Here is a 288,358-nt window from a genome sequence, read left to right on the forward strand (position 1 = left end):
AATGTGAGTGAAAAAAATGACTCTGTGTGCATTCCGTTTCCATATGTCTGTTCCGCAACACAATAGAACATGTCCTATTATTGTCGGCATTACGGACAAGGATAGGACTGTTCTATTATGGGCCAGCTGTTCCGTTCCGCAAAATACGGAATGCACGCGGATTGTATCCGTGTTTTGCGGATCTTCAATTTACAGACTACAAAACATCCAACGGTCGTGTGTGCATGAGCCCTTATAAGTAGACTCTGGGGTCTGGGTCACTGGGTTCACATCCTATGAGATGACCACTGGTCAGTCTGATTAGAATACATGCTGCTACAGGATGAGTTGGGTCTCACAATGACATGTGGTAATAAAATAAAGGTTTTTTTTTTGCCATATGTCTTATGGCCATAAATATTGTACACGATTATCGCAGTATATTCCGCTACAAGCATGCACACCTAGAGGTGGCTACAAATCAGCTCAGCCAGAGAAATCTCAAATGGCAAAACATAAATTAATTTGGGGTGTTTTTTAGCTGGTGTCTGTCGCTGGAGACTAAGCCTTGACGTGTACCTGTACCTCTGGAAGACTTGTGATGTGTCATATCAGCTGATGAGTGAGGGTCCGAGTGCTGAGACCCCTGCCGAGCGCTAATGCGAGGAGATAGAACCACTCAAACAGAGAGCTGCCTCTCCTCACTGCTGAAGACTCAGTAGAAAGTCTATGGGTCCATCTCCAGTCAGTCTTCAGCAGCAAGGAAGAAGAGTGCTCTGTGTGAGTGCTGTCTCCTCCTTCTGGCAATCGATGAGGGTCTCAGCACTCTGCCCCCACCCACTTCTGCAACTGCTTTTAGCCAGTCCCCTCTGCTTTGCCTTATAATTTAAAAACCCCATACCTTGCGAGATGACAGAATGACGAGGCGCAGCAGAGGGTATGATGGGATTTGTTCGCAACTGACTGCGCAAGCAGAGACGTAGCCGAACAGAACAGAGGTAAGTATTTTTTTATTTTAATGTATGCACGCCCCATTCTGGGGGGCGCCCGGCACTATGAACTTTTTAGAATTTAGAAAGGGTGGCCCACCGGCCATATACAGTGGGGGAAATAATTATTTGACCCCTCACTGATTTTGTAAGTTTGTCCAATGACAAAGAAATGAAAAGTCTCAGAACAGTATCATTTCAATGGTAGGTTTATTGTAACAGTGGCAGATAGCACATCAAAAGGAAAATCGAAAAAATAACTTTAAATAAAAGATAGCAACTGATTTGCATTTCATTGAGTGAAATAAGTATTTGAACCCCTACCAACCATTAAGAGTTCTGGCTCCCACAGAGTGGTTAGACACTTCTACTCAATTAGTCACCCTCATTAAGGACACCTGTCTTAACTAGTCACCTGTATAAAAGACACCTGTCCACAGAATCAATCAATCAAGCAGACTCCAAACTCTCCAACATGGGAAAGACCAAAGAGCTGTCCAAGGATGTCAGAGACAAAATTGTAGACCTGCACAAGGCTGGAATGGGCTACAAAACCATTAGCAAGAAGCTGGGAGAGAAGGTGACAACTGTTGGTGCGATTGTTCGAAAATGGAAGGAGCACAAAATGAACATCAATCGACCTCGCTCTGGGGCTCCACGCAAGATCTCACCTCGTGGGGTGTCAATGGTTCTGAGAAAGGTGAAAAAGCATCCTAGAACTACACGGGAGGAGTTAGTTAATGACCTCAAATTAGCAGGGACCACAGTCACCAAGAAAACCATTGGAAACACATTACACCGCAATGGATTAAAATCCTGCAGGGCTCGCAAGGTCCCCCTGCTCAGGAAGGCACATGTGCAGGCCCGTCTGAAGTTTGCCAATGAACACCTGAATGATTCAGAGAGTGACTGGGAGAAGGTGCTGTGGTCTGATGAGACCAAAATAGAGCTCTTTGGCATTAACTCAACTCGCTGTGTTTGGAGGAAGAAAAATGCTGCCTATGACCCCCAAAACACCGTCCCCACCGTCAAGCATGGGGGTGGAAACATTTTGCTTTGGGGGTGTTTTTCTGCTAAGGGCACAGGACAACTTATTCGCATAAACGGGAAAATGGACGGAGCCATGTATCGTGAAATCCTGAGCGACAACCTCCTTCCCTCTGCCAGGAAACTGAAAATGGGTCGTGGATGGGTGTTCCAGCACGACAATGACCCAAAACATACAGCAAAGGCAACAAAGGAGTGGCTCAAGAAGAAGCACATTAAGGTCATGGAGTGGCCTAGTCAGTCTCCGGACCTTAATCCAATCGAAAACCTATGGAGGGAGCTCAAGCTCAGAGTTGCACAGAGACAGCCTCGAATCCTTAGGGATTTAGAGATGATCTGCAAAGAGGAGTGGACCAACATTCCTCCTAAAATGTGCGCAAACTTGGTCATCAATTACAAGAAACGTTTGACCTCTGTGCTTGCAAACCAGGGTTTTTCCACCAAGAATTAAGTCTTTTTTTGTTAGAGGGTTCAAATACTTATTTCACTCAATGAAATGCAAATCAGTTGCTATCTTTTATTTAAAGTTATTTTTTCGATTTTCCTTTTGATGTGCTATCTGCCACTGTTACAATAAACCTACCATTGAAATGATACTGTTCTGAGACTTTTCATTTCTTTGTCATTGGACAAACTTACAAAATCAGTGAGGGGTCAAATAATTATTTCCCCCACTGTATATTCATATGAGACAGAGGGGGGCAAAACAATCAAATCTATACAGAGTGATAGGGGGCAGGGGCAATCTTTCAACTATATACATACAGTTGCAAGAAAAAGTATGTGAACCCTTTGGAATGATATGGATTTCTGCACAAATTGGTCAAAAATGTGATCTGATCTTCATCTAAGGCTACTTTCACACTAGCGTTAGGAGCGGATCCGTCTGATGTTTTATCAGACGGATCCGCTCCTATAATGCAGACGTTCGCATCTGTTCAGAACGGATCCGTCTGCATTAAAACTTAGAAAATTTTCTAAGTATGAAAGTAGCCTGAGCGGATCCGTTCAGACTTTACATTGTAAGTCAATGGGGAACGGATCCGCTTGAAGATTGAGCCATATGGTGTCATCTTCAAGCGGATCCGTCCCCATTGACTTACATTGTAAGTCTGGACGGATCCGCTCGCCTCCGCACGGCCAGGCGGACACCCGAACGCTGCAAGCAGCGTTCAGGTGTCCGCTCACTGAGCGGAGCGGAGGCTGAGCGCTGGCAGGCGGATGCATTCTCAGTGGATCCGCCTCCATAGAGAATGCATCAGGGCCGGGCGGCTGCGTTCAGGACCGCTCGTGAGCCCCTTCAAACGGAGCTCACGAGCGGACAATCGAACGCTAGTGTGAAAGTAGCCTAAGTCACAACAATAGACAATCACAGTCTGTTTAAACTAATAACACACAAAGAATTAAATGTTACCATGTTTTTATTGAACACACCATGTAAACATTCACAGTGCAGGTGGAAAAAGTATGTGAACCCTTGGATTTAATAACTGGTTGAACCTCCTTTGGCAGCAATAACTTCAACCAAACGTTTCCTGTATTTGCAGATCAGACGTGCACAATGGTCAGGAGTAATTCTTGACCATTCCTCTTTACAGAACTGTTTCAGTTCAGCAATATTTTTGGGATGTCTGGTGTGAATCGCTTTCTTGAGGTCATGCCACAGCATCTCAATCAGGTTGAGGTGAGGACTCTGACTGGGCCACTCCAGAAGGCGTATTTTCTTCTGTTTAAGCCATTCTGTTGTTGATTTACTTCTATGCTTTGGGTCGTTGTCCTGTTGCAACACCCATCTTCTGTTGAGCTTCAGCTGGTGGACAGATGGCCTTCAGTTCTCCTGCAAATTGTCTTGATAAACTTAGGAATTCATTTTTCCTTGGATGATAGCAATCCATCCAGGCCTTGACGCAGCAAAGCAGCCCCAAACCATGATGCCCCACCACCATACTTCACAGTTGGGATGAGGTTTTGATGTTGGTGTGCTGTGCCTCTTTTTCTCAACTCAACTTTGGTTTCATCGGTCCACAGAATATTTTGCCAGTACTGCTGTTGAACATCCAGGTGCTCTTGTGCAAATTGTAAACGTGCAGCAATTTTCTTTGGACAGCAGTGGCTTTTTCTGTGGTATCCTCCCATGAAATCCATTCTTGTTTAGTGTTTTACGCATTGTAGATTCGCCAACAGGGATGTTAGCATATGCCAGAGACTTTTGTAAGTCTTTAGCTGACACTCTAGGATTCTTCTTCACCTCATTGAGCAGTCTGCGCTGTGCTCTTGTAGTCATCTTTACAGGACGGCCACTCCTAGGGAGAGTAGCAGCAGTGCTGAACTTTCTCTATTTATAGACAATTTGTGTTACCGTGGACTGATGAACAGCAAGGCTTTTGGAGATACTTTTATAACCCTTTCCAGCTTTATGCAAGTCAACAATTCTTAATCGTAGGTCTTCTGAGAGCTCTTTTGTGCGAGGCATCATTCACATCAGGCAATGCTTCTTGTGAAAAGCAAACCCAGAACTGGTGTGTGTTTTTTATAGGGCAGGGCAGCCTCACTCCAATTAGCTCTTGGAGATGTCATTAGTCTAGGGATTCACATACTTTTTCCACCTGCACTGTGAATGTTTACATGGTGTGTTCAATAAAAACATGGTAACATTTAATTATTTGTGTGTTATTAGTTTAAGCCGACTGTGATTGTCTATTGTTGTAACTTAGATGAAGATCCGATCACATTTTATGACCAATTTGGGCAGAAATACATATAATTCCAAAGGGTTCACATACTTTTTCTTGCAATTGTATGTGGAGTGAGAGGGGGAAAAATAAAATATATACAGAGTGAGATGGGGCAAAATAAAATATATACAGAAGGAGAGGGGGCAAAATAAAATATATACAGAACGAGAGGGGGCAAAATAAAATATATACAGAGTGAGAGGGGGGCAAAATAAAATATATACAGAATGAGAGGGGGCAAAAAAAATATATACAGAGTGAGATGGGGCAAAATAAAATATATACAGAAGGAGAGGGGGCAAAATAAAATATATACAGAACGAGAGTGTCACGAGGGTGTCAAGAGCCACGCCTGACTCCGTTATACCCGGGGTCAGGAAGTCGCAGCGGGTGGCTGCGCGCTCTATGTCTAAAGACAGTGCTGTTTGTTAATGGTAGCTTTCTGGGTTTGCCTTGCAATCCTTTTTGGCTCACTCAGGGATCCGTAGCTTCTCCTCCTCACCTGTTTCTTGTCCAGCAATCCCAACCTCCTTATATTCCCATCTCCCACTTCTCTGGTTGCCAGATATAGAGCTTCCTGCCTGGACTTCTATACTGACCCACTGGAGCTGTGTGGCTGTGTTCCCTGGTTGTTGTTCCAGAACGTTACCCTCCGGATCCCTGTTGGGCCTTGGTGGTCTGCTGTTGTCGCCCACCTGGGATTATATGTTTGTCTGTATTGTCTGTCCTCTCCTTGGTGTTTTCCTCTTAGTGTCAGTGGTGCGGACTAGTGATCCCACCGCCCCGTTCACTACATAGTGCTCATCTTAGGGAAAGCCAGGGTTTAGGCACGTGATCGGCGTACGGGTGAGGAACCCGTCTAGGGACGTCAGGGCAGTCAGGTGCCAGCCGCAAGGTGAGTCAGGGTCACCATCTTTCCCTCTCCCTTGGACAGGGCCTTCCCGTTTCCCTCCCTTTGCGTGACGCCGGTCATTACAGAGAGGGGGCAAAATAAAATATATACAGAGTGAGAGGGGGCAAAATAAAATATATACAGAATGAGAAGGGCAAAAAAAAATATATACAGAGTAAGAGGGGGGAAAATAAAATATATAAAGAGTGAGAGGGGGCAAAATAAAATATATACAGAGTGAGATTGGGCAAAATAAAATATATAAAGAGTGAGATGGGGCAAAATAAAATATATACAGAGTGAGAGGGGGCAAAATAAAATATATAAAGAGTGAGAGGGGGCAAAATAAAATATATACAGAGTGGGAGGGGGCATAATAAAATATATAAAGAGTGAGAGGGGGGAAATAAAATATATACAGAGTGAAAGGGGGCAATCATTCAACTAAATACAGAGGGGGCAAAATGATATACACTCACCTAAAGAATTATTAGGAACACCTGTTCTATTTCTCATTAATGCAATTATCTAGTCAACCAATCACATGGCAGTTGCTTCAATGCATTTAGGGGTGTGGTCCTGGTCAAGATAATCTCCTGAACTCCAAACTGAATGTCAGAATGGGAAAGAAAGGTGATTTAAGCAATTTTGAGCATGGCATGGTTGTTGGTGCCAGGTGGGCCGGTCTGAGTATTTCACAATCTGCTCAGTTACTGGGATTTTCACGCACAACCATTTCTAGGGTTTACAAAGAATGGTGTGAAAAGGGAAAAACATCCAGTATGCGGCAGTCCTGTGGGCAAAAATGCCTTGTGGATGCTAGAGGTCAGAGGAGAATGGGCCGACTGATTCAAGCTGATAGAAGAGCAACGTTGACTGAAATAACCACTCGTTACAACCGAGGTATGCAGCAAAGCATTTGTGAAGCCACAACACGCACAACCTTGAGGCGGATGGGCTACAACAGCAGAAGACCCCACCGGGTACCACTCATCTCCACTACAAATAGGAAAAAGAGGCTACAATTTGCACGAGCTCACCAAAATTGGACTGTTGAAGACTGGAAAAATGTTGCCTGGTCTGATGAGTCTCGATTTCTGTTGAGACATTCAAATGGTAGAGTCCGAATTTGGCGTAAACAGAATGAGAACATGTACCCATCCTCTGATGGCTACTTCCAGCAGGATAATGCACCATGTCACAAATCGAATAATTTCAAATTGGTTTCTTGAACATGACAATGAGTTCACTGTACTAAAATGGCCCCCACAGTCACCAGATCTCAACCCAATAGAGCATCTTTGGGATGTGGTGGAACGGGAGCTTCGTGCCCTGGATGTGCATCCCTCAAATCTCCATCAGCTGCAAGATGCTATCCTATCAATATGGGCCAACATTTCTAAAGAATGCTATCAGCACCTTGTTGAATCAATGCCACGTAGAATTAAGGCAGTTCTGAAGGCAAAAGGTGTCCAACACCGTATTAGTATGGTGTTCCTAATAATTCTTTAGGTGAGTGTATATCCAAAGTGAGGCGGCAAAATGAAATATATACAGCGTGGGAGGAGGCAAAATTCAAACCTATAATGAGGGGGGGCCCAATCCAAAGTTCACCCTGGGGCCCATAGAACTCTTGTTACGTCACTGGCTGCGCAGTGAATAGAACTGGCGGGTGTCAGGTAGCGTCTGGCAGTGCCTGATCGAGGCATCTCTGCCTGCCGGAGATGTCTAACGCTAGTGTGAAACTAGTCTTAGCTAGATCAAAGGGTCTGCTAGTAATAGGGTTTCTCCAGAAATGAAAGGTTTTTCTGCACGGTGTGTGAAGCCTGTATTACATTGGCAGATTTTCTGCCAGGTGATCGCTAATGAGTGTTCACAGTAACGCTCGTTAGCGATCATCTGGCAGTGTAAAGCCTCATTCACACGTCAGTGTTTTGGTCAGTGATTTCCATCAGTGATTGTGAGCCAAAACCAGGCATTAAGTGTAAGGGAAAAATCCAGCACCTGTTCTGTGTTTAGAGCAGAACCTGGCAGATAATAAAACCGCATGGGGACAAGCGATGGCATAACGATCATTGTTCCTCATACTGTGGAGGAGATCACTGCATGTAATAGCAGCAGTCTCCTTCGCTAACAAGCAGGTTATTGCTGGGAAAGAACGCTTCCCTCGCGACAATTGCCCGCAGAATCGGCTGGTGTTCACACGGGCGTGACGGATTTGTTCAGGATGGGTCCCGGGTGTATTGCGGCAAACCCGCGCGAGTAGGTACCCAATTGCAGTCAGTTTTGACTGTGATTGCATTCCGTTGTTCAGTTTTTATCGCGCGGGTGCAATGTGTTTTGCACGCGCATGATAAAAAAATGAATGTGGTACCCAGACCCGATCATTATTATTTTCCCTTATAACATGGTTATAAGGGAAAATAATAGCATTCTGAATACAGAATGCATAGTACAATAGGGCTGGAGGGGTTAAAAAAAATAAAAAAAATAATGTAACTCACCTTAATCCACTTGTTCGCGCAGCCGGCATCTCTTCTGTCTTCTTCTGTGAGGTAAAGGACCTGTGATGACGTCACTGTGCTCATCACATGGTCCATCACATGATCCATCACCATGGTAAAGGATCATGTGATGGACCATGTGATGAGCGCAGTGACGTCATCACAGGTCCTTTACCTCACAGATGAAGACAGAAGATAAGATAAGATGCCTTTATTGTCACTGTACAATACAATGTAATACAATGTACAATACAATGAAATGTTGTTTGGAGCAATCCTAGATGCCATGGACAGAGGAACAAGAACTGACATTTAAACTAAAGTATTACACTAGAAAAAAAAACCAATATATATAGCAAGAGCAAAGTAGGAAGTGCTTATGAGTATATATACACACTGATCAGACACCACTGCATACAAGAGATCATCATGGGTTCATGAATGCAGCAGTCACTTTCAGTCTGTGGTAGTTTCTATCCTTAGAAGGGGCAATAGTCTCTGAGCATTTAGGAGACTGATTGCTTTGGGGTAAAAGCTGTTCTTCAGCCTAGTGGTGCGGGCATGTAGGGCTCTAAGACGCCCAAGCTCTAAGACGCCTCAGAAGAGATGCCGGCTGCGTGAACAAGTGAATTAAGGCGAGTTACATTATTTGTATTTATTTTTTAACCCCTCCAGCGCTATTGTACTATGCATTCTGTATTCAGAATGCTATTATTTTCCCTTATAACCATGTTATAAGGGAAAATAATAATGATCAGGTCCCCATCCCGATCGTCTCCTAACAACCGTGCGTGAAAATCGCACCGCATCCGCACTTGCTAGCAGATGCTTGAGATTTTCACGCAGCCTCATTCACTTCTATGGGGCCTGCGTTGTGTGTAAAACGCACAATATAGAGCATGCTGCGATTTTCACACAACGCACAAGTGATGCGTGAAAATTACCGCTCATGTGAACAGCCCCATAGAAATGAAAGGGTCCGGATTCAGTGCGGGTGCAATGCGTTCACCTCACGCATTGCACCTGCGCAGAAATCTCGCCCGTGTGAATTCAGCCCAATACAGCCCTTAAACACAATCTGCATCCATTGCAGAAACTACTTGAATAGATTCCTATTTCTTCTACCATTCAAGAGTAGGTTGCTGCATTATCCTCTTCCTTTAATCAGATCAGAGGTTTCCATCCTCTCTCAATATGGATCAATCTTTTTAGGACCATTTAGCCTGGATAAAGTAATACATTTTTTTCATCCAAAGTAGGAGAAGACCTTCTACATTACTTGCAGGTTTAATATACTATTTCTATAGATCACGAAGGCTCTTTAGGTTTTCAAGTATTGCTCTCTCTCTCTTTGTCAGTGACAGGGGTGCACCTAGCAAACAGTGAAATGGCGCCCCCCACCTGCACCACAGGATGAGGTTGGGGTTTAGATGACAGATAGCAAAAAAATATATATATCTTTTTCATGTTAACATATTATGGAAATCTGATGCCATGCCACATAAACCGTGCACTATATTACCCACATGCAAATAAGGCCACATTCACATTTCCCTTAGGCCCCTTTCAAACGAGCAGTGTGAGTATGTAGTAGCTCCCGTCCTGACCTCCCAGCACTGACGGGGTCGCATAGCAATGATATTGATTTATGATGCTATGTAACCCTTACAATTCTGCAATGTATTGGATAACAGAGACAGCATTATGTCAGTATTATCCAATACATTCCAGAACTGTAAGGCCCCTTTCACACGGGCGAGTATTCTGCGTGGATGCGATGCGGGAGGTGAACGCATTGCACCCGCACTGAATACCGACCATTCATTTCTATGGGGCTGTTCACATGAGCAGTGATTTTCACACCAGAAATGAATGGGGTTGCGTGAAAATCGCAAGCATCCGCAAGCAAGTGCGGATGCGGTGCAATTTTCACGCACGGTTACTAGGAGACAATCGGGATGGAGACCCGATCATTATTATTTTCCCTTATAACATGGTTATAAGGAAAAATAATAGCATTCTGAATACAGAATGCATAGTAAAACATTGCTGGAGGGGTTAAAAAAAAAAAAAAAAAAATTTAACTCACCTTAGTCCACTTGATCGCGTAGCCCGGCATCTCCTTCTGTCTTCATCTGATCTCTGTGCAGCAATAGGACCTGTGGTGACGTCACTCCGGTCATCACATGATCCATCACATGATCTTTTACCATGGTGATGGATCATGTGATGACTGGAATGACGTCACCACAGGTCCTGTTGCTGCACAGAGATCAGATGAAGACAGAAGGAGATGCCGGGCTACGCGATCAAGTGGACTAAGGTGAGTTAAATAATTTTTATTTCTTTTTAACCGCTCCAGCGCTATTTTACTATGCATTCTGTATTCAGAATGCTATTATTTTCCCTTATAACCATGTTATAAGGGAAAATAATACAATCTACAGAACGCCGATCCCAAGCCTGAACTTCTGTGAAGAAGTTCGGGTACCAAACACGCGCGATTTTTCTCACGCGAGTGCAAAACGCATTACAATGTTTTGCACTCGCGCGAAAAAATCGTGGGTGTTCCCGTAACGTACCAGCACATTTTCCCGCAACGCCCGTCTGAAAGAGGCCTAAGGGTTACATAGCATTATAAATCAATATAATGCTATGCGACCCTGTCAGTGCTGGGAGGTCAGGACGGGAGCTACTACATACTCACACTGCGAGTCTGGAGCGTGGAACTCGCTCGTCTTAAAGGGGCCTTAATATTTCCATTTCTATGCTCCATTATAGTCACAGAAGGGCTCATGCACACAAACATATTTTTTTCTGTATCCATTCACTTTTTTGCGGCCCGTATGCGGAACCATTTATGTCAATGGGGCTGCAAAAAAGCGGAAATGACTCCATGTGTATTCCATTTCCGTATGTCTGCACCCCAAAAAAATAGATTATGTCCTATTATTGTCAGCATTACGGGCAAGGATAGGACTGTTCTTTTAGGGGCCAGATGTTCAGATGATCAGATGCAGACTAAAACCATAGTTGTGTGCATGAGGCCTAAAACACAAGAAGATTCATGGAGTCTGAATGCTGGTCACGTGAAGCAGCATTAAACTCATAAAAAAAAGTAATGAAATGGAGTAGTCTTCTATTGACCGCTTATAATACTAATGTGCCAGATGTGGGAGTGCTTCTTTAAATGTATCCTTTATAGACCTATACGTGTATATTCAGCATCGTAGAGGTGCACAGTCCATTAGAGTGGACTTATCCACTTTTTTTAAGTAATGGTCTAACCTCAGCATAAGATAGGAGTAGGCAACCTCCGTTACTCCAGCTGTTGTAAAACTACAGCTCCCAGCATGCATACTTGCTCTGCTGTTCTAAGAATTCACATAGAAATGAATGGAGCATGCTGGGAATTGTAGTTTCTCAACAGCTAGAGTGCCGAAGCTGGTTGATCCCTGGAATAGGAGATCACCAGCTAAATGTCTGGGGCACCCCCGCGTCTGCCGATCAGCTGCTCTGTATAGCTCCATCGCAGGAAGTCAGCACCGGCACTACACAGCACTGTCAACTTTGTAGTGGACGGTGCTCATCACTGTAGCGCTAATGCCATTCCCTTAAGTGGAAGCAATGCGTAGTTGCGAGCACTGCCCACTACAATGTATCATCATACGTGCTGTATAGTTCTGACGCACATTTTTGTGATGGAGCTACACGTAGCAACTGATCATCAGTCAATTAGTGATCGCCTATCCAGTTAGTCTATCACTTAAAAAAAAGGCTGGACAAACTCTTCAAGGAAGGCTAGTGAACAAATACAGTAACAGAACAAAACTCAGGATATAAATACAGCAACAGAACCAAGCTCAGTAGTATATAAATACAGCAACAGAACCAAGCTCATGATATAAATACAGCAACAGAACCAAGCTCAGTATATAAATACAGCACCAGAACCAAGCTCATGATATAAATACAGCAACAGAACCAAGCTCATGATATAAATACAGCAACAGAACCAAGCTCAGTATATAAATACAGCAACAGAACCAAGCTCAGTATATAAATACAGCACCAGAACCAAGCTCATTATATAAATACAGCACCAGAACCAAGCTCATTATATAAATACAGCACCAGAACCAAGCTCATTATATAAATACAGCAACAGAACCAAGCTCATGATATAAATACAGCAACAGAACCAAGCTCAGTATATGAATACAGCAACAGAACCAAGCTCAGTATATAAATACAGCAACAGAACCAAGCTCATTATATAAATACAGCACCAGAACCAAGCTCATTATATAAATACAGCACCAGAACCAAGCTCATGATATAAATACAGCAACAGAACCAAGCTCATGATATAAATACAGCACCAGAACCAAGCTCAGTATATAAATACAGCACCAGAACCAAGCTCAGTATATAAATACAGCAACAGAACCAAGCTCAGTATATAAATACAGCAACAGAACCAAGCTTGATATAAATACAGCAACAGAACCAAGCTCAGTATATAAATACAGCAACAGAACCAAGCTCAGTATATAAATACAGCAACAGAACCAAGCTCAGTATATAAATACAGCAACAGAACCAAGCTCATGATATAAATACAGCACCAGAACCAAGCTCATGATATAAATACAGCACCAGAACCAAGCTCAGTATATAAATACAGCAACAGAACCAAGCTCAGTATATAAATACAGCAACAGAACCAAGCTCATTATATAAATACAGCACCAGAACCAAGCTCATGATATAAATACAGCACCAGCACCAAGCTCAGTATATAAATACAGCAACAGAACCAAGCTCATTATATAAATACAGCACCAGAACCAAGCTCATTATATAAATACAGCACCAGAACCAAGCTCATGATATAAATACAGCAACAGAACCAAGCTCAGTATATAAATACAGCACCAGAACCAAGCTCATGATATAAATACAGCACCAGAACCAAGCTCAGTATATAAATACAGCAACAGAACCAAGCTCATGATATAAATACAGCACCAGCACCAAGCTCATGATATAAATACAGCACCAGAACCAAGCTCTTTATATATATACAGCAACAGAACCAAGCTTATGATATAAATACAGCAACAGAACCAAGCTCAGTATATAAATACAGCAACAGAACCAAGCTCATGATATAAATACAGCACCAGAACCAAGCTCATGATATAAATACAGCAACAGAACCAAGCTCATGATATAAATACAGCAACAGAACCAAGCTTATGATATAAATACAGCAACAGAACCAAGCTCAGTATATAAATACAGCAACAGAACCAAGCTCAGTATATAAATACAGCAACAGAACCAAGCTCATGATATAAATACAGCACCAGAACCAAGCTCATGATATAAATACAGCACCAGAACCAAGCTCAGTATATAAATACAGCAACAGAACCAAGCTCATGATATAAATACAGCAACAGAACCAAGCTTATGATATAAATACAGCAACAGAACCAAGCTCAGTATATAAATACAGCAACAGAACCAAGCTCAGTATATAAATACAGCAACAGAACCAAGCTCGTGATATAAATACAGCACCAGAACCAAGCTCATGATATAAATACAGCACCAGAACCAAGCTTATGATATAAATACAGCACCAGAACCAAGCTCATTATATAAATACAGCAACAGAACCAAGCTCATTATATAAATACAGCAACAGAACCAAGCTTATGATATAAATACAGCAACAGAACCAAGCTCATTATAAATACAGCACCAGAACCAAGCTTATGATATAAATACAGCACCAGAACCAAGCTCATTATATAAATACAGCAACAGAACCAAGCTCATTATATAAATACAGCAACAGAACCAAGCTTATGATATAAATACAGCAACAGAACCAAGCTCATTATATAAATACAGCACCAGAACCAAGCTTATGATATAAATACAGCACCAGAACCAAGCTCATTATATAAATACAGCACCAGAACCAAGCTCATTATATAAATACAGCAACAGAACCAAGCTCATTATATAAATACAGCAACAGAACCAAGCTCAGTATATAAATACAGCACTAGAACCAACCCCAAAACATAAATGCAGCACCAGAACCAAGCTCAGTATATAATTTAAATGATTTATGGCAAAGAACTGAACGCTATATAGCAGCTCTTTCATGCTATAACAATGATGCACCAAAGTTAACCACAGCGTGGAATCGTTTAACTAATGCCTATGTCCGCTATCAGCAACTGTCTGCAAAGAACATCACTTTCCTGAGCAACTCCGATTTTGATGATGCTTCAGAAGAGATGAGAGAGAGAAAGAATCTCCTCCAAGAGAAGGATACCTTAGTACAAGACAGGTAGAACTCCGCATCGCACCCTTGCAGGAGGTGAGATCCCATCGATCTACTTCAACCAAATATACGCTTTCATCTTCCAAAACCTCTCGTTCCGGAAGGTCGATGTTACATGACAAGATTATAGAGATCTGGGCAGAATCAGAGGAAACTAGTGTTAGAAGTTCCTTTGCTAAGAAGGAGGCCGAAATCGCAAAGAAGAGAGCAGAAAAGGAGGCTGAGATCAAAAAGAAAGGAGCAGAAACGGAGGCTAAGTTCGCAAAGAAGAGAGCAGAAATGGAGGCTGAGAACGCAAAGAAGAGAGCAGAAATGGAGGCTGAGAACGCAAAGAAGCGAGCAGAAATGGAGGCTGAGAACACAATGAAGGAGGTCCTTATTCCACATCATTTTGTCCTGATCAATCTCAGCCTTATGTTCCAGAGCCCCTACATGCCCCAGAGACACCACAATGCAATCCAGCAACAAGGAATGGGAGATCAGACATGTCGGACTTTGCCAGACGTATAATGCGCAGGCAGCTGAAGTATGATGACCGTGCTGAAAACTACAGAGCCTGGAAATCGACCTTTGAAGCTGTAATCAGTGATCTTAACCTCAATGCCAAGGAAGAACTTGACTTGCTTGTCAACTGGTTAGGCCCAGAATCTGCAGAACGCATAAGGACATTAAGAGCAGTTCATGCTACTCAGAGGAAGGTCTCGCTGCAGCATGGGAAAGACTTGAACAGACTTATGGCAGTTATGAAGCTATAGAAAGCGCCTTATTCAAGAGACTTCAAACCTTCTCAAAGATAACTGGCAAGGACAATCTCAAGCTCCAGGATCTGAGCGACCTACTAAAGGAATTAGAATTGGCTAAAATGGACCCACATCTGCCAGGACTGAGTTACCTTGATACTGCCCATGGTGTCAATCCAATTGTGTTGAAACTACCAAACGGCATGCAAGAAAAATGAGCAGACCAGGGCTCCAGATACAAGAGAGGACACAATGGGCCAGATTTATCATTACTCTGACAGCTCACTCCACTTTCCCATATGGCTAAAGTCAGTTTTAGCCAAGTCAGATTTATGATCGGCCCTTTAAGACTGTAATAAATGTGGTTTGACGGTAGCAGTTTATCCGTTAGTAAGCAGCTTTACAAAAGTCGCACGTCTTTACAAAAAAGTTGCACGTTCTATTAAAAAGTCGCATAAGATAAGCATGGTCCTCACTGGAGTGAAATTGCGCATTTTTTTGCGACTTTTTAAATAGTCGCAATAGTAAATCTGTCTAGAGATTCATTTACATAAGAAAATACACCCACTTTCAGAAAACTGGCGAGCATAGTGCAGAGCCAATAAAAGTCGCAAATTTTTGCGCAGTTTAAGCGATTGCGCAAAAATTTGCGACTTTTTCACTCCATTATTCTGACTTGAACTAATGATAAATCTGGCCCAATGTGTCTTTTCCCTCTTTCTCTTACTTTTCCAGATTCATCAGTGACCAAGCTCGGAAGAAGAATTATCCCAGCTTTGACTTCACAGAATCCATTCTAACTGCTTCATCCTCATGCTCAAGGTATGACAACACAACAAGTAAATGTAGAGACTTAACCCCTTCAACACCGGGCCTGTTTTCACCTTCTGCCCAGGCCATTTTTTGCAAATCTGACATGTGTCACTTTATGTGGTGATAACTTTAAAACGCTTTGACTTATCCAGGCTATTCAGAGATAGTTTTTTCATCACATATTGTACTTCATGATACTGGTAAAATGGAGTCAAGAAAATTAATTTTTATTTATAAAAAAAAATACCAAATTTGCCCAAAATTTGGAAAAATTAGCAAATTTCCAAGTTTCAATTTCTCTACTTCTATAATACCCTGCTCAAAAAAATAAAGGGAACACTTAAACAACACAATGTAACTCCAAGTCAATCACACTTCTGTGAAATCAAACTGTCCACTTAGGAAGCAACACTGAGTGACAATCAATTTCACATGCTGTTGTGCAAATGGGATAGACAACAGGTGGAAAGTATAGGCAATTAGCAAGACCCCCCCAATAAAGGAGTGGTTCTGCAGGTGGTAACCACAGACCACTTCTCAGTTCCTATGCTTCCTGGCTGATGTTTTGGTCACTTTTGAATGCTGGCGGTGCTTTCACTCTAGTGGTAGCATGAGACGGAGTCTACAACCCACACAAGTGGCTCAGGTAGTGCAGCTTATCCAGCATGGCACATCAATGCGAGCTGTGGCAAGAAGGTTTGCTGTGTCTGTCAGCGTAGTGTCCAGAGCATGGAGGCGCTACCAGGAGACAGGCCAGTACATCAGGAGACGTGGAGGAGGCCGTAGGAGGGCAACAACCCAGCAGCAGGACCGCTACCTCCGCCTTTGTGCAAGGAGGAACAGGAGGAGCACTGCCAGAGCCCTGCAAAATGACCTCCAGCAGGCCACAAATGTGCATGTGTCTGCTCAAACGGTCATAAACAGACTCTATGAGGGCCCGACGTCCACAGGTGGGGGTTGTGCTTACAGCCCAACACCGTGCAGGACGTTTGGCATTTGCCAGAGAACAGCAAGATTGGCAAATTCGCCACTGGCGCCCTGTGCTCTTCACAGATGAAAGCAGGTTCACACTGAGCACATGTGACAGACGTGACAGAGTCTGGAGACGCCGTGGAGAACGTTCTGCTGCCTGCAACATCCTCCAGCATGACCGGTTTGGCATTGGGTCAGTAATGGTGTGGGGTGGCATTTCTTTGGAGGGCCGCACAGCCCTCCATGTGCTCGCCAGAGGTAGCCTGACTGCCATTAGGTACCGAGATGAGATTGTCAGACCCCTTGTGAGACCATATGCTGGTGCGGTTGGCCCTGGGTTCCTCCTAATGCAAGAAAATGCTAGACCTCATGTGGCTGGAGTGTGTGAGCAGTTCCTGCAAGACGAAGGCATTGATGCTATGGACTGGCCCGCCCGTTCCCCAGACCTGAATCCAATTGAGCACATCTGGGACATCATGTCTCGCTCTATCCACCAACGTCACGTTGCACCACAGACTGTCCAGGAGTTGGCAGATGCTTTAGTCCAGGTCTGGGAGGAGATCCCTCAGGAGACCGTCCGCCACCTCATCAGGAGCATGCACAGGCATTGTAGGGAGGTCATACAGGCACGTGGAGGCCACACACACTACTGAGCCTCATTTTGACTTGTGTTAAGGACATTACATCAAAGTTGGATCAGCCTGTAGTGTGTTTTTCCACTTTAATTTTGAGTGTGACTCCAAATCCAGACCTCCATGGGTTCAAAATTTTGATTTCCATTTTTTTATTTTTGTGTGATTTTGTTGTCAGCACATTCAACTATGTAAAGAACAAAGTATTTCAGGAGAATATTTAATTAATTCAGATCTAGGATGTGTTATTTTTGTGTTCCCTTTATTTTTTTGAGCAGTGTACATAAAAATACCTACAAAAATAGTTATTACTTTACATTTCCCATATGTCTACTTCATGTTTGGATCATTTTGGGAATGACATTTTATTTTTTGGGGATGTTACAAGGCTTAGAAGTTTAGAAGCAAATCTTGAAATTTTTACGAAATTTTCAAAAACCCACTTTTCAAGGACCAGTTCAGGTCTGAAGTCACTTTGTGAGGCTTACATAATAGAAACCACCCAAAAATGACCCCATTCTAGAAACTACACCCCTCAAGGTATTCAAAACAGATTTTACAAACTTTGTTAACCCTTTAGGTGTTCCACCAGAATTAATGGAAAATAGAGATACAATTTAAAAATTTCACTTTTTTGGCAGATTTTCCATTTTAATATTTTTTTTCCAGTTACAAAGCAAGGGTTAACAGCCAAACAAAACTCAATATTTATGGCTCTGATTCAGTAGTTTACAGAAACACCCCATATGTGGTTGTAAACCGCTGTACGGGTACACAGCAGGGCGCAGAAGGAAAGGAATGCCATACGGTTTTTGGAAGGCAGATTTTGCTGGACTGTTTTTTTGACACCATGTCCCACTTGAAGCCCCCCTGATGCACCCCTAGAGTAGAAACTCCAAAAAAGTGACCCCATTCTAGAAACTACACCCCTCAAGGTATTCAAAACTGATTTTACAAACTTTGTTAACCCTTTGGCCTCTTTCACACGAGCGTGGCGTGTGAGGGCCCGATAAGATGCGGGTGCGTTGCGGTAAAATGCGTGATTTTTCCGCGCGAGTGCAAAGTGTTTTAATGCGTTTTGCACGCGCGTGAGAAAAATCGCCATGTTTGGTACCCGGACTTCATCACTGAAGTTCAGGTTTGGGTTAGGTGTTGTGTAGATTTTATTATTTTCCCTTATAACATGGTTATAAGGGAAAATAATAGCATTCTTAATACAGAATGCAAAGTAAATTAGTGATGGAGGGGTTAAAAATAAAAATAAAAGTTAACTTACCTGCTCCATAGCTGCCAGTCTCTGTTCTATCTTCAGGACCTGGCAAAAGACCTGTGGTGACGTCACTGTGCTCATCACATGGTTCATCACCATGGTGAGGGACCATGTGATTGGACCATGTGATGTGACGTCACCACAGGTCCTTAGCCGGCAGCTCAACATTACAGAAGAAGACAGAGATCCGCAACTACGCAATCAAGTGGACTCGGTGAGTTAATTTTTAACCCCTCCATCACTATTTTACTTTGCATTCTGTATTCAGAAAGCTATTATTTTCCCTTATAACCATGTTATAAGGGAAAATAATACAGATCGGGTCCCCAGCCCGATCGTCACCTAGCAACCATGCGTGAAAATCGCACCGCATCCACACTTGCTTGCGGATGCTTCCGATTTTCACGCGGCCCAATTCACTTCTGTGGTGCCTGCGTTGCGTGAGAAAACGCAGAATATAGAGCATGCTGCGATTTTCACGCAACGCACAAGTGATGCGTGAAAATCACAGCTCATGTGCACAGCCCCATAGAAATGAATGGGTCCGGATTCAGTGCGGGTGCAATGCGTTCACATCACGCATTGCACCCGCGCGGAATACTCGCCCGTGTGAAAGGGGCCTTTAGGTGTTCCACAAGAATTAATGGAAAATAGAGATACAATTTCAAAATTTCACTTTTTGGGCAGATTTTCCATTGTAATCCATTTTTTTCCAGTAACCAAGCAAGAGTTTACAGCCAAACAAAACTCAATATTTATTACCCTGATTCTGTAGTTTACAGAAACGCCCATATGTGGTTGTAAACTGCTGTAAGGGCACACAGCAGGGCACAGAAGGAAAGGAATGCCTTATGGTTTTTGGAAGGCAGATTTCACTAGGATAATTTTAAATGGAGTCTTTCACCAAATATGACCATTACAATGAATTTTTTTCCAGTTACAAAGCAAGGGTTAACAGCCAAACAAAACTCAATATTTATGGCTCTGATTCTGTAGTTTACAGAAACACCCCATATGTGGTCGTAAACTACTGTACGGGCACACGGCAGGGCGCAGAAGGAAAGGAATGCCATACGGTTTTTGGAAGGCAGATTTTGCTGGACTGTTTTTTTTTTTACACCATGTCCCATTTGAAGCCCCCCTGATGCACCCCTAGAGTAGAAACTCCAAAAAAGTGACCCCATTTTAGAAACTACGGGATAGGATGGCAGTACTGTTGGTACTAGTTTAGGGTACATATGATTTTTGGTTGCTCTATATTACACTTTTTGTGAGGCAAGGTAACAAGAAATAGCTGTTTTGGCATCGTTTTTTATTTTTTGTTATTTACAACATTCACCTGACAGGTTAGATCATGGGATATTTTTATAGACCAGGTTGTCACGGATGCGGCGATACCTAATATGTATACTTTTTTTTTATTTATGTAAGTTTCACACAATGATTTCTTTTTTGAAACAAAAAAAATAATCATGTTTTAGTGTTTCCATAGTCTGAGAGACATAATTTTTTCAGTTTTTGGCCGATTACCTTGGGTAGGGTATGATTTTTGCAGGATGAGATGACGGTTTTATTGGCACTATTTGGGGTGCGTGTGACTTTTTGATCGCTTGCTATTACACTTTTTGTGATGTAAGGAGGTGACAAAATGGTTTATTTAGCACAGTTTTTATTTTAAATTTTTTACGTTGTTCCTCTGAGGGGTTAGGTCATGTGATATTTTTATAGAGCCAGTCGATACGGACGCGGTGATACCTAATATGTATACTTTTTTTTTTATTTATGTAAGTTTTACACAATAAAAGCTTTTTTAAAACAAAAAAAATGATGTTTTAGTGTCTCCATATTCTGAGCCATAGTTTTTCCTCTGAGGGGTTAGGTCATGTGATATGTTTATAGAGTTGGTCGATACGGACGCGGCGATACCTAATATGTCAATTTTTTTTAACTTTATTTGGGGAAAATTACGTTTTTGTTTATTTTTACTTGAAACGTTTAATTTTTTGGGGGGAAAACTTTATTTTTTTCAACTTTTTTTTTACTTTATTTTTTGTCCCACTTTGGGACTTCAACTTTTGGGGGTCTAATCCCTTTTACAATGCATTCCAATACTTCTGTATTAGAATGCATTGGCTGTATGAGTAATACTGTGTGTATTACTCATACAGCTTCCGGCCTGTGAGATCCAGGTGGCTGGATCTCACAGGCTCGTCACCGGAAGGCAGCGCAGGTGCCTAAGGAAGGGAACGCGTTGCCTTCCATGCCATCGGGTCCTCGCTACAGCTGCATGGGGACCCGATGGCACCGCCGCCCGCTGGATAAGGTAAAGCCGCAAACCGCAGGTCTGAATTGAGCTGCAGTTTGCAGCGACCCCCCCCCCCCCCCCGGCGTTGACAGGATGCCCGCTGAATGATTTCAGCAGACATCCTGTTCCGATTAACCCCCGCCGCGCCGCTATGTAATTTTAAAGTTAGGACGTACCGGTACGCCCTGGGTCCTTAAGGACTTGGCAAACATGGCGTACCAGTACGTCCTAAGTCCTTAAGGGGTTAATCAAATTGTCAGGGCTGGCTTACATGGCAGGATTTGCAGGTAGAATTTTGGCACGGACCATGCCAAGAATAGACATTGTCGCAGCTAAGCTCCAAAACATCTAATGTGAACAACCACGGCAGGAACCGCAGCAGCTGCAAAAATCCACCTTGTGAACGGGCCCTTATGTCGACAAACTAGATTTTAGAATGCAGCTCTGGATTATAATGCAGCATGTAACCTTGGATCAGAACAGAATAAACACCACAATGTATTTCTAAAATGACAACTTTTTATGTGGATTATTTCTGTATATTAACTGAATGTTTTTCTGATCCAATAAACAGCATTTCTGCAACCTGATAAAAAAATAAAATTAAATATTCACACAGCAACACAGTCATCTAACATTATGGCATTTATTTCTAAGTATTACATTCGTCTTCTTTACAAAAGTCAAAAGATAAAAAGGGTTTATTTGTGACAATAAAACTGCATCTCCAGGAAAGTTCTTCTTTCGTCCTTTCTTGAAGTTCTAAAAAAACATAAAAAACAATGTAGCAATGTAATTTCATTCCTCACAATATCCCCGTGCAAACTGCCCTTAATATACCTAGTCCCATGAAAGCAACCTTTTCCCATATGCCCAATTAGAGATGTTCCTATCCGCAGGTTGGTGGTGGTCCTGCACCCGGCACGCCCGCCGATCCGCTGTTTCAGAGCCAGAAACTATTCAGTGTGCAGAGCGGACGCTGCTAGTGCAGGCATTTCAGCAGCTCAGCTCCCATTCTCTTGAACAGGAGCTGAGCTGCAGTACTCCGGCACGGCCACTACACAGTGTATGGCGCTCTCTGCTTCCAGCTCAGTACACTGTACAGTTTCCCGGAACCACAGCGGTGAGAAACGGCTGATCCTTGAGGCTGCCAGGTGTTGGACCCCCACCAATCTGATATTGATGACCTATCTTGAGAAGAGGTCAATATATGAAGCCTGGACAGCTCTTTTAAAGGGACACTGACAGGCCAAAACAGCATATATAGTTAGATATATCACATTACAGGTCTTATACAGTCTTTTAAAAGCATATAAGTATCCCCCCTGTCCACCTTATAAAGAGCGAAATATAAAGTTTTATAACCTGCTTCTCCGGTCAGCAATCTGCCCAAGGGGCGGCGTTTCATGTGAAAATGCGCCCAGCCAGCGTTCCCAACTGCCGTTTGAAGCCCCGCCCAGCTCATCAATATTCACTTCGCTGGGCGGCGGCTAGAACGATGTGAGTGAGCAGCGCTCTGAACAGTGCATGGCTGAGGCTGCAGCTGCCTCGAAGACGCAGGCTGGTGTGTGTACGCAGGCTGGTGTCTGTACGCAGGCGCGATCTAAGGGCACGGCGGGGCGCAGAAGATTGGGCATGAACGATGCCCGGAGGATTGAATTGCGCAGGCGCAGGATCGGGATTGGGGAGAGTTCTAGCCGCCGCCCAGCGAAGTGAATAATGATGAGCTGGGCGGGGCTTAAGAACGGCAGTTGGGAAGGCTGGCTGGGCGCATTTTCACATGAAACGCCGCCCCTTGGGCAGATTGCTGACCGCAGAAGCAGGTTTTAAAACTTTATATTTCGCTCTTTATAAGGTGGACAGGGGGGATACTTATATGCTTTTAAAAGACTCTATAAGACCTGTAATGTGATATATCTAACTATATATGCTGTTTTGGCCTGTCAGTGTCCCTTTAAGCTGGACACATAAAATAAAAAATGTGCAAAATGTTTTAGACCATTTCGTCTTTTATTGTTTCCAACGGCGAACTGCTATTTGCTGAAAATGTTGGATTTTTCCAGGCAGTTGTCGGGAGAAACTATGCATGTTTGGCCTGACTAGTCAATTACCGGTGATAATTTGGCAATTTGCACAAAATATGACGGGGACATGCACTACTTTGATCTGCGATGCGGACCAAGCACTCCCATTGAAGCCTATGGGTCCGTGAAAATCACTGACACACATCCGCGTTGCGTCCGTTTTTCACTGAAGACTAATAGGAGATTTTTTGGAAGTAAATTTTCAGCTGAGGAACGTCAGTGGATTACGGATGACACACAAATGGTAAAAACGGACACACGGACCAACCACGGATGAAACACGTACGCTTTTTTTCACGGACATGTCACTGACACGGAAATGTGAACGAGGCCTTAGGCTGCCTTCACACATGGCAGATTTTGTTTCAGAAATTTTCTGTAAATAAAAATCTGTCCCATTCATTCAAATGGGGTTGTTTTGGCGGGAAGTACATGGACTTCTGTAAGCTCCATTTAAATGACAGTGACAATGACAATGAAAGTGATTTTCAGTCGCAGAAATTTTCTGCAACAAAATCTGCCCCGTGTGAAGGCGCCCTTAGGGCTCATGCATGCGGCCGTTGCCCCGCCGTGGCCGTATTGCGGCCCGCAATACACGAGGCACCGGCCGTCTGCACCCCGCATCACTTGAATGGGTCCGCAAACCCGGAGATGTGGTGCGGAAGCATGGATCGGAACCCTACGGAAGCAATACGGACTGCTTCCGTGGTGTTTCTGGTCGTGCCTCCACACCGTAAAAAAGTAGTGCATGCACTACTTTTTTGCGGTGCGGACCGTCAGATGCGGTTTTTAATTTTTTTACATTATTCACCGGATAACCCTTTAAAAGCTGCTTTATTTTTAGGTAAAGCTGTCGTTTTACCATCAAAATCATGCCTCAAATTGAACTTGACACCTGGATTGTATTTTTCCATATGCGCCCACCGTTATGTGGGGACCTGCCCTTACTATGACCTAGAGCTGTGATGGCTAACCTCCGGCACTCCAGCTGTGGTAAAACTACGACTCCCAAGATGTACACTTGCTCGGCTGTTCTCAGACTTTCATAGAAATGAATGGAGCATGCTGGGAGTCGTAGTTTCACCACAGCTGGAGTGCTGGAGGTTAGCCATCAATGACCTAGCGGACTTCATTTCTGCAAGAAAAAATTGCAGCCAATTTTTGTAAACCAGTCGCATATAGTGCAACTTTAAAGAGGACCTTTCGCTAGAATAGAAAATCTAAACTAAGCATACAGACATGGAGAGCGGCGCCCAGGGATCCCCCTGCACTTACTGTTATACGTGGGCGACGCTCCGTTCTCCCGATATAGCCTCCGGTATCTTCATGTTTGGCTCCACCCAGTTGAGCCTGCCGGCGTCTCCTTCTCCCAGGCTGTAGTGCTGGCCAATCGCAGCGCTCAGCTCATAGCCTGAGAGTTTTTTTTTTCTCTCAGGCTATGAGCTGAGCGCTGTGATTGGCCAGCGCTACATCCTGGGAGAAGGAGACGCCGGCAGGCTCCACCCAGTTGAACCGAACATATAAAGATACCGGAGCCTATACCGGGAGAACGGAGCGGCACCCAGGGATAACAGTAAGTGCAGGGAGATCCCCGGGCGCCGCTCTCCATGTCTGTATTTTTAGTTTAGATTTTCTATTCTATTGAAAGGTCCTCTTGAAAGCCACGTGTAGTAGTCTGTGTCGTCCGCTCATTTCTATGGGTCTGCGGACACAGGGGTGTGGATGATGCTGTCCGCGTCTGTATGTCCGTTCCACACATTAAAGCACATGTCCTGTTCTTGTCCATATTGTGGACCAGGAATAGTCATTTCTAGTGATGAGAGTGAGACAAGTGCGGACTACACACGGACAGTATCCGTATTTTGCAGATCCGTGGTTTGTGGACCACAATGCGGTCGTGTGCGAGTCCTGAGCAGTAATAAAATGGCATGCAAGTCAATTCTGTCAATGAAATGATGCTAATACACTAAGTGCATTGCTAACTATGAAGCACATGATTTCATGACTTGAGCTCCAGGTCACTGTAATGGTCTCCTGAGCTGTGGTCATGTCACCTGCTGTGAGGACCTGTGCCCCATATCTGTGGAGTACCTGTAGGTCAGCGCTGCAGTCACTTGGCATACACCAGGGGCACCAGTGAGACAGGCCAGGGCACCAGCATTAGGACAGGTCTAGCTTCTTCTGGGTCTCCACCAGTTTGTCCTGCAGCCTCTTTTTCTTCCAGTCCAGGTATCTCCTGCGCTGTCTGCTCGCCTGCCAGCCGACCAGCACTCCGGCGGCGAAGCTGAGCAGCACTGCAGCGTACAGCCCGCGCTCAGACACGTCTGCCATGCTGTGCCCACACTGTCAGTCCTGGGCTGGAGGCGGCAGGCGCTCCCGTGCTCAGCCAAGGTCGACGTCGCAGCTCTCCGATGTCAGCGCCGTCCGCTAGAGGTCGCGCTGTTACAAGGCGGCCATATTGTTGTAGCCCAGGATGTGAGGACTGCTTTGAAACCAAAATAAAATAATTGTGGGGTGTTTTGGGCAACACTTTTTCATACACTAGACCAAAGTATCCTGACTTAAAGGGGTTTTTACTACAGACGTGGATGGCAAGGATACATGCTATCAGTGCCCCCATCCCCAGATCAAAAGTGGCCCTAAGAAAACCATGGAGTCAGGATTAAGCAGCAATTTTCTGCAGTGTTATTATTTATGGGGGCACTCTGATGGTACAGTTTATAGGAGGGCAGTTTGTACTGCCACTATTTTTGAATGGCAAAATAGTTCACACATACCAACTAGATATGAGCGAATTTCAGATTTTGAAATTCGTTCAGGCTTCGTTTGGTGCTAAAAGTAGAATTGCGTTATGGATTCCGTTATTCATTCCGTCATAATAGAAGTCTATGGGCTGCAAAACAGATCCGTCCCGTTTCCGTTATGCAGGGGAGTCCTCTCCTTCATAACGGAAATGGGACGGATCCGTTTTGCAGCCCATAGACTTTTATTATGACGGAATGAATAACGGAATCCATAACGCAATTCTGCTTTTACCACCAAACGAAGCGTGAACGAATTTCATGTTATGAAAGTGCCCCTGATAATGTATTAGACCCCATAGTGCCCCCATGCACTAATATGCCCCATACCTAATAGAATGCTACCTAAGTGCACACTCACAGTAGCATGGTCCCATAAGTGCCCGCACAGAGTGTGATGACCCGTTAAGTGACTTACCACAAAGTAATGCCCCTACACTACACAATGGCTCCAAATACCCAGGGGCAGACTGGCCTTAAAGAGAAATTTCCCAGTGGGCCAACGCCCAGAGGGTCGCCCATCCCCGTCATGGCCGCTGGCCAGGTACATAATGATCTGATTCTCTCACCCCTGACCAACGGCTGCAGGTCCCCTTCTGAATTCAGCTGTATTGCTACTGTGGTATTTGGTTCTGCTGGGGCGGTATTTTGTGCTGCTCTACAGTATAGCTGTCCCTGTCTACTTCTGTTGCAAGTTGAGAAAAAAGAAAAAAATGAGTGTTTCCCTATGATGCTCATATGGTGGTTGAGGGGGAATTAGCACAGGGGCGCCAGGGGAGTGGTGTATATGAGTAGGTATGAAATAGTAGGTATGAAATATAAAAATCTTTGGTGAGGTTTTTTATTTTTTATTTTAGTAAAAAGTAGGTCTATAAAATAGGTCTATATAATCATGGATATTTAAAATCAAGAGTTGATAGTACTGAAGCGGTATAGTATTACAATACTAAAAGATGTATAATAAAAATATATATCTATATAAGGCGGAAAAGGGGGGACTTTCTCAAAAGCAAATAAAATACAATATAGAAGTGTACATGGTACCATATATATATATATAGGGATGGTAATCAGCCAGTTATATGTCAAATGGCGGCAAAATTTGGCGCGGACCGGAAGTGGGAGGGGCTTCACTTCCGGTCCAATCAGCTGCATCATGTGTCCCATAATGCCTAAGTTATATTAGTAATGATAATAATATGCATGTAATGGTGGTGGGGTAGAAGGGGGCCTCTTTAGAAAATGAGGGCCCTTGATGCGAGTTTCTCTTGGCAGTGCCGTGCCTGTCGGCACCAAATGCCCATCGTGCATTCCAGAGTGGAACGCATAGGCCGACTTCCGGTTACTCCTTCATGCATTCCATAGGTGGAACGCACGCGCAAACTTCCGGGACACGGCCGGAAGCCCAAGTGTGTAAATGCATCCTCGCTGCGCCCCAGAGTGGAGCGCATGTGTAGGGCACTACTGGGATACAAATGGGGACACAGTTGTGTTGCGTTCCACTGTGGAGCGCAACGTCAAGTGAAGGGGGTTGCTGGTGAATCGCTCAGCAGAACGGAACGCAGGTTGACCTAGACAGGGTACTGAATAGAGGGAGCCATGGTTATGTGGATATATTTAAAAAGGTGTGCTGGTGTGGCATATCTATTAATCTAAAACATATATATTTATATAAAAATATGAATAAAAAAAAGGGGATGAATGGACTACTGGTCACATGCATAACTATTTTAAATATGAAAATACATTTTATATCCAAAAAAGGGGTACTGCGATGGGTACAAAATTTGCTCCATCTTACGCAAATCTCTTCATGGGAGCTTTTGAGAAGACAATAGGTGTCCTACACCATCCTAACATTTTATTTTATAAACGTTATATCGATGATATAATTTTCATTTGGAAAGGTGAACGTACTGCCCTGGAACAATATGTTCTGAACTTAAACTCCAATAGTTGGAATCTTAATTTCACTGCCCACATAGACCCCAACCATGCCACCTTTCTAGATCTGGAACTATCCATCCATGGGGATCTAATTGATACAAGTACACATTTTAAGGCCGTAGATGCAAAGAGTTATCTGGATTAAAAAAGTTGTCATTACCACAAGTGGAAGCAGAATATTCCGTACGGCCAAATGAGAAGGAATAGGAGGAATTGTTCAAACGACCAGGTCATGCGACAACAACTAGGAATTCTAAAAACAAGATTTTTAGAGAAAGGCTATCCTCAAGGGCTGATTGAAGATTCATATAAAAAAAAATAGAAAAGGAAAACCTATCCGATTGTCTGACAAAAAAACAGCCCAAACATAAAGACCAGCCGGCCATACCACAAACAGGGGATAAATACAGTCCTGATCAAAAGTGTAAGACCACTTGAAAAATGGCAAAAAATCATATTTTGCATTGTTGGATCTTAACAAGGTTCCAAGTAGAGCTTCAACAAGCAACAAGAAGAAATGAGAGTGAGACAAAACATTTTTTGAGCATTCAATTAATTGAAAATAACGGTTAAACTGAAACAGGCTGTTTTTCAGCTGATCAAAAGTTTAGGACCACATGCCTTTAAAAAGGCCAAATCTGTGCAAAGATGTGGATTCATTGTCATTTTCTGTCAGGTAGTCACACGTTGTGATGGCAAAAAAACTCTCCCTTTTTGAATGTGGTCGGGTTGTTGAACTGCATAAGCAGGGTCTCACAGTGCACCATCGCTGCTGAGGTAGGACGCAGTAAGACAGTCATTTGGAATTTCTTAAATGATCCTGAGGGTTATAGAACAAAAAAGGCAAGTGGAAGACCCAAAAAAAATTCACCAGCACTGAGCCGGAGGATCCAATTGGCTGTCCGTCAAGACAATGGACGATCCTCGACCAAAATTAAGGCCCTTACTGGTGCTGACTGCAGCCCCATAACCATCAGACGGCATCTGAGACTGAAGGGCTTCAATAACAAAAAACGTCTTCAAAGACCTCGTCTCCTTGAACGCCACAGAACTGCTCGTTTGGACTTTGCAAGAGAGCACCAAACATGGGACATTCAAAGGTGGAAGAAAGTTTTATTCTCTGATGAGAATTTTTTTTTTAACCTTGATAGTCCTGATGGTTTCCAACGTTACTGGCATGACAAGCAGATCCCACCTGAGATATTTTCTACGCGCCACAGTGGAGGGGGCGCCATAATGGTCTGGGGTGCTTTTTCCTTCAGTGGAACAATGGAGCTTCAGGAAGTGCAGGGGCGTCAAACGGACGCTGGCTATGTCCAGATGTTGCAGAGAGCATTCCTCATGACTGAGGGCCCTTGTCTGTGTGGTAACAACTGGGTTTTTCAAGAGAACAACGCTACAGTACACAATGCCCGCAGGACAAGGGACTTCTTCCAGGAGAATAAAATCACTCTTTTGGCCCATCCTGCGTGTTCCCCTGATCTAAATCCAATTGAGAACCTTTGGGGATGGATGGCAAAGGAAGTTTACAAAAATGGACAACAGTTCCAGACAGTAGATGGCCTCTGTGCGGCCGTCTTCACCACTTGGAGAAATGTTCCCACTCACCTCATGGAAACGCTTGCATCAAGCATGCTGAAATGAATTTTTGAAGTGATCAACAATAACGGCGGAGCTACTCATTACTGAGTTCATGTTTGGAAGTTGGATTTCTGTTTTGGGGGGGTTTAGGAGGTGTGGTCCTAAACTTTTGATCAGCTGAAAAACAGCCTGTTTCAGTTTATTCGTTGTTTTCATTAAATTGAATGTTCAAAAAATGTTTTGTCTCACTCCCATTTCTTCTTGTTGCATGTTGAAGCTCTACTTGGAACCTTGTTAAGATCCAGCCATGCTAAATATTATTTTTTGTCATTTTTCAAGTGGTCTTAAACTTTTGATCAGGACTGTACAAATACAACTTCGTGACCTGCTACAACTCGGCCCATCACAGAATCAAAGAAATACTAAATCGCCACTGGCCTATCTTACAGAAAGATCCTATTTTAGGTAGTACCGTTGCCACACAACCACACCTCACCTTCCGCAGAGCAAAATCCCTAAAAGAGATGCTAGCACCATCTTGCCCCAAATTTAACTCACTGACCAATGTCACGACCACCGCAACCACTAGACCCAAGGGCTCATTCAAATGCGGGCATAGATGCTGTAAATGTTGCCTCATGATAAAAGATGGGTTAAAAGAAGTAGAGATCACAACCTCAGGTTAAAAAAATCCCATTACGTAGCCACATGGACTGCAGCACATCTTATATAATATACATGCTGCAGTGTCACAATTATGTCGAAAATAAATGTACTGGATTTTCCGTTTCAACTCTCTTATCCCCTTTGGCCTAAATGAATCCTTAGAACACAATAAATACTAATGATCAACTACATTCTACTATCACCCTACAAGTGAAAAGATCCGAATCATTGGATATATTCATGGTTTGATATAATATGGTCCCCCACTACATTCATTTAGTATATCCATACCCTTTTTATACATGTGTTTCTATACATGTATGTGGTTGTATACACTCACCTAAAGAATTATTAGGAACACCATACTAATACGATGTTGGACCCCCTTTTGCCTTCAGAACTGCCTTAATTCTACGTGGCATTGATTCAACAAGGTGCTGATAGCATTCTTTAGTAATGTTGGCCCATATTGATAGGATAGCATCTTGCAGTTGATGGAGATTTGAGGGATTCACATCCAGGGCACGAAGCTCCCGTTCCACCACATCCCAAAGATGCTCTATTGGGTTGAGATCTGGTGACTGTGGGGGCCATTTTAGTACAGTGAACTCATTGTCATGTTCAAGAAACCAATTTGAAATGATTCAAGCTTTGTGACATGGTGCATTATCCTGCTGGAAGTAGCCATCAGAGGATGGATACATGTTCTCATTCTGTTTACGCCAAATTCGGACTCTACCATTTGAATGTCTCAACAGAAATCGAGACTCATCAGACCAGGCAACATTTTTCCAGTCTTCAACAGTCCAATTTTGGGGAGCTCGTGCAAATTGTAGCCTCTTTTTCCTATTTGTAGTGGAGATGAGTGGTACCCGGTGGGGTCTTCTGCTGTTGTAGCCCATCCGCCTCAAGGTTGTGCGTGTTGTGGCTTCACAAATGCTTTGCTGCATACCTCGGTTGTAACGAGTGGTTATTTCAGTCAACGTTGCTCTTCTATCAGCTTGAATCAGTCGGCCCATCCATACTGGATGTTTTTCCCTTTTCACACCATTCTTTGTAAACCCTAGAAATGGTTGTGCGTGAAAATCCCAGTAACTGAGCAGATTGTGAAATACTCAGACCGGCCCGTCTGGCACCAACAACCATGCCACGCTCAAAATTGCTTAAATCACCTTTCTTTCCCATTCTGACATTCAGTTTGGAGTTCAGGAGATTGTCTTGACCAGGACCACTCCCCTAAATGCATTGAAGCAACTGCCATGTGATTGGTTGACTAGATAATTGCATTAATGAGAAATAGAACAGGTGTTCCTAATAATTCTTTAGGTGAGTGTATATGCATATAGGTTTCCGTACTATTCATTTATTTATTTGTCTAATTCCACATCGAACATGTTTTATTCAATTGATGTGTGATATCCCTAATTGCCTAATTTAACATCGAATATGTTTTATTCTATTGATGTGCTCCTATATGTTCACCTTTACCCTTTCCTAACACTCAATATACTAAATTATAAAAGCCCCATACTAGCATGTAGACTTTTCATATACGAGTCTGCATGCTATAAATGTTAGATTATATATATCGGTGCTCCATCTAATTGCTCAGGGGCACCCATATTTAAGCCTTTATCCTTCTTATATAAATTTTATATTTTTATATATTTATATATTTTTTTTATTATATATACTATTTTTATACTATACCCCAGCCTCCTTCCCCTTTCTATCATTCTATCCATATAAACAATACAGCTATACCAATGTATGTGACCAGTAGTCCATTCATCCCCTTTTTTTAAATCTTATTTTTTATTCATATTTTTATATAAATATATATGTTTTAGATTAATAGATATGCCACACCAGCACACCTTTTTAAATATATCCACATAACCATGGCTCCCTCTATTCATTACCCTGTCTAGGTCAACCTGCGTTCCGTTCTGCGGAGCGCTTCACCAGCAACACCATTCCCTTGACGTTGCGCTCCACAGTGGAACGCAACACAACTGTGTCCCCATTTGTATCCCAGTAGTGCCCTACACATGCGCTCCACTCCGGGGCGCAGAGGGGATGCATCTACACACTTGGGCTTCCGGCCGTGTCCCAGAAGTTCGCTCGTGCGTTCCACCTATGGAACACATGAAGGAGTAACCGGAAGTCGGCCTATGCGTTCCACTCTGGAATGCACGATGGGCATTTGGTGCCGACAGGCACGGCACTGCCAAGAGAAACTCGCATCAAGGGCCCTCATTTTCTAAAAGGGGCCCCCTTCTACCCCACCACCATTACATGCATATTATTATCATTACTAATATACCTTAGGAATTATGGGACACATGATGCAGCTGATTGGACCGGAAGTAAAGCCCCTCCCACTTCCGGTCCGCGCCGAATTTTGCCGCCATTTGACATATACAGTAACTGGCTGATTACCATCCCTATATATGTATGGTACCATGTACACTTCTATATTGTATTTTATTTGCTCTTGAAAAAGGCGTATATACCTCGAAACGCGTTGAGCTTTCCTAACCAATGAAGAACTCTCCACTTGGAACCCTGGTGTCATTCTTCTGGGACGTGGAGGCGAGTTCATACCATTCTACCAAGCGATCTTGGCGGGGGAGGGGAAGGTATAGGTGTTTTATGCTTATCCTATACCTCCCTCCCTGGTAAAGTAAGTCCCCCCTTTTCCGCCTTATACTGTATATATGTATATTTTTTATTATACATCTTTTAGTATTGTAATACTATACCGCTTCAGTACTATTAACTCTTGATTTTAAATATCCATGATTATAGACCTATTTTATAGACCTACTTTTTACTAAAATAAAAAACCTCACCAAAGATTTTTATATTTCATACCTAATTTACAGCACATACCTACTCATATACACCACTCCCCTGGCACCCCTGTGCTAATTCCCCCTCAACCACCATCTGAGCATCATAGGGGAACACTCTGCACATTTTTTTTCTTTTTTCAAGGGTGCTGCCTCGTGAACGGTTATTCGCCATTTTTCTCCTTTTTCCACTACCCAGTAGTCTCCTTGGCGCTTCGGATACTCTCTTCTCCATCCTCCTCGTCTCCCCCACCCCTCACTCTTTCTGTTTTTTTCCTCCTCTCATATATATATATATATATATATACTTCTGTTGCCACATCTTCTGTCAATTTGGATCCACTTACAACATGAGGTCACTTTTTTTTTTTTTTCCAAGGCCACTTTAAGTTCCCCGTCCGTCCTTGCTAGTGCCCCAAAACTGGTGTGAAGTACAACTGGCTTAGTGTCCCGTAGCAACCAATCAGATTCCACCTTTCATTTTCCACAGCTCCTTTGGAATATAAAAAGGTGGAATATGATTGTTTACTTTAGGCAACTAAGCCAGTTTTCCTTCACACCAGTTTGATAAATCTCCCCTATGTGTTTTTGTACGATACTTTCTATTTTGGAGTTGTAAAATAAAATGCAGGCTGTTTCCCCCTAGGATTAAACCAAGTCTGTATTTAAACACATTAGGCCGGGTTCACATCACCGTTATTTTTTCCATTCTTCTGATCCATCAGAAGAACAGAAAAATAAAGAAAGAATCGGATCCTGTGCATTAATTATGCACATTTGGCCTCTGAGCTATTTCCGTCAGAGATCCATTATTTCAGGCGCAAACAAAAGTCCTGCGTGCAGGGGGACGGATCAGAAGAACGCAAAAATAAACGGTGATGTGAACTCCCCCTAGTTTAGCTCTGTTCACACTGCTGTTAGGACTCGTTCACACGAGCGTGACGGATTAGGTCACACTATATGTACCCAGCCTATACTCAGCATGCACATAGCACTTTAAACCAAGTCTATAGAACACCCTCCCCAGTACACTAAACTGGTCGTGTTTTTATATTGAGAATATAAATAAATACGTTTTTAAATCCAAATAACTGTTCCATTGTATACCGGATGAGAGTGCGCCATCACAACTATACGAGAAATTGCATCTGTTTAGCGTCACCTACTGTTTGTTCTTTTCCTTTCTTTGTCCACCTTAGTAACCACTGAGGTGGTCGCACATGCTTACTTCTTTCAACTGCCACTAGCTGTATCTTCTGTTAGAAGCTGTGACAGTAACAAAAAGAGAACTACAGCAGAAAGGACACCCCCTGAGAAAACACAGACCCACTGAGCTGTTAAAGGGAGCGAACTGTAGCAGAAAGGACATTCACTATCATTTATGGCAGTCAGGGGTTGGAGAAGATCTCAATCTAGGCGCACGGAGGATGTGGCTAAATTTATGATGAGGCCTGATGTCCTGAGCCTTGTTCACATTGTCACAGGACATGAGGTTCATAGGGTATAGCGGTTCATGTTAAAGTGAAACATTACTTTATTGCAGTCAGGTAATATAGTCAAAAGTTCAGAATAGCATAGGTAACGTACACTGAACGTGGATGACAGCAGAAGATACCAGGAGCAGCAGACAGCTGTAGACCTCAGGCGGTGGACACCAGGAGCAGTGACCAGAAATAGGACTTGAATAGAACCAGGAGACACTGGGAAAAGTAGCCAAGAGCATGCAGGGGTCAGAACCAGGGAATACTAGGCGCAGCGTCCCGAGTAGTCAAGGGTCCAAACCAGGAAACACTAGTAGCAGTGTTGGGATGCGGATGGCCGTACGAGCCACAACAGCATCATATTCACTAATTAGTACCGCATTGTTTTAATGGGTGCACAGTTTTGTGGGTTACTGTGCGGACATAAACAATGAACACCAAATTAACAATCCAGTTCAAATTAGTTAAAGGGAAACTGTCACCACAATTCTGGACTATTATCTGCACTAGTACATGAGTGGCGCTGCACATAAGGAGTTAAGATTGACCCTGCACCCCTGCTTACAGCACTTAAAGCTGCACTAAAATACACAGTCCAGACTGCTGTGCCATACCAACATAATGAAGAGGACTCCTGTGTGCATGCACGGTAGTCTTGTCAAAGTATTACAGCACAGATTTAGGCCTCTTGCACACGAACGTTGTGTATCCGTTCCGTGCATTGGGGACCTATGGCGGCCGGGACGTATCGAGACCCATTCAACTTGAATGGGTCCGTGATCCGTCCGCACTAAAAAAAATAGAACAAGTTCTATTTTTTTGCGTTGCGGAGGCACGGACAGAAACACCACAGAAGCACTCCGTAGTGCTTCCGTGGGGTTCCGATCCGTGCTTCTGTTCCACATCTCCGTGATTGCGGACCAGTTCAAGTGAATGGGTCCGCATCCGTGATGTGAAGTGCACACGGGCCGGTGTCCATGTACTGCGGACCCGCCGTATGCGGGCCGCAATACGGCCATGGTCACACAACGTTCATGTGCAAGAGGCCTTAGGCGGTGACAGCAGGGGAACAGAGGGCAGTAAGATATTGAGGACATATCCAGAAGATAGGCCATCAATACTGAACTCCCCAAAAACCCTTTATCCCCATGACGACATATACAGCAGATGTTGTCTCTTTAACCCTTAGGATACGGGAGGTTTTTTTCGTTTTCATTTTTCTTCCCTATCTTTCTTGAGCCATAACTTTTTTTCCATTGACATAGCTGTATGAGAGCTTATTTTTTGCGGCACAAGTTGTACTTTCTAATGCCACCATTAATTATGGCATACAGTGTAGTGGGAATTGGTAAAAAAATTCCAAATGGGGTGGAATTAGAAAGAAAAACACAATTCCTCCACCGTTTTACGGGTTTTGTTCCCGCGGTGTTCCGTTTGCGGCAAAACTGACCCTTCATTCTCTGGGTCAGTACAATTACAACAATACCCCATATGTATAGGTTTTTATCTAAATAGTGTAAATTTAAACTTTTAAAAAATATATATATATTTTTTTTTTTACATCACCATATTCTGACCCCCATAACGTTTTTTATTTTTTGCGGGACAATCTGTAGTTTTTATTGATACCATTTGTGTGTGACTTTTTGATAACATTTTATTACTTTTTTTGGGTAAAAGAAGCAATAAAAAAAATGGCAAATTGCTCCATTTTAACGCTTTCTTCAGCTACGCCATTCGCCGCATTGGAAAAATATTTTTATATTTTAATAGTACGGGTGTTTTCGGTCACAGTCATACCCATGATGTTTATATTTTTGGTTATTTAGGTATTTATTTTTTTATTATACGGAAAGGGGGGCGATTTAAACTTTCATATTTTTTATTTTTTTAAATATATTTTTAACAGTTTTTCTTATAACTTTTTTGTAATGATTTTGAATCTCGTATTTGAGCGTATAACAATCTTGGATTTTTAAAATGCATTTATTACTAACTATTGCTCATTTCTTATGTTTCTCAATATAAGAATTGCAGTTTAAAGGCCCTCTGCCTCTTCAGTGAGGCTGAGCGCTTTGAAATCAATTACATGTACGGCGCTGGTAGCGAAAGGGTTAAAGATGGCGAGTGCCATAGCTGCTAAGTGCCTGCTGTTTCACACAGCAGACACCCGGGGCTAATGTCTGTGATCGGTGACAACACCGATCACAGACATTTAACCCCTAAGATGCTGCAGTCAAATGTGACCACAGCACCTGAGCGCTGAAAACCCAGAAGCGCTGCTCTACCTGGGGCTGGAATAGCTCCCCTCTGGCAGCGATTGGGAAAGCTAGCTATTCATTCCCTACAGCTGCCTCGACCCCCCTGAAAGATCAGAGGCTGCCGCAGGAAAAGTCTTTATTCATGAATCCATCAATAAATAAAAGGCAAGATATGCAATCCTAGTATCCGTAGTGTACGGAAAACTAGCTGATGTGACGGAAAGAGGTTTTGTTTCTTCCAAGTCTTGTTCATACTGTCACAGGAGGTCGCACTCTGGAAGAGTGACAAAACCCTTCTTACCATTTTTGAGGAGTATTTTCAGCCGAGGAAAGTTGCAGTAATTTAAATACATAATACGTAGGCTTACATAATGTTAAGGGCTTGTTTACATCTGCGTTGGAGGCTCCGTTCGGGGCCTTTGTCGCAGATTCTGTTAAAAAGACTGGACAAAAAAGCCTTGTATGCAGGACTTTTTTGTCTGGTAAAAAGACAGGATCCCAAACAGAAACCGAACGGATCCTATAATAGTCAATGGAGTCTGTTCAGCTACGTTCCTGTCAGTTATGTGCCTTATTCGGCACTTCCATTATTTTTGTTGTTCTGCTCACCTAACGGTGCAGAACAACAGAAATAAATAGCGGTGGTGTGAACGTGCCCTAAGTGGTGGGTATTTATGCAGGTAAACCATCACTAGTCTAAATAACATCTCTCCCCCTCCGTACAGCCCCCTTCAACATACAGTCCCATGTAAATAACATGTCTTCCCTCCTGTCAGTGTGAGGGATTGCACCTTCATTTTGTATACTGGATTCCATTTAATAAGCTGGTTTATTTGAGCTCAGAATTATGGGATCCCGAAATTCTTATATGGAGGGATCCTCATGGGATTTTGATCATCCCATATTGTCTTTATACCGTTTTGGTGGGAATTTTCCCGCCAAGAATGGTGGTCAAGGTGGCTAAAAATAGCCATTGTCTCTGGGTAGAGGTGGGTAGCAGGGGATTGGCTGAGAAAGTTACCTATGGAAGGTCGTTGATGGGCAGAGTAAATATTGATGCCCAGCAACAGTTAGGGCATTGGGTGGTTACTTTGGCGGGTTAGCTGTTTTGTGTATATATATTGCGATGTTTGACACTGCTATTGCTGTCAGCCAAGCTGTCTCTGCGCTCTGAAGTCGTGCCGAGGATGGGAGAACGTCTGCCTGGTTGGAGTCGTGCCTGTCAGACCTCGTATCTTCAATGCCGGTGCTGCCTGGAGCGGACGTGGCTGTGGATTCCGTGACCTCTTCTTGTGCTGTGGCGGTGTCAGAGGACCTCCCTGCTGTTTTGTCTGCACTGCGCTCCTCTCAGCATGAGAGGAGGCAGCGCACCCGTTTCTCCCCTTCTCCTTCCAGGTCCATCTCGGAGCGGCGGCGAGCGGAAAAGCGCCCTGCATCTGACGCCGTTTCCGGAAGCTGAAGAGTGGGAGTGACGTCAAGTCCGGGTGTACGGCATTTTTCTGTGTTCCCCAGGAACTTTGATGCGCCTTTTGGTTCCAGCTTCCCCCCCCCCACCATGGATGTTCACTGTTTGCCCCTCCGGATGGGATACAAGCGGGGGAGACATCTTCTTCCCGCCATAGTAAAGGACGGAGGCACGGAAATCGTGGTCAGCAGTTGCAGCGCCCAACTCAGCAGCTCCACTCCTGTGTTGAGCAGCGAGAGGGCGTGTGCCAGGAAGATTCCACTATGCCGCTTAAAGCTACAGCATCCTCCCTTGTGTTCCGGACCGCGGCAGCTTCTGATGGCGAGTGCCTTAGTGGTTTGGCCCCTGTCCTTGCGTCTTAGTCCTCTTCTTTTGTACCTCCGCTGAATAGTCTCCAAAAATCAGTATTTTCTGGCCTCTGATTTCTAGCGAGGACTTTTGTCGTTTGTACAAACGTAGGATCGCAGTTTTATCTGTGAAATCAAGGTATTTTACTATGACTGGTCTCGGCCTTCTTGATAATGCAGCCGGCGCCTTTAAGTTGCGCTCTGTACCTCCACGCAGATCGGGGCCTATGCGATGCGCCCTTTCAACTTTGTATGTAGTATCTAGGCCTAGGGCCTCAGGAATTTCATGCTCACAGATAATCGCGAGGTCCTGGGCCGGGATTGATTCCTGCAGACCCAGTATACGTAAATTATTTATGCGAGAGCGATTTTCTAAATCATCCACTTTCGCTCACCGTTTTCGCTAGCGTGGTCTGAAGGTCTGAGCAAGATTCTTCTAGCTCTCAGATTCTGCTTTCAGCACTCACTAATCTGTGGCCATGTTTGGCAGTAGTTTCCTGCAGGGACTGGAGCGTTAGCCCAACAGTGTTAGCTAAGGATTCCTGCAAGTCGGGCAGGATCCGGTTTGCCACCTCAAATAGTCCACTGATGTTTCGTCTCCCTGCAGCTCCTGCTCTCTGGTCGCTGTTTGTTCCTCCATTGCACTGTGCTGCGTAGGTGGGTAAGTCTCTTCCTCCACTGTCTCGTTTTCCCGCGCTGCCGTCTTTCCCAGCTTCTGGGCTTTCGTCTGGTTTCTCGTCCCCATGTTCATAATGTATCGATCCATAAGAACCCACTTGTCCAGCAGGCTCAGTTTCCCCGGAGTGTACCCGGTATGTATGGGGGAATTAGCGCTTGTTAGACCGACTTCACGAAGCCGAAGTTAGCCGCATCTTCCCATGTCGGCGCCGGAACCGGAAGTCTAGATATTTTTAATTTGGATTTTCAGGCTATGATCAAGATAGCTATGGGTGGGGCCCATGCCCCCTGTTTAGTTGGCATGGTCCGGTGAGTAAAGTCGCTCACTGAAATGGTGAGTAGACGAGTTAATTCTGGTATTAAGGCCGAGCCTATGGCTGGTCTAATCTGTGGCTATTAAGTTATATGGTTTATGTTGTAATGGTTTAAGCTGTTCTTTAATAAAGCTGGCCTGGCGCTTACAAGGACTTTTTCTATGACGAGGTGAATGCAGTGAGGATGGAGGATACATAGGATATTGGATAGTAGCAGGTGTGTGGTGCATATACAGAAGCTTGTTGGTGAGTGGTTTACCTGGAATTGGAATATGGCTGTATGGGAAGATAGATGCTGGATTGTGACGTTTTATGGAATGTCGGTGGTTGGAATTTGATGATGGTGGATGGTTTATTGAGGAGTATTGTGGTGCCGACACCCCGGGAGTGTTGATAAAGGAGGGTTGTTATAAATGTGTCCTGCCTTGTAGGGATTGGGGGGGGGGGGGGGGGGGTTATGGGTTTTTTTTGTTTATGGAGAATCTGATTTTAAAAAAAAGCTGGCCGTGGCCAAAGCTTTCCATCACATGAGGTGTCCACGTGTCTTTTTTATGTTTATTTATGGTTTATGTAGATTAAGCATTTATACAGGTTAATATGATCTATAATCCCATGGAGAATTGCTGAACTGTGTGTACAAACAAAATTTATGTTACTTGATTCTCAGAACTATGTGTATCTGATGTTCTGGGAGTACAACTGATTCTAGATACTTCTCAAGGATGAATAACTCAAGGATAAGATAAAGCTTTTTGTAATTAAATATCCTTGATTTACAAATACCAAAAATGTTATGTTATTATTGTTAATCACGCGATGCTTACGTAAGTGACGAGTAGAGTTGTTGCGATACCAAATTTTTTATTCGGTTTCGATACCATGAAAAAGTATTGCGATACTCGATACCATGCGAAAAAAATAAACCAAAAAAGCCACGTGCATTCCACATTTTAAAAAATGGCGAATCGCGCAGTTTTTATTTATTTTTTCTGTTCTGGTGTTCACCACATAGATTTTTTTAATATTTTAATAGTTTGGACTTTTATGACGTGGCGATATGTAATATGTTTATTATTTATACATTTTATATGTGAAATTGGGAAAGGGGGTGATTTTTATATACTTTTTATACTGCGCCACCAATGATAATTACCCCTTAATACAGGAGGCGGGTACTGGCAGATCGCAGCTCCCTGTCAGGGGCAGGGTGCCGGCAATGCGATTCTGCTGCCGGCACCCGCCTCCTGTATTATGTGTTAAAGTCTACAGTACTTTTCCTGGGTCCAGACTAAGTATTAGGCTACACAGAGCGGTGCCCAGAGATGTCCCACCACTTACTATTAGTCCTGGGCGCAGCTCCGTTCGCCCGCAGTGCCCCATTACTGTCTCCTCTCCTGCTCCATATGCTAATTACTATCGGAGCAATGGGGAGGAGACATCAGCTTCTCTAGTGGCCGTTCCATCTCCGTGGCTGTAGCGCTGTCCAATCGCAGCGCAGGGAGAAGGAACGCCCACTAGAGAAGCTGATGTCTCCTCCCCATTTCTCCGATAATAATTAGCATATGGAGCAGGAGAGGAGACAGTAGTGGGGCACTGCGGGTGAATGGAGCCGCTCTGTGTAGGAAAAGTCTTATCATTGGTGGCGCAGTGCGCCCGCCCCTCTCTTCTCATTGGTGGCAGCACAGGGGGAGGGAGGACTGCTTCCTTCTCCCCTGTGCTACTGAGGGAACATGAGCGTGCTGATAGCCGCGCACTCATGTTCAGAGATACTAGACTGCGCAGCAGCACAGCCCAGTATCGAAAAAATGGAAATCCCGGTAGACAAAAGTATTGATTGGGTATCCAAATTTCGATACCCGCAACAACCCTAGTGACGAGAGCTGTGTTGGCTAGAAACTGGGTATAAGTATTTCTGGATCCTCTCAATAAAGTAAAGAGATTATTCTGATACAACCTTGAGTCTGTGTCGTTTATCTCTTCCGAGTACTCGCACCTTTACCTGATTTGGACCCCAGCAGGTCATAGAAGTAGGGGTTTTGCCCCAACATCAGCTTCTCCAACGTACAGTCCCATGTAAATAACATCGGTACCTGCCCTCCAACATAGTGTTAATGAGCCCCTGGAAGGGGTCTGGAGTGAATGCACCAAGCGATAAATAATATGGCAGACCATAATTATCCAATATGGCGGACCTTCCCTGTACTTTATCACTTGGCTATAATAACCTGCCTGCATTCACTACACACTGCACTGCAGACATCCACTAATGCATACATCACACCCTGCACGATCACACTCCCCCTACTATGGTTACAATAACGGCCCTGGAGCTGGCCCCTCCTTCCTTCAAGTACAGCTATTACTCCCGCCAGCTGCAGAACTCAATATCAATCCCTATGTTTCTTGATCAAAAAGTCACATACGCCCCAAAATGTTATCAAAGAAAAGTACAGATGGCCCTGGAAAAAATAGACATAAAAAAAGTTACGGGGTCAGAATATGGGGATGAAAAGAAAAAATTTTAAATTTATTTTTTTCCAGTAATAAAACACAAGAACACCTATTTAACTGCGGTATCGCTGTAATCATAGCGACCTGGAGAATGAAGGTAACAGGTCATTTTTACCGCATAGGGAACGCTGAATTTTTGTGTTTTTTTCCCCCAATTCTACCAAATTTGAATATTTTTTCTGCTTCCCACTACATTGTACGCAATACTAAATGGTGCCAATAGAAAGTACAACTTTTTCCACAAAAACAAGCCCTCATACAGCTATACGAACGGAAAAATAAAATAAAAAGTTATCCAAAAACGGAAAATCACCATGTCCTCAAAGGGTTGACATAATGCTGCTGTGGCTCCTACATCCTCATCCCACCCGCAGCACAGTTGCGCCATGTGGCTGTACGCTTAGGCCTCATGCACACGACCGTACTGTGTTTTGCAGTCCACAGATTGCGGATCCGGAAAACACGGATGCCGCCCATACGGGCCACCCATAAATAGAAATTCCTATTCTTGTCCACAAAACAGACAAGAATAGGACATGTTCTATTTTTTGGTGGGGCCACAGAACGGAGCAACGGATGCGGACAACATACAGAGTGCTGTCTGCATCTTTTGAGGCCCCATTGAAGTGTGAAGTCTGCATCTGAGCCGCAAAAAATGCAACTCAGATGCCGTGTGGGACGGCACCGGCAGTAGCGGAAATAACATCATCAAAAAACAGTGAGTAACCACAAGTTCATTATACCGCACACTGTTTTTCTGGCTAACCAACTCTGCTGCTGCAAACTACTCACACAAATATCGTAATATGAAGTGTCCACAAGACTCATTTACATATCTCTAAAATCATTTTTTAAACAAAATAGAAGCACACAGCCCTATAGGACCGGTATAATGTGGACATGCTAGCGGCGATCTAGCCGTGCATGTCCGCATCTCTATAACCGAAAACGAGGTGACAGAATCCCTTTAAATCGCAAGATGTGCATGTACTCATGAATGAACAATCAGGACTTATCAGCAAGGAGTTTTTCCTTTTTCCTTCATTTATTCTCTACATCAGGACATTTTATCTCCACGACCCTTTGATGGTATCTCTACTATTAACATATATGTAATTTGATTACAAATGCCTTTAGAAGAACCTGGACACAACAAGCATAACGCTAGTTGGACTTTCGATAGACACATAATCAAAACCTAATTCCTTTTTTTAGACGTGATATCCATATATTTTAAACCACATTCGAATAAATTACCTATTTTAAATTTATATTAACCTTTATGAATAAATATAATTTGTGCGGTAACCAGATATAGAGTGCTGGCCGATCAATTTTTCACCTATTTTACATCTCTCAGTGGCAGAGCACCAACCCAGAGCGATAAATTGGGAGAGCCGCTATTAGCACGTTTTTCTGACCCTTTAACCTCAGTATAACCTAGACCACCTTTCGTGCCTAGTCCATAATAAGGGCACATTCACACCACCTAAAAGTCCTATCTTTTACCGTATCTTGCGGATCTTGGACCCATTCAAGTCAAAGGATCCGCACCGCAATACGGAGTGCAAACGGACAGTGATCGTCGGGATCGTCGCGTGAATGGGCCCTAAAGCTTTGTTTTTTTTCCATAGCACAATTGGGGAAAATTTATCAAAACGAGAGTAAAGTAGAGCTGGTTTAGTTGCCCGTAGCAACCAATCAGATTCCACCTGACATTTTCCAAATGAGCTCTGCAAAATGAAAAGCGGAATCTGATTGGTTGCTACGGGCAGCTCTACTTTACTCTAGTTTTGATAAATCTCCACTGACTGAACACAGAATCCGAAACTCAACCGCAACCAAAGGGATAAATGCAATGCAAAGCTATATTCACACTGCACACTTTCCATTCGTCAGACATCTGGCTACCCAATACCACTGACAGCAAGCAGTGAACACAGGCAGCCCAAGACCACTGCCAGCAGGCAGTGAATGAAGCCCAAGCTGTTTGTTATCTCAGCCGCTGCTCATCTCCCGCGGAAGGTGAAATCCGAGCCATCGCCTCCATCCTGCTGAGTGGTTTCCGCTCGGTCACGTGACCTGCTCAGCCTGCGGGACGGGGAGCCTCCAGTTATCCAGTAACTTGTATGGAGGAGTCGGACGGCTCTGCTCAGGGCTGGACCCGCACAGACTACAGGGCAGACGCTGCTGGAAGCTGCCATTGATTTCCACATTAGGTGCATTCCTTTAAATCATGTCCGAAAGCCCAGTGAAAAGTAACCCTGATGTCGGCAGCAGTGGAAATAACGGGACAAAGGGAGGATGCGGCGTCCGAATGGAAGATCCCGACGAGGTAGGAACGATCACCGGGGGCTGTGTAATGGGGAATGCTGCTGCTGTGTCAGCGATCTGTTCCCTGGATCCCCCAGTTGGCTTTGATTATCTGCTGCAGAAGTGGATGATGGGATTGTGCTCCAGGATCCTGAAAAATGCACATATGTGTGTCATGTGTTATTGGGTTCACCCTCTGAAGACTCCTTATAGGATCCTGGCGGCTGAAGTCCATAAAGCCCATGATGTGTGTGCTGTGGCCCCTGAGCCTGGAAGTCCTGGCTGTAGATGGGAAGGATCCAGAGGTGATGACCCGGGGAAATAAAGGGGGACCTGGCTTACGTCTTCGGTTTCTTCCTCTAGTGCTGTCTATGCCGGTGCCCTTTCATCCCTATAAGGCTACCTGATGATCTTGGCCCTGGCACCCATCACATGACCATAGATCGCTGTGCATTCAACCATAATGGGGTCACCGCACGATTCGTCAGTTAACGAGATCCCAGAATTGCAAAAAAGTGAAACACTTTTGGTGATCCTGGGGTGACGGCAATTTTGAGAGTCAAGCTGTGACCCCATTTTATTCAAGGGCTACACAACGATCATTGCTCGTGCGATAGATGTCAGGACCAAGATCGCCGTGTAGCCCCAGCCTTTCACACAGTCAGTGATTGTGAGCCTAAAACGGGTGCGGAACAAGAACACAGAACAGGTGCGCCTCTTTCCAATGCACCTTTTATTTCTGTATAGGCTCCGCGTCTGGTTTTGGCTCACAATCACCAATGGAAATCACTGACCAAACACTGATGCCTCCTTCACGCGTCCGTGCTCAAATCCGTGAGCAGGTGGTCAGTGATGCATCCGCGAAGGATCCGTGTTGGGTCAGTTTTTTGCTGTCCGTGTTGCATCCGTGGTTTTCACGGACCCATAGACTATAATGGACGTGACGGATCCGTGAACACGGACAATATAGAGCATGCATCCGTGCTAAAAAACACTGACCCACGGACCGTGCTAAAACACTGATGTCGGAATACACACATTAAAATAAATGGGGACGCGTGCTGTCCGTGGAGAACACGTACCGCACGTCCATAAAACACTGACGTGTGAATGAGGCTTGACTGTGTGAAAGCGGCCTTTCAAGTATTCAGTATAAAGGCTGAGTTCACTTCACCGTTTCGCTTGCCTTTCTTCTGATCCATCAGAAGAACAGAAAAATAAAGAAAAAAAACGGATCACGCGCGGTGCGCTGCCATTCACTTCTATGGGAAGAGCCCATTGTGGTGGCCGGAGCGGAATCCTCCAGCGACCACTGGCACTTGGTCATTACCAGAGAACCCCTTTAAGGCTGGTTTCACACGGGCGTTGCGGGAAAAGGTGCGGGTGCGTTGCGGGAACATGCGCGATTTTACCGCACGAGTGCAAAACATTGTAATGCGTTTTGCACGCGCGTGAGAAAAATCTCACCTTAATCCACTTGATCGCGCAGCCGGCATCTCTTCTGTCTTCTTCTTTGCTGTGCACAGGAATAGGACCTTTGATGACGTCACTGTGCTCATCACATGGTCCAATCACATGGTTCATCACCATGGTGATGGATCATGTGATGTGACGTCACCACAGGTCCTTAGCTGGCAGCTCAACATTACAGAAGAAGACAGAGATCCGCAACTACGCGATCAAGTGGACTCGGTGAGTTAATTATTTTTTTTTTTTTTTAACCCCTCCATCACTATTTTACTTTGCATTCTGTATTAAAGGGTTTCTATCACTTCATTTCACATAATTAGCTGTCAGACACTAGCGATCCGCTAGTGTCTGCTCTGCCAAACCATCCTAATATAATTGCTTTTGGGGCAGCCGTTTTGCTAAAAAAAGAACTTTTATTAATATACTAATGAGCCTCTAGGTGCTATGGGGGCGTCATTAGCACCTAGAGGCTCCGTCTACCTTCACAAACTGCCGCCGCCCAGCGCGTCCCTCCAGCCCGCCCATCTCCTCCGGAATGCGATCCTCCCTGTGAGCGTATGTATTCTGCGCATGCGCGGTGAATGTCTGAGCAGGGAAGCGGTCAGACATTCACTGCGCATGCGCCGAATACAGGCGCTCACAGGGAGGATCGCATTCAGGAGGAGATGGGTGGGCTGGAGGGACGCGCTGGGCGGCGGCAGTTTGTGAAGGTAGACTGAGCCTCTAGGTGCTAATGACGCCCCCATAGCACCTAGAGGCTCATTAGTATATTAATAAAAGTTCTTTTTTTAGCAAAATGGCTGCCCCAAAAGCAATTATATTAGGATGGTTTGGCAGAGCAGACACTAGCAGATCGCTAGTGTCTGACAGCTAATTATGTGAAACGAAGTGATAGAAACCCTTTAAGAATGCTATTATTTCCCCTTATAACCATGTTATAAGGCAAAATAATACAGATCGGGTCCCCAGCCCGATCGTCACCTAGCAACCATGTGTGAAAATCGCACCGCATCCGCACTTGCTTGCGGATGCTTGCGATTTTCACGCGGCCCCATTCACTTCTATGGGGCCTGCGTTGTGTGAAAAACGCAGAATATAGAGCTTGCTGCGATTTTTCACGCAACGCACAAGTGATGCGTGAAAATCACAGCTCATGTGCACAGCCCCATAGAAATGAATGGGTCAGGATTCAGTGCGGGTGCAATGCGTTCAACTCACGCATTGCACCCGCGCGGAATACTCGCCCGTGTGAAAGGGGCCTAAGGGTGCATTCACATTGCTGTATGTCGTCCGTGCGACAGTTGCTTCTCCTGGGCCAACCACGGCTCACGTGAGGTGAACTCACTGCATAGTGATCTAGGACGCTGTGAGTTCCACGCCAACTGCGGGTCTATAGTCCTGACTGGGCTGCACTCACAGCATCAGAGACCACTGTGCAGTGAGTCCACCTTACATAAGATGAAGTTGGAAACCACGTATGTGCGCTAAGAACTTCCATTACTCATTTACTCATCACGTTGGTAGCTGGTTCCTACACTGCAGTCCAAAGTGAGGCAGTATATTTAGTGTTAGGGCCCATCTGCGGAAGCCACCTTGACGTCTGGTAGATGGGCCGGACACGTATGTGCGCTAAGAGCTTCCATTACTCATTTATAGTCGGTATTGTACCACTTTTATTTAGAATGACCCCCATTATTCAGCTCTATTGTTTGTATGTATAATGGTGTGCAGCCATTTTGTTTTTATAATCCTGTTTGCTTCATGGATATGCACCTGTGATTCTGAAGGTTCTAGTCTAAATTTTCTTGCAATAAGATGAAGTTGGCCCAGGAATTCAGGCCGTCACACGGACAGCCAGATTTTTGGTCATAGGAAGCAAATCGGACAAGACTTTGCCATCATAGACCGCAACTGTGACTTACCTGTGATTTTTCTGCAATGTTGCTGTGTTTTTACAGCCAAATCACAGCTCTTAGATAATTGCACATATTATTTGGCAGATAACGTCTCCGGGGCTGGACAACCTATTTAAAGGGAACCTGTCACCTCCCAAAACCATCCCAAGCCGCCAGCAGCACCTGCGTGTAGCCCGCAGTGTGTTTCTTCTGATGATGCCTTTCATCCTGAAGGCAGATGCAGCAAAAGTACTGAAAACGTTGTTTTATCCCCTGCCCGACGTGCTTCTCCACACATGCTTCAAGTCAAGGGGCTTCAAGTCCCTGCCCCTTCGCTGTGACTGACCGCCGGCAGTTTGGCTGGCTTTGCCGAACTCTCTGCATAAGCGCTGTCAGTCACAGTGAAGGGGCAGGGAAGGGGACGCGGTTACCGTGACTTGAAGCAAGGAGGCCCCTGCCCCCGTGACTGGAGAAGCGCGCCGGGCAGGGGATAAAACAACGTTTTCAGTACTTTTGCTGCATCTGCCTTCAGGAAGAAAAGAAGAAACCCACTGCGGGCTACACGCAGGTGCTGCTGGCGGCTTGGGATGGTTTTGGGAGGTGACAGGTTCCCTTTTAATATCTGCTAAGGCATCCTTCCCCTTTTTTCCCAGTACATCATGGGTCTGTCTCCCTCTGTATTGTCAGTTCGTTCTCCAGATCCTTCTTACCTACCTTTATTCAGTTGGCCCTGGAGGCCTTATGCATGCAGGAAGGTTATACATTACATTATTATACAGGAATAAGGCAATAACGACGCCTTGTATAGACCTCGATTATCCATATAACATTGCCTATTATACATTCAAAAATTGTTTGTAAAAAAATAAACTGGTCGGATTGTCCTCCCAATGTGTTTTTTTTTTTTTTTTTTACTAGTGTTTTTGCTGGATCCGGCACGGTCCAGCAAAAACACTTCCATTACTGATAATACAACCGTCTGCATCCGTTATGAACAGATCCAGTTGTATTATCTTTAACATTGCCAAGACGAATCCGTTAAAAGTCAATGGGGGACGAATCAGTTTTCTATTGTGGCAGAGAAAACGGATCTGTCCCCATTGACTTGCATTGGGGGTCATGCAGTCTTGCTCTGCATCCCAGGACGGAAAGCAAAATACAACATGTTGCCGTTTGCTCTCCGGTCTGGGAACGCAGCTAAATGGAACGGAACGCATTTTGGAGCATTTCCTTCTGTTCAGTTTTGTCCCCATTGACAATGAATAGGGACAACACTGAAGCGTTTTTTTTTTTCCAATATTGAGCCCCTATGACGGATCTCGATACCGGAAAACGTAAATGCTAGTGTGAAAGTAGCCTAAGAAAGACATGTGAAAAACTGATCTTTACTATGTGATCCCCACCGTGTGTCGCCCTAACCTAGAGGAGTAGAAGACATCCGTGGGGTAGACTTATCAGTACTGGTGTAAAATAGAACTGGCTTAGTTGCCCATAGCAACCAATCAGATTCCACCTTTCATTTTCCAAAGAAGCTCTGAAGAATGAAAGGTGGAATCTGATTGGTTGTTATGTGCAACTAAGCCAGTTCTACTTTACACCAGTTTTGATAAATCTACCACGGCATGTTTTCTCTGTTTTTCTTTTAAAACCTGTGAAAACTTTGAACGTTCTTAACCCAAGTTCATCTGAAAGTGAAATAATCATTAATACGAGATCAGTAACTGCATGTAACTTGGCTCTTTGCACTGGAATTTTGTAAGAACATCCTAGAATGGAAGCTTTGTGAGCTCTTCGTTGTAACCTTACAATTCCTTAGGCTGACCGGAATATGGCTCCTCCAAGAACATGGTCGTGGACTGTCAGGAAAAAAAGCCAGTTCTGAAACAGAACCTTTTAAGAAAAGTCTTTCTGTGGCGCTCTTGATACCTCCTGCGCATGACTAAATTGGGCGCATCCTTCTGCAGTATCATTTCCTTTACGCCAGAAAGTGGGTTTAATAAAAGTTGCAAGTACCTCTTTTTACATTACCTCGAAACTTTTCCAATAGGGGCAAAGGCGGGAAAAGGGTGTAGCCACCAGCGGAGGCAAATTTAACGCCAGGTTTCTGGTGCAAATGAAGCCAGAAATATATGGCAGCTCTGAGCTGTTGTGGATTTCTTTTTAGGTGCACAGACTGCCGGAGGACGCGCCTAGCTCATGACGAGGCCTGCTCCTGCTCCGACAGTGCAAGGGATATCAAGACTAGCGCCGAAAGAGCCTGTCATGATAATTCCCCCCCATGCTTAGACAGCTTAGAGCTGCTGTAGATTTCTGGCTATTCAGAGGATAGGTGATCAGTAAAAAAAAGAAACTCTCGGAAAACTCTTTTAACCTGGGGTAATTGCCTTTATATTGGAAGATTTGGGATTGTGCTTGAGTTTATGGCTGAGCTCATGTTCTAATTTTTATGAACATTTTCAGTATGATGATTATGATTAGGATACATGCACACGAGTGAAAAACGGACATCACATGTCCGTTTTAAGACCAATGGTAGTCTATGAGGTTATTCACACGGAAGTTTTTTTGACGGCCAGTGAATAACAGACGTCAAAAAATAGAGCATGTTCTACCTTGTCCGTTTTTCACTGACCAACTGCCCCCATACAATTGAATGGGTCCGTTTTTAACGTCCGTTTCTCAGAAAGGCATCAGATATTTGAAACTAGCAGAAGGACCCGGCTTCGCATGGGTATATTTCATCTATTTCATTTAATGTTTGTGTGTGTCGTTAAAAGATATCGACAGTATCCCCCATAACAGTAACCTCCACAGTACCCCGCTGCCTTAACAGTGACCTCCACAGAAGTTGCCCCTTTAATAGTGGCCCCTGCCTCCTTAAAGGGAACCTGTCACCTGGATTTTGGGTATAGAGCTGAGGACATGGGCTGCTAGATCGCCGCTAGCACATCCGCAATATCCATTCCCCATAGCTGTGTGTGCTTTTATTGTGTCAGTTTGCATATGTGCCTCCCACTTGTTAAGGGACCAAAAGTAATGGGACAATTGGCTTCTCTGCTGTTCCATGGCCAGGTGTGTGTTATTCCTTCATTATCCCAATTACAATGAGCAGATGAAAGGTCCAGAGTTCATTTCAAGTGTGCTATTTGCATTTGGAATCTGTTGCTGTCAACTCTCAAGATGAGATCCAAAGAGCTGTCACTATCAGTGAAGCAAGCCATCATTAGGCTGAAAAAACACAACAATCCCATCAGAGAGATAGCAAAGACATTAGGTGTGGCCAAAACAACTGTTTGGAACATTCTTAAAAAGAAGGAACGCACCGGTGAGCTCAGCAACACCAAAAGACCCGAAAGACCACGGAAAACAACTGTGATGGAAAACACCCTTAACAACAGTTGGCCAGATCGAGAACACTCTCTAGGACAGGTGTCGGCAACCCGCGGCCCCGGGCCGCGGCTCCGGGGCGGATGCTAGCGAGGGGAGGAGGCGCACTGTGACACTTAGGCTACTTTCACACTAGCGTTCGGGGCTCCACTTGTGAGTTCCGTTTGAAGGCTCTCACAAGCGGCCCCGAACGGATCCGTCCAGCCCTAATGCATTCTGAGTGGATGCGGATCCGCTCAGAATGCATCAGTTTGGCACCGTTTGTCCTCCGCTCAGTAGGCGGACCCCTGAACGCAGCTTGCAGCGTTCGGGTGTCCGCCTGGCCGTGCGGAGGCAAACGGATCCGTCCAGACTTACAATGGAAGTCAATGGGGACGGATCCGTTTGAAGTTGACACAATATGGCTCAGTTTTCAAACGGATCCGTCCCCCATTGACTTTCAATGTAAAGTCAAAACGGATCCGTTTGCATTATCATGAAAAAAAAAAAAAAATATTATTTTTTTGTTCATGGTAATGCAAACGGATCCGATCTGTGGCACAGTTAAGGGGTGGGAGTCTGTGGATGGCACTGTTATGGGGTGGGGGGTCTGTGGATGGCACATATATAACAGAGCCATCCACAGATCCCCCCCCCCCCGTAACAGTGCCATCCACAGACCCCCCCCCCCCCCGTAACAGTGCCATCCACAGATCCCCCCCCCCCCCTGTAACAGTGCCATCCACAGATCCCCCCCCTGTAACAGTGCCATCCACAGATCCCCCCCCTGTAACAGTGCCATCCACAGATCCCCCCCTGTAACAGTGCCATCCACAGATCCCCCCCCCCCTGTAACAGTGCCATCCACAGATCCCCCCTGTAACAGTGCCATCCACAGATCCCCCCCCCCCTGTAACAGTGCCATCCACAGATCCCCCCCTGTAACAGTGCCATCCACAGATCCCCCCTGTAACAGTGCCATCCACAGACCCCCCCCCCTGTAACAGTGCCATCCACAGATCCCCCCCCCCTGTAACAGTGCCATCCACAGATCCCCCCCCCTGTAACAGTGCCATCCACAGATCCCCCCCCCCTGTAACAGTGCCATCCACAGATCCCCCCCCCCTGTAACAGTGCCATCCACAGATCCCCCCCCCCTGTAACAGTGCCATCCACAGATCCCCCCCCCTGTAACAGTGCCATCCACAGATCCCCCCCCCCTGTAACAGTGCCATCCACAGATCCCCCCCCCTGTAACAGTGCCACCCCCAGACCCCCCCCCCCTGTAACAGTGCCATCCACAGATCCCCCCCCCTGTAACAGTGCCATCCACAGATCCCCCCCCCCCTGTAACAGTGCCATCCACAGATCCCCCCCCCCCCCTGTAACAGTGCCATCCACAGATCCCCCCCTGTAACAGTGCCATCCACAGATCCCCCCCTGTAACAGTGCCATCCACAGATCCCCCCCTGTAACAGTGCCATCCACAGATCCCCCCCTGTAACAGTGCCATCCACAGATCCCCCCCCTGTAACAGTGCCATCCACAGATCCCCCCCTGTAACAGTGCCATCCACAGATCCCCCCCTGTAACAGTGCCATCCACAGATCCCCCCCCTGTAACAGTGCCATCCACAGATCCCCCCCCTGTAACAGTGCCATCCACAGATCCCCCCCCTGTAACAGTGCCATCCACAGATCCCCCCCTGTAACAGTGCTCGACACAGATCCCCCCCTGTAACAGTGCCCGACACAGATCCCCCCTGTAACAGTGCCCGACACAGATCCCCCCTGTAACAGTGCCCGACACAGATCCCCCCTGTAACAGTGCCCGACACAGATCCCCCCTGTAACAGTGCCCGACACAGATCCCACCCGTAACAGTGTCAGTCATCCACAGATTTTTGTGGGCAAACGCCTTTTTGATCGTTTGCTGTTGTACTTTTTTGTGATGTAAGGTGACAAGAAAATGGTTTATTTAGCACAGTTTTTATTTTTTATTTTTTACGGTGTTCATCTGAGGGGTTAGGTCATGTGATATGGATGGCACTGTTATGGGGTGGGGCACATATATAACAGAGCCATCCACAGATCCCCCCCCCCCCCCCCTGTAACAGTGCCATCCACAGATCCCCCAGGTAACAGTGCCATTCCCCCCCCCCCCCCCCTAATTTTTACCATTTTTTTTTTTAACTTTATTTGGGGAAAATTTACATTTTTGTTTATTTTTACTTGAAACTTTTTTTTGGGGGGGGGGGGGGACTTTATTTTTTCAACTTTTTTTTCACTTTATTTTTTCTCCCACTTTGGGACTTGAACTTTTGGGGGTCTAAGCCTTTACAATGCATTCCAATACTTCTGTATTGGAATGCATTGGCTGTATGAGTAATACTGTGTGTATAACTCATACAGCTTCCGGCCTGGGGGGGGCTGGATCTCACAGGCTCGTCACCGGAAGGCAGCGCTCTGACTTCCTTAGGCATCGCTCTGCCTTCCATGCCATCGGGTCCCCCCTACAGTCGCATGGGGACCTGATGGCACCGCCACCAGCAGCCGAAAACCGCAGGTAAAGCCGCAAACCGCAGGTCTGAATTGACCTGCGGTTTGCGGCGATCGCTGACGCGGGGGGGGGGGGGGGGGTCACGGGACCCCCCGCTCATTTAGCCAAGGTGATTTGAGCAGGCACCGGGTTTCAATCACCGCCCGCCGGGCGGGGGTGATCGGAAATACACAGGACGTACCCGTACGCCCTGTGTCCTTAAGTACCAGCACATCAGGGCGTACCGGTACGCCCTATGTCCTGAAGAGGTTAAGAAGTGCCTACCTCCCTCATCCGCGGGCAAACAAGGTCATTCTAATATAATTTCTGATAGTGAATCTTCCAAGGAAAGTGAGCAAGGAGAAATCCTAGATAGTTCAAGCTCTTCCTCGGATGAAATTTCCTCGGGTAGACCTTTATTCCCCACTGAGGATACAGATTCCTTACTCAAGGCTATTAGAACCCAGATGAAGGTGGATGAATCCAAAGAACAAAAGTCCATTCAAGATATAATGTTTGGAGATCTGGGTCACAAAAGATCTAGACTCTTTCCTTTAAACGAGAATTTAAAACCTTTAATTCCGAAAGAATGGAAAAAAAACTGATAAAAAGTTTTTTATTCCCAGAAGTGTAAAAAGAAAATATCCCTTTGATGAAGGCGAGTCATCCTGTTGGGACCGGTCTCCTAAACTAGATGCCCCTATTGTGAAAATCTCAAAAAGATCTGCTTTGCCTTTTGAGGATCTTGGCTCCTTAAAAGACCCGATGAATAGAAGGGCTGAGCTATATCTTAAAAAAGTTTGGGAGGCCTCTACTCAGGCCTTTAAGCCTAATATAGCCACTACCTCCACTGCCAAATCTTTGAAATTGTGGCTTCAGGATTTAGAATCCCACATTCAGAATAAGACCTCTAGGGATCAGCTCCTAATTTTTTTTCCCACTATACTTAAAGCGGTCGACTTTATTTCAGATGTATCAGCTGATGCATTAAGATTAAATGCCAGATCCGCCGCTCTTTCAAATTCAGCGAGAAGAGTGATTTGGCTGAAAGGATGGTCTGGGGACACAAGTTCAAAAAAACATACTGTGTTCTATCCCATATCAGGGTGAATTTCTGTTTGGTTCAGATCTGGATGAACTCTTGTAAAAAAAACTCTGATAGTAAGAAGGGGTTTCCCGTGTCTAATCCACCTAGGAAGCGGCAGTTTTTTCGGAAAAATAATTGAAGTTTCGATAAATCAAATAAAATGCAAAACAGGTGGAGAGATAACAAGGGTAGAAGGGATAGACTAGGTTTCCTCTTTAATTCCCAGTCCTCTTCAGGCCCCAAGTATAGTCAACAATGACGGTTACTGTCCTGTGGGGGGAAGACTATCTCTTTTTTTCTCGGGCTTGGGGAAAAATTTCTGCAAGCCCCTGGATAAATGGTACAGTGAAAGACTGTTTTCGTCTAGAGTTTATCTCTCCCCCTCCGGAAAGTTTAACTCAAAATTCAGGAAAAAACCTAGCTCTAAAAGAGGAAGTGTTTTCTCTTCTCTTGTAAAGAAAAATGTCCTAGTTCCTGTCTCAGACTCAGAAAAAGGAACAGGTTTTTATTCTTCCCTTTGTCTTGTACCCAAGCCGGACGGTTCCTTCAGAATGATCATAATTCTGAAAGACTTAAAGGGTTTCTGTCATCAGAAATGAGCCCTATAAGCTAAACATATGGCGATGTCCCTTGTAAAACACTGAATCCTAAAGTGAGTTTATCAAATGCCCCTGTGGCTCTATATTCAGAAAAAAGAGGTTTATATCACCTGTCAATCACTTAAAAATGTGTCCAAGGGGACGTCTCATGGTGAAAGGTGCCCGGCTGCAGCCATCTTGTTTAGGTGGCCAGCGCCGCCTTCTCAGCTGAAATCGCCGCCCTCCCTTTCATTCGATCCGCCTACCTCAGGTGACTAACCTTCCTTGTGCCCAGCCGTGCCCAGCCACGTCCACCTGTGAAGGAGCCCAGCACCACCTATGTCTCCTCCTTTCATCAACGATAGCCGTAATCTCGCAATGCGCGAGCTTTCCCTGAGGCTGATGCCAGCACAGGCGAAGGAACACTATACCGGCACTGCGCATGCGCGAGCTCGCGCATCGCGAGATTACGGCTATCTATCGTTGATGAAAGGAGGAGACATAGGCGGTGCTGGGCTCCTTCACAGGCGGGCGTGGCTGGGCACAAGGAAGGTTAGTCATCTGAGGTAGGCGGATCGAATGAAAGGGAGGGCGGCGATTTCAGCTCAGAAGGCGGATGGCAGATAAACTGAGAAAAATCCAACCTAAACCCTTCCCAACAATGTGTCTTTCTAGGTTTTATCATAGATTCAGTAAATCTACTGTGCATCCTCCCTCAGCACAAAATAGACAGATTAAAGGGGTTCTGCAGTTTGTTTTAACTGATGATCTATGCTCTGGATAGATCATCAGCATCTGATTGGCGGGGGTCCGACACCCGGAACCCCCGCCGATCAGCTGTTTGAGAAGGCAGTGGCGCTCCAGCAGCGCTGCGGCCTTCCTACTGTTTACCGCTGGCCCAGTGACATCACGACTAGTATCAACTGGCCTGGGCGTGGCTAAGCTCTGTACACTTTAATAAAAACAGTAAACAGTGAGAAGGCCGCGGCGCTGCTGGAGCGCTGCTGCCTTCTCGAACAGCTGATCGGTGGGGGTCCCGTGTGTCAGACCCCCGCCGATCAGATGCTGATGATCTATCCAGAGGATAGATCATCAGTTTAAACAAACTGCAGAACCCCTTTAAGAGAAGACGTGCGAGTCTTGATGGCTTCAAAAAATCGAACTATCAGGCAAGGGATGGCAGTTCTTGGCAGAATGACCTCCACAATTCCGGCAGCAGGTTGGTCCCTGTTTCGCTCCAGGACGCTTCAGTGGCAGATCCTAAAAGAATGGCAAGGATCATTGTCCCCGCTGGACACCCCTCTCCCTCTCACCCCACAGGTGATATAGTCCTTCAACTGGTGGCTACAGCCTTCAAATCTGTCTCGGGGCTTCCCCTGGATTCTGCAAGAACAAGTAACCATAACCACGGATGCCAGTCCAGCCAGTTGGGGGGCATTCTGCCAGTGGGGGGTGTTGCAGGGGGTTTTGTGTCTATCAGAAAGCCAAGATTCCCAAAATGTCAGAGAACTAAGAGAGTTGCTGCTAGCCTTAAAAGATTTTCTGCCCAAGTTAAAGGGAATAGGAGTAAAGATATTGTCGGACAATGCTACGGTGGTCTCCTACCTAAACAGACAAGGAAGGACAGGATCAGAGCGTCTCATGTCCTTAACCACAGAAATTTTCTATTTAATCATTCCTTTCATTCTTTTTATCAAAGCAGTACACCTGAAAGGAACAAAAAAACAAAGTCGCAGATTACCTAAGCAGAAACCATTTAGATCAAGCAGAATGGTGCCTGAATCAAGAGGTCTTCAACCAGATAGTTCACCTTTGGGGTCATCCTCAGATAGACCTTTTCACAACCAAGCAAAACAGAAAATGCAGTCTCTTCTTTTCCCTGAATCCAAGAGACTCTCCATCAGGGATAGACTCCTTCTCCCTTCCTTGGCCGGATCAACTTCTGTATGCCTTTCCTCCTCTGGGACTTCTTCCAAGGGTATTGCAGAAGCTGAGACAGGAACAGGCGAGGCTCATTTTAATTGCACCCTTCTGGCCAGAGAAGGACCTGGTTCTCTTGGCTAAGAATCCTATCCCTGACGAATCCTTGGATTCTTCCGGACAGGCACGATCTGTTATTCCAGGGACCTGTCTATCATCCAGAAGTAAAGAACCTTCACTTGGCAGCTTGGCATTTGAGGGGGAAATATTAGAACGTAGAGGTTTATCCAAAGAGGTCATTTCCACCCTATTATCCTGTCGTAAGGAGGTAACCCCAACTGATTATCTTAGAGTATGGAAGACTTTCTTAAGATTTTTGGGGACTCCCGTTGATCCTTTGAGTCCTCCCGCTATGCCTAAGGTTCTGGATTTCCTTCAAGAAGGCCTCAATAAAAACCTTATGCTTAGAACCCTTAAGGTATAAGTCTCTGCTTTGAGTGCCTTTTTTGATTGCCCAATTGCCAATCATCCTTGGATTAGGAGGTTTTTTAGGGCAATTAGTAGGATTAAGCCTGTAGTCAGATCGTCTGTTCCCCCGTGGGATCTGAATCTAGTCCTGTCTAGGTTAATGGAGCCTCCTTTTGAACCACTACAGGATTTACCCATTATAATATTATCTTTTAAAACTGCCTTCTTGGTGGCCATCACCTCAGCCAGAAGGGTGGAGGAGATTTCTGCCTTTTCAGCTTCCCCTCCCTATACTAACATCTTGGAGGATAGGGTGCTTATTAAACCGGACCAAGCGTTTCTGCCTAAAGTGGTCTCTCTCTTTCATAGGTCCCAAGATATTGTTCTCCCATCTTTGTGTCAATCCCCTAAAAATGAGAAAGAAAAGAAACTGCATTGTCTAGAGCCAAAAGATGCCTGTCACATTACCTGAATGTCGCCAGTCAGTGGAGGAAATCCCCTAGGCTGTTTGTACAATTTGGGGGAAAAAATAGTGGTAGTATGGTTATATCTAGGACTATAGCCAGGTGGATAGTAGGGGCTATTGTTTTGGCCTATTCTTCAGCAGGGCAGGATTTCCCCTTTAGGCTTCGGTGCTCATTCAACCAGATACGTTTCAGTTTCATGGGCAGAAAGGGCTAATGCATCTTTAGAGCAGATCTGTAGGGCTGCCACATGGAAGTCTCCAAGTACCTTTTTTCGTCACTACAAGTTAGATTTAGACTCTAATGATCGTCTTTCCTTCGGTAGGAAAGTATTGCAGGCGGTAGTCCTGTCCCCCCTAAGCTAGTTCTATTCTAGTCGTCTCTCAAGGGTGCTGTCGTGGGCGTAGGGGAAATTCAGGATTACTTACCGGTAGTCGTTTTTCCATGAGCCCATGACAGCACCCGGGATTTATTCCCGCCCTATATTTTTTTTTTTGTTTCATATCCTTGAAATACTCATGTAAATATATATATAGAGATAAAAGTATAAATATACATTTTTTTTAGGACAAGTTCTCGCATATTAACTGAGGCTCCTTATGAGCTCTCCTCAAGCGTTCCTGTTTCCTGTCCTGATGAAGGAGGCGTTCTCTCAAGGGTGCTGTCATGGGCTCATGGAAAAACGATTACCGGTAAGTAATCCTGAATTTCATGATTCTGGATTCCATGCGGGCGCAATATGTTCGCATCACGCATTGCACCAGCGCGGAATTCTCGATCGTGTGAAAGGGGTCTTAGGGTTCTTTCACGCATAAAGGCTGAGCGGCGGCGATGTGGCACAAAGCAGCTGGGTAGCGCAGATTAGTCATGACCGAAGTGATAACTCCCTGCAGTGCAGCAGCCATTAAGCAGCTTCTATGTGTGGCGGCACATTAAAGGGGTTCTCCGGGCTTTTAATATTAATGACCTAGGATAGGTCATCAATATTAAAAGCCCGGAGAACCCCTTAAGTATACAGAAGCAGGGGCTCCACTCCTGCTTGTGGACTTTGACCAGGGAACTTGGGTAACCAGTGACAGAAATGAGAGGAAGGGCGAGCCCAAACCAGACACCACAGGACCCACGAGAAACCGAGCCGTAAATAGAGAGATGGGAAGTACGAGAACGATCCTGAAGAGAATATTCAAACCAGGGTGTCCAAATCTCCAGGAACTGGTCATGCCGCTCCATGGTGGTCGCAGTTAGTTTCTCATTTATCATGTAGAAGTTCAGCCCACTCTTGACTGCGGAAAAGTCCAGGGACGATTTCTTCCAAGCCGCTGCTATTGTCTGTTTCACCGCCAAAAAGGAAAGTGTACTAAATCGTCTCAAGAGTAGAGCCGACCAGTTTTTTAAGAGGTGCAATCCTCATAATAAGTTTGTCACACCTTCTCTTGCCTGTGCTTTAGAAAAATCTCCTCCCGCCCGGAGCTGAAGTAGATTTCTGCTGTAATGTGCTCCAGTTTTCTGAATGAGTCGGGACGCAGAGGTTCCATCCTCTACTCTCTTCCTCCAACCCACTTTTTGGAAAAGTGGTGAGTGTGTTGAAAAAAAGCTAAAAAGTTGCACATTTTGTCAATGTGGCAAAATTTGTGACTTTTCTGTGCTTGTAATGCTACAATAAATGACCCCCAGTCTTTTTGTTTGTGATACTGTAGCTCTAATTTATAGAAATACAGTTGCATGCGAGTGTTGCTTTTATGATACTTATGGATGGGGCAGATGTAGTAATCCTATAAACCTAGACTAGACAGTGTTAAGGCCTATTCACACAGCAGAAACTGTCACGGTTTCTGCCGTTGTTTTTTTATTTATTTGAATGCCGTTGACCTGCTTGCGGTTTAGCCCCATTGTAGGGCACTAAACCACAAAAGGACACCCGCCCAAACTTTCAGCGGCATTCTGCCAGACACTGTACATAGAAAGGAAACATACTTGCGCTGTTGCAGCTTTAAATCGCCGGTCGTGCTCCATCTGTTCTAAGCTCTACCGTGCGCCCATACAGCAGTCGACAACCACATATGGGGTGTTGCCACAATCAGGAGAAAATGGGTAACAGATTTTGGGGTGACTTCCTCCTGTTACCCCTTGTGACAATGAAAAACTTGGGCCTAAAGTGACATTATCCAGTAAAATATGTAATTTCTCTTTTTCACAGCCAAGGGTTTCTAAATTCTATGAAAAGCATATTGGGCCAAAGTGCTCACTATATCCCTTGAAAAATTTGTTGGGGAGTGTAGTTTCCAAAATGGGGACACTTTTTGGGGGTTTCCACTGTGGGGTACCTCACGAGCGACACAGAGCCTGAAAATTATTCCAGTGAAATCTGCCCTCCAAAAGCCATATTGTGCTCCATCTGTTCTAAGCTCTGCCATGCGCCCGTACAGCAGTTGACAACCACATATGGGGTGTTTCTGTAAACTGCAGAATCAGGGTAATATATATTGAGTTTAGTTTGGCTGTTAACCCTTGCTGTGTTACAGGAAACATTGATTAAAATCTCCATTTTACTTTAATTCTTGTGGAGCACCTAAAGGGTTAACAAAGTTTGTAACATCAGTTTTGAAAAACTTGAGGGGTATAGTTTCTAAAATGGGGTCATTTTTGGGTGGTTTCTACTATGTAAGCCCCACAAAGTGACTTCATAACTGAAGTGGTTCTTTAAAAAAGTGGGTTTTGGATTTTTTATTTTTTTATTTAAGAATTGCTTCTAAAATTCTAAGCCTTCTAATGTCCTAAAAAAAAAAAAAAGACATATTCAAAATAATACCAACATAAAGTAGACGTATATGGGAAATGTAAAGTAATAAGTATTTTGTGAGGTATCACTATCTACCTTAAAAGCAGAGAAATTAAAATTTTGAAAATTACACATTTTTACAACTTTTCGGTCAATTTTAATTTTATTTTATAAATAAAGGTGAAACATATTGACTCAAATTTACCACTAACATGAAGTACAATGTGTCACAAGAAAACATTCTCGGAATGGCTTGGATAAGTAAAAGCGATCCAAAGTTATTACCGCATAAAGTGACACATGTCAAAATGGCCCGGTCATTAAGGGGTTAAAGAACAAACCATTTGCAGATACCTCCTGCTTCTTTGCACTGCACATGCAATATTGAGTCGGTCCAACAGTTAGAAAGAACCTGGTCACCCATTCAATGCTGATCCCCTGGGGTTCCAGCCACTAGTCATTCCTCAGGGGAGTGGAGAAGAATTTAGCCCTAAATTTAAAGGGCTTTCACACGACTGTATGGCTTTTTCAGTGTTTTGCGGTCCGTTTTTCACGAATCCATTGTTCCGTTTTTTTGTTTCGGTTGTGTTTCTGTTTTTCCGTTCAGTTTTTCCGTATGGCATATACAGTGTACAGTAATTACATAGAAAAAATTGGGCTGGGCATAAAGCTTTCAATAGATGGTTTCGCAAAAATGGAACTGATACAGAAGACATACGGATGCAGTTCCGTATGTGTTCAGCTTTTTTTTTTTTTTGCGGACCCATTGACTTGAATGGAGCCACGGAACGTGATTTGCGGGCAATATTAGGACATGTTCTATCTTTCAACGGAACGGAAAACCGGAGATACGGAAACGGAATGCCTACGGAGTACATTTTTATTTTTTTGCGGAACCATTGAAATGAATGGTTCCGTATACGGAACGGAAAAAACGGTTGTGTGAAAGATGCCTAAGTGTAGGCCTGTGTTCCCCCCCCCCCCCTCCCCCTCCCTAGGTTTTGGAACCAAGTCACAATTGTGATTGCTGTCATGCCTTTTTACCACGCCGCACAGCATGCTGCTGTTTTTCGTTTACCCTATTATAATCTACACCATATGCCCTCTTTCCGCAGTTTTTACAGACTATCTTACACTGTCATTTATTTTTTTTTTTTCAGAAATTACTTCTGGCGGCTGCATATGTTTACGATGCTCAGTATAACAGAAACATTCCCTTTGAGACCTCACCCGAAGCCGTCAGGTGAGTATCGATATGATATCATTTCTAGGAGATTCAACCTTTGTAAAGATGAACATCACATACAGTGCCTTGAAATAGTATTCACACCCCTTCAACTTTTTACATTTTTCATTTTACACCAGCAAACATAAATGTATTTTATTGGGATTTTATATGATAGAGCAACACACAGTAGCAAGTATGTATGGAGTGAGAAGAAAATGATACATGGTTTTCGAAAGTTTTAATAAATAAAAATCTGGAAAGTGTGGTGTGTATTTGTATTCAGGCCCCCCGAGTCAATACTTTGTAAGACCACCTTTCGCTGCAATTACAGCTGCAAGTCTTTTGGGGCATGTCTCTACCAGCTTTGCACATCTAGAGGCATGGTGGACCTCCGCCCCAATCTCAAGTCTTTTGCAGCCTCCAGAAAAGCCTCCAGGTTTTCCTCCAGAATTGCCCTGTATTTAGCGCCATCCATCTACCCATGAACTCTGACCAGCTTTCCTGTCCCTGCGGAAGAAAAGCATCTCCACAACATGATGCTGCTACCACCGCGGTTCACGATGGGGATGGTGTGTCCAGCGTGATGTGCAATGTGAGTTTTCCGCCACACATAGCGTTTTGCATGTAGGCCAAAAAGTTCAATTTTGGTCTCATCTGACCAGAGCACCTTCTTCCACACGTTCGCTGTGTCCCCTACATGGCTTGTGGCAAACTGCAAATGGGACTTCTAATGGCTTGATTAAAAAAATGGCTTTCTTCTTGCCACTGTTCCATAAAGGCCAGATTTGTGAAGTACACGACTAAGGCTATTTTCACACTTGCGGCAGTGTGATCCGGCAGGCAGTTCCGTCGTCGGAACTGCCCGCCGGATCCGCCGATCTGGATGTGACTGAAAGCATTTGTGAGACGCATCCGGATGCGGATCCGTCTCACAAATGCATTGCAAGAACGGATCCGTCTCTCCGCTTGTCATGCGGACAGACGGATCCGTCTTGTATAGTTTTTCACATTTTTACCGATCTGCGCATGTGCAGACCGGAAGGACGGATCCGGCTTTCCGGTATTTTGAATGCCGGATCCGGCACTAATACATTCCTATGGGGAAAAATGTCAGATCCGGCATTCAGGCAAGTCTTCCGTTTTTTTTCGCCGGAGATAAAACCGTAGCATGCTGCGGTATTACCTCCGTCCTGAACAGTCAAAATAACTGAACTGAAGACATCCTAATGCATCCTGAACGGATTACTCTCCATTCAGAATGCATGGGGATATAACTGATCAGTTATTTTCCGGTATTGAGCCCCTGTGCTGGAACTCTATGCCGGAAAAGAATAACGCTAGTGTGAAAGTACTCTAATAGTTGTCCTGTGGACAGATTCTCCCACCTGAGCTGTGGATTTCTGTATCTCCTCCAGAGTGACCATGGGCCTCTTTGGCTGCTTCTCTATTTAGTGCTTACCTTGCCTGGGCTGTCAGTTTAGGTGGATGGCCATGTCTTGGTAGGTTTCCAGTTTTGCCATACTCCTTCCATTTTCAGATGATGGATGGAGTGCTCTATGAATTGTTCATTATAACCTAATCCTGCTTTACACTTCTCCACAACTTTATCCCTGACCTGTCTGGTGTGTTCCTTGGTTCTCATGATCCTGTTTGATCACTAATGTTCTCTAACAAACCTCTGAGGCATCACAGAACAGATTTAGTTCACACGGGTAGACTCTATTTACTACTTAAGTGACTTCTGAAGGCAGTTGGTCACACTGGATTTTACTTAGAGGTATCAGAGTAAAGAGGGCTGAATACAAATGTATGCCACACATATCATGTTTTTTTTAATTAAAAAAACACATATTTTCTTTTCACTTCACACATACTTGCTACTTTGTGTTGGTCTATCACATAAAATCCCAATAAAATACACTAAAGTTTGTGGCTGTAACCTGAAAATTTTTTGGAAAAGTTCAAGGGATATGAATACTTTTTCAAGGCACTGTGCATTGATAGCTTGCTTATGGGGAATATCTTTATCTATCTAATCGAATAATAAGTGGATCACCCCATCAGAAAATGGGACATAAATGCTGGTTGCACTGCAAGATTCTGGTACCCTCGGATCAAATCAAAATGCTTACATAGATCTATAATATAAAATAAAGGTAGCTATCACAAATAATATAGAAGCATACAATGGCTAACATCAAGGTATTCCTATTGAGTCCAATCCAGAGGTAATATACAGTACTTGCTGTTGGCCCTGCGGCAATGTCCCATTAGATAAAACGGCTGGCTCACTCATGGTAATGTTCAACCATTTAGATGAGCTTATGCGCCAATTTACCAAAATTAGTCAAATGAATTATAAACGACCAGAGTGTATACAATGAATATGTTCCATGATATGCACAGGTATAAATAGTAGATAATGAGTGCAATAGATATGTCCAACAAATAGCAAAGTAGCCGTGGTATGGTGAAAATAGTGGTCCCCAGAAAATACATTAGCACCCACCCATTTTTTGAATAGCAAGAAAACTCACCACTCCTAGTGCAGGCAGTTAGTAGGCACAATGTGTATGCCGCCAAGGCTCTCAGTATACTAAGAGCTGTACTGTGCAGAGAGTCCAACGCATGCGCAGTGAGGTTGCTGGGCTGGCTGTCCCACTTGTGTGTAGAGCTCTCTGTATACACTTCTGGTCCGGGTTCTGGGTGCTTGGTAGTTACTGCTGCCGAGATAATAAAGAACGCTTGGTAAATCTTGAAATGTCAGCCCTGTACACTTTAGGCTACTTTCACACTCGCGTTTTGTGCGGATCCGTCTTGTATCTGCACAGACGGATCCGCATGAATAATGCAAACGCTTGTATTCGTTAATAACGGATCCGTTTGCATTATTCATTAAAAAAAAAGTCTCAAGTCAAAATGGATCTGTCTTGACTTACATTGAAAGTCAACAGGGGACGGATCCGTTTTCAATTGCACCATATTGTGTCAGTGAAAAACGGATCCGTCACCATTGACTTACATTGTAAGTCTGGACGGATCCGTTAGGCTCCGCATAGTCAGACGGTCACCAAAATGCTGCAGGCTGCGTTTTAGTGACCGTCAAAAAACGTAACGGAGACCAAACGCAGCCAAAGTGATGCATTCTGAGCGGATCCTTATCCATTCAGAATGCATTGGGGCTGAACTGATACGTTTTGGGCCGCTTGTGAGAACCCTGAAACGGATCTCGCAAGTGGAACCAGAAACGCCAGTGTGAAAGTAGCCTAATATAGAGAAATGCCGACAATATGATGGACTAGTGGATTAAATAGTGACTACGCGTTTTGGGTTCCTGTCCCCTTCATCAGTAGCCAAGAAAGCATATACACAATCTAGTTGCGGTCACCCCTGTTCCTCCTGTTTTGACTAGGACTTGGACTACCTATATCAGGGTTTCTCAACCCCACGGTCAGGATTTGAGAATATCCCACAGAATGAATACCTGTGGTAAGTCCTGATGCATGGACACTAATTATTATATCACCTGCTCAATACTAAGGAAATCCTGAAAACATGACCGGTAGGTGGGTCCCGAGGACCGGGTTGAGAAACCCTGACCTATATAAACTGGATTGGACTACATAGGGAAGAGAAACCATACTGGCAATATAACAATACATGATGAACAATAAAAAAGTATAATTATGATGCTTATTTCTAGATCGATGGAAATATTCTAATGTCTATGTTTTGGGCTGTAGTACTGCTGCCCTCCTCCTCTGACTTCTACAGAACTCCAGGGGCTCCACAAAATCCTTTCTGGCACACACTGGATCTGAAAGGGCAAGCTGTTTTTGGAAATCATGTAGTCAGCATTTTATAATGAATTGGCCTCACAATTATTATCCTGAAACAGAACCTGAATTTCTAATGCAATCTTTGTGTCCACAGTCATCTCTGGACATTATATAACTAAGTTCACAAAAGTTACATTTATTTTGAGGACGTTATGGATGTATCTGTTTTATCACGTCCACCATCCGTGTCTCCCAGCAGACAGTTCCAAAGTGCTGTAGATGATGTCCATGTTCTGTGCCTCAGAGTGAAAATTAGTGAAGGCCCAGGAGGCATTTTTAATTGCTTGCTCAGGCTACGTTCACACTAGTGTTTTTACTGGATGCAGCAGGGTTCAGCAAAAACACTTCCGTTACTGATAATACAACCGCCTGCATCCGTTATGAACGGATCCGGTTGTGTTACGTCTTCTATAGCCAAGACAGATCCGTCATTGAACTCCATTGAAAGTCTCCTTTGACTTGCATTGTGGGTTATGACGGATCCGTCTTGCTCCGCATCCCAGGACGGAAAGGAAACCGCAGCATGCTCTCCGGTATGAGAACGGAACGGAATGTATTTTGGAGCATTCCGTTCTGTTCAGTTACGTTTTGTCCCCATTGACAATAAATAGAGACAAAACGGAAGCGTTTTTTTCCGGTATTGAGACCCTATGACAGATTTCAATACCAGAAAATATTGTGTGTATTTAATGAGGCCCCTAACATGTGGTACCTACTGAAGGAATTATTCATACTTGGCTTCTCTGAACTGGTCCAGTACTCCATCCACCAGTCTGCCGGTCCCCACTTATTTACTTATGGCCAGGGTATGGACTGTGTTAGAGTGGGAACACGTCTCCAAGTGGAATGTCACTTCTGGGTCAAATGCCCCTTGGGCACACATCAGTGCGGAGGCCAGTCATTGGCTGCAGTGTCTCTTGTGACCTCTCACTAATAATAATGCCCCCATAGTGTCCCTGAAGCCCCCCAACAGTGCTCCTCGGTAGTAATAAAGAGCCTCTATGGTGAACACAGTAGTAATAATACCCCCTATAGCAGGCATGCTCAACCTGCGGCCCTCCAGCTGTTGCAAAACTACAACTCCCAGCATGCCCAAACAGCCTACAGCTATCAGACTACAGCAGGGCATTGTGGGAGTTGTAGTTTTACAACAGCTGGAGGGCCGCAGGTTGAGCATGCCTGCCCTATAGTATACTCACCGGGTATAATACCCCCTATAGCACCCAAGTAGTTATACTGCCCCCTTATAGAGCCCCCCGTAGTTATATGATTCCCAGTATGCTCCAGTAGTGCCCCCAGCAGTACTTTCTATGGTTCCAGTAGTGCCCCCTAGTATGCCTTCAGTAGTTCTTATTGTCCCAGTATGCCCCCAATAGTTTTTATGGCCCCAGTAGTTCTTTTAGTCAAAGTATACCAGAGTAGTTATTGCCCCAGTGGTTTATGAAAGTGAACGGTGGGGACTGGTGCCGTGGGCTCCCGTACCCCGCCACAGTCTTCAGCCGTGGGGCACTGGGCAAAACATCCAGACCCCAGGAATATTGTTGGTCATTTTTTGGCAAGTGTTTCCAAGCATCATCGACATCCTGAAATACACTGGTTACAACTTCTAATCCTTTCTAGTTTTCAGAAGTAGTAGTCAGAAATTTGAACAGAGTTATACCCAAGGCGATGCCCCATCACAATCTTGAGCATAATTGCTCTACTGACAGCCTATTATACTGCAATGTGACCATTTCTGGCAGTCCGCACACAAAACAGTAGCCGGTATATTTCTTTGACGGGGACAGAAGCGGTTACATACGATAGGAGAATATTGAGGTATATGTTGCAAAGAGAAAGTATAGTGCAGTAAATGTAAAATAATAGACAATGTCTAAAATGGCAATGGAAAGACATGCACACAAATGTTAAAACGATCGTCACATGTAAGGTTGCAGATTTAATGAACATAGCAGATTGTGTATAGGGTGGTAAATTGGGGGGGACCTAGAGAGTGTGTGTATATAATGAATATGAACACACGTCAATTGGATGTGTAGGTATTACTCATGTCATTTACTTCTGACCATAGGGAACAATAGATAGTGTCATGCATGTCTGAAAAATTAAGCATAACCAGTGTAGCACATGTAATGAGAGCTGTCAGATAGCCATAGTATAGCAAGTGACAAGTATATCATAATTCGCAATAACCTTATATTAGATGCTCGTATTACTCGTATCATATACTAAAAGACAGGAACACTTTCTCTTGCTCTGCACTGGAGGCAGTAGGACCTAAGTGATCATGTGACCTCACGATACTGGGAGCGTCGGGTCCTGCTTCCTCCAGTGTAGAGCAAGAGTGTTCCCGCACATGCCTGTGGAGAGGTGAGTGTTTTTAAAAAAATAGTGTACCCCCCCTTTTTTAACAGCCGTTACTTGGGTGTGCTTCTGTCTAAACGGCCGTTAAAAACGGGGCCATTGATTTCAGTAGGGTCCGGCTTGCCAATCAAAACAGCCAAAAATAGAACATATCCTTTTTTTTTTTTTGACAGTTAAAAAAAAAAAAAAAAAAAAAAAATGGACACAAAAAACGTCCATGTGAATTGCCTCATAGACTGCAATGTTATTTTAAACGGTCGTGTAAATGTACCCTAGAGATTTTGGTTAATGGTTCTAACCAAATGTTTTTTTGTTTGTTTTTTTGTTAGACTTTACTATTTTTACAACCACTGGGCTATGCAAGTAGCCACCTATATCTGCATCACAGTTGACTTGGCACTGGCCATTTTTGAAGAACCTGCGGTCTACCCTCTTCCGTTTCTGGTAAGTATCAAATTCTTACTTCATTAATTGTTTCTTTTTTTCCACTGACTTATTTATATCTGTAAAATATTTTAGATTTGGTGTAAAAAGTCAGGCAGAGACCAGCTGTGTACGGAGACTTTTTAGCAGTTGGAGATTTATTGGCAAATTATTTTATTTTATGGGGAAAAAAAATATGCAGAGGTATCTCCCAGGGAAAGAGAATGATCTCGCAAGCGCCACCTTAGCAAAATAGTTCTCTCTTCCTGGGAGATACCCCTTTGCATGTGTAAAAAGTCCATGCCGAGTTTTACCTAAACATGTTTAACTCAGTGTTAACTTAAAGAGGTTGTGTTCTGAAACATATTCTAAATTTTTCTAACCAGCACCTGGATCTGAACACTTTTGTAAATGCATGTAATTCAAAATTTAGTATAGCCACTGAGTTATTCAATAAAATGTATCTGTATAGCGCCACCTGCTGTTTGTTCTTTTCCTTATTTTTTTATCTCTCTCACTGAGCTGGTCAAGCATGCTCAGTTTAAGGGCTCATGTACACGACCGTGGTTTGGGTCCACATCCGATCTGCATGTTTTGTCGGATTGGATGTGAACCCATTCACTTCAATGGGTCAGGAAAAGATGCGGACAGCACTCCGTGTGCTGTCGTTATCCGCATGTCCGTTCCATGCTGTCCGCAAAATTTCAGAACATGTCCTATTGTCTGCATTATTGACAAGGTTAGGACTGTTCTATTAGGAGCCAGCCGTTCCGTTCCGCAAAATGCGTAATGTACACTGCCAATATCCGTGTTTTGTAAATCCACAATTTACGGACCACAAAACAGCTAGTGGTCGTTGCATGAGCCCTTAAGGGAATCAGTCATCAGTTTTAGGGCAATGAGTCCCCATATTGCTGAGCTCACGGCTCTCCCCGACCACTGTCCTCTGACAGAATTTTTCCATGTGAATCAGCAGTGGGTGGGGGGAAAGCAGCTCATGAATATTCAGGACTCGTTCGGCATGCGCTGGAGATGTTCTTTACTAGATTTTAGCAAAATGGCTGGGTCAATTAAACAAAGTGATCCAGCATTATGCTAAGGGGACCTGTCACTAGTTTATGTTGCCCTTAGTTAGGACACCATAAACCTTGTGACAGATTCCCTTTAAATCTTAACTGCCCCCAGCCATATGTTCTGTTAGAAGCTGTGGCAGTTACAGGAAGAGATCTGCAGCAGAAAGGACATGCCCCTGAGCTGCAAGGTTGAAGAGAATCTAGCAGAGGAATGAATGGGGAGATCTCAGGATCCATGTGTGGTACAGGGCTGGTTCTAGGAGATTGTCCTGTACTGTGTGATGGCTGATTTTCATGTTTGACATCAATCATGGCATAACCCCTTCAAGGCACGTCTTCTTTATCAATAACAATGGAGAGCCCCTCTGACCGACCACCTGTCCATGTATTGCGTGGACAGCCAATCATCTTAACTGCTGCCATTTAATGCCACATTTCCAATGCAGAGGAAGCGTTTTGATGGCCATTGCTTTCCTCAGGAAAGTTAAAGGGGTCGGACATTTTCTGGCTTCTGTTGATCAATGTGTTTGTAGGATGACTATATGACACTTACTAATATAGTTTTTGTTGATATTCTGCACCATTTGCTATATTTTATAAGGTATTCTCCCTTGTACCGTCCTCCCAGAGGTCCTGTCCATAAAATGGCTGCTGATGGAGGGCCATGTGACCAGGAAATTCACTCAGCCTCCTCCATTCAAATACATTGCATCTGCACAAAACTCTCAACGCTGCAAGTGAGATGGCAGATGTGGTGTATTTGAGTGGGAACGGCTGAGTGATGTGTCTGGAGTTATTTTTGCCTGGTCACATGGCCGTCCATCAGCAGCCATCTTATGGACAGGACCTCTGTGTGGACAGTGCAGCAGATATCCCAAACAAGGTGGCAAAACTTATGAAACATAGCAAATTACACAGAAAATCAACAAAGGCTATATTAATAAGTGTCATATAGTCATCTTATACACATTGGTCAACAGAGCCAGGGGTGACAGGAGATGGACTTGAGGTAAACAGCTAATTGCCCCATCTCCTGTATGAAAGGTATTGCCAGTGATAAGTTAAAGGGGTTTTCCACCTTATCCTCAGGATGGGTCATCAATATCGGATCGGTGGGTGTGAAAGCAGCGCTCACTGTTTACCTGCTTGCAGTCACAACTGTAATTACAACATGGCCGTCCCCATTCACTTCCGTTGGATGGCTCCTTCCTGTTCACGTGAATACTTCAGAGTCCTCCCATAGAAGTGAATGGGACGGCTGAGATGTAATCACACCTGCTCACCGCTGCGGTTGCAATGGCGAGCAGGTAAACAGTGAAGAGAAGGCAGCACTCATACTGGTTGACGGGGATGCTGGGATCCGATATCGATGACCTATCCTAAGGATAGGTGATCAATGTAAAAAAGCAGTCAACACCTTTAAGGTGTTTTCCCAGCAGTATTTGTCGGAAACGGGCCAGATTTGTAATGCCAGAAACAGCCCAGATCCCCGCTGAGTCCCATTATAGTCAATAGGGGTCTGGCGGTCAGTGGCATACATAGAGAAGTAAGGGGCCCCATAGAAAGGATCAAATCAGCCCCCCACCCACAGGGCAGACGGGTTTTTGCCTAAACCCTTTTCAATGACCCTTGGGCCATTTTTCCACTGCTTTATTTGCTAAAAGTTGTTCATTTAGGCGGGGGTAGAGTCCTGACCAAGTCCCAACTACGACTGGTCTCCCTCTTGCCCTGGGCCACATCGCAGTCACATGGTTTGCCACTATGGTAGTTACGCCCCTGCTGGCGGTGCTGCAGTCTTCCAGTCTTCCAACAGGCTGTTCCTCTACTGCCCGGACGAATTTACCCCAAGTGTGAAATGAACCTAAGCCTTACTACATACATGATGCTTCTTCAGCCTTAGGCTACTTTCACACTAGCGTTTTAGTTTTCTGCTATTGAGATCCGTCATAGGGGCTCAATACCGGAAAAAAAACGCTTCAGTTTTGTCTCTATTCATTGTCAATGGGGACAAAACTGAACTGAACAGAATGCTCCAAAATGCATTCCGTTCCGTTTAGGCTACTTTCACACTAGCGTTCGGAGCGGATCCGTCTGATGTTTCATCAGACGGATCTGCTCCGATAATGCAGACGTTCGCATCCGTTCAGAATGGATCCGTCTGCATTAAAACGTAGAAAATTTTCTAAGTATGAAAGTAGCCTGAGCGGATCCGTTCAGACTTTACATTGTAAGTCAATGGGGAACGGATCCGCTTGAAGATTGAGCCATATGGTGTCATCTTCAAGCGGATCCGTCCCCATTGACTTACATTGTAAGTCTGGACGGATCCGCTCGCCTCCGCACGGCCAGGCGGACACCCGAACGCTGCATGCAGCGTTCAGGTGTCCGCTCACTGAGCGGAGCGGAGGCTGAGCGCTGGCAGGCGGATGCATTCTCAGTGGATCCGCCTCCACTGAGAATGCATTGGGGCCAGACGGATGCGTTCGGGGCCGCTCGTGAGCCCCTTCAAACGGAGCACACGAGCGGACACCCGAACGCTAGTGTGAAAGTAGCCTTAGTTGCGTTCCCATACCGGATAGGAGAGCAAACCGCAACATGTTGCAGTTTGCTTTCCGTCCTGGGATGTAGACCAAGACGGATCCGGATTCGACCCCCAGTGCAAGTCAATGGGGACGAATCCGTTTTCTCTGCCACAATAGAAAACTGATCCGTCCCCCATTGACTTTCAATGGAGTTCATGACGGATCTGTGTTGGCTATGTTTAAGATAATACAACCGGATCTGTTCATAACGGATGCAGATGGTTGTATTATCAGTAACGGAAGCGTTTTTTTCTGTGCCCTGCCGCATCCAGTAAAAACGCTAGTGTGAAAGTAGCCTTATGTGTCCACTGATAAACGGAAAACAATGCTTCTCCTCTAGGACCTCTGACTGCCACTGTAAAATATCAGAGATATCAAGTTACTCAACCTACAGTATATAAAAGTGTTGTATCTATAGCATTGCTATTTTGTACTATTTTTTATTAATTTTTTTTTTATTCCAGGCTACCTCTATAGTTGAGGTCTTCTGCTTACTTGCTTTCTTTGGCCGGCTCGTACATTTTAGTAAAGTCACTCCTCAAAGTGTTTTCTGGAAGGACACAAAGAACATTTGTGTAATGGTCACAATATTTGTAAGTATTCTAGTAATTCTGTGCTTTTTTTGGTGGCGGGAATAGGCCATCAACATTGTTATCTTGGAAAGCCCCTTGAACTTCCCAAAATACAAATAGGGAAATATTCACTTAAATGTCTCAAATATGTGTTTATCAAGTTTAAGGCCTCATGCACATGACTGTATGTATCTAGTGGTCTGCACACTGTGGACCCCGGCCATGTGCATGCTGCATTTTCCTAACAGAACTGCCTTTTCTGGTCCTCAAAACGGACAAGAATAGGACACATTCTACAATTTTCGGAACAACATTTGTGTGCTGTCCACATTTTTAGTGGACCCATAGAACTGAATGAGTCTACGTGTGATCCAGAAAATATGCGGATAGGACGTGGGTATACGGTTATTTGCATGAGACCTAATGTGTGGAGCAGTAAATTAATTTATTTGATTATTTTTATTTTCTACAGCTCAACTTAATAGATTTGATTATCCATGGATCTTTGCTGATTGCGCATATACCTATTGTTCGATGGTCTAGAGTGCTACGTCCAATTTACCTGGTTAATTTTGCTGAAAGTCGACAGGTAAGATATTGTTTTAGAATATATATAGCACAGCATTATTTATATATATATATATATATATATATATATATATATATATAACCCTACAAGGAAATTTACAGGTGGGCAGACAACCCTAGGATAGTCCCACTTATTAAAAGTTGGATAACAACTTTACTATTGTTAATGATCACCCTTGAACATTATTTAGTTGTTTTTGTTTTTTTTTGTCCAAATACGTCCACAGTTCTGTGTTGATTCACTGTTCAGTGTAATTTTATAGAGCTTGCAGCCCTGCTAGTAAATTATCAAATTCTGCCTGCTTGTATCCACCACTAGGGGGAGTGGCATTGAACTCAATGATACAATGATAAAAAAAAAAGTATTGCTGTCTGCTCCTAAGCTCCCCCTAGTGGTGGCTGCAGACAGAATTGTATCAGTTAACTATGTAGTGGATTTGAAGCTCTATAGCTGAATTCAATGAAGTCATAAGAATACTGTATACTGAGAACTTAATCAGCACAGAATGTCGAATACAACATGGTGTTAAAAGGTGGACATTCATTTTAAAGAGGACTTCTAATTTGGAAGGAAATTGACCATTGTAGTAGTAAATTGCATTATGTGTAATTCTCCTATATCCCTGAAGCCAGTGACGTGAAGGCTATTCTGGAATTGTTTTTAGAGTCCTTTAGAAAACTGTAGACCACCATTTATATGAGTCTATAGTTGCCAGCCTACCGTAGGCATAAAGATTTTCTGTATAATGTTTTTTCACGTATCATCTGCAGATCCGACGAGCGTTCCGTAGCATCAGAAACACATTACCCGAGATCCTCTATGTCTTCCTTCTTTTCATTTTCAGCGTCCTCATGTTTTCACTCATGGCTCAAAAACTTTTGGAAAGCAGGTAAAGTTGAATTAAGTATTTATTCTTTGGTTACATTTCAATACGCCTCATTCTGTATACAATATAACCTCATGTTGTGGTGAAGACATAGGATCTTAATGTTGAGAAAAGGTTCGGACTGGCCCCCCCCCCCCCCCCCCCCGGTGGGCCCCTAGTCTCCCAGCCCTTGCACAAGTGGCACATAACACAGTAGACTTACTGCACTACATATAGATCAGAAGTGTACATCACCTCAGCTAGCCCATGTTCATATAAAACTGGGTAAATTATTTAATAAACTACTCAGTTTATTGTTACTGTATTTTTCATACTAAGTAAGATGCACCAGACTATAAGACACACCTAGGATTTGGAGGAGGAACATAGGAAAAAAATAATTTTTCAGAAGACCTTAGATCAGACCCCCATTCTTCATCACACCTCTGATCAGACCCCCAATGTCCCTCAGAATCAGACCCCATCAGCCTCAGATCCTAGATACCATCATCTGCTGTCCATACATTGTGGCATCATAGTGGAATCCTAGTTACCATCATCTGATGCCCATACAGTGTGATACCATAATGGAATCCTGGATACCATCATCTGCTGCCTGTATGTTGTGACATCATAGTAAAATCCTAGGTGGCATTACCTGCTTTCCATACATTGTGACATCATAATGAAAACCTGGATACCATCATCCGCTGCCCATATATTGTGACATCATAATAGAATCCTGAACACCATCTTCTGCTGAACATACATTGTGACGTCCTAATGAAATCCTGGATACTATCATCCACTGCACGTACATTGAGACATCATAATAGAATCCTGGATATCATCACATGCTACCCACATACTGTGACATCATAATGGAGTTCTGGATACCTTTATACACTGTGATATTATAATGGAATCCTGGGTTCCATCACATGCTGATCATACATTGTGAGATCAAAATGGAATTCTAGGTACCATAATCTGCTGCCCATACATTGTGACATAATGGAATCCTGGGTTCCACCACATGCTGCTGACCATAAATTGTGACATCATAATGGAGTCCTGGATACCATCACTTACTGCCCATACATTGTGACATCATAATAGAATCCTGGATATTGTCACATGCTACCCACATATTGTGACATCATAATGGAGTTCTGAATATCATTATACGGTATGCTCATACATAGTAACGTAGTAACATAGTTTATAAGGCCGAAAGAAAAAGAAAAATCTGTCCATCCAGTTCGGCCCATTTTTCTGCAAGTTGATCCAGAGGAAGACAAAAAAAAAAAAAAAAAGTGAGGTAGAAGCCAATTTTCCCCAAATTCCAATCAGGCAATCAGAATAACTCCCTGGATCAACGACCCCTCTCTAGTAGCTATAGCCTGTAATATTATTACGCTCCAGAAATACATCCAGGCCCCTCTTGAACTCTTTTATTGTACTCAACCACCATCACCACCTCCTCAGGCAGAGAGTTCCATAGTCTCACTGCTCTTACCGTAAAGAATCCTCTTCTATGTTTGTGTACAAACCTTCTTTCCTCCAGACGCAGAGGATGTCCCCTCGTTACAGTCCTGGGGATAAATAGATGATGGGATAGATCTCTGTACTGACCCCTGATATATTTATAAATAGTAATTAGATCTTCCCTCAGTCATCGTTTTTTCTAACGTGAATAACCCTAATTTTGATAATCTTTCAGGGTACTGTAGTCCCCCTATTCCAGTTATTACTTTAGTTGCCCTCCTCTGGACCCTCTCCAGCTCTGCTATGTCTGCCTTGTTCACTGGAGCCCAGAACTGTACACAGTACTCCATGTGTGGTCTGACTAGTGATTCGTAAAGTAGTAGGAATATGTTCTCATCACGAGCATCTATGCCCCATTTGATGCAACCCATTATCTTATTGGCCTTGGCAGCAGCTGCCTGACACTATTTTCTACAGCTTAGTTTGCTGATCACTAAAATTCTTAGGTCCTTTTCCATGTCAGTCTTACCCAGTGTTACCATTTAGTATGTACGGGTGACTTGCATTATTCCTTTACATGTGCATAACCTTACATTTGTCAGTGTTAAACCTCATCTGCCACTTATCTGCCCAAGCCTCCAATCTATCCAGATCCCTCTGTAGTAGTATACTGTCCTCTTCTGTGTTAATTACTTTACACGGTTTAGTGTCATCTGCAAAAATTGATATTTTACTATGCAAGCCTTCTACAAGATCATTAATAAATATATTGAAGAGATTAGGGCCCAATACTGACCCCTGAGGTACCCCACTAGTGACAGTGACCCAATCTGAGTGTGTACCGTTAATAACCACCCTTTGTTTTCTATCACTCAGCCAGTTACTTACCCACTTACAGACGTTTTTCCCCAGTCCAAGCATTATCATTTTATATACTAACCTTTGATGTGGTACAGTGTCAAATGCTTTGGAGAAGTCCAGATATATGACCTCCATTGATTCGCCGCTGTCAAGTCTAGAACTTACTCCCTCATAGAAACTGATTAGTTTGACATGACCGATCCCTCATAAAGCCAAGCTGATATGGCGTTATTTTCTTATTTTTCTTGAGGTACTCCAAGATAGCATCTCTTAGAAAACCTTCAAACAGTTTACCCACAACAGATGTTAAACTTACTAGGCTCTGTTTTTGGACCCTTTTTGAATATTGGCACCACATTTGCTATTCGCCAATCCTGTGGAACACTCCCTGTCAATATAGAGTCCTTATATATCAGAAATAAGGGTCTGGCTATGACCTTACTTAATTCTCTTAGGATACAGGGGTGTATGCCATCTGGTCCTGGCGTTTTGTCTATTTTAATCTTTTTAAGACGCCGCTGTACTTCTTCCTGGGTCAGACAGGACACTTTTAATGGGGAATTTACTTTTACATTCTGCATTTCATCTGAAAAAAATATTTAATAGCTTTGCTTTTTCCTCATCGCTGTCTGCAACTCCCCCCTCATTACTCTGTAGAGGGCTGACACCTTCAGATTTATACTATTTACCATTTATATAATTGAAGAACATTTTAGGGTTAGTTTTACTCTCTTTTGCAATTAATCTCTCGGTCTCTAGTTTGGCTGCTTTTATTTGTTTTTTACATATTCTATTTTTTTCTTATAGTTTTTCAGTGCTTCCTCTCTACGCTCCTGTTTTAGTGATTTAAATGCTTTCTTTTTGTCATTTATTGTTTTCTTTACAGTTCTATTTATTCACATTGGGTTTTTTTTTCTTGTTCCTTAACCTTTTATTCCCATAAGGTATGTACCTCTCACAATTAGATTTTAGGATGCTTTTAAAAATATCCCATTTTGTAGCTGTATTTTTATTTTTGAGGACTTTGGCCCAGTTAGTTAGGCCTATGGCCTCTCTTAGTTGGCTAATTGTAGCTTTTTTGGAAGTTTGGTATTTTTGTTCCTCCCTGAAGAAACACTCTTTTGAATGACAATTATAAGGTTATTACTTTATGGTCACTATTTCCCAGGTGTCCCCCAACCTGCACGTCTGTTGTTCTGTCAGGTCTATTGGTTAATACTAAGTCCAGTATGGCCGTCCCTCTAGTCGAGTCCTGAACCAGTTGAGAGAGGTAATTGTCTTTGTTTATTGCCAAGAATCTGTTTCCTTTATGAGATATACAAGTTTCAGTTTCCCAGTCTATAATTGGGTAGTTGAAATCCCCCATAATAACGACCTCATTATGATTTGCCGCCTTGCCTATCTCTTTTAATAATATATTTTCAGTGGACTCTGGTATATTAGGTGGTTTATAGTAAACTCCTATTAGTAATTTATTGTTCTTTTTAGCTCCATATATCTCTACACACAGTGACTCCACATGTGCATGTCCCTCACTTATATCTTCTCGGACTGTGGGCTTTAGACAAGACTTTACATAAAGTCAGACCCCTCCCCCTCTCCGGATTTGACGATCCTTTCTAAACAGACTGTAACCTTGTACATTAACTGCCCAGTCATAGCTATCATCCAGCCATGTCTCAGTTATTCCCACTATGTCATAGTTCTCCTCACACATCACTAATTCCAGTTCCCCAGTTTTATTAGTCAGGCTTCTGGCATTAGTATACATACATTTGAGAGGTTTATGTATATTTTTTACCCTACACCTTTCCTTCTGAACTGTTCTAGTCCCTCCTTCCATTCCTTTCCCAGTCCCATTACCTTGCCCCCGGTCTCTATCTGCACTATCTTCCTATCCTATAACGTAATTACCCTCCCCCTCAGTCCCTAGTTTAAACACTCCTCCAACCCTCTAGCCATCTTCTCCCCCAACACAGCTGCCCCTTCCCCATTAAGGTGCAGCCCATCCCTACGATAGAGCCTGTAGCCGACAGAGAAGTCGGCCCAGTTCTCCAGGAAACCAAACCCCTCCATCCTACACCAGTTCTTGAGCCACTTGTTAACCTTCCTAATCTCCTCCTGCCTTTCTTGTGTGGCTCGTGGTACAGGTAGTATTTAGGAAAACGCTACTTTTGAGGTCCTTGCCCTAAGCTTGTGACCTAAATCCCTCAAATCATTTTTAAGGACTCTCCGCCTACCTCTAACTTTGCCATTGGTTCCGATATTGACCATGGCTGCTGGATCTTCTCCTGCCCCTCCCAGTAATCTGTCAACCCGATCCACAATGTGTCGATTTCGAGCGCCAGGAAGACAACACACTGTTCGGCAATCCCGGTCTTTGTGACAGATCGCCCTATATGTACCCCTAATAATTGAGTCTCCCACTACCAGCACCTGTCTGGCCTGCCCTGCTCTCCTGGTCCCCTGCTTACTGGAGCTGACATTCCCCTGACTGGCAGAGGAAGGGCCCTGCTGCAGCAGTGCTCTCCCTGAATTGACATTCCCCTCATCTGCCAACCTTGCAAACTTGTTGGGGTGTGTCAGATCAGGGCTAGCCTCCCTGGCACTCTTCCCTCTAATTTGCTCACATTTTGAACAAAGATATGCACCCTCAAACGGCTGTTCCAGGACTGTATACATTAGACAAGATGTGCATTTGACTGCGCTGTCAATAATGGAACACATACTAAATAGGGATTACGCAAGAAAAGAGAAAAAATACAATATAGTGCAGTGATAAGAATCTAACTTACTAAAGTCCCTGAATCTGAAGTCACATACTTAATACAAACACACACTTGAAATCAAACACTCGAACGCTCACAAACTCGCGTTGCTTGTCCGCTTGTATAAGGGCAGCTCTCAAACCAGACTGCTTTTTTTCCTCTGGATTCAAAGGACTGAGCTGCCCTCAAGACTGGCTATTTAACTTCTAATTAGATAGCCAGACCCTAGTTACTCACCTGTGAAACACCCTGAAATCAAACACACGAACACTCACAAACCTGCGTTGTTTGTCTGCTTGTACAAGTGCAGCTCTCAAACCAGTCTGCTTTTTTTCCCTCTGGATTTAATATCCTAAAGGAATCCTAGGTGCCATCACCTGCCAACCATACATTGTGATACTAAAATGGAATCCTGTGTGCCATCATCTGCTGCCCATATGTTGTGACCTCATAATGGAATCCTAGGTGGCATTACCTGCTAACCATACATTGTGACATCATAATGAAATCCTAGGTAGTAGGTACCATCACCTGCTGGAATTACACTGTGACATCATAATGGAATCCTGGATACCATCTGCTGCCCATGCATTGTGACATCATAATAGAATCGTGGATATCGTCACATGCTACCCACATATTGTGACATCATAATGGAATCCTGGGTTCCATCACCTGCTGACAATAAATTGTGATATCATAATGGAATCCTAGGTGGCATCACTTGCTGACCAAGAATTGTGACATCGTAATGGAATGCTAGAAATCACCATCTGCTGCCTATACATTGTGAGATCATAATGGTATTCTAGGAACCATCACCTGCTATCCATACATTGTGACATCATAATGCCTCAGAAACTGACCCCATCGGCCTCGAAATTGGACCCAATCGGCCTCAGAATCACACCCTATCAAAGTCAGATCCTAGATACCATCATCTCCTGTCCATACATTGTGACAACGTAGTGAAATCCTAGGTACCATCACCTGATGCTCATACATTATAATATCATAATGGAATTCTAGGTACCATCATCTGCTGACCATACATTGTGACAACATAAAGGAATCTTGGATATTGTCACATGCTACCCACATAGTGTGACATCATAATGGAGTTCTGCATACCATTATACGCTGCTTATACATTGTGATATCATAATGGAATTCTGGGAACCATCACCTGCTGACCATACATTGTGACATCATAATGAAATCTTAGGTACCATCACGTGCTGGCTGCTGGCCTTACACTGTGACATCATAATGGAATCCTGGATACCATCATCTGCTGCCCATATATTATAACATCATAATAGAATCCTGGATATCGTCACATGCTGCCCACATATTGTGACATCATAATGGAATCATGGATACCATCATCTGCTTCCCATACATTGTGACATTATAATGGAATCCTGGATATTGTCACATGCTACCCACATATTGTGACATCATAATGGAGTTCTGGATACCATATACGATGCTTATACATTGTGACATCATAATTCAATCCTGGGTTCCGTCACATGCTGACAATAAATTGTGACATCATAATGGAATCCTGGATACCACCATCTGCTACCCATACATTGTGAGATCATAATATAATTCTAGGAACCATCACCTGATGGCCATACTTTGTGACATCATAATGGAATCCTGGATGCCATCATCCGCTATCCATACTTTGTGACATCATCATGAAATCCTGGTTACCATCATACACTGCCCATACATTGTGACATCATAATGGAATGCTATGTGGCATCACTTGCTGACCAAAAATTTTGTTATCATAATGGAATCCTTTATACTATCATCCTCTGCCCATCGCTTGTAAAAAAAAAAAAGAAAGATATGCGGGGGTGCTCCATGGTATAATACCCTCAAGGTAGGTATAATTAGCGAAGGTGTATGCACCCTACCTAATATTGTTGTGCATGCGAGGCGCAACACTAGAAGACAGCGGAGTAGTGCCGCGGGGGAGGGGGGGGAGGCGTTGTTCCTGCTCCTAGAGACTCCGTTCTCCCACCTTTTGTCACTTCCCTCCAAGTCCTGATTGACAGGGCCAGGCAGCGCTCTCATCTGTCTGCCAGCCCTGTGCTCTGGTGAAATCTCACGCCATTCAGCGCAGGTGCGGTGAGGAAGCTGGCAGCCTGCGATCGTCTTTCCCTCACCTCGCCTGCGCCGAATACCAAATGGCGCGAGATTTCACCAGAGCACAGGGCTAGCAGACAGATGCGAGCGCTGCCTGGCCCTGTCAATCAGGACTTGGAGGGAGGCGACAAAAGGTGGGAGAACAGAGTCTCTAGGAGCAGGAACAACGCTCCCCCTGCTCCTAAAAGCCAATTAGCATATTATAAAAGTGGCGTAACGGGGACATAGATAAAAGTAGGAATAAGCTAGTTAGGTTTAGCTGACATTAGCACATCGCTAATGTCAGCTAGCTTAATAGGGTTAAATCTGGTGACAGAATCTCTTTAACTGGTAGGGTTTCTGTCTCCCATTCAGCAGGTCCTGGGTTCAAGACCCAGCAAAAACAATGGAAAAAGTAATGTGGAAAAAAGATTAATAAAAGTTAAATATGCAAGGGTATCCTCAAGCACTATAGTAGAAAATGGCACAAGCTATAAGCCCCCTTTCTGAGACTGTAAAAGCAGGGACTCTTCCAGCCTTGGAAAGGACTGCTCAGCCCCATAGTTACCACATAGTAACCACATAGTCTGCCTCCATTGACAGTAGACTACTGCCTCTCACTCCGGTAAGCCAGTTCTCTCTGCTCTGCACCAAGGAGCCCCAATCACTGCAGATGAGGTAAGGGCTTAGCTACAATCCTAAATTATGTCTCAAGTTTAAAAGGTCCAACATTGACTTATAGGATACCTACATTACATCTGGTGACAAAAGACCGAATTTGCATACCTTACACTGATTGTTTTGTAAAAGCTTTTCTGATTTTGTGTAAAATATTGCTGACCTATGCTCAGGGGTGTGTATTACCTACACTGAGGATAGGTCATCAATATTGTACTCCCCGAAATACTGGCTTACCATGCAAGCAGCACTCCAGTATCTTTCCTGATGCACCATATTCATCAGCAGGGCAAACGCCTGTATGGGTTGGAGGGGCTTCATAAATGTAGCCTTCTGGCCAACTGTCATATGTGCATATGATAAATTTACTCCTTTGTGTTTCATATACTCACTATTTTCAAAGTCTCTGATTGCTTTCACTAATTGGTAGCATTCATGTTAACATCCAAAAGCTCAAAGTTTGTATAGAAGTGAGAGTTTGCTACAACTACGACTGGATTCCATTCTGATAGTTTGCTACAATGTATCAGTGTAATTAACCTATCAGGACAAGACAATAGTGAGTTTAGTGTTGTGGATGTGTATAGATGATCTCAAAAGGTCAACCTCATCCGTGGCCTTGTGTTTTTTTGTCCTCTTGTATAGCAGTGACTTGTCATGATGTATCATCATTGTCTTATTTGCAGAAAACTTATTACATCTGAAGGAGGACCTTACTTTGAAAACTACCTTGAAGGTGTGTTTAATCTTTACGTGTTGGTGACTACCGCTAACAGCCCTGATGTCATGTAAGTACCTAGAACATTGTAAAAAGCGAAACAAATTTCAATGATGTGCAAGTTAAGCATCTTGAAGGATTTTATATTGATGGCCTGTCCTCAGGATAGGCGTCAATATCTGGTTGACGGGGGTCCAGTACCCGACATCTCCTCTGATTAGCTATTTAGGAGTAGATCCCACCCCAAAGCCAAACACTGTCCATTGTGTAGTAGACTGAGCTGGTTACTACAGCACTGCTCCCATTCACTTCAATGACAGGAGTGACGGAGAAACCAGCTTTCCAATACAGAATCAGCATAGCTGTTTAGATCCACAGCTGATCGGCAGAAGTGTCTGATCCCTGGCAATCGGATATCAATGGCCTGTCCTGAGGATAGGCCATTAATATAAATGGACTGGACAACCCCTTTAAATATACCTGACGCTACTTATTTATGTATACCATAGTAAGTTGTTCAATCTAACCTTAAAGGGGCTTTCCGGAAGTCTGACATTGATTGCCTGTCCTCTGGATAGGTCATCAGTATCTGATTGGTAGGGTTCCCACACCCGGCACTGCTACTGATCGCTGTTTGAAGGGGCCACAGTACTCCAGTGAGTGCTGCAGCCTCCCCACAGCTTACCAAGCACTGTGCCGTACATTGCTTAGTATTGCAGTTCAGACCCATTCACTTTAAGGCTGCATTCACACGTCCGTGGTGTGTTGCGGACCCGCAAATTGCGGTTCCGCAACACACCAGCCCGGCACCCCCATAGAAATGCCTATTCTTGTCTGCAAGCTGCAGACAAGAATAGGACATGCTCTATCTTTTTGCGGAGCTGCGGACCCAAAGATCGGGACCGCGATTGCGGATAGCACAATGTGTGCTGTCCGCATTCATTCCGTCCCCATAGAGAATGAATGGGTCTACACCCGTTCCGCAAAATTGCGGAACGGATGCGGACCCATTTTGCGGATGTGTGAATGGAGCCTAAGGGGACTGAGCTGCAAATTAAGCCACGTGACCAATGACCTTAATGTCACAGTCGTATCTAGGAGGAACATCGCAGCCTCTCCAGTCCGCTCAGCGGCAGGGGTGTCCGATCCCCACTGATCAGATCCTGAGGTTCAGTTATCAATATCTTTTCATTTCCACATTCATGTTATATTTTCATTTTGTATAAACATTATATTTGTACCTTTTCCTTCCTAGGATGCCAGCGTATGACTACAGCTGGTGGTATTCCATCTTCTTCATAGCCTACATTATTCTGAATACTTATATTTTCATGTCCGTCTTCTTAGCTGTTGTGTACAACAATTACAGAAAACATTTAAAAGTAAGTTAATAAAAAATGTTATCTTCTTAATGCTGTTTTAAGGTTACTGGATTACTAAAGCTCAGGATGTAAATATCTGTAGACCACATGTTTGACTCCTGTATGTTAGAGCGCTGAGATGCAGAAGAACATTATTAAAGGAACACTATGGGCTCAACTTATACTTTGCAAGGCCCGAGGAGACACAAAGTGTGGTCTCTTTGATGCTGTCTGAATTCTATGCTCTGCCCCCTTACACCCTGCACTAAGCATATCAATGTTGGCGGAGTGTTCCTTTAAGTTTGACTACCAAACAAAAGCATGGCATGTACCCCCTGTGTTATGTATATATATGGTTGATAATTTAGGTCATAAACTAACCTTTGTATATCTGTTTGATCAGTTCACAAGAACATGCAACAGACTGAATTCACCATTGTAAAGGACCGTTCACACAGAGGATTTCGATGCTGTCAAATCGGCCGCAGTTTTTGCCACGATCATTCACTTTACAGGCCTTGGACCCAGTTGCGGCTGAGCCCCATTGAAAGAGGCTAAGCCACAAGCGGACGGTCTCCATGGCTTTAGGGGCGGCTGTCCGCACATGGTGTCAAGAAGTGAAATGTCCCTTCTTGGCATGACCATGCTAAACTGCTGACCGCGCTAGATAGGTGCTAGTGAGAGACATACCTTTTGGGGAGATTTAAATCTACAGGAGTCGATAACTAATGAACAATGAGAAGACATCTTAGAGGCAGTACCGAAATTGTCCTTAAATGAACACTGGAAACTATCACAGTTGTATATCATACACGGGGTTTACAAAACTCCAGTGTTTTTACATCGCATAGGCGTCAGAGCAGATGCAAAATGCCCACGATGCCAGACAGAACCAGCAGATTTACTACACATGCTGTGGCAATGCCCAAGACTGGATGTGTTTAGGACGAGGGTCTTGGATCTAATTCAGAGAGTCTTCTCAATACGAGTTCCTCGTGAGCCTAAAGTATGCATTTTGAGATACATGGCTGAGGTTGGAATAGACGAGGGGGGTAGGATTGCAATAGGGAGGCTTTTATACGTAGCCAGGAAACTTATAGCACTACATTGGATTCAGGTGTGTCCCCCAGGGGTGGAGGAATTTCGAAGCAAGGTTAATACTACTCTGATGTATGAGAGAGATATTCTTGAAAAGGGGCTGTCCTCATAAGTTCGATAAGCTATGGAGTCTTTGGATGGGAAATGCTGGTCTTATCAGTTAATTATCAACCGGTCTACCAATGATGGAGTGCGGGAGGGGAGGTGTGGCATGGGGAAGGGGGGTATAACTACAGAAAGGGCGGGTGTCATAGAAGGGGTTTGGATTCATTATCATAATTACATCTGTAATTGCTCGTAGGCCTTGTAGTGGAAGTTCTATTGTGATTGTATTGTTAACTTAGAAGACACTACTTGTACTGGTTTTTACCAACTGTATTTTATTGAGCTATAAATTACAATAAAAATGATCTGATAAAAAAATATAATCTACAGGAGTGGTGTGAATATGAACTTTTACTCTGCTAGGTTCTGCTCCAGCAAGTGTACTGAAGGTGGAGTGTTCTCTGCATTGACCTGCTTTGCAGCAATTCTCTCTGCTCTGAGTGACCGCTGTAGCATCTATCCAGGAGAATACTACAATGCACTTCACAGTGAAGCACTGCCTCCTGGGCATTTGCAGAAGAAGAACCTGGCTGACTGAAAGTGCATATTCACACTGCTCCTCATAATAAAAGTGATGTTTGTACTGTTCTACTCAGCCCCTACCTAGAGCTGTCAGCAGTTTAGCATCATCAAAACTGCTGATAGACTCCCTTCAAAAGGGTTGTCTGACCTCCAACGCAATTGGAGTTATTGGCCGGAATCTGCTCTGCCTAAAGAAACCTAATCATCGGCAGTCGGTTCCAGTGCTGTGGGTCTCGCCCTGCAGCTTCCTGTCACCTGTGGGCTGGAAGTGTGACATCCTGTTCATCTTCACATCCCCAAGTGGCACATGGCTGTTGAAGTCAGTGAACTGCTGCAATGCTCCACGTGATGACCGAGGACGAGAGGGGATGAGACCCACAGCACTGGAACAGATGTCGGTGACTAGTTATGTGCCTTTATTTCTTAAGACAGAGCAGTAAAAAAGTACTTAAGTCTAGCTTACCACTGACAGTTACTGACAAATGATTTGAATAGATTTTTTGAGATGCTAACCATGATGTGTTTTTCAGAATGAAATCCGTAAATTGGCTTATATGAAGCGACGCAAGATGGCAGATGCATTCAATGCTTTGAAAGTACAAGAAGGGTCAGAATTTGTGATTTCAGAAACGACATGGCTAAAATTAGTAAAGCTGGTGGCACCAGACATCAGTAACTCCCACAGGGAGTTACTCTTAAGAGTGTCTAAAGAAGACGACCAAAGATACGTGGGTGAGGAATGCAGCGTCACAGCTTCATCCTTGCATTTTGAAGTAGGGTTGTCTCAATACCAAAATTTTGATTCGATTTTGATACCATAAAAAAGTATTGCGATACTCGATACCACGCAAAAATAAAATAAAACACAAAAAAGCCTTTTGATTATTTAAACGTAAAATGTTTATTGAATTAAACAGAAAAACCTGCACCAGATATCAGATTGTCAGAGTTCAATATTGAATTTGACAATGTAACCATGCTAATGAGGAGCCTTCACCTCTCCTGCCCCGACGACTCTTTAGGCAAATAATTCTGGAGCATTTATTCTCTCTCTTACAAACTCAACTTCGTGCTATTCCTCTATTATTCCAGCTAGAAGTTTGTATTGGAGCTTGGTGTTACGAGTTGAGCACGTGTCCCTCCAAAGACTCCCCCTCTGACTGGCACAGTCTATAACCCTATGCTGCTGCCAGTGTCGGACTGTACAAGTAGGATGGGACTGGTAGCACTCAGTTGTAATGTATTTGTATTGTACCTTTATTCATAAACTTCTAGCAGGAATAATAAAGCACGCCACCATTATAGTAAATGGGTCTGGAGCGGACTTCCTGCGGCACGGTGGGCTAGCGTTAGCACGGATCCGGCAGGCTGTTTCCCTGCCGGAAAAGGCTACCTACCGCAAGTGTGAAAGTAGCTAAGTGGCCTGTATTCTGTAACTTGCATTAACCCCATGTTGCCTATTATGTGAGATGGTACTTTGGGGGGCACTTACTATTAATGTGATGCACATGGTGTCCGGTCTAAAAGCCTGTGCCCAGCCTGACATAAGTGACAAATAAGTGACCCCCATCATGTTTAAAACATGGTAGTGGCAAGATTGGGGTTATTGAGTCACATTAACCCCAAATCTTGCTGGCTGCCTGATACATGTTTTTTTGCCTGCCTTTATTGTGGGCCGGCATAGTATAGTATCGAAAAAAAAAAAATCCCGGTACCAAATCGATACTGGTATAAAAGTATCGATTGGGTATCGAAATTTCGATACCCGAGACTACTCTATTTTAAAGGCTAGGTCCATCAGAGTCACTACTACCACTTTATTTGCCTAAGGCCTAATTCACACAGTAACAACTGCTTTACTCTCTAATTTCGCTTGAATGATCTGAGCTGCAGTAACCCAATACGGCCACTACACAGTGTACGGTGCTGTGCTGCTGGCTTCGTTCTTGTGTTATTTCCAGTGCCAGCTTATCAGTGGGGGTGGCAGGTGTTGGACCCCCACCGATTTAATACTACTGACCTATCCTTCGGATCGATCATTAGCATCTATAATCCAGAAAACCCCTTTAATAGTTACACAGTTTTATGGGCAAAACCAGGCCTCCCTTAAAGGGTCACTGAGTTTTCAAAAAACTTTTGATATGTCTTAGAGACATATCTATAGGCCCGTCTTGATTGCACCCTCTGCAGCGAGGAGAGAGTAGTCTGTGTGAGCCCTTCTGTCCCCTAGTTGTCGATGGGAGTCTCACGTATGTCTCTCAGTGACCCTTTAACAATAAAATTAAAAATCCCACAGATTTGTGGAAAAAATGTTTGTAAGCACGATTTTCAGTCACGATGTGGCTGTACCTTGGCCGCTATGTGAGATCCCAAACTAAAGAGGTTGTCTAGGTTAGAAACCCCGTTTTCAAATATTGTTAGGGAATTCGGAGTTAAGTGGGGGCCTCCCATCAGTTGGTCAAAGATAGTGTCTACAAATACCATCTCTCTTTCTGGAGGGCCCACCACATCCATGCTTCACACCAACAGATCATTGGCCTAAGTAAGGTCTTGGTATTGCTTAACCACTTTCAGAGCGGGCCATTTACCCCCTTCCTGACCAGGCCTAATTTTGCAAATCTGACATGTCACTTTATGTGGTAATAACTTTGGAATGCTTTTACTTACCCAAGCCATTCAGAGATTGTTTTCTCGTGACACATTGTACTTCATGTTAATGGTAAATTTGAGTCAATATATTTCACCTTCCTTTATAAAAAAAAAGTCCAAAAGTTAACAAAAAAATTGAAAAAATTCACGTTTTTCTAAATTTGAATCTCTCTGCTTTGAAGACAGATGGTGATTCCTCATAAAATGCTCATTAACATTCCCCATATGTCTACTTTATGTTGGCATCATTTTGGTAATGTAATTTAATTTTTTTAGGGCGTTAGAAGGTTTTGAATTTTAGAAGCAATTTTTGAAATTTTTTATAAAGTTTCCAAAATCTATTTTTTTAAAGTTCAGTTCTGAAGTCACTTTGAGGAGCTCACATAATAGAGACCACCCATAAATACCCCATTTTAGAAACTACACTCCTCAAACTATTCAAAACTGGGTTTAGAAATGTTGTTAACCCTTTAAGTATTCCATAGGAATTAAAGCAAAATAGAGGGGAAATATTTTTTTCAGATTTTCCATTTTAATCCATTTTTTTTCCTGTAACACATCAAGTGTTAACAACAAAACAAACCTCAATATTTATTACCCTGATTCTGCAGTTTACAGAAACACTCCATTTGTGGTCGTATACCGCTGTTTGGGCATACGGCAAGGCGCAGAAGGCAAGGAGTGCCATATGATTTTTGGAGGGCAGATTTAGCTGAAATGGTCTTAGGGCGCCATGTTGCATTTGAAGAGACCCTGAGGTAACCCCACAGTGAAAACCCAAAAAAAGTGACCACATTTTGTAAACTACAGCACTAGCGAGCACTTTGAGCCAACAGGCGTTTCATAGAATTTATAACCCTTGAAAAATTAAAGAATTTTGTTAACCGAGCTGTGTGAGGGCTTATTTTTTGCGAGACAAGCTGTAGTTTTATTGGCACCATTTTGGGGTACATTCGGCTTTCTGGTAGCTTTTTATCAAATTTTTTGGGAGGTAAACTCAGCCACAGAGCTCTCTTGTTCAGCAGCTAATCAGCAGGGGTGCCAGGGGTCGGACAGGCCATCAATATCGAACTCCTAGAAATCCCCTTTAATTTACCCTGTTGTAGCCCTGTCTGGGAATCCTAACAGGTCATCATTCTGAGACTATTATAAAAAAGGGATGGCCCTTTTAATCATTGTATGACATAACAATACTGAAAAAGGGTGGTATATCAACTAATGAAAAGGAAACAAGGATGAGAAGAAAATTACCAATGCCCAATAAATCCACAGCACCAGACTACTCTCCATATCTTCTGTTCCTCAACCCAGTCAAATTAGCCAATTTTTTAAAAAAATTTAACCCCTAATACCTTGAGAACCTTTCTATCCAATCCTTCTCAGGAAAGGAAGCTTTCATTCGCTTGGCGGATTTGTTGAACATTCAGGTGATCACTATGAAGACTCGTATGCATCCCATAGAATGCTGGATGCCTCACCTGTACAGATGTGCAGCAAGTCGCTTTATCCGCAGGGTCGTCCTTCATAAGTGAGTCGAATTAATGGCTTCTGCAATTTGCACTCTACAGCTTTCTCTGGACATGGATACGCTGATTTTATTTATTTTTTTCCTTTCAGAGGCTTTATATATGCTTTTGACGTCGTCATTGTTGTAAATGCCATTTTCATTGCCCTGGATGACAAAAACCCATTGATAGCCAATGCCGAGTGGGTGTTCCTCTCCCTCTATGTCATAGAGATACTTCTCAAACTCTACACATATGACCCCAGAACCTTCTTTGCTAAGAGCCAGTTTTGGAATTGGTAGGTTTGCTTTACTTTTAACTTTCTATACTTTGATCTTGTTTGGTTCAGCAATAGACATTATAAAATCTTGATATGACATCTGAATTAGTATTACCTGGTTTGTAAGGGTGAAAAAGGCATCTGCCCACCCAGGTCAACCTATTATGGTTCAACATTGAGTTCATCATCCTCACCTCGGTAGTCTCACTGCTCTAACAATAAAGAATCCTCTTCCATGTTGGTGTAGATTACTGCGGCAAATAACCAAACCAGCGCTCTGCTATTTTCAGAACTCCGACAGCAGTGAATTGAGAGGTTGCGGCGCATGTGTGGCTGCCCTCTCCACACCTATTTATGATGTTTATGGTATATCCTAGCAATATGCCAAAAATGTTGAGATGGGAGAATGTTTTTGACTGCTGAAAGAGAGACTGTTACCTCCCCCCATGCACTATTAAGTGCAGTAATACATGCATATAGTAGTACTGCCCCTGACTCTGGATTTCTAATTTAATATGTTGATACTCAGCCCCATTCCCCCTCTGTGCCATCTCAAACTGCCATTAGAGTACATGGAGTTTGTGATGTCAGAAGGTCTTCTCCACTATGGGTGTGAGCTGAAAGCTCTTCTAAGTCTTTTCTAGCGGTGGTTTGTGGTGACGCAGCAGGGAAATGGGGGGCTTGAGTGTCAAATTAATGAGGTGTCCGTAGTCAGGGGCAGCAGTTACAATGCATGTAGTACTGCACTCAAAAGAGCATGGGAGAAAGTGACAGACTCCCTTTAATACATTCCCATTGTATGGGACTGACACGCGATTCCAGAGCCACCAATTCAGTTTCTTCTGTACTAGACCTCATAGATGAGGTTTCAGTATTGTCATTGTCCTCACTGTGTACTTCTTGTCATTTGTAAGGTTTGACACCTTTATCATCATTGCTGCTCTTGTCGCTACATCTGTGAACACGGTGCTGAAATCAGGTCTGTGAACATTTATCCCTTTTTCTTTTTCTTTTTTTTCACTTTTGTCACATCTTAAATGCATATTCTTTTTCTTTCTTTCTTTGGATGGTTGTCTTGAAGAAGCACTCCCACGAAAATGTTTATTTTCTGACCTGATAGAAATGTCTATGATGTAAACTGTAGTGAAAGTAATTTTCTTACCAGGGACTGTATTTGTGAGTTATAATCTCCCTTATGATCCTCAGCTGTGTCATGTGATCAGAACTTTAACTTATGTGTGGACAGGAAGCCAGTTTCTCTATGTATCCCTATAGGAGCCTCAATGTCAGTCTCATAGGAATGAACTGAGAAATAACTGACTTTCTGTACTGTGTCAGTTGGAGATCAGATTGTTTGTCACCTGACACAGCTGAGGCTCAGAAGGGAGGTTATAATTCACAAATACAGTCACTGGTAAGAAAATGACCTTCACTACAGTTTACAACATTAACCTTTCTAACAGGCCAGAAAATAAAAAAGTTTGTGGGAGTGCTTCTTTAATTATTTTAAAATGTATTAATGGTATGCAGCAATACCTTCTAAACAGTGCTCAGTTTATCAGGGCAAATTTTTTAGTCAACCAACAGTTCCAGGTATAGGATATACATAAAATGAAAGCCACAGTGCCTCTCATATGATATATAGGACTTCCTAATACAGTAGTATACACAAGGCACCCCTTCACAGTGTCAGCCATGTGCCCCCCCCCCTCCCTAATGTACAGTGTCAGTCCCTTCCCCCAGTGTATAATATTCACCTCTTCTCGGCTGACAGTCTTAGTAAAATCCCCGCTCAAAGACAATTCGACCAACTTATTAAGAATTGCAAGCCTCTTAATACATTTTTTGCATCTTCTGTTGCCCATCTGCCAAAACTAAAAGCTGGAGTAGATCGCTGGCACAAGGTGCACCAGTGTCCTGGTGCACATGTCAAATGAGTCAGGCTGCAGAGGTCCTGCCCATGCCCCGCTAATATTTGGCATCGTGGAGTCAGATAAAGCTAAAAAGTTGCAAACTGGCACTTGTGGTGAAATTTTCAACTTTTCTAACCCAGTTCTGGCATAGAGCTAAAATAAATGACCCCCAACGACTGCAGCTTTATATGTCTACAGTACTAAAGGGGGAGCTCAAGTTGCCCATCACTGTTCTTTTCTGTCACGCTTTGGTGTGGGAGGGAAACATCACACCGAGCATAGGAGGGAAGGGGGAAATAGGGAATCAGGCCTGAGAACTAGGGAATGAAGATGGACACCTCCTAGTGAAAATCCTAACCAAAATCCTGACTACCAGTATAAACAGACATCAAAAGGTAGGTGAGTTCATACGCAGGAACACCTAGAGTCCTATCTAGCCCTATAGGACCCTGGTACTAATGGCAGGGATGAGACTACCTGTTCCTCCAAAAGGAAGGATAAACAGGAGTCTACTTCAGGCCTAATACAGGCCCATAAGAAAATGCAACACACAGAACCCAAACAAAATACAAAAGGGAAAGGAAAGACTTAACTTCAAAGAGGCTATGGAAGCACCAGGAACTCAGCCAAGATCCAACCACAAACAATCCACAGGCACAGAAGCTATAAACCACACAGCATAGTGGGAGAAGCAACTATAAATAAGGAAGGTTAAATGAACCACATAAGCAACACCTGGAGGCAAGGCGTGTGGCCATTACCAGAAACAACACAGACCCCTATTGGTCCACAAGGAAAACCTGTCAGATCAAACCACGTGTTGCCAGTCTCACAGATCTTCTGCCACTCACTGTCGCCGGGACGTCCGTATGTCTCGGTACGTCCGTGACATCTTCTTTGCTAAAAGTCTTAGTATTTGAGTTTTACCAGTAATGACCAGTCAGAAGCAGTACTGTACTGCCAAAATCATTACTCAAGTACTTCGTTGGAGTGTCCATTTGTGCTCCAGGGCTGTTAGTTCAACTGCTGCTGGCTGTTGTGAAGTTGCAACCATGGACAGACATGGTCAGAATGTGTGAAACGTTCTTTGGTCTCCAGGTCTTTTCCTCCTCTTCACATACCTGACAGTCTGTGCATGTTATTTCCCAAATTCTGATCCTTTTCTGAGGAGGACAACCCTTGAGTCTGTGATGTGTAACTAACACTAGAAGTGTTCGGTTTGCGCTAATTGCAATTGAAGAAGTCAGGACAAAAACAGCATTATAATATGTTTAAACATGAAATATAAAATACATTGAAATAGCAGAGAATACCTCTGGAACCATGGCTATGCTGACTGGACATCTGCAGATTTTATTTTTTTCGAAAGTGAAAACCAAGCACTGATTGGTACGCTCCACCGCATGCTATACTTATACAGTGTGTGTATATGTATATATATATATATATATATATATATATATATATATATATACTGTATATATATATATATAATATAATATTTAGTACATTTAGATGTGAGCTCTATCCTTAAAATAGGACCTCACTCAGAATTAAGTAGCTGCAATATTTTGCACAATTTGGTTCTGTTTTTTCTGCACCATATGACAAGTATAAGGCACAAGCTTGTTTGTTTGAGACCTAAGACTGATTTGGTAAATCAGACCCATTGGGGCACATTTATCAAGCTTGCCTGTTTTTTAGGCATAGAATTAGACAGCCGTGTTCCATTCGGTTGTCAGTCTTTTGCCTAGTATTAATTAAAAGTCGCACAGCAGTTGATGATTTAGACTTGGCATATTGTTATTAGTCTGACCTCTGATGGTTATTTTTCAGTTACAGGTTCATATTCACTCAGACTGTCTAATACAACCTTCAATGTAGCCCGTTGTGTTCAGGGCATAACTCTGCTTGTGTTCATGGATGAGTTGTGCATACATCTTGTTACCTCAGGCAGCCATGGTCTCCAAGATCTTCTCACAGGGAAACAGATTCTGCTGAACTTTATATACTACAGTTACATTACTAAAATGGTTTTCCGAGTAGGGCAAAAAATTATCCGAAGAGGGGGTGGTAAAATAATAAAAGAAGCATTACTTACCGCTGATTATTCCTCTGCCGTTCCAGCCCTGCTACTCTGGTCATCCCTGCTGATCTCTGTTTCCTTGGCGGTAACAATGGCATGGTTGTATAGCTACGTGACCTCAGCAGCCAATCACTTGCCTCAACGGTCTCATTCCATGTATTGCTTATGGCCCCGTTACACTGCTCAGTTGAGCACTTTCTTCCCAACAATCGTCTGCTCATCAGTAAAGGATACCACCACATTTACATGCAGCGACCCCCACCACAGCATGGTGAAGAGCGATCGCTAATGCCATTGCTCATCCCCATACAGAATTATTGCCGGGAGCAGAGCGTGTTTGGACAGCACAATCTGCTGCCGGCAAATGATTTAGGTGACCACATGAACAATCCTATTACCTGATAAACTGTCGTTTTATCGTTTTGCTTTGTTCATCAGGTATTTACGACACCTTTACACCAGCAGATTATTGCTAACGGGTGTTCCTATAAATTCTAATTAGCAATAATCTGCCAGTGATTGGCTCCAGTGGCTATGTGAACTTACAGGCGCTTCACCACTGCGTTGGTGGACTAGGGTGGTGCTGGAATGGCGTAAGCAATTCTACTTTTATTATTTTAGCACATTTCCCAAGGGTATATATATATATATATATATATATATATATATATATATATATATATATATATATATATATATAATGGAAAATAATGGCGGCACTGGAAAAACACAGGGAGGGTGCTAGGTCCAGGGATGTAGCAGCTTACCCCGTCTGATAGAGATGAAAAACGGACAGCACTCCAGGTAAAAGATAGTGGTGTTTATTCACCCATGTGGATGGCAACGTTTCATCTTATACAAGAGCCTTTTTCAAGCAATGAACACAGTGCGCATGCTCCGGCTACGTCATTTGAGGAAGCCATATCATGATCTGTATGCGACTTGGCGCCTGCGCATTGTCTCCATCTGAACGCCGGACGTGCGGTATATGACATGTGCGGCACGGATAACGGCACCGGGTAGGTCATCGCTCCCCCCTCCCTTTGGCAGCATCATTTCTTCTCGCCCCTCCCACTATCTGTGCACCTGGTTTTTATTAATTGATTAATACACTTTTATGTCATAATGGATTCACTTTACAATGTATTTTGTACACATTAGTGATGTATCTTGTCGCTGATTCATATGACACTGTTATACATATATTTTGATATGCACTATTTGCACTTTATTGTACATGTTTGCTAATTGATTATACTGTGATGTAATAGGGGTTGGACTATATATACCCCACTTTGCACTGTGTTCATTGCTTGAAAAAAGCTCTTGTATGAGCTGAAACGTTGCCATCCACATGGGTGAATAAACACCACTATCTTTTACCTGGAGTGCTGTCCGTTTTTCATCTCTCTATCTCTCTATCTCTCTCTCTCATTTATTATTTTATTTTTATTAAAGGGGTTGTACTTTGTTCTTTGCACTTACTGCATCTGTAGTTTCTCAGATTTCACTGAGGGTCATATGACCTGTGATGTCATTTCTCTCCCTGCTCTGATAATGTTTGGTGCATAAGCCTGACAGAGCAGATATGAGTCTGTACACCAGAGTGCTGGCCACACACCCCTGCACTGCACTCTGCTGCTTATTGCTCTCTCCATGGATCATTTTTTTTTAATTTGAAATATCTTTATTATTTTTCTTGCATAAAAAACAGTGTGAAACAAATATCTAATCACAGAGAATAAGCACGTATGACAGGTACATTTGAGCGGTATATCGCTTCAGTACTAACCAACATACATACATACAAAAGCATCTATATCCAGGATTACCCTAGGTTGATATCAATTCTCTGTCATACATATCATAAACTCAAAAAAAAAAAACATCCCCCCCCCCCAAAACTCCGGAAACCCCCCCCCCCCCCCCCCTCAGGGGGGAAAAGTCCTAGCACGACTACTTCAATAGTTAAGGGGGGGGGGTATTCCTGCTTCGTACCGCCATCGCCTGAAATATGCTACCCCAAAAGGTCTTAATAACTGGGCAATCCCACACCATATGCACAAAACCGGCAGCAACAAGAGAGCATTTCAAACAACTAAATTCCTGACCCTTATTACTATACATTTTAGATAAAAGACTCGGGGTAACGTATAGACGGTGTATTATTTTAAATTGTGTCAACCGGTGTTGTCGTGAGAGGGAAGCCTTCTTAATATTTTGATATATTTCCCGCCATTGTGAAGGGTTACATTCCCCTATATCCACCTTCCATTTATCTACACTTTTAAATTTAGTAACCGTGCTTAATTCCTCAATAAATCTCCTATATATTAGTAAGATCTTAACTTTATTCCCGACTATATTATAGCAAAGTGATAAAAACCTCTGAATAACTGATGTCAAAGGTATTTTTTTAAGCGTGTATGCTAATGCATGTTGTAATTGATAATATCTATAGTGTTCTAATGCCGTTATTGGTGTCTGTTGAAACAGTTCCCCTATTAATTTAATTTTCCCCTTCGTGCATATATGTGAGACTAACGTAATACCTCTTCGAGTCCAATATTCATTTTCGTTAAGTGTTGAGAATTCGGTTAACGCCGGGTTATCCCATAACGTGGAAAAGTCCAATACTTGAGGGGCCAGGATAAGCACCTTCATTTTATTCCAGGTCTTCTGTAGCGCCGCCCCGATGGGGCAGGAAAATTCCACACGCTCAAGAAGCCCGGATTCCAATATACTGAATATATTATGTGTATGCTGTTGAGATTGCCCTGAAATATGGGATAACAATACTCCATCCCCAGAATTGATACACCACTGTAGTTGTGAAGACAGGTAATAAATTTGGAAATGGGGCAGGCCTAGGCCACCATTACCTGCTGCCATTCGCAAATATTGTAACTTAATATGGACCCCTTTTCTGCCCCATATCAGGTCATTTATCAATCGATCAATCAGATTGAAAACACTATCCTCAATCCAGACAGGGCAGGAACTAACCGTGTACAATATCCAAGGCAACAGAACCATTTTGATCAGCGCGATCCTATTAATCTGCGAGAGCGGAAGTTTCTGCCAAACCCTTATTTTTTCCCTTATCTTAGCAACTAAAGGGGTGATATTTAGTGTATTATAGTCCCTGATAGTATTGCTAATTTTTATCCCTAAGTAGTCTAAGTGGTCTGTTGGAGCAATGATTCTGACCCTAAGATTGTTCGGTGGAGGCATCCGATTCAGGGCGAAGAGCACAGACTTTACCCAGTTTATCTCGTATCCAGCAATTCTTCCAAATTCCTCTATTATCCGCATAACATCTGGGACGCTTCTCCATCCATCATTCAAGTAGAGCAATACATCGTCTGCATATAGACAGATCTTATCGTCCGTCCCTCTCCCCCCAAAGCCCAATATACAAGGATCAGCCCGTATCCTACAGGCGAAGGGTTCCATAAAGATTGAAAAGAGGAGCGGAGAGAGGGGGCAACCCTGTCGTGTCCCTCGCATTAGGGAAACGGCAGGGGTAAGTACCCCATTTACCTTAATTCTGTCTGTTGCTTCGCTATATAGCAGTTTGACCCATCCAATAAATTCCTGGCCCAAATTCATCCTATGCATGACACGCCAGAGGAAGGGCCACTCCACCCAATCAAACGCCTTGGCGGCGTCCAATGACAGGATGGAGCGGTCCTCCCCCCCCGCCAATCTGAATATTAAGAATGGTCCGGCGTATATTAGTCTGGATCTGTCGCCCAGGGATAAATCCTGTCTGGTCTGTGTGGACTAGGCCAGTTATTACTTTTTTTAACCTGTTAGAGTGGACTTTAGCAATTACTTTGTAGTCTGCATTAAGCAGCGATATAGGGCGATAGTCCTCCACTTTATTGCCATTTTTCCCCTTCTTAAGGATCAGGGTAACCGTTGCCTCCGTCAAAGACGGGGGCAGCTTTCCACATTTACTAGATGCATTCAAAACCTGCAGCAACCCGGGCAGAAGCACCCCCGCATGGCACTTATATATGCCAAACGGGAGCCCATCCGATCCGGGCGCCGAGGAACCCCGGGTCTCGTGTAGAGCCGCCTGTAGCTCATCCAGGGAAATGGGGGCACTCAAGGGGGCCGAGACCGAGTCCGACAGCACCGGGATCTCAACCTGTTCTAGGAAGTCGTCTATCTTGGTCCCTGTAACGTCCGGAGCAATATAAATTGCCAAAATATTTTAAAAACTCTCCCTCCATCTCCGCTCCTCCTTCCAATCGACGCCCATCATCTGTCAGTATTTGTCTGATTTTCTGGGGGGGTTTTTGATTCACCATGATGGAAGCCAATAGCTTACCCGAGGTGCCACCCTCACAGAAATCTTTATAGCCCATAAAGAATAGTTGATTCTGGGCTTTTTTCCTCATAAAAGTTATATAGTGGTCTTTAGCGGCTTTTAACTTGGTGCGTGTACTCACGTCATTCTGTGTTCGAATACAACCCTCCAAGTATGCAATGTTTACTTCCAACTTTTTTTGCTCCTCAAAGAATTCATTTTTTTTCTTTTTGATTCTAGAAAAATATAGCCCACGGATAAACGCCTTCATGGCATCCCAAACATAGTGAACATGTGTTGTACCAACGTTCTCTTGCCAAAATTGTGTAAGTTCTTTATCAATCCCTACAGAGTCGTTTAATATGGTGAGCCAGTGCTCGTTCAATCTGAACGATCTACTAATGCCCACTTGTTGCCCAGTCTTCATCACCAGTAGAATCGGTGAATGATCAGAGATGCCGTGGATCTCATATGTCATTTTTTGGATGGAGTCGAGCATCTCGCCATTGGCCAAGGCAATATCAATCCTGGACATAGCACTGTATGTTTTACTAAAGCACGAGAACACCTGTTTGTTACCGTAGAGCCATCGCCAGACATCTATTAGTCCTGTCTCCTCGCAAACCTTCGAAGTAAGGCGTGCTTTCCCTGCGCACTTTTCCCCGCACCTGAGATTCTATCCAGCGCCGGGTCCAGCACGCAGTTAAAGTCGCCGCATAGCAGTACCGGAGACCGCTCTTTGTTATACATAAAAACTGTCAGCTGATTTAGGACTGTCATTGCAAATGGTGGCGGGATGTACAAGAAGGCTAAAATACACTTTCTACCGTTCAATTGGGCGTAGAGGAAGATGAATCTCCCATCTCTATCAATCAGCTGATCTAATAGGATAAAGTCAATGCTTTGGTGTACATACACACTTATCCCTCGGGAATATGACGAGAAGCCGGAGTGGAACTGATGCCCTGCCCATCTCTTTATTAGGTATTCTGGGATATCAGGTGTAGCATGCGTTTCCAGTAGGGCCACTATTGCGGGAAGGTGCCGAATAATCAAATCAAAAACCACTACCCGTTTCGTTCTATCAGCCAGTCCACGCACATTTCATATCATCACTCTATTATTAATCATGTTATGTATTATAGAGGAAACGTCCGTCGCCCCCCAAAAGCAACCGCAACCAGGCCAGGGTCCGCCTCCCCCCCCCCCCCCCCCCCCATCGCATCCCCCTTACTGGTTCACTGATGCAAAGCATCGTTGTAAACCTCTCACATTTCGCCCATCCGTCCATGGGCCGCCCCCCCTATTCCCCCACCCCCTACATTGGGTCAACCTCCTGCCGCCACGGCCAGAGTCCAATATCTAATCCCTAACAGTGTCTAACCATTCCAAGGTTTCTCTAGGTGAATGGAAGAACATTACATTGTCCCTGTAAACCACTCTTAACTTTGCGGGGTATAACATAGAGTATTTGATGTTTCCACCCCGTAGTCTTTTCTTAATATCGAAGTACTCCCTACGCTTATTTTGAGTGTCCTTAGAGAAGTCAGGGTATATCTGTATCGAATGGCCATTAAAAGCAATCTCTGCTAGTTCCCTCTTACGTCGAAGCACCCAGTCTCTATCACTAGAGGATACTATCCTAATTAAGAGGGGTCGAGGGGGGCCACCCGGCGGAGGTTTTTTTGCAGGCATTTTATGCGCTCTCTCCACACAGAGTGCAGGGGTATCCCCACAGGGTCCCAACACGTCGATCAGCCATTTTTGCATAAACGCCACGGGGTTCCCCCCCTCTACCCCCTCTGGAAAACCCACTATTCTAAGGTTGTTACGGCGTGCTCTATCCTCCATATCTGTTAATCTCGCATTAATCCGTTTGTTTTCTTTGTCTAGTTCGTCTATTTTTGTAGTCATCTGTCGCTGTTCTGTTTGGACCTTTGATAGCCCAGTTTCTACAAATGAGATAGCAGCCCTAATTTTATTCATATCATCTCTAATGAGGGTAAACTCAGTCTGCAGTGTCTGCACGGTGGTGGAGATGTCTAAGACTGATTGGTTGGTGGTCTGCACAACCGACAATATGTCCGCCAACTTATTCTCGATCATATCAAATCTCATACACTGTTCTAACTGTACCAGTGGTTCTACCTGTGCTTCCACCGGCTCAGGTATTTCCCCCCCCCCCCTCTGTTTGGGTGGGGGCGATTTCAAATATTTGTCCATTCTAGCCTGTGGGCTGTTACCATCACCCGCCCTAGGGGATCCCATACCCCCAGATCGCCTATTATATTTAGGAGGCATATTTCAAACTGTCCAGCGGGGGTACACCGTATAGAGAGAAGTGGGGGAAAAGAATAAGAGAAATATCCCAAAGACAAATACTCTTAGTGTCACCCCCTGTCAAAAATATACTAACACCGGGTCGATGACTGATTTTCTACTGTATATATTAAGTAACTGGATGGGATTATATGCATATCCAGCATTGGTTTGTCCAATCCCAACTAGGAGGAGTATAGTAGTATATATCCGCCTATTTGAGACACGTACGTATACATAAACGAAAAACAATTGTGCATATAACATAGAGTTAATAAATGACAAAGTTCTGCCCAAGAGCAGCCTGCAGAAAGAAGTGCCAGCAGAAACTAAGCACCTATTCGCATCAATGGTACAGGAGGAGTCGGTAAGAAATAGGTCACAGACCCTACACCGCTCTCCACGTGCACCACTGTTTATGGCAATTTACATCCCCAATTTGAGCAATTAACGGTATAAACCCCGGATAAGGATAAGTGGCAGATGTCCTTCCCTAAGGTTCCAAGGTAATGAAATATACTCCCCAGTATGGATATTTGCGGGGGACACTCCAGCCAATTCAGTCAATCTCGACACTACTGCTCAAAAGAAGCCCCAGTTAGGTTTTTGTGGAGGGAGGTAATCAGCAGTAGTCCCCTGTAATCCCCTATACCGCCATTCTCCTATAGCCGCATAGCCAATGTACATCACCATAGGGGGGCGTATATGTAGACTGCAGCCGCTAAGGGAGTAGATCATCAAGGGATAGGAGAGTCACATGGAGTCGCATAGAGACCGAGTCGCATAGAGACCGAGTACCGATCACCCAGCTGGCTCACACCCCTATATCAGAGGTATGTCGGGGTTCCAGCCCTCATTCACCGACCCTCTGCATTCACAAAGGGTTATTACAATACCGTCCCAAGTTGCCATCCACAGTCATGCCCCCAACTGATTAACAACCAACGGCCAGAAGGACCAGGTCAGGCGGGTGGCAGCCTCCTTGCACACAGGATTAGTCTGCACTCAGGGTTAGTATGTAAAAACGTTGGTTAATGACAAGGAGTTAATGACAAGGAGTGTGAGTAGGTAGTTTAGCACAGGAACAGTCTCACCGGTTTTCAGCCAGCCGGCCAGGTATCTCACCGCCGATATACATTTGAGGTATTTGAGGTATATGACTATCCGCCGCCGGTCGTCTTGTCATCGACAATGCCAACTTTCGGCGATCTTTTGAATGGAGGTCACAAGCGGACTTTCGGCGGTCTATGGATATTTTCACCGGTCGCAAGCGGGCCTCAGACAGGTATCAAGCGTTCTTCCCAAAGGCCACCTCTGTCCAAAACGAGTCTTTCAGGGGCGTAGCAGGGTAACAGCCTGGTAAGTGCGCACCTGGGTCTTTGCTCGATACTTAACACTCAGTCTCGGTCTCTCGCACCGTTCCCAGTTGTTGCCGTGGCGGTGGCAGTAGTGCACCACTTCAAAGGTTCCCAGCTTCAGTCCGATACCAATAGACCGTGCCGGGAGAGACAAGGCAGGGGGGAAGACCGAGACGCCGGGCCGAGGCAGGTGGGTGAGGGGGCGGTACCCATGCGGACGTGCGGCACGCCCACGCAGCTACTCCGCTACCCATGCGGACGTGCGGCACGCCCACGCAGCTACTCCGCTACGTCATACCGCAATGCCTCCATGGATCATTAACCCCTTCAGTAGCACAGACTCAGGGCTGCAGGCAGTGAGGAGACAAATTCTGGGCACAGGATCAGAGGAGTTCTGCAGAGCATTGCACAACAGGTAGGGGGAAGATCCTGTGTGTATCAGCGGTGTCATTGTACAGCTGGGACCTGTAGTCCTACACATACAACATGCTGCTGAGTCTCCCAGCAGGCAGGCATGTCGCTCAGGGCAGTACTTGTATTCACTCCCTTTGCAGAGCAGGGGGAGCGGCAGAGAATGTTGTTATTGCAAGTAAACAAAGGGCCAGAAGAGAACCAGGGAAATTAGGAAATATATATTTTTTTTTTTACCTAAAACTTGCTTAGCTCAGTTATACAGTCATGGCCGTAAATGTTGGCACCCCTGAAATTTTTCAGGAAAATGAAGCATTTCTCACAGAAAAGTATTGCAGTAACACATGTTTTTCTATACACCTGTTTATTCCCTTTGTGTGTATTGGAACAAAACCAAAAAGGGGAGGAAAAAAGCAAATTGGACATAATGTCACACCAAACTCCAAAAATGGGCTGGACAAAATTATTGGCACCATTAAATGGGTTCTGCACTTTGCTTTAACTGATGATCTATCCTCTGGATAGATCATCAGCTTCTGATCGGCGGTGGTCCGACACCCAGGACCCCCGCCAATCAGCTGTTTGATAAGGCAGCGGTACTCCAGCAGCGCTGCGGCCTTCTCACTGTTTACCGCCGGCCCACTGACGTCACAACTAGTATCAACTAGCGTGGGCACGGCTAAGCTCCATTCAAGTGAACAGAGCTTAGCCCCGCCCACGCTAGTTGATACTAGTCGTGACGTCACTGGGCCGGCGGTAAACAGTGAGAAGGCCGCGGCGCTACTGGAGCGTCGCTGCCTTCTCAAACAGCTGATCGGCGGGGGTCCCGGGTGTCAGACCCCCTCTGATTAGAAGCTGATAATCTATACAGAGGATAGATCATCAGTTAAAGCAAAGTGCAGAACTTCTTTAACTTAATATTTGATTGCACACCCATTGGAAAAAATAACTGAGATCAGTCGCTTCCTATAACCATCAATAAGCTTCTGACACCTCTCACAGGGAATTTTGGACCACTCTTCCTTAGCAAACTGCTCCAGGTCTCTCTTATTGGAAGGGCGCCTTTTCCCAAGAGCAATTTTAAAGGGAACCTGTCACCGGGATTTTGTGTAAAGAGCTGAGGACATGGGTTGCTAGATGGCCGCTAGCACATCCACAAGACCCAGTCCCCATAGCTCTGTGTGCTTTTATTGTGGGGAAAAAAAACATTTGATACATATGCAAATTAACCTGAGAAGAGTCCTGTACGTGAGATGAGTCAGGGACAGGACTCATCTCAGGTTAATTTGCATATGTATCAAATAGTTTTTTTTCCCACAATAAAAGCACACAGAGCTATGGGGACTGGGTATTGCGGATGTGCTAGCGGCCATCTAGTAACCCATGTCCTCAGCTCTATACACAAAATCCAGGTGACAGGTTCCCTTTAAGATCTCTCCACAGGTGTTCAATGGGATTTAGATTTGGACTCATTGCTGGCCACTTCAGAACTCTCCAGCCCTTTGTTTCGATCCATTTCTGGGTGCTTTTTGTCGTATGTTTGGGGTCATTGTTCTGCTGGAAGACCCAAGATCTCGGACGCAAACCCAGCTTTCTGACACTGGGCTCTACAGTGCGACCCAAAATCAGTTTCCTCAGATTTCATGATGCCTTGCACACATTCAAGGCACCCAGTGCCAGAGGCAGCAAAACAACCCCAAAACATCAATGAACCTCCACCATATTTCACTGTAGGTGCTGTGTTCCTTTCTTTGTAGGCCTCATTCCATTTTCGATAAACAGTAGAATGATGTGTGTCAGTATGGGGTCTGTGTCCCCACCGCAGGGTGGCAGATCGCTGTCTGCACATCGCAGCACTATGGGTCCCAGTACTGGCTTACCTTGTAGGAGACGCAGGTGCCCGCCAGCATACCGCCGCATCTGTCCTCACTGCCAGGTGTCATCTGATGCGCTATAGCACACGCGCGCGCACCTCTCCCTTTCTTATAGGAGTAGGCAGCTGGTTCCTGATTACCATCCCCACCCGGAGGCGGGACTATTTGTATTTAAGGCAGCTTCACTCATCATGAAGTGCCCAAGCGTGGTTGTTGTACCTCTTGACTCCCGCTGAAGCGTCCCACTGTGTCTGTTTATTGGATTTCCTGGATTCTGACCTCCGCTTCATTTGACTACGCATCTGCCTGCCGTCTGTTTATTGGATCACCTGGATTATAGACCTCTGCACTGCCTGACTACGCGTCTGCCCATCTCCTCCTGTAAGTCTGCCTGGATCCAGACCCTGCACTGCCTGACAATGAGACCACTTATATCTGCACTGCCTGACTTCGCGTCTACCCATCTCCTCCTGTAAGTCTGCCTGGATCCAGACCCTGCACTGCCTGACTACGCGTCTGCCCATCTCCTGCTGTAAGTCTGCCTGGATCCAGACCCTGCACTGCCTATGAGACTGCTTATATCTGCACGCTATATTGCTCTGAACTTTGTGTTGCCTGTATCTGTCAAGTGACTTTTGAATTCTGTCTGCCAGTAAAGACCATCTGTTCCTTTATTCTGCCTCTGTTGGACTCTGTTCACACTACTGCAGGTAGCTGCATTCAAGGTAACAGGTGCAGACACCAGGGTCCTGACTCTGAGAGTCAGCAGTCAGCCATATTGGACTAATTTCCAGTCCTTTATCAGCTGACACAGGGGATCCACATCCTCTGGTCGTAACAATGTGCTTTACCAAAAAGCTCTATCTTGGTCTCAGGATTTTGGCTTGCTCAAGTTCATTTTTGCAAAATGTAGTCTTGCTTTTTTATGTCTGTGTCAGCAGTGGGGTCCTCCTCGGTGTCCTGCCATAGCGTTTCATTTCATTTAAATGTCGACGGATAGTTTGCGCTGGCACTGATGCTCCCTGAACCTGCAGGACAGCTTGATTATCTTTTGGAACTTGATTGGCGCTGCTTATCCACCATCCGGACTATCCTGCGTTGACACCTTTCATAAATTTTTCTCCTCCGTCCACGCCCAGGGAGATTAGCTACAGGGTATTTATTAACCTACAAAAAGGCAGCTCTGTCAACTTAGACAGCTATAATGACCACTTGTACCACATCCAGAGTAAACTAAAAGCCAAACAAGTGGAATGTTTATATCAAAAGGTATCATTTATTATAAAATATAAATAATGGAGAGCAACAGGATGTAATACAGTACACGGAGAAGCACAGGGTAAGTAAATTCAAAGGAACCACCATAGACCTGCGCAAGATAAAGCACAGTTCGTGCGCAATGTAAAGCACAAATAGGTACGACCAATAAAGCAAAAGCTAAGACTCTGGGAAACCAGATGAATATCACATATATGGTCTCCCCAATAGGGGTATGGTACACAAGTACCACAGGCCAGATATAGTAACCCCAGAGTCGTAGCTAGCATACACGGTATGATGTAGATATCACAATCAGCCAAAAACAATAATATGATAAAAAAGTCACTTAGGCTGAAATCAAAACCATAACTAACGTGCACCTAAGTACAAGGGACCCAGCGTGGATACATACAGGGGTACCCCGCACGTAGCATGGAACCGCGCTAAATACAGGACGTACCTGAAGACATGGTGGCAAGATGAATGACCGGCCCTGGGCGCGAGACCTCGACGCGTGTTTCACCTCAACGGCTTCGTCAGGAGATTAGCTACAGGGCCATGAGTTGTAAACTTCCTGATAATGTTGTGCACTGTGGACAAAGGAACATCAAGATCTCTGGAGATGGACTTGTAACCTTGAGATTGTTGATATTTTTCTACAATTTTGGTCCTCAAGTCCTCAGACAGTTCTCTTCTCCTCTCCATGCTTAGTGTGGCGCACACAGACACACAATGAAAAGATTAAGTCAACTTCTCCCCTTTTTATCTGCTTTCATGTGTGATTTGTATGTTGCCCACACCCGTTACTTGCCCCGGGTGAGTTTAAAGGAGCATCACATGCTTGAAACAATCTTATTTATCCACAATTTTGAAAGGGGCCCAATAATTTTGTCCAGCCCTTTTTGGAGTTTGGTGTGACATTATGTCCAATTTGCTTTTTTTTTCCTCCCTTTTTTGGTTTTGTTCCAGTACACACAAAGGGAATAAACATGTGTATAGAAAAACGTGTTACTGCAATACTTTTCTGTGAGAAATGCTTAATTTTTTGAAAAATTTCAGGGGTGCCAACATTTACGGCCATGACTGTATATTGCTGCCCATCAGATTTACAGTTACTGTATTTTTATTTTTACATAACTCTGACAACCCCTTTAAAGGGAACCTGTCACCGGGATTTTGTGTATAGAGCTGAGGACATGGGTTGCTAGATGGCCGCTAGCACATCCGCAATACCCAGTCCCCATAGCTCTGTGTGCCTTTATTCTGTAAAAAAAAACGATTTGATACATATGCAAATTAACCTGAGATGAGTCCTGTTCCTGACTCATCTCACCTACAGGACTCCTCTCAGGGTAATTTGCATATGTATCAAATCGTTTTTTTTACACAATAAAAGCACACAGAGCTATGGGGACTGGGTATTGCGGATGTGCTAGCGGCCATCTAGCAGCCCATGTCCTCAGCTCTATACACAAAATCCCGATGACAGGTTCCCTTTAAGGAATAATGTTTCCATACAAAATAAAACCTCAATAGAATAATTTCAATTTTCTTATTTTAATCTTAATCCCCTAAATCCCTTCCAAACCCCCCCCCCCCCCCCCCCCCTTTTTGCGATGCGTCTCCCGTCCATCTGACAAGAAGGCAGAACGGGGATGTTGAGAAGGTTGAGGCAGGAATCCTATTTCCATTCGCCCCCTATCTTTAAACTATTTATCCCCAGCGTTTCTTTGTTTTATATAAGATTTTTTCATAACTTTTAATCTTGCTAACGAGATTTAGCCATGTATCTGTCCTTGGAGCATTAGATGAAAACCAAGCATGTGCAATCAACAGTCTTACCAAAAACATTATCTTTAGCAAAAGAATCCTTTTATATTTATGGCATCCAACCTTAGATAGATCACTCAAAATCCAGGACTCTACCCTAAATGGGATCGCCACTTTCAATTTTTGAATGCTATAGTTGTGTATCCATATCTATACAGGTCCAAAACATATGTAGATGATCAGCCTCAGGTGTATCACACCATGGACAATTGTAAGTGTTTCTCAAACCCCATTTATTAAGCCAAAAAGGTGTAATATAAATTCTGTGTATAATATTAAATTGAACTAGTGTCTGATTAAAACTATGAGAAACTAATGCCACATTCCCCAATATATTATCCCAATCTGCTGATTGAATCATTGGGCAATCCCTTCTCCAGGCCTTTTGCCCAAGGGACTGTAATTCAATAAATCGTTCTTTAAGTAAATATTTATAACATTGAGAAATCTTAACCCTCTGTGCCGGCTTTACTATCAAATCATGCAAAAATATGGAAGTATCAATATCAAAAACCAATTTGTCTTTTATGCTAGAAAGTACCGAACGTAGCTGAAAATACCGAAACCAAGATAAATTAGAAATATCTTCTCTCTGTGCTAACTCCAAAAAGGAAAAAATATAACCATTTCCAACCACCTGTGTGAGATAGCGAATGTTGTTCTAGCAATACTGATCCCCCAACCAGTTCGTCTAGGGCCTGTAAATGATAATTATGCCAGAGGGGCGTACAACAACGAGATCCCTTTATCCCAAACCAATCTCTGATAGTGCTCCAGGACTTAATAAGTAGCTGTCCTGTTGGTGATTAATTAATTGACCAGATTCCAGTAGCGTAAAAATGTTATCATGTGGCGACCTCTTCACCAAAGTTCTACATAGTGGACTTTTCTTCCATTCATGGTACAACCATAGCTGTGATGCCATAAAATAGCCTTTGAAAACAGAAGATTTATTCGACCCTGTTTTATCGGTTTATAAAAATGCTCTAATTTAAGCCTAACTCGTTTCCTCCCCCAGAGTAGATCAATGATAATTCATACAATCCATACTGGGGAATTCCTGACTTGCCAGGGAATTTATTTCTAATACCTAAAGACTAACTACAACTTATTGAGGTGGGAAATATCGCTAGAGGATATTCTACCTTTTCTTGGTGATCGTTTTCTTGGCAGGCTGTCACATACTGTAGTTCACCTGACAACTAATTATGGAATATTTTTCCTTCACAGAGAGTCTGTATAACAGTCAAGAGATTCTAGACATTGTCTTCATTCTTCGTGTCCTCCGGCTCATAAGGATCATTGACAGTATTCAGAGGTATTCTAATTCTTAGCTATGTGCCATCGCACACCATGTGCCGAATTCACAGGTAAACAAGTAGACACTGGTGGCATGATGAGTTATTAAACGGAAGGTCCCCCTTTAAAAAATCTTCTCAAATGATACATTCAGAAGATGTCATTGGCAAGGGTTTGTGGCTCTGCCCTGTGGCCTTCACCAGGCATGCTCATCCTGCTGCCCTCCAGCTGTTGCAAAACTACAACTTCCAGCATGCCTGAACAGCCTACAGCTATCAGCCTACAGCAGGGCATTGTGGGAGTTGTCGTCTTACAACAGCTGGAGGGCCGCAGGTTGAGCATGCCTTTGTTAGGCCATGGCATTCAGAGAAGCCCTGTGCCCTTCATCTTCTGACTTGGAGAGATAAAAATATCTGAGCCTGTAGTCAGGAAATCCCATTCATTGCAGTCGGCTACTGTAATATGCATAGAATCCCATATCACTGAGATCTTAAGACTTTCAAGTAAGATGAAATTATATGATGCTCCTTTACTCTAGTGATTGAGGGGGTCACAAGGCACAGACCTATGATATCAACTAAGTGACCTGTGAGAAGATGTTTAAATTGGTTGTCCCAGAATGACTACTTATCACCTATCCACAGGCTAAGGGAGCATTCACACGAACGTGTTTTTCTTCCGTGTCCGTTCCGCGTCCGTTCTGCAATTTTGACAGACAATGCACAGACCCATTCATTTCTATGGGTCTGTGAAAATCGCGGTATGCCTTTTATTCTCATCCGTGTGCTGTCCGTTCCGTGTGTCCGTTCCTTTTTTTTTTTTTAGAACATGTCCTATACTTGGCCGCAAATCGCGGTCCGTGGCCCCATAGAAAGTCATTGGGTCCGTGAAAAACGGATAGCACACAGAAATGCATCTGTGTGTCATTCGTTTTTAACGGACCCCTGGACTGAAAACATTCTAGGAAACCCCATTTCAGTCCCATTTCAGTTTTTTGCGGACCGTGAAAAACGGATGACACACGGAAGCACCACGTCCGTATTATACGGACTTGCGGAACGGAAAAGGAAAGATAACTGAAGACATACGGAACACACGGATCCGTGATTTATGGACCGCAAAACCAACACGGTCGTGTGAATGCTCGCTAAAAGATATGTGTTTCATTGGTGAGGGACCCCCACTGATCATAAGAATGAAGGTCCTTTGTCTGACATTTGAATGTATCTTTAGTCAAGCATGCTCACTGCTTCCCCATTTGAACTCTAGGGAACTGCCAGAGGTAGCCAAGTGTAGTGAGAGGTTATCTTCAGTAGTGCTCATGCCTGCCATCGCCATATTCAACCATGGAACACAGACACAGCCTTTTTTTTAAAGAATACTCCTTCTTTTCTTGCAGGTTTCGAGTCATAATGAACACATTGATAAACATCCTTCCAACAATGTTGACATTTTGTGGCATTATCTTAGTATGTACATTTTCAATTTTTTTTTTGTCTTTGTTTTAATAGTAAGCATACTGTATATTTCACATTTCTATTTTTGATGCATGTATTAAAACTAGGCTAGGAGGAAATGTTGCAATTCAAGAAGCAACACCTGCAATATTGTGCTAGTTTGTTATTGCAGAGGATTTACGCTGCCTTATGGCTGTAATGATCTTTTGCTCTTCTTAGACTATATACTATGTTTTTGCCATTATCGGGATGGAAGTTTTCAAGAACAAAATCCGTTTCTTCCCTGAGAATTCGAGTGAGCCTTACGCCCAGCAGTGCGGAGCCGAAGCCTTGAAGGACTCTTCCTTTGCCAAAAGCAAATACTGCAAGAATAACTTCAACAACTTGGGTTCTGCCTTTGTAGTTCTAGTGGAGCTGACTGTGGTTAACCAGTGGCATGATATCCTTTTGTCTTACTGATTATTTTTTAACAGACTATAACATAATTAATGTAACGCATTTTTCGCCCCATAAGACGCACTTTTTTCCCCTAAAGTGGGGGGGAAATGTCACTGCGTCTTATGGGGCGAATACTAATGAGCGCTTCCATTATGGAAGCGCTCATTAATGCCAGAAGACCGGGAAGCGGTAAATGCATTGCTCCCCAGGCTCTGTACTCACCACTTCCTGATCCTCTGCCGTCAGCTGTGCTGTGGCTGCGCAGAGCGTGAGGGCATTGGGGGTCTTATTGGGGCTGTAAGCTATGGTCTGATTGCTGGTCTGATCTGAGGTCTAATGAAAAATATTTTTTTCTTATTGTCCTCCTCTAAAACCTAGTTGCGTCTTATAGGCAGGTATAGCATTAAATCCAAATGACAGCTCACGATACCTTTTAGGCTGGGTTCAGACCTGAGCGTTCGGGATGTCGCGCTCTGTATGCGCGATTCTACGGGCGTCTGACATACGCGGCTCCGCAACAAGCGAACGCCTATTGTCGCGCGTTTCCGCTAAGTCTATACGGGAACGCGCGACAAGACGCCCCAAAGAAGCTCAAGAACTTTTTTGAGCGTCGGGCGTTTTACAGCGCGATCGTACGCGCTGTAAAACGCTCAGGTGAGAACCCTTCCCATAGGGAAACATTGGTTCTTGCCTGTTGAGCGTTTTACAGCGCGTAGGAACGCGCTGTAAAACGCTCAGGTCTGAACCCAGCCTTATAGGCAGGTATGTCTTATAGGGCAAAGAATACGGTAATTACAGTACATAATAATCTTTCCAAAAAAGCTAGAACCAGTCCTGTACCTCACATAGATCCAGAGATCTCCTCATTCATTGTTCCAGTTGCTATGCTAGATTTATATCAAGCTGACCGCTCCGGGGGGTGCCCTTTCTTCTGCAGCTGTCTTCCTATCGCAGCTCAGGAGGCAGTTAAAGAATGGCACTGAGCATATATGTCCACCTCAGCGAGGTGGACAGAGAAATAAGAAAAATAACAAACAGCAGGTGGCGCAATACAGATACATTTTATTGAATAACTCAGTTACTATGGTAAAATTTTAACTACATGCAATAACAAAAGTATTCAGATCCAGGTGCTGGTTTGAAAAATGCTGAATATTTTTCATGGGACAACCCCTTTAACATAGTAACCTTTGAAAGCAGTGTATGACCATGTGCCTCATACAGCACAATAATGTTCTTTAACCCCTTAATGCACAATGACACACATGTATGGTATTTGTGCGCATAGAATGTATGGAGCGGGCTCATGAGCTAAGCCTGCTCCATACACAGTAAGTTCCAGCTGTATAATACAGCAAACACCTGGCAGCTTATGATCGGGAGCAGAGAGAACTCGATCTTGGTAATTTAACTCCTCAGATGCCATGGTCAATAACCGCTAGACAGAGGGAAGGCAGATCCATCTATCCTCCCACTGAAGCCCCCTGGAAAAATCATAGGACTTCAGTCCATTGCTATGAAGGTAGTGAGGGTTCCCAGGTCTGCCAAAGCTAGCTGCCTGCAAAGCTGTGCCTGTGGCATAGGTGCACGCTACTTTGGCTGCAACATAATGCATAGAACTATAAGTAGCAGCACCCTGCTCAATGCTCAAAGACACAGGTGAAAAAGTAAACTGCATAACTGTTATACTTTATATGAAAGGTAGAAGCTATTTGCGCATATTATTGATCAAATATATGTCGGGCCCATCTACCAGAGACAAGGTGGCTTCTCACAATTGGAACTACTCTAACACATGCCTCTCCTGGGCTTTTGGCTATAGGTTTCTGGGCAAAGTAGAATCCAACTATGTGATACTTTTGATTAGAAGCACCAGGTAGAATGGCGGGAGTGCAAGGTTCACAGGGGAATATATATGGCATTTTTGCTTATTTTAATGCAGAATATGTCAGTTTCTAAATATGCTATTTTACTGCAGCTCTAAAGGGAGAGATTGTGAAGCATTATGCTTAATTTTCACTTTTCTTAACATCCTACTTATTGCTACTGGGTTTGCTCTTGTGACCCATCCTGCAGCAAAATTGTATTTCATTGCGTTCCACGTGGTGGTTGTCATCATGATTATTAAGTAAGTATTTGAAAGATGCAGTTTTCTGTCCACAGTTTGATATCTTCTGTAAGGTTTTTGCATAGGTACTGTTTACTTTGCCAGTGGCCACTAAAAAAACATTCTGTTGCATCCGGTTCTAAAAGTATCTAAACAATAATAAAAAATAAACTATCTTCTAACACGTGGTGCGTCCCTAGCATAAGGTACAATGAACTGGAAAGTAACTACTCTGTTACGATCTCATCCCTTGTGGTTAGAACTTGAATAGTGTGAATTTTCTCATGCGGTAGGACAGCGATCTGAAGAATGCTCCTAAAAAGTTCAAACGTTTATTATTCTATAACATCCACCCTCGTGCAAATTTTTAAGAACTCCGAAAATTCCTTTTGGCAAGTTTCACACATGCGTATTCAGTCCAGGAAACACACTGTGTGTGGGAGCTGAATTTCCCACACTGAACACTGCTCCTCTGAAGTGAACTTACAGCGTCATAATGATTTATGATACTGTGAATTCCCATCTCATTGTGGTGTGCTGTGTCTACAGTTCTGTAGACCTGTGGTGAGACTGGAATTCACAGCATCATAAATCATGATGATGCTGTGAGTTCAGCCCAGGAAATACAGCTCTCTCACACGGAGCATGTTTCCAAGACTGAATACACTCAGTCTGGCTTGGTTAAAAGGAACCTGTAATACTGAACATGGTGTCTGAGCTGCAGGCAGCGTGTAATCGAGCAGGAGGAGATCTATAACTTGTATTTCATTCTTTTATATTCCTGCTCATTTTAGGCTTTGAAGTCCAGGAGTCGGTCCTATGAGTGACTGACAGCCTTCCCTCTATGACTGTGTATACAGAGATAGCTGTCAATCACTGATAGGACCGCCTCCTTCATTTCAAAGCCCAGAATGAGCAGGAATTGAAAAATATAAATTACATGTTTTACTAAATTTCCAATAAAATTGTATAATATGTATATCTTATCAGCTCCTCCTGCTCTATAACATGCTGTCTGTAGCTTACATTGCATTTTCATGGTGACCTACCATAAAAACGTATTGCGTTACTCGATACCACACAAAAAAAATAAAACACAAAAAAAGCCGCGTGCATTCCACATTTTATGGAACGTCCGGCCCATAATAGAACAGTCCTATCCTTTTTTGGGGGGGACAAGGTGACAAAAAATGGCAAATTGCATGTTTATTTATTTTTTCTGTTAGAGCGTTCACTGCATAGGAGATATTTTTTTATATTTTAATAGTTCGGACTTTTTTGGACATGGCGATACCTAATATATATTTTTTTTTTATTGTGTTTTGTATGTGTATATTTTTATATGTAAAATTGGGAAAAGGGGGATTTAAACTTTAGATATTTTGGTGCGGGTTTTTTTAACTTTTCGAAAATTCGATACCCGGTGCAACCCTAGTCCCTGAGGGCAGGGTTTATCATTACACAAATGTCCAAAATCCCGTACATGCGCTGTTGTCTTCTGCATGCGCAGTCAAGCTGCCCTGGTATGTTACCTGAATCAGTAACAATTCTAGTCGAACATTAGGGAATCTCTGATATTACCATTCTATAATATTATAGTTACAGTGATTCTGAGCCTTAACCAATGACAACAAACCCTTTGGACAGTAAATGTTATATTTTTGAACTACTTTGTATGTTCTGGTTTTCAGCATATTCGTAGCTTTTATTTTGGAAGCATTTTTTGTGGAATACTCCCTGGAGAAAAGTGAAGTTGAAACTGCCATTGAAAAGAAGATCCAGGAGCTAGGAATGGCAGTACAGGAGTGAGTGATATGTGCATCGTCTTAATTACGTTTTACTGTGTGTACTGCCCCCGTTACAGTTGGCATAGTTAGTAATTTGTACTATATTTTTTTGCACATCGCCATGAGCATGCTGAGGTGTGCTGACTCTCCATGAGCTATCAATAAACTGGGTTTTGCCTCCCCAAGCAGAGTGGGTGGACAGAACCTCACTTCGTACCATGGGTACTCTAAGCATCTACATTTGTGTTTCCTGTCCCTGCTTTCCGTGACCGATGGAGCTTTAACCCATTAAAGGCTAAGAAGACCTTTGGGACCATTTTTTTTTTTTTTTTTTTATAATTGCATTTTATTCATTTCGAGCTAAAAAAAGATTTTTTCAATTGGTTTTTATTAAAAACTTTCAACAGTTTCTGATCTACAGGGTTAAGTTTCGGTCTATCTGGGAAGTATCCTGCTTTCAGTTTCACACTGAAGCTGTCAGGTTGCTGCCCTGACAGCTCAATGTATAGCCCTGAACTCCTGACAGCTCATAAACATTCATTTAAGCCATAGTCTTATTAGTTTGATAAGAATTTAGCTATAATGAATAACTAAATATTACTTATTTTAAATATGGTCTGTCCTCAGGATAGGTGACCAGTATCTAATCACTGGGCACTGCTGCCGATCAGCTGTTTGAAGATGCCTCCTCACTGAACACCACACACAGTGCCATACATATTAAAGCTCAAATCCATTCATTTTATTAGGTCTGACGTTACTGTTACTTTTAAGACAGCTAATCGGCGCAGTACATGAGTCATACCCCCACCAATCAGATTTTGATGACCTATTCTTATTAAAGGGAATCGGTATATTACAACCTTTAAACACTCTCTTGATATGTTTTTTGTTTTTTTTCTAGTTTTAGTATTAGGACTTTTTCAGATGGTAAGAATTAAACTCAACTGTATTCCAAATGGTAAACAGACAGGTTTTTAACCTCTGCCGTAATACTACGATGAGATGGTGCTTGCAAGCGAAGTGGACACCATAGCCACCGGGTTTCTGCTGTTTCATACAGCAGAAACCCGGGGCTAATGTCTACGATCAGTGATAATGTGACCACGGCATCCAACAGCGCAAAACCCAGAAGCACTGTGCTTCCAGGCTTAGGGTTATTGGGGGAGCTGTACATTGCCTGTCAAAGGCCAGGGCCTCCTGAGGCTTCTGTGCCTTTTACAGGGATATTCCAATGTAGGCCTGCAGGTGGCAGCACTACATTGCAATATACTGAATCTTCTATTTGTCAATGGATTTATTCTCATTAATATATAGAAGTGGCAATCTAACACTTGCATGATGTTAGGTCCTTGGGGGGGTCTAAAAGAAAGTAAAAAGAAAAATAAGTTATAAAAAAACTTTAAATATCTAAAATATCCCATAGGCGAACAGCATAACGAAAAAAAACAAAAACAAAACTTCACTTCCCAAAAAGATTCGATAAAAAGTGACTAAAAGTTCACACACCAAAATGGTAAAAACTATAGATCGTCCTTTAGACGTAATTATAAAAAAAAGTTATGGGGGGGTGTCAAAATATCACAATGAAAAGAAAAAAATATTTTTTTCAAAGATTTTGGGGGACATTTATAAAGACCGGCGTTTTAAACATTGGTCTTAATGACCCCTATATCTGGAGGTGGTTCCGCCGAAGTTGTGAAGAGGCGCCATCTGCGCCTGAAATATAGTATAGCATATAAGTATTAAAACACAAGAAAAACAATATAAATGTGGTATTGCCTTAACTTTACTGACCTGGAGAATGAAGAGCATAGGTCATTTTTACCACATAGGGAACGCTGTAGAAACAAAACCCATAAAACTGTGGCAAAATTGTGTGTTATTTTTTTTCCAATTTCACCTCATTCTGAATATTTTTCCAGCTTCCCACTACCTTGAATGAATGAAATAATAAATGGTCCCATTAGCAAGTACAACTTGTCCTGCAAAAAAACAAGCTCTCAATCACCTATGTGAATGGAAAAATAAAAATATTATGGCTCTTGAAAGGCTTGGCAAAAACGGAAAGTCACCGGGGTTAGAAGGGGTTAAACAGGAGGCATGCGAATGGGGTCTGTGTGCTGTTTTCTCACAAACAAATTCACTTGATTGGGTAAATCAGAGCTGGAGTGTGCATGCTGCAACCTTTTTTGCATGGACACTAAGGCCACTTTCAGATGAGCGAGTGTCACGCTCCGGACTCGCAGCGCAGTATCGGTCCTAAACTTCCAGCACTGCCGGGGTCGCATAGCATTATATTGATTTATGATACTATGTAACCCTTACAGTTCTGGAATGTATTGGATAACACTGACAGCATTATTTCAGTGTTATCCAATACATTCCAGAACTCTAAGGGTTACATAGCATCATAAATCAATATAATGCTATGTGACCCCGGCAGTCCTGGAAGTTCAGGACAGGTGCTGCGCTGCAAGTCCGGAGCGTGACACTCGCTTGTCTTAAAGGGGCCTAATAGTCCATGTGAATCGACTATATTACATCGGTGTTTACTCTGGGTGCTGTTTGTTCTTTACTCGGAGAGCTCCTAGATGTGAACATTGTCCACCTGAAAGAGGACTTACATGGTATAAGTTGTATAGACAGTTTTAAAAAATCCACTCCAGGAAAATAGCCTGTAATTCTTTGAACATTGATTTAATTCTTGAATTCGTTCATTCTGAATCTAGCATTTAAGCTCAGCTTTATCCTACAGCAAGCAGTCATATCTGATACAATCTCTGTTACTCATTCAACACAGGGGAGATATTCCTACTGGGAACTTGGTGGACAATATGGACAATTGTGAAAATATCGGAGGGTTTGGTGAGGGGAACCAGAAAGGATTGATGTTTCAAATTGCCTCAAAACGTATGTTTTTACTTATTTTTTTATTTTATTTTTATTTTTATTTTTTTCTTGAAAGTTCCTATAGTTGCAGTTATATTTGGCACATATATGTGATTGTAAAGATCTGTCTACAAATCACCTTGTGAATGAGTATTACCTGTGTAAATTATTGGCCTGATTTATCATACACTAGCGTGTACGCCTGTTCATAAATTAGCAGTCCGTGTGCCTGAACTGAAACTAGGCTGCAGTAGATTTCCATCTTCTACGCCAGAAAACTGCCCCGCCTCACCACACCCGCTTTACGGGAAAGAGGAAGAGGCAGTGGAAAAATGTGGTGTTTAAAAAGTCGCAAACACAATGCAACTTTTTCACATCAGAAAACTGACGAAAAATAATGGTAAGGCTCCATTCGCACGTCTGCAATTCTGTTCCACATTTTGCGGAACGGAATTGCGGACCCATTCATTTCTATGGAGACACATGATGTGCTGTCCGGATCCGCACTTCTGGGTCCACAATTCCGATACCGAAAAAAATAGAACATGTCCTATTCTTGTCCGCAATTGCGGACAAGATAGGCATTTTCTATTATAGTGTCGGCGATGTGCGGTCCACAAAATGCAGAACGCCCATTGCCGGTGTGTCTGTGTTTTGCGGATGTGTGAATGGAGCCTAAGTCAGGCTCACTGTTATATACTATACAGAGTTTTATATGTGCGCTATGCAAAGGAAAAAAACCTTCTCCCGAACAGATGGAATATGAATGTTTCTGAAGTGTTTATCTTACAATTGCTTTTTTACTTTAATTTCTAGAACTTGAACATATAATATCACTTAAAGGGGTTCTGAAGTTTGTTTAAACTGATGATCTATCCTCTGGATAGATCATCAGCATCTGATCGGCGGGGGTCCGACACCCGGGACACTCGCCGATCAGCTGTTTGAGAAGGCCGCGGCGCTTCAGCAGTGCCGCGGCCTTCTCGCTGTTTACCACTGGCCCAGTGACGTCACGACTAGTATCAACTTGCCTGGGCGCGGCTAAGCTCTGTTCACTTGAATGGAGCTTAGCCCCGCCCAGGCCAGTTGATACTAGTCGTGAAGTCACGGGGCCAGCGGTAAACAGTGAGAAGGCCGCGGGCTGCCTTCTCAAACAGCTGATCGGCGGGGGTTCCAGGTGTCGAACCCCCGCCGTTCATCAGTTTAAACAAACTGCAGAACCCCTTTTAACGTGAAGGCTTTCCCATTGTAGCAGAAAGAGAAATCTCTGATTACTGTTAATTACCTCTCAGCACGTCAACAGAAAAATATAAATATTATGGCTTTAAAAAGGCAGAGATGAAAAAGCAATAAAATTACTGCATCCCTTAAAGGGGTTTTCCAGGATTTTTACTACTTATGACCTATCCTCAGGATAAGTTATCAGTATCTGATCGGTGGGGGCCTGACACCCAGGACCCCTGCCAATCAGCTGTTTGCGAAGGCACCGATGTCTGAGGATAGGTCATCAGTGGTAAAATCCCGAAAAAACCCCTTTAAATTCCGTACTAGACAGCATATGTACATTTAAAAATATTTTGATATATGGTAGTCCCAGAGCCGAGACCCCCACCAATCACTAAAACAAGAAAAAAGAAGCACTAACAGTGCTCCTCAAGATGGTCCCATACAGTGCATTTGGAATGTCAGACTCTTTCACTTCATTAACATTTTGTTCTGTTGTAGCCTAGTGGTCAAATCAAAGCATTTGCATCTTTCCCCATCAGTCTGCACTGAATACTCCATAATGAAACAGTAAAAATTGAGTTCTAGAAATTATTGTAAGTTTATTAAAAAGGAAAAACTAATATTTGGCATAGACCTATGTATTAAGATCCTTTGATAGGACACAAGAAATTTAGCTCTGGGGACCTCCCATTTGTCTTGGTCATCTTTGAGATGTTTCTACACTTTGATTGGTGTACAACTGTGGTAAATTCAGTTGATTGGACCTGATTAGGAAAGACACAGCCCTGTCTATATAAGGTCTCTCAAAATTTCTGCTGAACTGAAAGTTCCCAAAAGCACAGGGGCTTCCACAATTAAATGGAAGAGGTCTGAAACAACCAGAAGGGCCTTAGTAAGGGAGGTGAATAAGAACTCAATGGTCACTCTGGATGAGCTCTAAACATACTGTGTGCACATGGGAGAAACTCTCAGAAGGTCAACCATCACTGCAGCACTCTACCATTCTGGGTTTTATGGCAGTGGTGAGAAAGAAGCATCCCCCCAGTAAAAAAAAGCACCTAAAGGATCAAGATTAAGCTTATTGGCCTCAATTCTAAGTGTCTTATCTGGAGGAAGAGGGCACTGCTCATCATCTGCCCAATACCATCTCTACAGTGATGCATGTTGGTGGCAGCTTTATGCTGAACGGGTGTTTTTCAATTGATAAGACAAGGAGATTGATCAAGGTTGAGGGGATGCTAAATGGAGCAAAGTACATAGATTTTCTTAAAGCCTGATGTAGAGTGCTCTGGACCTCAGACTGGGCCAAAGGTTTACTTTTCAACAAGGCAGTAGCCCTAAGCACACAGCCAAGGCAACACAGGAATGGCTTGGGGACAACTCTGTGAATGTCCTTGAATGGCACAGCCAGAGCACTGACTTGAATCAAATTGAACATCTCTGGAGAGACCTGAAAATAGCTGTCTACCAACAGTTCCCATCCAACTGACAGAGCTTGACATGATCTGCAGAGAAGAATGGCAGATAATCTCCAAATCCAGGTGTACATCATCCCCAAGAAGACTGGAGGCTGTAATCGTTGCCAGAGGTGCTTCAACTAAGTTCTGAGTACAAGGTCTGAATACTTGTGTCAATGCAATATTTTAGTTTTTCTTTTTCAATAAATTAGCAAAGATTTCTAACATTCTGTTTTCTCTTTCTTTCTCATTATGGGGTACTGAGTGGAGAATGATGGAGAAAAATAAATATATATTTTTTTTACATTGTCGCAAGACCGCAGCATAACAAAATGTGAACAAAGTGAAAGGCTCTTAAGACTTACCAAATGCATTTTAGACTTTCTGTAGTGCTTGTCTTCAGTAGCAAGGTGAGACGCCCTCTATGTGAGTGCTTCTCTCTCCTCGTTCTAGCAATTGGTGAGGGTCTCAGCACTCGGATGCTCACCAATCAAAACCTGACATGCCAAAAGTTTAGTCAAAGTACTAGGGCACTTTAAAGGGGTCGTTGGAGTTATCCTAAAATCCTCCCAATGCTACTAAATGACTGAAAATTCTTAAATTATATACTCTTCTCTTTCTACTGTGCTGTTCCCTGAGCCGTAGCTCTAGTTCTCCTCCCGCTGTTTGTATAAAAGGCAGCAGTGATGTCCAGATATATGGTAAGTTACCAATGCAGCCAATCGCTGTCCTCAGCGATCGTGTGCTGTATACTGCTGAGGACAGTGATTGCCTGCAGCATTCGCAAACCATATACCAGTACATCACCACTGCTGTCTTTTACAAAAACAGCAGAAGGACCAGAAATACGCAGGAAACAGCATTTAGATGATTTTTGGATAACTTGGACAACCATGTTAAGGTGATAAAATATATAACATGGCATATTCTTTTTTTAATGGTACTTAATTTAATCCTGTTGTCTTTCAGGCTATAGAACAGTGGATGCCTTATTACAACGCATGTTTGAAGCAGAAATACCTCCTGAAGATGAAGGTCCACCAATGGAGGACATTTTGAATTTGTCACCTAATGACCTTTATATTGAAAATCCAACATTCAATTCAGCAGCCTAGGATACAGAGTATAACAAATCCAACTGGAAAAAGTAGAATAAAAAAGTGCAGAGAGAATCCCAGAAATGCTGCTCACAGCTGATTTTTTTTTCTAATAAAAAATATTTATTTTTATACAGAATAACTTTTAGTATGTAAAGAAAAAAGACCAAATAATGGAATAATGAATGTACTGTGTGTCAGGATGAGGGCATGTCACCGCCTTGGGAACTTTGCACAAAACACTTCCTTAGCGGTCAATTAAACTGCAGTATTTCTCGACAATTTTTTTTTCGGTTGAAGTTTTTGTACTTATGTACAGCCATCTCAGAACCTCCTTACATTCACATATATATTGGTTTGGCACAGTGTTTCCTCCAGTGTTTGTAGACAGCAAGTATTTAAAGGGAACCTGTTTCTCTGAACATGTACTCCGATTTGCCAGCATCATGTTGTAGATCAGGAGGAGCTGAGCACATTGCTATATAGTTTTGAAGGAAAAGATTAATTAATAACTTGTAAGTTAATGTTTAAAATCCTTGCTCTTTCTAAGCTTAGGAGTCCAGTGGGTGGTTGTATTTAGTGATAGGTAAGCACGCAGAAGTAGCTGCCATCTATTGTGCCTGCGCCTATGACATCAGCATACACCCACTAGTGGAGGTGGTGACTTTGGATGGAGTAGTCGAGCAGATCCTCCCAGAATTTCTGCTCAACTCCTCTGTCTGAACCCACCGTCTCCACTACCGGGTGTACACTAAGGTCATCGGCCATGTACATTAGATATCTGCACTGCTTAGAGAACAGCAGCAGATCCTCTGTGCATACAAAGGAGTAGACGCAAGATTACAACCATCCAAGATGTCTGGCCCTGTCAATGAAGGGGGAAGGAGGGAGTGGCCAGAGCTGCGGGATGGTGATGATATGTTTCTCCAAGGGCTCAGGCCAGCTCCTCTGTGCTCCAGTTACCTAATGTGCATATTAATAAAAATGTACATTTCTCAGGAACGCTGGAACAGAGACACGCAGCATTAGAAATAATTAAAATGCAGCGTCCACTATGGAAATGAACACTCCCACATGGAGCAAGTTTCACACCGTGAACACACACATATAATATTTCATATAATTTGTATTGTATGCACTTTTTTCAACTACTGACCTTGGTATTGATGGTTAGTGCAACTACACTATTGAGGATTGCTTATTGATACCAATAGTATTAATTTTTTTTTTATTAATGAAAAATATCCATTATTTTTTTCTGCTACTAGTAACAAGTACCAATAAGTATTCTTACCTGTGACCTTTTACACATAAGCGCATTTTGAAAAATTATTAATTTTGCAATTCAAAATGTAATGAATTTGAAATATATATTGTAATTATGTATATGCATAAATATCTTATTGTACTAAATTATTGCCTGTTGATTGTATATTTCAGTAAAGGCTAATGCCCATGCTGTGGGCCTCAAATAGCGGTCCGCAATGCATGAGCACTGGCCATGTGCACTCTGTGCTTGTGCGTGCATTCTATTCATACAGCTGATCGGCACCGCCGAGCTGATATTGTTGACCTATCCTGAGGATAGGTCATCAATATTAAGGAAAACCTTAATCATATTGTTTATGGTAATCTCTTTCTAAAAAAAAACTAGAACCAGCCCTGTACCTCACATGGATCTAGAGATGCTCTGCTAGATTTATTCCAAAATTCAAAATAAAAGGATGGAGGGCACTCAGATCTCTAGAGTTCATAGGGAGATATAGTGCATTATATTCCTATTAAAATACATTTATTATTAAAATTGAAATTAAGGGTGAACAACATCCAGAAAAATGCATAAAACGTGGTACACACAAATACAATACAATATACTCTAATTGTATGTATCCCCTCTCAATAGTCCATAGGAAATCGGTGCAACGGTACACACTATGTGATGTATCGGCATGCAGTGTGTTCAGACTATAATCGCCTATTCCACTTAGACTATTCAATTGGGGTGTATATTCCACAAAGGTTATAACAAATACAAAAAGGTGCACACTCTTCTATACACCTGTTATCGATTTGTAGAGAAAATGTAAATAATGTAAATTGGAGGGCACTCAACTATCTGTAGGCATACAGGACACTCCAAATTATATCAATAAAGCAGAATTTATTAAACTAAAAACACAGTGATATACGGTTACAAATTCCTCACTAACGTAAATCCGCATTTTCTATCTAATATATACACATTGTATCATTGTAGTATCCTGAATTAAAGAGCAAACACCCAGCTTCCTATGGTAATGATGGTCCGCTATTATTGGCTAATTATGCCAAAAAAGGTTACTGAATGTTGGCTCACAAATCCACATCAATAAAAATAACAATACAATTAATAAAAAGCGATAAAATGAAAACCTATACGTTAATTATCATAAGATCAACCCTTTGAACTTATCGGCAGCAACACTGTAGTCCTTTTTGCAAATAGTTAATCATATGATTAAACAACAAAGCTGTAATAGACTAATAGTCTTTTTCAACAGGCCCAGTATAGCTGAATACAAAGATGAATATGGTGGGCACGATGTAGCTGAATATAAGATTGATGTGGTAGATTCCATATAGCTGACTACAAATTTGGTATAATAAACTCAGTTGTGGCAAGCTTAATACAGCGGAGTATAGAATTACTACAGTGGACTCAGTATAGCCGAGTACAAAATAGGGTTCGCAATTGTAACAGTTCGGAACACCTATAGCAGCGCTTGAATATAATGGTCTGTACGTTACCACTCCTTGGAAGCTCGCTATGTTTCAGGAGTCTCTTCTTCCCAGCGGCTGGGCACAGTCCACGCGCCGATACAGCGTCCCACGTGACCGGGAGCTGATTCTTAATTCCTAGTACGGAATGTACAGCTTGGATAGGAGCGGTATCTTTAGATTGTTATTCGTGGTTCAGATAGGTCATCATCCAAAAAGTGATATAGATCTGTACTGATTTTTGAGGTCCCCAAATCTTATGCTGCCATTTATAAAACCAAATGCGTTTCGGGACTAGCGGTCCCTTCCTCAGTGGTAGGCAGTATACCGATTTGCTCTCCTTTTATAAAGTAAAACTTTAATTGAGGGGGGTGTGGCTTCTGAAAAACACATATATACACTCACCTAAAGAATTATTAGGAACACCATACTAATACGGTGTTGGACCCCCTTTTGCCTACAGAACTGCCTTAATTCTACGTGGCATTGATTGAACAAGGTGCTGATAGCATTCTTTAGAAATGTTGGCCCATATTGATAGGATAGCATCTTGCAGTTGATGGAGATTTGAGGGATGCACATCCAGGGCACGAAGCTCCCGTTCCACCACATCCCAAAGATGCTCTATTGGGTTGAGATCTGGTGACTGTGGGGGCCATTTTAGTACAGTGAACTCATTGTCATGTTCAAGAAACCAATTTGAAATGATTTGAGCTTTGTGACATGGTGCATTATCCTGCTGGAAGTAGCCATCAGAGGATGGATACATGTTCTCATTCTGTTTACGCCAAATTCGGACTCTACCATTTGAATGTCTCAACAGAAATCGAGACTCATCAGACCAGGCAACATTTTTCCAGTCTTCAACAGTCCAATTTTGGTGAGCTCGTGCAAATTGTAGCCTCTTTTTCCTATTTGTAGTGGAGATGAGTGGTACCCGGTGGGGGTCTTCTGCAGTTGTAGCCCATCCGCCTCAAGGTTGTGCGTGTTGTGGCTTCACAAATGCTTTGCTGCATACCTCGGTTGTAACGAGTGGTTATTTCAGTCAACGTTGCTCTTCTATCAGCTTGACTCAGTCGGCCCATTCTCCTCTGACCTCTAGCATCCACAAGGCATTTTTGCCCACAGGACTGCCACATACTGGATGTTTTTCCCTTTTCACACCATTCTTTGTAAACCCTAGAAATGGTTGTGCGTGAAAATGCCAGTAACTGAGCAGATTGTGAAATACTCAGACCGGCCCGTCTGGCACCAACAACCATGCCACGCTCAAAATTGCTTAAATCACCTTTCTTTCCCATTCTGACATTCAGTTTGGAGTTCAGGAGATTGTCTTGACCAGGACCACACCCCTAAATGCATTGAAGCAACTGCCATGTGATTGGTTGACTAGATAATTGCATTAATGAGAAATAGAACAGGTGTTCCTCATAATTCTTTAGGTGAGAGTGTGTGTGTGTGTGTGTATGTATATGTATAATATATATATATATATATATATATATATATATATACACACAGTACAGACCAAAAGTTTGGACACACCTTCTCATTCAAAGAGTTTTCTTTATTTTCATGACTATGAAGGCATCAAAACTATGAATTAACACTTGTGGAATTATATACATAACAAACAAGTGTGAAACAACTGAAAATATGTCATATTCTACGTTCTTCAAAGTAGCCACCTTTTGCTTTGATTACTGCTTTGCACACTCTTGGCATTCTCTTGATGAGCTTCAAGAGGTAGTCCCCTGAAATGGTTTTCCAACAGTCTTGAAGGAGTTCCCAGAGATGCTTAGCACTTGTTGGCCCTTTTGCCTTCACTCTGCAGTCCAGCTCACCCCAAACCATCTCGATTGGGTTCAGGTCCGGTGACTGTGGAGGCCAGGTCATCTGGCGCAGCACCCAATCACTCTCCTTCATGGTCAAATAGCCCTTACTTTCAAAGTTTTCCCAATTTTTCGGCTGACTGACTGACCTTCATTTCTTAAAGTAATGATGGCCACTCGTTTTTCTTTACTTAGCTGCTTTTTTCTTGCCATAATACAAATTCTAACAGTCTATTCAGTAGGACTATCGGCTGTGTATCCACCTGACTTCTCCTCAACGCAACTGATGGTCCCAACCCCATTTATAAGGCAAGAAATCCCACTTATTAAACCTGACAGGGCACACCTATGAAGTGAAAACCATTTCAGGGGACTACCTCTTGAAGCTCATTAAGAGAATGCCAAGAGTGTGCAAAGCAGTAATCAAAGCAAAAGGTGGCTACTTTGAAGAACCTAGAATATGACATATTTTCAGTTGTTTCACACTTGTTTGTTATGTATATAATTCCACATGTGTTAATTCATAGTTTTGATGCCTTCAGTGTCAATCTACAATTTTCATAGTCCTGAAAATAAAGAAAACTCTTTGAATGAGAAGGTGTGTCCAAACTTTTGGTCTGTACTGTATGTATGTATGTGTGTGTGTGTGTGTGTATATGTATGTATGTGTGTGTATATATATATATATATATATATATATATATATATGAGAGAGGAGGAAGTTCAAGGCAGCACTCCTGGTAGTAATGTGTGGGTGCCAGCGGCGAAAACGCCTTACCGAGGTGTACAATATAGAATAAAGAATGACACCGCAGCACGTCCGTTTGGTAAAAAGTGTGACCCTTTATTCACCTGTGCGACGTTTCGGTCCGCTTACTGGGACCATTTTCAAGCATTGCTTGAAAATGGTCCCAGTAAGCGGACCGAAACGTCGCACAGGTGAATAAAGGGTCCCGCTCTATGTATTTATTTCTCAGCCAGGTATATTTATATGCATCTTATGAATTTCTTTTTTCATAATTAATTTATTCATCCCTCTTCACCATTTACACTCTATTATTATTCTTTACACTGTTTTTATTATTATTTTTATTTTTATTTTCATTCCCTTCACTTTATTCCCCCGCACATCATGCTTTTCCCCCATTTCTCGTTATGAATTATTACTTATCATTATATATGATGCACTTTCTCTATTCACTTTTCATGAACTTTATTAGTTCCCTATTCGCACTATTATTTTCACATATTTATTTCACATGTATAATCTTCCCCCTTTCACTCTTTTAGCATATCCTTTTTCATTAATTATTTATTCATTTATTCATTGATCTAGATCATGACCTCTATTCTCTGCTTTTTAACCACACTCTATTATAATCATGTTTGTTATCCTTAATTATGTTGCCGTATGCATATACATTTTACTTTTTATTATTTTTCTGCCAACATTATTCTTTCTGTACAATATGTATACAATTTTACGAATGCATTCTATTGTATCCGCATATTATTCTTTGAATTGTTCACCTATATATATATATATATTGTTATAGAGCTACACATGCCGCATCGATGTCTTGATGCGCCATGGTTATATTATCATTATGCATTAATATGGCCTGGTTACTGTTTCCAAAATTGAGAGGCAGCATTTCGGACTATTTTTCTGGTCTCCTGATTCTCCTCCCCCTCTGTCATGTGTGCGCGCGTCATCCTGGGTACCGCCTCCGGCGCCTCACGCCCGTGCGTCCTTACGCCAGAGCCGCCCGATCATGTGATCTTTATCACATGGTGTGGGCGTGTCGGCGGGACGCCGGCCGTGGGGCGGCTGGATGCGGATTACCAGGATTCCTGCGCGCCTTTCTAACATGTACACCTGGGGACGAGTAAGTACTCACTTTCATTGGCTAAGAGAGTCTATTTAAACCTGGTTCACAGTGATGGCGCTACCCCCTGACGAAGGCACGCCGAAACGCGCGTTGGGGTAGCGCCACCCTGGGTCTCGTTGCACACGGTCTTTCCAGGTAAGCTTTGGTCCTCTATTGCCCCCCGCTGGCTGTGTGGTCATTTTTTGTCCACTTGCACTTTGCTTTCTATGCAACATACTTTCACCTTTATGCGTTTGCATCTGTTGCCAGTGGGGGTGCATGAGTTGACCTTGCTCTACCTGATATCATATGGTTTTATCATCTATTTACCCATTTCATGGGTTGGGCACTGTACCCAATATTCTCCATTCCCATGTTATATATCACTATATACTACATTTTTCCATCTCTATATCAGTGTGTTTTTCTTCCCAGGGTGGCGCTCTTTCTGTTCTCCGCTCTCATCACCTTGCCTCACGGCATCTTATGTACCTACCTTACTCCTTTTTTTGGTATTTTTAACATGCTTTAATAAAATTTATATACTTTTGGTATTATGAGCTCCCTCTTCATTTGTTTCTGCTGTTTCACTCGGGAGCTTTTACCGAGTTATACTTTAGGTGTATCCCCTGTTGCCATTTTGGGTGGGCACTGTTCCTCACTCGCCCTGGGGATACCCTGGGTCATTTTTGTTTATCTGATTAATTTCTACTGTGGTTTTTCACAGATCCCTGACTTTACGCTCAACATGGATTACAAGGCCAGAGAACTTTCTTGGCTTTCCCAACTAGATGCCGTTTTCAAGGATGAGGGAGCGGTTGGTGGTCCCAGCGGTGGTATGAGTAAGGAGGTCCAGAACTCATTATTGTTATTGCTGCACAAAAGGGCCCGTATTTGGTGGAACAAGGCTTTCTTGGAGAAGTATCTCCAGAGAGGGCTAATACCTAGGGGCCTTAGAATACAGGTGTTCCCCTCCTTTCCCATAGAGGATGACGCCTTTGTATCTAAATGGGAGGAGACCTGTAATCAAAGCTCTTTTACGTTTATGGAGCTTTTGATTGGCCACAATATAAAAAAAGCCTGGAACAATTAGATGCGGAGATTGATCTCTTACAGACACGTTTATCCAATATCTGTAGCCCAGAACTTTTGAAAACTTTTCAGGAACAACTGGATACGAAATACCCTGTCTGGGAAAAAGAAATTCAGGAGGCCAAGATCCAAAAGTTCTCAAGAGATAACAACGATGCACAACAGAATCGTATATACAAATGGAAAAGTCGAGATTCCTATAGAACTAGATCCCGCAGCAGATCGTCCTCAGTCTCTTCCATGTCATCTATGGGGGAGTCCCAGTCACAGGGTACCTATCCTGCTCGCCAGACCCGTAATAAAAGAAAAATGGAGCAGGGCAATGGACAGGGACGGAAGAGACAACCGGAACCAATTACGACCACAAAACACCCGGACAGGGAACCTAAGGTAATTAATTTATCTGACTATACCCTCTCCGGCACAGATACCTCTCTGCTGGAGAAGGGATTATCCTATGTACCTAGCTGTAGGTTCGATTGTTTCACTGCTATCAAGGATTTGCACCTCTTTGGACGCTCCCTAATGATGAAGAGGTGGCATTGCAGGAGTGATTCAATTGGTTCCCTGAGTTCCGAGGAGGAACAGCGAGCCCTCCATATTTTGGAGGACCTCCTATTAGAACAGGAGAGACCCGCTACGACTACTGTTAATGAAATACCATCGGCCATTAAAAAGAGATCTAAGAAATTCCCCCCTTTGTCACTATGTCCGGCAATTGACCTCTTTGTTAAGACGGTCAGCAAGGACTTTGAACGGATTTTTACATCCGTCCCATATGATAACTTAAATAAGGACCAACGACAGAGCCTTGCCAAACTTAAAAATCTTCCGGATGTTATTTACAAACCAGCTGACAAGGGGGGGAATTTGGTGATATGGCCCCGCAATATGTACTTAGCGGAAGCCTATCGACAGCTAAAAGACCCTATCTGCTATCGGAAGTTAACCTTTAACCCTACTATCTCTTTCAGAGGTGAACTTCTGAAAATCTTGGATGCTGGATTGGAGGAAAATACCATATCGAAACAGATGTATGAAGCTCTCATCATTCAGGAACCATCTATTCCTACATTATATTTGCTACCAAAAGTCCATAAGAATTCTTCTGTACCTCCAGGTAGGCCTATTATATCTGGATGTAACAGTATGGTAGAGAATATCTGTAAGTTATTAGATTTCCATCTTAAACCCATTGTGGAGACTCTACCATCACATGTTAGAGATACATCCGATTTCCTGCAAAGGATACAGGGCATTACCCTTGAGGAGGACAATATTTTGGTGACATGTGACGTAGAGTCCCTCTACACGAGTATCCAACATGTAGACGGACTACGGGCAGTGGAGTTTTTTCTTTCAGTCGGTAATCTACCTAAGGACTTTTCTCTTTTCCTGCTGCAACTTCTTAAGTTTGTGCTGACGAGGAACTTTTTCTCGTTCAATGGGTCCTTCTTCCTGCAGCTCCAGGGGACAGCTATGGGCGCGGCATGTGCGCCGGCGTATGCCAATCTGTTCCTGGGGCTGTGGGAGAGGGACCTTTTCCTGTCAGACAGACACGTCATCATGGACCGCGCCATTCTTTGGGCGCGGTACATAGATGACGTCTTCTTGATCTGGCAGGGTACTGAAGAACAACTTCATGCTTTCTTTGAATTACTGAATACTAATTCTAGGAACATCAAATTGACCTACACTCATAGTAGAGAGAGAGTTGATTTCTTGGATGTCTCTGTGTTTAGGGATGCTGGCGGCCTTCTCAGGACGGATGTTTTTCGTAAAGAGACGGCCGTCAATGCCTATTTACATGCTACATCTTTGCATCCTACCAGTACCATTTCTGCCATCCCTGTGGGCCAGTTTTTACGCATCCGTCGAATTTGTTCGGACGATGCTACCTTTGAAAGACAGGCCAGTGAACTGAAGGATCGGTTCCTTGCTAGGGGTTACAGCCATCGGGCAATTAAAAAAGCCTATTGGCGTGCTAAAACCCAGGATCAAACTCTTCTGCTGCAAACCAAAGGAGATAAGATGCCGGATAACAAAATTAGATTTGTAAGCACATACCACTCACAGTGGACAAAAATGAGGGAGATTTTGACCTTACATTGGTCCATTCTATTGACGGATCCCGTCTTAGAAAAGCTTCTACCCATACGACCTCTTGTTACGGCACGTAGGGCTAATACCCTACGGGATAGTCTGGTTCGAGGCTATCTTCAACCGACACCATCTCAACTCTGTATTGGACAAGGTAGCCCCAAGGTTGGCTTCAGACCATGCGGCAGATGCGCCGCGTGTCCAAATATGGAGCGCTCCTTTGATTTTGTGGATTTTTCTGGAGCGAGATCCTTTAAAATCCTTCAGTCCCTCACGTGCTCCAGCACACGAGTTGTTTATTACGCTGTGTGCCCATGCCCCAAGGTATACGTTGGTTTGACGACCCGTGAGCTGAGGGTTCGTGTGCGGGAACAAGTGAGGGATATCATTAATGCACAGGAGGTGAAGGAGATTGAGACATTAAAACCCATCCCTAGACATTTCAAGGAATTTCACTCTTGTAATCCAAGATGTCTTAGAGTTAGAGGTATAGATTGTATCCAGGTAGATTTACGTGCAGGCAATACATCCAAGCGGCTGGCTCAAAAGGAGAGCCGCTGGATATGGACCCTTGGGACATTGCGCCCTAGGGGCCTGAATGAGAATTTGGGCTTCTCTTCTTTTTTGTAGCCGCTGGGCCCACTACTGTGGACCTTATTCTTTTAACAGTTGTTTGTATATTATTTTACTGACTTTCTTTCTTATCTTTTGATTCTTCATTATTTATTCATTTATTTTTCTCTCTCTTTAGCCTACCATTTGATGGATATCCAGTCGCCTTGCGTCTCTCTGATTTCTTTGGGAATGGATTATCTCCTACATGATGTTACTATTGTTTCTTTTTAATGTGGTTCGTTTGTGGGACCAATTTACGGACATAGCTATTATACACGTTTTGGTGTTTTATTCTACTTTATTCTTCTCCATTTTTTCACGCAGCACCTTGCTCTGTATTTGGCTTTTGGCATTGGCCATATTTATATACACTTGTTCTCTCATGTTGACACATAATTCGAGTCTCCTATGTTGTTATTACTGGTGTTTTTACACCAGTACGCAACCATATATGCTCTTTATAGGGCCCTACTCCTGTCCAACACCTTTTCCTTCTTCCCTGGCTCTATGTATTTATTTCTCAGCCAGGTATATTTATATGCATCTTATGAATTTCTTTTTTCATAATTAATTTATTCATCCCTCTTCACCATTTACACTCTATTATTATTCTTTACACTGTTTTTATTATTATTTTTATTTTTATTTTCATTCCCTTCACTTTATTCCCCCGCACATCATGCTTTTCCCCCATTTCTCGTTATGAATTATTACTTATCATTATATATGATGCACTTTCTCTATTCACTTTTCATGAACTTTATTAGTTCCCTATTCGCACTATTATTTTCACATATTTATTTCACATGTATAATCTTCCCCCTTTCACTCTTTTAGCATATCCTTTTTCATTAATTATTTATTCATTTATTCATTGATCTAGATCATGACCTCTATTCTCTGCTTTTTAACCACACTCTATTATAATCATGTTTGTTATCCTTAATTATGTTGCCGTATGCATATACATTTTACTTTTTATTATTTTTCTGCCAACATTATTCTTTCTGTACAATATGTATACAATTTTACGAATGCATTCTATTGTATCCGCATATTATTCTTTGAATTGTTCACCTATATATATATATATTGTTATAGAGCTACACATGCCGCATCGATGTCTTGATGCGCCATGGTTATATTATCATTATGCATTAATATGGCCTGGTTACTGTTTCCAAAATTGAGAGGCAGCATTTCGGACTATTTTTCTGGTCTCCTGATTCTCCTCCCCCTCTGTCATGTGTGCGCGCGTCATCCTGGGTACCGCCTCCGGCGCCTCACGCCCGTGCGTCCTTACGCCAGAGCCGCCCGATCATGTGATCTTTATCACATGGTGTGGGCGTGTCGGCGGGACGCCGGCCGTGGGGCGGCTGGATGCGGATTACCAGGATTCCTGCGCGCCTTTCTAACATGTACACCTGGGGACGAGTAAGTACTCACTTTCATTGGCTAAGAGAGTCTATTTAAACCTGGTTCACAGTGATGGCGCTACCCCCTGACGAAGGCACGCCGAAACGCGCGTTGGGGTAGCGCCACCCTGGGTCTCGTTGCACACGGTCTTTCCAGGTAAGCTTTGGTCCTCTATTGCCCCCCGCTGGCTGTGTGGTCATTTTTTGTCCACTTGCACTTTGCTTTCTATGCAACATACTTTCACCTTTATGCGTTTGCATCTGTTGCCAGTGGGGGTGCATGAGTTGACCTTGCTCTACCTGATATCATATGGTTTTATCATCTATTTACCCATTTCATGGGTTGGGCACTGTACCCAATATTCTCCATTCCCATGTTATATATCACTATATACTACATTTTTCCATCTCTATATCCGTGTGTTTTTCTTCCCAGGGTGGCGCTCTTTCTGTTCTCCGCTCTCATCACCTTGCCTCACGGCATCTTATGTACCTACCTTACTCCTTTTTTTGGTATTTTTAACATGCTTTAATAAAATTTATATACTTTTGGTATTATGAGCTCCCTCTTCATTTGTTTCTGCTGTTTCACTCGGGAGCTTTTACCGAGTTATACTTTAGGTGTATCCCCTGTTGCCATTTTGGGTGGGCACTGTTCCTCACTCGCCCTGGGGATACCCTGGGTCATTTTTGTTTATCTTTATTATATATATATATATATATATAGTAGAAAAACGGGCAGCACACTCCATAAGGTAAAATGCAAAAAAGTTTATTCACCCATAAAGGCCATGCGACGTTTCGGCTCAATGCTGGAGCCTTCCTCAAGCAATGTGTTCAGACAAAGTGCTCAGTGTATGTAACGAACCAAATCACTGTGCCAATTTACAATACATTACAATCAATCATTAAAAGTAGTCATAAAAAACTGACTGACATGTGATGAATATATCATAGTGTTACATCTCAAATGTCAGTGATTACTGCATAATATCCATACAAATACATAATTATTATGAATAACATGATTAAGTGCCATGTGTAATCAATAATACTAAGTGCTTACTGCATGATGTATCAAACGATGAGCGGGGGGAGGAGAGACGAGGGGTATGGCAGATACCAGCTACCGGGCGTCTATTTCGGCGTGCCTAATACGCAATTGCGCATATCAGGATGACGTATGTTGCTTGCATCGTGACCAGGTTACTGACGTATCTGTGCGGCGGTGCCCTATGACCTCTGTGTACCAGCAGCCATATTGAGTGAGGGAATATCACATAGGAAACCTGGCGCATGCGTGTCGCACATAATAGTAACTTATTCACACATGTCGGGAATCCTAATGCACGGCTCTATGAGCTGTGTGCCACAAGTACAAACGTTTCTCCAATAGACGGTACTTTTTTATATATTTTTTTACATATATATATATATATATAAATATATATAACGTGGAGTGGATTTGGGATTGTTTCATTAGGAATTGCATGATATGTATAATTTCAGAGGCTCCTTTGCGTTTTCCATGCGTCTTTCATGCGGTAATTGTCCAATGAATAGATAATGGAATAAAAAGTGTTAGGCCCCTTTCACATGGGCGAGAATTCTGCACGGGTGCAATGCGTGAGGTGAACGCATTGCATCCGCACTGAATCCGGACCCATTTACTTCAATGGGGCTGTTCAGATGAGCGGTGATTTTCGCAGCATGTTCTATATTCTGGACTGTTAGCAAATATATTTTGATCAAAACACATCTGAGTCCGCCTACCAAGTGCCAAGGTGGTCTCAGGTGAGTCGGGTCCTACGCTAAACCTACCTAAGCCGTTGGGCTTCTATGTTCAGGAGCGCAGACGCCGCACATATGGTGTGCTGCTCCTAGTCACCTCCATGTGCATCAAGCAACCGATGGAAGGAGGAGCCAGCACACCTATATGTACCACCTAATCAAGGCGCTCTATTGGATAGGAAGGGCAAAAGTGCAGAGGACTGCTACTCCCAAGATCAAATAGGTGCGTATTCACACTTGAAGGTGCCGCTCCCTCAAGCAAATACTACATAGACAAAAAAATCGCTAGGAGCAGCACACCATATGTGCGGCGTCTGCACTCCTGAACATAGAAGCCCAATGGCTTAGGTAGGTTTAGCGTAGGACCCGCCTGACCGGAGACCACCTTGGCGCTTGGTAGGTGGGCTCAGATGTGTTTTGATCAAAATATATTGGCTAAGTGTCTCAGATTATTTTTTTTTTTATTATTTTTTTTTTTATTTCAATCATTTTTATTCAAATTTTTCAACAAGATCATATCATGAACATCATCTGTTTCATTGTAGGTAGTCTATACTTTACATAGTTACAGATGGTAGTACAATAAATGTAGCATTAATTATACGAATACACAAAAACAAAATAACAAGTAACAGAAAAAAAACAAATGTTGCCTTGGTAAAAACATTAGTTATAAGGTGTTCAGATAGTACTACAATGACAGGTCATATGGTTGACTTGAGGGCTTGGGCATGAACAACTACCACATCTCCCACTGGTAGGTAAACTTATCAACTCTATGATCTTTGTATGCCATTACTTTTTCATAAGCACAGTTATTATGAACTCTGGCCAATATTTCGGCCTTAGAGGGGATGTTGGCAGTTTTCCAGTATTTGGTAATCGCTAATTTAGTAACAAGTAGCAAATGAGCAACTGGGGTTCTGTACCTAGGTGGGATGGCTTGAATACCCCTGAAAAAGAGAGCCATATGTACTGTCTCCTTAATAATGATTCCACAGAATCTAGAAGCTACCTCAAACCAGATTTGCAATATCAAAGGGCACTCCCAAAGGATATGCAACAATGTGCCAGAGTATCCACATCCACGCCAACAAAGATGTGACGTACCAGGATAAATTTTGCTCAATTTATCAGGGTATAAATATCACCAATAGAAAATGACTCACAGGAAATGTGAGTACACGTGCTAAGCCTGCACGTACGATGTAACACCAAAAAAGAGAGACAAGGCTAGCACAAATAATAATGGATGTAAACTTTATTATAGTCTCACACACTCTTCCCCCCTGAAGAAGATTACGTGAAACGTGCGTTGGGGCTCTGTTGGTTCACCACTCAGGTATTTACTGTATAGCTTTTCTATGGCTCTTTTCATGTGATATACTTATGCACTTTGTCATTTTCTGCACTATGCACTTTATATCTTGGCATGTATTGTATTTCATTCTGATCTAGGCCTGTCAGCCTTGGCTAGGTTTTATATATTTGATATTTGGCTTTGCGCCATACGTACACATTGTAGGATATTTGTATCATTCCTCCAGCCTTGATATGTTCTGTTATCCAGTGGTGCTCCATTATCTTGAGTGCTCCCCACTTACCATTGTATTGTCTTTTATGTGCATTTTAATACATTCTTGTCTCTTGTTGAGACTATAATAAAGTTTACAGCCATTATTATTTGTGCTAGCCTTGTCTCTCTTTTTTGCTGTTACATCAATTTATCAGGGGTATAGTATCATCTCAAACATGACTTAATGGCGGCTTCATATAAAGATGTGCTGCGAAATGTCATGGAAATGAACTTGAATGTTTCCAGCCAATCCGTCGCCGGTATGTTTTCCCGTAGTTCCCTATCCCATGCTAGAAGTGGTGTAGTTTTGGAGATAGTGGATTTCGAGCCTAAGGCTTGATACAGTGGTCTGATACCCACTTTACGATCAGGTCGCACTGGCAGGGACCATAATTCAAAGATTTCCTTATATGCGATCACCTGGTGAGGTGATTTCGATTGCAGAAGGTGCCGAATCTGCAAATATTTAAAGAAATCTCCTCTGGGTATTGTGAATTCTGTTTGGAGCTCACTAAAGGATTTTAAGGAGTCATTGTTATAGAACTGACTCAAAGTTTTGATGCCTAGCCAGCTCCAGGAGGATAGATCTATACCAGGAATGTGTAATTCAACCAACTGTAATGGAGATACTTCTAACAGCGAGAAGGGATTATGAGTGCATTTCTTGTGAAACAGACACCAGTAATAGACTGAGGTCTTTAGCACAGTTGGTAAAGGTAGAATTTTAAACTGGGAGACACTCAAGCTATTAATCAGGAGAGTTTTGAGATGACCATTAGGAGCCAATGTAGATTCAATTTTTACCCAGGGAGTTTGGACATCTAGTGTCCACCATTTCTTTAGCTCCTGAATTTGAGTGGCCAGAAAGTAATCCCGAAGATCTGGAAGGCCAAGTCTTCCCTTGGATTTGTTTTTTGTGAGAGTGTTCGTGGCGATCCGGGGTTTACTCCCTGACCACACAAAGTTGCTGATTAGGCCCTGTGCTTTCTTGAAAAAGAAATTGGGGACTTTAATGGGGACCATTCTGAAAATAAATAAAAGCTTTGGCAGAATAAACATTTGGAAAGTCGCAATGCGGCCTACCCAGGAAATTTCATATTTGCTATATGAGGCAATGTCTTGTTTAATCATCTCTAGTAAGGGGAGATAGTTGAGGCTGAACATACTGGAGAAAGTCGGTGGTATATTTACTCCTAGGTATTTTATACTGTCCTGTCTCCAATCAAAAGGGAAGGCACGTTTTAGAGAGTCTAGCAGGCTGCCTGATATAGTTAGAGGGAGAATTTGAGATTTGGACTCATTGACCTTGTAGTATGACAGGCGACCGTATTCTTTAATAAGGGAGAGTGCTACTGGAAGGGCAATTTGAGGCGACGAAAGTGTCAGAAGCACATCATCTGCATACATAGATATGCAATGCTGAGTCTTCCCAATTTGGATTCCAGAGATATCCGGGCTGAGTCTAATGGCCTGGGCCAGGGCTTCTATCGCTAGAATAAAGATCAAGGGTGAAAGAGGACTCCCTTGACGGGGGCCATTGGTTAAGGGAAATGATGGTGATAATGCTCCGTTAATGAACACTCTAGCTGAAGGATTAGAGTATAGGGCACGTATTGCCTCTATGAATGCTTCCCCTAATCCCATTGTCTTCAACACAGAGAAGGCGAACGACCAGTTCAGTCGGTCGAACGCCTTCTCTGCATCTAGGGTCACCAACAATGCTCCAATCCCCTTGCGATTGATAACATCTACGATGTTCTGGTCCGACGGGAATTATCTATAATTTGCCTCCCCTTGACAAATCCCGTTTGGTCAGCAGATGTTAGAAGTGGTATAATATTCGACAATCTGGTTGCCAGAATTTTGGCGTAAATTTTCAGATCTGTGTTTAACAGGGAGATGGGTCTAAAATTTTGGGGCCTATCTGGCAGTTTACCGGGTTTTGGTAGGGCTACTATCGTCGCCGATAACATCTCGTCTGGAAAAGAGCCATCTTTAAATGCTTTGTTATATACTAGTAGTAGGTGAGGTATAAGCTGGTCTTGAAATGTTTTATACTATATATTGGACAGGCCATCCGGGCCAGGGGATTTGTGAAGATGTAGTGAGGATATGGCTCCAGCTATTTCTAGGGAACTGATAGGGTGGGATAGTGTATTCCTCTGTTGATCATTTAGGGCCAGAAGATTTAGTTTTTCTAAATAAGAACTAATTTCAAGGGGGCGAAATTGGTAATATCTCGGGGGAGTCCCTAAGGTTGTATAAAGCAGAGTAATATTCAACAAACTTGTCCGCCATAGCTTTTGGGTCATAGATCTTATGCCCGTTGACAGGGTGTATCAAGTGAGGAACCCTGGCTTTGGCTGCTCTCATTTTCAGGCGACGGGCCAGTAGTTTACTTGCCTTGTTGTCTTGTGAATAGTAGCAGGCTTTGGTGGCTCTTAAATTCTTTTCGTATGTGAAAAGAAGACATTCTCTAAGTTGTGTTCTCACGGCATGTATTTGGGTTGCTCTCTCTGTAGAAAAGGAAGACTTATTTAGAGATTCTAGGGAGGTGAGCTGGGAGAATATGGTATGCAATTTTTGCTCCTTTTGTTTTTTTGATTGTTGGCCCAGCTTGATGAACATGCCACAGATGTAAGACTTATGGGCATTCCATAGGCAATAGGGATTGGAGACCGAACCCACATTTAGCTCAAAATAGTCAATTAATGCTCTGTTGATTTCTGCTTTATACCCTGGGTTGGAGACGATGAAGGGGCTACAACGCCAGAGGGTGTCTCTTATATTATATGTTTCTTGTATTGACAGGGATATGGCAGCATGGTCAGACCATTTTATTGTCTCCACAGTAGAATGCGTGACTAGCTGGAGAAGCTATCTACTAACTAAAAAAAGATCTATGCGGGAGTAGGAATTGTGCACATGTGAAAAGACAGAGTAGTCTTGCTCAGAGGCATGATGTATTCTCCAGATGTCGTACAGCTCTTCCCGTCTCAAAAGAGGGCTCAAAGTGGGGTAGGAACTCCTGTTCCTAGCTGTGGAATCCATCTCAGCGTCTGGCACTAAGTTTAAGTCTCCACATATTATTAGGTGGCCTTGTTGCAGTTTCGCTGTTTTTGCTAGAACTTTATGAAGGAAATGTAGTTGGTGCCTGTTAGGAGCATAGATAGCCACTATGGTATACCCTAAATTATTTATAGTGCACGTTAAGATAATAAATCTACCATTTTTGTCTAGGAATGTATTACTGGGTGAAAAAGCAATAGAATTCTTAAAGGCCCATAGAACTCCTCTCTGATTTTTGTGGTACTGAGACTGTACGACATGTGGGAACAAATGATGTCTGATCCGATACGCATCTTTGCTAACTATATGGGTCTCCTGCACACACATAATATCAGCTTTGAGATCAAGCGCTTCTGACCACATAAAAGATCTCTTCTGGGGACTATTTAGCATTTAAAAAGACTATTTTAAGAACCATGGGAAATGGTCAAAAAGCTAATGTTACATGCTAGAATCATTATGACATTAGAAGTGGGTCTGATCCCAGCTCCCTCTCCGCCCCACCATTTATAACTATCTGATACACTACTGTAAAGGCAAATGTAGAGCATTTTGGGTTGAATGAATTTCTAGAGTTTTTTTAGGGAAATTCATTGTTCTACAGTTATTACAATTACCACACCTATGGAAGGCCTTCTAGAAAAGCCAGTTTGAATTGGTCCCTAGTACTCCTTTCTTTCTAATAGAAGGGTCAACTAATAGATCCAAATTTGGTGCCTTAGTGTATAAGTGGTTTGGGGTCAGTAATGGTCCAATGGTTTTGTCTTTCAATAGATGGTGCCAGTGTTTACTTATGATTCTTTCTATTTGCCTGCATTCTGAATGAAATTAAAGTGTAATTTTTAGGTCATTATCTTGTTTAGTGACCTTTTTTACAGTCATAAAAAAAACTGTCTCTATCCAGACTTCTCACTTTATTTAACGATGTTTCCACTAACATCTCTGGATATTCCTTAGTGGTAAACTGATGTTGTACAATTTCTCTTTAGTCTCCTAAACTGACTGGTTGGAATATTGGTCAGCCATCTGGGTAGGTGACAGCTGGAATACAAGATGTAGCTGTTCTTCATCACTGATTTGTGGTAAGTGTTGCAGACTAACTTCTAATTTGTGATCGTAAAGTTTAAATCCAAAAAATCTATATGTGATCTACTAATGTTTGTTGAAAAACTAAGATTCCTGTCATTATTACCCATGTGTTGTAAGAAAATGTTTGTTTAAGTTTTCCAGATGAAAATAATATAATCTATATATCTCCGCCATAGCACCAGGTCGTCCCCAGAAGTGGGTTGGAAAACCTCCGCCTCCCACTGAGCCATAAAAAGATTGGCATAACTGGGGACGAACCTGGTGCCCATGGCAGTGCCCCTTTCTTGGACATCAACTCTGATTCATAGGAAAAATAGTTGTGTGTTAAGATGTATTTAACCCCCTCTTCTATAAAATTGATCTGTTGTTGCTGTAATTGTCCATTGGTTTGTAGTTGTGTCACCAGAGATGATATGCCCTGGTTGGGACAAGTTCGAAGTTATAGACCCTATCCCTGATGTTATAGGGTGTCCTGGGGGTTTATTGTAATTCTTGTGGATTTTGGTAACGCAATAAAATATGGGTAGTTGTTTTGGGGTACCTATTATGTATTTATGTTCTCGTTCCAGTAGGATCCCTTCATTATGTCCTTTGTCACAATACTTGACGAGTTCCCCATAGAATTTTTGGGTGGGATCGCTACTCAATTGTTTGTATGTTGTTATATCTGTGTCATGCATTCCTTGTTATATTGTTCTACATCTTGAATGACACTTGCTCCCCCCTTATCTGTTGGTCTGATAATTATGTTCTGTTCAGTTTGCAGTTGTTTAATTGCCTTAATTTCATTTTTGGTTAGATTATTGGAGACCGATCTTCTTTTTAGTTTCCTAATTTCACATTCCATGTCTTTCCTAAAGGTGGCTATTTCATCACTGATTTCCTGTTTAAGGGACTTCTTGGAACTCATCTTTAATTCTGTATGCTTATATTTGTTAGTTGGATTATCATAAGTAGTTATTATGGGGTTTTTCATAAAATATTTCTTAAGGTAGATTTTTCTAACAAATTTCTCTATGCCAATATATGTGTTAAATTTGTCCAGTGTGGTTGTGGATCCACTTTTTATATTCCTCCATTTTTATTATCACCTTTTATGCAAAAAAAATAATTTATAAATAGAGTTGAGCGGACACCTGGATGTTCAGGTTCGGCCGAACTTGAAAAAAAAATTTTGTTTTCGGGACCCGAACTTGACCCTGAACCCGAACCCCATTGAAGTCAATGGGGACCCGAACTTTTGAGCACTAAAATGGCTGTAAAAATGTCATGGAAAGAGCTAGAGGGCTGCAAAAGGCAGCAAAATGTGCTTAAGAGTAGGGTTGTCCCGATACCGATACTAGTATCGGTATCGGGACCGATTCCGAGTTTTCTCGGCGGTACTCAGCCGCCGATACCCCGCCCCGATACATAAATAGAATCCTTTTTTTTTTCCCGCAATGAATATTTTTGCGGCCCGGCAAAGATGCAGCATCGGGAGAGAGGAGGGGCTGGAGTCCGTAACTATGGGCGGGGCCCGGTGCAGTCACTGTACTCTTACACCGGGCCCCGCCGCTCACCAAAGTATTTATAAACGTGAATCCTTATCCTGTTATTAAGTTGAACTAACGCTGCCCTCTCCCATGTTCCCCTGTATCCCCCTGTATCCCCACAGCACTTACTTAAGCTTCCATAGCAGGCAGAGCAGACGGCAGCAGTAACGTCACTCACTGACGTAGAGCGCCTGCTCCGCCCACTTTATGAATGAAGCAGGCGGAGCAGACGCGCGACGTCAGTGAGTGACGTTACTGGTGCCGTCCGCTCTGCCTGCTATGGAAGCTTAAGTAAGTGCTGTGGGGATACAGGGGGATACAGGGGAACATGGGAGAGCGCAGCGTTAGTTCAACTTAATAACAGGATAAGGATTCACGTTTATAAATACTTCGGTGAGCGGCGGGGCCCGGTGTATTGGGGGACACTGTTATGAGGGGGATCTGTGGATGACATATAGCAGTGTCATCCACAGATCCTCCCCATAACAGTTCCATCCACAGATCCCCTATAACAGCACCATCCACAGATCCCCCACCAAATAACAATGCCATCCTCAGATCCCCCCACCCCATAACAATGCCATCCACAGATATCCCACCCCATAGCAGTACCATCCACAGATCCCCATAACAGTGCCATCCACAAATCCCCATAACAGTGCCATCCACAGATCCCCCATAACAGTGCCATCCACAGATCCCCCATAACAGTGCCATCCACAGATCCCCATAACAGTGCCATCCACAGATCCCCCATAACAGTGCCATCCACAGATCCCCCATAACAGCGCCATCCACAGATCCCCCATAACAGTGCCATCCACAGATCCCCCATAACAGTGCCATCCACAGATCCCCCATAACAGTGCCATCCACAGGTCCCCCATAACAGTGCCATCCACAGGTCCCCCATAACAGTGCCATCCACAGGTCCCCCATAACAGTGCCATCCACAGATCCCCCACATGACAGTGCGTCATCCACAGATCCCCCAAAACGGTCACATGACATTTAAAAAAAGTATCGGTATTCGGTATCGGTGACTACTTGAAAAAAAGTATCGGTACTTGTACTCGGTCCTAAAAAAGTGGTATCGGGACAACCCTACTTAAGAGCATGGCAAATGCTATGCAAACCAATGTGGATAGGGAAATTAATAAAGAAAACATAAAAGACCTTAAAAAAATAAAAATTAGGAATGATTAAGGAGGCGGTGAATGGGTGGATGTGGCCGTGTAGGCTCACGTGGCGGTCTAGGTGGAAGCAGCGGCGAAGGAGGAATAGGTAGCCAACACAGATGTGTGTTATTTTGCATTTTTACATAGGGGTATCCCCCAAAATATTGGGACATATAAAAAAAAAAAAAAGGAATAAGTGCACTTGAGTACAAGGATGGATGGTTGAGGCTGTTAGAACTGTCTATTCTGCACAAGGTACAGACAAGTCCTGAGGGATCCAAGCTTGTCCACGTTGGCTGTGGACAGGCAGCTGCGTCTGTCTGTAATGACACCTCCTGCCGTGCTAAATACACGTTCAGAGAGTACACTGGCTGCAGGGCAGGCCAGCACCTCCAAGGCATACAGGGCAAGCTCTGGCCATGTGGACAATTTGGAGACCCAAACGTTGAATGGGGCAGAACCATCAGTCAGTACGTGTAGGCGTGTGCACAGGTACTGTTCCACCATGTTCAAATGCTGCCTCCTGCTAACACGCTCCATATCAGCAATTGGGGCCGGTTGTTGCGGCGAGGTGACAAAGCTTTTCCACATGTCGGCCATGCTAACCCTGCCTTCTGAGGTGCTGGCGCTGACACAGCTGCGTTGGGGACCTCTTCCTCCTCCCCTGCCTTCACCTTGTGCTTCCACTTGTCCCCCGGCGTCAGTCGGGAATGCTCTCAGGAGCGCGTCTACCAGCGTGCGCCTGTAGTCGCGCATCTTCCGATCACTCTCCAGTGAGGGAATTAAGGACGGCACAATGTCTTTGTAACGGGGATCCAGCAGGGTTAGTCAGCACACGTTAAAATGTGGGCAACTCTGCTGTCGTTGCGCATGCACTGCAGCATGTAGTCGCTCATGTGTGCCAGGCTGCCCAGAGGGAAGGACAAGCTGTCCTCTGTGGGAGGCGTATCGCCTGCGTCCTCCGTATCCCCCCAGCCACGCACCAGTGATGGGCCCGAGCTGCGTTGGATGCCACCCCGCTGTGAACATGCTTCATCCCCATCCTCCTCCTCGTCCTCCAGTTGTGGGCCCTGGCTGGCCAAATTTGTACCTGGCCTCTGCTGTTGCAAAAATCCTCTTTTGTGAGTCACTTCTAAAAGACTGGCCTGAAAGTGTTAGAGATGACCCCTCTTCCTCCTCCTGGGCCACATCCTCTTCCATCATCGCCCTAAGTGTTTTCTCAAGGAGACATAGAAGTGGTATTGTAACGCTGATAACGGCGTCATTGCCACTGGCCATGTTGGTGGAGTACTCGAAACAGCGCAACAGGGCACACAGATCTCGCATGGAGGCCCAGTCATTGGTGGTGAAGTGGTGCTGTTCCGCAGTGCGACTCACCCGTGCGTGCTGCAGCTGAAACTCCACTATGGCCTGCTGCTGCTCGCACAGTCTCTTCAGCATGTCCAAGGCTCAGACAGGTTCCCCGATATGCACGGGGGTGATGTGACAGACTGATGGGCATGGGTTTCAGGCGCCACCTGTGCGCTTTCTGCAGAAGACTGGGTGGGAGATAATGTGAACGTGCTGGATCCACTGTCGGCCACCCAATTGACTAGCGCCTGTACTTGCTTACCATCCTTAGAACGGCATTAGGCCCGACCAAATATCGCTGTAGAATCTGGCGGCTACTGGGACCTGAGGTAGTAGGTTCAGTAGGACGTGTAGCTGTGTCCACGTCCTCTCCCTGCACCAGAGGCTCCACCAACACCACGACCATGACCGCGTCCCTTATTAGATGTTTGCCTCATAGTTAGCGTTCACAAAGCAATGTAGAAAAGTGGTTAAGTCTGTTAAAAATAATTAACTGCCAATAAAAACCCTGATGTAGGGTATTGCACAAATTTATTTTTTAACTCCATATGACAGTATTTTTGGCCTAAATTTCACAGTAACTTATGCACGTCCCAGATGTGCAGTATATCAGAGTGTTTTTTCACCCCAGTAAGCAAAAAAGCCATTTTTCTGGCCTAAATGTGACAGTCACTTATGCACAGAGGCACAGTGACAGAGGCTAGAAGACAATTGAGTAACCGTCATTTCTATACTCCATTACCTACAGACCCCACTGCAACGTTTATGAAGAAACTGGATAGACTCCTTACCTCTGCATACCAATTTAACATCATTACCAAAAAAGAGAAGGGATTTTTGGAAGTCAACTGCCCTATAATCCCAACTTTCTACATGCTCCCCAAGGTACATAAGGACTTGGCTGTACCTCCGGGCCGTCCTATTGTGGCGGGGATAGGGAGTTTATGTGAACAAGCCTGCATTTACCTCGACTTCTTTTTACAGCCCTATGTTTTAGGTCTTCAATCGCACCTCAGGGACTCTATGCAGTTGGTACAACATCTACAGAAGACGCAGTTCCCACCGGGGACACTGATACTCACGTGTGATGTTGAGTCCCTTTATTCAAACATATCGCACAGTGATGGTCTACAAGCCACCCAGTACTTTTTGCAAAAATCATCCTGTGGAGATCCGGCACACCACACATTCTTGGTGAGCCTCTTGGAGTTTGTCCTCCACCATAATTATTTTGTGTTTGACCGTGTGTTTTACAGACAAGTATCGGGGACTGCGATGGGGGCACGATGTGCACCCTCCTACGCCAACTTATTTTTAGGTTGGTGGGAGGAGACACACGTGTACCCCACGGCAATGTATGGTGAACATGTCCTTGCATGGTATCGCTATATTGATGACCTTTTGATTTTTTGGCAGGGCACAGTCGAACAGTGTACTGAGTTTGTTAGCTTGTTGAATACTAACTCACTCAACATCTCACTTACCTACAAGATTTCGGACACCACCGCTGAGTTTCTGGATTTGCGACTGAAAGTCGATGAACAAGGTATTCGTACATCACTCTTCCATAAGGAAACGGCAACAAATAGTCTGTTACATTTTGACAGCTTTCATCCGGCCCACTTGCGTAGAGGGATCCCCAAGGGCCAGTTCCTAAGATTGCGCCGCAATTGCACCACCATCCCTGACTTCAGTGAGGCCTCTATCGATTTGACGAACAGATTTAGAGCACGTGGCTACCCGAAGAAAGTAATATCAGGGGCTTTTGAAAAGGCGAAGACAACTGACCGCCTGGAATTGTTGAAATCTAAACCTAAACCTCGGAGTACACAGGTCCATCTTATTACTAAGTATAATAACCAATGGCGTGATCTATATACAATACTAAATGCACACTGGCATCTCTTATTGGCGGATCCTAAGCTGAGTGACCATGTAAATCCAACTCCGAAGATTATTGCACGTAGAGCACCAAATCTACGTGACAAACTGGTACGTAGCCATTTCCAGAGGCCCTCACAGGGGTTGGGGAGGGGTGTTAGATTGCACGGGACATACCCATGCGGAAATTGTAACATCTGCCAATACATGATCTGTGCTGACTCCTTCTCTACCTGCAGGCTTCCGGCGGTGATATCTTCGGATCATTACATCAACTGTCGTACAAGAAATGTAATCTACGCACTAATTTGTGAATGTGGGAAGCTATATGTGGGCCAGAACGGCCAGGAAGTACGGAAACTTATTCAGCAACATCTATCAAACAAGCAAAGAAACCATTAACCTCAGTTGCTGCACATTTTCTGGATTGTCACCAGTGTATAACCGCATGAATCTGAGAGGAGGATCGGCCACCTCTCAACTATTGCGTCTCGAGTCCAAATGGATTTTCAATCTGGATACAGTTGCCCCGCATGGATTAAATGAGGAACTCACGATCACTGGTTTCTACCACACTTGACATGGGGGTAGCCTCCAAACCCCTTTGGTGGGGCCATTGTCTATTGTCTATTCCTTCATCTGGATATCCGGGGTCTATTAAATTAAGCATGCTGGGAACACAGGAACAGCGGGTTCTATGCCTTGTGCCATCCGAGCACCAATAGCGAGGGGATACTAGGGGGTCTCTGTTTCAGGTGGATATATCTATTTTAATAGTGCGCTATCCAGCCATTGCATTGAGGTGGGCAATAGCCATATATTATGGCACAGATTGGGCACTGAGCAACCATTGCCTCTATAGGGGCTTTATTTGGGGGCTGCAGTTAGGCTGCGTTAATTATTAAACTTCTTCTTATTTGTATTAATCTCTTTGTCATTCTTTACAGGTTCTTTTCACTGTTTCACTTTTACTCACCATCTCACACGCACGGTTCGGGCACTTCTGTATCCACCATTCTTTTTACTTCCACATTAGTGGTCTTTCACGTTATTTTATCACCATTCCTTTCCCTTTTTTTGTAGGTCCGTCATGGGTCTCGGATCTGACATAAGGGTCATCTATTATTATGCATGTACATTGTATAATAATTATGTGTACTATTGTTCACATTTATGCATATTGGGATCACTGACAACGTCATGAGTATAGGTGTTTGGTTATATATGTGGGTTATATATGTTGGATATATATAGATATATGCCTTAATATGCACTAACCATATCATATATAATTTGTGTCTATGTTCTTTTTACGCAGTGTATATATGACTTTTGTATGTGTATATGTATATGTCCAATTGCCTATCTGTGCCCTTATTGTAATGTATTTGCCATATTATTATTTATTATTCTTTACTATTTATGCATATATGAGTGGCTGTTTATGCACTCACTTCATTATTGGGGCATATTGCCTGATTGTGCCCAATATTATTTGCCCTAAGTGCATGCAGAGACATCCACATGGATTGAGTTATGTCCTGCCTATTTTCATCACATCGCCCCCTCCCCCTTGTTTCTGCTTCCGCTGTTCCCTCCAGTATGCTGCCGTGACTCTGTGCGTGTGCTGGACGCATCGTGCGCTCCACTATTCACAGTGGAGCGCACTATGCGTTCCACCATGTGTTCCACAGCGGCGCCTCACTTCCGGTCATGTGATCATTTACATCCGCTCCGGAAGTGCCGGCTTTATTATACACAAACTTGTCTGGCATCGCTATTGTGGCTCGAATTAGCTGCATTTAGCAATGTGCATTTAATACACTAGTGCCCTCATCTCCCTTTCATGTTATGTGGCTGTGTTTTGGCTGGTGGAGTGCATATGCGTTCCACCATTCGTTCCACCAGCCGATCATGTGATTCTCATACTTCCGGTTTTCTGCTTTGACTGGAGTTTGATATGCGCACACACTAACCACAGTTCCTGCTGCACAGGTGAATGTAATTACACCCTGTTTTATACCCTATATAATGTGACGCTCCAACACATAGTTCTTTACCCCTGAGGAAGCCGGATTGCTCCGGCGACACGCGTTGGGCGCTTGTCATGTTTCCAGGTCCACTGCACCAGCTGGCTATGTAGGTTTGGCTCTTGATATTTGACCCCATGTTGGTCTGTCTTTATCCTCATTTCTAGTGGTCTCACCTTACCTTGCATTTGCTATATGTGATTCATTGTATTGCCTTGTATATGCTGGTTGATAACGCATACATACATATGTGGTGACCCAGTGGACCTGTGTGTGTCGGTTACATATATTTTATTGCATACCGCACTTTGTTCTATATTGTATACAATTTTTTAATGCGTGTGTGTTGTCGTGTCTAATAAACTTTATATTTACTTTTAATACTTTTTCATGGTTGGATGTGCATTTATGGGGTGGCTCTTTTGACTCACTCTTGGGTCGGATTATTTGATATATGCAGTTCTACCACCCTTTGCACTCCTTGAAGTATTTGGTGTGCCCCCTGTCTCTTTTAAGTAATCCCAGATGTGCACTACAGTATATTAGAGGGTTTTTTCACCCAAGTAACCAAAAAGCCGTATTTCTGGCCTAAATGTGACAGTCACTTATGCACGTCTAATCCTAGATGTGCACTATATGAAACAGATATATTTTTTTCACCCCAGTAAGCAAAAAGCAGTATTTCTGGACTTGCAGACATGCAGATATCCTGCTCTGGTGCACTATCGTTGCATAAAATGGCTGCCGATTATGTATTGATATTGACTAACTGAAGGAAATAAAGTTCGTTTTCAGTAGTAGTTGGCTCAGGGCAGGCTTTAAACAATTGTGCACTGCACCCACAAAACACATTTGCTGTAGATCGCTGAGTAAAGAAGCAGTTCTTCATAAGATTTCTCCATGATCTCTCCCTCACAGCAGCTGCAGCCTCTCCCTACACTAATCCAAGCGGCGGTACGTGACGGGCAGCGCTACGTGACTCCAGCTTAAATACAGGCTGGGTCACATGCTGCATTTGGCCAATCACAGCCATGCCAATAGTAGGCATGGCTGTGATGGCCTTTTGGGGCAAGTAGAATGACGCTTGTTGATTGGCTGCTTTGCAGCCTTTCAAAAAGCGCTATAAAAATCGCCGAACACCGAACCCGAACTTTTACGTAAATGTTCGGGTCCGGGTGCCAAAAACCCTAAAGTTCGGTACAAACCCGAACTTTACAGTTCGGGTTCGCTCAACTCTATTTATAAATAAAAAAAAATTATATATTTTTTATATATATTTAATGGATGCTGTATACATATGAAAAATATGGTAATCCATTTAAAGATAAGTGTAACACTTTTTATTCCATTATCTATTCATTGGACAATTACCGCATGAAAGACGCATGGAAAACGCAAAGGAGCCTCTGAAATTATACATATCATGCTATTTCTAATTAAACAATCCCAAATCCACTATATATATGTGGTATTATATATATATATATATATATATATATATATATATATATATATAGCACGCCAGACCTGCAGGATATTGCGATAGTGAGGTCACGGTTATGGGCAATCGAGGGTTACTCACTGTTCATAGGAGAACCCTGGGCAGGCATGCGACAGTGAAGGAGAGGCTGACACAAAGTTCCTCTGGGGCACACTCTGTATGTAGGGACCAGGCCTGATGGTGGATGAGGTGCCCTGGATGTTGCAGGTGTTTTGAGTGCCTGGGGCAAGGTCTCTTTAAGGATCGTGACGCCAGTGCCTGTAACGGTGGCACACCGATTTATAGGAGTAGTAATGGAGGTACACAGATGGTATACTGAACCAAACGTTGCTTTACTTAAAACAGTCCAAACTTTGTACATACAGTTGGTAATGATGCAGTCCCTTTTAGCATATGTTCCACAAGCAGGCTTACTTTCAATAATGGCAGGTGTAATCTTGCAAGATACTTGGAGGGTATACAATTAATGCTTCACAGTCCAGGCTGCACTATCTCCACAGCTATTCTGGCTGGCTGTATCCCAAGGCCCGGATGCCTAAATGCTGGCTTTAATCCTTGGTAAAATAATCTTCCTCCCGTATTGACCCTTGCTTCTATTTTATAGTACCTCTACCCATCAGCTTACTTATCTGAGCTGGTTGTACTGTCCTTGCTTGGTACGTAGGTGGCTGCAGGTTTCTCCCAGGAGGTACATCTCTTCCCTTGGGGTAATCTTCTGAGCTAACTGTGGCTCACTTTATCTACAGGCAGGCTAGAGTTCTTCACTAGCCTCCTGGTAGCAACTAGCAGCCTGGACTATCTAGCTGCATGTCAGGAGGAGGCCCTCAGCATATCTTTGGCTAAGATGCCTTCTCACTTCTGTGTCCACAGACTGCTGACTACAGACTAACTCCTCCCTGTCTGGGCCTGAACATTTATACTAGGGGCTCTCTATCTCCCTCTAGTGTCTAGGATGCCTAACTACACCCTCATAGGCCTGCTATGCATGACACAGGGGAAACATTGCATGTAAAAGCACACAGAAAATACAGTAAAATGCATGGTTAAATATAACATCACTGTCCCTTAGGAGTAGGAGTAACATGTGACCCTTGTGTAGTGCCCACCCCTACCTAGTGGGACCATACATACATACATACATACATACATACACACACATATATACGTCCTTCTTTATATACACTCGCCTAAAGAATTATTAGGAACACCTGTTCTATTTCTCATTAATGCAATTATCTAGTCAACCAATCACATGGCAGTTGCTTTAATGCATTTAGGGGTGTGGTCCTGGTCAAGACAATCTCCTGAACTCCAAACTGAATGTCAGAATGGGAAAGAAAGGGGATTTAAGCAATTTTGAGCGTGGCATGGTTGTTGGTGCCAGACGGGCCGGTCTGAGTATTTCACAATCTGCTCAGTTACTGGGATTTTCATGCACAACCATTTCTAGGGTTTACAAAGAATGGTGTAAAAAGGGAAAAATATCCAGTATGCGGCAGTCCTGTGGGCAAAAATGCCTTGTGGATGCTAGAGGTCAGAGGAGAATAGGCCGACTGATTCAAGCTGATAGAAGAGCAACGTTGACTGAAATAACCACTCGTTACAACCGAGGTATGCAGCAAAGCATTTGTGAAGCCACAACACGCACAACCTTGAGGCGGATGGGCTGCAACAGCAGAAGACCCCACCGGGTACCACTCATCTCCACTACAAATAGGAAAAAGAGGCTACAATTTGCACGAGCTCACCAAAATTGGACTGTTGAAGACTGGAAAAATGTTGCCTGGTCTGATGAGTCTCAATTTCTGTTGAGATATTCAAATGGTAGAGTCCGAATTTGGCGTAAACAGAATGAGAACATGTATCCATCCTCTGATGGCTACTTCCAGCAGGATAATGCACCATGTCACAAAGCTCGAATCATTTCAAATTGGTTTCTTGAACATGACGATGAGTTCACTGTACTAAAATGACCCCCACAGTCACCAGATCTCAACCCAATAGAGCATCTTTGGGATGTGGTGGAACGGGAGCTTCGTGCCCTGGATGTGAATCCCTCAAATCTCCATCAACTGCAAGATGCTATCCTATCAATATGGGCCAACATTTCTAAAGAATGCTATCAGCACCTTGTTGAATCAATGCCACGTAGAATTAAGGCAGTTCTGAAGGCAAAAGGGGGTCCAACACCGTATTAGTATGGTGTTCCTAATAATTCTTTAGGTGAGTGTATATACATAGGACAAAAAATTGGACTGCACTCCGGAGGACTTTCCATAAAGTCAATGAACTTTATTCACCCATAAAGTGGCACAGAGCAGGCTCTGTGCCACTTTATGGGTGAATAAAGTTCATTGACTTTATGGAAAGTCCTCCGGAGTGCAGTCCAATTTTTTCAATGTTTTTCAGAAGCCACACACCCCGCAATTAAAGTTTTACTTTATAAAGGAGAGCAAATCGGTATACTGCCTACCACTGAGGAAGGGACCGCTAGTCCCGAAATACGTTTGGTTTTATAAATGGCAGCATAAGATTCGGGGACCTCAAAAATCAAAGTACAAATCTATATCACTTTTTGGATGATGACCTATCTGAAACACGAATAACAATCTAAAGATACGGCTCCTATTCAAGCTGTACATTCCGTACTAGGAATTAAGAATCCGCTCTCGGTCACGTGGGACTCTGTATCGGCGCGCGGACTGTGCCCAGCCGCTAAGAAGCAGAGACTCCTGCAACATAGCGAGCTTCCAAGGAGTGGTAACGTACAGACCATTATATTCAAGCGCTGCTATATGTTTTCCGAACTGTTACAATTGCGAACCCTATTTTGTACTCGGCTATACTGAGTCCACTGTAGTAATTCTATACTCCGCTGTATTAAGCTTTCCACATCAACTTTGTACTCAGCCATACTGAGTTTATTATACCAAATTTGTACTCGGGCATAATGGAATCTACCACATCAATCTTTATATTCAGCTACATCGTGCCCACCATATTCATCTTTGTATTCAGCTATACTGGGCCTGTTGAAAAAGACTATTAGTCTATTACAGCTTTGTTGTTTAATCATACGATTAACTATTTGCAAAAAGGACTACAGTGTTGCTGACGATAAGATCAAAGGGTTGATCTTATGATCATTAACGTATATGTTTTCATTTTATCGCTTTTTATTAATTTTATTGTTATTTTTATTGATGTGGATTTGTGAGCCAACATTCAGTAATCAAAAAAGAAGGTTTATCCAGCTCACCATAAGCATTCGGTGCACGGAGAGGACCGGACCCGTCCCTTGTACAATCAGAAAAATAAAGGAATATTCTCCAGCATCCGTCAGTATTGGTCGTCTTTATTGTAGATCGGCATAACAGTACATGCTTCAATCTTCACCACCCTCCACCACAGGTTAACATGTTTCAAACTTGGAAGTTCTTAATCATAACCAACATTCAGTAACCTTTTTTGGCATAATTAGCCAATAATAGCGGACCATCATTACCATAGGAAGCTGGGTGTTTGCTCTTTAATTCAGGATACTACAATGATACAATGTGTATATATTAGATAGAAAATCCGGATTTACGTTAGTGAGGAATTTGTAACCGTATATCAGTGTGTTTTTAGTTTAATAAATTCTGCTTTATTGATATAATTTGGAGTGTCCTGTATGCCTACAGGTAGTTGAGTGCCCTCCAATTTACATTATTTACATTTTCTCTACAAATCGATAACGGGTGTATAGAAGAGTGTGCACCTTTTTGTATTTGTTATAACTTTTGTGGAATATACACCCAAATTGAATAGTCTAAGTGGAATAGGCGATTATAGTCTGAACACACTGCATGCCGATACATCACATAGTGTGTACCGTTGCACCGATTTCCTATGGACTATTGAAAGGGGATACATACAATTAGAGTATATTGTATTTGTGCGTACCACATTTTATGCATTTTTATGGATGTTGTTGACCCTTAATTTCAATTTTAATAATGTATTTTAATAGGAATATAATGCACTATATCTCCCTATGAACTCTAGAGATCTGAGTGCCCTCCAACCTTTTATTTTGAATTTTGTAGCACTAATTTCATAGGGCTTGGGGTGTTGCCCTTGGAGAGTACCTTCCAAGATAACACATGCTGGCGAGCCACTGTTATTTTATTCACTCTTTATAGATTTATTCCAAGCTGAAGATCAGGGGTCTATCCTTTCTCAGGAGGCATGTCCTTTCTGCTGCAGCTCTCTCCCTGTAACTGTCACAGCTTCTAACAGTAGATGTGATTGGCAGCCGTTGAAGGATGGAACTGGGCATGTGTGTCCACCTCAAGGAGGTGGACAGAGAAATAAGGAAAAGAACAAACAGCAGGTGGTGCTATACAGATAGTTTATTGAATAATGCAGTGGCTATATAAATTTTTTCATTACGTGCAATTACAAAGGTATTCAGATCCAGAAGCTGGTTTGAAAAATATAAGACACTTTGTGGGACAACCCCTTTAACTTGGTCTAAGAGCTCATGATGAATTCCTTTCAACTCTGACAGAAAAATAATGTCCCTTATCCCATGGGTTGTCCTGGAGGTATACTCCCTATTAGCATTCTGGCTATGGGTGGAGTCACACACAGCGTTTTGTGGCAATTTTTTCTGCCAAAGCTAGAGATGAGTTGAAAGGGAATGAAAAATATAAAGGAAGGTATTTCTCCTTCCTGCTGGATCCACTTCTGGCTTTGGGTCAAAAACCTGCATCAAAAACTGACACGGTCTTGACCATGGGTATAGCTGTTGCCGCTAGGAGGCGGATACTAAGCACACAGTGTAAGCTACTCCCCTTCAGCTATATATCTTTCCTACAGGGTCTAAGCTAAATCAGTTTTAGCTTAGTGTCTGTAGGTGTGCTGTTTTTTTGTCCTTTTTTTTCCTAGCGGGGGTTTCAGGCAGTCCTTAAAACTGCCTGCATTCCCACCCAGGAGACTGGAGACCAGGGGGGCCCCCAAGCCTCCTGCTCCTTTGCATTCTCCAGAAGCAAAGGAGGACTAGAGGTTCCTACAAAGCCTCTGTTTCCCGCCAGCATTCGGATCAGCACAGCCGTCTACTGCAAGTGTCCTCTGTCCATCTGTACAGTGTCTGAACTCGCCACTCTTTCATGTCGGTCGAATTTCCTGATCCTCCATCAGGATAAGGTAGTCCTTCACCCTGTTCAGTTCTTCCTGCCAAAGGTGGTGTCGGCATTTGATCTAAATGAGGAGATTATTCTCCCTTCATTTTGTCCGGACCCGTCTCATTCTTGAGAGCAGTCGCTCCATACCCTGGATTTGGTACAAGCCGTTCGAGTCTATCTGTCCCAGACGGCATTTTTCCGGCAGACGGATTCCCTGTTCGTGATTCCAGAGGGGCCGAGACGAGGGCTGGCAGGGCCGAAGACTTCCATTTCTTCATGGATTCAATTGACCATTGTGGAAGCGTACCTCGTTAACATCCGGGCCCCAACCTTCCGGGTGACTGCTCATTCGGCTCGGGCAGTGGGGGCCTCTTGGGCAATGCATCACGTGGCTTCGGCCCTTCAGGTGTGCGAGGCAGCTACTTGGTCGTCTTTGCACTTTTTCCAAGTTTTATAGGTGTGCACACCTTTGAGTCTGCGGACGCCTCTCTGGGGCGTAGAGTTTTGCAGACGGCGTTTCTTTGATAGACGGGAGTGTTGCTTGTCATGCCCACCCTTGGGGACTGCTCTGTAACGTCCCATAGTCAAGCCTGTGTCCCCCCCAATGATACGGATGAGAAAACAAAATTTTTATACTTACCGTAAAATCTGTTTCTCTTTCGTTCACTGGGGGACACAGCTCCCACCTAATCTTTTTGTTTAGATGCCTTTTCGTGCCTGTGTGGTTCTGGGTTTGTACATAGTGTGATTTATTTTTTATTTTTTTGGTGTTGCTTCTCCTACTGCTTTTGCACTAACTGATTTAGCTTAGTCCCTGTAGGAAGGGTATAGCTGAACGGGAGGAGCTTACACTTTGTGTGCTTAGTGTCCGCCTCCTAGCGGCAACAGCTATACCCATGGTCAAGCCTGTGTCCCCCAATGAACGGAAGAGAAATAGATTTTACAGTAAGTACAAAAATCTAGTTGTCACACCACCCTAAGGGAGAACATCTCCACAGATCTATCCAATGGAGCCTGTATGGCAATGCACTGAGGCTGTATCACTACTAAGCAGCAGTATGTCATCCACGACATGCACTAGGCTTTGCCATGTGTTTGAGCCCTAACAATAATAAAAGAGGAAAGAAAGATAAATCAATAATGGAAACCGGTGTATAGACACCAAGCCATTATTAAACCAAAAATAGTCAAATCACATTATTTTGACCACTTCCTACTTTTGACATTGGCAGCACGTAGCTCATGAAGGAAGTCACTTGTTGTGAGCTGGCTTGCTGGGTATATAAGGTGTGCGACAGGCTGTCTGCACACATATCCTTCGTTGCTGTCATGGGTAAAAGCAGAGATTTTTCAGAGTTGCAAAAAGGGATACTTATTGGCTTTCTGGCCAAGGGTGGCGGTATTTCTGACACTGCGCAGTTTGTGAACTGTTCTCGTGCTTCTGTGGTGAAAGTGTATTGAGTGGACAAATGGCACCACTGAGAATAAGCGGCGTGGAAACTGCAGAGCTCCATGTGTCATTGATGTGAGAAGTGAAGATCGGCTACAAAGGTGGGTGAGGGTGGACCTACAGTGGAGCAGCTCACTGCCAAAATGAACCAGGAGCTACAAGACATGTGTCTGAAGAACAGTTCAGTGAACCCTACTGTGTATGGGAGTCTGAACCAGATGGATGGTCACTGCAGAAAAAATACTTATAGTAGATATGATGAATGTACAACACGTATACATTAATTCGGAAAATTTATTGAGGAAAATAAACGTGCCTCTAAAATTACCTTTAATTAGACTTAAAGGGGACCTTTCACCTTGAAAAACATTGTGAACTAAGTATGCTGCCATGGAGAGCGGCGCCCGGGGATCTCTCTGCACTTACTATTATCCCTGGGCGTCGCTCCGTTCTCCCGTTATGCCCTCCGGTATCTTCGCTCTGTAAGTTATAGTAAGCGGTGTCTGCCCTTGTCCTGTGGGCGTCTCCTTTTCCCAGGCTGCAGTGCTGGCCAATTGCAGCACACCGCTCACAGCCTGGGAGGTTTTTTTCTCCCAGGCTGTGAGCTGTGCGCTGCGATTGGCCAGCGCTACAGCCTAGAAGGAGACGCCCAAAGGACAAGGGCAGACACCGCCTACTATAACTTAGTGAGTAAAGATACTGGAGGGGATAACGGGAGAACGGAGCGGCGCCCAGGGATAATAGTAAGTGCAGAGAGATCCCCGGGCGCCGCTCTCCATGGCAGCATACTTAGTTCACAATGTTTATCCAGGTGAAAGGTCCTCTTTAAGGGTAACAGAGCAATTACCCTAGTCATTAAACAAAAGAAATACAGGCTCTCGCCTAACAAAACAAAATAGTCACTGGTTTCATAGCAGGGTTGATGCAGGAACAGGAAACGGTAGGTATGTCTGGGGTAGCAAAGTTGAGCCTCAGGGTAGAAAATTCTATCCCTGTTATTATCCCTAGATTGTAGTCTCTGCCCAGGGAAGACCCCTGATGGTGGAGACCCCTGTCCCCGTGCCTAAAGCCTGACTGAGCCCTATTAAAACCCTACATTCATGTACGTATCCGATATGTACATGTTCGCATGGGTACAGGAATCAACCTTATACACATATATAAACAATGGAAATCCCAACGCGTTTCCTCCGCATCTGGTGGTTCATCAGGGGGTGATAATAATGAATGTTCGTAGGGATTAATATAATCATATAAAGGCGATCATACATAAATGATAAGGTACTTATCTCCGAGTTCACATGTGGGATCAAGGTGTGTATGAGACCATGTCAGCAGATACTTAGAAAATTTAGATACTGTAGATGGAGATTGTCACTAAAAGCTCACATGATATCGGTAAATTATCCTGATATACAATGCCCACAGTGCAGGGCACGCTGATGTATGGGGAGTGTTAAGCGGCTAGTGTACTGAATTTAGCGCTCAGAATTTATTCCGGATGCCGGGGAGATACTTCCGGCTGGTGGAACGCATGAATGGAGTGCAAACATGTGACTTCCAGTATTTGGAGCGCACATGTGAATCGCAAAGCTCCGAAACCGGAAGTAATGGGGTCAAACAGCTCTGATGGAAAAAACTAAGAGAGAAATGCCATAAGGTTATAATTAACATGATAATATTACAGAGAACCCCTTGTTTTTATTACCACAAGGACATATTGGTGAAAATATACAACTAGCCGAGGTATATTGTTAAGAAGGGAGAGAGTTAAAAAATCTGATAGTATGGATATATAAAGAATCTGAGAGGGACTCCCCATGGTAGAGGGGTACCCATGCTCACTACATACAACGATTACAGGGACCTTGATATATAGGTCACTGTTAATATTCCAGGTGCTTCTCGCACCATCATGGTCCAGTGGGGGACAACTGTATTTTACTAGAGGTAGAAGCTATCATCCAAAGGAGAAACAGTTCAAATAAAACAAGTGTACGTACGTCTTTCATTTAAACCACCTGGTGACTGGGATCGGAAGCGATATATCCATTCAGTTTCTTTCTGGAGAATCTTTCGATCCCAGTCACCCTTTCTCAGAGGCATTGGAACTACCTCCAAAGCAGAGAACATAAAGGAATTAAGGTTACCTCCATGACGTTGGTTAATATGGTTGGCAATGGGGGTATCATTACATTTAATGATGTCATTAGTATGTTCACACACCTTTCGTCTAAACTCTCTGTATGTTTTCCCAATGTAATCTTTGGGAAAAGTACATTGGCATATATATATAGATAACTCCCTTGGTCTTACAATTTATGAAGTCTCTGATTTTATGAGTATAGTTAGTCACCGAACAGTGCCACATTTAAAGACCCCTATTGGTCTTCTATCAAGCCATGTACCCTTTTTTGTTGGAACAGTGTAGTGGCTGTGTACCAAACGGTCCTTTAGACTTCTACCCTTTCTGTATGTAATCTGTGGGAAGGGATGGATCACTTTAGAGAGATCCTTATCCATGGCAAGAATAGGCCAATAGGTTCTCAGAATGGCTAATACTTCTTTGTTGGCTACATCGAAAGTCGAGATAAGACTAATCAGATTATCATCATTATTTTTAGCTTTTGGCACCAGGAGGTCACTCCTTTTTTTTTAACTTTCTGACATCTGGAATGCTTCTTTCAAGATAGATCCAGGGTAACCTCTTTGGGACAATCTGTTTTGTAATTTTCTCGACTCACGATAGAAGTTATCGTTATTGGAGCAATTTCTGCGGATATGCAAATATTGCCCCTTGGGGATACCTCTTTTGACTGTTACCGGGTGATGACTGTCCCAATGTAAAATACTATTGGTGGCGGTAGGTTTTCGATACACTGATGTAGTAAAATTCCCTAAGGTGAGTTTTACTTCAACGTCCAGAAAAGTTATACTCTCAGGTTGAATTTTGGATGTAAAGCTCAGACTGATATCATTGTCATTAAGTCAGGGATCTCAAGTCTCCCTGAAGTTCAGTATTAGATAGCGGCTCCCTGACACACATGTGAGACAATATATCCCAAAGGTTTACTGATAGCAGAGCAGAGAGATAAGAGAAGTGACAGGACAGAGAGTTAAGATTACAGGTTGAATTAACCCTTTAGGTTCAAATTGGCTTCTCAAGGAGATATATATGTTAAAGGCATCTTCTTCTGTCTCATTCAGTAGCTATATAACTATTGAGAGAGATGTATTTATTACTCCCAATAAACCTTTCCGCCAACCTGTAGCAGTGTCCCCTTCTCGGCGCGTGCGCACATTGCAAGAAGAAGCCGATGCCAGCAGTCCGCAACGGGATCTCAAAGCGGGAGGAGGGGGAAGGAGGGAGAGGCGGCGCTGGGCACGAACGGCGATGCGTGCGGCCGGGCACCATGCATCCACAGACCTCCCCTGCTTGGGCACCGTAATTCAATGATTGACAGGTTAGTAAAACCTGTTTTTCCGCAGAATAAAGCCACAAATAGCTTTTATAAGGCCACCTTAGAAATCAGAATGCTACCCTGGACATGAGCATATGTTTAGCTCACAGGGCTTATAGGTGGTGACAGAATCCCTTTAATCATATACATAAATATGATAATTTGGGGCAGGGTAATGATCCCAGTCCTCCACACCATAGAGCAAAGTGTGCAGATACTGCATATGTTTGGAAAATGTAATAAAAAGTTTGTGAAAGAAAAAAAAAAAAGAAAACCTCCCTGAAATGAGAAGTGCACCTCCCTGAAATGAGTTTTTGCAGGTTGGGTTGTCTGTTAAGTATGGTGATGAAATCACCAAACTCCTCTTCTTTACCATTCCAAATCAGAAAGACATCGTCGATGTAACGAGTCCTACCGTTTCCTGTTCCTGCATCAGCCCTGCTATGAAACCAGTGACTATTTTGTTTTGTTTTAGGCGAGAGCCTGTATTTAAAGTCTAATTAAAGGATGGTCACTGCACCTCTGCTAACAAAGCTGCATCAGTAGAAAAGGATTTAATTTTTCAGTTGAATTGGACCTCCACTGATTGGCAAAGGGTTGCCTTCTCTGATCAGTCACATTTTCTACTTCATTGAACATGTTGGCGAGAAACATCAGAAAACAAACACCCTGCAACCATTGCTAGAAGAACAAAAGCTGATGGTGGCAGCATTATGGTCTGGGGAATGTTTTCCTCTGATCCATGTGGAAGGCGCCCTCAACCGATTTGGCTATGAATCCATCCTTGTAGATCACGTACACCCATACGTACTGATTGTCTTACCTGGGGCAGATGGGATCTTGCAGCAAGACAGAGATGTCACACAGCTAGAAATGTCTGACACTGGTTGGAAGAGCATGACCCCCTACTTCCCCAGACTTTAACCCAATTGAGCATCTGTGGGACCACCTTAATGGCCATGTTCTCTCTATGAATCCTCCCCCACACACCCTTCAGCAGCTGTGGGATGCAGTCAGCATGGCTCCAGCTACCTGTGACCACCTACCAGGACCTTACTGAGTCACTCCTAGCCCTGCTATTACACTGTAACAATGAATGTATGCAAGAATGAAACCATTTACTAACTGCAAACATCTTGAAACGGTGAGGTATGTACAACATAAAAGGACACAATTCTCATTATTGGTTATTATAATGAAAGGATATACAAGACTGGAGAAACCCTAGATAGAAACAATTCCTCATCATAGCATTATATTAGTTACATATATTTAGAAGACCTGTCACCTCTACTGACGTGTCTGTCGTAGTTACTACCTGCTTTTCTCATGCAAGAAAAATAAAAATCAGGGACACCGTTTGATATAAAACTATATTGTACCATGCTACTATTCCTGCTAGAAGTTATGAGTAAGGGTACTTTCACATTAGCGGAAGGGGAGTCCGGCAGGCTGTTCCGATGCGTGAACAGCCTGTCAGATCCGTCCTGCTGCTAGTTCACGTGTGTCCCCGGACTGCCGCTCCATCCCTATTGACTATAATGAGGGCGGAGGCGGAGTTCCGGTGGCAGCGCACAGCGAGAGGCAGCCGGACTAAAACTACGACGTGCAGTACTTTTAGTCCGGCTGCCTCTCGCCGTGCGCTGCCATGCTGCCGCCGAAACTCTGCCCCAATTATAGTCAATGGGGACAGAGCGGCAGTCCGGGGGCACACGTGAACTAGCAGCAGGATGGATCCGATAGGCTGTTCACCTGCCGGACTCCCTTTCCGCTAATGTGAAAGTACCCTTACTCATAACTTAATAAAGTTAGCAGTAGAGTTGAGCGAACACCTGGCTGTTCGGGTTCGAGAAGTTCGGCCGAAATTCCCGGAAATGTTCGGGTTCGGGATCCGAACCCGACCCGAACTTCGTCCCGAACCCCATTGAAGTCAATGGGGACCCGAACTTTTCGGCACTAAAAAGGCTGTAAAACAGCCCAGGAAAGAGCTAGAGGGCTGCAAAAGGCAGCAACATGTAGGTAAATCCCCTGCAAACAAATGTGGATAGGGAAATTAATTAAAATAAAAATAAAATAAATAAAAATTAACCAATATCAATTGGAGAGAGGTCCCATAGCAGAGAATCTGGCTTCACGTCAGCAGAGAATCTGGCTTCATGCCATAGCAGAGAATCTGGCTTCACGTCCCCCACCACTGTAACAGTCCATTGTCATATATTTAGACCCAGGCAGAGGAGAGAGGTCCCATAACAGAGAATCTGGCTTCATGTCAGCAGAGAATCAGTCTGCATGTCATAGCAGAGAATCATGCTTTACGTCACCCAACACTGGAACAGTCCATTGTCCGATATTTAGGCCCCGGCACCCAGGCAGAGGAGAGAGGTCCCGTAACAGAGAATCTGGCTTCATGTCAGCAGAGAATCAGTCTTCATGTCATAGCAGAGAATCAGGCTTCACGTCACCCACCACTGGAACAGGCCACTGTCAGATATTTTTAGGCCCCGGCACCCAGACAGAGGAGAGAGGTCCCATAACAGAGAATCAGGCTTCACGTCACCCACCACTGGAACAGGCCACTGTCAGATATTTTTAGGCCCAGGCACCCAGACAGAGGAGAGGTTCATTCAACTTTGGGTTGCCCCGCAATATAATGGTAAAATGAAAATAAAAATAGGATTGAATGAGGAAGTGCCCTGGAGTACAATAATATATTGTTAAGGGGAGGTAGTTAATGTCTAATCTGCACAAGGGATGGACAGGTCCTGTGGGATCCATGCCTGGTTCATTTTTATGAACGTCAGCTTGTCCACATTGGCTGTAGACAGGCGGCTGCGTTTGTCTGTAATGACGCCCCCTGCCGTGCTGAATACACGTTCAGACAAAACGCTGGCCGCCGGGCAGGCCAGCACCTCCAAGGCATAAAAGGCTAGCTCTGGCCACGTGGACAATTTGGTGACCCAGAAGTTGAATGGGGCCGAACCATCAGTCAGTACGTGGAGGGGTGTGCACAGGTACTGTTCCACCATGTTATTGAAATGTTGCCTCCTGCTAACACGTTCCGTATCAGGTGGTGGTGCAGTTAGCTGTGGCGTGGTGACAAAACTTTTCCACATCTCTGCCATGCTAACCCTGCCCTCAGAGGAGCTGGCCGTGACACAGCTGCGTTGGCGACCTCTTGCTCCTCCTCTGCCTTCGCCTTGGGCTTCCACTTGTTCTCCTGTGACATTTGGGAATGCTCTCAGTAGCGCGTCTACCAACGTGCGCTTGTACTCGCGCATCTTCCTATCACGCTCCAGTGCATGAAGTAAGGTGGGCACATTGTCTTTGTACCATGAATCCAGCAGGGTGGCAACCCAGTAGTCAGCACACGTTAAAATGTGGGCAACTCTGCTGTCGTTGCGCAGGCACTGCAGCATGTAGTCGCTCATGTGTGCCAGGCTGCCCAGAGGTAAGGACAAGCTGTCCTCTGTGGGAGGCGTATCGTCATCGTCCTGCGTTTCCCCCCAGCCACGCACCAGTGATGGGCCCGAGCTGCGTTGGGTGCCAGCCCGCTGTGAACCTGCTTCATCCTCATCCTCCTCCGCCTAATCCTCGTCCTCCAGTAGTGGGCCCTGTCTGGCCACATTTGTACCTGGCCTCTGCTGTTGCAAAAGACCTCCCTCTGAGTCACTTCGAAGAGACTGGCCTGAAAGTGCTAAAAATGACCCTTCTTCCTCCTCCTCCCCCTCTTCCATCATCGCCCTAAGTGTTTTCTCAAGGAGACATAGAAGTGGTATTGTAACGCTGATAACGGCGTCATCGCCACTGGCCATGTTGGTGGAGTACTCGAAACAGCACAACAGGGCACACAGGTCTCGCATGGAGGCCCAGTCATTAGTGGTGAAGTGGGGCTGATCCGCAGTGCGACTGACCCGTGCGTGCTGCAGCTGAAACTCCACTATGGCCTGCTGCTGCTTGCACAGTCTGTCCAGCATGTGCAAGGTGGAGTTCCACCTGGTGGGCACGTCGCATATGAGGCGGTGAGCGGGAAGGCCGAAGTTACGCTGTAGCGCAGACAGGCGAGCAGCGGCAGGATGTGAACGCCGGAAGCGCGAACAGACGGCCCGCACTTTATGCAGCAGCTCTGACATGTCGGGGTAGTTGTGAATGAACTTCTGCACCACCAAATTCAGCACATGCGCCAGGCAAGGGATGTGCGTCAAACCGGCTAGTCCCAGAGCTGCAATGAGATTTCGCCCATTATCGCACACCACCAGGCCAGGCTTGAGGCTCACCGGCAGCAACCACTCGTCGGTCTGTTGTTCTATACCCCCCCACAACTCCTGTGCGGTGTGGGGCCTGTCCCCCAAACATATGAGTTTCAGAATGGCCTGCTGACGTTTACCCCGGGCTGTGCTGAAGTTGGTGGTGAAGGTGTGTGGCTGACTGGATGAGCAGGTGGAAGAAGAGGAGGAGGAAGCTGAGTAGGAGGAGACAGGAGGCAAAGAATGTTGCCCTGCGATCCTTGGCGGCGGAAGGATGTGCGCCAAACAGCTCTCCGCCTGGGGCCCAGCCGCCACTACATTTACCCAGTGTGCAGTTAGGGAGATATAGCGTCCCTGGCCGTGCTTACTGGTCCACGTATCTGTGGTTAGGTGGACCTTGCCACAGATGGCGTTGCGCAGTGCACACTTGATTTTATCGGATACTTGGTTGTGCAGGGAAGGCACGGCTCTCTTGGAGAAGTAGTGCCGGCTGGGAACAACATACTGTGGGACAGCAAGCGACATGAGCTGTTTGAAGCTGTCTGTGTCCACCAGCCTAAATGACAGCATTTCATAGGCCAGTAGTTTAGAAATGCTGGCATTCAGGGCCAGGGATCGAGGGTGGCTAGGTGGGAATTTACGCTTTCTCTCAAATGTTTGTGAGATGGAGAGCTGAACGCTGCCGTGTGACATGGTTGAGATGCTTGGTGACGCAGGTGGTGGTGTTGGTGGTACATCCCATGTTTGCTGGGCGGCAGGTGCCAACGTTCCTCCAGAGGAAGAGGCCGAGGCGGCGGCAGCAGCAGAAGAGGCCGAGGCGGCAGCAGCAGAAGAGGTAGCAGGGGGAGCCTGAGTGACTTCCTTGTTTTTAAGGTGTTTACTCCACTGCAGTTCATGCTTTGCATGCAGGTGCCTGGTCATGCAGGTTGTGCTAAGGTTCAGAACGTTAATGCCTCGCTTTAGGCTCTGATGGCACAGCGTGCAAACCACTCGGGTCTTGTCGTCAGCACATTGTTTGAAGAAGTGCCATGCCAGGGAACTCCTTGAAGCTGCCTTTGGGGTGCTCGGTCCCAGATGGCGGCGGTCAGTAGCAGGCGGAGTCTCTTGGCGGCGGGTGTTCTGATTTTGCCCACTGCTCCCTCTTTGTCTTTTGCTACGCTGTTGGCTCGGTCTCACCACTGCCTCTTCCTCCGAACTGTGAAAGTCAGTGGCACGACCTTCATTCCATGTGGGGTCTAGGACCTCATCGTCCCCTGAATCGTCTTCCACCCAGTCTTGATCCCTGACCTCCTGTTCAGTCTGCACACTACAGAAAGACGCAGCAGTTGGCACCTGTGTTTCGTCATCATCAGAGACGTGCTGTGGTGGTATTCCCATGTCCTCATCATCAGGAAACATAAGTGGTTGTGCGTTAGTGCATTCTATCTCTTCCACCCCTGGGGAAGGGCTAGGTGGATGCCCTTGGGAAACCCTGCCAGCAGAGTCTTCAAACAGCATAAGAGACTGCTGCATAACTTGAGGCTCAGACAGTTTCGCTGATATGCATGGGGGTGATGTGACAGACTGATGGGCTTGGTTTTCATGCGCCATCTGTGCGCTTTCTGCAGAAGACTGGGTGGGAGATAATGTGAACGTGCTGGATGCACTGTCGGCCACCCAATTGACTAATGCCTGTACCTGCTCAGGCCTTACCATCCTTAGAACGGCATTGGGCCCCACCAAATATGGCTGTAAATTCTGGCGGCTACTGGGACCTGAGGTAGTTGGTACACTAGGACGTGTGGCTGTGGCAGAACGGCCACGTCCTCTCCCAGCACCAGAGGGTCCACTAACACCACCACGACCATGTCCGCATCCCTTACTAGATGTTTTCCTCATTGTTACCGTTCACCACAATAGGAAAAATATTATTCGGGCCAATGTATTGAATTCAAATTCAGGCCTTTTTTTTACAGACACCTAACACTATCTGGCTATCTATTTAGGTACCATATTACACTAATACAGGCACACCAGTAATGACAGATTTAGCTGAATATAAATTTGAGGCCTATTATTTAGGCGCTGGGTGACAGGTATACGTTTACGGACAGAATTAGACTTGGATCTGCACTGGAGCGTGTGTGTGAAGTTCTTGAGAATTACCCTATCATCACCTTGAATCTAATATACCCTTTTAGGGATAGATTTAAAGTAGGCCTGATACAGCAGAAACCACTAATTTTGAGAATTGCAAAATTGGGAATTGTTTTTCAACCCAGAACAAAAACTGTGCTTTGACGGACACTAAAAATAACTTGACCAGCTAAAACAGTAATGACAGATTTGGATGAATATAAATGTGAGGCCTATTTTTTAGGCGCTGGGTGACAGGTATACGTTTAATCACAGAATTAGACTTGGATCTGCACTGTAGCGTGTGTGTGAAGTTCTTCAGAATTACCCTATCATCACCTTGAATCTAATATACCCTTTTAGGGATAGATTTAAAGTAGGCCTGATACAGCAGAAACCACTAATTTTGAGAATTGCAAAATTGGGAATTGTATTTCAACCCAGAACAAAAACTGTGCTTTGACGGACACTAAATAACTTGACCAGCTAAAGCAGTAATGACAGATTTGGATGAATATAAATGTGAGGCCTATTTTTTAGGCGCTGGGTGACAGGCTCAACTTGCCCCTGATGTAGTATATGGCCAAAAAATAACCACACTATTGATGGTTAAATGCACTTGATGAAAGCTTGACCCTGATGTAGGATATAGCAAAAAATAACCACACTATTGATGGTTAAAGGGCCTCTGTCACCCCACTAAAGTAATTTTTTTTTTTGGGGCTAGTTAAATTACTTATCCTGCGAAATATGAAAATATAATGGTGTTACTTACTTTGATTCAGCAGTTTCTTCTAAAAACGAACTTTTATAATATGTAAATTAGGTCTCTACCAGCAAGTAGGGCGGCTACTTGCTGGTAGCAGCTGCAGAAAACCGCCCCCTCGTCGTGTTGATTGACAGGGCCAGCCGGGATCTCCTCCTCCGGCCAGCCTTGTCGGCATTTTAAAAATCGCGCGCCTGTGTTCATTCTGCGCAGGCGCTCTGAGATGAGGAGGCTCTCCTCCTCAGAACTCCCTCAGTGCGCCTGCGCCGATGACGTCTTCTATTTCGGTGATGTCATCGGCGCAGGCGCACTGAGGGAGTTCTGAGGAGGCGAGCCTCCTCATCTCAGAGCGCCTGCGCAGAATGAACACAGGCGCGCGATTTTTAAATCAACACGACGAGGGGGTGGTTTTCTGCAGCTGCTACCAGCAAGTAGCCGCCCTACTTGCTGGTAGAGACCTAATTTACATATTATAAAAGTTCATTTTTAGATGAAACTGCTGAATCAAAGTAAGTAACACCATTATATTTTCATATATCGCAGGATAAGTAATTTAACTAGCCCCAAAAAAAAAAATGACTTTAGTGGGGTGACAGAAGCCCTTTAACCACCTCAGCCCCTAGGGCTTAAACACCCTGAAAGACCAGGCCACTTTTTACACTTCTGACCTACACTACTTTCACCATTTATTGCTCGGTCATGCAACTTACCACCCAAATGAATTTTACCTCCTTTTCTTCTCACTAATAGAGCTTTCATTTGGTGGTATTTCATTGCTGCTGACATTTTTACTTTTTTTGTTATTAATCGAAATTTAACGATTTTTTTGCAAAAAAATGACATTTTTCACTTTCAGTTGTAAAATTTTGCAAAAAAAACGGAATTACTTACCGGTAATTCAGTTTCCATGAAATCACCATGACGGCCACAAGGAGATTGACCCATGACCTCTGTGGGGGCAGGAAACAGAGAAGAGGTTAAATTGCCCCCTCCCACCACCACACCTCAGTGTTCCAAAGATATCAAGTGCCAGAAGTGTCTTAGTATTTCCCAGTATTACATCATACCAGAAAATACCGGTGAAAAGAACTTAAAAGAAAGGGAGGGAATATATGGGCCGTCATGGTGATTTCATGGAAACTGAATTACCGGTAAGTCTAATTCCGGTTTTCCCATATCATCACCATGACGGCCACAAGGAGAGTTATAAAATTATTTTTTAAGGGTGGGGGCAACCGCTTGGAGAACCTTCCGACCAAAGGAGAGGCCAGAGGTTCCAGATAAATCCAAACGGTAATGTTTCACAAATGTGTGAATACTAGACCAGGAGGCGGCCCTGCATATATCATCCAGGGAGGCCCCTGCTCTTTCAGCAAAAGTAGTGGAGACAGCTCTGGTAGAGTGAGCTCTAATATTGGAAGGAGGATCCAGATTCTGATTCTTATAGCAAAGGGTAATAGTGTCTTTAATCCATCTTGCAATGGAGGATTTTGAGACCTTGGATCCTTTATTCTTTCCAGCAAATTGGACAAGCAGGCTGTCAGACTTCCTGAAGTCCCTGGTGGCTTCTAAGTATCTAAGGACTGTACGCCTAACATCAAGGAAATGAAATTTCTCTTCCTCCTGATCCTTGGGATTGTTGAAAAAGGATGGAAGGAGGATCTCTTGGCCTCTGTTGCGGTCTGAGGCTACCTTTGGCAGGAAACCTGGGTCTAGTTTAAGCACAATCTTATCCTCAGTGATGGTAAGGTATGGTTCCCTAATGGAGAGAGCTTGAATTTCTCCCAGTCTCTTGGCAGAGGTAATTGCTATAAGGAAAGCAGTTTTGAAGGAAAGCAATTTAATTGAACAAGTCTCCAATGGCTCAAATGGGGAACACATAAGGTTGTTGAGAACTAAATTTAAGTCCCAGGTTGGGCTGCGGGATCTTAGCGTGGGTCTAAGTCTGCGGGCAGCTCGTATGAATCGTTTGACCCATCTATGGTCTGCCAGGTCGGCGTCAAAGAAAGCGCTTAATGCCGAAATCTGAACTTTTAAGGTGGATGGAGAGAGGCCCATGTCCAGACCTTTCTGTAGAAATTCCAGAATTTTCTGGATATTAGGCCCTACAAAATTTGGATTCTCTTCGCCCGACCATGAACAGAACCTTTTCCAGATCTTCAAGTATATTGCGGAAGTTACTTTTTTTCTGGAACATCTTAGGGTGGCTATAACTTTGTCTGACAGGCCCTGAGACCTTAAGAGGGAGACCTCAGGATCCAAGCCGTGAGCTTCAGGAACTCCGGATGAGGATGCAGCAAAGGACCCTGGTATAGGATGTCCCCTCTGAGTGGGAGTCTCACTGGTTCGTCTATTGCTAGTTTCAATAGAGGAGCGAACCAACTTCTCTTCGGCCAGAACGGGGCGATCAATATTACTGTGGTTCTCCCCTCCTGAATCTTCTGAATGACCCTTGGGATGAGAGGCAACGGAGGGAATGCGTACCCTAGATCCCAGCACCATTTTAGGGAGAAGGCATCTATCCTCCAGGGATGATCTCCTGCATTTAGGGAGCAGAATGTTTGAACTTTCGTATTTCTCCTTGATGCGAACAGGTCTATTGTAGGAAGCCCCCATCTCTGGGTTAGCATATTGAAGACCTCTGGATTCAGTGCCCACTCTGTATGATCTACCACTTGTCTGCTCAAAAAGTCCGCTTCTAGATTCTGGGACCCCTTCAGGTGCATTGCTGAGATGGATTTTAGTTCTTTCTCTGCAAAGAAGAAAATTTCCTCTGAGATACTCTGGAGTTTCCTTGATCGAGTACCTCCCTGGTGTTTCAAGTAGGAGACCACGGTCACATTGTCCGATAGGACTTTCACATGCTGATTTCTTATCAACTGTCTGGCGGAGAGTAGAGCTTCTCTTACCGCATACAGCTCCCTGAAATTTGAGGATTGGGCAGATATCAGATGCTTCCACGTCCCCTGGAAATAGGCTTTGTCGATTTTCGCTCCCCAACCGGATTGGCTGGCATCCGTGAAGATGGTAATTGAGGGCGATTTGATCCATGGGACTCCCTGGGAAAGATTCTTCTCCTTCATCCACCATGAGAGAGAGCTCTTTACTGATCCTGGAATTGGAAGTTTGGAGTCCAGAGAGCCCTTCTTGTTCCAGTGGGACAATAGCCAGTTCTGTATCACTCGGCAGTGAGCCTGTGCCCACTCGACAGAAGGTATACAGGAGGTTAGGAGGCCGAGTAGGCTCATTGCTTCCCTCACTGAACATCCTTTCCGGCGTTGGAAGTGCCTCACCTTGTTTATCAGGGACTGGACCTTGCTCTGTGGAAGGAAGGTTGACTGAGTTACGGAGTCCAGAGTAACTCCCAGGAACCTCACCTTCTCGGATGGAACCAACATTGACTTGGATTCGTTCACTATCCATCCTAGTTGAGACAGGCGGGACAGAAATATTTCCAAGTCCGATAGCAGGAGTTCTTTTGAGTCTGCTATAATTAGAAAGTCGTCCAGATATGGCACTATATTTAACCCTTCCTGTCTGAGTGGGGCTATCATCTCTATCACTAATTTGGTGAAAAGCCTTGGAGCGGCTGAAATCCCGAAGGGTAGTGCTATAAATTGGAAATGACGAATCTGATTGGAAGGATCTAGGATAGCAAATCTTAGAAACCTCTGGTGATCTGGGTGAATGGGGACGTGCAGATAGGCGTCCTTCAGGTCGACCGAGCACATAAATGCCCCTAGCTTTATCAATGGTACTATGGATCTGAGAGACTCCATCTTGAACTTCCTGTAAAGAATAAACTTGTTCAGTTGTTTCAAGTTTATGATGGTCCGGAAGTCTCCTTCCTTTTTCCTTACTAAGAATAGGGTTGAATAGTACCCTTGACCTCTTTGAGACGCAGGAACTGGGATTACTGCACCCTTCTTCACCAAGTCCTGGACTCCTTGAAAAATATTTAGGTTGGAGAATCTGGTAGGCATCTTTGTGACGACAAATCTTGGAGGGGGGAGAGAGGTGAACTCGATCCTGTAACCTTGCCGAATGATATCCAAGGCCCAGGGATTTCTTGATGTTAGAGACCATGGACCCAGGAAATCCTTCAGTCTCCCCCCTACAATGGCGTCATTGTTTGTCCTCGAATTTGGATTGGGGCTTGAGAAGGAAGCCTCTCCCTCTACCCCCTTTGGGATAAGACCAGCGGCCTGACTTGCCTTTCCCTCTAACAGACTTGTTTTGTCCACCGTAAGACCGAAAGGACTGGTTCTTTCTAAAGGACCTTTCCTCAGGGAATCCCTTCTTTTTGTCGGCCGCTTTCTCAAGAATTTCGTCTAGGACCGGCCCGAACTTCTTTTTAGAAACTCTATCGCCCGACCAAGACTTCATCCACAAAGCCCGACGAGCTGCATTGGAAAGCCCTGCCTCCTTAGCGCAGAATCTAATAGACTCAGCCGATGCATCTGCCAGGAACCCCGTAGCTGATTTAAGTAGCGGGATGGACTGCAAGATTTCTTCCCTGGAGGTCTTACTGCTTAGGTGGTTCTCAAGCTCTCCTAACCATAAGTACATAGACCTGGCGACAGACGTTGCTGCGATGTTGGTCTTGATGTTAAACATGGAGGCCTCCCAAGCTTTCCTTAAAAGGGCATCTGTCTTCCGCTCCATAGCGTCTTTCAATTGGGCGGCATCCTCAAACGGCAGGGCAGTTTTTTTATTAACCTTCGCCACCTGCACATCTATTTTAGGGGTCTCGTCGAACAACTTAGACTGAGAGGGGTCGAACAACAGTCGATTTTTAAATTCTTTGGAAATCCCCAAACGTTTTTCTGGTTCTGACCATTCCTCCAGAATCATTTGTCTAATGTGTTCGTTTATGGGGAAGACCCTGGATTTTTTCACCTTGAGTCCCCCGAACATTTCGTCCTGAATGGATAAGGACCTAGGGGTTTCCTCAATCCCCATTGTTGTTCTGACTGCCTTTAATAAGTCACTCATCTCTTCAGAGGAAAAATAAAATTTATTATTTTCGTATATTTCTCCTTCAGAGAGAGATCATCCTCCCACTGCATGGAAGTGGAGGCTTTATCGTCGGCATCCTCGGATCCAGAGGTAATGATCCTAGAACGCGGACGCTTGCGAGAGGGCTCGTCCTGGGGATCAGACTGAGCAACTCTAGCGGCCCTAATTTCTTCCTGAACCACAGATCTGATATTCTCCATAAGGGACGACTGTTCCTGCTGGACCACATCAGAAATACATGCTTTACACAGCTTCTTTCCATATCCCTCAGGCAGTCTTTTAGCACAAGAGATGCAGCGAGGAGGTTTATTAAACTTTTTTTGCGCCTCTTTAGCCTGAAATAGATATGGAATAGAGGCATCAGAAATAGGCCTAGTAAAAATACAGTGCTATAAGAAAAGCGGACCCCCAGAGGGATACTTACAGGAGGCAGAGAGGGGGCATCAAGCTCCATAACAGTTTGTATCTCAGGACCTGACATATTCCAAGCAAAGCAATTGCAGTACTCACAGACCTCAGATCGGCGTTCCCATGGCCGTCCCGCCTTTTATTCAAACTGCTCAGCCTCCTGCGCTTTACTTCCGGGTTGCGTCACATGACCGAACCCGGAAGTGACGTCACTGACGTCGGCGTGCGCACACGCCGGCCGCACCAGCCCGACCCACAGGGGAGGAGATTGCGGCCCGGGAGCAGGCTCCAGACCAGCCGGAGCGAGGCCTCCCGATATCCCCCAGCCCAGCATAAGCACACGGCCGCCGGCGGACTGGGGGAGCTCCGATGAGCTTCAGGTAACCAGGAGACCAGCCTCGGACCCTCCTGGAGACAAAGAAAAATAAAAAAGGAGACTATTTCCTATCTTCATCTCCCTGCCGTCCGCAGGGAGACTCTTCTCTGACCCTGGCCACAGTGGGGACAGGAACACTGAGGTGTGGTGGCGGGAGGGGGCAATTTAACCTCTTCTCTGTTTCCTGCCCCCACAGAGGTCATGGGTCAATCTCCTTGTGGCCGTCATGGTGATGATATGGGAAAAATGAGATCCATATATAAATTTTGCTCTAAATTTATTGTTCTACATGTCTTTGATAAAAAAAAAATGTTTGGGTAAAAAAAAAATGGTTTGGGTAAAAGTTATAGCGTTTACAAACTATGGTACAAAAATGTGAATTTCCGCTTTTTGAAGCAGCTCTGACTTTCTGAGCACCTGTCATGTTTCCTGAGGTTCTACAATGCCCAGACAGTACAAACACCCCACAAATGACCCCATTTCGGAAAGTAGACACCCTAAGGTATTCGCTGATGGGCATAGTGAGTTCATAGAACTTTTTATTTTTTGTCACAAGTTAGCGGAAAATGATGATTTTTTTTTCTTTTTTCTTACAAAGTCTCATATTCCACTAACTTGTGACAAAAAATAAAAACTTCCATGAACTCACTATGCCCATCAGCGAATACCTTGGGATGTCTTCTTTCCAAAATGGGGTCATTTGTGGGGTAGTTATACTGCCCTGGCATTCTAGGGGCCCAAATGTGTGGTAAGGAGTTTGAAATCAAATTCTAAAAAAAATGGCTGGTGAAATCCGAAAGGTGCTCTTTGGAATGTGGGCCCCTTTGCCCACCTAGGCTGCAAAAAAAAGTGTCACACATGTGGTATCTCCGGAGAAGTTGGGGAATGTGTTTTGGGGTGTCATTTTACATATACCCATGCTGGGTGAGAGAAATATCTTGGCAAAAGACAACTTTGTATAAAAAAAATTGTAAAAGTTGTCTTTTGCCAAGATATTTCTCTCACCCAGCATGGGTATATGTAAAATGACACCCCAAAACACATTCCCCAACTTCTCCTGAATACGGAGATACCACATGTGTGACACTTTTTTGCAGCCTAGGTGGGCAAAGGGGCCCATATTCCAAAGAGCACCTTTCGGATTTCACTGGTCATTTTTTTACAGAATTTGATTTCAAACTCCTTACTACACATTTGGGCCCCTAGAATGCCAGGGCAGTATAACTACCCCACAAGTGACCCCATTTTGGAAAGAAGACACCCCAAGGTATTCGCTGATGGGCATAGTGAGTTCATGGAAGTTTTTATTTTTTGTCACAAGTTAGTGGAATATGAGACTTTGTAAGAAAGAAAAAAAATAAATAATTTTCCACTAACTTGTGACAAAAAAATAAAAACTTCCATGAACTCACTATGCCCCTCACGGAATACCTTGGGGTGTCTTCTTTCCAAAATGGGGTCACTTGTGGGTTAGTTATACTGCCCTGGCATTTTCCAGGGGCCCTAATGTGTGGTAAGTAGGTAAATGATCTGTGAAATCCTAAAGGTGCTCTTTGGAATATGGGCCCCTTTGCCCACCTAGGCTGCAAAAAAGTGTCACACATGTGGTATCGCCGTATTCAGGAGAAGTTGGGGAATGTGTTTTGGGGTGTCATTTTACATATACCCATGCTGGGTGAGAGAAATATCTTGGCAAAAGACAACTTTTCCCATTTTTTTTATACAAAGTTGGCATTTGACCAAGATATTTCTCTCACCCAGCATGGGTATATGTAAAATGACACCCCAAAACACATTCCCCAACTTCTCCTGAGTACGGCGATACCAGATGTGTGACACTTTTTTGCAGCCTAGATGCGCAAAGGTGCCCAAATTCCTTTTAGGAGGGCATTTTTAGACATTTGGATACCAGACTTCTTCTCACGCTTTGGGGCCCCTAGAATGCCAGGGCAGTATAAATACCCCACATGTGACCCCATTTTGGAAAGAAGACACCCCAAGGTATTCAATGAGGGGCATGGCGAGTTCATAGAAATTTTTTTTTTTTGGCACAAGTTAGCGGAAATTAATATATATATTTTTTTTTCTCACAAAGTCTCCCTTTCCGCTAACTTGGGACAAAATTTCAATCTTTCATGGACTCAATATGCCCCTCACGGAATACCTGGGGGTGTCTTCTTTCCGAAATGGGGTCACATGTGGGGTATTTATACTGCCCTGGCATTCTAGGGGCCCTAAAGCGTGAGAAGAAGTCTGGAATATAAATGTCTAAAAAATTTTACGCATTTGGATTCCGTGAGGGGTATGGTGAGTTCATGTGAGATTTAATTTTTTGACACAAGTTAGTGGAATATGAGACTTTGTAAGAAAAAAAAATATATAATTCCGCTAACTTGGGCCAAAAAAATGTCTGAATGGAGCCTTACAGAGGGGTGATCAATGACAGGGGGGGGGGTGATCAGAGAGTCTATATGGGGTGATCACCCCCCTGTAAGGCTCCATTCAGATGTCCTTATGTGTTTTGCGGATCCGATCCATGTATCCGTGGATCCGTAAAAATCATACGGACATCTGAATGCAGCCTGACAGGGGGGTGATCAATGACAGGGGGGGGGGGGGGGGTGATCAATGACAGGGGGGTGATCAGGGAGTCTATATGGGGTGATCTGGAAGGCTCCAGGGAGACGCCTGTATGTGTTTTGCGGATCCGATCCATCTATTAGTGGAGCCGTAAAAATCATGCGGACGTCTGAATGGAGCTTTACAGGGGGGTGTCCAATGACAGGGGGGTAATCAGGGAGTCTATATGGGGTGATCACCACAGTCATTGATCACGCCCCTGTAAGGCTCCATTCAGACGTCCGTATGCGTTTTGCGGATCCGATCCATCTATCAGTGGATCCGTAAAAATCATGTGGACATCTGAATGGAGCTTTACAGGGGGTTGATCAATGACAGGGGTGTAATCAATGACAGGGGGGTGATCAGGGAGTCTATATGGGGTGATCAGGGGTGAATAAGGGGTTAATAAGTGACAGGGGGGGGGGGGGGGGGTGTAGTGTAGTGGTGCTTGGTGCAACATATTACTGAGCTACCTGTGTCCTCTGGTGGTCGATCCAAACAAAGGGGACCACCAGAGGACCAGGTAGCAGGTATATTAGACGCTGTTATCAAAACAGCGTCTAATATACCTGTTAGGGGTTAAAAAAAAACACATCTCCAGCCTGCCAGCGAACGATTGCCGCTGGCAGGCTGGAGATCCACTCGCTTACCTTCCGATCCTGTGAGCGTGCGCGCGTTCACAGGAAATCTCGCGTCTCGCGAGATGACGCGTATATGCGTGATTGTGCGCAGCGCTGCTACCTCCGGAACGCGAATCTGCGTTAGGCGGTCCGGAGGTGGTTAAATGTACTTGGTGGTAGCTTGTGCTGGCGCACCACAAGCCACAAAATAGCCGCTGATCACCCCAGAAAAAAAGTGACTGAAAAACGCTCTGGGCAGCCTAAAAACACTGAGCAATTGAATAGCAGCAGTTCAATGATCCACAGCTGGAGATCGATCACTGAATTAAGTCTTTTGGAGGAGTTAATCTGCCTAATCTCGCCCTAACGTCGCAGCTGCAACCTCTCCCTATGCTTGAATCAGCAGAGTGACGTGCAGCGCTACGTGACCCAAGCTTATATAGAGGCTGGGTCACATGCTGCACTGGCCTATAACAGCCATTCCAATAGTAGGCATGGCTGTGATGGCCTCTTGGGGCAAGTAGTATGACGCTTGTTGATTGGCTGCTTTGCAGCCTTTAAAAAAGCGCCAAGAAAGCGCCGAACACCGAACCCGGACTTTTACGAAAATGTTCGGGTTCGGGTCCGTGTCACGGACACCCCAAAATTCGGTACAAACCCGAACTATACAGTTCGGGTTCGCTCATCCCTAGTTAGCAGGAATAGTAGCATGGTACAATATAGTTTTATATGAAACGGTGTCCCTGATTTTTTTTTTATTTCTTGCATAAGAAAAGCAGGTAGTAACTACGACAGACACGTCAGTAGAGGTGACAGGTCTTCTAAATATATGTAACTAATATAATGCTATGATAAAGAATTGTTTCTATCTAGAGTTTCTCCAGTCTTGTATATCCTTTCATTATAATAACCATTAGGGATCGACCAATATTGATTTTTTAGAGCCAATAATCGGTGAACTTTTAGGCCGTTATACCTCTGTGACATAGCAAGGGGTTTTGTTTGGGAGGGCAGGTATTTTCCTCCCAACATGGGCGGAGTCTCTGTTTTGGGATCTGAAGCATGGTGCGGAGCTGGAAGGCTGAGAGCCGCATGCTGGGAAACAGGCCCCCTAAAGCCTACTGTGAACGGCCGGGGATAAAACGGCTAGAAAGGCGACGTGTCTGTTCTATGGACTTTTCATTGTGTGAATTAACACCAAGACTAATAAGTCGTTTTTCTTTTGCCTTTTGTGTGAATAAACACTGACATTTTGATTTTACGAACTTGTTTTGCCTCTGTACTGTGTCCGCTTACCCTTCCTACCAGAGCAAATCCTCACACCTCATAATATATATTATATTAGTTGGTAGTCACTGAGGGGGTGGAAATTTGCATTTGGCTCTAGTATATTATAAATGTAAATTATAAATGAATGAAGCCCTTAGTTAGTAGTCAATTTATAATTTACATTTATAATATACTAGTGTCAAATGCCAATTTCCCCCCCCCCCCCCCCCACTGACTTTATTAACCCCTATCAGACCTTTATTGACGCCTATCAGACCTCAGATGAATACCTCTTCATCTCCGGGTCTGGCGTCTCGCTCCCCTGTGTTCTCCGGCCCGCGCTGCACTGTCACCTGACAGTGTACAGCGCCAGGTCATAGTGCGTACGTCCCGACGCTGTATAGGTTCAGGACAGTACAGCGCGGGCCCCATCAAAAAAGACCAGGGAGGCTGAGTATCGGAAGCGCTCACTAGTATTCACTTTATATGCATTATCGGTATATCGGCAAGGTTAGATGCCGATACCGATAATGTACAAAATCCTGAATATCGGCCGATAATATCGGTACTTCCGATAATCGGTCGATCCCTAATAACCATTATAATTATAATAGTCTGTGGAGTACAAGTATTTTTGTGGTGAACCTAGAGCTGTGATGGCTAACCTCTGGCACTCCAGCTGTGGTAAAACTATGACTCCCAAGATGTACACTTGCTCGGCTGTTCTCAGAACTCCATAGAAATGAATAGAGCATGCTGGGAGTCATAGTTTCACTACAGCTGCAGTGCCGGAGGTTAGCCATCACGGCCCTGAGGGTATAAGGAATGGTGGGCAGCAGGCAGCAGATTTATTACGGGGGCTCAGGCTGGATGATAAGTCTGGTGCAAGGATAACACTTTTCTCTGACTCTATAACAACTATTGGTTGGCTTAGGGCTCATGCCCAGCCGTGCCTGTATTGCGGCCTGCAAACAGTGGGTCCGCAATATATGGTCCCTAGCTGTTTGTGCACAACATCACGGATGTGGACCCATGAAACCCCGCTGAAGCACACCGTAGTGCCTCCGCACTGCAAAAAAAATAGAACTTGTTCTATTGCTTTGCGGTGCGAATGGATCATTGACCCATTCCAGCGGAAACCACATGGATGTTGCCCTGCATTGGGGACTGTGGCGCGAAATGTTGCAGCTTAGGCCCTGCCCCCTTTCCCACTAAGCTCCACTCCCTTTGTCGAGCAAGTCGGAAAAAAAGGTAGAAACCGTAACTATGCCAATTAGTGCCAATTTTTAGACAGATCCTAGGTGCAGACACAGTAAATCTGGACTACTGTGTGCCCTTATTCTAAGCTTCACAGGATTCTGTGGCACATCTTCCTACATGTGGCTCTGCCATGTACATGACACCTGGGCTTAGTTTGTGCTTTACTGAGAACTTTTTCCTCTGCATGTGTACAGGCCATAAAATGGAACCCTGATATGCATGGATGGACCTAATATGGCACACATTGCCACTTCCACATGGGTCGTGGCTCAGCGTTCTGAAAGCCACTTCTGCTTAGGGCTCTTTCACACCTGCGTTGTTCTGTTCCGGCATAGAGTTCCGTCGTCGGGGCTCTATGCCGGAAGAATCCTGATCAGTTTTATCCTAATGCATTCTGAATGGAGAGAAATCCGTTCAGGATGCATCAGGATGTCTTCAGTTCCAGAACGGAACGTTTTTTGGCCGGAGAAAATACCGCAGCATGCTGCGCTTTTTGCTCCGGTCAAAAATCTTGAACACTTGCCGCAAGGCCGGATCCGGAATTAATGCCCATTGAAAGGCATTAATCCGGATCCGGCCTTAAGCTAAACGTCGTTTCGGCGCATTACCGGATCCGACGTTTAGCTTTTTCTGAATGGTTACCATGGCTCCCAGGACGCTAAAGTCCTGGCAGCCATGGTAAAGTGTAGTGGGGAGTGGGGGAGCAGTGTACTTACCGTCCGTGCGGCTCCCGGGGCGCTCCAGAGTGACGTCAGGGCGCTCCACGCACATGGGTGATGTGATCACATGGATCACGTCATCCATGCGCATGGGGCGCTCTGACGTCATTCTGGAGCGCCCCGGGGGCCGCACGGACTGTAAGTATACCGCTCCGGCGCTCCCCACTACTACTATGGCAGCCAGGACTTTAATAGCGTCCTGGGTGCCATAGTAACACTGAACGCATTTTGAAGACGGATCCGTCTTCAAATGCTTTCAGTTCACTTGCGTTGTTACGGATCCGGCGGGCACCTCCGGCAAATGGAGTGCACGACGGATCCGGACAACGCAAGTGTGAAAGAGGCCTTAGTTGTTTAATAAGGAAGCATGGGCAAAACTAAGCATTTTCTGTTTAAGAGACAGTGTACATAGAATTGGTGTTCTTGCAAGGTCCTGAAGGAAATTACATCCAATAAGTAAAGGAAAGATCTCGGTTCAGGACTTTTCATCAGTTAACAGAAGTAGAGGGCAGAGAGATCGGCTTTATTTGGAAAACCCAACAGACCCAAGATAAATAAATTTAAATTGATACTGGGCTTCACCAGTTGGGGGCTTGACCCTACAGTCTGACAATGTCCAATTCGTGCTGACAGAGTCAGACTGTAAAGGTACACAGCCCTTTGACAAGGAGAACGGTAACACCCAGTTGTCAACTTATTCAAAAATATTCAGGAGGAACAACAGAGGAATGGCACAATGTCAGGAGAGGTAAAAGGTCCTCGTTAAAATGGTGGTGGTCAGTCTGAATCTACCAAAAGTTCTCTATGAATGGCTGAGGATACAGTAGGCCTTTATTAGTACGGATCAACTGTCTTGTCCTTTCCCGCAGTTTTGTAAAACAGTACATGAGATATGCAGTACATCTTTAAGAATGTCCAAGTACATGAAGTTCACGGTTTTGCTCCCAATGTAGGTGGTAACCTACTGTAAACTCCCTAGGACCTCCGGCAGGTGCGTTATACAAGTAATGATATAGTGAGGGGTGGGCTTTGGGTTGCATTTGACATCTGAATTTTTATTTAACCAAATAGTTGCCTTTAGTCCAGCATTCAGTCCTCCGAGAATATCGGTATCCAGGTTGTCACCTACCATCACACAGTCCTCTGGTTTCACCTGCACAAGGTTACAGCAATGAAGGAAAATAGAAGGTGCTGGCTTCTCTTCGGCATGTTCTCCTCCCACCACAACTGCATCAAAGTACGGACTGACCTCACAAGCCTGGATCTTCTCTCTCTGCACCTGCCGGTTTCCATTGGTGAGCAGCACCAGGCTGGCTGATTTGCGGAGCTCTCGCAGCATATTCTTGGTACTTTCTGGCAGTGTCATGAGTTGTAGGCGCTTTGTTTTCCAACGATTATAACATTCTCTGGCGAAGTCCTTGTGATCTCCGGGTCTTATGTCCTGCATGGAGGTTTCAAAATGTGAAACCCGGAGGTCATCAATGGTCATTTCGGAGGAACCAAGAGTCTCATGGACAAGTTTTTTTTGGAAGTGTTTACATATAATGTGGGCTTCCTCTTCACTGAACTGGTTTTTGTCTACCAGTAATTTTATTACCTGTAAAAATATAGAAAACACATCAGGTTGTAAACTGCAGCAAAGTGAGGCTGGAAGACTAGAGATGATTGAGTCCAGAGCGACAAGGATGCTGAAGGAGACATCTTTTCACATCTAGAAATAATTTTCAGAGAATGTTTCTCACACTAATATTAAAAGGGAAGCTGAAAATCGTTGCAATGTATGGTAGAAGAGACCAGACCACTGCATTTTAAAGCGCGCTAGGGGGACTAAAAATAAGTGTTAAAAAAAAAGTTTTTTTCTTTGTTTTTTTATAAAAAAGACAAAAAAACATAATTTAAAATCACCATTTTAAAAATTTAAATATATAAACAATTAAAAAATAAACACAATTTGTATTCCCATGTCCCAAAATGTCCGAACTATTAAAATATGTGTGTTTTATCCTGGAGAGTGAACGGCGTAATAGAATAAAATATATAAATGGCCAATTGGCAGTTTTTGGTTGCTTAAAGAGTAACTAAACCTTTATATGAAGTTTTAATATGATGTCCCTAATATACGGTACTTTATTAATCAATTTTGTATTTTTATTATACTTTTTCCTCCCTAAAGCGCACCAATCACTGTGCGCTTAAAACTCTGTTCTCTGTACACCGCTGACAGCTCAGCGGTGTATGGAGTACGGGCTGTACACACTTTATCAATAGGGCCGCAGCAGCGCTGTGAGTACGGGCAGGAGCGCATATTACTGCTACTGCCCATGCCCCCTGAAGGATTACTAACTCCTGGTATAGCACATGGGTACCCTGTGCCCATGTGCTACGCCAGGATTAGCTGAACGGAGCGGGCTCCTGCCTGAGCCTGCTCCGCCAAGCTAAGAGCCGACATGCAGTTCGCTTAGCGGAGCAGGCAGAAGCAAGAGCAGCTCTGCCCAGCTAATCCTGGCATAGTACATGGGCACAGGGTACCCATGTACTATGCCAAGAGTTAGTAATTGTCCGGGGAGCACGGGCAGGAGCAGTAATATGCGCTCCTGCCTGTACTCGCTGTGCTGCTGCTGCTTATTAATAAAATATGTACTCCGTACTCTGAGCTGCAGTCTACAGAGAACTGAATTTTAAGCGCACAGGGAATGGTGCGCTTTAGGGAAGTAAAAGTATAATAAAAATACAAAATTGAGTAATAAAGTATATTAGAAATAGTTTTATTAGGGACATCATATTAAAACTTCATATAAAGGTTTAGTTACTCCTTAACCTGACAAAGAAAAAAATAATAATAAAAAAAAAATATATATATATATATATATATATATATATATATATATATATATATATACACACACACACACACACACACATATTATTTACCTCCTCTATTGCTTTCTTGCTGGCTCCAGATGTGTCAATCAAAGTGTTATCCAAGTCAAAAAACACAGCCTTAATACCGCTGAGCACCATGTTGGTGAAGTAGGTGTGCAGGATCTGAAGGTAAAAAGATTAAAATTTACAAATGACAAGAAATCAAATTAAGAATAAGGCTATATTAAGTTTAAGGCTACATGGACACGAACGTTGTTTGTTTCCGTTCCATTTTTTTTGCGGATAGGATGCAGACCCATTCAATTCAATGGGTCCACAAAAAATGCAGAAAGCACTCCGTGTGCTATCTGCATCCGTATGTTCGTTCCGTAGCCCTGCAAGAAAAATATAACATGTCCTATTCTTGTCCGTTTTAGGCATTGTCGCAATGGATCCGCAAAAAAACAAAACAGATGGCATACGGATGTCATCCGTTTTTGTTTTTTTCGCGGATCCGCAAAACACATACGGTCGTGTGCATGTAGCCTAATCCACACAAAAACAGAGCACAGACAATTCAGGGCACATCATGACTTACATTTTATATTATGCTTCAGAGCTGCATTCACTATTTGACAAACTACACAGCAGAAATCTGGTAATACTCCTTTCTTTATCATTTACATTCTGGAAAGACTGGTCCTTATGTCAGACGCTGGACCGTGTTCTCATATAGGAAAATACACACTTCTACTGCATTCTAGAAGCTTAACTAAGCAGCCCGGACTGGTCTGACAACACAGCACGATGTGGCAGATGATTGTCGGGAAGGAAGCGCTCCTTCCCAGCAATCACCTGCTCGCTAGCGGAGGCTATTACATGCAGCGATCTCCTCATCAGTATGTGGAGCAGCGATCACTTTGCCATCGCTCGTCCCCATGCTGTATAGTGGTTTGCCAGCAGCAGATAGTTAGATACCACGATTTGCCGCCTACGATTATTTTTAACATGTCAAAAGATATGGGTTGTCCAATGATCAAGCATTTGCTCGTTCATCGGGCAATCAGAGACAGTATTAGAGCTCATGGACACGACCGTATGTATTTTGCGGCCTGCAAAAAATAGATCAGCAAAAAATACGGATGACGTCAGTGTGCGTTCCGTATTTTGCGGAACGGAGCAGCTGGCCACTAATAGAACAGTCCTATCCTTGTCCGTAATGCCGTAAATAATAGGACATGTTCTATTTTTTGCGGAACGGAAATACGGACATATGGAAACGGAATGCACCCATTGAAATGAATGGTTCTGCATAAAAAAATTAATGGACACGGAAAGAAAATACATTCGCATGCATGAGCCCTTACACTGCATGTCGCTTGTTAGCAATCATCTCCAGGAAAATTGGCAACAGGTTTCATTAACACATCAGTGTTTGTGCAGGCTCCACTCCTGGTTTTGGCTCACAATCACTGATCAGAGATACGGTATGAGGGCTCATGCACACGTTCCATTGCAGTTTTTGCTGTCCACAAATTGTGGATCCGAAAAATGTGAATACTGGCCTTATGCGTTCTGCATTTTGGGGAACGGAAAGTCCGGCCCATAATAGAACAGTCCCATTCTTATTCGTAATGCAGATAATAATAGGACATGTTCTATATTTTTGCGGGTGTAACAGAATGGACAAACAGATGTGGACAGCACACTGTGTGCTGTCCGCATTTTTAGCGGCCCCACTGAAGTGAATGGGTGTGCATCCAACCCAGATGTGGACAAAAAATGTGTTCATGTGCATGAGCCCTAAGGGAAAGATTTGTACCTGTTCTGTGTTTTTACCCGTAGCTGTTTTTTGTACCCCTCAGAGCCTGAGGGTATTAAAGCTGCAATTCTTATTTTGGCCACCAGGTGGCAGGGCAACATAGGAAATGAGCAATTGTCAGTAATAAACTATTTTTTTAAAATCCATGATTGTTTACAATTTAAAATTTGATTTTGTACGCTCAAATACGAGCTTCAAAGTCATAACAAAAAAGTTAAAAAAAATATGAAAGTTTAAATCACCCCCCTTTCCGTATAATGAAAAAATAAAATAAAAATAAAAATATGAACATGAACATCATGGGTATCCCCACGACCGAAAACACCCGCACTATTAAAATCTAAAAATATTTTTCTAATACGGCGAATGGCATAATGGAAAAAAGTGTCAAAATGGACAATTTGCCATTTTTTCATTGCTTCTCTTACCCAAAAAATGTATAAAAGTGTAAAAAAAAAATAAAAAAAAAAGGTATCAATAAAAACTACAGATTGGCCCGCAAAAAATGAGCATCCACACAGCTCCGTAAATATAATTATAAAAATCTGAATACATTGAGGTAAATTTTTTTATTTTTTTAAAAAACTTTAAACTTATTTTTACACTATTTAGACATAAATAACCTATACATTATGTGGTATCATTGTAATCGTACTGACCCAGAGAATGAAGGACATGAGTCAGTTATGCCACAAACGAAACACCGTGAGGGGAAAAAAAACCAAAAAAATGTAAAACGGTGGAGGAATTAATTTTTCCACCCTATTTGGAATTTTTTACCGCTTCCCACTACATTGTATTCCATTATAAATGGAGGCATTAGAAAGTACAACTTGTTCCACAAAAAATACAGCTATGTAAACGGAAATATAAAAAAAGTTATGGCTCAAGGAAGATAGGAAAGAGAAACGAAAACACAAAAACAACCTCCGGTATCCTAAGAACTAGTTATACAATTTTGTAGGAGATTTTGAGTGGCAATTCCTCGCCATCTTGCGGTCAATAAATAAGAACCTTTTGTTATATTCGCACATGACCTGTACAGATGTAATACTTTCCAAAGCTGAGAGTTTGCTACAATAGGAACTAGTCTAGGCAATTCTCTGCGAGTCAGGGCCTGTACACAGCAGATTTTTTCCTTTGTCTCATCCCATGAAGCCACGTATCTGTTCCAGCTTAATCCGCTGGTGGCCACCAGTCGTGGGTTTCTGCGCAGAATTATCGCCAAGAAGTGACATGTACTTTTTTTTTTTTTTCAAGTCCAATCCAAAGACGGAATCCCACTGAAAACAACGGCAGACGGATAACAAGCAGGTTTCACATTGACGTCAGTGCAAAATATACACCGCCATTGTGTGAATATGGCGTTGAACAGCCTGGACTCCAAGCTGATACATTTCATGTACACTGACACATTGTAACAAACCATCAGAAGACAGGTTTCCCCTGTTCATGTATTTAGCTTAGAGTACATAGTCCTGAACAATTCAGTGACAGCAAACAGAGGTCTTGAAAATAGTGAGGCACTGAATTACAAGATAAAATTAAAAGTTTTCTAAACTTTCATCAGTTTCTTAATCACCACCCTACAAACTAATATCGTGCACTTATCTAGAAATAGTCGTTGGCAGCAAACAACAGCAAAGTCTCATATACTTACGGCACTTCCACCACCTCCGTCCACAAAATGCCAAACTCACTGACAGTCTACAAGAAGCCAGGTGTAACGTGGACCAGACCACTCGCTGTCCTGTGCGAGAGGAAAACGATGTGTCATCGAAATCGGTCTCCAACAAAATGGCCGCCCCGTTTATTCAGCTTAGGTTGCGGGCTACAGAAAAATGGCCGCTGTTGCAAGACACTACGCAGAGACCTGGCGGAAGTCACGTGGTGCGCTTGACAGCTAGCGGAAGCGCTTCACACAACACGTGTGTAACTAGCTGCCCGCCCCCTCTCCCTGCACGTGTGCTGCCTGCAGCCCCAGTTAGTGAGTTCCGGACGGATCCCGGTGCCCTGCGCCTCTTCTGGCCAACTTTCCACAATGGATGCGGCCCAGAAGTGGCACGAGCTGCCCACCCAGCCTAGTCTGAAGAAGCTGACGGATCCCAGCTATGGGAAGCCCGGGAGTAAGCAGCACCCTCCCCTGCAGGACCTGACCAGAGCCCACATCGAGTCATTCAATGAGGCCATGACAGAGGGGCTGTACCAGGCAGTTCAGGTGAGGTGTGATCCCAGTATGACCCGTCTGTAGTAACAGTCCATAGAGGTATACCCGCAGCCTCCAGCACTCCGACTGTTCTGAAACTACAACTCCCAGAATCCAACTTTCACTTCTACGGGAGTTACAAGAACAGCCAAGAAAGTGTGCATGCTGGGAGTTGTAGTAGTACAGCAGCTGGAGTGCTGAAGGCTGCTGATCCCTGGCCTGATCTAGTGTTTGGCTTTTGTGAGGGTCTTGATTGCTGGGAGCCCCGGGGGTCTCCCCCAATTTGCCAGGAGCCCCCTGGATGTTCCCGGAGAGGCGTTCAGTATGTTTTTTTAGCTCCACTGACATGGCTACCACTGCATATGGGGACTAAGAGCCCCCCTGGAAATCTGTTATAGCCCCCCCAATGTCATTCATTATCATGATATCCGTTTCTTCCTCCTAATTTATGATACGTTGCAGCCCTTTCACAAAGTCATAGAATGTCATTTTTAATGTTCCTGTTCTCTCTGTAGGCCATGAAGCCGCTAGAATTTACTTATAAAGGTGACCGTCTGTCATTCGCCATTGTGGACGCAGTCATCAGTCAGCCCATGGTCCCAAAAGGAAGTCTCTGCAGAGAGCCCAAAATTTATCCCGCAGAATGCCGAGGGCGAAGGTGTACGTACCGTGGAAAGTTGACTGTGAGTTTTGATTTCCCATCATACCTTCTAGATTAGCTCGGTATGCCCACGCTGAACATGCTTTGGTGCAGAAAAAGGGACCGATGCACAGCAAAAATGTGTGTGGATTCTGACTCTATAGTTGGCAGCAGATTTGATGCTCTGTAATGCGAAGGGGGAAATCCTCAGCATAAATTGGCATGCTGCGGATTTGGGTATAAATCCACAATAAAACGTCTTGTGTTTTATATATATATATATATTATAGCGGGTTTGTCATGGATTTTGGTTACTGACATGCTGCAGATATCAAATCTGCTACATGAGAACATTCCTATTCTAGACAACGGGCACGCTGAGATTAGGGTTGTCACTAGTGTTGAGCCAACTTCTGTTTTAATTTCGGCGTCTAAAGTTCGGCTTCCGGTTAGCGGAGAATCCCGATATGGATTCCGAATTCCGTTGTGGTCCGTGGTAGCGGAATCAATAATGGACGATTATTGATTCCGCTACCACGGACCACAACGGAATTCGGAATCCATATCGGGATTCTTCGGAAGCCGAACTTTAGACGCCGAACTTAAAACAGAAGTTCGCTCAACACTAGTTGTCACGATAACATTTTGATTCGATTTCGATACCATAAAAAAGTATTGCAATACTCGATACCACTCCCAAAAAAATAAAACGCCAAATAAAAAGCTGCGTGCATTCTGCATTTTAAGGAACGTCAGGCCCATAATAGAACAGTGCTATCGTGTTTTTTGGGTGGGGACAAGGTGACTAAAAGATGGCAAATCGCGCAGGTTTTATTTTTTTCTGCTAGCGTTCACCGCATAAGAGATATTTTAATAGCTTGGACTTTTTCGGGTGTGGCAATAACTATTATTTTTTTATTGTTTAAATATTTTATATGTAAATTTGGGAAAGGGGGTGATTTAAACTTTTAATATTTTTTTATTTTTTTTTTTTACTTTTTTTTTTTTTTTTTTTAAACTTTTTAATAACTATTAGCCCCCTTAACGGCTAGGACCCTTGTCCTGTTCCCCCTGATAGAGCTCTATTAGTCTCTGCTGCCCTGTGCTTTGTGCACACGGCAGCAGGGAACTTACCATGGAAGACTAAAGTAGCGTCCTGGCTGCCATAGTAACTGATCGGAGCCCCGTGATTTTTACTGCTGGGGTTCTGATCGGAAACTGCCATCAATGAAGATACTGAGCAGGGGGGGAGGGCACCCTTTGGCCACTGCCACCAGTGAATATAATTAAACCATTAATACAAATGTAGGCTACTGTGCCGGCTCTATCGCACAGCCGGAACCTGGCCTCTATCACATGGTGCTGCTATCCCCATCTAAAAGTATCGATACTTCGATACCCGGTGCAACCCTAGTTGGGATTGCTGACAAGGTTAACTGTAAAGGGGGTCCGTCACCAGGAAATTCACCATTAACACTGCCTTGTAGGGCTAGCTCAGCTGAAAGGGGTGACGCATCACTCGGTGATCCATTGTTTCAGTCTGGAGAAAAAGCATACAAATGAGTAGTTAAGTGCACCAAGGCTGAGCCCAAGCCACTCTGCGCACCCTTGCCCCTCCTGCTTCCTCTGCTCTCTTTGACAGGGCCAGGTTCCTGCATAGTGATGTAGCCTGGTCCTAATTAAGATGGATAGATGGTGGCAGAGGAAGCAGGAGGAGCAAGGGTGCACAGAGTGGCTTGGGCCCGCCCTTGGTGCACTTAATTTGAATCTATATGCAGATAAACAGTTAAGTTTTCTCCAGAATGAAGCAGTATGGATCAGTAAGTAAAATTCTTTATATCATTCCATTCCATTAAGCTTGTCCTACAAGACACACTCCTGATAAGGGTACAGCCACATGTCATGTAAATTCTGCAGATATTCCACACATTTCCTCTGCGGAAAAGTCTTCATAGTGTTTTACCTTAAGCGCCAAAGTGAACAAGATTTAAACAAAGCTCATTCATACTCTGCGTAAGAAATCTGGAGTGAAAATTGATCCCCGATGCGTATTTTAAATCCTCATCATGTCAATTTAGGCTGCAGAGTTTACCCGTAGTAATGAATAGGGTGAAATCCGCCCTGCGGGGCCGTACCCTAAAGGGGTTGTACCAAGACATCAACTTTTCCCCAGTGCTTAGCATATTCCTCTGATTGCTGGGGGTCCAACTTCTGGGATCCCTGACAATAACGAGATAAGTATCGAAGAAGATTGGTTGGCACTGCGGTTTGCACGTGGTGCACACGTCCAGGGAAGGCGTCCCACTAGTATATAGTCAAGAGTGCCGGTCCTTCTTCGCTATCTGACAATAACGAGAATCGGGGTCCCTTGTGGCAATTTAAGCATGTGCACTGCCGCTCCGTTCATCCTCTGTCTATGGGACTACTGGAGATAGCTGAGTACAGCAGAAGCCAGTGCCATAGAGTGAATGGAGCTGCAGCGCACGCGCTCGACCTGCTGATCCATTCATGCAGGACGCCCGTTGTCTGAGCACTGTCTGTGTCCCCACTGATAAATGTTTATCCTGTGGCACAACCCCTTTAAGTGGGTACTACTGCGCCTGCTGACAGACCCTCTATAAATGCAGTGTGTTGAATTGATCAGTAGGTATGTGTACTTACTGTACATCTTGTATTTTCTGTAGGTGGATGTTAGTTGGTCGGTCAACGGCATTCAAAAAGGTGTCATCAAGCAGTTCCTTGGCTACGTCCCCGTCATGGTAAAATCCAAACTCTGTAACTTGTATGGCCTGTCCCCCCGGCAGCTCATTGAGCATCATGAAGAGGAACAGGTGAGAATTTTCCTGCATTGGGCAGATGGAAGACTATTGAACGATGTGATGCGCGGAAGCATCAGATTTTGCATCCCTGCAGCATCCATTTGTGAACGTATACCTGTGACCCTCTGACGTGTCAGTAGGTCCATGCCCTGTGACCTCTGTCTAGCGTGGTCCTGGAGGGGCTGCAGTGTCTTTGCGGCTTTTCTCGGAAGATAGTGACGCTACCGTAATCTGATGTCTCAGTGCATGAACCTCCACCTGTGTATTTCTGACATGAGATATCTCCATAGCTGGATTTACTCTTTGAGAAGGAGAAGTTAATAGGTCAGTGGGTGCCTTAATGACCCCCATCGTGCCAGCCCTGGGAGAGTCACTGCGTGTACGGCCACTTACACATGACAGTATTGTGCATCAGTATTTGTATTGGTTTTAAAGCCTCATGCACATGATCTCGAATCTGGAAAATACGGATGCAGGCAGTGTACCGTCCACGTATTTTTTGCATATCTATTGACTTCAATGTGTCCATGGTCCACATTTTACGTGCATATATGCAGAAAGCACACGGATGATCCGTTTGCTTACGCATCCATATGTCCATTCCGTCCAAAGAAATGTACCCTATACTTGGCCTCAAAATACGGACCGCAGACCCATTGATGTCAATGGGTCAGCAAAAAATGAGGATGCAGCCGTGTTTTGCGGCTCCGCAATTTGTGGGCTGCAAAATACATACAGTTGTGTGCATTAGTCGTTATGCTTAGTATCCTTTGCTTGATTTTGTCTGCAATGATCATTGCTGTACAACTTGCTGACAGTTTCCAACAGGAAAACAGCATTTTGTTACCGCCAGCGGTTTGGTCAGTGTGTGGTCCACAGAGCAATTGTTTTTGCCTTCATTGTCAAAGATAATGTTGATCAAGACGACCTGTTCCTTCTCCTGCCACGTCTGTTATAGTAAATGCATGTGTTTTCTATGAAATAACAATTCTGGAGCATCTTTTCTTAGGTCTAGAGATGAGCGAACTTCTGTTTTAAGTTCGGCGTCTAAAGTTCGGCTTCCGGTTAGCGGAGGATCCCGATATGGATTCCGAATTCCGTTGTGGTCCGTGGTAGCGGAATCAATAATGACCATTATTGATTCCGCTACCACGGACCACAACGGAATTCGGAATCCATATCGGGATCCTCCGCTAACCGGAAGCCGAACTTTAGACGCCGAACTTAAAACAGAAGTTCGCTCATCTCTACTTAGGTCATTGCGTTGTTCTGTTCCTTTTTTTTTTTATTCCTCCTAGAAATGTAAGAATCAATTGACAGCTGAGTGTTCCTATTCCCATGGTTATCATGGCGTGTCCCTACACCGGCAACACTGTTTGGACAATGTCAAACTGGTAACATCTAGTAGTCATTTTATTCCTAGATTTTTAGAAGGAATAACAGAGGAACGGCACAAAGCAGAATTCTAAGAAAACATGCTACAGAATTTTAGGAAATGGGAAATTAAATTTATCGTAATAGACATGTTTGGAGCGCTGACCGGTGTTTTTTAAAACCTTCTATTCACATCAGGCAAGGGATTTTTTTCTGTGTGACGGTGATGTGTGTGGATAATCTAGATTGATAATTTAGTGTTGGTTTTCTTTATCCACAGGAAATGGGCGGCTACTTCATAATAAATGGAATCGAAAAAGTCATTAGGATGCTCATTATGCCAAGAAGGAATTTTCCTCTTGTTATGAATCGCCCCAAATGGAAAAACCGAGGCCCAGGCTATACCCAGTATGGTCAGTATTTCCTTCTGCAGTCCTAGAAATGTTATCACATGTTTTAAACCTCCCTAAGACATGTGTTGATTTGGTGCCCCCAGGATATGTCCTAAATATCTGATCAGTGGGTGTCCGACACCCCGCACTCCCGCTGATCAGCCCGGCCCTAGAACTACAGAGCTCCATCCATTGTGTAGTAGTGGATACTGTGCTGCCATAACCTGCTCTGTCCACTACACAATAGATGGAGCTTTGTAGTTCTAGCGCCGGGCTGCTCGGAACAGCTGATCAGTGGCGGCGCGGGGTGTCGGACTCCCATTGATCAGATACTGATGGCCTCTTCTGAGGATAGGACCATCAGTATAAAAAGTATGGAAAACCCCTTTTTAAAAGGTTTTCCCTCTTTTAGATATTGATGACCTATCTATCAGTATCAGATCAGTGGGTGTCAGACCCCCAGCACCCCCACTGATCTGGTGCTGGTAACATAGCAGTGGGCAGAAGCAGTTGCTCATTGAAATATTTAGAAAAGTTGCTTTTACAGCTAAAACGGACCTGAGAGAAGGGAATGAAAGGTATGTTGTTTTTTTTTATCATTAAGAGCCCTACCTGGCCATATGCCTATTAGGGTATGCTGGAACCAGGTGACAGAGCCTCTTTAAATGGGATCTGAGCTGCAGTACCACGGCACTACCACACAGTGGGTGGCGCCTTCTGCTTCCTTCTCCGTACACAGTTATGTTTCTGCAGCAAACAGCTGATCAGTGGGGACACCCACCTATCTGATATCGATTACCTATCCTGAGGATAGGTCATGATCAGTATCTACAAAGCTGAAAACCCCTTCAAAAGAGTTGTGCCAAGTTTTTGATAGGGGGATATCTAACTGATCCGTGTGGGTGCAACCACATGAATGGACCAGCAGGGCTATGGACAGGGGATAACTTGATAACTTTTCAAAACTTGGCACAACCTTTTTTACCCTGATATATATCGATGGATATTCCCCCAGGCAGTTAGGTGGAGAGATAGCTGTGCCATGTGCAGTCAGTCTAATTTGAGCTGTTATAATGCAGTGAATTCTGGGAAATAGGAGTGCTGTTAGTGCCTTATGCAAAGACAGCATTTGCAAAAATACTAATAGGTGGAGCACAGAAAGTGAATGTATTTGCTCCAGGGCCAGCAGAGTACTGTATGCTAATCAGCCTGAGGATGAGCCATACTGTACCTGAGGAGAGGTGCAGATTGAAGGAGTTCTCTGCATTTAGGTAAAAGATAAAGTAACAGTCAGTCTACCTTTGAATGAACTTTGTTTGAATCTTCTCCCTAAGGCCTCATGCACACGAACGTATTTTGTTTCCGTATCCGTTCCGTTTTTTTTGCGGATAGGATGCGGACCCATTCATTTCAATGGGTCCGCAAAGAATGCGGATAGCACACGGTGTGCTATCCGCATCAGTATGTCCGTTCCGTAGCCCCGCAAAAAAAAATAGAACATGTCCTATTCTTGTCCGTTTTAGGCATTGTTACAATGGATCCACAAAAAGAAAAAAACGGATGGCATATGGATTTCATCCGGGTTTTTTTTGCGGACCGCAAAACACATACGGTCGTGTGCATGTAGCCTTACTGAGATGGTCCTGTACTAGTCTTCTCTTCTCCAGTCCCATAGTAATGAATGGAGGGCAGCGTGCATGCTCAGCCGCTACTTTCATACAGGGTTGGGGACACAGGAGTCCCGTTCTCATGAACAGTACAGGGTCCCAGCAGTCAGATCCCTATCGACCCTGTGAATTAGAGTTGTTGCGATACCAATTTTTTGATTCGGTTTCGATACCATGAAAAAGTATTGCGATACTCGATACCATTCGATACCACGTGAAAAAAATAAACCAAAAAAGCCACGTGCATTCCACATTTTAAAAAATTCAGAATCGTGCAGTTTTTATTTATTTTTTCTGTTCCGGCGTTCACCGCATAGATTTTTTTTTATATTTTAATAGTTTGGACTTTTCTGACGTGGCGATATGTAATATGTTTATTATTTATATATTTTATATGGGAAAAGGGGGTGATTCATACTTAATATTTTGGTGGGGGTTTTTTTCCCCTTTTTTTTTATTTTTATTTTTTACACTTTTTATTTAATAACTATTTACCCGCTTAGGGGCCAGAACCTGGGATCTTTCATCCCTTGTCCTATTCACCCTGATAGAGCTCTATCAGGGTGAATAGGACTTCACACTCTCCCTGCTGCTCTGGGGTTTGTGCACATGTTACCAATGGCAGCCAGGGCTTCAGTAGCGTACTGGCTGCCATGGTAACCGATCGGAGCCCCAGGCTTACACAGCTGGGGCTCCGATCAGAAGCTGCCACTGCACCACCAATGAGGGGGAGGGGAGAGGACCCTGTGGCCACTGCCACCAATGATTTTAATACTGGGGGGTTGAGAGGGGCCGGCGCACTGTGCCACCAATGATTTTAATGGGATTGAGGTTGAGGGGGGGAGGGGCACACTGCACCACCAATGATAATTACCCCTTAATACAGGAGGCGGGTACTGGCAGATCAGCGGCAGTTAACCCCTCAGGTGCCGCACCTGAGGGGTTAACTGCCGCTGATCGCAGCTTCCTGTCAGGGGCAGGGTGCCGGCAATGCGATTCTGCTGTCAGCACCCTCCTCCTGTATTATGGCTTAAAGTCTTTTCCTGGGTTTAGACTAAGTATTAGGCTACACAGAGCGGCGCCCAGCGATGTCCCAGCACTCACCATTATTCCTGGGCGCCGCTCCGTTCGCCTGCTGTGCCCCATTACTGTCTCCTCTCCTGCTCCACATGCTGATTACTATCGGAGCGATGAGGAGGAGACATCAGCTTCTCTAGTGGGCGTTCCTTCTCCCTGGCTGTAGCGCTGTCCAATCACAGCGCAGGAAGAAGGAACGCCCACTAGTGAAGCTGATGTCTCCTCCCCATCGCTCCGATAGTAATCAGCATGTGGAGCACGAGAGGAGACCGTAATGGGGCACTACAGGTGAACGGAGCGGCGCCCAGGAATAATGGTGAGTGCTGGGACATCGCTGGGCGCCGCTCTGTGTAGGAAAAGTACTATCATTGGTGGCGCAGTGCGCCCGCCCCTCCTCCGCCCCTCTCTTCTCATAGGTGGCAGCGGCAGCAGCACAGGGGGAGGGAGAGACTGCTTCCTTCTCCCCGTGCTGCTGAGAGAACATGAGCGCGCCGACAGCAGCGCGCTCATGTTTAGAGATACGAGACTGCGCAGAAGCGCAGCCCAGTATCGAAAAAATGGAAATCCCGGTATCGTATCGATACCGGGACAAAAGTATCGATTGGGTATCGAAAGTTCGATACCCGCAACAACCCTACTGTGAATACATGATAGATTAAGTCTTGGGGCAAACCATTTAACCTCTTCATGATCGCATCTCTCATTTTCTGCAGGTATCTCAATGCGTTGTGTCCGAGACGAGCACACCGCTGTGAACATGAATCTACATTACCTGGAAAATGGTTCTGTAATGGTTAATTTCATTTATCACAAGCAGCTCTTCTTCATCCCCCTAGGCTTTGCTTTGAAGGTCAGTTTAAGTCACAAGTGACGTAATGAACTAATTTCACGCACGAGGCGAGATATGGCTACACATTGCTGTCACTAGGGCCCAGAGACTGGCGCAGGGTTTTTGCAGGGATTACAAAAATTGAATGCACTTCTGTATTTTGTTGTTCCCCTGCCTCCTTTCTCATCAAACTAAAGAAAGTGAATTATAGCAGCACTTACGGGAAAAAATGTCCAACTGGTGGTGGTGCCAGCGGTGATGGGTTCAAACCTGTCGAACCCCCGCAATCTAGAACGTAAAGAAAAACCGCAGCACTCTTTAGTCTTCAAAATATCCTTGTGGTTCATTCACCAAATGCATGCCACGTTTAGACCAAGTATGGTCTTTCTCCAGCCTTGCGTCGAAGCGTGGCATACCCTTGGTGAATAAACCACTGTGCTGCGGTTTTTCTTTCTCATCCAATGTCACTCATACAGCTGTAGCGACACATGCTGACATTGTGACATCCGCTTCTATCCTAGTTTGAGTATTTTTCATGTTTGGTCCACACCTGTACTTAGCAGTGGAGGCCATAATAGTGTACCAGTAGAAGTGTATCTTCATACAACCTCTAGATGGCGCTGCTTGTGTTGTGATCTATGATCGTGAGTCAATATTTTTTTTTTAATGAATAGACGGTGTAAACTTCAGATTAGTAAATTTGGTACTTGTATAACTTTAAGCAACCAGTTGGTTGTCAGCAGAAACAACACTATTAGCCTGGCTGACATAAGTGATGTGCTGATGTCGGCTGAACCTAAGTAGCGTAGTCTAGTTTTAATACATGCCCCCGTTACTGCAGAAAAATAAATTAGGAGCGGGGGGGGGGGGGGGTGTATTTGCGTTGCTCCTGCTACTAGAGGCTCCATTCTCCCACATCTGTCCACTCCCTCCTGGACTTGATTGACAGGGCCAGGCAGCATTCACGTCCTCCTGCCTGGCCCTCAGTGCGGGTGAAATATCATGACTGCGCCGTGCCGTTTAGTTTTTGGCGCAGGTGTAGTGAAGAAAGGTCACTTGCCAGCTGCCGACTTCCTTCACTACGCCTGCGCTAAATACTTAACGACCTGCCGCAGGCTTGAGATTTCATCCGTATTTAGGGTCAGGCAGGAGGACGTGAATGCTGCCTGGCCCTGTCAATCAAGTCCAGGAGGGAGTGGACAGAGGAACCGGAGCCCCGCTCCTAGAGGCTAATTTGCATATACTAATCTCCATATAATAAGCTCCATCCAAACTGAGAAAACAGGCCCCTGTTCTCGTGATAGGCGGGGGTTTGAACACTGGGACCCCCACCAATCAGCCGCTTCTGAATAGGGGATACGTTATCTTATGGGACAACCCCCTTTAAATCGGGGTTCTGGTGAATATTTAACTTGGTAAACCACCCCCGATGTTGACACCGCTCATAGTTTAATTTTTTTACATCTACATTTTGCCTGAACTGATACATTGTAGCAAATGATCAGGAAAGAGACAGTTATGCTGCTGATGTATTTAGCCCACACAGTATTACATAAACTGGAACCAGTGTATCAGTCTAGGTATTGCTCTGTAGGATAAATGCAGCACCAGTCGCTCATCGGACCTTATAGTTTGCTACAATGTATCAGTGTAGATGAAATGTATGATCTGTGGAGTCTGAGCTTGTGGTAGAGGATTACCTAGAGTAAATACACAAAAGAACAAACCCTCAGCTGTGTAATTATCTGGTCTATATGGGTTTCAAACAAAACAAAAAGTTCCAGTTACTGACAGCAAGCAAAGGTAGTAGCAGAACATCCAGTCGCTTCATGTTACTTACATAAAACCACTTTATGTAGTAACCACATGGTCAGGATGAACTCTCTGCCAGTGTGTCTATACCAAATGTGAATTATTTCCTCAATAATGTGTGTATATATATCCGTTAACTAACGAACCAGTATTGATCCACCTTGTCGTCCTCACAGGCATTGGTTAGTTTTTCAGACTTTCAGATTTTCAATGAGCTGATCAAGGGGAAAGAGGACAATTCCTTCTATAGAGACTGCATCACCCAGATGCTACGAGTCGTGATGGATGAGGAGTGTCGGACCCAAAAACAAGTTCTCAAATATCTAGGGGAGCGTTTCCGAGTCAAGTTTTGGCTCCCAGAGTGGTATACAGATGAGCAAGTGGGAGAGTTTCTTCTAGAGTAAGTCATGATGAGTATTTTTTATTTTTTTTGCCATTACCGCCATTGATGAGAGTTTGTGCCAATAAAAAGAGAATCATTAGAAAAATCTTACCTTTTTAAAGATCTTTTTCTGCAATTTGTAGTCATGCCTTAGGATAGGTCATCAGTATTAGCAATCAGCAGCTCGGGAGTAGCTGCAATGGTGGAAATACAAAGCTTTGTCCATTGTGTAGTGGACCGAGGTGGTTGTTCCATTCACTTCATTGAGACCAGCACTAGGGATCAGTGATGGTCAGTTCGCAGTGTTCGCCAGCAAACACATGCGGGCTGACCTCTTTAGTAAGGTAGACTCGCCCGTCCGGCAATGCCTAGGTAAGCCCTTACCTGTGCCGGGAGTTGGTCTGAAATCAAATGCAGTCATCGGGAGCAGGCAGTTCCGAGAACAACCCGATGAAGGTCCCCGGCGACTGTTCTCGGAACTGCCTGCTCCCGGTGACTGCATTTGATTTCAGACCGGCTCCCGGCACAGGTAAGGGCTTACCTGTGCATCGTCGGACGGGTGAGTCTACCTTACTAAAGAGGTCAGCCCGCATGTGTTCGCTGGCGAACACTGCAAACTGACCATCACTGCTAGGGATGAGTACATAGATTCAAAACAATTCATTCAAAAATGAGCCTTCTTCAGTAACGACACTCCCCCTGGCCCTGTCAATCTTGCTTATGTGCCATTGCTCCCAAGAGCGAAGGATCGGCTGCTGCCGACTGTGCATGCTCCACTGACATCTGGGTACACCCGGAAGTGGAGCAACAGCGCAGGCATGAGATTGACAGGCCCAAGGGGAGGTGCTCGTCCCACCCAATCAAGGAGCAGCCCCTCAGTGCTCAAGAAGGCTGATTTTTGAACGTATTTGATTTGTTAGAATCGATTTGCTGATCTCTCTTCCTCTCTAGCCACTAAGCTACTGAAAAATGGGGTGTCAGACCTCCACCAATCTCACATTGATGGCCTATCCTAAGGAGCGGTTATCAATTGTTAAACAATGGAGACCCCCTTTAACTGGGTGTTTCACTCTTGTAGAGTGATTGCTAGAATAGGCTATTTTTTAAATCGTGGGGGTTCTGACCTTTGGACCCCATGATCCCGAGAATAAAGTAGGTGCTGTGCTGATTTAGCATTGCATCCTCTTTCCTGTACGTCCATGCTCCTGGCCACCTCCTGCGCAGAGCAGCCCATTTCCCTTGAACAGAGCTGAATTGCAGATACATGGAAAAATGGTGGAACCAGAGCTGCTGTCTAGTCTTTATTCTCATGATCGGTGGGGGGTCCCAGAGGACAGACTTCACTGATGACAAAGTCATCGCCACCATAGTGATATGCCACCACTTGTATGAAATTGCAATATCTGTTGCAACTCCTTAAATATACATAAAAAGTAATGGAAGTCAGTATTAGGGATGAGCTAATTTCATATTTTGAAGTTCGTGTGCGGGTTCGCGTTGTGGTATTTACTGAATTGCGTTATGGATTCTGTTACCACGGACCATAACGCAATTCCATGACGGAATGCCTTTAGAGGCTTTCGGTTATTCATTCCGTCATAATAGAAGTCTATGACCTGCATAACGGATGCGTCCGGTTTACGTTATGTTGGAGTCCTCTCCATGCAGGCCATAGACTTATATGATGACGGAATGAATAACGGACACAAACTTCAAAATAAGAAATTTGCTCAACCCTAGTCATTATCATTCCTTTTCTGAAATATACTGTAAATCTAGTACGGCCTCATGCACACGGCCATACCGTGTTCTGCAGTCCGCAAATTGTGGATCTGCAAAAGACGGATACCGGCCGTGTGCGTTCCACCTTTTGCAGAACGGAGGGTCTGGCCCTCAATAGACTAATCCTATCCCTGTCCGTGATGCAGACAAGAATAGGACACGTTCCATGTATTTTTTTTGCGGGGCTCTGGAATGGAGGTACGGATGCGGACAGCACACATTGTGCTGTCCGCATTTTTTGCAGCCCCATTGAAGTGAATGGGTCCACATCCGAGCCGCAAAAAATGCGTACCCAAACAACGTGTGTGTCCGCAAAAAATGTGGACCCAAACAACGTTCGTGTGCATGAGGCCTAGTAGAAAGTTATTTAAATGAGCTATGAAACCGAGGACTGACATTGAGATTTCGTACTATTGCGCTCTCATTAACCCCTTTTCATTCATTTGCAGACAGTGCATTTGCATACACCTTAAAACCAACCTGGAGAAATTCTATATGCTCTGCTATGTGACAAGGAAACTTTTTGCTTTTGCCAAAGAAGAGTGCATGGAGGAGAATCCTGACAGTCTAATGAATCATGAGGTTCTGACTCCAGGACAGCTGTTCCTTATGTTTTTAAAGGTACGTTTGTCAAAATCAATTTCTTGAGATCAAGTGCAAAATTTGTAACAAGGCCACCACCCACAATGTGCCAGTCATAGAGGGCATCTGTACCCACGGAAGCTATCAAATCAGGCCCAATTCCTGGTCGGGCCCACTTCTAATTACATGTCTACCTCTCTCTCCCTGATCTGTCACCAGAAACATATTTTAATGCTTATGCAAATTAGTTCTTAAAGGTAACAAAGCGCACTCACGAACCACTGTGTGCACCCTACTACCTCTTTCCTATCCTAGCCACTCCTTCTTTCACTTAATTGATAGTGCTTCATCTCACCTGGCTCTATCAATCAAGTGTAAAGGGGGAGTACAGGCGCAAGGGTGCACAGTGGCTCAGGCCCACCCTCAGGACACTTAAGAACAAAATTTTCTCACAATTGGGGCAACAGATTAAGGGTAGAGAGCTAGGCATAAAATGGGCAGAGGCAGCCCTACAGGCAGTGTGCCTGGTTTGATAAGTTCTCCGGTTGACAGATGCCGTTTAATACTTTTGTTTTCTTACGAGGCAGAGGGCACCCTAGGGCGCACCAAGTCTTGGGAGCCACTGCAATCTGTGTACCCTCTATAGCTGTTTTCTATAGTAGGTCCTCCTTAGGTAGACTTATCATCTCCTGGGGAACCTCATGAAATAAATGTAAAATAGAAAACATTTCTCATATGAATTTACACCATTTTTTTTGTTCTGTTAAAGGAAAAGATGGAGGTCTGGCTGTTAGGGGCCAAACTTACCTTAGAGAAGAAATCACAAAAGTCCGTCTTGTCCCTGAGCACCGAAAACATGATGAGAATTTTCAGTAGCACCACAGATATCACAGCGCCATGTGAATACATGCTAGCTACTGGAAACATGCGGTCCAAAACTGGTGAGTCCAGAGCTTGGTCCAAGGGGGCTTGTGTACCTTCACACCATTAGGCTGTTTTTATGTTATATACTGCAAGTTTTATTTATTTTTTTTATTTATTTTTCTTCTCCCCCATGGTTTATGTTTTAGGTCTTGGCATCCTGCAGTCTACAGGTCTGTGTGTAGTTGCCGACAAGTTGAATTTTGTCCGTTACCTTTCTCACTTCCGCTGTGTGCACAGAGGGGCTTCCTTTGCCAAGATGAGGACCACTACTGTCCGTCGTCTTCTGCCAGAGTCCTGGGGTTTCCTGTGCCCAGTGCACACTCCCGACGGCGAACCCTGTGGTCTTATGAATCACATGACTGTGATGTGCGAGATTGTGACACAGACTTCCATCAATTCTCGTCTGCTGGTTCTGCTTTGCACGCTAGGTACTGTACAGTCAGAATAAATGTGGTGTGCCGTTATCATCATGGTTTTCTTCTCAAGTGTCAATTTCACTTGTCGTGAAAGCAAGGTCACAAAGACCAGCTCTTTACATTTATTACTCCTGAGGTAGTCCCTTAGGAGTTTCCCAAATTAATATTCATGGGACTAGAAAACTGCTCCTTTTTAAAGATAATGTATATTAGGGTATATGGATGTCATAGATGGTTGTCCTCGGCTCGGGGGACCCTCCTGTTCTGGTACTTAAACTGACCGTTTATTACTACATTTCCCCTGTAGCAGCCATCTGGCCTGGCTGGCAGCAGTTTCCTCCAGCAAAATCGTCTGTTTGCTGGGCTTGCCCAGAGAAGGACTTTGGGGCGATCAGCTGATTGTCATGGTGCCCACATTCTGGAAAGGGTCTTCTTTGATGGCACAACTGCTTTAAAAATAGTCCTCAAGTCTGTGAGTTTTGACATAGCTGTAACTCTTAAAAGGGTTGTTCAAGCTCCGGATATTGATGAGCTATCCTTGGGATTGGTCATTATTCTATCGGTGAGGGTCTAACACCCCACACCCCCACCTATCAGCTGTTTCCTGCAGCCTCTGGCGCTGGAACGATCAATTTCAATGGAACAGGAAGCGCAGCTCCGTTCAAAGTATAGTGGCCGTACACTGAAGTGAATGAGACTTGAGCTGCAGTTACCCTGTACGGCCACTACACTATGAACGGAAAGGTCCTTGCTCTATTGAAAGTGCTAGTTCCAGCACCGGAGGCTGCAGAGAACAGCTGATCGTGGGGGTGCGGGGTAATGGACCATCACTGATAGGATATTAATGACCTATCCTGAGGAAAGGTCATGAATATAAGTAGTGTGGAAAAACCCTGTTTTGTGTAAGAACGAATGGCGGGGTGAGGGTTACTACATCTTCATGGTACTGCTCTGGATCAGTATTTTCAGGTTGTAGATGAGCTTTCACAGAACGTCTTGTCACTCTCAGGTGGTACTGGATGTACTTGCGGAGATCCAGTGTCTCTGGTTTTAGTAATATCCCTAGTCATGTTTCAAGATTGTATAATGGGTCATACATTGACTTACAGAATAGCTACCTATAGGTGGCACTATAGGGACAGTTTTCTTCCTTCTTGAGGAGAGCTAATCTGCAGAGAATACTTTGCAAACACCGTTATCTAGTAGGAGCATTCACTGTTGACCAGTTCCAATATAAACATTCATTCATAGAAAGATAATTTGTGGATAAAAGATTGTTCTTTAAAGAGTGTTCCCAGACAGATTGCCCTTCAATTCCCAGTGTACGGCCGGTTTGAACAACTGCTAGGGCCAAAATGGACTAAAATGTGTCTGGCTGTGTCAGGGGAATAATTGAACCTACTTTGCGCACAGCCACCTTTTTAAGATGGAGTCTGGCCACCTGAATTAACATGGTGTTTTATGTTCTTCTTCCAGGTATCACTCCGGTGGATGGAATACCTGGAAAACCTTTTACAGATTGCTACCAGGTCATCTTGGATGGTGCTTTGGTGGGCTGGGTGGAGAAAGATTTGGCTCCAAATCTGGTGAACACGCTTCGGAGCTTTAAGGTAATTATTTTTGTGGTGAACATCTTGACTTTGAAAAAGGTGGAATGATAGCCAAGTGGATCACATGTGACAGGAGCTTAGAAAATATATTTGGAAACCCTCATTTTCCTGCTCATGGCCTGAGCAGAAAAACAAACTTATTGTGCAAAAAAAAAAGTATCTTCCAGTTACTATGCACTTGACATTCTTAAAATTTTAGGAGGGTCCTTACAATAATTAATATGGCCCTGTGCTTATTTAGTGTCAATTTGTGGTCAGCTTTGAGAATGGTTTCCTCACCTCCAAAAGTAGATCCAACTGCGTTCTTGGTACTAAATATACGCTCCATGTATTACCGCACCCTGGCCATGTGCATAAGCTGTTATCCTAGTTGTATGTGGACTACAAGTGATCTGTTGCACATGACATCTTTGTGTTCTTGTGTTTTACAGGTAACACAGGAAAGGAAGATCCCACCCTGGACAGAGATAGTCCTCATTCCAATTACTGGAAAAGCAAGTCTTTATCCTGGGCTTTATATTTTTACTACCCCCTGCAGGATGGTTCGTCCTGTTAGGAACTTGGCTACAGGGAAAGAAGAGCTGATCGGTCCATTTGAGCAGGTGCGCGATTTGAGAAATGTCTGGATAAAGGCGTCATATAGGAAAACACATGGCGGTAGAACACAAAAAAGAAAAACCACCAACTCACACCCATGCAGGATGCTCTTGAATGCTGCCTCAGTCTTCAGGGGTCTACCAGCTACCCATTATATAACAGATTTTTGCATATCTTTATTTCAAACCTCTATAAAGCAAGCGATCATGGTCTTCATTTATGTCATGCATACATGGAGCAGAGTCCTTACGGGTCTTTATGGTGCTGGGCCCAACAGGAGTTGCTCAGTGCCCCAGTGTAGAACAATATGTAGAATAGATTACACAACACTCACTCTTATGGCTCATGCACACGAACGTATTTTCTTTCTGTGTCCCTTTTTTTTTTTTTTGCGGGACAAAAAAAACGGAAGTTACTCCATGTGCATTTCATTTCCGTATTTCCATTCCGCCAAAAAATAGAACTTGTCTGCATTACGGACAAGGATAGTACTGTTTTATTAGGGTCCAGCTGTTCCGTTCTGCAAAATACGGAATGCACACGGACATCATCCGTATTTTTTGCTGATCTGTTTTTTGCGGACTGCAAAATACATACGTTCGTGTGCATGAGCCCTTAAAGAGGTTTCCCGTTACAACAACCTATCCGCAGTGTAGCAGATAAGTGTTGGATTGGCAGGGCACCGACTGCTGGGACCCCCGCTGATGACGAGAACTGGGGCCCATGTTCCCCTGGTTGAATAGGGTGGCGGACATGCTTGTGTGCTTCTGCTCCATGGGTCTACCTTAGACAGCTGTGTACTTGTACTCTACTTTGTCCATATGCGTGCCTGCAGCTCCATTGAAACAAGGAAGTCAGGCCCCCATTCTCGTGATTGGCGGAGTCTCCGCTATTGAACCCCTGGTGATCAGACACTTATGCTTATCAGGTGGATAGGGGATAAGTTGTTGTAACTGGACAACCCCTTCAACCAGCAATAAACTAAATAGTGATGATACACAATCGGACACATTCTTAAGGCCTCGGCAAAGCATCCGAGTGTGTGAAACACTATAGAATATTTTACCCACGTGGATTTTTTCCAAACCTGTTCGATTTATATAGATCAGGGATGGCCAACCTGAGGCTCTCCAGCTGTTGCAAAACTACCTCCCAGCATGCGCAGACTGCTTTCTGCTAACAGCCTACAGCAGGGCATGGTGGGAGTTGTAGTTTTACAACAGCTGGAGAGCCGCAGGTTGGCCATGCCTGATATAGATCCTTATCTTTTATCTCTATTCCAGGTTTTCCTAAATGTGGCAATATATGAGGGTGACATTGTGCCTGGAGTCACCACACACCAGGAGCTCTTTCCGCACAACTTGATGAGTGTCGTGGCCAACTTCATTCCTTTCTCTGATCACAACCAGAGTCCCAGGAACATGTACCAGTGCCAGATGGGTAGGTACATGCATGACTGTCCACCTTGTACAAAATGTATAACTACCCCCAGAAAGGAGTGTGACCTGTTCATATCATTTCTGGAAAGCCACATGTAATGCTCTGTTCCTCTTTCCAGGTAAACAGACTATGGGATTCCCTCTTCTAACCTTTCAAGATCGCGCTGACAACAAACTGTATCGCCTCCAAACCCCCCAGAGTCCTCTTGTGCGTCCCACCATGTATGATTATTTTGATATGGATAACTATCCAATTGGAACAAATGCTATTGTGGCTGTCATTTCATACACCGGATATGATATGGAGGATGCTATGGTGAGTGATTTGTATGCATTACTGTTACCTTATGCGGAGTATTATACTATTACATCGGTAGTACATGGCAAACTCTCCCTGGATGTATCTGTTCCAAGGCAACAAGTAGGCATTGAGGCTGTAATGAGGTACAGGGAGAAGGAGATGTCCAGGCAACGCACTTGGCATAGGAATAAAGGGACCGTGAAGTGTCTGTCTTGTATTACAGGACCATCAGGCGGCAAATAATGTCACGTAATTCAATAGTAAGAACAATGAGCAGGACGCTCCCGAGACTGGAGTTATTCCTTTATTTTACTTTAGTTTAGCAGACAATGGGGGATAGTAGCATGGCTCCTTCTCACTAATTCATTACTGTGCTGGATCTGTTAGAAAGGAGTGCATGGTACATGGCTGAAATGGCAGCTTTCCAAGCAGAGCGCAGTACATTGTACAGCGGCTGTGCTTGGTATCGCAGCTCATCCCCATTGACTTCAATGGGACTGAGTTGCAACTAGGCATTGTGACCGATGTGCGGTGACGTCACATGGCCTAGGAAGAGGCTGCAGCTCTCGCGGAGCGCAGTTCCTGATATTGATGATTATAAATTTCTGGATAACCCCTTTTGATAGTTTTGAAAACCGCCATTTTTCCCTGTCGTGTGACTTGCATCATTTACTTTAACAGGTCCGAAGTTGCATGTTGTAATCCACTCCAGTACCTGACTCCTCCTACATTTGTCTTTGCAGATTTTGAATAAAGCTTCGTGGGAGAGGGGATTTGCTCATGGAAGTGTTTACAAAACTGATTTTGTAGACCTGTCGACTAAAGTTAAAAGCGGAGACGACAGTTTTGTGTTTGGAATCAAAGTGGACGATGAACGGGTAAAGGGAAAACTTGACTCTGATGGTCTGCCCCCGGTGGGTGCTGTCCTGCAGTTTGGAGACCCCTACTATTGCTATCTGAATGAGAACACTGGAGAGAACTTTGTTGTGTTTTACAAGTAAGTATGAATTCAGCTCTTATGGCGCTCACGTCTTTTATTGGTAGCAGTGGTACCAGGATGAACTGGGCACTCTCTCTCGAAAGGATCTTTCTTCACTCATGTCATTTGTTTTCAGGGATAAAGAGAGCTGCGTCATTGACAACATAAAAGCTTGCAGCAATGATCTGGGCATTGGAAAATTCAAGGCAGTGTGCATCACTATGAGGATCCCACGTAACCCCACCATAGGTGATAAATTTGCTAGTCGACATGGACAGAAAGGCATTCTCAGCAGGCTGTGGCCATCAGAGGATATGCCATTCACGGAATCCGGGATGGTTCCTGACATCTTGTTTAACCCACATGGTTTCCCATCTAGAATGACCATTGGGATGTTGATTGAGAGCATGGCTGGTAAATCGGCAGCCCTGCATGGTTTGTGCCATGACGCCACTCCATTCACATTCTCTGAAGAAAACTCTGCTCTGGAATATTTTGGTGAAATGCTGAAGGCGGCCGGGTATAACTACTACGGCACAGAGAAATTGTACAGTGGTATTAGTGGGCTCGAGCTTGAGGCGGATATTTTTATCGGTGTGGTCTACTACCAGCGTCTGCGTCACATGGTTTCTGACAAGTTCCAAGTCAGGACAACGGGGGCGCGTGACAGAGTGACCAACCAGCCTGTGGGTGGCAGGAACATACAAGGAGGTATTCGTTTTGGAGAGATGGAACGGGATGCCCTTCTGGCACATGGGACGTCTTTCCTTCTTCATGACAGACTTTTTAACTGTTCTGATAGATCAGAGGCCCATGTGTGTGTAACCTGCGGCAGCCTTCTATCCCCTTTCCTGGAGAAGCCTCCACCTTCCTGGTCAGCAATGCGGAACCGCAAACACTACTGCTCACTCTGCGGCTGTTCAGATTCAGTTGACGTTATCTCTGTGCCTTATGTTTTCCGGTACTTTGTGGCGGAGTTGGCAGCCATGAACATCAATGTTAAGCTGTCTGTGCGCTAAAGAACAGCCAGCACAAGGAAGATTACTGTCAAGTGCCTTGTAGACGTCGATATCTATGTTCTCGTCTTGGTGCAGTAACAGCCTGTGGAAAATGTTTCCGTGAAAACCGCTATTTCCATATCTTCCACTGACTGCAATGAAGAGTAAAGCTGGTCGTACACAATGTTGACTAAACCCCCCCCCTGATTATGACCTTAAACAGTTGACCATCTAATGTGTACATAAGTTTCCCAACTTTTTTTCAAGCTGCAGATCTCGCGGGAAAGTAGAGTCGGGAACAATACGTTCATTCTCAGGGTAGAGAAACCACAGTCAGAGGTGTCTGGTAGCGACGTTCTCCATGTTCAGAACATATGTGTTTGGCTGAGCCGAGGGATAGCTGTCAGCCAGATGAGCCAGCTGTTACCTTAACTGTATGACCAGCTTCCCTCTAGGAAAAGCTGCACCTCAATTCTCCAATCACTTTGAGATGCCAGTCTCTAAGTTTGTACAATAGTAATTGACCCTGATATGCAGGTTCACATCTGTGCTGTGAACTCCGGCAGCCTCTTCTGGTGGGGAACAAACTGCTGGAGTTCACTGTATGTGACATAGCCAGATACCACCATGCATTTCCGTACCTCCATTCACTATAATAGTATCCGGCCAAAAGCCATCATATATGCCGGCTTTTGGACTCTCAAAAAATGCTGCATGTAGTCCGGCCAAAAGCCGGCATATGCCCATTGACTGGAACAGAGTGCTGAAGTTCACAACGCGGATGGGAACCCAGCCTAATCCAGAATGGCCTCATCTACCAAAGCCATTATATGGACTATTTAGCTTCCAGCTTGTTTCTTGCAGATTATATATGCCCTGTGGTATAAAACTGAATGTAATATGTGACTTAACAATGCCTGGATAAACTTTTTATTTTCTTCTGTCTTGCCTCGATTGTCAGTACTTTTCACTTTCCATTAACATTATCCACTCAGTATTATTTCTTGAACAATTCTAGAGTTGTACCCTTCCTGAAATGTGGGGTCATTGGGTTTTACAGGTAATGATTTTAGTTACACTGAATACTGCTGGCGTCCGGTTACTTGGGTACAGTCCATTGTGGGATCTCAAATGACGTTACAGAGCTATGCCGTTAGGTCAGTGGCTGGGTGGCAATAAACTGTTTCCAAAGTTGAAAGTAGTTATGTGTATGGGAGAAACCCACATTGAATAACTAGCTTCAAAACAGATGTCCTCCTTTTAGTGTCCATAGACATAACAATCAGAGCTCGTTGCCTTCTGCGGTTCTACTGGACCAAAGTTATTTCAGTAGATATCAGTCTGTAACTATCTGCCATGGCTCTCCAAAACTAGTATTACTCAACTTTTGTGATCTGCCATGCAAAGCAATGAACTTCTCTTCACTTTGAGAGCTGAAGGACTCATTCTCCTCATGCCATAAACAATGCAGCCATTCCATAAACTGCTTTTTCTGTCATACCCTAGTTCATCATCACCTAGCGTTGTGATTATACATTCCATAGCTCAAATGCCATCTGACATGGCCAACATGGAGAAGTTAGTGTACTGGTCAGGTTAAAGACTATGTACATATTTTGGGGCAAATTAATTTATTTTTTAAATTTTTGCATTGTACTCATTTGGACCGCCGTCACTGTGATAATGATGACCTCTGAGGGTAGGACATTGTTATCTCTTTCTAGATAACCCCTTTGTTATCTCTTTCTAGATAACCCCTTTGTTATCTCTTTCTAGATAACCCCTTTTTAATGATGGATAGACTGCTCTTTGATCTAATTTGGAACGGTGTAATACTTCATTTGTCCTGTGGCGGCGCTCTGGATTGTCCTGTTGATTGCTGCGGATCCCCACCTCAGAACACTTTGTGATCTGCTTATTGTCAGGAAGCACTTCTAAAGAATAAGGTTTTGTCTAAAGTGGACACACCTTTTAGTAATTATGGTAGTTCTCAATACTTCATCATTAGAACTGGGTTACAGAAATTGAGGAAATTAGAAATCTTGAAGGCCTGTACATACAGTATTCGTACATATACCAATGGGTGTCATAGCCAGAGGCCTGCACTCTTCTAGAAGCAATGTTAAAATTTTGATGAAAAAAAAATCAGCACTTTTAGTAACAGGAGAGGTTTTAAGAGAATATTTGTACGTTCATTTGGTTAGTATGATAGTTTTTTAAAATTCTTCTGAAACCACATACCTTCATGGTAATCTAAGTGCATAGGTGCCAACTGTCCCGACTGTCCTGGTAAATTTGGGCTGACTCGGGCAGAGATGGATGGGCCTGATACCACCGCCCATAAGTGGGTGGTTCCATGTGGAGTTGGGGCGTTCCCAGGGGACGGGGTTTTTGAATTCCTCCATTTTACCAACCTAAACATTGGTATACACATGGGTCTCCTCCTTCAAACCCTCTTTTCCTCATCCTGATCATTGCATTATTCCTGAGAAATTGGAGATTTTGGGGTATGATATTTAGTTGATTAGTGCAACAAGGGCATCACCGTTATACCAAAAACCACTGTTCCCCAGTTTTGAGTGACCGGGCCAGGCAGGGCAGATGTTATCTTGCCTGGCCCTGTCTTCTCACGCATGTGTCGGTGTATATGCAGTACAGCCCTGGTCATAGACCCTACAGGGAAATCTCCCGAAGGGCAGATGCCCAGATGACCATCTCACGGCTGCCAGCCATGGTACGTAATGATCTGACTCTCCCCTTCTGACTCCTGAATTCGACTGTATTGCCACCCTGAGGCAACTGGATTAGGGGGACAGAACATGACAGCTGGGCCTGGCCACCACAGAGGGGCAGTTTTTGGGGATGTATTTTGTGATATTTGGATCTACTGGGGTGGTATAATGTTTCACACTATGGTATTGCAGACCCTGCCTTCAGTTAATTTGGGTTCCACTACAAAATCGGGCCACTTTTATCTTATTTTTTTTCCAGGGCCATTTAAGTTCCCAGTCAGGCCCTGGCGGTTGTCTGGGCTAAGCAGCTCCGGGGTTCTACTGCATGTGTGCCAATTACTGAAGCACCATTACAGATAGCCACTCCAGTCCTAAACATGAGTGCTGATGGAGGGGCACGTGATGTGCTCCCGTCCATTAGCACCTCCTGCACTAGTTTCCTTCCTGGACAACTTGGAAACTGGGTGTAGTGCGTTTCCATGGATGGGGTTGCATCAAGTACCCCTCCATCAGCCATTTTTAGTACTGGAATGGTGGGGGTATCCAGGGAGAAGACATGGATGGCATGGGGGTGTAGCATCAGAAAGAGAAAAATGGCACAAATCTTCCGAAGCCTGTATATTAATAAATTACCTATATATCCAACCTCATTTGTACTGATTTATGGACAATGTGGCCAACCCCTTCAATGGTCTCCTTCACAGGTGGTACTCTAGGCCCGTGAAGTATCTGTTAGGTTGGAAAATGTTTAACTCCTTTTCTCTGATAGGACCCACTTCAGTTTTTGGCAAGAAATACATAAATCTTACACCAACTACAAAGTGAAGCTGTGAGAATGCAGCCTAAGTAAACACCATTACTCTTCCTGAATAACTAGAGCCACCCTTCCGTTCAGCAGGAAGCACAGCATGGAATGTAAAGTCACATAGTATGGTGGTGTATGGGGATGCCATTGTGTAATATGGTCACTGAGTGGCATCTCCTGAAGACTGAAACCATATCACAGCAGTTTCTGAAGCGGCAGATGCCAGGCATTCAGTAGTAAATATAGACTTGGTGGAGTCACGATGTATGTGAAGCTGCACTGCTTGCAGTATGGAGGAGGGCGAGCAGGGTGCTAGCATGGGACATTCCTCGCAAGACTTTGCTGAGCAGATCTGAGTTATTTCTACTCCAAGGGCAAGCCTTGGTCTGCCAAGGAGTTCTGTTTGTCAGTCGCTTGAAAAAGATTACGGCCATTATACATGTTATCTAATGAAAGGTTATCTTTTATCAAGATTTATACAAAAGGGCGTTGAATGGACATTTGATTAATCAGAGACTTTCTGGTCAATGGCCAAAAAATCCACCCATAAATGAAGCACGATAGGGCTGCCTTCACACGGAGTGTAGGAGATTGGCACTTGTTGACGTCCTCTTTGTACTTAGTCTTAGTACATCAAGTAATGGCTTATCCCCAGGATATGTCATAGCTACACGATAGGGTCCATTCACACGTCCGCACTTTAGGTCCGGATCCGTTCCGCAATTATGGAAAACGGGTGCAGATCTATTTATTTTCAATGGGGACGGAAAAGATGCGGACAGCACAATGTGTGCTGTCCGTATTTCCGGTCTGCGGCCCTGAACTTCCGGTCCGCGGCTCCGCAAAAAAATAGAACACGTTCTATTCTTGTCCGCAGCTGCAGACAAGAATAGGCATTTCTATTGAGGTGCCGCAAAACACTGTGGACGTGTGAATGGACCCTTACCCTGAGAATGAAGGGTCTGCAGTCCCCTGCACATCTAGGAGCTCTGCTGTGCAGGAAAAAGCTTACATGGGTATGAAATCCTAAACTAATACTGCTGCCTCCTTTATTCTCCCGATTGGTGGGGATCAGACATCCCCCAGTTTAAATAGTGATAACAACACATCATAAATTTGGCACACACCATGTACTACAACTTTTTAACTTTGTGTCTGGAAAAAATCAACCCCAGCCGATTATCTATTATGAGAAGGGACGTTCATGTGTCACGTACCCTAGGAGCAGCTAAGCCCCATTCAAGTGACTGGAACTGAGTGCAATACCAAGCACAGCCATTATACAATGTACGGCGCTGTCCTTGGTGAGCAGAGATAAGACTGTGGTGCTCATAGGACTACCTGTGTCTTCTCAAAACAGGTGATTGGCGGGGGTCCCAGGCGTCAGACCCCCTCCGATCAGATACTGATGACCTATCCAGAGGATAGGTAATCAGTATAAAAATCCTGGAAAACCATGTTAACAGTATTTCAAAATATGCTTTAAATCAGCCGCATGCACCATAGATAACTGGAGTCTACAAATTATACATTGACTTCTATGGGAATGTGTTGTGTGCATGCTCAGTAACCTCTGCACGATGAACTGTGCAGAGAACATTGTGCAAGGAGGGGGAGTAGATAAGCTGGGACATCACCTAGTGTCCTATTGTGAATGGTATGATTCTATGCAGAATTGGGCTGAATATGATTTGGTCTAATAGGGCCTTAAGATTGACGTTTAATATGCCAGTCTTAAACCAAAGTCCGTTGAAGTAAGACGTGCCACATATTGCACACCACTTAATAGATTTAGCGCATGTCTGCCTATCTGGAATATCTTATAGTGTAAATCTATGCCTGCTCATAGCAGGTGAAGGTATTAATTTCTGGTGCACTATTTTGGCCAAAAATTATAGCAAATCTGCCAAACGGAGGGTGACCGTGCTCCTTCCTAATCGCAGAGACTCTCAAATTTTAGCACAACGATAGTATGCGTCAAAACTTGTGATCTGGGGTATACAGTAATCTGATCTAAGGCCTAGATGTGTTTTTACTTTATGTACTAGTCATACTACAGTAGCACATGTGGCACTTAGGCCCCTTTCACACGGGCAAGTTTTCCGCGCGGGTGCAATGCGTGAGGTGAACGCATTGCATCCGCACTGAATCCGGACCCTTTCATTTCTATGGGGCTGTGCACATAAGCGGTAATTTTCATGCATCACTTGCATATTGCGTGAAAATCGCAGCAAGCTCTATATTGTGCGTTTTTCACGCATAGAAGTGAATGGGGCTGCGTGAAAATCGCAAGCATCCGCAAGCAAGTGCGGATGCAGTGTGATTTTCACTCATGGTTTCTAGGTGAGGATCGGGATGGGGACCCGATTATTGTTATTTTCCCTTATAACATGTTTATAAGGGAATATAATGGCATTCTGAATACAGAATGCTAAGTAAATTAGGGATGGAGGTGTTAAAAAAAATAAATAAAATATTATAATAATTAAACTCGCCTCATCCACTTGTTCGCGCTGCCCAGCTTGTCTTCTTTCTTCTTCTTTGATGACCTGGGAGGAAAAGGACCTTTGGTGACGTCACTGCGCTCATCACATGGTCCATCACCGTGGTGATGGACCATGTGACGAGCGCAGTGACGTCGCCAAAGGTCCTTTTCCTCCCAGGTCCTCAAAGAAGAAGAAAGAAGACAAGCCAGGCTGCGCGAACAAGTGGATGAGGTGAGTTAAATTTTTATTTTTTTAACCCCTCCATCCCTAATTTACTTAGCATTCTGTATTAACAATGCTATTATTTTCCGTTATAACCATGTTATAAGGTAAAATAATAAAATCTACACAACACCTAACCCAAACCAGAACTTCTGTGAAGAAGTCCAGGTTCGGGTCTGGGTACCAAACGGTGATTTTTCTTACGCGCGTTCCAAACGCATTAAAACGCTTTACACTCGCATGGAAAAATCGCGCATTTACCCATCGACGCACCCGCATCCTATCCGGCCCAAGTGAAAGAGGCCTTTGAAAATTAGGATTTAAGATGTGACTGACTCATTGAGCATTTTCTCAATAAAATTGATGGTATTATCTAGGAATTTGATATTGGCCTATCTTCAGGACTGGTCATCAATATCACATCAGTGGGGGTCCGAATCCTGGCACTTAGGCCTCTTTCGGGGACAGTGTTGTCACTGTCCATCGGTCACGTGGCTTTGTGAATGGGGCTGTTATGCATTACCAAGCACAGCCACTATACAATGTACGGCGCTGTGAGGAGGCCGCAGCGCTCACTGGAGATCCGGTGACCGCAGCGGCCTCTTCTAACAGCTGTTCGGTAGTTGCGCTGGGAATCAGACCCCCACCGATCTGATATTGTTGCCGTATCTTTAGTATAGGTCATCACGAGAAATTCCTGAAGAACCCCTTTTAATAAAAAATAAAATGTAAAAAATAATCTGAGGCCTCTCACTTATGATAAGTACAGACGTCTAAGTAGCTGCCAACAAGGTCTAACACCATGGTCAACAGAGGAGATATTTTACATAGATTTGTGAATGCTCCATGGCTCGTTTTCATATTGAATTGACTTGTATGCAAACGTTCATATTCCAGCTCAGCCACAGAGCATATGACTGTTCACACGTGTCATGATACCTCCATGCTTCCTGACTGCTCAGTCTCTAGATACATTTATGTGTATGTTATTACTACCGTCATGAAATACATACGTCATATCGAGGATCTGATGCTGTTAAAGGGGTATGCCACCATTGTCTGATAGGTGCGGGTCCCACCTTTGGGACCCGTACCTACACCGAGAACGCAGAGGGCAACCATAGAAATGAATGGGAGTGGGGGCCGCGCACGTCTATAGGGAGCCGGCTTGGTGGTGGCCAGACTGGAGTCCTCCAGCCACCACATTGCGGGGCTCCGTTCACGCTACATAGTTGCGGGTCCCAGCGGTGGCACCCGCACCTATAAGACAATGGGGGCATATCCTAATGATTATACAAAGGAGGTAATTATATATAGAAAGAATGGGGGGCCATAATTATGGCCCCTCTGTAGTAGTATTGTAATAATTATAGCCCCTCTGTAGTAGTATTGTAGTAATTATGGCCCCTCTGTAGTAGTATTGTAATAATTACAATAACACTACAGAGGGGGCCATAATAATTACAATAATTCTACAGAGGGGGCCATTATTACAATAATTCTACAGAGGGGGCATAATTATTACAATAATACTACAGAGGGGGCCATTATTGCAATAATAATACACCGGGGTGCATTATAATATTAATAATAATACAGAGGGGCCATTAAGTACATTTTAGTAATACAGAGGGCATTATACATATGGGCTCTACGGGGGAAGGTGAGGTCTTTTATCTAGTGGAACTACAGAGGGTCATAGTAACTACATGGGGCACTGCAGAGGATCTTTATAAATACTTGGACCACTATTGGAGGAATTATAACTACTGCAGACAATATAGGGGACTTTATTACTACTGCATGCTCTTATAGGGGTATCTTATAGGGCCTTGTTACTGCTGGAAAACGTATCTCAGCTTGTTACGATGGAGTGATCCAGCTAGTAGACTATCTTAAGGCGCATAACCACAACCCGATGCAGGATACAACAAAGTTTATTATGAGACAATGCGTTTTGGGGTCTCGACGACCCCTTTATCAAGTCTACAAGGAACATATATAGTAAAAAAAAATATAATAGAAAATGAATAGTGAAAAATAGATGTATATGTACGTTTAAAAGTCATATATGGAATTTGATATATAGAGATCTATGGGTATATATTTGCATGGATAAATAAATATATAGTTAAAAAAAGAGGAAGAACACTCAATTGAGTGGGCAAGTACATCAATAAATATAAGAAAATATATATAAAAAAATTCTGTAAGCATCTCCTTATATACATAAATAAATAAAAATTAAAATACTTGGTTAAGTAAATATCTCAATAACATCAATTCATCAGTAGATATATGTAATCAATATGTATATAATTCATTATCCACATAGCTAACGTATACATAATTCAATGTGACGAGACGTATAATGTTGGTAGGACTGGCATACGTTGATACACATTGGCAAAAAATATTTACGTATTTGAAAATACCTGTGTCACCCTAGTTTTAAGTGCAGCTGGGTGTATACTGCCTGGTTCCTTCTAAAAATGGCGCATGTCAGTGCCTGTGCGGTCATGTAAAACAAGAAGGGAAGGTATTTAGAACATTGGTTAGAAAGGACTAACAGGTAGATATATACAGTTGCAAGAAAAAGTATGTGAATCCTTTGGGATGATATGGATTTCTGCACAAATTGGTCATAAAATGTGATCTGATCTTCATCTAAGTCACAACAATAGACAATCATAGTCTGCTTAAACTAATAACACAAAGAATTAAATGTTACCATGTTTTTATTGAACACACCATGTAAACATTCACTGTGCAGGTGGAAAAAGTATGTGAACCCCTAGACTAATGACATCTCCAAGAGCTAATTGGAGTGAGGTGTCAGCCAACTGGAGTCCAATCAATGAGATGAGATTGGAGGTGTTGGTTACAGCTGCCCTGCCCTATAATAAACACATGCCAGTTCTGGGTTTGCTTTTCACAAGAAGCATTGCCTGATGTGAATGATGCCTCGCATAAAAGAGCTCTCAGAAGACCTACAATAAGGAAATGTTGACTTGCAAAAAGCTGGAAAGGGTTATAAAAGTATCTCCAAAAGCCTTGCTGTTCATCAGTCCACGGTAAGACAAATTGTCTATAAATGGAGAAAGTTCAGCACTGCTGCTACTCTCCCTAGGAGTGGCTGTCCTGTAAAGATGACTGCAAGAGCACAGCGCAGACTGCTCAATGAGGTGAAGAAGAATCCTAGAGTGTCAGCTAAAGATTTACAAAAGTCTCTGGCATATGCGAACATCCCTGTTAGCGAATCTACGATACGTAAAACACTAAACAAGAATGAATTTCATGGGAGGATACCACAGAGGAAGCCACTGCTGTCCAAAAATACCATTGCTGCACGTTTACAGTTTGCACAAGAGCACCTGGATGTTCCACAGCAGTACTGGCAAAATATTCTGTGGACAGATGAAACCAAAGTTGAGTTGTTGTGAAGTTGGAATAAATGTAGCGGTTCACCGCAGTGCTCTCGCTACAATCCTGTGTATGGCACGTGTGGAAAAGGCGCGCAGGCAGAGAGGTCTGCGCGTGCTAGCAGAGGAGTTGACATCGGGAGGGCAGGGGGCGGGGTTGCACAGCGCTGGAGTGCCGGCCGCTTCGTCGAGCTGTACGGCTGATGTGCTTGTTAGCAGAGTCCGTTCTTTCTATGGGAACAGATGGGAGCAGATAGTCTGAAGGAGAGAAGCACTGCACCATAGATATCTTTATGTATAAAAGGCTGACAGCAGGACTGTGACATGGCAGTTGGTTTATTAAAGATGGAATGAACTGGTAGGAGGATAATAGCAGAAAAGGTGTATGAACAGGGCTGTCTTTAACAAGGGGCAGCTGCCCCGGGCCCAGTTGCTCCTGGGGGACCCAAGGCAGCTGCCTCTTGAGCCCTGCTAGCCACTGCCCTGGGTGTCAGGCTGTCAGCTACACAGGGGGTGCTGCCATGCCTGCTGGCACTCCAGGCAGCGTACTGTGAGAGCTGTGATTCTCTAGGACCTTAGATGATGACATCACCATGTGACCAGTAACCTAGCAATATTACTGGTCACATGGCTATGAGGTCATCAAGGTCCTACCAGGAGTGTTGCTGTAGAAGTTTGCCTTAACTGTGGAGCTTTTTTTGTGAAGATTACATCAGAAAAAGGTGACAGAGGCTGTTATGCTAATTTACTGTAAACTACTGTATAGGGGGGTGCTGTATACTGTGGGGGCTGTATATTGTGGAGTGCTATTTTGCTGTACTGCATACTGTGTGGTGCTGTATACTATATGGTGCTATACTGCATACTGTGGGTTGCTGTATACTATAGGGTGCTATACTGCATACTGTGGGGTGCACTGTAACACTAGGGTGAGCCGAGCCCTGGTCCCCTTCCTGCAGAGCGGTGCCCACTTCCAGCCTGAGCCCAGCTGCCCAGAGCACTGATCCTGAGCCACTGGAGTCTTCAGAACTGGAAGTATTTACAGTCATTCACTGTACTCTACCAGATGTGTGGATTTTTTGTGTGTGTGTTGTGGTGGAGGGCGTGATTGCCTGCTAAGGTGTGGGAAGGCGGGATCCAGGGGGCCCAACTAAATTTTTGCCCAGGGTCCAATCAATATTAAAGACGGCCCTGTGTATGAATATGTGTATGAATATTGGAGAAATGATTTGGATGAATGGAGGGGAGGTTCAGTGGGGAGTGTTTGAGAAATTGCTACAAGATTCTTGAGGATAGAGACTGGGTATGTAAAATAATACGGGAAAGGTGGTGATATTAACCATGGATATAAAAATAATGAGATAAATAAATGAGTAGTAGAATATATGAATGTAGTTGGTGATAATACTGCTCCAGTGTGGTAATAAGAAAAATATGATTAATTTATACCAAGACGTATAGTAAAATGACTCTGGGGTTAAGTTGTAAATCTGGGGGCTTGCAGCTGAAAGGTGGAAGCACATGTCTGCAATGATAGAGGGGAGAAAAAAAAACAAAAAAAACACACGAATAAATAAAAAGAGATGAATGGAAAACATTTGCTTTCCAAGGCTTCATTAAGTCCATGTGGTTCTAATGTATACAATTTGAAGATCCAAAACATTTCTCTCCTCTGCAGTGTCTTATATCTCTCTGAGCAGTTTACGTCGATCTGTTCAATTGGAGTAATCATCAGCTTTGTAGGATCTTTATTGTGGACATTGAGAAAATGTCGGGACACGCTATGTTTCAGGAAGCCCTTCATGATGTTTGACCTGTGTTTGTTGAGGTGTTCTACATCTCGGAAGCATATAGGATCCTAGGAGACCTTTCGTACTATGAACCCCTCCCCCACAATCCCCTTAAAAAAGATGCAAAGAAATTGGAAATACTATTAAAACAAGCAGAAGAAGACCACGTCCTCAACAAAAAGGATAAAGAATTTATAACCATCGACTTTCCTACTATGACGATCTTCTATCACCTCCCCAAAGTACATAAGGACATAAACAATCCTCCCGGAAGACCTATAATTTCAGGTATCAATTCGCTAACTAGCAACCTCTCACACTATGTGGACATTTTTTTACAAAAACATGTCACCAACCTCTGCTCCTACTTAAGGGATTCCTCCCAACTCATTTCACTACTCAAAGACACCAACTAGGACCCCTAATATCTCTGGCTGACATTGGACGTTGCCTCCCTTTATTCAAATATTCCACACGAGGTAGGCATTAACACATCCAACAATTATCTAGACACTGACGACCAATTTGTCCCCCAAACATAGGATTTTCATCAGCAAAGCGATTAGGTTTATTCTGACACACGTGTTCATGTTTGAAAACAACATCTACAAACAGCGGAAAGGAACCGTGATTGTGTTCTATAAACGCTGTTCTATAAAGGCCTTTGTGTCTTACCTGAACTCCAACGATTGGAACCTCAATTCTATAGTTAATAGATGTAATGACCGACGTCACGCACAGGGAGGAAAACAGGGAAAGCCCTGCCCAAGGGAGAGGGAAAGGTGGTGACCCCTAACTCACCTTGCGGCTGGCACCTGACTGCCCTGACGTCCCTAGACGGGTTCCTCACCCGTGCGACGATCACGTGCCTAAACCCTGGCTTTCCCTAATATGAGCCCTAGATCGTGAACGGGCCGGTGGGATCGCTAGTCCGCACCACTATCACTAAGAGGGAAACACCAGGGAGAGGACAGACATACACATACACCCAGGTGGGCGACCACAAAGGTCCAACAGGGATCCGGAGGGTAGCGTTCTGGACCAACTACCAGAGAACGCAGCAACACAGCTCCAGATGGTCAGAATAGATGTCCAGGCAGGAAGCTCTATCTCTGGCAACCAGAGAAGTGTGAGAGAGGAATATAAGGAGGTTTGGGAGTGCTGGACAAGGAACAGCTGAGGAGAAGGAGCTACGGATCCCTGAGTGAGCCAAAAGGGTTTGCAAAGCAAACTCAGAAAGCTACCATAAGGAAAACAGCCCTATCTTAAATAGAGCGTGCAGCCAACCGCTGCGACTTCCTGACCCCGGGTATAACGGAGTCAGGCGTGGTTCTCGATACCCTCGTGACAATAGATCAACAACTTCAATTGAATATTTGGACCTCCTGCTATACACTATCGATGAAACTATCCTGACCAAAACATTTTTTTAAATGGTGGATTGAAACAACTATTTAGATTTCAGAAGTGCACATTACAGTAAGTGGAAAAAGAACATACCCTTTAGCCAATTTAAACAAATACGCCAGAACTGCTCAACTACAGCTGACTTCACAACACAAAGCAAAATATTAAAGAGGACCTTTCACTAGTTTAAAAACTAACTATATCAGTGGGCAGAGCGGCGCCCAGGGGTACCCCTGCACTTACTAGTATGTCTGGGCGCCGCTCCATTCGCCCGGTATAGGCTCCGGTGTCTGCAGCTCCCTCTTTTGTATGGGGCAGAGTTTTTGTATTAGGGTTGTCCCTTGCTGCAGCGTTGGCCAATCGTAGCGCACAGCTCATAGCCTGGGACTAGTAAGTGCAGGGGGACCCCTGGGCGCCGCTCTGCCCACTGATATAGTTAGTTTTTAAACTAGTGAAAGGTCCTCTTTAAGATCTAGATTCCAAAACTAAAAATACCCAAACGGGATCATAAATGGGGCCTTTGAACGTGCAAAGAACCTCACTCAAAATGAATGTCTCGAGACTAAAACAAAAGTAAAAGGAATAGAGGAGTCGAAGAAGTACAGACCCTCGTTCATTACCACCTACAATTCGAATCATGCCAAGTTAAGGAACATTCTAACAAAACATTGGCACATTCTGAAAAACGACCCCTATCTTAGACATAACATTCCACAAAAACCACGGATTACATTCAGGAGAGTGAGGACCTTGAAGAATGTACTGGCCCCTAGCAAGTTGAAACAGAAAGAGCCCCCCACAAAAACCAATGTGCATTCTGATACTGTGGGCAGTTATAAATGTAATCACACTCTGTGTAAGTGCTGTAATGGTATATCCCATCGTAGAAAAGAGTTTAGAAGCAACTTCACACAAGAAGAGTTCCACATCAAAAGTTTATATATAATCTACCTCCTGGAATGTAAGTGTGGACTACAATATGTAGGTCGCACGATACAAACACTCAGAGAACGCCTCAACAAACAGAGGTCAAACATCATGAAGGGCTTCCCGAAACATAGCGTGTCCCGACATTTTCTCAATGTCCACAATAAAGATCCTACAAACCTGATGATTACCAATTTTTTCTCCCCTCACTCCCTCCTCTTTTCGGCCCTTTATCATTGCAGACATGTGCTTGCACCTTTCAGCTGCAAGCCCCCAGATTTACAACTTAACCCCAGAGTCATTTTACTACACGTCTTGGTATAAATTAATCATATTCTTCTTATAACCACACCGGAGCAGTATTATCACCAACTACATTAATATTCTACTACTCATTTATTTATCTCATTATATTTATATCCATGGTTAATATCACCACCTTTCCCGTATTATTTTACATACCCAGTCTCTCTAGGAGCATGCACAGGCGTTGTAGGGAGGTCATACAGGCACGTGGAGGCCACACACACTACTGAGCCTCATTTTGACTTGTTTTAAGGACATTACATTAAAGTTGGATCAGCCTGTAGTGTGTTTTTCCACTTTAATTTTGAGTGTGACTCCAAATCCAGACCTCCATGGGTTAATTTTTTTTAATTTTTGTGTGATTTTGTTGTCAGCACATTCAACTATGTAAAGAACAAAGTATTTCAGAAGAATATTTAATTAACTCAGATCTAGGATGTGTTATTTTTGTGTTCCCTTTATTTTTTTGAGCAGTGTATTTATTTATTCATGCAAATATATACCCATAGATCTCTATATATCAAATCCCATATATGACTTTTAAACGTACATATACATCTATTTTTCACTGTTCATTTTCTATTATATTTTTTACTATCTATGTTCCTTGCAGATTTGATAAAGGGGTCGTCGAGACCCCGAAACGTGTTGTCTCGTAATAAACTTTGTTGTATCCTGCACCGGGTTGTGGTTATGCGCCTTATGATCGTCTACTAGCTGGATCACTCCATCGTGACAAGCTGAGATACGTTTTCCAATTTTGACCCGAGTTGCGACCTGGCCTTCGCCCCAAGTGTTCTCTGACGCATCTGGCAGCACCAACCTGTGGCAATAAAAGCTTTATTAAATGCCCAAACACCAAAATCGAACTTTTCCGGCAAAGTTCGGGTACCCGAACTCGCAAAGTTCGGTATGGACCCGAACTTTATAGCTCGGGTTTACTCAACACTAATAGCTACCAAATACACGCTGGCAAGATGTAGGAGATAGTTGGGATTATGACTGCAGGATCCGTCTACACAAAGCTTGCAGTCTGTTACTGCTAAACCCAAAATGGCAGAATATTTTTTATAGCAGACTATTTGTAAAATTGGTTCATTCTTCATTATAGATGTGCTGCTGCAATAGAATAGAGGTAAAAATCTAAGATATGTGGCACACTATTGACAACTGCATGTGCACTGCTCAAAATTGTTAAACGTCAGGGTTTGTTTACATATAACTCTATTTAGACATTCCTAATGTCTCCTCAAAGACTGCAGCTGCATGGAAATCATGCAGCTGACTCGGAGAAGGTCTGGCTGTGACAGACAACTGGACTCCTCATAGAGAAGGCAGGGACTGTTTATTACCATCTCTTCCTTGGTGCTTGCTGGATACACATCACATCACGTCAATGCCTCTTACTGAGTCTATCCCAGGAATCAAGTGACATAATTGTTGGGAAACCAGGTAGCTACTGAGTCTTACCTGACCCAAATCATCTTAGTATGGTAACAGAGGTAGTATTTCACTCTAACATGAGTGTTTCTCTTAAAGGAACATAAAACTTCTGGGCCCAAACTCAAAATTTGTAACAGGGCCACCACCTACCATGTGCCATTTATAATACTAGCTTTTATGTGGTAGAGGGACTTTTGGGACAACTGTTACCTCTGTACCTTCTATAGCTAGGTCCTTGATGACAATGGTCTCTTATGATTGCACGGGGAGGCACCATGTGCTGTAAAAGATGTAGAACACAAAAAAATGTCACCACTAGCCTAAAGGCCCACATACTCATTAGTATATTGTCAGCAGAACCTGGCGAGAACGGCTGTTCAGCTGACAATCTAATGTGTATGGGGAGCTTCCGACACTACCCTACAGATGATGTCGGGGGAGAGAAGGATTAGACAAACTTAATTTTTTACCTGATCCTTTTGTTCTCCCAGGTCCCAGGAGATAAGCCACCGGCAGAGGCATCTGGCAGCAGATCTCTGCTCTCTCGCAACTGACAACACTTGGCTGAACTGAACATGTACTGTATGTGTATGGGGGTGTTGTTAGAGAGAGTTACAGGTGAAATGAACAAGCTATTGAATGTGTATGACCAGCTTAGGTTACTTTCACATCTTCGGCATGGGTTTCGGCAGAGAACAGCTTGCTGAAATTCTCCGGATCTGCCACTGCCGAGTGTCTGGTGGAGATCCAGCCACAATCCGGCAAATATTCTGAGAATCAGCCGGACAGAAATCGCTGCACACTGCCGCTTGTGTCTGGCCAATTCTCGACATTCTCTGCCGGAACTGGTGGCTGGATCACAGTGCCGCAGATGTAAAAATAGCTTTAAAACACAGTGAGGACCCTATACCCTAACGACCGAAAAACATACATCGACACTATCTAAATGACAGTGGCAGAAAGGGGGAGCTAGTATAAAAAAGCAAAAACAGATTTAGTGTGTTTTATATGTACTTTTATAACATTAATATCTGACTCCTGTGGGTCAGAATAAATAGGCTAGTTGACTTTTTCAATACTTACACCTTAAGGCTACATTCACACAACGTTTTTGTAACAGCCGTCACACGGCCATTTTCAGAATCAATTAAAGTCTAGGGGGCTATTTACATGACCATCTAAAAAAAAAAACATACTGAGGGCACCTGCAGGGTTTGACTGTAGTCGTGTGACTGTAGCCTAAGTTGCCTGAGTTTAGAGCATCTTAGTCCTTTTGACATCAGTGTCCTTCTCAGGTTTCAAAATAATCTATATCTTGACAGGAATAGTTTCTGGAGTTGTTCCAAGATATCTATTAACAGGGCCATTTCTGTACAGTTCCGAAAAGCTATTTTACATCCTACAATAATTATCCTAAAGGGCACAGCAGTACTGGTAAAGGAGACATATTGGATATGTTCCCAGCTGCCAACAATGAGGTCTTCCTGTGTCTGCACCACAATGTTTGTATAAGGTGGCGGCATTGAAGATAAGGTTATAGATAAATGTTAGGACCAGTGATACCATCAAGTAAACATTGCTTTGTTCCTGGTGTAAAAAACGATGATCCTCGGGGTAGATATCCTCTGCATCAAAGTAGATCTTCAATATGACCCTCCAATATACGTGAGGGAACTAGATAACAATCCTGGAGTTATCCAGGTTTTTAAAATGTATATCCCATCCTTAGGGTCCTTTTACACAGGCCAAGGATTGGAGCAGTTATGGGAAGGAATGTTCCTACAATCATTAGCTCCTGGCCCATGTAAAGGTGTCACTGATCACCCAACAAACAAGCAAATGTTTGGTGATCACATCTTTCATGTGGCACCCAAAATCATTGCTTGTTGACAGCACATTGCCAGATATGCTCCTGACTCACATGGAAACTATATGGGGACAAATGTTTGTAATAACGGTCATTCATCCCCTACAGCAGCGATCATTGCTGCAGCAAACTAGCAGGCAATTATCGGGAGTGAACTTCCTCATTAGCTATCATTGCCTGCTCTGTCCGACCATGTAAAAAGGCCCTAAGGATTCCGACTCCTAACACCCCTGCCACTCAACTGTTTGAAGGTACTGCAGATCTCATGCTTGTGCTGCAGCCTCTTCATAATTTACATTGGGTTTTATATTACTGAACTACACATGACATAGCTGCTGTGCTTAGTATTTCCTCTTCTACAGTGTGCACTGTGTTAGTTGCAGTATGCCCATGGGCTTTACACTGGTCCGGAGTAGCAAGCATAACAGCTGCTCTGGGGCCCAACAACTAAGAAGACCCATTTCCACCCAGATATAAATTGCAGTTCGTGATAAAACGTACCATTGAAGTTTACTTTTGTTTGCAATATCCCTTCTGTGCTGCATTTTTTTTGCAGATTTTCTTGTGCTGTGACATCATATGTGCATTATTCTGGCATGTGACATCATATGTGCATTATTCTTGCATGTGACAGCACGGTTTGTATAATTCCAGTGTTGCAGCATCACTGAGTAGATTATTCCTGTACTGTGACATCATTGTCTTTATTATATCTATACCAGTGGCGTACACACAATCCATGGGGCCCCGGTGCAAAACTGATCCATGGGGCCCCCTCCCCGCTGTTCACCGAACATGCCTCACAACAGTACCATTACCTCCCAGACTGTGGCTGGCACTATACCCCACACTGTTATACAGGGCACTGACTGTGGCTGGCACTATACCTCACACTGTTATACAGGGCACTGACAGTGGCTGGCACTATACCTCACACTGTTATACAGGGCACTGACTGTGGCTGGCACTATACCTCACACTGTTATACAGGGCACTGACAGTGGCTGGCACTATACCTCACACTGTTATACAGGGCACTGACTGTGGCTGGCACTATACCTCACACTGTTATACAGGGCACTGACTGTGGCTGGCACTATACCTCACACTGTTATACAGGGCACTGACTGTGGCTGGCACTATACCTCACACTGTTATACAGGGCACTGACAGTGGCTGGCACTATACCTCACACTGTTATACAGGGCACTGACTGTGGCTGGCACTATACCCCACACTGTTATACAGGGCACTGACTGTGGCTGGCACTATACCTCACACTGTTATACAGGGCACTGACTGTGGCTGGCACTATACCCCACATTGTTATACAGGGCACAGACTGTGGCTGGCACTATACCTCTCACTGTTATACAGGGCACTGACTGTGGCTGGCACTGTGCTTCTATGATATGGGGCACTGACTGTGGCTGGCACTATACTTCTATTATATGGGGCACTTACTGTGGCTGGCACTATACCTGTTATGTGGGACAGTGATTGTGGCTCTATTCTGTGGGGCACTGACTGTGGTATGAGACAATGTGGCTGGAACTTGAGCTCCCAGTGTTATGTTGGACACTGCAGCTGGCACTTTACCCCTTCAGTGTAATGGGACACTGTCTGTGGCTGGCACTTCACTGGGTACCACGACATTTCCCAGCCGCCACCCCCTCCCCACCTGGAGATGTCACTAGTGCTCCTCTCACCAGTCATCCTCATGTACAGGGGCTGCTCAGCCCGGAAATCCTGCAGTCCGGCCCCGGTGCAGTTCCTCTGGTCGCACGCTGAGACACATTCCCGGTACACAGGCTGCCGGTCACCCAGAGAAGCAAGTGCCACCTCGGCCAGCAGCAATACAAGCAACGGGGCTGTGACCGGGAAACCGGCTCTCCCGCCTCTGAAGCTGCTTTCCTAGTGCGTTCGCTCGTCAACATTGTCCTCCTTGAAACAGAGACATTGTCCTCCCGGGGGGACACTGAACCCTGCTGCCTCCACTAAGGGGTTAAATAGAGGCATCTGGAAACAATGACACTAGCTATGATTATTGCCCAACTCTCAGCCCCCACTACTGCAGGGCGGGGCCAGGGGTCCACAGGCGGCCGGGCCCCCTTGAGTGCCGGGCCCGGTCGCAACTGCGACCCCTGTATGTACGCCCCTGATCTATACTGTGACATCACTGTGTGCATTATGCCAAAAATTGTGACATCAATATGTGCAGTATCCCCATACTGTGACCTAACTGTGCACATTCCACTATTTTAGCCATGTAGATTAGGGACACTAATCATAAGCTTTTCTGAATATTTTGAAAGTGGTCATGATAGAATGAGGCCCCATGGTTATTGGTAAAGCCTGATATAAAACAATGAAGAGACTGCAGCACTCACCCAAGCATCATGACCACTTCAGATACACAGTTGAGTCACATTATTATGACCACCAGCTAAAATCCAGAGTAACCGCCATGCGCAGCATGGACAGCAGCTAGACAGGCTGAGACTGACTCAATAAGGTCCTGGTAGGTTGTCATAGGTATCTGGAGCCATGCTAACTGCAGTGCACCCCACAGCTGCTGGAGGTGGGGGGGGGGGGGGGGGAGAATTCATAGAGGGTACACAAAGATCAAAGTGGTCAAGTTGGGTTCAAGTCTGAAGAATTAGGGGGTCAGGGTAGTATTTTAAATTCTCGGTGATGCTCTTTCAACTAATGTCAGACATTTCTAGCAGTGTGACATGTTGGATTGTCTTGCTGGAAGATCCCATCTGGTAAAGGCAATCAGTATGTATGGGTGTATGTGATCTGCAAAGATGGATTCATACCCAGATTGGTTGAGTGTAACTTCCACATGGAGTCAAGAGCCCAGAGAATGCCACAAAAACATTCCCTTGACCATAACATTGCCGCCACCAGCTTGTGTTCTTCCAGCAATGGGTGCAGAGTGTTTGTTCTCTGATGTTTCTCACCTGGCACGCCAACATCGAACCATTCGATGAAGCAGTAAACGTGACTCATTGGAGAAGGCAACCCTTTGCCAATCAGTGGAGGTCAAATACTGATACTGCCGCGAAAAAACTGAAGCTTTTTCTGCCACTGCAGCTTCATTAGCAGAGGTGCAATGACCATCCATTTGCTTCGGAGCCCCATACACAGTAGGTTTTGCTGAACTGTTGTTTTAGACACACGTCTGATGGCCCCCTGGTTCATTTTGGAGGTGACCTGCTCCACTGTAGAGTGTTGGTCCACCCTCATGCACCTTCGTAGCCGACATTCATCTCTCACATCAGTGGCACATGGTGTTCTGCTGTTTCCACGTCGCATATTCACAATAGTGCCATTTATCCACTCATTATACACTTTCACCACAGCAGCATGTAAACAGTTCACAAACTGCGCAGGTTCAGAAACGCTGTCACCCTTCACCCAAAAGTCAATGGTTGAGGGGCTGTACATTGAATATATGTATGTAGTGCAGTAAGTCTACTGTGTTATGTGTCACTTGTGCAGGGGGTGGGAGACTAGGGGCGCTCTTTGCTCAGGGGCCAACCGGGGGACGGACAGACAGACACAGTGTCAGACAGACACACACACAGGGACAGACAGACACACAGGGAAAGACACACAGGGACAGACAGACACACACACACAGGGACACACACACACATACACACAGAGGCAGACACACACACACAGGGACATACACACAGGGACATACACACACACAGGGACATACACACACACAGGGACAGACACACACACATACACACAGAGGCAGACACACATACTGTACACACAGGGGCAGACACACACACACACACACACACACACAGGGGCAGACACACACATATGCTCCAACCTTTTGTTACCTTCTAATACGACTCCCACTAATTCCCAGTACTGAGGGGACATGGACTGGGGTTTAAAAGGGAATTATTAACGTGTACCAGACTGTGGTCTAAACTGTAACCCATTAGGCACTGGCTAGACTGTGGTATGGAGTCTAAGCAATGCCTCTTAAACACACACACACACACACACAGCTAGGCCTCACCACACACCAGCCTTGCTCTTCTCTGTACAGGAACACAGCTCTCTGCTTCTCCGGCTCCTCCCCCACTGGTCACATGGGCGGATTACATCAGGAAGGTCCTTTTAGCCTGGTAGGAAACTCCATCTACCCTGTTCTGAGTCCTGGGGCCGCCCACCCCAGCAGTGCACTTGTCTGCATTGCTGAGGTAAGCTGCCCTAGAATTCAGAACAGGCAGTTTAATAAAGACCAGGACACAGCTGCAGGAGTGAGCGGGCACAGTTCCTCTCCCAGGAGCAGTGGACCCCGGGACTTGCCCGGGTGTGCCGGGTACTGACACCGGCCCTGGGGTGCACTACTAATAGACTGGGACAAGTCCATATTCATTTTGAAAAGGCAGAGCTGCAGTGTAAGGGCTCATACACACAACCATTGGACGTTTTGCGGTCCACAAATTGCAGATCCGCAAAACATGGATACCGGCCATGTGCATTCCACATTTTGCAGAATGGAATGGCCATCCCCTAATAGAACAGTCCTTTCCTTGTCCATAATGTGGACAATAATAGGACATGTTCAATTTTTTGTCAGAACAGCCATGCAGACATATGGACAAGGAATGCACACAGAGTCATTGCTAGGATATGCCTTGAATGTCAGATAGGTGTGGGTCCCACCTTGGCTAATTACAAAACTCCCAGAGCAGTGAATGGAGGGTCGCTGCATTTGCTCGGTTTGCTCTTCTTCACTTTGGGGGGGCCGGTTATGTAGATAGGAGCGGGTCCCAGAGGTGGCACCCACACCTGCCATTGATAGCATATCATAGCAGTATGCCATCAATGTCTTGATGAGAATACCCCTTTAAATATACTTGAAATATACGTCTCCGTATTTGGATTTTGGATCAACAGATTTATGGTATACAAAGGGTAGATTAGACAAAAGATTATTTACTTCCAGAGGCTGAAAGGGTACGACCCCACACTTCGGTTGCCAGCATGCGGCCAACCCCCCGATTCGCAGCTGCTGCAAAATCTGGCTATCATTGATTGGCACAGGTGGGGGTGGCTTGGTCGCATGAGGCCAACGGCACTGTACGGTCATGCCCTAATAGTATGTCCTGGTTATGTGATGACCATACAGGAGCACTAATGGCTAAGGCTAAAAATCTGCCATCAAAAAATTTGCACTGAGTCTGTGACAAAATTCACATCCATTACATTATAAATGCTGCTGGTTTTATTTTTGGGTTGTTACCCTATCCCCTTGATATTTGCCCTGAATTAAGTGTCCCGAACTATGCAGCCTCTCATCTCTGTTTGCTTAGTGCAGAATTTCCATTACATAAGGTTCCTGATAACAGGCAAATAACATTTGTAATCCATACTAAGCTTACCTGCTGAATAAACCTGGGCCTGAAGGCCGGATCTTACAATTATGTCATCTTAATGTCCTGTAGCAATCGCAGTCAGAAAATGATGTATATTCATACATTCAATCAATATCTAGTATTTGGTTGTATCCAGGCTGTTTGCATTTCATAGTGTTAGGTGGGATCAATATTTGATGCAGTGCGGACACAACCTGGTCAGTCATTACTTTGTGATTCAGTTTTCATCTTAAAATTCATTAGAAAAAAATATATACGGTATATATTTGCTTACCTCATGTGAACCATCCACAGAGCGAAGAAGCAGTGCGGGTTTGGAATACAATATGGCAATTATTGTCTTTGCAGTTCATTAAATATTAATGACTAGAGTTACTTAAGGCAAATGAAAGTCATAGAAGGGGGTCCCCTGCTTTGGTGGACTTGGTGTTACTATGTATTATATGGCTGAGAAGCTTTGTAATACAGATAGGCTATTCTTGATATACAGTCAGGTCCATAAATATTGGGACATCAACACAATTCTAAGATTTTTGGCTCTATACACCACCACAATAGATTTGAAATGAAACAAACAAGATGTGCTTTAACTGCAGACTGTCAGCTTTAATTTGAGGGTATTTACATCCAAATCAGGTGAACGGTGTAGAAATTACAACAGTTGCATATGTGCCTCCCACTTGTTAAGGGACCAAAAGTAATAGGACAATTGGCTTCTCAGCTGTTCCATGGCCAGGTGTGTGTTAATCCCTCATTATCCCAATTACAATGAGCATATAAAATGTCCAGAGTTGATTTCAATTTTGCTATTTGCATTTGGAATCTGTTGCTGTCAACTCTCAAGATGAGATCCAAAGAGCTGTCACTATCAGTGAAGCAAGCCATCATTAGGCTGAAAAAAACACAACAACCCCATCAGAGAGATAGCAAAAACATTAGGCGTGGCCAAAACAACTGTTTGGAACATTCTTAAAAAGAAGGAACGCACCAGGGAGCTCAGCAACACCAAAAGACACGGAAGACCTCGCAAAACAACTGTGGTGGATGACCGAAGAATTCTTTCCCTGGTGAAGAAAACACCCTTCACAACAGTTGGCCAGATCATGAACACTCTCCAGGAGGTAGGTGTATGTGTGTCAAAGTCAACAATCAAGAGAAGACTTCACCAGAGTGAATACAGAGGGTTCATCACAAGATGTAAACCATTGGTGAGACTCAAAAACAGGAAGGCCAGATCAGAGTTTGTCAAACGACATCTAAAAAAGCCTTCACAGTTCTGGAACAACATTCTATGGACAGATGAGACCAAAATCAACTTGTACCAGAGTGATGGGAAGAGAAGAGTATGGAGAAGGAAAGGAACTGCTCATGATCCTAAGCATACCACCTCATCAGTGAAGCATGGTTGTCACGGGGTTCCGAAGATGCACTCGGTCCCCCATTGCCCGCAGAACTGTTGCTTAGCTTTTGGAATGAGGTTCTGTGTTTGACCTCATTCCCAGGGCGGCTTTACTAGCTGGGTGGCTCCCTGCTCCTAGTCTGCCTTGAGCGCCGAGCTGATCACTCGGTGCTCGACTGGTTGGTCTGTCGGTCATGTGACGCTGGCCACGTCACATGACCCTCACTCCCCACTATAAATACAGGCAGCCTGCTGGCTACAGGTTGCCTGTTAATTTCTAGGTTCCTGGCTATTTGTTGGACTGCTGAATACTTACCTGATCCTGTTCCTTGACCATCCTTTTGCCTGATCCTCCTGTACTGCGCTTCCGTCCTGGTATTGTGACCTCGGCTCCCACCTGACTACTCTCTTAGGACTCCTCTTGTACTTCTCTGCTCTCCTGGTATTTATGACCCCGGCTTCTCCTGACAATTCTCTGCTTGCTCCATTTGTACTTTGCAGCTTTCCTGGTATTGACTCGGTCCGTTCACGTCCTGTTGTTTGTCTGTCTGTCATCCCTGCACTTACTCCAAGTTAGGGATTGCCGTCCAGTTGTCCCCTGTCATTAGGACTCGCGAGGCAAGTAGGCAGGGCCAGGGGTAAGGGTGGAGCGCAGTGGTCACTTCCCTCCCCCCTGTGTGTGTGTGTACGCGACCGTTACAGATTAACAGGCCCAATAACCACTGTATTATGAATCCTCTGGTGACCCTGACTGACCATGTCTCTAATCTGACGCAGAGGGTGCAGGAGTTAGGGGAAAAACTCAGTTCTTTTGAGTTAGGGCAAGGTTCTTCCACTCCTTAGGCCTCCAGTCCGCATTTTGAGCCCCAGATTAAGCTCCCAGAACCCTTTTCTGGAGACCGGAGGAAGTTTCTCTCTTTTAAGGAGAGTTGCAAACTTTACTTCTGTTTGCGCCCCGTGTCCTCTGGCCCCGAGAGTCAACGCGTGGGCATTATCATTTCCCGATTACAGGGTGATCCCCAGGACTGGGCGTTCTCTTTACCTGCTGGCACCAGTTGTTTATATTCTGTGGAGGGGTTCTTTCAGGCCTTGGGTACCCTCTATGATGAACCAGACAGGGCTCTAGTAGCCGAGACGGCTCTAAAGGCACTGGTTCAGGGCAATTTACCAGCGGAGGATTATTGCACCCAATTCAGAAGGTGGTGTGTCCCCTCAGGATGGAACGAACCAGCCCTGAAGAGTCAGTTCAGGTCAGGTCTGTCTGATAAATTAAAGGATCTTCTGGTCAGTTATCAACTTCCAGAGACCTTAGAGGAGATGATGACCCTTGTTGTCCGACTTGACCGACGGGTTAGAGAGAGACGACAGGAACAACAGTTCTCTTCCCAAATGGTGGTCCAGCCAGAGGCCTATCCCAGAGACAATGCTGAGGTCTCCATCGAGGAACCCATGCAGGTTGGCATGACCCGAGGGAATCTTCGCCGCAGACGTGGAGAATGCTTTTACTGGGGAGATCCTGACCATTGGATCAACCAGTGTCCTAAGAAGGTCCTCTCTGTCAAGTCTCCTAAGACAAGGCAACCTAAAGACCAGGTACACCCTGAAATTTCTAAATGTAAGCTTTCGGTACCCATTACGATTTCTCTGGGAGTAGATAAATGGCCGGGTAAGGCCTTTATCGATACTGGCTCAGCGGCTAGCTTTATTGACTCTGAGTATGCTGTAAGATTGGGTATTCCTATGTTTGCCTTACCAACTCCTATCCATGTCATGGCTATTGATGCTACTCCTCTTATTGGTAGTACGGTGAGCTTATGTACCTCGGAGATTTCTCTAACCGTGGGTGTGTGCCACTCAGAGAGATGTTCGCTTCTAGTCCTGGAGAACCTACCTGCTGAGGTGGTACTAGGTTTACCTTGGCTCCGACTACATAACCCCACTATAGATTGGTCCAATGGGGAGTTGGTGAGATGGGGGCCTAAGTGTGACCCGTGCTTGTCCGTGGTACAGGCTGGGGTCTCAGTAAAGTCTGATACTTTACCCTCTGTTGTTAGAGAATATTCTGATGTATTCTCATCACCAACCCCGGAGGTTCTACCCCCCCATAGACCTTATGATTGTACCATAGAGCTAGTAGAGGGGGCCAAGTTTCCTAAAGGACGAATTTATAATCTTTCTATGCCCGAACGCAAGGCCATGGAAGATTATATTAAGGAGAGCCTTGGTAAAGGGCATATTGGACCTTCTGTCTCTCCTATGGGGGCGGGGTTTTTCTTCGTCAAGAAAAAAGATGGTGGTCTTAGGCCATGTATCGATTACCGGAGATTAAATAAAATCACTGTCCAGAATAGATACTCCCTCCCATTGATTCCGGATTTATTTAACCAGGTTCTGGGTGCAACCTGGTTTTCCAAAATTGACCTGAAAGGGGCATACAATCTAATCCGAATCAAGGAGGGAGACGAATGGAAAACGGCGTTCAATACTCCGGTAGGACACTTTGAATATCAAGTGATGCCTTTTGGACTCAGCAATGCCCCAGCTGTGTCCCAAAACTTCATGAATGACATTCTTAGGGAGTACTTAGGTAAATTTGTTATTGTCTATCTTGACGACATTTTGATATTCTCTCCTGACTTCGAATCCCATGTGTCTCATGTTAAACAAGTATTAGAGGTGTTGAGGGAGAATCAGCTATCCGCTAAACAAGAGAAATGTGTCTTTGGTGTACAGGAGATTCTGTTTCTAGGGCATGTTCTGACTCCTCACGCCTTCAAGATGGATCCTGGTAAGGTACTAGCAATTAAGGAATGGGTAAGACCTTCATCCTTAAAGGCCTTACAACAGTTCTTAGGTTTCGCCAATTACTATCGTAAATTTATTATGAATTTTTCCGTAATTGCTAAACCGTTGACCGACCTTACTAAGAAAGGGGCGGATTTGGAGAATTGGTCTACTGAGGCCATTTCTTCATTTGAAAAATTAAAAAAGGCATTTAGTAGCGCTCCCATTCTGATCCAGCCTGATCAGGAGAAACCTTTTATTGTGGAGGTGGATGCGTCCGAGGACGGCGTAGGAGCAGTCCTTTCACAAGGTCCTGCTAGCCTCACTAATCTGAGACCATGTGCCTTCTTCTCCAGGAAATTCTCTCCCACGGAGAGAAACTACGACATAGGGAATAGGGAGCTGCTGGCCATTAAATGGGCATTTGAGGAGTGGAGGCATTTCCTGGAGGGGGCAAGACATTGTGTAACTGTTGTCACTGACCATAAAAACCTTATGTTTCTCGAGTCTGCTAAGAGGTTGAATCCCCGTCAAGCCAGATGTGCTCTGTTTTTTACTCGTTTTGATTTTTCCATCACGTTCAGGCCGGGAAGTAAAAATGTGAAGGCGGACGCATTATCTCGGAGCTTCCAGGCTTTTCAACCTACTGAGGTACCTCCTGAATCCATCCTACCAGCAAAAATCTTCTTAGCAGCTCTTACCCAGGATATCTCGGCTCGCATTAGGTCTGAACAACATCTGGCACCGGTATCCACCCCAACAGATTAGTTTCGTCTCCAGCTGTTGGGTGAGTGTCACGATTCTGCCTTTTGTGGACATCCGGGTGTTGAGGGCACTAAGGATCTGGTTTCTAGATCTTATTGGTGGCCCACTCTAACTAGGGATGTCAAGTCCTACGTGTCAGCCTGTGAGGTTTGTGCCAGGTCCAAGACACCTAGGACTCGCCCTGCTGGTAACCTACGACCCCTACCCATTCCCAGTAGACCCTGGTCCCATATCTCGATGGACTTTATAACTGACCTACCGCTGGCGGAGGGTAAGACTGTGGTTTGGGTAGTGGTCGATAGGTTTAGCAAGATGGTTCATTTCATTCCCCTGTCTAAACTTCCGAATGCTAAAACCCTGGCGTCTATTTTTGTGAGAGAGATTGTTCGTTTACATGGCATCCCGGAAAATATTGTTTCTGACAGGGGTGTGCAGTTTGTGTCCAAATTCTGGAGGGCCTTCTGTCAAAGATGTAAAATTTCATTGAATTTTTCTTCCGCCTACCATCCTGAGAGTAATGGGCAGACTGAACGCCTTAATCAGTCTGTGGAACAATTCTTGAGGTTGTATGTTGCTGATGACCAGCAATTATGGGTCAAATTCCTTCCGTTGGCTGAATTTGCTTTGAATAACCGTGTCAATTCTTCTGCTGGGGTCTCCCCTTTCTTTTGTAACCATGGTTTTCATCCCCGTTTTCATTCTGGGTCGTCCGTCTCCTCCTCTAACCCTGAAGCGGATAAACTCTCCTCCGAACTGTGCACAGTTTGGGCCCGGGTTCAATCGAACCTAGAAAAGGCTCAATGTTCTCAAAAACTCAAGGCCGATAGGAGACGTTCAAGGGGGGTAAACTTTCAGGTTGGGGATAAAGTATGGTTGTCCTCCAAGAATCTATCTCTCAAGGTAACTTCTAAAAAATTTGCTCCTCGTTTTATTGGACCATATAAGATCACGGAAGTGATTAACCCGGTATCTTTTAGGTTGGAGCTGCCTGAGTCATTCCACATTCATAATGTGTTCCATAAATCTCTGCTTAAAAAATATTTTGAACCGGTAGTACCATCAAAAGCCTCGCCACCGCCGGTTCTTGTTAATGATGCTGTCGAGTATGTGGTGTCTAAAATAGTGGATGTCAGGAAGGTGCGTAATTCCTTGCAGTACCTGATTCACTGGAAGGGGTATGGACCTGAAGAGAGATCTTGGGTACCTGCCAGGGAGGTTCATGCTCCTAGACTTGTTCGTAAATTTCATTTAGAACACCCTAAAAAAGCCATCACCTGAAGTCTTGGGTCCGGTGGCCCCTCGTAAAAGGGGGGGTACTGTCACGGGGTTCCGAAGGTGCACTCGGTCCCCCATTGCCCGCAGAACTGTTGCTTAGCTTTTGGAATGAGGTTCTGTGTTTGACCTCATTCCCAGGGCGGCTTTACTAGCTGGGTGGCTCCCTGCTCCTAGTCTGCCTTGAGCGCCGAGCTGATCACTCGGTGCTCGACTGGTTGGTCTGTCGGTCATGTGACGCTGGCCACGTCACATGACCCTCACTCCCCACTATAAATACAGGCAGCCTGCTGGCTACAGGTTGCCTGTTAATTTCTAGGTTCCTGGCTATTTGTTGGACTGCTGAATACTTACCTGATCCTGTTCCTTGACCATCCTTTTGCCTGATCCTCCTGTACTGCGCTTCCGTCCTGGTATTGTGACCTCGGCTCCCACCTGACTACTCTCTTAGGACTCCTCTTGTACTTCTCTGCTCTCCTGGTATTTATGACCCCGGCTTCTCCTGACAATTCTCTGCTTGCTCCATTTGTACTTTGCAGCTTTCCTGGTATTGACTCGGTCCGTTCACGTCCTGTTGTTTGTCTGTCTGTCATCCCTGCACTTACTCCAAGTCAGGGATTGCCGTCCAGTTGTCCCCTGTCATTAGGACTCGCGAGGCAAGTAGGCAGGGCCAGGGGTAAGGGTGGAGCGCAGTGCTCACTTCCCTCCCCCCTGTGTGTGTGTGTACGCGACCGTTACAATGGTGGTGGTAGTGGCATGGCGTGGGCATGTATGGCTGCCAATGGAACTGGTTCTCTTGTATTTATTGATGATGTGACTGCTGACAAAAGCAGCAGGATGAATTCTGAAGTGTTTCGGGTAGAGTTGAGCGAACACCTGGATGTACTTCCCAAGAAATGTTCGGGTTCGGGATCCAAACTTCGCCCCGAACCCGAACCCCATTGAAGTCAACGGGGACCCGAACTTGTCGGCACTAAAAAGGCTGTAAAACAGCCCAGTAAAGGGCTAGAGGGCTGCAAAAGGCAGCAAAATTTAGGTAAATCCCCTGCAAACAAATGTGGATAGGGAAATTAATTAACCAATATCAATTGGAGAGAGGTCCCATAGCAGAGAATCAGGCTTCATGTCATAGCAGAGAATCATGCTTCATGTCACCCAACACTGGAACAGGCCACTGTGAGATATTTTTAGGCCCCGACACCCAGACAGAGAGAGAGGTCCCATAGCAGAGATTCAGGCTTCATGTCATAGCAGAGAATCAGGCTTCATGTCACCCAACACTGGAACAGGCCACTGTCAGATATTTTTAGGCCCCGGCACCCAGACAGAGGAGAGAGGTCCCATAGCAGAGAATCATGCTTCATGTCACCCAACACTGGAAAAGGCCACTGTCAGATATGTTTAGGCCCCGGCACCCAGACAGAGGAGAGAGGTCCCATAGCAGAGAATCAGGCTTCATGTCATAGCAGAGAATCATGCTTCATGTCACCCAACACTGGAACAGGCCACTGTCAGATATTTTTAGGCCCCGGCAACCAGACAGAGGAGAGAGGTCCCATGGCAGAGAATCAGGCTTCATGTCACCCACCACTGTAACAGGCCACTGTCAGATATTTAGGCCACGGCACCCAGACAGAGAAGAATGGTCCCATTGCAGAGAATTAGGCTTCATGTCACCCACCACTGGAACAGGCCACTGTCAGATATTTAGGCCCCGGCACCCAGACGGAGGAGAGGTTCATTCAACTTTGGGTTGCCCCGCAATATAATGGTAAAATAAAAAAAAGAGGATTGAATGAAGTGCCCTGGAGTACAAGAATATATTGTTAAGGGGATGTAGTTATAAATGTCTAATCCGCACAAGGGATGGACAGGTCCTGTGGGATCCATGCCTGGTTCATTTTTATGAACGTCAGCTTGTCCACATTGGCTGTTGACAGGCGGCTGCGTTTGTCTGTAATGACGCCCCCTGCCGTGCTGAATACACGTTCAGACAAAACGCTGGCCGCCGGGCAGGCCAGCACCTCCAAGGCATAAAAGGCTAGCTCTGGCCACGTGGACAATTTGGAGACCCAGAAGTTCAATGGGGCCGAACCATCAGTCAGTACGTGGAGGGGTGTGCAGACGTACTGTTCCACCATGTTAGTGAAATGCTGCCTCCTGCTAACACGTTCCATATCAGGTGGTGGTGCAGTTAGCTGTGGCGTGGTGACAAAACTTTTCTACATCTCTGCCATGCTAACCCTGCCCTCAGAGGAGCTGGCCGTGACACAGCTGTGTTGGCGACCTCTTGCTTCTTCTCTGTCTTCACCTTGGGCTTCCACTTGTTCCCCTGTGACATTTGGGAATGCTCTCAGTAGCGCGTCTACCAACGTGCGCTTGTACTCGCGCATCTTCCTATCACACTCCAGTGCAGGAAGTAAGGTGGGCACATTGTCTTTGTACCGGGGATCCAGCAGGGTGGCAACCCAGTAGTCCGCACACGTTAAAATGTGGGCAACTCTGCTGTCATTGCGCAGGCACTGCAGCATGTAGTCGCTCATGTGTGCCAGGCTGCCCAGAGGTAAGGACAAGCTGTCCTCTGTGGGAGGCGTATCGTCATCCTCCTGCGTTTCCCCCCAGCCATGCACTAGTGATGGGCCCGAGCTGCGTTGGGTGCCACCCCGCTGTGAACATGCTTCATCCTCATCCTCCTCCACCTCCTCCTCATCCTCCAGTAGTGGGCCCTGTCTGGCCACATTTGTACTTGGCCTCTGCTGTTGCAAAAAACCTCCCTCTGAGTCACTTCTAAGAGACTGGCCTGAAAGTGCTAAAAATGACCCCTCTTCCTCCTCCTCCTGGGCCACCTCCTCTTCCATCATCGCCCTAAGTGTTTTCTCAAGGAGACATAGAAGTGGTATTGTAACGCTGATAACGGCGTCATCGCCACTGGCCATGTTGGTGGAGTACTCGAAACAGGGCACACAGGTCTCGCATAGAGGCCCAGTCATTGGTGGTGAAGTGGTGCTGTTCCGCAGTGCGACTGACCCGTGCGTGCTGCAGCAAAAACTCCACTATGGCCTGCTGCTGCTCGCACAGTCTGTCCAGCATGTGCAAGGTGGAGTTCCACCTGGTGGGCACGTCGCATATGAGGCGGTGAGCGGGAAGGCCGAAGTTACGCTGTAGCGCAGACAGGCGAGCAGCGGCAGGATGTGAACGCCGGAAGCGCGCACAGACGGCCCGCACTTTATGCAGCAGCTCTGACATGTCGGGGTAGTTGTGAATGAACTTCTGCACCACCAAATTCAGCACATGCGCCAGGCAAGGGATGTGCGTCAAACCGGCTAGTCCCAGAGCTGCGACGAGATTTCGGCCATTATCGCACACCACCAGGCCGGGCTTGAGGCTCACCGGCAGCAACCACTTGTCGGTCTGTTGTTCAATACCCCACCACAACTCCTGCGCGGTGTGGGGCCTGTCCCCCAAACATATGAGTTTCAGAATGGCCTGCTGACGTTTACCCCGGGCTGTGCTGAAGTTGGTGGTGAAGGTGTGTGGCTGACTGGATGAGCAGGTGGAAGAGGAGGAGGCTACAGGAGGCAAAGAATGTTGCCCTGCGATCCTTGGCGGCGGAAGGACGTGCGCCAAACAGCTCTCCGCCTGGGGCCCAGCCGCCACTACATTTACCCAGTGTGCAGTTAGGGAGATATAGCGTCCCTGGCCGTGCTTACTGGTCCACGTATCTGTGGTTAGGTGGACCTTGCCACAGATGGCGTTCCGCAGTGCACACTTGATTTTATCGGATACTTGGTTGTGCAGGGAAGGCACGGCTCTCTTGGAGAAGTAGTGGCGGCTGGGAACAACATACTGTGGGACAGCAAGCGACATGAGCTGTTTGAAGCTGTCTGTGTCCACCAGCCTGAATGACAGCATTTCATAGGCCAGTAGTTTAGAAATGCTGGCATTCAGGTCCAGGGATCGAGGGGGGCTAGGTGGGAATTTACACTTTCTCTCAAATGTTTGTGAGATGGAGAGCTGAACGCTGCTGTGTGACATGGTTGAGATGCTTGGTGACGGGGGTGGTGGTGTTGGTGTTTCATCCTCTGTTTGCTGGGCGGCAGGTGCCAACGTTCCTCCAGAGGCAGCAGCAGAAGAGGTATCAGGGGGAGCCTGAGTGAGTTCCTTGTTTTCAAGGTGTTTACTCCACTGCAGTTCATGCTTTGCATGCAGGTGCCTGGTCATGCAGGTTGTGCTAAGGTTCAGAACGTTAATGCCTCGCTTCAGGCTCTGATGGCACAGCGTGCAAACCACTCGGGTCTTGTCGTTAGCACATTGTTTTAAGAACTGCCATGCCAGGGAACTCCTTGTAGCTGCCTTTGGGGTGCTCAGTCCCAGATGGCGGTGGCCAGTAGCAAGCGGACTCTCTTGGCGGCAGGTGTTCTGCTTTTGCCCACTGCTCCCTCCTTTGCTACGCTGTTGGCTCGGTCTCACCACTGCCTCTTCCTCCGAACTCTGAAAGTCAGTGGCACGACCTTCATTCCATGTGGGGTCTAGGACCTCATCGTCCCCTGCATCGTCTTCCACCCAGTCTTCCTCCCTGACCTCCTGTTCAGTCTGCACACTGCAGAAAGACGCAGCAGTTGGCACCTGTGTTTCATCATCAGAGACGTGCTGAGGTGGTATTCCCATGTCCTCATCATCAGGAAACATAAGTGGTTGTGCGTCAGTGCATTCTATGTCTTCCACCGCTGGGGAAGGGCTAGGTGGATGCCCTTGGGAAACCCTGGCAGCAGAGTCTTCAAACAGCATAAGAGACTGCTGCATAAGTTGAGGCTCAGACAGTTTCCCTGATATGCATGGGGGTGATGTGACAGACTGATGGGCTTGGTTTTCAGGTGCCATCGGTGCGCTTTCTGCAGAAGACTGGGTGGGAGATAATGTGAACGTGCTGGATCCACTGTCGGCCACCCAATTGACTAATGCCTGTACCTGCTCAGGCCTTACCATCCTTAGAACGGCATTGGGCCCCACCAAATATCGCTGTAAATTCTGGCGTCTACTGGGACCTGAGGTAGTTCGTACACTAGGACGTGTGGCTGTGGCAGAACGGCCACCTCCTCTCCCAGCACCAGAGGGTCCACTAACACCACCACGACCATGTCCGCGTCCCTTACTAGATGTTTTCCTCATTGTTACCGTTCACCACAATAAGAAAAAAATTATTTGGCCCAATGTATTGAATTCAAATTCAGGCCTTTTTTTTTTACAGGCACCTAACACTATCTGGCTATCTACTTAGGTACCGTATTACACTAATACAGGCACAGCAGTAACCACAGATTTAGCTGAATATAAATTGTAGGCCTAGTATTTAGGCGGTGGATGACAGTTATACGTTTACGGACAGAATTAGACTTGGAGATGCACGGTAGCGTTTGAAGTTATTGAGAATGACCCTATCCGCACCTTTAATCTAATATACCCTTTTATGGATAGATTTAAACTTGGCCTGATACAGCAGAAACCACTGATTTAGGGAATTGCTAAGTTGGGAATTGTATTTCAACCCAGAACAAAAACTGTGCTTTGGCGGACACTAAATAACTTTACCAGCCACAGCAGTAAACACAGATTTAGCTGAATATAAATTGTAGGCCTAGTATTTAGGCGCTGGATGACAGGTATACGTTTACGGACAGAATTAGACTTGGAGATGCATGTGTCATGGTCTTACCTGCTTGCTGCTCTCCTTCGTTTGACATGTGCTGGCGGCCATCTTGGGTTCTGGGTTTCTTGTAGCCTTCCACCCTGCGGCTCCTCCTTCCCCTGGGAGGAGCTGGATGCCTAGCTCATATATATAGGAGGTCTGTGGCTTCAGTTCCTTGCTTGGTCCTCCTGTGTTCACATGCTTCTAGACTGCTGCTGCTTCTGGTTCCTGATCCTGGCTTCGTCTGACTACCCTGCTGGTTCCTGATCCTGGCTTCGTCTGACTACCCTGCTGGTTCCTGATCCTGGCTTCGTCTGACTACCCTGCTGGTTCCTGATCCTGGCTTCGTCTGACTACCCTTCTGGTTCCTGACCTCTGGCTTCGCAAAGACTCTGCTCGGTTTCACCATCCGTTTGGACTTTTGCTTTACAGCTTTATTTTCAATAAAGCCTTCTTATTTTCACTTATCTCTTGTTGTACGTCTGGTTCATGGTTCCGTGACATTAGGACCAAGCCATGAATTCTGACGGTACAGGGCCATCCTCGCTACCCACGCTGGTTGCCAGACTTGATCAGCAGGATCACCTGTTGGGTCGGTTCGCTGTGGCGTTGCAAACCCTGCTTAAACGCACGGCTCATTTCGCTCCCGTTGCCGATAGGTCGGTTGTCGCTCCTGGGCTCGCTCCTACTGCCGCTCCGGTTGTTGCGCCAGAGTCTACCCCGACACCTGTTGTTGCGCCTGCGGTGTTTCGGGGTATGACCGGTTCTGCCCCTCTTCCACAGCGCTTTGGGGGAGAGCCAACTCAGTGCCGAGGTTTCCTTAACCAGGTGGGCATTTATTTTGAGTTGCTGCCACATGCCTTTCCTACTGAGAGATCAAAGGTGGGCTTCTTGATCTCGCTGCTCTCAGACAAGGCCTTGGCCTGGGCCAGCCCTTTATGGGAGAACAACAATCCGGTGGTTGCCGAGTTTTCCGGTTTTGTTGCTTCTCTTCGGAAGGTATTCGATGTGCCGGCTCGTGCTGCCTCTGCTGCGAAGCTCCTTATGTCCATCAGACAGGGTTCACGATCCGTAGCTGAATACGCCATTGAGTTTCGTACCCTGGCAGCAGAGGTGGGCTGGAATAATGAGGCTCTGGTCGCTGCTTTCTCTCATGGTCTCTCGGATGCCTTGAAGGATGAGGTTGCAGCTAAGGACCTACCAGTTGAGCTCGAGTCTCTTATTTCTTTCCTGATTTTGATTGACACCAGACTCAGGGAGAGACCTTCCTTTAAGGAGAACCTGCGGAGGTCTTCTAACAGATTGGTGCCTACGTTTGCTGTCCCACCCGTGCCTCCCTCTCCTCCCACGCCTCCTGGGGATGACTTGTCTGGGGGTGAACCCATGCAGCTGGGGTTTGCTCGCCTGTCCGAGGGGGAGAGGGCACTCCGGAGACGCGAGGGCCGATGCATGTACTGTGGTCTCGGTGGGCATTTTCGGTTGGCATGTCCGAACCGTCCGGGGAACGCTCGTACCCTGAGATCCTGTCGGGGGCAGATCTTGGGTGGAGTCTCCTCGTCCCCGGTTTCCCGTGTTGACAAACCACTGATCACTGTTGTCCTCTCCTGGGTCGGGGGCTTGGTGACGACCCAGGCGTTGGTGGACTCTGGTGCTGGTGGTTTGTTCATTGATAGTGTGTTCGCTGCCGCCAATTCCATTCCTCTGCAGGCTCGAGGTTCCCCACTGGCTCTTGAGGCGATAGACGGCAGACCCCTTCTGCCGCCACACGTGACTCATGAGACCCTTCCAGTGGGGATAGCCATTGGTGCCGTTCACAGAGAGTCGGTCTGCCTCCAGGTTATTTCGTCTCCACACTACTCGGTGGTCTTGGGGTACCCCTGGCTCCAGAAGCATAATCCGACTTTCGATTGGAGATCGGTCGAGATCCTCTCATGGTCACCGCAGTGTGGGGCTAGTTGCATCCATGGGTCTGTCAAGTTGCTGTGTACTTCCTCGGACTCTCTGTTGCCTCCTGAATACGAGGAGTACCGGGATGTATTCGATAAGGTGCGCGCGGTTGCCCTACCTCCGCACCGCCCATACGATTGTGCCATAGAGTTACAATCTGGTGCCGTTCCTCCTCGTGGCAAAGTCTATCCACTGTCGGTAGCGGAGAATGAGGCCATGGAGGAGTACGTGAGGGAGGCGCTTTCACGCGGACACATTCGCAAGTCTTCGTCCCCGGCAGGGGCTGGATTTTTCTTTGTGAAAAAGAAGGGCGGTGAGTTGAGGCCTTGCATCGATTACAGGGGTCTCAATCGCATCACGATCAAGAACGCTTACCCGATACCCTTGATTTCCGAGCTGTTCGATCGCCTTAAAGGGGCCACGGTCTTTACCAAACTCGACCTGAGGGCGGCATATAACCTGGTAAGGATCAAGGCGGGCGATGAGTGGAAGACCGCGTTTAACACCAGGACCGGTCATTACGAATCCTTGGTTATGCCCTTTGGGTTGTGCAATGCGCCCGCAGTCTTTCAGGAATTCATCAACGATGTTTTCCGTGACCTGTTGCAGCAGTGTGTGGTAGTCTATTTGGATGACATCTTGGTATATTCTGAATCCATGGAGGCCCACATTCTGGATGTCAGACGAGTGTTGCAACGGTTACGAGAGAACAAGCTGTTCGGTAAGCTTGAGAAATGCGAATTTCACCGATCCCAGGTAACCTTCTTAGGTTACATCATTTCCGCTGAGGGGTTCTCCATGGATCCTGAGAAGGTTTCGGCTGTCTTACAGTGGCCCCAGCCCAGTGGTCTTCGTTCCCTGCAGCGCTTTTTGGGCTTCGCCAATTATTATCGGAAGTTCATCAGGGACTTTTCCATGCTGGCCAAGCCTCTCACGGATCTGACCAGGAAGGGCAGTAATTCCCAGGTCTGGCCGCTCGAGGCCATCCGAGCTTTTGAGGCCCTAAAGTCCGCCTTTGTGTCGGCTCCGATTCTGTCGCATCCCAACCCTGGGTTGCCCTTTGTCCTCGAGGTGGACGCGTCTGAGACGGGAGTAGGCGCCCTTCTGTCTCAGCGTAGAACACCAGAGGGTCCTCTGCTTCCTTGTGGGTTTTACTCCCGGAAACTGTCTTCCGCGGAGTGCAACTATCAGATTGGTGACAGGGAGTTATTGGCCATCGTGCAGGCCCTTAAAGAATGGAGGCACTTGCTCGAGGGTTCGGTGGTTCCGGTTCTCATCCTGACGGACCACAAGAATCTGACCTACCTTTCTGAGGCCAAGAGATTGACACCACGTCAGGCCAGATGGGCTCTGTTCTTGTCACGTTTTAATTACGTGGTCTCCTACCTACCCGGTTCCAAGAACATCAGGGCGGATGCCTTATCACGGCAGTACTCCGAGCTGTCCAGGGAGGAGTCGATTCCGACTTCGGTCATACCTCCGAATCAGATCCTGGCCGCCATTCGCACCAGCCTGACCTCTCCCCTGGGTGAGCAGATTTTGGCGGCTCAATCTGGTGCTCCCTCTGGGAGACCCAACGGCAGATGTTTTGTGCCTGAGGAGTTGCGCACTCGGTTGTTGCGAACCTACCATAACTCCAAGACCGCGGGGCATCCTGGAAAGAATCAGCTGTCCTGGGCTGTTTCACGTCTGTTCTGGTGGCCTTCCCTACGTTCCGACATCGCCGCATATGTAGCGGCATGCTCCGTTTGTGCCCAGAGTAAGTCCCCTCGGCACCTTCCGTTGGGCCTTCTGCAACCCATAGCCACCGGGGAGCGCCCATGGTCACACCTGGGGATGGATTTCATTGTGGACCTCCCTGCATCCCGAGGCCATACGGTCATTCTCATGATTGTGGATCGGTTTTCCAAAATGTGCCACTGTGTTCCTCTCAAGAAGTTACCCTCTGCACAAGAGTTGGCCACGATTTTTGCCAGGGAGGTCTTCCGGTTGCACGGTTTGCCTAAGGAGATTGTGTCGGATCGGGGGAGTCAGTTTGTGTCCAGGTTCTGGCGCGCCTTTTGCTCCCAGTTGGGGATTCATCTCTCCTTCTCCTCGGCCTACCACCCTCAGTCCAATGGGGCCGCAGAACGATCCAATCAGGCCTTGGAGCAATTCCTTCGTTGCTATGTCTCCGATCACCAAGACAATTGGGTTGACCTCCTGCCTTGGGCTGAGTTTGCCAGGAACACGGCGGTGAACTCTTCCTCTGGGACGTCTCCCTTCATGGCCAATTATGGGTTCCAACCTGCCGTGTTACCGGAGGTATTCTCTCCCCAGGATATTCCGGCTGTGGAGGATCACCTTTCCGTCCTACGTGCTTCTTGGGTACAGATCCAGAAGTCCCTTGAGGTCTCTGCGCAGCGCCAGAGACTCCAGGCTGATCGCAGACGAGCGCCTGCTCCTTCCTACCAGGTCGGAGACCGTGTATGGTTGTCCACCCGCAACCTCAACCTTCGAGTGCCCACTCCCAAGCTGGCGCCTCGCTTTGTTGGTCCCTTCCGAGTGCTTCGCAGGGTAAACCCGGTAGCCTATGCCCTTGCGCTTCCTCCTGGCATGCGGATCTCCAACGTGTTTCATGTCTCCCTGTTGAAGCCACTGGTGTGTAATCGTTTCACTTCCTCGGTTCCTCGGCCTCGTCCGGTCCAAGTGGGCAATCGTGAGGAATATGAGGTGAGCAATATCCTGGACTCACGCCTGGTCCGCGGTCGGTTGCAGTTTTTGGTCCATTGGCGTGGTTATGGTCCAGAGGAGCGTTCCTGGGTTCCCTCCGCAGATGTCCATGCTCCTGCCTTGCTCCGAGCCTTCCACGCACGCTTCCCTCAGAAACCGTTTTGTGCTCCGCGGAGGAGGGGCCCTTGAGGGGGAGGTACTGTCATGGTCTTACCTGCTTGCTGCTCTCCTTCGTTTGACATGTGCTGGCGGCCATCTTGGGTTCTGGGTTTCTTGTAGCCTTCCACCCTGCGGCTCCTCCTTCCCCTGGGAGGAGCTGGATGCCTAGCTCATATATATAGGAGGTCTGTGGCTTCAGTTCCTTGCTTGGTCCTCCTGTGTTCACATGCTTCTAGACTGCTGCTGCTTCTGGTTCCTGATCCTGGCTTCGTCTGACTACCCTGCTGGTTCCTGATCCTGGCTTCGTCTGACTACCCTGCTGGTTCCTGATCCTGGCTTCGTCTGACTACCCTGCTGGTTCCTGATCCTGGCTTCGTCTGACTACCCTTCTGGTTCCTGACCTCTGGCTTCGCAAAGACTCTGCTCGGTTTCACCATCCGTTTGGACTTTTGCTTTACAGCTTTATTTTCAATAAAGCCTTCTTATTTTCACTTATCTCTTGTTGTACGTCTGGTTCATGGTTCCGTGACAGCATGGTAGCGTTTGAAGTTATTGAGAATGACCCTATTCGCACCTTCAATCTAATATACCCTTTTATGGATAGATTTAAACTTGGCCTGATACAGCAGAAACCACAGATTTAGGGAATTGCTAAGTTGGGAATTGTATTTCAACCCAGAACAAAAACTGTGCTTTGGCGGACACTAAATAAATTGACCAGCCACAGCAGTAACCACAGATTTAGCTGAATATAAATTGTAGGCCTAGTATTTAGGCGCTGGATGACAGGTATACGTTTACGGACAGAATTAGACTTGGAGATGCACGGTAGCGTTTGAAGTTATTGAGAATGACCCTATCCGCACCTTCAATCTAATATACCCTTTTATGGATAGATTTAAACTTGGCCTGATACAGCAGAAACCACTGATTTAGGGAATTGCTAAGTTGGGAATTGTATTTCAACCCAGAAAAAAATATATCCTTTGCCAGACAGCAGACAGTATTACAATTGGCTAGCCACAGCTGAAACAACAGATTTAGGGTACTGCTATTTTGGCAATTGTATTTCACCCCTCAATAAAATAGCAAGCACAGCCAAGCCCCTGATGTAGGATATAGCAAAAAAACAACAACACACTATTGATGGTTAAATGTACTTGGTGGCAGCTTGTGCTGGCGCACTACAAGACACAAAATGGCCGCCGATCACCCCAGAAAAAAGTGACAGAAAAACGCTCTGTGCAGCCTTAAAACAGTGAGCAATTAAATAGCAGAGGTTGAATGATACACAGCTGTACATCGATCACTTCAGTAGTTGTTTTTGAAGACTAAATCACTGCCTAATCTCGCCCTAACAGCAGCAGCTGCATCCTATCCCTACACTGATCAGAGTAGAGTGACGTGCGGCGCTACGTGACTCCAGCTTAAATAGAGGCTGGGTCACATGCTGCACTGGCCAATCACAGCCATGCCAATAGTAGGCATGGCTGTGATGGCCTCTTGGGGCAAGTAGTATGACGCTTGTTGATTGGCTGCTTTGCAGCCTTTCAAAAAGCACCAAGAAAGCGCCGAGCACCGAACCCGAACCCGGACTTTTACGAAAATGTTCGGGTTCGGGTCCGTGTGATGAACACCCCAAAATTCGGTACGAACCCGAACTATACAGTTCGGGTTCGCTCATCCCTAGTTTCGGGCAATATTATCTGCTCATATTCAGCCAAATGCTTCAGAACTCATTGGACGGAGCTCCACAATGCAGATGGACAATGACCCAAAGCATACTGCAAAAGCAACCAAAGAGTTTTTTAAGGGAAATAAGTGGAATGTTATGCAATGGCCAAGTCAATCACCTGACCTGAATCTGATTGAGCATGCATTTCACTTGCTGAAGACAAAACTGAAGGGAAAATGCCCCAAGAACAAGCAGGAACTGAAGACAGTTGCAGTAGAGGCCTGGCAGAGCATCACCAGGGATGAAACCCAGCGTCTGGTGATGTCTATGCGTTCCAGACTTCAGGCTGTAATTGACTGCAAAGGATTTGCAACCAAGTATTAAAAAGTGAAAGTTTAATTTATGATTATTATTCTGTCCCATTACTTTTGGTCCCTTAACAAGTGGGAGGAACATATGCAAACTGTTGTAATTCCTACACCATTCACCTGATTTGGATGTAAATACCCTCAAATTAAAGCTGACGGTCTGCAGTTAAAGAACACCTTGTTCGTTTCATTTCAAATGCATTGTGGTGGTGTATAGAGCTAAAAATGTTAGAATTGTTTTGATGTCCCAATATTTATGGACCTGACTGTATGTGCATGCGATCCAACCAGGGCCGGCTCCAGGTTCATTTGGGGCCTTGGGTAATAAAGTCTCAGTGGGCCCCCTTGTGGCATTTTGCATGGCACTTACAGCAATGAAACTGCATGTATTATACTGTAGATTAAATACCTTACACAAAGCATGCTACAGAGCGGATATATGTGAATCAGTCCTTATGTGCCTACTTTTATTTTCTACCCAGTGTTTCCGTCCCTCAGGTATACTCACAGATAAGTGCCCCCTCACAGTAGATATGCCAAGTAGATATTAGGGGAATTTATTTCTCCAGGGTTAAGAAAAAATGGATGGAATTTATAAAAAGGGAGAGGGAGTTGGAGGAAGGAATTAGGGTAGCGGAGGTGTCTTATTTATTGAAACGAAATGAGGAAACCAAAAAATTGTTGAGGCAAGCAAGGGATAAGCACAGGGTTTGCCTTAGCACTAAAGGCCAACAGAAGTTGTTTTTTGCTGGCCAAAGACGATTCTTGCAATCTCGGAAACCCGGGAAACTACTGTCTCTGATCACTTTGAGTCAGAGATCCACCAATATAATCAGGAAAACAGGCGGCGGTATAACAAACAATCAAGATAGAATTATACAGGAATTTGTGGAATATTACTCAGCCCTGTATCGCTCAGAAATAAATTGGGGGGAGTAGAACTTAGGGGCGTATTTGGGTTCGATCGATATGGAAAGACTCTCAGACCAAGAAAGTGAAGCTATTAATGAGCCCATCACTGTGACTGAGTTGCAGGGGGCGCTAAAAGATATTGGTGGCAACTCCACCCCGGGACCAGATGGCCTGCCTTTTGAACTATACAGAGTGCAAGGAGATACTCTGCTGCCCTTTTTTGGGCAAGTAATAAATCAGTCTTTAACTGATGGTAAACTGCCACCCTTGCTAAGAGAGGCCTCAATTAGTCGTATTTAATAAAAAGGTAGAGATGAGAGTGAAATTGGGTCTTATCGACCCATTTCACTCTTAAATACGGATTATAAAATCTTGGCGAGGGTTTTAGCGAACCGCCTTAAGAAGATAATAAAAAAGCTAATACATCCAGATCAGATGGGTTTTATCCCTGGGAGACATATACAGCCGAATATTCATAGAGTATTCCTCAATATTCAATCTGGCCGGGGAGGGACCGGCTCGATCCTGTCGCTTGACGCCGCTAAAGCGTTTGACAGGGTCGAGTGGCCTTTCCTCTGGCAGATAATGTCCCAGATGAATTTGGGCAGTAATTTTATAAGTTTGACGCAGCTTCTCTATGCAGAGCCAATAGCTAGAGTTAAAATTAATGGGGTTTCCTCCGGAGATATTCTGTTAGAAGGAGGCACTAGACAGGGATGTCCACTTTCCCCCTTGCTGTTCGCCATCTGAGGAGGCGGGATTGGGGGGGTTGGGCGACCCTGAAAAAAAAACCTGCCTATAAACCGATGACATTTAGATTTTTTTGAAGGACGGTGCTAAAGAAATTCCACATGTAATCCAAATTATAGATGAATTCGGTGTCTTCTCCGGCCTCAAAATAAGTTGGGACAAGTCGACAGTGCTCCCGCTAGGCTCTTTTGAAGCAAGCGGGTCCACTGCTAAGATTACAGTGCTGATTAAGGAAGACCAAATTGACTATTTGGGGATAAAAATTGGTCTTAATCTGGGTGACTATTTTGATCACAATGTTAAGCCTCTATTGGAAAAAATAAGGGACAAAGTTAAGGCCTGGTCGAGGCTACCCCTTTCCACAGTAGATCGGATCCCCCTTGTTAAAATGAATCATTCATCCCTCCATATTGTATGTCTTGACAGTCTGCCCCACCTGGATTGATGACTCCTTCTTCTACATGCTGGAGAGACTCATCAATGATCTCCTGTGGGGCAGAAAAAGGGTACGGATTAAGCTGAAATATCTATATCTTCCCTATGGGGAAGGGGGATTGTCCTTCCCCTTCTTCCAGGGATACTACCTTAGTGCACAAATTCAGTGGTGTTTAAATGCTAGGGAGAATGGGTTGCTGGGATATCTCCATGGGGGATGCAGTGGCCCGTGGGCCGATTTGTTTTCTATACTTGAGTCCGGGCAGTTGAGGAATAAAGGCCTTGAGTGCTCGATTTCCGATATGTTACAGAAAGTTTGAAATAAAGTTAGGTCGCTCCTTAATGTCACGCACACGTTGCACTTTTCCCCCCTGTGGAATAATTTAGGTCTAACGGAATTTTATAAGATAAGGGACTATCATTTTTGGATGAATAGGGGGATTACTGTAGTTGCTCACATATTTCAGGAGGGGAAACTAAAGACTCTCTCTGAATTTTTTTTAGATGAAGATATCACTTTTATGGTGCAGTTTGGGTACGCACAGGTGGCACATGCAGCTTTATCCACGATTAATAAGGGTTCACTATGTGTTCAGGAGCAAACCTTTCTAGATTTTTGCTTCTCTGCTTTAAGCACGAATATTAAGATATCACACATTTATGCTAGGTTACAAGTAGAGTTAGGGCGACTCACAAAGTTTAAGAGTGAAAGGAAATGGAATAAGGAACTAGGTGACACGGTTTGTAATTGGGCAAGGATATATAAAAATATTCAAGGCGTTTCGGTGTCTAACCAACATAGGCTGATCCAATTTAAAATTGGACATAGGCTATATTACACCCCTATTTTTCTGACTAAAATATATCAAGGTAGTGGGAGAGTTTTCTCCTGTAGGAAGTGTGGAGGCGAAGAGGCTGGGTTTCTGCACCTTCTATGGAGATGTTCCAGCAGTCAGAGATACTGGCAACCCATTTTCGAGAGCCAGGGAATCGTGGATAAATTAACTCCAGACCCTTCGTTTGAGTTTGTTATTTTTGGACTAGTTCCAACTGACATTAAAGGCAAAATACCGTATTACAATTATGGATGAAGAGATTGATGATTGCTAAGGTATTGATTATTCAGAAATGGGGATCTGAAAACACCCCGACTTTAGCCGAATGGAAAAATTATATGCTTGGGGTAAAGCATTACGAACAGTTTGGATGTTCGGCCAAGGGGCAGAGGCTAAAAAGTAAGTTAGTATGGGCCAACTGGGCTGACCCTCATTAATTAGGGCCATCGAAAGGCTTATTCCCGGTTGTCGACGAGGCTCACATCGCGGACAGTCGGGTGGGATGGGGGGCAGGGGATTGGGAGTTAAAATATACATTGTACTCTTCGAACAAGACCGAGTAGGGTAGATGTGGAGCACAGAAATTATGTTGCTTGGAAACTGCTACATAATATTGACTAAACGTGTGTATCCTCATCTTGTTTTTTGTTTTTTTTTGCCTTTGCCTTTTGTATCCCCTCTGTACTAAAAAAATTATAAAGGCGTTGTCTCACTTCAGCAGATAACCTTTATTATGTAGACAAGGGCACTAATGTATTGTGATTGTTCATATTGCGTCATTTGCTGGTTTAATTCATTTTTCCATCACATTATACATTTCCAGGGGCTATGGCCACCACTGCGGCGGAGATATGAGGTGGCCAGGACGCCAGCGGCTGGACATGCGTGCCTATGAGAGCTCCCACAGTCCTGAACATGAGAGGCCGGTGCTCCTTCCTGTATTGTGCAAGCACGACCACTGCTTCTAGATTGCAGGCTGGTCATAACCATGGAAACACGCAGTGTATAATGTGATGGAAAAATGAATCCCTATACATTAGTAAGTGCATGCCTCCAAAGTGTCCTTCTTTTGGAGGAACAGTCTCTCTGTCCCTCTTTTTGACCTGGTAAATAAATGTGCAATAATACATTTACTAAATTGCTCCTTACTAAACTATTTTTATAGTTTCTACCTGCATATCAGACCTCAAAGTCATTATTTGGTGCAATTTAGACCTTAAAAAATCTATAACCGTATGGTGTGGGTTTCCTCCGGGTACTCCGGTTTCCTCCCACACTCCAAAGACATACCGATACGGAACTTAGATTGTGAGCCCCATTGGGGACAGCATGATGATAATGTCTGTAAAGCGCTGTGGAATATAGCAGCGCTATATAAGTGCATAAAATAAATAAATACATTTATATGCTGATATTTAAAGAGATATTGAAGGGCAAGAAAAAAAAACTGTCCCAGAGGGTACACATGCTTTAAAAAAATAAAAGAACTTTTACTCACCTCACAGATCCCCAGCCGCTGCAGTTCTGATGGCGCCAGATCCCCACTGCATTTTACTTTCTGCTACTATTTTGAAATGGCTGAGGATACGGCTCAGTCAATCACTTGCTGTCAAAAAGTTGGGTTGTGTGGTAAGTGCCTTGTATTTGTCTACATGATAAATGCCATTTGCTGAAGTGAGACGACCCTTCTAAGGACCCTGAAAAGCACAACCAGCACAGGCCAGTCGTGTTTCGGAGCAGCAGTTGTCACCTTTTCATAGTCCCTGTCCACATTTCTTATAGCCTGATGAAGCGGTAGGCTGTCCCATTTTGTAAACGTACAGCGCATACAAAGCAAGGACCAGAAGAGGCTCTCGCTCAGGAAACACAATTATAATCAAGGTCAATACTTAGAGCGAGCTCCACAAATGTAATAAAGATCTGTATGACTTCAGGAAGTGCAGTCATACCGTCTAATCTGCACAGATCATCTAAGGCTCCATTCACACGTCCACAATTTTATTCCGCATTTCGCGGAACGGAATTGCGGACCCATTCATTTCTATGGGGCAGCACGATGTGCTGCCTGGATCCGGAATTGCGGATCCGCACTTCCTGGTCCGCAATTCCGATCCCGAAAAAAATAGAACATGTCCAATTTCTATTAAGTGCTGGCAAAATGCGGAACGTACATCACCGATGTCCGTTTTTTGCGGATCCACGAATCCGTGGATCCGCAAAGCACACACGGACGTGTGAATGGACCCTAAGTCTGAATATCCATCATTCAGTCAATCTCATTTATTTATTTCATACTTACATAAAGTAATATTATTATGCCATTAGTAAGCTTTGTCGCTATAGAAATAAAAAGCTCTACAACTTTCGAATATACTTAATATTTTAATTCCCTGCCATTTTCAAAATATTAGTTTGCTGTAAGTGAATGAGGACACTTATTTACATGGAGGAGCTGCAAATGTGTTTATCTAGTCTGGCGCTAATGTAGGCAGGCTTCAGTGAATCGAGCTTTGGATCATAGATCCGAAGTCGATTAGTTCAAAAAATCTGAAGTGGACTTTGGTACTGGCTGGTACCTCGGTACCAAAGCCAACTTCGGATTCCTATTTTAAATTGTTTTTAAATATGCACATAGGAATATCGTAGTAATTCACCGAAGTATTGCATGAATTTGGGTGAGACGAAGTTTGGCTTCACGGAGCCAATACATTTTCTTAATTTAGGTTTTATTAAGTTTTTGCAGTATAACAATATAAAACAATTGAAAATTCAAATGCAATGAACATTTCAAGTATGATGTCTATAGAACTGTAGTGGGTGTATCAAACCCAACATCAGGCAATATAAATCACGGAATAATATGAGGTAGATATGCCCCAGTGGACATATAGCTTATGATAGTAGACAAACAGACGATACATTAGACAAGGGGTAAGGGGGGAGGAAAGGAAGGAGAAAGGAAAGGGTTACAGCTTCTTTAGGAGAGGTTAACGGAGCCAATACATTTTAATGTTGTACGGAAACAGCATTAAAGTGGTTGTCCGGGTTCAGAGCTGAACCCGGACATACCCATAATTTCACCCAGGCAGCCCCCCCCCCCCCTCCTTTATTAAATAAAGGGCTCCTTTATTTACTATAACACACTGCCGGATGGAGGCTTCCGCCAAGCAGTGTGTTCAGTGACGTCACCGGGCTCACTGCTGAGGGGAAGCCTCCGCCTGGCAGCCTGAAGGAGAGCTCGGATCGTCACCAGAACTCCAACTTTGGGGGACATGAGGGGGGTGCACACAGGAGGACATGTGGGGGGCAAATTATTCTTTTTTTTTTATGTGCCAACTTTGGGGGACACAAGGGGGGTAAACACAGGAGGACCTGTGTGGGGGAAAAATATTATGGGAGTGATTACTATGTGGGGGGAAATTACTATATGGGTAATGTGGGGGAAAGTACTGTGTAGGAGCAGTGTGGGGGAAACTGCTGTGTGGGGGAAACTACTGTATGGGGGAAGTGTGGGGGAAACTACTGTGTGGGGGGACACTACTGTGTGGCGGCAGTGTGGGGGACACTACTGTGTGGGGGCAGTGTGGGAGACACTACTGTGTGGGGGCAGTGTGGGAGACACTACTGTATGGGGGCAGTGTGGGGGACACTACTGTATGGGGGACACTACTGTATGGGGTAGTGTGGGGGAAATTACTGTATGGGGGACACTACTGTATGGGGCAGTGTGGGTGGAAACTACTGTGTGGGGCAGTGTGGGGGAAATTACTGTATGGGGCAGTGTGGGGGAAATTACTGTATGGGGGCAGTGTGGGGGAAATTACTGTATGGGGCAGTGTGGGGGAAATTACTGTATGGGGGCACTGTGGGGGAAATTACTGTGTGGGGGCAGTGTGGGGAGAAATTACAGTGTGGGGGCAGTGTGGGGCAAATTACTGTGTGGGTGCAGCATAGGGGGTCTTGCTATTGGGGAGAGACTGTAGGGGCAATTCTATTATTTTTGGGGACCCTATACAGGGATTATTACCTGGAGCACAATATAGAGTGTTATTATTACTGGGGGCACTCTAGGGGACATTATAGCTGCTGTTGACACTATAGGGACATTGGGGGTAATTTATCAAACTGGTGTAAAATAGAACTGGCTTAGTTGCCCATAGCAGCCAATCAGATTCCACCTTTCATTTTTGACAGCTCTTTTGGAAATCCAGTTCTACTTTACACCAGTTTGATAAATTACCCCAATTATGTCACTATATTTTCAGCAGTATGGTAGCTGGGGCATTGGGGGGCACAACGGGCACAGTATTGAGGGCTCCTTTATTTACTATAACACACTGCCGGGTGGAGGCTTCCGCCAAGCAGTGTGTTCAGTGACGTCACCGGCTCTGATGGGTGGGCTTTAGCCCGCCCATTAGTGCCGGTGACGTCACCGGGCTCACTGCTGGGTGGAAGCCTCCGCCTGGCAGCCTGAAGGAGAGCTCGGATCGTCACCGGAACTCCAACTTTGGGGGACATGAGGGGGGTGCACACAGGAGGACATGTGGGGGGAAAATTATTATGGGAGTGATTACTATGTGGGGGCAAAGTACTATATGGGTAATGTGGGGGAAAGTACTGTGTAGGAGCAGTGTGGGGGAAACTGCTGTGTGGGGACACTGCTGTATGGGGCAGTGTGGGGGAAACTACTGTATGGGGGAAACTACTGTATGGGGGAAGTGTGGGGGAAATTACTGTGTGGGGGACACTACTGTGTGGGGGACACTACTGTGTGGGGGCAGTGTGGGAGACACTACTGTGTGGGGCAGTGTGGGAGACACTACTGTGTGGGGGCAGTGTGGGGAACACTACTGTATGGTGGAAACTACTGTGTGGGGCAGTGTGGGAGAAATTACTGTATGGGGGCAGTGTGGGGGAAATTACTGTATGGGGGCACTGTGGGGGAAATTACTGTATGGGGGCACTTTGGGGGAAATTACTGTGTGGGGGCAGTGTGGGGGGAGATTAATGTGTGGGGGCAGTGTGGGGCGAATAACTGTATGGGACAGTGTGGGGCAAATTACTGTGTGGGTGCAGCATAGGGGGTCTTGCTATTGGGGAGAGACTGTAGGGGCAATTCTATTATTTTTGGGGACACTATACAGGGATTATTACCTGGAGCACAATATAGAGTGTTATTATTACTGGGGGCACTCTAGGGGACACTATAGCTGCTGTGGACACCATAGGGACATTGGGGGTAATTTATCAAACTGGTGTAAAATAGAACTGGCTTAGTTGCCCATAGCAGCCAATCAGATTCCACCTTTCATTTTTGACAGCTCTTTTGGAAATCCAGTTCTACTTTACACCAGTTTGATAAATTACCCTAATTATGTCACTATATTTTCAGCAGTATGGTACCTGGGGCATTGGGGGGCACATTGGGCACAGTATTGGGGGTGGCAGCAGGATGACACTGTGGGGACACCAGGAGGGGGAGGTTGATGGAAAAATTGAGAAATCTAACGTGTCTGTGTTACAAACTCTGTAGAGACGAGATGCGGCTGAAAGAATTTGTCATGGCGGTCTAATGGAGGAGAAGAGGAATAAGAAGTTCTACATGACAGGAGATGTCCCTGGATGTAGGAGGTATGTGGTCAAGTTTTGGGGGGGGGGGGGGGGGGGCTGCCAGAGAAAAGACTCGCCCCGGGTGCCAAACAACGTAGGCACGCAACTGGGCCAGAGCAAAGTGAATGTTGAAGGAGCGACTTCTACCACAGTCATTCAGTCATTCCTCTCTCATTCAGTTCTATTGATTATCTGCAGTACATCCCTGATTACACACACAAGGAGATGTGCAGCCGATAATCGTCCATCTTTCTCCTTGAGCGTTTGAGCGTTCATCGGCTGACTGGCTTCATGATTATACAAGCCAATTATTGGAAACAAGGGTTCCTATGAATGCTTGTTCCCTATAATTAGTCCGAATATTGTTTGGTCTAATAGGGCCTCTGCAGGATTTTTCAGCCGCTGGACACAGATCTTCTCATCATTCAGACTCCATGGAAGCCAGAAGAAAGCCAGGACAGGGAAGAGAAGGACAGAAAGGATTCCTTGATAGGATTGATATTAGAATAAAATACCCTGATTTTTTCCATAAAATTTATAAGATATCACCGTGTTCCATTGCACATCTGTAAAACAACCCTGGAGCTAACGTCTGACCAGGTTTTGCCTTTACAACTTCATTAGGGACTGATCTCCAAGGTATTCACATTCATTAAATCCATTTTGGATCAAGCGGTTTGGTTATATATAAAACATGGACACCAACATCTTGATGCTTTTGGAGGGACATTTCCTACTTTTGACCCAAGTCCCTCTTTGCTCCTTAAATATCCCTCTTTTTGATCTGAAGTATAGATTTGCATTATTACATTTACAATATTGATCTAGAAAGTGTTTGTCCACTTCCTATCTGTATACTAGAACCCACCTTACATTATTTGATGAAATTTGGATTTTAAAAATTTCTACATTCACATAATTTTTGAGCTACTATTGAAGTGTATAGATATGCAGGAAAAATGGACCTTACACACCATAAGTGCCCCCCTCTTTGTACAAAATGTTGGGAGGTACGGTATGTCCAAACAAGTCTCTATGGGACAGTGCTTGTACTCAGAAGCGCATGTTGATTACCTTTAAAACCATCTAAAAAGTCCATCAACAGATGAACTTTATGTTCTGCTCCATGTTGATGGATCTTTCAACCACATTTCACACGCACAAGCATCCCTGATTACTAATTGTGCCTATAACCTTCACGAGCACTGAGCTGTTTAATTTCCTGAAATAGTCAATAGTCAGGTCAAATAATTAGCTGTAAAAAGCTAAAATGCTAGGAAGTGGTCTTCTGCTGTCAGGATATAATGAAGATATACAAGAGAAGTGCTAGTTTATTCCTGGCCTATCAACCTCTCTTACTTGGGAAGCTGAAGCCTAATATTCATTAGGAAAACCAGTGGATAATACACCTTTCTGTCCATTAGTGTTAAGTAGGAAGAAACAGGACTGTATACATAGTGCCAATTGTCTAATAGAAGGGTACCAACAATTTTGTTTTACATGTGTATTAATGCAGCTCCGCTCCATTCACCTTTATTTTTTAGGGTTCTTAGAAACAAGCCCCAACACCTAAATTGACCACAATGCACCTACATGCTCCTGCGGAGATCAGCACAGTCGTTATTTGACTGCTGTGGCACCAGGGGTGCACCACCAATGAGGCCAGGTGAGGTGATCGCCTCAGGCAGCACCAGGTAGGGGCAAGAGGGGGCAGCGAAAGGGCCATGGCAATGAGAGCTTTCATTGTGGCAAAGGGGTTAGGTTAAGAAATTGGCAATGGGGGGGGGCCTTTCAGTTTTCGCCTCTGGCAGCAGAAAGGCTAGGTGCACCCCTGGACACGACCACACATCTTGCCTCGCACCTGCTCTGTTACTCCGAGTAGCCGCGCAAGTGCAGAGGTTCTGCTGCTACTGCCTGAGCAGCGCAACTGAGATTGTACACCCGAAAGCGTAGCGGTGCATGCACAATCACATGTGTGCTGCTCAGGCAGCAGAACCTCTACGCATGCACCACTGGCGCTGGCATGAGATTGGCGGGGCCAAGCAAGTCTTTTGGCCCTGTCATTAAAGGGGAAGGAGGGAGTCTATTCAGCAGGGGTTCCAAACGATTTTTTAACAAATTCAATTCGTACAATTCGATTTAATTCAATATCCAATAATATTTTACCCAGGTAGAGCCATGCTGTAAACCCCAATCACACTAATGAACAGTGATGGCCAGTTCGCCGTGTTCACCCGCGAACACATGCGGGCTGCCATCTTAACTCACAAGTCCGGCGATGCACAGGTAAGTCCTTACCTGTGCCTGTGCCGGGAGCCGGTCTGAAACAAATCCGGTCACCGTGAGCAGGCAGTTCTGAGAACAGCCCGATGAAGGCCCCCGGCGGCTGTTATCAGAACTACCTGCTCCCGGTGACCACATTTGTTTCAGACCGGCTAGCGCACAGGCGCAGGTAAGGACTTACCTGTGCATCGCCGGATTTGTGAGTTAAGATGTCAGCCTGCATGTGTTCGCGGGCGAACACGGAGAACTGGCCATCACTGCTAATGAATATCTTTTAGGGTATGCTAAGCTTTCCAATTAAAAAATTTAATCCATGTTTATTTTTGCCCTTTGAAAAATCTGCAAACAGCAGAAAATAGATGTACAGTATACATGCTTTTCACAATACAATACAACATTTTTCCTCGCTTCCTTTAGTTACCGCCTCATGTCATTATCCAGTACAAAGAAATTTGAAATATCTGACAAAAATTGTTTTGAGACATTTCCATGTGCACAATGTCACCCCGTTGGTTCTGCCAGAAGTGCAGTTTCTTTTCATTAGAGCATGGGAACAATGAGAGCGTGCGGCAGGAACTGCATGCAGTGATCGGGCCTTTTGGAACATGGCATGAACTGTGACTTCTATTGTAGCACAGCGTGCCATAGAGCTTGTCACATTGCTCTGTAAGCCTCGCTAGCGTCTCATAATCACTTCCATATGACAAAAAAGTGCCTTTTTTATAGGTTCTGACACAGAATAAGTCACGGCTGAATGAAAACCTGCAGAGCTGTTAACTGAGTCATTTCCATTCCTTATTATTAAGAAAAACGGACACAAGAAAAAAATACTTACATACAGCCTACAAAATCAGTCCATAACTGTACGCGTATAATACAGAAATGAGCCCTTGTCATCTAGACTGTCGTCTCGGTCCCTTTCATAGTCATTTTTTGAAGGCCCCTTTACATCACATGTCTTTTCCAATCACTGAGGATCTCGCTGCCCATATTGCTTCAGTAAAGAACAGTGGACTTGTTACTCCAAAACTGGTCTCATCTTTGCCTTACATCACCTACCTGGACTGACACACCATTGTCCCCTTTTTACCAGTACCTCCCTTCCTTGCACCACAAAATTCTGTGCCAAGAGCATCCTACCTACCATCAGGCAGGAAACCCCAAACTAGGGTGTGCCCCAAGGGGAAGAAAGAGTGTGTCCTTCCCTTCACTGCAGGGCCCAGGGAGCGCCAGAGTGAGGACTGCTACTGTGACTACTACCATCATCATTCAGTCATTGCCACTTACACCCCTCCTGTCACCTTCCCTCCATCCATGGGCTCACTACAGTGGGTGACCAATTAATAATGAGTTACATCAAGATCATATGATAGATCAATGATAATAGTTTTATTGTGTATCTCTTCTCATACTGTATGCACAACCTAATCAAAAGAAATATGCTACCTTAAAAATAAGTCTTTCCTACTGTCTATTAGATTGTATGTAAAGGGATACATTATGTATGTAGACTATCCCTGTACATTAGAGGAACCAAAATAATCCTAAGCATTTATATGGTTTTCATGCTGCTGAGGGGGTTATGGACCTGCAACATGTTTGTAGGCCCCTATGTACCCAGCATATAAATTAGGACTGCTGTTCATTGTATCTCACCTCAATTTCAGTACTGCAAGGGTTAACTGCCCTTTTATTTTGTGGGCAGGTGCTCGACTAATGAGCTTATCAGCCTTCCTTTATTTTCTGAGCAGAATGTTTCATCCCTTGCCTTAGCAATAGGTCTCAATAGATTTTGCTATATGTATCTAACTTGCTAGAGCCTGCAAAATAACTGTAATCCATTTGTCTGCCTGTGTACCTACCTCTGCCTCATTCCTGGATTTTGAACCTCTGCCGTTTGACCTGACCCGTGCCTGTTCACCATACTGGTCCTGTGCCGCCCGCCCTAACCTTTGGATTATTGTTTCAGAGATTTGCACGAGCTCTACCTGCCCAGACCTCTGCATGTTTCCTGTCAACCAGTATTGCCTGATCCCTTGGTGCTTTTAACAGTGATGCTGCAGAAGAAAAAAATTCCTGCTTTTTCTAACAAGATGGGGCAACATGCTGTACCTCCCAGAACTCACTGGCACGTGTTCATGAACTGTGTACAGAACGGTGTTCCCCAGACTTGTCCAGATGTGATTTTTATCTGTGGGGAAATTTAAAACAGTAAGAGTGCACTAGCAATCTACATCCCCTGGATGAACTCAAGGAAAACATCACAAACACTATCCGTGGCATCACTGTTGAAGAGCTGAAAGCTGTATCAGCCAACATAATCCGATGTGCCCAAAGAAGCATAGATGTGAACAGGGACCACTTTCAGCATCTTTCGTGACTTGTTAATTAAAAAAAACAATCCGCTTGCTCATTCATCTTGTCATACTACCGCTGGAGGTGGGCTACTTTTTCGTGGGCCACCCTGTATGAACATAATTTTCCTGAGCAATGTGGACACATATGAACATGGGACCAACTCAGATGCCTTCAGCTACCAAGCGCACATGCAACAGGTCAGCCAGTTTCATAGGTACTGACAGATGCCCTCTAAAGGGGTTTTCCAGGAGTTCAATATTAATGGTCTATCAGGATAGGTCATCAATATATTATTGGTGAGGATTCATTGGTCACATGGTGTCACGGCTGAGAGTGGGGGAAACCCTCAACCGTGCGATGTTATAGGAATAAGGAAGCTGCTAGGCCAGGACAACAGAATCAGGGAGCAGGTCACCTCCTAAAGCGTCCCTAACTCTGACCCTGACTCCTAACCGTATGAGCCAACCCAGATGGTAGGAGGGCTCATACTCAGGAACCTCGGGTCCCTACTAGCCCTCAGGAAATTCCTGGCCTAGCAGCTTTCTTATTCCTTAACATCGCACGGTTGAGCGTTTCCCCCACTCTCAGCCGTGACACATGGCCTATGATCAGTTCAGTCCTATTCAAGTAAACACCAAGCACAGCCCCTATACAATGTACAGTGCCATGCTTGGTAGGCTTTGAGGAGGCCACAGTGCTCACTTAAAGCAGCTGATCCGCAGGGGTTTCAGGTGTCTTACCCCCACCAATCAGATATGGAGGACTTGTTCTGAGGACATGAATATTGAACTCCTGGAAAAGCCCTTTAAGCAAACTCTTCCATTTGCCTAATAAAGATGTCTTCTGATCAGAAGGAATTGTGGGGTAGCATTTTCACCTGGAAACCCAAGACACTGGACCTGCAGCCACCAGCTCAGTCATCTGTGTCCAGAAATGCCATTGTTCACCCTGCATCTGCCTCTCATACACCTTCCTACTATATAATAGAATAGAATTTAGCACTGGATTCATCTTAACCATCTGATCTTGCACTGTTCACAGTAAAACTTAAATTAAATACTTAAAGCCAGTCTGAAATATTCCGTTTGGAGATGTAATGCAGCGCTTACCGTATTTGATACCCTAAAACTATTATGCCCAGATTTGCTCTTATTAGGAAAGAAATGTGTGCAGCAAGGCAAGGAGGATAAGCCAGACTTTCCATTACATTCCCAGGATTAGTTGTACAGTAGTAAGATTAAAACCTGTAAGTGGCTGCTGAATAATAAACAGCTCTAATGTCCCCAAGCGTTGAGTTATTTTCAGCTAGTAGTTTATAATATGTATGCTTGGAGAATTCTGTGTTACCACATTTTCTTTTATCATGGTGACATAGACAGCGCTATGCTGTGATATCATACGTAGCCAGGGCTGGACTGGCCATAGACCCTACAGGGAAATTTCCCTGTGGGCCAATGCCCTCCTCACGGCCGCTGGCATGGTACATGACACAGAAGCTCTCAGCTATAATTAATGCTAGGAGAATCGGGTACTTATGCAGCCGCAGGTGCCTTCCTGAATTCCACCACATCACTATCCTCATGTTGATAGGGCAGTATTTTATGCTGTACTGTGTTATTTGGTTTTGCTGAGGCAGTATTTTGTGCTGCACTATGGTATTGCTGGCCCCGCCTACTTCTGTTGTCCCCGCCTACTTGTGGCTTGTGTTGGCCCTGCCTACTTGTGTTGCCCCTGCTTTCTGTCAATTTGGACTGGCCTACAACATGGGGCCACTTTTACTTTTTTTTTTTCCAGGGCCACTTTAAGTTCTTTCAGTCTGCCCCTGTTCATAGCCAATTTACACAATTTTCTATGGGAGTGATTCGACTTGCTCTGCTCAATTATAAAGTTATAGGGGTTATTCATTTTATTGAATAGCTCACTGGTTATACTAAATGACATGTAATTATAAATGTATTTAGATCAAGTTTAAATGGGTTGTCCAGCGTTTTTTAAAGCTGATCATCTGTCACTCTGCACCCTCGCTGATCAGCTGTTCTGTGTAGCTTCGTCACCATAAGTCAGCACCAGGACTGCACTGCACCATCAACTTTGATTCAATTGACTTCAATGGGAGCAGTGCCGCAGTGCCGAGTGCTGTTTACTACAATATTGACAGTGCCGAAGCTTCAGAGAACAGCTCATTAGCGAGGGTGTGGAGTGCCGATCAGCTAGTGATGGCCTATCCTGAGGATAGGCCATAACTTCAAAAAGGCTGGACAACCCTTTTAATTTACAAGAATTTATCCCAGCAATAGCTTTCAGATGAATCCTCGTTCAGTCAACAATCCCTCCCGATTCCCCATACACATACACATCCAGGCCACCGAGAAAGCTGCTACAAGATACCTCTAGTGGTGACATGTCCCAGGAGAACAAAAAGGATTGGGCATTGGAATTTAATCTGACGGATCCTCCTTTCCCCAATACATTTGTCATGGAGCTTCCCATACACGTTATTTTGCAGGCTGATCTGAAAATGGCAGGTTTCGCCTACAATAGTCTAATGTGTCTTAAGGCCTCTGCACTTAGATTCCTGTTAAGATGTTATTATGGGCTATCAGAGGACATTACAGGGAGAGAGGTATAAGAAGAGGGAATTACAACTCCCAGCATGACCAGACTGTGTTTATAGGGCATCAGTAGACATTATAGGGAGAGGGGTATAGGAGGTGAGAACTACAATTTACAGCATGACCAGACTGTTATTATGGGCTATCAGAGGACATTACAGGGAGTGAGTAGAAGGAAAGAAGTACAACTAGTATTTGACAACTTGAAGAGAAACCAGTAACCTCTCCTCCATGCATAGCTCAGGAAGTCTGTCCCCCCACATCGTGGCATCTCACAGGTCCTTCACCACTTCTCTGCACCGCTGAGCTCTGTCTCCTACTGCACTGGTCACATGATGATATCACTCAGGTCCTTCACCATCACTTATTGCTCCCCTGTGCTGAGCTATGTTGCCAATATAATTGCACTCCTGCCCCTTCCCTGTGTGCAGCACTGGACACAGGACAGAGCCTGTCTACTGTACCAGTGCCACTGTAGGGTATATGTGCCAGGGCCCCTGCTGCGGGTGGTGGACCCTGAAAGTAAATAATTTTTCCTCCTGATCCTACCGTCTGGGCGCCCTGGTAGTGCAGGGCCGCTAGTTATACCTCTGAGGCCAAGCATTGTATCAGGTAATATATATAATACTGATATTCCCTTATGTGGCTGTTCCGCGGAACCCGGTACGGGAGAAGTATGTCGCACTCTCTGGCAGTTGTCCCTGCTTCCATGCCTGTAATGATGAAGCAAGGGCCGTCCATTGACTCCCTGCTCCATCATCCCCCCCACTGCTGGCACTCCACACTGCAGGTCTGGGCAGGGGACAGGAGCTGCCGGAAGCTCCGCGTATCCTGCTGCTGCTAGGAAACAAGGTGATTATGTGGAGTTTATTTTTTATTTTTTACTGCCTGTGAGGGGGGCACAGCTGGGCATATTACTGTAAGGGGGTACAGCTGGGCATATAAGGGTACTTTCACACTTGCGGCAGGACGGATCCTACAGGCTGTTCACCCTGTCGGATCCGTCCTTCCGCTATTTCGCCATGCCGCCAGACCGCCGCTCTGTCCCCATTGACTATAATGGGGACAGGGCAGAGCTCCGGCAGAGTACGGCAGTCCGCGGTGAGAGGCCGCCGGACTAAAAAGTCGGACATGTAGGACTTTTAGTCCGGTGGCCTTTCACCGTGCACTACCGTGCTGCGCCGGAGCTCCGTCCCCGTCCCCATTATAGTCAAGGGGACGGAGCGGCGGTCCGGCGGCACGGCGAAATAGCGGAAGGACGGATCCGACAGGGTGAACAGCCTGTCGGATCCGTCCTGCCGCAAGTGTGAAAGTACCCTTACCGTGAGGGGGGTACAGCTGGGAATATTACTGTCAGGGGGGCACAGCTGGGCATATTACTGTCAGGGCGCACAACTGGGCATATTACTGTGAGGGGGCACAACTGGGTATATTACTGTCAGGGGGCACATAACTGGACATAACTACTGGGGGCACATAACTGGGCATAACTACTGTAAGGGGCCACATAACTACTGCAAGGGGGCACATAACTGGGCATAACTGCAGTGAGGGGGCACAGCTGGGGCAAATAATTACTATGTGGGGCATTTAGGGGACTAGGTGGGATTAGGTGTTTAGTTATTTTTTGAGCAGAGTTAGAGGCGTGGCCTAGTGCAGAAAAAATTCACACAGCACATAGTGTCCCTCTTCCTTCTTCTAAAGTTGCGAGGTTTGCCCTTAGGTGTACTGGGTGCAATTGCTACCACTGAAACCCCTATAGCTATAACCCCAACTGGAGACCCCTTAATATCAGTGGCTTTTTTCCCATCACTGATCGAGGAAAGCAGCCGCCTGACAAGCATCTCCTTCTACGGTGACAACTACACTACAGAGTAGGGGTCCTTACAGTAGGCAGGGTCGTCTTTAATATTGATTGGACCCTGGGCAAGAATTTACTTGGGTCCCCTGGATCCCGCCTTCCCACAACTTAACATGTAATCACGACCTCCACCACAACACACACAAAAAAAATCCACACACCTCGTAGAGTAGTAAACTTTAATAATGATGAGTGGCCACTAGGGGTGTTCCTTGGCAGTAATGTAAATACTGCCTTTTTTTCTGAAAAGGCAGTGTTTAGCAGAGACATGCTATAGACACCAGAACTACTACGTTTAGCTGTTGTGGTTCTGGTGACTATAGTGTCCCTTAATATAGAGGGGAAAAAAAGAATCTGCACAAAAGTATCAAAAAAAATGGCGGTATCATTATTCTAAAAATTAAAAAAAGCACAACTTTTGACACAAATATATAGTATTTTGCAGATTACTTTTTTTTTTTTTTTTAACAATGTGCAGATAGTACTGTACTACTAACCCCTCCATCCACCCCTACATACAGGGTAATACAGCACCACATACCTCTTACATCCAGTGATGTCTCTTTGATGTAGATGTTCTCTTTCCTCATCTTCTCCTTTCAGACCTTCAGACCAGAGCACCATTTTTCAGCCATTTCTCGTCTCTGCAAAATCTTACTACTTTTCCACCATCCTCCCATCTTCTGGACAAGTCATCCTACCACCCCCAATACTGTCCCGCTGTGCTCCCCAATACTATACTGCAGAAACAGATAAACCCCCTGATAATAGTAGTACCATGCAGATAGTGCCCTTCAATAATTATTGGCACACAGTGCCCTAAAATAACTGCACCCAGCAAATAGTGCCCCTGACACTAATAGTGTAAACATAACGTCCCCCAAAAATAATTATCGTAAACTGATACTGTGCCAAGGTGCCCCCACAGTAATAGTGCTCCCAAAAGTCCCACCAATAGAAATAATTCTCTGCTAGAGCACACATGGTAGTAATAGTGCTCCTACAGTGTCCCCAACATGTCCCCACTGTGCCCCAGAAGTAATAATGCTCCCATAGTGCCCATACTAGTAATCATGTTCCCCATAGACCCCCAGTAGTAATAAAGCCCATCATAATGCCCCCCAGTAGTAATAATTCTCCTTATAATGTGCCAGTGCAAAAAATACCCCCCTTTTAATGCCCCCAGTTGAGCTAATGTCCCCATAGTGCCCCCATAATGTGCCAGTATAAAATACCCCTATATAGTGCCCCCAGTAAATGCCCCCATAGTGCTCCTCACCCCCTTCTTCCTAGTGCCCCCATAATGTACCAGTATAAAATGCCCCTATATATAGTGCCCCAGTAGATTCCCTCAGTGTCCCCCATAATTTGCCAATATAAAATACCCCTTCTTAGTGCCCCCCATAGATGAGCCCATAGTACTCCTCTCTCCCCTTCCCCATAGTACCCACCATAATGTGCCCCAGTATAAAATGCCCCTATACAGAGCCCCCCATATAAAATACCCCATCTTTGTGGCCTCAGTAAAAGCCCCCATAGTGTTCCTTTACCCCTTCCCCCATATAAAATACCCCTTCTTTGTGGCCTCAGTAGATGCCCCCCTAGTGCCCCCAATAATGTGCCAGTAAGTAGTGCCCCCATAGATGCCCCCATAGTGCCACTCAATAATGTGCCAGTAAAAAGTGTCACCATTAATGTGCCAGTAAGAAGTGCCCCCATAGATGCCCCCACCATATCCCCCAATAATGTGCTAGTAACATGTGCCCCCATAGATGCCCCCAATCATCACGTGCCAGTAACAAGTGCCCCCATAGATGCCCCCCAATCATGTGCCAGTAAGTAGTACTATATAAAAAAATAAACACTTACCGTATACTTACCTCCATCAGGCTGGCAACGATGCGATGCAGGCCTCTTCCGGCCTGTGTCCCGCGCTGTACGGGACAGGCAGCGCGATTACGTCATCGCGCCGCCTGCACTGGCTTCCGATAGGCTGCAGGCCTAGTGCCTATTAGAGGAACGGTGAAGGGAGACCTCCCCTGCCCCGCCGCAGCACATCTATCTGTATCGCTGTCCTGAGGACGGCGATACAGAGGACTATGGAGATGAGCGCTTCCACAATGGAAGCGCTCACCTCCCTGTGCCCTGCCGCTGCCCCCCACTTGTCACCAGGGGCCCCCCTGGGGCCATCGCCTCACTTTGCCTAATTGGCGAAGCGGCCCTGCCAGCTGCCCCTTTTGCCCCGCGTTAAAGACGGCCCTAACAGTAGGCACTGTGTGCCCCATTGCTTCATCCCTGACATATACCATTTTTGAAAGCACTACTGTTTCATAAGTAGTTCATGAACTTTCACAAACCGTTGAGAACCCTGAGTGATTAATAATAATCCTCCTGGGAGTGGTATTTAAATCTGTGCTTATTTACCAAGTACACAGTATTGTATGTGATCTGTGCTTCAGGTCACCTATCATAGAGTTTCTCAACTTCTCTATTCAACTCCTTATGTGAGCACATTTCCAGGGGGTTAATGTCATGATCAGTCATGATTGTTCAAAATTGTTCACCTAACAACCAGAAGCAAAATGTTAAGCTCTTGAGCCCCAATTCAAAGTCTGTAACAGAACCCCACCTACCGTACCATGTTCCGTTTACAGACCTCCCAAGTGTCTCTCTTTTGGAGCGACAGTCCCTATTTATGACCCAAGTCCCTTTGTCCCTCTTTGCTCCATAAAAGTCCTTCTTTTTGATCTGAGGTATAGATATTTATTATTGCAGTTACAATATTGATCCCGAAAGTGTTTGTTTGGTTCCTATGTGCATATTAGAGCCCTTCTTGTATATTATTTCATTAATTTTAGAAATTTCTACATTCAGATAATTTTTGTGCTATTTTAGAAGAGAAAAATATTGAAGTGTATAGATATGCAGAAAAAATGAACCATAAGTGTCTTTGAATTTCCAAAAAGTTAGGAGGCATGCGTTTATAATACTGGTGTCTTAGGTGGCTGAAGGGCTTTCGGGAAGCTTTTGGCATCAGGGCCCTGGTGCACCTGCTACGTCTTCACCCCTTATAGCTACATAATTCTGATGACATCACAGAATATGGCAGATTTCCTGATAAAAGAGCCAGCCCAGTTTCCACACCCACAGGAGTATATGACAGAACCAGTCCCAGTATCTCTATAACAGTTCCCCCATCACAGAGCCATGAGCCAACTATAATGTGACGATTGCATAAAACTGTTAAGCTGGAGTTGTAGCTTCAGAAAAGCTGGAGTGCCGTAGGTTGCTGACCACTGTATGTACCATGGGTGTCGGGCAGGGGTGGGATTAAAAATTTTAACAACAGGTTCCCTACTCAACGGCGGACACGCAGCATCACAACACATTTACATATACACCATATACGCTGTGTTTGGGCGCTCTATTTAAACATGAAATGTTCTTTGTATGATGATAAGTCTGAGGAAGGTGCGGCAGCACCGAAACGCACGCGTCACTTATTGCCTGTACATGTGACTGAATACATACAAAGAAAGAATTATCAACAGCGAGTGCCGGTCTTTTTCATTGATTCTACATTGGGACGCCATCCCATAGACTCGTGCACCGTGACCATATACAGCTGTGCCGACCTGTGATTATTATATAATATAATACATATACACCATATATATGCAACATAAATATGTATACATAAATATGTACACCATATACAGTACAGACCAAAAGTTTGGACACACCTTCTCATTCAAAGAGTTTTCTTTATTTTCATGACTATGAAGGCATCAAAACTATGAATTAGCACATGTGGAATTATATACATAACAAACAAGTGTGAAACAACTGAAAATATGTCATATTCTAGGTTCTTCAAAGTAGCCACCTTTTGCTTTGATTACTGCTTTGCACACTCTTGGCATTCTCTTGATGAGCTTCAAGAGGTAGTCCCCTGAAATGGTCTTCCAACAGTCTTGAAGGAGTTCCCAGAGATGCTTAGCACTTGTTGGCCCTTTTGCCTTCACTCTGCGGTCCAGCTCACCCCAAACCATCTCGATTGGGTTCAGGTCCGGTGACTGTGAAGGCCAGGTCATCTGGCGCAGCACCCCATCACTCTCCTTCATGGTCAAATAGCCCTTACTTTCAAAGTTTTCCCAATTTTTCGGCTGACTGACTGACCTTCATTTCTTAAAGTAATGATGGCCACTTGTTTTTCTTTACTTAGCTGCTTTTTTCTTGCCATAATACAAATTCTAACAGTCTATTCAGTAGGACTATCAGCTGTGTATCCACCTGACTTCTCCTCAACGCAACTGATGGTCCCAACCCCATTTATAAGGCAAGAAATCCCACTTATTAAACCTGACAGGGCACACCTGTGAAGTGAAAACCATTTCAGGGGACTACCTCTTGAAGCTCATCAAGAGAATGCCAAGAGTGTGCAAAGCAGTAATCAAAGCAAAAGGTGGCTACTTTGAAGAACCTAGAATATGACATATTTTCAGTTGTTTCACACTTGTTTGTTATGTATATAATTCCACATGTGTTAATTCATAGTTTTGATGCCTTCAGTGTGAATCGACAATTTTCAGTCATGAAAATAAAGAAAACTCTTTGAATGAGAAGGTGTGTCCAAACTTTTGGTCTGTACTGTATATATATATATATATATATATATATATATATATATATATAAAACAATAGCAGCACATCAGGCCAAATATAAATATGGAGGTGAAGGCCAATGGATCCAGCAACAAATCCAGGACAATATAAGAATTAAAAAAAATGGCAGCACACTCCCAAAAAATTAGTGAAAAGAGAAACACTTTATTCACCCCTGTAGTCGCAACTAGGGATGAGCGAACTTGTGTTTCAAGATTGGCGTACAAGGTTCAGGTTATGTAAGAATTCCGTTATGGATTTTGCTAAGGGTCCATAACTAAGGGTCCATTCACACGTGCGCATAATTGTCACGGTGGGGAGTGGGGAAAAGCCCCCACCATACAATGTCAGGTATAATAGGGAAAAGCAGCTAGGTCTGGACGCCGAGATCAGGGAGCAGGTCACCTCCTATTGCGTCCCTAATCCTCATCCTAACTCCTCACCCTATGAGCGGACCTGGATGGTTACACGGCTCATACCAGGATACCTTTGGCCCTGAGTCGCCCTGATAATCCCTCACATAGGAGCAGGGGAGAGACAACCTGTTCTTCCCAGACACGGATGAACAGGAGTCTCAAATGGCCTACCATCAGGGAAAGGAAAAGACCATATGCAGCAACAGAGTCGGCAGGTAAGAACACCAGAAACACACTTACCTTCTGCAGCCACCACGACTGGAACCCGTGCATAAGTACTGGTGCCCACACACCAAATAGGAAATCGTACAAACAACACCACACACAGGTATTCAGCACTCCTGATACTGCCTGGGCCCCAATACAGCAAGGTGCACGGCAGCCCCAGGCAGCACTGCATACAGACTTATGGTTCACCTCACCGGGAAACCAACCCCCTTCCGGAGGGACAACACACACAGGGAAATGTCTTGCTCACATGCAGGGACAAACACCAACAACATCCCAGACATGTAACAACAAACAAGACGTACGACAAACCCTGAACATAAACCCATGCCAAACATACAACAAGTGAGGTTGGGTACATAGGGGATACAAGGGAGACAAAGGAATGACATTGATGTCCTACAAGGTGGCCCTCAAGGACTGGGCAGATAGAACAACCTGGACTGGAGCAGAGCTCCAGCACTAATGACAGCTGAAGTACAACTCACTCCAGCCAGGAAGCCACAGGAGATAAAACCCATGGGACCACACCTAGTCAGGGAGTTAACCCTTACAGCACCAGACAGAGGGAGGCTACAACTTAAAGGGGAAATGCACACACCAGCCAACACGCAACACGTTACCACCGGCAACAGCATGCGTGGCAACAGTGTCACGGCGCACACAGCAAAAGCCGAGACACTACAACGACATGCCTTAACAGCAACACGTTGCCACCGGCAACCGCAAACATGGCACAAGTGTCACGGCGCACACAGCAAAGGCCGTGACAATAATGGGTCCGCATCTGTTCCGCAATTTTGCGGAAGGGGTGCGGACCCATTCATTTTCAATGGGGCCGCAAAAGATGCAGACAGCACACCATGTGCTGTCTGCATCCGCACTTCCGTTCCGCAGCCACAGACAAGAATAGGCATTTCTATCATAGTGCCGGCCATGTGCTGTCCGCAAAATGCGGAACACACATGCCCGTTATCCATTTTTGCGGATGTATGAGTGGACCCTTATGGTCTGTGGTAGCGGAATCCATAATGGAATTCTTAGATAACCTGAATCTTGTAAGCCGAACTTAAAAAACACAAGTTTACTCAACACTAGTCGCAACGTTTCAGCTCATAGCTTGAAAAAAAGACTGTGAATGAGCCAAAAACATTGCGACCACAGGAGTGAATAAAGTGTTTGAGAGTGTGGACATTTTTTTCTTTACATAAATATATGTCATTTATCAAACTGGTGTAAAGTAGAACTGGCTTAGTTGCCCATAGCAACCAATCAGATTCTACCTTTCATTTTTCACAGCTTCATTGGGAAATCAAAGGAGGAATCTGATTGGTTGCTATGGGCAACTAAGCCAGTTCTACTTTACACCAGTTTTGATAAATCTCCCCCACTGTGTACTTCTACAGTTGCAAGAAAAAGTATGTGAACCCCTTGGAATGATATGGATTTCTGCACAAATTGATCATAATATGTGATCTGATCTTCATCTAAGTCACAACAATAGACAAACACAGTCTGCTTAAACTAATAACACAAATAATTAAATGTTACCATGTTTTTATTGAACACACCATGTAAACATTCACAGTGCAGGTGGAAAAAGTATGTGAACCCTTGGATTTAATAACTGGTTGAACCTCCTTCGGCAGCAATACCTTCAACAAAACGTTTCCTGTAGTTGCAGATCAGACGTGCACAATGGTCAGGAGTAATTCTTGACCATTCCTCTTTACAGAACTGTTTCAGTTCAGCAATATTCTTGGGATGTCTGGTGTGAATCGCTTTCTTGAGGTCATGCCACAGCATCTCAAATCGGGTTGAGGTCAGGACTCTGACTGGGCCACTCCAGAAGGCGTATTTTCTTCTGTTTAAGCCATTCTGTTGTTGATTTACTTCTATGCTTTGGGTCGTTGTCATGTTGCAACACCCATCTTCTGTTGAGCTTCAGCTGGTGGACAGATGGCTTTCAGTTCTCCTGCAAAATGTATTGATAAACTTGGGAATTCATTTTTCCTTCGATGATAGCAATCCGTCCAGGCTCTGATGCAGCAAAGCAGCCCCAAACCATGATGCCCCCACCACCATACTTCACAGTTGGGATGAGGTTTTGATGTTGGTGTGCTGTGCCTTTTTCTCCATACATAGTGTTGTGTGTTTCTTCCAAACAACTCAACTTTGGTTTCATCTGTCCACAGAATATTTTGCCAGTACTGCTGTGGAGCATCCAGGTGCTCTTGTGCAAACTGTAAACGCGCAGCAATGTTTCTTTTGGACAGCAATGGCTTCCTCTGTGGTATCCTCCCATGAAATCCATTCTTGTTTAGTGTTTTATGTATCGTAGATTCACTAACAGGGATGTTAGCATATGCCAGAGACTTTTGTAAGTCTTTAGCTGACACTCTAGGATTCTTCTTCACCTCATTGAGCAGTCTGCGCTGTGCTCTTGCAGTCATCTTTACAGGACGGCCACTCCTAGGGAGAGTAGCAGCAGTGCTGAACTTTCTCCATTTATAGACAATTTGTCTTACCATGGACTGATGAACAGCAAGGCTTTTAGAGATACTTTTATAACCCTTTCCAGCTTTATGCAAGTCAACAATTCTTAATCGTAGGTCTTCTGAGAGCTTTTTTGTGCGAGGCATCATTCACATCAGGCAATGCTTCTTGTGAAAAGCAAACCCAGAACTGGTATGTGTTTTTTATAGGGCAGGGCAGCTGTAACCAACACCTCCAATCTCATCTCATTGATTGGACTACCTGCACTGTGAATGTTTACATGGTAACATTTAATTATTTGTGTTATTAGTTTAAGCAGACTTTGATTGTCTATTGTTGTGACTTAGATGAAGATCAGATCACATTTTATGACCAATTTGTGCAGAAATCCATATCATTCCAAAGGGTCCACATACTTTTTCTTGCAACTGTATGTGTTGTGGGGATTCGCTCTGGTAGTCAGGACAAGCGGATGCAGTATAGAGGCAAAGACCAGTTTGTAAAAATAAATAAATCTGTGTTTTATTCACACTTATGGCAACAAAACAGTACGACAGTCCATTTGCAGTTTTGGTGTTCGTTCACACCTAGACAGTTCATACAGCAACACATTCACCTGTTAGCCTGGGTGTTAGTTGACTACTCCCAGTAAGAGCCATCCCGGATCATCTATACAGCTATACTAAATAGCTAGGTGTCAAACAGCAACTGCTGCTGACACATGAAAACTGGCTCTTACTCCACCGAGGCCAGGAACCTCGGTGACACATACCTTCCGTCAACGACGGACCCTTGTGCCTTCCTACATACCTCCCCCCTTTGTTCAACCCTGAGGAGATGAACACTTGCCAGACAGTGTACCCGTGACAGGGCATCCACGTTTCCCTGCAAGCGGCCTGCCCTGTGTTCCACTGAGAACTTGAAAAAGTTCTGTAATGACAAGAACCATCTGGTGACCCAAGCATTCCTCTCTTTGGCCTGGTTCATCCACTTGAGACGGGAATGGTCGGTCACCAGACGGAACTTTCTCCCCAACAGATAATAGCGGAGAGACTCGAGTGCCCATTTGATGGCCAGGCACTCTCTCTCCACTATACTGTACCTAGTCTCGGCTGGGTTGAGTTTGCGGCTCAGGAAAACAACGGGATGTTCCTCCCCATTGATTTCCTGAGAGAGTAAAGCTCTGAGGCCTACTTCAGATGCATCGGTCTGTACCACAAACTCCATCTTGAAGTCGAGCGTCACCAAAATCGGTGACCCGCACAGGACCGACTTCAAAGCGGAAAAAGCCTCTTCCGCCTGGTCATTCCAGTGGACCATCACGGACTTCCGTCCCTTCAAGAGTCCTGTCAACGGAGCCGCTAAAGTGGAAAAATGGGGAACAAACCTCATATTATAGCCCACCATTCCCAGGAACGACTTTACTTGCCTAGTGGTGACAGGTCGGGGCCAATTCCGAATCGCCTCTATTTTATTCACTTGGGGTTTGATATCTCCGTGTCCAATGACATACCCCAGGTACTTAGTCTCCTCTAACCCTATTGCGCTTTTCTTTGGGTTAGCGGTCCGTCCAGCCTTCCTAAGGGAGTCCACTACAGCCTGCACTTTGGGTAGATGACTTTCCCAGTCCGTACAATGTCCATGAGTCGTTGGAACATGGCGGGGCACCATGCAGACCAAAGGGTAACACTTTATACTGATACAGCCCCTCAGGGGTGACAAAGACAGTTTTCTCTTTGGCAGCCTCCGTTAGGGGCACCTGCCAGTAGCCCTTCGTGAGGTCCAAAACAGAAAAATATCGGGCTTGTCCTAACCTCTCGATAAGCTCATCTACCCGGGGCATGGGATACGCATCGAACTTGGAGATTTCGTTTAGTTTGCTAAAGTTGTTACAGAACCATAACGTCCCATCTGGCTTGGGTATTTAGACTATCGGACTGGCCCATTCACTTTTGGACTCCTCAATAACGTCTAGTTTAAGCATTAGCTGCATTTCCTCCAAGATGGCTTGTCGCTGAGCCTCGGGTTCCCGGTATGGTGTTAACCAGACTTTTGCCTAAAGCTCAGTGACAATGTCATGCTGTATTATGGAAGTACGTCCAGGGAGGTCCGAGAACACATCCGTGTACTGACTAATGAACTCCCTGGTTTTCTGGGCCTGTTTAGAGGAGAGGCTGTCAGCAATTTCTACTGTGGCAACTGCTTCTCTTGCATCAGACCGAGGGGCCTGAACCTCTTCTCCTAGAAAACCTGGCCGTGAGTAGAGGACTCCCTATTTTTCCATGGTTTTAGTAAATTCACATGGTACACCTGCTCCGGCTTTCGCCGCCCCGGCTGGTGTACCTTGTAATTTACCTCTCCAACTTTCTCGAGTACCTCGTAGGGCCCCTGCCACCTAGCTAGAAACTTACTGTCTATGGTTGGTGCCAGAACCAAAACCCGATCACCCGGGTTAAAGTTCCGGACCCGAGCCTGACAATTATAGACCTTAATCTTTGCTCGCTCGCTGCGCTGCCTCCATATGATCCCTGACCAGAGGCAACACTGTCTCCATCTGTCCTTGCATCTGGGTGACGTACTCAATAACACTTTTGTGCGGTGTGGGTTGTTGTTCCCATGCTTCTTTGGCTATGTCCAACAGACCTCGAGGGTGTCTGCCATATAGCAATTCGAAGGGCAAGAACCCAGTAGAGGCCTGGGGCACCTCTCGCACTGCGAACATGAGATAGGGCAGAAGAAGGTACCAGTCCCTCCCATCCTTAGACACCACTCTTTTTAACATGTTTTTTAATGTTTGATTAAATCTTTCTACCAGGGCATCCGTTTGCGGATGATACACGGACGTCCGTAGCTGTTTTATGTGGAACAACTTACCGAGTTCCCTCATGACCTTGGACATAAAAGGGGTCACTTGGTCGATCAGAACCTCTTTAGGTAGTCCCACTCGGGAAAACATCTCCATTAACTCCTTAGCTATGAGTTTGGCTGATGTATGTCACAGTGGCACCGCCTCCGGGTACCGAGTGGCGTAGTCGAGGATGACCAAGATGTGTTGGTGCCCTCTAGCGGACTTCGGTACTGGGCCTATGAGATCAATAATGATTCGCTCGAACAGGACCTCTATAATCGGGAGCGGTACCAGGGGACTCCGGAAATGTGGCTGAGGGGTATTTATCTGGCAGGTAGGCAAGATTTACAAAACTCTTGAACACACTGGGCCAGTAAAACCGCTGTAGTATCCGGTCCTGTGTTTTCTGCCATCCGAAGTGACCCCAAGAACATGTTGGTGGGCAAGCTCCAATACGAGCTTGCGATACGCCTTGGGCACCACCAGCTGTTCAACAATCTCACCCCGTAGTTGATTTACCCGATACAGCATTTCCTGGTGAATGACAAAACGGGGAAACATCGACTTGGCCCCAGGTTTTTGTGGTTCACCATCAATTATTACAACATTCTCCCAGGCCCGGGATAAGGTTGGGTCCCGGTGTTGTGCGGTTCCGAAATTTTCACCGGAGACATTGAGGTCTGCCAATTCAGGACCCGATGGCAAGTCCTCAACGTCTCCTACCAACACACTCAGCGGGGTTGTCTCCCCCTCTTCCACCGAAGTGGCGACCACCCCTACCACAGGCCTTTCGGCCTCGGGTTACCAGGGTTCTGGCCTCCCGCCTGAGCCAGGCCACTCTGCTGGAGTTACCCCTGACTCAGGGGCAGCCACAACTCTCACAGCCGGCCACAGGGCTGGGAAGCCCGGAAAGTCTCTCTCTATTATTAGTTCATGAGGTAAAGTGGTGGCAACGGCCATCTCGTGGGTCCACCTGCTGCCTCCCGTGGATAGAGACACCAGGGTGGTGGGATAGTCCTTTTAAATCTCCATGTATGCACACTACCCAAAATTTTTAAGCCATTATACTCGTTGAGCCGCACCAGGGTAGCTCTTACCAGGGACACCAGAGTCCAACAAGCCACTGCCAGAGTGTCTCCCACTTCTACCTGGTACAGGTGGTTACTGTCTTTAGTCTCTGGAATACCTGATGCACACAGCTTCTTGGCGTACAATGAGTTGCGGTATCCATAGTCTCCGTGGGTTCGCCCCGATAGTGACAGTCGTCCCTTACGTGGCCAGGCTCCTGACACCGACAGCTTACTATCTGAGCCAGGTCTACGGGGGGGTCTGTGATGGAGATTGCTGGGGTTTGGCTTTCCCCCCTCCCAAACGAACCCCCCTTCCATATTCCTGGTAGCCTCATAGCGTTCCACCAGGTTCACCATCTCAAGGGCATTACCAGGAGACTCCTGGCCGATCCAGTGCTGGAGGGGGTACAGCAAAGCCCTCCAGAACACATCAGCGAACAGACGGTCCAACATAGCAGTGGGACTAAGCACGTCAGATTGCAGCCATTTTTGCAAGAGGTGTAATAGGGTATAATACTGGGGCCTTGATGGCTCAGCCGGGTTAAACTCCCACTGATGCACTGATCTTGGGGATCGCCGCACGGACCGCTTTCCGGGCATCATGGACGCTCTGGGATGCTCCTGCTGCTTGTAAAGCCATCAAATATTGTAACAGCAGCTGGTTGGTTTCCTGCTGCTGCTTATTGGCCTCCCGCTGTTGCAGGTTAGCCTCCACAAGGGCTTTCACGACAGCTTCCATTTTGTCGAGGGACACGGGTTGTAATCTCGCTGGTTTGATGTAGGACATACAACCGTGCCCGGAAAAACTAAAATATTTCGGCCTTCACACCAGCCTCACTGCGAAGCACGCATCCTCCACCAATTGTGGGGATTCGCTCTGGTAGACAGGACAAGCGGATGCAGTATAGAGGCAAAGACCAGTTTGTAACTAAAATAAAACTTCTGTGTTTTATTCACACTTTTGGCAACAAAACAGTACGACAGTCCATTTGCAGTTTCGGTGTTCGTTCACACCTAGACAGTTCATACAGCAACACAGTCACCTGTTATCCTGGGTGTTAGTTCACAATTGATCGGCATTGCCCAGGACAGAGCAGACATCCCAAACTCAGGCCTCCAACCTAGCACACGGCTCAGATCCCAATCCAGCGATTGCCAGAGCTCCTCTGTCAAAGAGAGAGGTAATCACACCCAGCTGACACTGCTGGCTGGGTTTTATATAGGCCAGTCAAAACCCGGCCTGGAACGTGGGGAGTAGTCACCCACCGAGCACTTTGACTACTCCCAGTAAGAGCCGTCTCGGATCAGCTATACAGCTATACTAAATAGGTAGGTGTCAAACAGCAACTGCTGCTGACACATGAAAACGGGCTCTTATTCCACCAAGGCCAGGAACCTCGGTAACACATACCTTCCATCAACGAAGGACCCTTGCGCCTTCCTACATTGTACATAGCATTGTGTGTCGTCACACTGTACTAATCTGTGTGGGAAAAGTTAGCGCTTACTGTGTGGACTGCACACAAATAATGTATTTAGAAGAGAGTGCATGTAATGAGAGCTGTCAGTAATGAGATCTATAACAGGCTTAGAACGCCATGGTTCTGACTGTAGATTGCTGCACTAATGTTATCACCAGAAATATCTATTGTGTCTACAAATAATGGACTTTCTACAGAATGGAAAGTGAAAAATAGATCTGCTGATTACAGGCTGTAGCATACTGGAAGACTCACCATGTTATGGATTGGAATGAAATCTTACTACCAAGTTACTTGCAAGTTCCAGCAGCCTGTATATAAGTAGCTGATAGCTGTGCTATGTAACAGGATGTGGGGGCGGGGTAGCAGAGCTTGTGCTGGTGCATGTGAAATCCACAGGAACGCCCCCAGATTCTCACAGGAGATGACAGCAGTGAGCAAAACTCATATCAGAGCATTTCTGAGGGCATGTGAAGCAAAGCTGATACCAATAAACAAACAAGTGCAATTTTATTATGTGCTGCATTACGGTAAGATATGGGTATATTGATTTTTAGTGCACAAAGGTGTCCATAGCCTTTAAAGGGGTTCTCTCATCATGGACAATGGGGGCATATCGATAGGATATGCCCCCATTGTCTTATAGGTGCGGGTCCCGCACCTATATTGAGAACAGAGCCCCGCAAGGTGTTGACTGGAGTACTCCGGTCCAGCCACCACCAAGCCAGCTCCCCATAGAAGTGAATGGGAGCGTACCGCGCATGCTATTTTTGCCTGCCCCATAGAAAATGAATGGAGGGCGGCTGTGCATGCGCAGTGCGTCCTCCTTCACTTGCGGGGCTCCGTTCTCTATATAGGTGAGGGTCCCAGCGGTGGGACCGACACCTATAAGACAATGGGGGAAGACAATGGGGGAAGGCCTTTATGTTTATCTCACCTGAGGATAGGTCATCAATCTTAAAAGCCCGGAGAACCCCTTTAAATGAAATTGTATCACCAGATTTATCTCTATCTGGGGTAGATATTGGATACCCCTGGCTGCTGTCTCGGGCCCTCCGAGATCTTAGAGCCCAATATATAACAAAGTCAGGGTATAAACGATGCCGTAAGATTTAACTGGGGTAATAGTTGAATGGTCATAGTTCTTGTTCGGGGCATGCAGGCATTTTCTATTACACTATGCCATGGAAAGCTTATTTTTCTCTCTCCTTTTTTTTTGGGGGGGGGGGGGGAGATGTAATAGCATTTGTTTAATCATTGGTGCCCACTGACTTTCCCATAGCTCTTCTAGTGACTCCCCATCTGCTATAATTATTTATCCTTGATGTGTTTTTTTTGTTTATATTTTTGGATCTCTGGTTTCCCGTTTGGTGGGGAAGGTGGGTTGGGAATGGGGCAGGGGGTATCTTGAGTTTGTTAATCTTTGTGGATGTATATCATGGTCCTTGAAATTATTATTTTTATATATGCATACATTATTATCTCATTATTTTTCACATTATTTTTTTATATAAATCATCTGATAAAAAAAGAAGATATATGCATTATTATATATTAGGTTGCAAGTGCCCAGGGGCGTTCCTCCCCAAATTAAAGTGCCTATGCCCTCTGGATGCTGCTGTTATCTCGCCTCCCATGTTCCAGCCCAGTGCCCCTACGTCTCTGCTCGTGCCACAGGCATACGCAGTCAGTTCACTGATGCAGCTGCCCACAGTGGGCAGTGTACGGCTCATGCCTGGGCCCGACAGTGAAGTGAGCAGAGTCTGTGACATAGGGGCAGTGGGCTGGCTTACAGTGAAACATGGGAGAATAGATAATGGCATATCCAAAGGGTATGGGCACTTGCATTTGGGGAAGAACGCCCTGGGCACTTGCAACTCATTTGCATATACAGTACAGACCAAAAGTTTGGACACACCTTCTCATTCAAAGAGTTTTCTTTATTTTCATGACTATGAAGGCATCAAAACTATGAATTAACACATGTGGAATTATATACATAACAAACAAGTGTGAAACAACTGAAAATATGTAATATTCTAGGTTCTTCAAAGTAGCCACCTTTTGCTTTGATTACTGCTTTGCACACTCGTGGCATTCTCTTGATGAGCTTCAAGAGGTAGTCCCCTGAAATGGTCTTCCAACAGTCTTGAAGGAGTTCCCAGAGATGCTTAGCACTTGTTGGCCGTTTTGCCTTCACTCTGCGGTCCAGCTCACCCCAAACCATCTCGATTGGGTTCAGGTGCGGTGAATGTGTAGGCCAGGTCATCTGGCGCAGCACCCCATCACTCTCCTTCATGGTCAAATAGCCCTTACTTTCAAAGTTTTCCCAATTTTTCGGCTGACTGACTGACCTTCATTTCTTAAAGTAATGATGGCTACTCGTTTTTCTTTACTTAGCTGCTTTTTTCTTGCCATAATACAAATTCTAACAGTCTATTCAGTAGGACTATCAGCTGTGTATCCACCTGACTTCTCCTCAATGCAACTGATGGTCCCAACCCCATTTATAAGGCAAGAAATCCCACTTATTAAACCTGACAGGGCACACCTGTGAAGTGAAAACCATTTCAGGGGACTACCTCTTGAAGCTCATCAAGAGAATGCCAAGAGTGTGCAAAGCAGTAATCAAAGCAAAAGGTGGCTACTTTGAAGAACCTAGAATATGACATATTTTTAGTTGTTTCACACTTGTTTGTTATGTCTATAATTCCACATGTGTTAATTCATAGTTTTGATGCCTTCAGTGTGAATCTACAATTTTCATAGTCATGGAAATAAAGAAAACTCTTTGAATGAGAAGGTGTGTCCAAACTTTTGGTCTGTACTGTATATTCAAACTTCGTTTATTCAACACCAAATACACAGAAATGAGAAACAAAGGTACGATCTGTTAGCTGTTTATATCACCTACAGGGCAGTGATAAGAGTTTAATGTCTAAAGTAGGTGACAGACTCCCTCTAAGTACCTGGGCCATAGAATTGTTACAAATTACTTTACATATAGAAACATGTTATCAAGACACATAAAGAGTACATTGCATAAATATAACGTCTCACAGTATTAGTAGATCAAATACTATATATGTACAGTATGTATGTAAAAGACTACAAACACGTCTGTATAAACAGCTCACATTATACAGTATGTAAAGTGTAACTAAACAGTTATGACAGGACAGTCAATATATAAGGCTCTGTTTACACTGGTGTAAAAATAACATGGAGCCGACCAGTTAGAGATAATGAAAGGCTAGGTTTTCTCCTATTTTTCATGTGCTATATGGGGGACAGATCGCTTAACTCATGTAGAAAACACTGAACAGCTCAAGCACGTTATCATTCATTCAAATCAGTTTCAGAAACAAATGGCAAAAAAAAAATATTAAAAATGTAAATTATTCATTAGAGGCTCCGGTTACATATTCCTTTTCTGACAGAGTAACTCTGTTCAGGCTCATAGTTTGGGGGCTCAAGTAGAGGACTTTCTTCTATGCAGTCCATATGCCCTGTATGTAACAACCCCTTTAATTTGGGGTTCAGGATCATAGATTGGGGTCTCAAGTACGGGACCTCTTCTATGCAGTCCATATGCCCTGTATGTAACAACCCCTTTAAAAAGGACCTGTCAACTCTCCTGACATGTCTGTTTTAATAACTAACCTTCACCTTGTAATAAAGATTCTAGAGCATCTATTCTTAAAACTCTATGTTGTGTCATGTCTCTGTTACTCCTACTAAAAGTCTATGAATAAATTGCCAAAAGTGTACAATAAGTCCAACTGGGTGTTACTAGTGGGGGGTGCATCACTGCCCACCACTGGCAGCACTGATTAGATCATTGAGCACCGGTATTTATTGTATATTTTTTTTGCCCGCAGAAGTATTATTTTTATAAATCGGATAACAATATATCTTCTTATTGTGTGATTGCACGGTATCTGGAGTCCACAACATTATGGGTTGCCCCTAATACTGGTGGCGCCACTTGGATTGGTTATAGTCACAATGACATGGACAGATTGCACCCTGTATTTACTACAGAGTTGGTCTCCATGATGATGGAGACGCTTATCCGATCTGATAGATGTGGTGAAATGACGTAGAGGTCAGGTGACCATCACGTGATCCATTAGTTAATGAGTGACGCGCTGTGTGATACGTGCGGTGCCCTGTGATGACGTTTTGAGCAAGCGCAGTTATACTAGATGCATGCCAATGTTGAACCAAGGCACTTGATGGATATGTTCCATTGGCTCCCGCCCTCCGTGAGGTAATACACGTCCTTTTAATTGAACACAATTATAAGTAATATATATCTGATTAAGACCAATATGGTATTGGAGGTTTTTAATTATGGGGAGTTGTGCAATTTGCTTGATTACCCTCTTCGTAGTACTGGGAGGTGTTACATGCACTATATAGGTTTGTGATCTAGCACTGATTATTATGCTTGACAAAATCTACCTTGTAGCCGAAACGTTTTATTTTGTGCTCTGTTTGTACACATTTCTGTAAGTACGAAGAATAAAGAGGAACTTCTGGAGATGCTGCCATCATCTGCTATTTGATCATTATTCTATGGACTGCTGAGGATCTGCGGTCGTGGTTTGGCTGTTGCATTCTGTAAAGGTCATTTAGGCCCGTGGGTGCTGCTCGTTACTGCCTTGTTTTCACTATCGTCTGGATAGGTCATCAGTATCTGAACGGTGAGGGTGCATCACCCAAGACACCCAACGATCGACTACTGATGCCTTTTCAAACATCTGATTGGAAGGGGTCCCAGTTGTCGGAACCCCACCGATCTCAGAAAACCCCCTTAAATCAGGGTTGCATCTTATTAACAAGGTCCATCTAAGACTAAGGCGACTTTGACCACCACACACGGCAAACGGCTAAAGAGCTGCCTGCGTCACAGCTAATGAAAGTGAGTGGGGTTGCACTGCCAAGTGTCTCAAGCTCTTAGTCGCCGTATAGCACTAGACTAATGGGGTCATTTATCAAACTGGTGTAACGTAGAACTTGTGTAGTTGCCCATAGCAACCAATCAGGTTCCACCTTTCATTTTCCAAAGTAGCTGTCAAAAATAAAAGGTGGAATCTGATTAGTTGCTATGAGCTACTAAGCCAGTTCAACCTTACACTAGTTTGATAAATGACCCCATAAAAGTTTAGAGTAGAATGTCCAAATAAAAGGGCAACATGTAGCTGCCCTTTTAAGACCCAATCCCATCCCTCAGACCCAAACGTCACTAGCACTAAGACCCAAGTTCCCAGTTCCTCCTCACCAATATGTCTGTGGTCAGAAAAGTTTCCACCAGAAATAAAACCCTCCTCCTGCCAGAAAATAACATGGCAGTTTATTGCGCTATATTAATACATAATGAAATAAACTTTTTTTTTCAGTACCTGGTACAGTGTGCAATCTACACGTCTACCATAATCACGTACATGTATCTGCTTGTTATACTTATTCCGGTACTTAGCTTCTTTGGGCATTAGATGATTGCATATCAGAACATTTGACTCAGTCTGAAGAATAATGCTGTATAAATTGCATTAAATAACCTGTGTTTAGAAGAAGCAGTGTATAATCTTATTAAAGGGTGGATAAAGCTAGCCTGATCCAATTTCCTTAAGGGTTTGTGCAGTTCCCACAGCTAACATCTTAACTGTCATGTTTCTGCTCCACAGCTTCCTAACTAAGTCAGCCTCACGGGGACCGTCCAGCCTCGCCGCTCTAGACCTAGAATAAAAAGCGTCAGGGATTTACACCTAAATAATTGTTGCAATATGTAATTAGGTAACCCATGATACGCTTACCGCCACAGCCTAGGCTAGTTTCAAACTAGACATCTCCATCAGGCCTCATGCACACAAACTTATTTTCTTTCCGTATCCGTTTAGTTTTTTTGCGGACAGTATGCGGAACCATTTATTTAAATGGGTCCGCAAAAAAAACGAAGGTACTCCATGTGCATTCCGTTTCCGTATGTCCGTAGTTCCGTTCCGCAAAAAAATAGAACGTGTCCTATTATTGTCCGCATTATGGACAAGGATAGGACTGTTCTATTAGGGGCCAGCTGTTCCGTTCCGCAAAATATGCAATGCACATGGACGTCATCTGTATTTTTTGCGGATGCTTTTTTTGCGGACCGCAAAATACATATCGGCATTTGCATGAGACCTCTGACTGTTCTCTGCCGGAGATATCTGGATCCAGGATTGCCAGACGCTACCTGACACCCTCTGGCCCCATTCACTATAATGGGAACTGGCAGAGATCCGGCCACAACCTGGCAAACATTCAGAGAATCAGCCGGACAAAAACTGCTTCACACAGTGGTTTTTGTCCAGCCGATTCTCAGCATATTTGCCAGGTTGTGGCCGGATCTCCGCCAGTCCCATTACAGGGAATAGGTCCAGAAGATGATATGGTAGCTTCCGGCAATCCTGGAAGGCAGAGAGATCCGTCAGGCTGTTCCCTGTGAGACTAGCCTAAGGTCTTATTCAAACAGTCAGGCCTTGTTCATATTTCCGTTTCTCACTGACGTGTGCTGTCCACATTTTCCTTTTTTTGTGGTTCCATATGGTCGTTCTGCAAATTATAGAATATGTCCTATTCTGGTCCACCTTGTGGACGAGAATAGTAATTTCTGTTGATGGGAGTGAGAAGAATGCAGATTGTACTGTACAAGGAAGGTATCTGTATATTGGAGATCCATTATTTGTGGGCTTCAATAAGGAAATGGCCGCATGTATGACACCTAATAATGATTCTTATGCCAATAAAAACAGGTAATCGAAATACTAATAAACTGAAGTGTGCAAACAGGGTGAACCTCATGAACATTCAATCAAAGCCTTTTTCTATTCATTTTAAAGGGGTTTCTGAGATTGTTTTTAACTCTGGATAGGTCAGCAGTATCTGATCAGCTGACGTCAGACCCCCGCCGATCAGCGCTCAACCTGAAGTGAATGGGGCTGAGCTGCAATACCAAGCTTAGTCACTATATGTGAGAAAGCTGCAGCGCTACTGCGAGTGCTGGTGCCTTCTCTAACAGCTGATTGGGGGGTTCCCAGGTGTCAGACTCCCACTGATCAGATACTGATGACCTATCCAGAGGATAGTAGCGAAAAATTATATGTAGAGCAGGTATCTTGATAATTGAATATAAGTGCACGGTTTTGTTGATTACCTGCAGAGATGACCCCATTGGTAGGTTTCCAAGTGGGGAGTGGAAGTTTGATAGGTGTCCATTGTGATTGGTGAAGTGTATATTAGGGGGGCTGACTTATATGGTATAAATGTTTGGAGTGAGCACTGTATACTGAGCTTAATAAAGACTACGCCGTAGTCGAAATGTTGCTGTTTTTATGGGTCGTTTTTGTACGTATATCATGGATTAACCAACAATAAAGAATTAATGGAGAATAATGCTGCCGTCATCGATTAACTGAATATCTATCCAGAGGATAGGTCATCAGTCTAAAAATTTTGGAAAAAACTCTTTAATGCTGGGTATATAAATGGTTTTCTTCAGGATTTTCATAATTTTCTTCAAAAGAAAAAGGTTTGGTACCATGTTAGCGAGTAGTGAGAAGTCTTGATGCTTTCCAAAAGAGCAACAATATAAAACCTTTTAATGGCTAACTAAAATCAATTGCTTTGTGATTTTTCCCGACAAGCAGTAGAGTTTATCATTAGGAAAAGAAAACAGAGGCTATTGATCACTAATGATAACATTAAACAATTATTTGAAGATCTGAGGCCATGGAAAGATCATCCGGATATCAAAGGACTAGTAGAAAGTATTAGAAACAGATTGAATTCAAGAGAAGAGGAAATAAAAATAAAAAAACTGAGAAAATTCAATCGGGATTATGTACCATACAATGTAGGAGATACGGAGGTAAATGATATAGAACAAGCATTCCAAACGATTGATGAATATAGCCCCGAAAAACTTAATAAGGAAAATAGTGAACTTACATCATTAATGACTGTACATATGGATGAAAATAGTGAGGATAGAGCATCAAAAGAGAGCCTGGAGAGTAGGAATCCAAGAAAATATAGCTCACGTACATCACTAATAACCACACATATGGAAAATATAATACAAAGAGAGAGTCCTGGTAGAAGGAACCCTATGAATCATAATTCCACAGAAGTACCTACAATCCCTATACAGAATAGATTTAACCCCTTAGAACCTAATGAAGGGAACACAGAGAGTGAGGAACAAAATAGAGAAGAAATA

The 288,358-nt window shown here is 44.6% G+C and overlaps 4 protein-coding genes and 1 long non-coding RNA gene across 6 annotated transcripts; 3 read left to right on the forward strand and 2 right to left on the reverse strand.

Annotated features, from left to right (window-relative positions):
- Positions 1 to 21,871: 21,871 nt before the first annotated feature.
- MTLN (mitoregulin) lies at positions 21,872 to 25,740 on the reverse strand. Its single transcript, XM_040429634.1, has 2 exons — positions 25,421 to 25,740; positions 21,872 to 22,007 (listed from the first exon to the last, which is right to left on the reverse strand). Exon 1 carries the CDS (start codon positions 25,658 to 25,660, stop codon positions 25,490 to 25,492), a length of 171 nt encoding a protein of 56 aa, XP_040285568.1. The 5' UTR covers positions 25,661 to 25,740; the 3' UTR covers positions 21,872 to 22,007; positions 25,421 to 25,489.
- An 18,583-nt stretch (positions 25,741 to 44,323) lies between these two features.
- Positions 44,324 to 122,549, forward strand: LOC120998797 (two pore calcium channel protein 1-like). The gene is made up of 19 exons (XM_040429635.1): positions 44,324 to 44,571; positions 62,275 to 62,357; positions 68,875 to 68,989; positions 73,088 to 73,216; positions 73,668 to 73,784; positions 74,555 to 74,673; positions 83,276 to 83,377; positions 84,563 to 84,689; positions 86,924 to 87,125; positions 90,426 to 90,570; positions 90,660 to 90,845; positions 91,742 to 91,806; positions 109,427 to 109,514; positions 110,895 to 110,964; positions 111,172 to 111,391; positions 113,428 to 113,518; positions 115,189 to 115,302; positions 118,088 to 118,197; positions 121,830 to 122,549. Exons 1-19 carry the CDS (start codon positions 44,473 to 44,475, stop codon positions 121,973 to 121,975), a joined length of 2,328 nt encoding a protein of 775 aa, XP_040285569.1. The 5' UTR covers positions 44,324 to 44,472; the 3' UTR covers positions 121,976 to 122,549.
- A 521-nt stretch (positions 122,550 to 123,070) lies between these two features.
- Positions 123,071 to 153,974, forward strand: LOC120998798. The gene is made up of 3 exons (XR_005778484.1): positions 123,071 to 123,083; positions 140,922 to 140,932; positions 153,866 to 153,974. It is a non-coding gene; the product is annotated as an uncharacterized LOC120998798 (long non-coding RNA).
- A 26,870-nt stretch (positions 153,975 to 180,844) lies between these two features.
- Positions 180,845 to 186,603, reverse strand: LOC120997348 (N-acetylneuraminic acid phosphatase). 2 transcript variants are annotated; one of them, XM_040427394.1, is made up of 4 exons: positions 186,518 to 186,603; positions 183,744 to 183,745; positions 183,065 to 183,178; positions 180,845 to 181,730 (listed from the first exon to the last, which is right to left on the reverse strand). In XM_040427394.1, exons 3-4 carry the CDS (start codon positions 183,152 to 183,154, stop codon positions 181,095 to 181,097), a joined length of 726 nt encoding a protein of 241 aa, XP_040283328.1. In that variant the 5' UTR covers positions 183,155 to 183,178; positions 183,744 to 183,745; positions 186,518 to 186,603; the 3' UTR covers positions 180,845 to 181,094. The 2 variants fall into 2 exon arrangements, with proteins under 2 accessions (XP_040283328.1, XP_040283327.1); XM_040427393.1 differs by lacking the exon at positions 183,744 to 183,745 and having other exon boundaries at positions 186,478 to 186,596.
- A 255-nt stretch (positions 186,604 to 186,858) lies between these two features.
- POLR1B (RNA polymerase I subunit B) lies at positions 186,859 to 208,178 on the forward strand. The gene is made up of 15 exons (XM_040429636.1): positions 186,859 to 187,035; positions 187,539 to 187,706; positions 190,348 to 190,494; positions 192,137 to 192,269; positions 195,706 to 195,842; positions 197,810 to 198,033; positions 200,247 to 200,418; positions 201,149 to 201,320; positions 201,450 to 201,731; positions 203,196 to 203,329; positions 203,761 to 203,931; positions 205,210 to 205,366; positions 205,485 to 205,681; positions 206,410 to 206,663; positions 206,782 to 208,178. The coding sequence occupies exons 1-15, from the start codon at positions 186,859 to 186,861 to the stop codon at positions 207,662 to 207,664; spliced, it is 3,408 nt and encodes a 1,135-aa protein (XP_040285570.1). The 3' UTR covers positions 207,665 to 208,178.
- Positions 208,179 to 288,358: the final 80,180 nt, after the last annotated feature.

The sequence above is a fragment of the Bufo bufo genome, chromosome 4 (genome assembly GCF_905171765.1).
Source record: "Bufo bufo chromosome 4, aBufBuf1.1, whole genome shotgun sequence".
In the NCBI taxonomy this organism is placed as follows: domain Eukaryota; kingdom Metazoa; phylum Chordata; class Amphibia; order Anura; family Bufonidae; genus Bufo; species Bufo bufo.

Excerpts from the sequence above, each read along its gene's own strand:
- MTLN (XM_040429634.1), bottom strand. The coding sequence starts at position 25,660 with ATGGCAGACGTGTCTGAGCGCGGGCTGTACGCTGCAGTGCTGCTCAGC.
- LOC120998797 (XM_040429635.1), top strand. The coding sequence starts at position 44,473 with ATGTCCGAAAGCCCAGTGAAAAGTAACCCTGATGTCGGCAGCAGTGGA. Across the intron at positions 44,572-62,274 it reads GAATGGAAGATCCCGACGAG|AAATTACTTCTGGCGGCTGC; the intron begins GTAGGAACGATC and ends TTTTTTTTTCAG. Across the intron at positions 109,515-110,894 it reads ATCATTGACAGTATTCAGAG|GTTTCGAGTCATAATGAACA; the intron begins GTATTCTAATTC and ends CTTTTCTTGCAG.
- LOC120997348 (XM_040427394.1), bottom strand. The coding sequence starts at position 183,154 with ATGGTGCTCAGCGGTATTAAGGCTGTGTTTTTTGACTTGGATAACACT. Across the intron at positions 181,731-183,064 it reads GCAAGAAAGCAATAGAGGAG|GTAATAAAATTACTGGTAGA; the intron begins GTAAATAATATG and ends ATATTTTTACAG.
- POLR1B (XM_040429636.1), top strand. The coding sequence starts at position 186,859 with ATGGATGCGGCCCAGAAGTGGCACGAGCTGCCCACCCAGCCTAGTCTG. Across the intron at positions 195,843-197,809 it reads CCCTAGGCTTTGCTTTGAAG|GCATTGGTTAGTTTTTCAGA; the intron begins GTCAGTTTAAGT and ends TCGTCCTCACAG. Across the intron at positions 201,732-203,195 it reads GGTTCTGCTTTGCACGCTAG|GTATCACTCCGGTGGATGGA; the intron begins GTACTGTACAGT and ends TTCTTCTTCCAG.